The following is a 288,358-nucleotide window of genomic DNA, read 5'->3' on the forward strand; positions in this document are numbered from 1 at the left end:
GTTTTATTTTACAAATGGCACATACCTTCTGAGTAGGTACAAGCAGACACAACACTCATCCTAAGACTCATTCATGAAAAAGTCAGACTGTAAAAGAAATGAAATATTAGCAGTCTAATCCTTTGGTTCATCTTAAAAAAAAAATCAACTGGTATAATTTACGAATTGGTGGTAACTCTTCTTTTTGGTTAAAAACAAATCCACCTGGTAGATTACTGATTAAAATCCAACATTGCTTTCAAAGTACCACCTTTCCAGCCTCCTCTCTGCTCAAAGATGCCATTGTGACAACTGGTTTGACAGGACACAGGCTACAGTAAGGCACAAGTGGATGGTACAAATAAAAACAAATACTTTAGGACTGGTGGTTGTTTTTTTTTTCCTGCACGTACCGTTTCGAAGATAAAATCACAAAAAGAAATACGTATTATTTTGTTATGAAATACCTATACAAAATGTTTAAATGTACACCATCTGAGCTGCCAAAAAGGGTTTAAAAAAGTATCAATTTTTTTCCCCCATACATAAAACTCTCTCTCATCAGTAGGTCCAAGAGAACTTGGGTTCACAATGTCCCAGCACTTTATGGGAGGGAGGAGGATCAAAATTCCCCTTCCTGCTCTCCCTGACCCCAACACAAGACAAAAACAAAGGTCAGATGTTGTCAGTAGTGTATTCTACTTATTACAAACAACTGAAATTTAGGAAAAAAAAAAAAATCAGGCCGGAGACCACGGGTGGGTACAGTGACTGGCTGCCGGATCAGAGTAAGGCACTTCCTGGGGGCACAGCATCCCGACACGTGGGTGGGGACCGGTGCGGGGTCCAGTGGAGGCCAGGGCCTCTGGGGGCTCCACACAGGGACAGGCTGGCTCCGCAGCAGGATGACTCGGGAGGTATGACGTGGACGCGCCATCTACACCGACGTGGTCACGCGGTCAATGGTGTGGTTGACCTCGTTTTTGTTGGAATCCAGTCCTTTAGCAGCGTTCCTGTCGTTCCGTAAATTTTCCACCGTCTTTTTCATGTTCTTGAGCTCCCCTGGGTGGGGCGTGGCTCGTCTCAGGAGCGTTCTCTGAAAAGCAAGGAGCGAGGTGAGTGTTTCGGTTTTACTCCATCACTCCTTCAAATGCGAAGCTTCCCGGGTAGCTTTCCAACACAGGTCTCCCCTTCCTAGAGGTTAAGAGGCAGGGTGGGCTTGAAAAGCTTGCTTTGGAGGTACGTGCATTTATCAACTGCTCCCCCGTGGTTAAGGGAAGGTGAAAGTGTGGAGTATAACTTACCTAGTCAAGATGGAAGGGCTCCTTTCAGAATAAAAAATACTTTGTAAAATACGAGATGAGTGTTACAATAAGAACAAAGTTCCACGTGCAGTACGAGAAAATAAAAGATTTGTGAGATAGAATTGTGGGGGGAGGGGAGGAAGAAGAGAAAGGAGTCAAAAAAATTCTAAAATGAAAATCCCTAGAATGTTCTACTATTATCTGAAGCGGTTCTGGCTTTCTTCAACCCATGAGGCACGGGAGGTGAAGGAAAAGGGAAGTGAGAAAGGACGTCTTTTCTAATTTTGCTGCTGTGTTTTATTTATGACCTACTGAAGAACGTTCACATTTTTCTAATAAAGACCACAGGGTGGGAAGTGAAGTGACAGGGTATGGGCAATGTTTTTAAAATTTTATTATTTAACATGTTATGTGCTCTTCTGCTCCTAAAACAGCATTTACATCTTATAAATGGCCAGTCCGGGAGTTTCAGGAGGAGCTACAATAGGTTAACAAAGGAGCAGTGCTAAGGCAACGAGTAACTGGTGAAATAATCATGCTCTAAGAAGTCATGAGATAAAGTCATTTACATTGGAGTCATTTTGTCATGCCTAATTCCTACTTTGCCCTCTACCACTGTAAGTGAATAAAAGCCCACTTGGGGACAGCTGGAATAACAAAGACTCCAGGCAGTAATTTAAAAACTGCCCTTTGTCTTGGGGGCTGCAAGTACTCCCTCTGAGTTCTGCTTATGAAAATCTCAATTAGTGCAAGGAGTTTAAGAAGCCAAAGCCAAATTGCAGGAAGACTCCAAGAGTTGTCCCTGACTCAACTGGATGGCTGAGACACATATGGAGGATGGAGGCAAGTAGGGCTGAGTGGTCCTTTCAAACCTATTCCTAATTTCTGAATGAAAACCCATAAGGGAATCCTACTAAGATCACAAGCTCTCTGCATGAAGGTGAAGGCTCCCAGTTACGTGACGGTGAGCAAGAAGTCCAGGAGGACAGCAGGCAAGCTAAGCCATGTGGTGAAACATGGATGAATCCCCATGGTACGGCTACAAATGGGGGTGGAGGGCAGGGAGAGACTCAGTTCACTGGGAACAACAGAGAAGAAAAAATTCCCAACCAATTTTAAGAAAGCAGTGGGGGCAGGAGGGGTAACTATCACAAATAAAGAAAAAGAAGCACCCACAAACTATTCAAACAAACAAAGTCTCATTTGCCTTATATACATATGGTGAATCAGAACCTTAGAAACTCCCAGTTTTGCCTTCTAAAAAAAATTCTTAAATGCTGAAGGCAGAACAGAGAAAAGACTATTTGAAAATAAGAGAGGTCTTTATCAGGTGTCACTTTCAATCTCGGAAGGCTTTTAAATTTTGAACGTCTGTGGAAGCCAAGGAGCTCGAATCCCATACCGTTTCATTATCGTCCTCATCCTTTTCATCTTCCAGAAATCGGATTGCGCTGACTCTGTTCACTGCACGCTCATTCCAGGCCTCATCAGACACATCGTTCACCAAGCTCTCCAGGGCACCACAGCGAGGCAGGTTCTCTGTTGGACAAAGACCACATCAGCAGGGTTCCTGTGACTGGCAAGGTTGCCCTTTCTTTTCAAGGATGCGTAATTCTATTTGAGATCATAAGATACCTGCTAAATCAATATTTACTATTTCATTCCAGAATGTCATCATGATTCATAGAGTTCTTTTTCATGATTCTTTTTTACACACTCACTTCAGAAACTTCCTCTTGACCGTGATATGGCCGCACATGTTGGATCTAGTACTTTGCTTGGCAACGCAATCTACTGCATTGTTCTCTTGGGGTCTTAAATGCTCCTCTAACGAGGCTGGGATAGGCAAGGTGGCTCCGTTCGCCCAGACTCTTCTCCCTTTTTTCTATCGAAACCAGCTCCCAGAAAAGGATTTATGACAGTCATGTGATATGAGTGTGAATGGTTTTTTTTTTAAAGTAATCACTTTTTTTTTTTTTTAGAAGATGTTGGGGGTAGGAGTTTATTTATTTATTTATTTATTTTTGCTGTGTTGGGTCTTCGTTTCTGTGCGAGGGCTTTCTCTAGTTGTGGCAAGCGGGGGCCGCTCTTCGTGGTGCGCGGGCCTCTCACTGTCTTGGTCTCTCTTGTTGCGGAGCACAGGCTCCAGACGCGCAGGCTCAGTAGTTGTGGCTCACGGGCCTAGTGGCTCCACGGCATGTGGGATCCTCCCAGACCAGGGCTCAAACCCGTGTCTCCTGCATTAGCAGGCAGATTCTCAACCAGTGGCCACCAGGGAAGCCCTGAATGCTTTTTTAAACCACACATAATTTACAAAACAAAGGTACAGTCACTCAAAACAACTCCCTGCCTTAAAAACAGTTTGCTGGAGATGTTCAATACTAATCCTCCAAACTATCTGTTTGGATTTTAAGGGACTCTTACCTCTTTTAGGAGTATGTATTTGCATTTTCAGCCTTAGCTAGAACTCAAAACCAGAAGGTTGTTTTAAGAATATCACATGTGATACACGGGTATGAGCAGCACGTTTTTTCTGCAGAGATACAGGGGAAGCTTCCCAGAAAAGACCCACAATGACCTCACACCTGGGCTGGGTCTGCAGGCAGATAAGACACAATGCAGTCCCGTGTAGGAGTGAGAGGCCTTAAGGACAGGCATTAGCTGCTGCTAATTCTCGGGGCCAAGTGAACCTGGTCCTTCAATTTACCTTGGCAGGCAGGTTCAGAAGGCAGCTGAGGAAGTAAGACACACGTGAGAATCTTCTCCCCGGTGGTGTGGTCAGTGTCCGTCTGGAATGTGAGCAGGGGCTGGGATTGGTTGTCTGATAACCACAGAGCCTTCAACTTCAAAGCGGTCAGGGATAAAGGCAGGTGCGACAGCCTTGATGAAAACGAAAGGAGACATGGGGAGCTTACAATCTGTGATTAAATCAAGTCTTGTCCAAAACAAAACAGAAAAAAAAAAAAAAAAACCTGCTTCCTGGGATTGGTTTCAATATGTGAAAAGGTATTATGTTTATAATAAGATACTCGATTTACCCTTTGCCAGTGGACGCTTCAGTGGGTGACTGTGCTTCCCTTTTCTGTCATCACCTCTCTCATTAGCACCTCCAGGCCACGGGGCAAAAAAATGAGGAAATTACAGCACATGCTGTTTACTCTTGGGAAGTTTCCATTTAAAGGCCGGGGTGGGGCAGAGGAGTGGGGAAGCCAGTGTCATTGTGGAAGAACCCAGAAGCCGAGTTATTCCTAAATCAATGGGGACAGCCTCACCGGCAGGGCTGGAATAAGACCATGGTGTTACCTGCCCGCAGTAGCACCTGGCAAATCGGGACGTGAGGAAGGTGAGGCCTTGGGTGCTGCAAAGTTTAAATTGCAGTTAAAATAAAGATTAAAAGTGTTTCTTTATGGACTCCACTTGCTCTCTCTGGGGAGATTATTTTAGGTATTCCATTTTAGACTTTTAAGTTTCTGAAAGCTCCCACTTCTCAGACACCTACGTGATAATTAATTTCCACCTCAGATTGCTTCCCTTTCGAAGGAGATAGAGCACTTTAAAAATTGTAATGTGACACCTAAAGATTAGTTTTCTATCTATGTTTGTACAAGTATTTAACCAGTTATATCTATTTAGTGACGACCGTCACCAGAAATCATATGCACTTGGTACTTGGCGAAGATTGCTTGGAACAGAGGATCTCAACTAGGGGCAATTTTGCTCCTGGGGATACCTGGCAGTGTCTATAGCCATTTTTGGGGGTGCTATTGACATCTAGTGGGTCGAGGCCCGGATGTTGCTAAATACCCTACAACGCATAGGACAGCCGCGCAACAACTATCCAGCCCCAAATGGAACACTGCCAAGGGTGAAATGCTGCTCTGGTAAAAACCAAGGCTTTACAAAAGCTTAATTCACTCTGAAAACACCCGAACCTCTGCAGATACCAGGAATTTAAGGTTTAAAGAACTTAAGGTTATATTTGATCAAGTATTTTTACTCTAAGGATGGCTCCGTAGATTAAAGGATAGCTCCATCTTAGAAATGACTTCATACGTTAGCTAAAAATAAGCTAATCACAGTCTGTTACCTACAATAGGAGGCACATTTTCTTAAAAGAAATCTCAGGCCCATTAATTCTATAAGAAATTATGTGACAGCGTGTATTCCTGGGGTTCTTTCTTCTATGAAATGGTACCTCTATCTCCACTTAACATATATGGGAGAGATGCCTAAATGTCTCACCAACAGATTAATGCAGACTTATCAGACATATTTTGAATTGACAGACTTATGGGAAATAAACTAGAAAAAGCAGTTATACTCCAATATTATAAAACTAATCCAAGTAAAACGTAAGCACAGACCAACTAAGTTAATTTAACAGATGAAGTTAGAAATGATCAAAGAATGCAGACAGCGTATTAACAAACTTTCTATAAGAACAATGAATACATTTCACAAAAGCCTTCCCATGCCCTAGTTATGGAGGTGAGAAAATATTTTCTTTTCCTAAAAGTTAGTCCAGTCAAGGCTGACCCATCCCATACACACGCAGTGGGTGTAGTATTGGTTAAATACAGGGAACTGTGCCCACGTGGGAGTGAGGTTCTCAAGTCGATGCCATGAGAATTGCCTATGTGAAAGGACCCTTGAAAAGACTCCGTGTGTTGTACATGCCACTATTTCACCAATGACAGCCAAACTGGGTGGGAAACATGTGTTTTTAAATCCCAGAATCCACCCAGTGCAGTGACATGCACATACCAGGAGGATGCCTGGAGGGGTCTGAGGGCACAGCAACTCACAGTCCCACTTCCCCTGATTCTGAGGTATTGGTTCTTTGAGGGGGCTAGAAAGTGAAATCTCTGTGCTTATATGTAAAAGCGTACAAATGATCTCTCCCTCTGCCCAAAGGCTGTCACACACATACTCAAATGCAAGGAAGTTAAAGACACAAGGCAGGTATCTGCCAGACAATGTGACAGGACTTTTTAAAAAGTATATCCTAATACACTGGGTGGGGGGGTGGTGCTTAAAATACATCAAACCCTTTTTCATTTTATTGAACCAAAGGGTAATTTCTTTTGAAAGTTTGTCCCTATTTCTTTTTTTAAAAGGAACTAAGCTAATACCCTCCAGAATGTTTCAAGTTTCAACGTCTTGGGCAAGAAATCTATAGTCAGCATCTCTAGCTTCGAGAGAGTAAAGAAAAAAATAAATCAAGATTTGAAAGCTGGCATGACACACAGATACTAAAAACACAGTCATCGTGCCTTCTCAGACTAATAACTGGCTTCCCAGATAAATGCTAAAGCAAAGGTATAAACAAAAGGCTAAACAGAGCATCAATAATAAATAACAGCTGCTAAGGATGCAAATCATGTCATAAAAGCTAAAATAAATTACTAGACTCCACAACAACGGGTCTTAAAATCACATGCCACCAAGCCAGGTAAGACAGCTGCATGGTCTAGAACACTGGTTTTCCTGCAAAGAATCAACGTGCCAGCTTGGATTCGGCCGCTGCCAGCCAAGCACACACCACACATGAGCTCGTTCACACGTGTCTTATGGACAGAGGTGTTCCCAGGGTCAAAGAGGAAAAAAGCCCTGCTCCCTGCCCAGTCTGCAAACAGAGACTCTGCGGGCTGGGCCGACTCCGTCGCTGACTCACTGCGGCCTGGGGGAGAAAGACACACACTCCTCTGTTTCTCTTGGGTGAACTATCCCAGATACAAGCCAGAAAACAGATTTTTTAAAAAATCTGCTTTCCAGGGGAGTTAGTAATACATTTTTGGTTTATTCTGGTACTTTCTGTTCACTACAGGATCAACAAAAGAAGCCGCAGCCCCACTAGTACACATCTCTGTGCTACATTTAGGACCACATCGCCTCAGGAAAAAAAGCCCGTGGTTACTATTTACACCAACAGTACAAGGAATAAAGCAAATGAACAACCAAACAGTGAGCTTTTCGTTTCCAGATACATTGGTGACCAGCCCGCTGAAGTGACCTTCCCCACCTCTGGCTATGATAGCCGTTGCTTTATCAAATTTACTTAGCAACTAAACATGGCCTACTAATTAATGTAATACTAACTAAACCTATGGCTGAATACTTCTTACAACTGAATATTTCATCTGTTTGTTACCTCCTAGTAGAATTGTTCGTTTTAAGCAACGTTTTCAAAAATGTTTAAAGAGATACACAGAGAGAACATAATCAGTGAAAAAAATGAAAACAATACCAAAATATCTAAAGTGTAAACAATACCAAAATATCTAAAGTGAAAGCCTCCTGTAACCTCAAGCTTCCAGCCCTCCTCTAGGGGAGCCACTTAATATTTTGGTGCTCTCTATAGGTAAGACTTTTTAAAAACAAAAACAGGAATGAGAGCACCAGGCACTGTCCACACTTGCTCTTTGCCCTGGGCATCGTGGGTCACAACGCAGAGAAATAGATCATTCTCTAGCTGCTCAGTATTCCACAGTCTGGCTATACTGTTGTGTTGTGTTTTGTCTTTTAATATTTTTTCCAGCTTTATTGAGATATAATTGACATATACCACTGTGTAAATCTGAGGTGGACAATGTGATGATTTGATATATAAAGTTGGTGCTCAGTGTCTGAGGATGCAGGACCCGTGGATGTGGAGGGCCAACTATGCTGCGGCATCTTATATAAGGGGCTGGGGCGTCTGCCATGTTGGTACCCTCGGGGGTGCTGGAACCAATCCCCCCAGGGATACAGAGGGGATGACTGTTTCGGGAAATGATTACCTCAGTAGGCTTAGTATCTCCATCTCCTCACATAATCACCATAGTGTGTGTGTATGTGTGTGTGTATGTATGTGTCTGTATGTTGGAAACATTTAAGATCTACTCTCCTAGCACTTTTAGAGGATATAATACAGTGTTGTTAACTACAGTCATCATGCTGTATATTAGATCCCCAGAACTTATTCATCTGCTAACCGGAAATTTGTACCCTTTGACTGGCATCTCCTAATTTCCCCCACCCGCTGGCCCCTGGCAACCACCAGTCCACTCTCTGTTTCTATGAGTGCAGCTTGTTTAGATGTCACATAAAAATGAGATCACACAGTATCTGTCTGTCTAACTTATTTCACTTAGCAAAATGCCCTCGAGCTCCATCCTTGTTGTCATAAATGACAGGATTTCCGACTTTCTCATGGCTGAATAATATTCTATTTCATATATACGTATATATGTGTGTACACACTCACACTCTCTCTCTCACACACACACACACATCTTCTTTATTCATTCACCTGTTGGATGCTTAGGCTATTTCCATATCTTAGCTACTGTGAATAAAGCTGCAATGAACATGAGAGTGCAGATACCTCTTGGATATCCTGTTTTCTTTTCCTTTGGGTATATACCTAGAAGTTGAACTGCTGGATCATATGGTGGTTCTATTTATAATTTCTTGAGGACACTCCATACTGTTTTCCACTGTGGAGGCACCAACTTACATTCCTGCCAACACTGCACAAGGGTTTCCTTTTTGCTGTGTCATCACCAACACGTGTTACCCCTTGTCTTTTTGATAAAAAGCCATCCTAATAGGTATAAGGTGATACCTTTTAGGCTTTTTAATTTATTTTTTGGATCATGAAATTCAAAGTTACAAACTATTTCTCCATTGACAGCCATGGTTTGCAGTATTTGGTACTAGTAATATTGCGAGGAAGATGCTCCAATACCCGATTTTGTGTACTTGGTAGATAGTCATACGGGAAAGAACCTAAGAGTTAAGGACATCTGTATTCTGGGCCCATAGGTGGTTGCTGATATAAGGCACCTCCTCTATTACTGTACCAGAAGGCTTGGTGCTTTAGTCTCCAAGTGGCATTTTAGCGTTATCCTTGCTATAATTTTCCTATCAAATGTGTCAAAAAAAAGTTTCTGGGAACCGACATGCAGCCTCCCTGTGCCGTTTGCTATTTTTTTTTAATTTTAATTTTTATTTATTTATTTATTTATTTTGCGGTACGTGGGCCCCTCACCGCTGTGGTCTCTCCCGCCGCGGAGCACAGGCTCCGGACGTGCAGGCCCAGCGGCCATGGCTCATGGGTCCAGCTGCTCCGCGGCATGTGGGATCCTCCCAGACCGGGGCACGAACCCACGTCCCCCACACCGGCAGGCGGATTCCCAACCACTGCTCCACCAGGGAAGCCCGCGTTTGCTATTTTTATATGCTTGGGGGGAGAGGCAGAAACTTCTGTTGTATTTGGTAGGACTTCCCATGGTGTGACATTTCTGCAAGCTGAAAAGCTAACATGGTAGCCTCTTTTCACCTGGAGGGTATCAGTTTCTCTACTGATACTTTAAATAAGTAGTAATTAAATATTTTAATAAGCTTAAAATCTGGTTATGCATCTATATATACAATGGACTAAATGACACACCTAACTGACTCAGATGACAGCTATGGCACTCGACTTTTTCATTGGTTTTTTTCCACCCTGGCCCATGCATAATAAATATCGAACTTTCCCTCCTCCTGAGAACTTGAGAATGGGGTCTTCACTCGTGTGAAAAACAGTTTTTAGAGGTCAGAGCCATCTTTCTGCTCGAGAATTAGTGATGCAAATCCGTGCTCCCCAAAGTGGCAAGAACTGGGGTGGGTCTGGAATCACTGAGCTTCTACTGCTGTAGGGAGAGGTTAGGAGAGAAGGGCCTTTCTCAAGCTGCATGTCTCCTGTTGGGCTTAATCCAAGCAGAAATTCAACATCCCGCTCAAATTAATTCTGAGTTTCCAGTCACCAGTGAATGGCCTTAAGAATCTATCAAGATGTCCTGAAAGCATCAACTTTAAAACGGTGAGGGTTTCCTGAGGCCATAACTCATCACCAGGTTCCCCGGAGTCCTGCTGTTTGTTTAGCACTGCTGTCCACCATCCATTAGCAAGAGTGAAAAATGGTGGCTCGTACCTGACCTGTGAGCAGCGAATCACGTAGGACACAATCCCCCAGACACTCTTTGGATCGCTGGCCTTTACCATTTTGAAGCATTGATCATCTTCCCCTGGTCCAGCACGTTCTCTCCCATCTAACTATATAACACCCAAAAGCATTTTTAAAATTCCTTTTGGCAACATAGCCCGTGATATCAGGCCCTCTGCAGTGGCCTGCCAGCCATTCTGCAAAATGAACATTTTTAACATTTCCATTCAGTCGACCAATATTCACCAGGCATGTACTGAAGGGACAAATCACAATGACACACAAACCATCACATCTAACTTTAGGTAACTTTAATTTCAGGAGGGTTGCATGCAGGTAAACAAGCAATTATCAGCAGGATAATTCAGAAATGCAGACCCAGAGAGGAGGCTTCCTGGAGAAAAGAGGAACATGAGTGCCAAAGGATAAAAGTGGGGAAACAGAGAAGGTGTCAGAGGTGGAAAGAGCCTGGTAGGCGGGCTCAGGGGAAGGAGAGTGCGGTGACATCCGCAGTGATGAAATTGGTTCCGAATGGCTGAAATGACTCTAGTCCACATTCCAGAGTCTGGCAAGCAGCCCGCACGCCTCTGACCCAGAACTCGAGAGATGGCGCTGCTGTGACCCTGGGGACACTGACTGGTGGCTCGTCAGGATTTTTAGACTATGAAACACCTGGCAATTCTGACATTGCCTGAATACAGTTTTGTTTTTTTTTTTTGCGGTACGGGCCTCTCACTGTTGTGGCCTCTCCCGTTGTGGAGCACAGGCTCCGGATGCGCAGGCTCAGCGGCCATGGCTCACGGGCCCAGCTGCTCCGCAGCATGTGGGATCCTCCTGGACCGGGGCACGAACCCATGTCCCCTGCATCGGCAGGCGGACTCTCAACCACTGCGCCACCAGGGAAGCCCCTGAATACAATTTTGTTCACAATGTCAGGGGGTTCAGAGTCATGGGCAGGACATATCAAGACCCCTGGCTAAAATTAGCTCAGACTCATGGGAGCTCTTTTTTCAGATGAGGAAACCAAGGTCCACCATGACATATGGAAGCCAGTTATAAAAGCAAAGACCTAGGTCTCCCTCCCCCTTCCATCGCGGTACCGCCATCTGGTAGGCATGTGTCCGGCCGTGCCCACCGTAACCTTAAAGGACTACAAGCTCTGGCCGCCCCTGACCTTGTCCACTCCATCGGGCTCCATCACTCCAGCTCCCAGACTGGGAGCTTCCAGGCCTGGCTAATGCGACCAATAAATATATATTTTACAAGGTGGAGCAAAGGCAAGACAGCCAAGGCTGGGGTGGATGACCGTTTGCTTGTCTCGGGCTTACCTGTTCCCTGCCACGTCCAGGACGTGCAGCTCAGCGGCCCGTGACACCTCCGCAGGGATCCGAGTCAGCCTGTTGTCGCGCACGCAGAACACAGTGAGGCTGCTGCACCCGCCGATCTATGATGGGAAAGAAAACATGACTGTTTTCCAGGTTTTTCTGGGAGATGGGGGTGGGACTGGAGGGTCTTGTTCACCAAATGGCATGAAAAGGATGCACAAAATAACATCACACGACTTTAAGTCTCACTGATGAACAGCTATGATTGATTTAAATCATATAAAACACTGAGTCATCCAGTAAGCTTAAAAATCTCTGCAAAACATTAAACACGTATGTTCTAAATTAAGTCAAGAAAATAAACAATACAATTCAAAAACTGCATTCTGAACAGAAAGTCATTTTCTACTGCTACCTAATGCAACTGCATCTTTTAAATATGCTAACCAGACAACACAGGTCCAGACATATAGTATTTGGTAATATGGGAGTTTAAGAATTCTAGGTTGGAAAAGAATATGAAAAGAATATGAAAAGGGATATATATATATATGTGTGTGTGTATATATATATATATATATATATATATATATGAATCACTTTGCTGCACACCAGAAACTAACACAACATTGTAAATCAGCTATACTTTAATAAAAAATTAAATTTAAAAAAAAGAATTCTAGGTATCACAAGTCAGGCCAAAGGTGATACACACACACACACACACACACACCCCTTTGAAGACCTGCCCATTATGTTAACTTCAGTGTTCCAGTTTCTTTAAAAATAAAAGAAAAAGAAGAACATCTGAGAGATGATACATTGATTTCTACCATACATCTTTTAATAGCCTTTGGTCATTCACAACTTAATTTGATAAATTCATTGTCCTTTGACAAATGCAAAATGAACCATCTTTTAGCAAGAAGTGAATTTGGTTGGCTATGACCTACTGCTGAAAGCACACGTCGACATCTGCGTCCACACCAAATTTGATTCCCTTTTTATTTTAAGTAACCGATTCAAAGGTAACTGAGCTTAGTAAGAGTCTAGTCTTCGCAAAAGAATTCAAGGACTCTCTTGAATAAGCTGTCTGTGGTTTCTACAGTCAGGAAAGCTGAACGAAGGGGTTGCAAAACCAGCTGGGTCCCAGACACAACATCCCGCAGGCCTGCGTCCATGCGACACTCTCCACACATGCGCTGTTCTGACTCAGGGAGGCTGGGGAAAAGGGCTGATGAAGGGACCTATTGATTCTAATACATGGAAAAATACCCCAGAGCCTCCGCCAGAGGAGGAGCAAGACAGCCGGCTCTTCATCCATATCTGAATATACCTTCTGCCCTTTTCAATGTACGTCTGTATCTTAAAAAGCAGAATGCACATTTATGAAACTGCTACAAATTACCTTTGTGCACAATCTTTTTATGTCTTCCCTTAGGAGTTAATATAAGGATTTTGAAATAATATATTTAACCACAGCATGTAACCATTATGAATGTAAAAGAAAACTAAACACACAAGAAAACACAGCCTAACATTCCTCTCTGGTCACCTGGAAACACCCAGAGACGTACTGTTCCCCTCGTTTCTCAGTATTCACATTTCCCATCCCATAAAAACTGGTTTGCTCACTGTCCCCTAAAAGACATCTTGTATTTTTCGTCGCACTGTTTCTTATAGATACACCCTTCTTCTTTCTGTCTTTTTTAAATCTTACCATCACCCCAATTAGCTAAACATCCTCTACCCTGAAAAGCCTTCCCAGAACCCCTGGTCCAAGTCAATCCGTTTCCTTCCTAATTATGGTCCATACAAACCCTCTGACAGATCGTTTGATGGGGCTGTTTAATTTGCACGCTTACATGTCATCAGGGTGCTTGGCATCCTCTCTGCCCAAAGGTGAAGCCCAGCTACCTACCAACATTCCTCATGAAGGTATGTCTACACACTTGTATTTGTTTACTTACTACTGAAAGGCTGTTACTTAAAGTTGTCATCTGCTTCTATGTGTAACAATGGAGACCACAAAACTCTTTTCCCTGGTAAGAGTTACTAGGACGGCCTCTCACATTTTGTAACTAACATGTCCTAAAAGAGGCACATCTTCTGTGGGGCCTGGCATTCTTCCCTCCCTTGAGGAAGGGGATCAGTTTAACCCAGGTGCCCAGGGACCTCCCAGAAGGAAAGGAATCAAAACCCTGGACACCCTGGATCGTGTGAGGACCGACACGATTATATTCGCTCTGATGAATTTAGGTGACCCCAACAAAGATCGACCCATGCGGAGGTCCCCGTGGGCCCCGGCCCCGCTCCATGTGGACGGGGATCCGCACCGGGTCTGAGAGCCAGGAGGGGCGCCTTCTGGGTCAGCACGTGGCTGAGGCCGGTCACGCCTCATGCCGGCCTGGCTCTGAGGAGACAGGGCTTATCTGGACTCCTGGGAGGTAAAGTATCGGTTATTTACACACAGAGCCGAGACTGCATCGTGATTTGGGGCTTCGCTTTGTCAGGAAGCCGCCCGCTGCCCCCGCCACCGGTGGGGTCTTTGTTTGGGAGGCCTACTGTTGCATATGCCATGTGAACATTTTCAATTTGTACCGTGTGCCTATACCATCTACTCCTAAAAATTAATTAATGAAAGTGCGTCAGAGAGGTCTCTGAAAGTTGTCCGTGCAATAAAAGTTCCGGACAAGTTCACACCGCTTATGTACTTTGGGGGAAAGAACGGGAACTCCCGGTGGAGGGTGTGCACTGCCTACGTGTTTACAGCCTGTGATGTATTTTTCTCTCTTTCCTTCCCAGCTCTACTCTCACACCCTTTGAGAGGTCAAGGGGAGGAAGGCAGTGTATCCAAGAGCCTCAGGCGCTCTGGGCGGACAAGGCAGGTGAGTGGCCTCTGAGCGCCACTGGCCATGTTTTCAGGGAACGATCAGGACAGAGAGCCCGTCTGGGCTGAATGTGTGAGGGCTGCCTCACGGGGCAAAAAGCAAAGGACACGCTCACACCAAGCCAGCTGGGAGGGCATGGCGCAAAGCTCTGGCTTTTGGAAAAGATGATCGAGCAGTCAAAACCATGATTCAAAAGACAGAGTTCTTCACAGACGTCAGAGGGGGGATGAGGGGTGACGGAGAGGGGGCGCTCTGGGATCTCACAGACCAGGGGTGGAACTTAGGCTCCGTCCTAGGTCCTGTGGATTTGGATATGTTACTTTAGCAAAAGTAACAATAAGCATTAAATTGAACGAAACCACCTATCACAGCCCCTATCCTAGGACCTGGCCTATATTGCTGCTGCCAAATAAACGTAGCTGTTGTTTTTCCAAGAAGTGAAAGTCCCAGGTCCCAGTGACAGGCTATCCACACCTGAGCCCCTGCCGTGTTGCTGGAACTGTGCTGAAGCTGCCCACCTCTGCCCTGGACGCCCCAGAACCTCCTAAAACACTGTCCCCCTGACAGTGCATCACAGTGACATTTTGTGTTCACAGGAGTGAAGAACTGGCCTGAGTTCAGTATAGCATTCTGCATCATTCGCACGTATTTCTGCTTTCTCTTTTGGGTTCAGGAGGCAGAGTTTACAGGCTCCCTACGGGTCAACAGGATAAAATGTCTCCATCACTTAGAAATTCTGGGAAGCAGAGTCACTGTTTAAATAACTTATTACCAGTTACGTAGGAAGCTGATATTTTCAAACCCCCTTTAACCACAAAATAGCATACAAGGATAGCAGCACCAGAGAAAAGAATACGAGGGCTTGGACTTGGATTCTCTGAGAATTACAGAACGTAGCTAAGGATCCTTGATGAGCTGTTCTGTGTTCTCCTAATTCAAGACAGTACTGTCCTTAACTCTTTGGCACTGATCTGATCCATCTCAAGGATATGGGACGTGCAGATCACTGAGCAAACCTTCAGTAAGGTCAACCTTCCCTGAATATTAACTGCCTGCAGGTGACAGCTTAAAGGAGATTATCAGACAGATTGCATGACTCAAAGAGAAAGCCTGTATTGGTCACCTTTGCCTATAGCCTGCCTTGTGAATACCTGCCCCGAGTGGAAAGGAACTTTCATTTTCCTTCGGCATCTTCCTTTCAATATTATTTGTAGCAAAACTGAACCCACATTTCACTGGCAAGAGGGAAAATGTACAATAAGCAAAATCTGATCAAAATCCTATTTGAACAGAAATAACATGAGGTATAATTTTAGAAACCAAAGACTATTTTTCGCCTTTCCCATGATCATCTGTGGCATATTATTCAAATGTTCCCTGCTCCAGAAATATTTTGGAAACCATGTGGTTTTGGGACTCCCTGAATTGTTGGGCCACTGACATCAAAATATCCACTAACAGCGACAGCATTCTTCTAATTATAAGAAAGTAACTTAGTTGACTGGAAAATAAAAACCACATACACACACGCACGAAAGCACAATGAGAAAATAACTCAAACCAAATCCTGCCACGAAGGGATAATCGGTCTTAACATTTTTAGGTTCAAATGCCATGCATTTATGATTATAAATATGCACTCCAACAGAATTAGGACCAGCCCTATGATCTTTAGCACCTTTGTTTGCATACAGAATCAAGAATGTCTTCCCATGTCATTTTGCTTCTAACAGAATTTTTACTGACCACATAGTTATTTCCTTCTACGTAATGTATCACAGATTACTTAGCAGATCACCACTGTAGACACTGCTAATTAGTTCTACCATTTCTTTGCTGTGTGATCCTGGGCAAGTTACTTAACCTCTCTGAGTCTTAGTTCAGAAATCAGTATCTGTTGGATGCTGATGATGATTTACCTATACCTCATTGAATTGTTGTGAAAATCAGACAAGAATTAGCCTGAAGGCACTTGGCACAGGGCCTGGCACATGTCAGCTGCCTCCGGACATGTTTGGCATGGTGCCTGGGACACGTTAGATGCTCCTGCATACACTGGGAGAAATAATCTCGTGCATGATTCTCAGTGTACATTCATAATTGTTCTCCTAGGATAAATTCCTATAAGTGGAATTACAGAATCAAAGGGTATGCAGGGCTTCCCTGGTGGCGCAGTGGTTGAGAGTTCGCCTGCCGATGCAGGGGACGCGGGTTCGTGCCCCGGTCCGGGAAGATCCCACATGCTGTGGAGCGGCTGGGCCCGTGAGCCATGGCCGCTGAGCCTGCGCGTCTGGAGCCTGTGCTCTGCAACGGGAGAGGCCACAATGGTGAGAGGCCCGCGTACAGCAAAAAAAAAAAAAAAGGGTATGCATATTTTTCAAAATTTTAATACTACTACCAAATTCCCTTCCAGAGAAGCCATAATAATTTATATTTCCATGATAACAGGCACTTTCCTGTACTCTCATCAATATTTGGTATATTATTATATTTTTTAAATCTTGAAAATTTGATAGGTGAAAATGCTTCAATTAACATTTTTTGAATAATGATTTCACATTAAAAGCCATTTCTATTTTTTTCTCCTGTGAATCACTTCCTGGTTTTTGTGGGGGGTTCTATGCTTTTCTTTCTGTCCACTTTTCTAGAGTGGGTACATGTCTTTTCTCAATGATGTGAAAAAATTTCTAACAGAGTAAGGAAAGACAGCCTTCACATGTGATGCCATAAACGTCACCCTTCCCCCAGCCTGTCTTTATTTTCTTGAAGGTCAGAAATCTCATTTTCACGTAGACAAGTCCATCAACTGTTTCTTTTATGAGTTATTTCCTCTTTCAAGTTTAGGAATGCCTTCTCTATCCTGAAACCGAACGGTCAGCTTTTTTCTTTTTTTTTTTAATTCTAGCATTTTTAGGTTTTGTCATATCTTTTTTATTTACCAGTAATTCACTTTAGAACATCATGGGAACTTACTCTAGAAGAATTTTAAATTGTACTAATAAGAAGGCAGAAAGCTATCCACAAAATGAATACTCTATCACCATGGACATTTCTGAATAGTACAATAATATCTGTGGGTGATTCGTGTATACAGATTGCCTGATAAAGGAAAGCTTTGATGAATGATCTGCAAATCCTCCCTTGTCTCATCTGACTGGGCAGGTATGATGTAGGTAGAGTCACTTCCATTTTGACTTAATGGAGACAAGAGACTAAGTCCTAAACTTGGATATATACTCTATTTCTTCCAGACAGAAACTCTCTGTGGTCTAGGTTATTTAACGATAAGATGTGGCTGGAAATACTATAAAGTTTGTGTCTATCTTCATACCCATGATCACACATACACCGATGTCTTGTCTATCCACGAATCAGAGTCTCTTCCCTTTAATTCTTCCCTCCACCAAAAACAAGGTTTTTTAGGAACTTCCTTATCACAGAAACATATGTACTTGAGCAACGGGATGAGAAATAAAAGACGCAAGTAAGTGGTTTGAAAAATCAGAAGCATGCCACATGTAGCAAATAAAGCGAATCTAGCCTGTCCCTCAGAGACAGAATCGTGCCAACAAAGTAGAATTTGATGAAGGCAGATGAGCCCCTAAGGTATGCCTTTCAGAATTTCTGAATAACTTAAGATGTAATTCACAGAAAAGCATTCTTTTGAGAGAGAGTAATCAGAACAAATCTGACAAACACATAGCAAAACCAGGTTCCAGGCCATGCAGTCATTTAAAGAAACAAAAATAAAAACTGAGTTTCGAGGAAAATGTCCAATGTTTTACAATGAAGAGCACACAAAGCTGTCAGCCAATCTGAATCTTCATGCATTTGAGAAGCAGAATGGAAGTCAGAGATGCAACTGTGGTCTGAACAATACTTACAAGATTGCAAGTTTACCTGACTTTTCTAAATTTCCAAGCGGCTAACAATTAAGAAAACAAGAGACATTCATTGATTTGCAAACGTTTACTACACATAACACCACACAACACAAACAGAATCTATTATCGTGACCCGCACAGTGCAAACATTTTCCCCTCAACCATTTGGGAAAAAAATGCAAATAAACGCTGCTATAGACGAAGGAACTGTGCTGTAAAACTGACAATATGTGATACTATCAAATGGGGGGAAAAAAAGACAAAAAAGAGGAAGAACTACACAGCACACCAGACCAATGGCCATTAATACAACTATGGATTTGGGGCATATAAATGGAATTGGTCAGCATTTCAGTTTAGATGTGTCATGCGTGAGACTTAATTGTTCAAGAGGAAGTAATCACGTTTGGAAAGAAAAGAATCCAATCAGGAGAGTGCAGGATTTGATGGGATGGTATCAAGCTTGGAGGCAGAGTGTATGCACACACGTGGCCTTCCCCCTGCACACACATTCACACTCACACCAGACCAACAAACAAGACCCCGTTCAAGGTGAGGGGCCCATCGATGATTTGGCAGCTCAGCCCGAGGGTCAGAGGCCAGCACTGCCCATTTCTGCAGGGTCACCAAGCTGGGACCCACAGCAGAATTGGGACACGTCCTAGCCTGGGAGCTCAGAGTATGTGAGTCAGAGTGAAATGGGCTAGAAAAGAGCCAGTCCCTGGGGTCCTAAACAGCTCTGCTTTCTCGGGCAGCTGAAGGAAAAGGCACAAACTTCATTCCTTGATGAAACTCCAAATGCCAGGAAAGCAATCATATCAATAATTTCATTCTCTCAGAGTGAAAACAGGGCTGATGCTAATATGATGGGGACAGTTTACAAGTAGAAACTCCTCGCATTCTTGTCTAAAATGTGTTCCTTTGAAAGAGCAGATCCAAAGAGAGGGATGGGGACATGGCAGGTGGGTGGTGACCTTGCTGGGAATTAACATCATACTCAGAAGCCCTCTCTTTGGCCTTTACTGAAACTATTCCTCAAATGTATTAATTTTCTAAAGTGTCCAAACTAAAGATGATTTGACCTTCCTTTACCCAATCAAGGTCCTGCCTTACGTCAAGGTCACAGCGATGAAAAGGTAGGTTCAATCTGCTTTTATGGGCTTGGCCATCTGGGGACACGTCTGGAACCCATTCTCCCGACTCCCAGCTCTGTGAGCCCCGGTGGGGAAAGCTTCTCACCAGCCTCAGTTTCCTCATCTGTAAAGTGAGGAAATCCTCACGGCCTCAAAAAGCTGCTGTGACGATTCAATGAACATACACAACAGCACCTAGTGTAGTGCAGGGCATTGAGAAAGGAAGTCATGAATCTTTTCTACTTCTCTCTGCATATGTTTATGTGTCCGATCTACACCCATCCACACGTGTTCTCCAACAAGAGTACAATTAAATGCTCAGAACACCAGCTCTGTGTTTCGGTTTATTGCTTTGGGACTGGAACCAAAACATTTTGATGAGCAGACTCTCTTGTGTCCCAGTTTAGCTGAGATGGAGATTTAGGTGTTTCTGCTGGAAACAGAACGTAGTCATATTTATAACAAACATCCTTATGCTTCCACTCAGGAAGGCTGGCTGTTCTCACCCAGGGACAAGCCTGGGCTGCCGAGAGTAGAACGCCCAGATGGGGAAGGGAAAGAAGAGACCAAGCCAAGTCGGACACCCAGAGAAGCGGCCCTGGGAGTATAAGAACCCCTTGAGCTCTGGCTGGTTGGAGGGCAGCTTTGAAACTATTCCAAAACAGATGTTAGAAAGGGTCAAACAGAGAAATAAGGAGGAAACCGCACCTGGCCAGTGGCCATCACATCAGAGGACACAGCACCTTTTCATATGAGGCCTTGGCCAGGGGGAGGGGCTCACCAACAGCTCACTTGATGGGCCGGAGCCGGGGGGAGAGTGGAGAAACGGCATCTTAAACTTTATTTTAGGCTCTATTGCTAATAAAAAATCAAGCTCAGTATGACTCATTTCCAATCAGGTTCTCCTGGTTCCAAATAGAAAGCGAGCCTTCCTTTTAAACAATGGCCCAGACGCCTCCCTGTGTGATCTGTCTCAGGTTTCCTCCCCATTCTCAGTACTGGCACCTCCTTTGCCAGAACTGAAATGCCACTAAGCTGCACAGCTATGCCTGCAAACGATGGTGACTGTCTCTTTTCTCCTGCTTGGAGCACTGACCAAAAAATCCTAAGAGCCCGGCCCGACCTTCCCGGGCGTCCTCCTCTACTTGGAGGTCTCACTCCCTCTCTCCCAGAGGCAAGCCTCTGCCCAGGAAGACACTCCATCAAGATCCGTTTTTATGACTCCAACGGTTATGGGACAGTTTAACTCCTCATTAAACCCAGTCAAACCCAAAGTTATCCCCTTCCTCTGCACAACTCCCAGATCACCCCTTCCTGTCCGTGGTGTCACTGTTCTCCTAGGTCAACCCCAAAATGTCATTCTCTCTGTCCCCCTACAAATTCACCTTTCCCAACTCTGCTCACAGCCATCTGGACCCACATACTCTCCTTAATGGTACTGATGGTCATTCTTTGATACAATTCCTCCACCCATCCCTGAATCCACAGACGAGAGTTTACACCTTTAAAAAGCATCACATAAGTCTTTTAAAGTAGTTGACATCTTTGACCCCTTATGTGTTATTATTTCTTTATAATTATTATTATATTATTTTCTTAAAAGCACGTACCTCTTTTGGTAAAGACACTAATTTATTTCTGTCTGCATTCAAGTTGCTCAACTTCTTAAGTTTTCCAATGCTCTTAGGTAAAGTCTGTTAAAGTAACATTTTTGTTATTAACTTAATGCATACTTTTCACACGGCTCAGAGTAAAACATCTTTTCAAGAACTGAGAGAATCTAATCTCAGCCAGTAAGAGAAGTGACGGTTCTTCCTGAATATCAGGTGTCTGTAACACTCACTTGGGGGATGTGGCATCTAATATTTTGTATTTTTGTAGAAATGAGAGTATGTTTCAATGAAATGACGTCAAAGGCACAGGCCTGGGAACAGAGAAACACCAAGTAAAAGAGGTAATGAAGGCTCTTCAAGTCAACGAAGTGAAATCTGCAACCTCGAGATTCATCCCTTCCCCGCCTGCACCTCTGAGAACCCCAAGAGATGGTGGCTTAGATGCCTGTGGAGGCCAGAGAGCTCAGCAGGCAGTGAGAACCCAAGCGGGGGGGCCATGAGGCTGGGGGAAGTAGGGGGGCCACCCGGGCTGGTGTGGGAGCCCACGGCGGGGGGGTCTTCAACCCTGATGGAATCAGGGATGAATATTATTTTTCTGTTATGACTACCATCTGTAATTCCATTTTTCTTTTTTTTTTTTTTTTGACATGGACCATTTTCAAAGTCTTTATTGAATTTGTTACAATATTGCTTCTGTTCTATGTTTCGGTCTTTTGGCCATGAGGCATGTGGGATCCCAGCTCCCCGACCAGGGATGGAACCCACACCCCCTGCATTGGGAGGCGAAGTCTTAACCACTGGACTGCCAGGGAAGTCCCTACCATCTGTAATTCTAAACCCAGAAACAAGGAAGGAGAGTCTAGTCCCTCCCACCCAACCTGCCCGAGGAGGCCGCTGTCCTGTCTGAGGGGAGGTGCTCCCGGCACACCCCACACTACCAACTCTACATCCTTCACTCCCTCTTGCTGTCTTCTTCTGATCTTTTCACCTAAAGAGCATTACTTACTCTGTTTATAAAGAGAGGAGAAAAGGGAAGAAAAAAGGAAAAAGGAAAGTAGAGTAAAAACTAAAGTGACAAAATATAGAGAAAAGAGAATGGCAGGAAAATAAACTAAAGAAAACAGCGGCTACAAGACAACGACAAGAGGAGAAAGGGGAACAGATGTGAAGGACGATGGACAGAGAGGAAGCAGCAGGAGGCGAGAAGCAGCTGAGGTTTGCCGTCGCCCTGGGAACCCGCCCCAGCAGGTGCTGCCCCGGGAGGATGCGGAGGCCTCTCTCTGGTCCAAGCCCGGGGAACCTGCACTGCCTCACCCAGCTTCTCAGATGGGGCGAGATCAAGGTCAAAGCCGTGCTCTGGCTCCTCCAAAAGAGCATCCCCCCACCCCCAGTGCTCCCAAGGCTTCCCAGGCCAACCACCATTCCCTCCCCCTCTGGCCCGTCCTCGGACTCCCCGATGGAGGCATCAGCACTTCCACCGACTGGGCCGGCCCCCCACCCTGCCCCTGCCTCCCTGGGCCCCCTAGTGTCCAGCTCAGTCCCTGTACCCTAAGCATCACAATGGGGACACACTCTCTGATGGGGGACCTGGACATGTCAAAACGGATCACCTTTATGTCACATACTTGCTTCTCAGGTCCCTTTGTTAGTTACAACGTAAGGCAATTTCCATCTGGTCTACCCAAATTACAAATAAGTAGAATCGAACCTAAGGAGCCTTTGTGATACAGAACCCACATCATAAGTCTCCCGCCGACCCTGGAACCACACTCACCAGGAGCCGGTTTTCCGTAAGAACCAATTCCGTGAGGCTTTCACAGTCCCCAACCGCCTCGGGCAACTGGGCGAGTCTGTTCTGATCCACCTTCAAGATCGACAGTTTCTTTAGTTTTCCTGTAAAAGCGTTATTCAAACTCATTAGCTATCACTGTTTTCCTGGTCACCGCTTGGTATTTCCTATCAGCTGTCCTTGCTCATTTGATTTCCTCACCCAGCTTTTCAGATTATGAAACTGTATCATTCTCATTTCGACCACGAACAGTTGAGAGTTAAAATCATTTGTTCAGAATGTCAGAAACAGTCAGCAATTAGCAGCAAATCCTTTGGAAAGTCACTACCTAAAAATAAGTCAAAGCCCAAAGATTTCAGAAAAAAACAAACAGCTGGCTCTTGATAGATCTTTAAGAACAAGAAATGTCTCATGTACAGAGGAGAGACTTTAATGTTACTCTAACAATCATCCTCACTAAAAACAAAAGACAGTGCAGTGCAGTTTATTCTATCACCTGTGGATGACAATGACTCAGTGAAGACCCCTACAATGAAGTATTTCTGTCAATGCAGAGTCAGATGGTAATCTTTGGGCTTCCCTGGTGGCGCAGTGATTAAGAATCCGCCTGCCAATGCAGGGGACACGGGTGTGAGCCCTGGTCCAGGAAGATCCCACATGCCGCGCAGCAACTAAGCCCGTGAGCCACAACTACTGAGCCTGTGCTCTACAGCCCGCGAGCCACAACTACTGAGCCCGCGCTCTACAGTCCGCGAGCCACAACTACTGAGCCCATGCACCACAACTACTGAAGCCCACACACCTAGAGCCTGTGCTCCACAGCAAGAGAAGTCACCGCAATAAGAAGCCCGTGCACCGCAACAAAGAGAAATCCCCACTCGCCGCAACTAGAGAAAGCCCGCACACAGCAACGCAGCCAACGTAGCCAAAAATAAATAAATTTTTGAAAAAAAGATGGTAATCTTTGAAAAGCCACATTAAGACTGATCTATTTCACTCTGGGCGGGGAAAACGGACTCAGGGGCAATGCCCTCAGGCCACGGGAAAGGAACTGGGGTTTACTGCAGCCTCCTCAGCCCCCGCGGGGTGGAGGAGATCCTGCATCACCAGATTCTCACTTTCAACTACTACTTCGTCAGGGGCTGAGCCTACGGAGCAGAGGTCCTTGTTATCCACAGAGAGTGGCCGGCGTGATGACACTGTCCCCAGGAAAATCGGAGAACAGCCTCTATCATAAAAGAGACATAAAGCTGGAGACATGCAGATGCTGAAGGGATGAACTCGCTTTGCATGCGGTCCCAGGGCAAGGCAGAGGAACTCACCGATTGCTAGGCTCCTTGTTTAGCACAATCAGTACCAACTAACACTGTCCCCAGAGAGTCCCCCCCAGTCCTCAGGCCAGGAGACCCATATCCTCTGTGGGGCATGGAACCGTACAGCTGACAGAGCTCACTCCAAGAATCTCCTCAACAACATCTCTGACAAGTGGTCTGACAGCCTTTCCTCGAATATTTCTAGTGATGGGAGGCTCATTTCTTCACTAAGCAGCCCAAACTGATTCATAACAGATGTATTTTAAGCTCTTTCTTAAATCAAATTGAGATTCGCAACCCTTTCCTTTCACCCACTTGAACTAGAAGATGGAATAAATCTCCTTCTACCTGACAGTCTTTCAAAGGCTTGACATCAACCGTCTCATGACTCCTATTTCTCCCTTTTCCCAATGACAAAACATCCCCAGTCCCTACAACTGCTTTCTGATGCCATATATGATTCTCAGCAAATGTTTCTACCTGGAGTCAAAGTCCCCATCAATTTCCCAACCAGCCTCAACCAAAAGGCAGAGCCTGTATTTCCGCCAGGTCGCTATTATCATCTGGACCAAATACCAGAAAGGAAGGGGTCCTCTGTCACACAGCTTCTCCAACTACTGAAAACCTTCTCCAAACTCCCTTTGATGTTCTGAATACAAGTGAAGGTCAGAGACAGCTATCCTATGACAACCACACAGTTAAATATAGTTTCTTACAATTTCTAGGCAGCTTGGCTACGGTGGAGCTGACAGCGTATGTCTGTTTATATCTTCTCTGTTTGCATTTATTTTCTCACCCTGGGCTGTGTTCCTTTATGGTAAAGGAAACATCTGGATTGTTTTTTAAAGGAAATGGCAAAGAATGGTTCAAGGAAAAGATGATTCTCGATAGACCAGAAAAGGTTCCATACAACAGCCACTCTCCCTGTAACAGCCCTTACTTGGGTCACACCATAAGGTCAAAGGTCGTTTCCCATAAACTATTTACGATGCTCAATTAGAAATGTCTTAGTGGTTGTTCATATGTCCGAAACACATTCTGTGATTTGGGCTCATCCCTACCGAAATCATGGAAACAAGATGCGGAGGAAGTAGACAGGGGCCAACACTTAAAAGTAACAACACGTATAACTGCTACCAGACCAGGGCGACAGAAACGCTTGCATATGGAGAAACTTTAATTGTATTCAATATTCCTTGCTTTCCTTCTTTAAAAACAAATGACTGAAGGAATCACATCCCCAGCACCTGAGAAGAGCCAGCACCTTGGTAGTTAGTTATTTTCAATACTCACCAATGCCATCCGGGAGTGTTTCTAACAAGTTCTGGGAAATGACTAAATCCGTTAACGAAGTCAGGCCACTGATTTCTTCGGGAAGTCTTTCCAACCTGTTTTCAGAGACATCTAAGCAGAGCAGGTTCTTCAGATTTCCTATTTCCTACATCAACAACACAGGAAAAGAAAGTCATGCCTGAACCTGCCACGGTACGGAGGAATTTGTTACAGCGATTTTTCAAAATCGAATCCCAGAGTGGTCCTAAGGATGTTTCCTTAGCGCCGGTGTGAGTGTGAAGGCAGGGGTAAGCTTCCAAACTCCCTTCCAATGAAAACCGAAAGCGGTGTGAATCACACACACGGAGCTGGGAGGGACGCCAAGCCCTCTGACCTTAATAAGATCAGGAGGTTGGCACCAAGAGAAGATGAGTCGTTTTAAGGTCCCACAAATTAGGGGAGGAAAAAAAAAAAGGAGGCTAGAATCCAGCTCTCCAAGTTTGGAATCAATCACTCAGAAGGCAGCGCGCACTTGAGAGCGAGCCTGAGATGTCCTGGAAGGAAACCATCCACTTTCTTTCTCCCATGACAGCGCTTGTTACAACATCGGTGCGTCTGCTCCCCAGCCAAACTGGAGCACACAGACCCGCCGACACTGTTAACACCCGAGACAAGAAAGGCAGACTGCTTTGAAGCAGAAGAGCCAACCCAGGAGTGAGGGAGGTGCCTCTATGAGTCTCACATTCCATTAAAGAGAGATCGTACCCTTCTGCTCTCCAAGGGCACAGTTTCTCTCTGATAACCGCCTCCACTGTTCCATGCCATTGCCAGTCTGTTACGTTCCCACTCGCAGTACCCTCCCACCCGGACTGGTCTGGGCATCCTCTGCCCACGTCTGTTTACAAACCATGCCTCCATCTTTCCCTCCAGTAAACATCGCTCCAGTCATGGAATCAGACCCCTCCTCTAACTCCAGTGGCTCCCTGATGGCTACAGAAGCACAAACTCCTCAATCGGCACTGAATTGGGCCTGATTGATTCTTCCAAGTTTATCTCCCACCTAATATACATCCTGTGAGCCCCACCCCTGCATTTCCTGCCTGTAGGAAATCAGACTACATTTCTACTAATTTCATGCCAGGCCCCTGAGGTTCTTCCACTTTTTCATTCATTCCTTTTAACAATGGCTTTGTCTCCTTTTCTTTCTGTCATCTGTGAAGACAGGAAAATAATTCTGATTATCTGGGACTGTCTGATGTGTTTAGTCCTGGCTTAATAGAAGGTTATACAAGCGGGCAAATGAGATGCTGAAATAACCATTAATAACATGACCAGTGGCGTGTTAATTTCTTTGTGTTTGGGACATGGCATTTTGCACATAATTGTTTATGTACATCTGTCCACACATATACTCTCCCCCTGCATGTCTAATAGCTGATATTTTCAAGTTTATTGAAGTATAGTTGATTTACAATGTTGTGTTAATTTCTGCTGTACAGCAAAGTGACGCAGTTATACATATATATATATACATATATATTCTTTTTCATATTCTTTTCCATTCTGGTTTATCACAGGGTATTGATACCGTTCCCTGTGCTATACAGTAGGACCTTGTTTATCCATCCTATATAGCTGATATTTTATTACTTTCTTAATAACTTCCTGGCGTCTTCCCCCCATCCTTTGACTCTTAAGTAACTAGAATCCTCTCAATCAAGATTTCTCATAATTTCCTAGAGAAATCTAAGTGTTAATCAAACCCTTGCCCACATCAGTTACTGTTCTGTCCTATCCTTTTCCCAAATGCAGCCAAGACCTCAGAAATACACTCAAATTAGTTCCTTAGTTGCATTAGTCGTGGGTGATGTCAATGGTAATTCCAGCACTATAACTACAACAATTAGAATGTTACTTAAGTGCTTTTTTCTAGTGTTAGGCTTCCCTACACCGATACACATTTCCCACCCGAAGTGCACGGTCCCACCATGACAGGTTCACACAGCCCAGCAGACAGCTTCTGAGTTACTGTAAAATACACACACCTAGACCATCATGAAATATATTCTGACTTTAAACCCTGGCTGTAAGAGACAGCAAAGAGTAAAATTCAGTAATAGATGGAGAAAAACAAAGTAAGGGGAAAAATGCCCATGTCTTGTTGTTAGTTCGTTTCTCTTTCAACTGACCAGAAAGCAGGTCCTGCTTGCTGGGACCCACAAGGTGACCATGACGTACTCAGAAGCCCACACGAGACTCCATTTCATTCCGAACATGGTTCCCACACTTGGTAACAGCAGGAAAAACATGAACAGCGTGTGACATTCCAGCTAAACCATAGCAACACTTGGAAAAAATATGAAATAAAAGCTTTTTGCATTGCTTTTACATCAACTATTACAGGGCAAACTGGGGTCAACTTATCCCAAAGCACTTGGCACATCACAAACAGTGGCAGAAACTTCTACCATCACAATCTGGCATCCTGGTAACCTCCAGATTTTCTGGGCTTCAAGCAGGCAAGCCAAGCATAAAGCAAGGATGAAATAAAATGCAGACTTCAGGGCTTCCCTGGTGGCGCAGTGGTTGAGAGTCTGCCTGCCGATGCAAGGGACATGGGTTCGTGCCCCGGTCCGGGAAGATCCCATATGCCGCGGAGTGGCTGGGCCCGTGAGCCATGGACGCTGAGCCTGCGCGTCCGGAGCCTGTGCTCCGCAACGGGAGAGGCCACAGCAGTGAGAGGCCCACATACCACAACAACAACAACAACAACAACAACAACAACAACAAAGGCAGACTTCATGCACTAAAGGATATATTTACTATCTTTAGAAACGGTGGGTTGAGGCTTTCAGTTTTTCTACAGCAATGCAGCACGATGAATGCTCAATATATTTTTTCAAATCTTTTTTTTCAACCAATGTTTTGATTTTCAACATCCCTCCTACAGAAAATCTCATGTAGAGGCAGGAAACACATGAAGGTGGTGGTGGTGGTTTTACATTTTGGGGGAGACAGTGTGAAATTTCCACTCACCTGAGGTAATTCTGACAGTTGATTTCCATCCAACCAGAGATCCTTTAGATGTAAGAGAGCGCCAATCGATTCTGGCTAAAACAAAAAGCAATGTTATGGTAACAAAGCTCCAATTTCCAGCCTTCCATTAAGAAAGAACCCTAATTCAACAGTTAGTAATGGGGTACTGCAGAGGTCGTTTGTTGGTACTTCTCCAATATCAGCCCCCTCTTCCTAAAAGCATCCCCAACGCTCCCCAAGAATGCCAGCTGTTTCCACTGATGCCCATCATCTCTAGCCGTGACCCTCCACCCCTGAATCATAATTCTTAACCTGTGTGAACTGAAGCACATTCTCTAATGCTGCCAAGCTGCATCCGTGGAAACACTGGCTTACAAGCATCCCTACAGATCTCCCCCAAAATACTTTGTGATCGTGACTAAGGACAAGGTGAAACTCAAATCTCTCTTCAGTACAGACTTACCAAATTATATATTTCATTGTTTCCTAGATCAAGTTCTTCTAGTCTCCGTAGCTGGGTTAGAGAGCTATTAAAAAAAAAAAAAAAACACACACACACACAAAGGGAGGGAGCTCTTAGGACTTAGAAATGCTGAGCAATATGGCATTCCTCACTTGGACTAGTTTCCCAAAATAAGATTCATCTGGATTTTATGGTCATAATTATTGCACAGGAAGGACTATTGAGAGAAGGCTGGCATCTCTCAAATTTTCCAAAAGACACAGAATTTCTTTTTGACAAGATACTGTAGTACTTTTTCTTTTTTTAATGCTTCAAGAAGTTCATTCAGTACATAACCCCCTCTCCTTTTCCCCAGAGACTCACTCAGGGAGATACGTAAGAAGATTCTCTCTCAGTTCCAGTGAAGCCAGGTTATAAAGACTAGAAATGAACAGAAGGAAAAAGTATAAGGAAAGTTCCTGAGATTCTTCCTACTCCACTCCCCCAAAGTACACACTCCACAAGGAGCAACTCTTAATAAGACCTTGTACGTCACTTCCCAGGGGAAAACATCTATGACCACCTCCACCCCCACTGAAAACAGCATCATCTCCACTTCCCAAGTTTTAATATTAAAATAAAAAGAGCAGTGTCATCACAGTAAGGCACCCTCATGCATATACTTTGTACAGTTGATATGTGAAAATAACTCTCTAGTCCTTGAAAGACAACCACTCCCAGGACCAAGATAGCAGCCGAATATGTGCTTCTAGGCTTTAGAATGTCGAAAATGTGCTGTTGCCATAAAAACAGGAAAGCCTTTAATCTCACGGAGCTCTTCTTACAAACATCAGTGAGAAACCATGCCCGTTTGAAAGCAGTGGGCATATCGGTCCAGAAAGTCCACGTGCTCTACTTAAGACCACAAGTTTACAGGGCAAGGGAGCACTGAGATGCAGGAGGACTCAAGTAATAACACACTCCACGCGGTGCCCACGATGCGAGACTGTGGTCAATAAGCAGCGGCTGTGGTAATGTTGCTTTTACTCTTAATAAACCCCGAATGGCACTCTTTTCAGCAGATTCTCCCACCTCTTGGCTGTAATCCATGTCTATTAGGAACACGGTGCAAGGAGACAGATGCTCTCCCCAGATGCCGACGATCTGGGTGGCAGTGGCAATTCTGAATCAGCAGACACCACACACGTCCAAGTATGTCAGCACTGGCATGACGTACTGATTCAGTAGATCATCAGTTGGTCCATTTCTCCAGCAGGCACTGTGCTAAGCTCTAACCAATAGCAAACTCCAGCTTTTGCTAATGTCACCAGAGTAACGACCAGATTTGGAGGGCATTTACATGTGAGTGCACAGAACACGGGGAGTCATACATCATCTCAACACTCTCATCTGCCTTAATCCTCTGTACTCCTTCCAACACCAAAGCCAGAATCGCGGTCACTGACAAAGCCAGTTTCATAATATCAGAAAATGTAAATTTTATTTTCAAGAACAATACATATACACACGTAAAGCCCATGGGCTTGAAAGTGTATTTGAACTATACTAGGAAATGCACAGATATGGTACTTCCTCCTCTAATTTTAGAGAACTAAAACTAATTTTAGAAACTGAGTAACGGTTTTCACAATTAAAGCAAGAGCAAACAAATACAACTCTTTATAACATACTTTTTTTAAAAAAAGTCAATATCCCTGCTAATAAGTAATTGTGAATTTAATATCAATTAGTCTCTCCCCAAAATGTACCAGGTGGGAGTCGCAGCTACCCAGTTCTACTGCCTCTGGGCCAAGCCTTTACGTAGAAGAAATAGAACACGGGAGGAAGAGGGTGCAGTATCTGCCCCCAAAAGCAACCTGTAGATGAGGGGGAGACGTGACGTTACGCACAGTAAAAGTAAAAACTTAAAAACAAAGGGCTTTGTGTTCAATTTTAAATGTTCCTGGAACCGCTAGCCAGTTTTATGGGAAAGGTGATCATCATTTGGCTGTTTTCACATTTCTATTTTAAAAACCAGATAGAACTGTCATTTTATCTATTTAATGTTCATTACTTTCATGCCTCTTTTGACCCACTAAAGACAACCACTAATGAAAGGAGGGGAAAAGTCCTTCTTTGCTTCAAAATCTTTACTCCCTGGGCATCATCAAAAGCATCTTGCAAAGAAGCAGTGTCACCCAGGCCCTGCTACTGAGTGTTGCACCAAGGTCTGCAGCCCTGGTCTGAGGCCTCCTGCCTGAAACAGAACAGAGCTGGGAACCACCCGCCACCTGGGACGCCACCTGGGGCAGGAGACACTGGGTGAGGTGCCTTATCTGTGTCATCTCTGGACCAGGAACAACCAGCACATTGTCAATACCACTGGGATGACACCATTAGGAAAGTGAGGTCCATCAGACAGCGGAAAAGCCACAATTCAAATCTGGTGAGAGCCAAAACTCTGCCCTCTCCCTGAGGAACACCATTCTCTGGAACTCTTTCATTATACTTTACATTTTAAAAACACCTGTCAGCAACTTCCCTGGTGGTCCGGTGGCTAAGACTCCACACTCCCAATGCAGGGGGCCCGGGTTCAAGCCCTGGTCAGGAAACTAGATCCCACATGCCACAACTAAGAGTTCGCATGCCGCAACTAAAGATCCCGCACACCACAATGAAGATCCTGCATGCTGATCCCACGTGCCACAACTAGGACCCGGTGCAGCTGAATAAATAAATAAATAAATATTAAAAATAAAATAAAATAAAATAAAAACACCTGTCAATTTGGGGCAAATACAGGAATCTTACCTCCTCAACCACACAAAGGACATTGGGGTTTTTGTAGATTTATGTCACTTTAAAAATATGATAACACATTTTGAAATTATCTCTAAATTTTGTCTTAAGGGGAAAAGGCACAGGCCACAGTTACTGAAAGCAAATAATTCTTGAGCGAAAATGCTGCAAAAACACCAACAGGCTTGTGAATATATAGAACTTATAATAACAACATCACCTATCGTGCTAACACCCAAATATAACACCCTGTTACGTAAGAAGGTTCTGACTATAAAACCTCTTAGTTTCTATCATTTGGGGATAGTAGGGAAATGTGGATGCATGGGTGTTAGTTACAGTGACAACAAAAAAAATCCTATTTTTGTAACCTTTCAAAACTCAAAAATTAGTTTAAAATAAAGTGTATAAAATAATATCCTTTCTGGGGTGATGCTTCCCCGTTATCTTAAACTATTTAAACTGAAGAAACTGGGATATTATAATCAGACTCTAGGGACCCACTGATGAAAGGTCATCTAAAAAGAGTCTGAGAGGAACGAGGGCCATCCCTCACAACTACTTGGATTTGCTTGGCTGAAGTGCTTCATCACAGCACCTCAATTCCCCTAAAATGAATACAATCATATCTATTGCAGTAAATAGGGCATGATATATATTCCCTTCAAGTTAACAGAGCCAGTTTGGTACCTTGCTTCCTTGAGATAGCCCTGTGCCCAAACTCAATCAGGGGCCTCACAAATATGTGTGCCCCGAGTCAGGGTCTCTGAAAAGATTGCTATAAGATGCTATCAACCACAGGAGTCATCCCCTCTGCCCAAAACCTCCTCCAAGGACAGGCCTACAGATGGGGAGCGGCTGGGACTGGCCAACTTTTAAGGATACATCGTCCATAATCGGTGACTCGAGGAACAACAATGAATAAAAAGCAAAGACAGTGGTTTGACTACAGACGCCCACCTCCCACGTAAGCCCAAACCTCGGAGTGTAACCTGGACTGGTTGTTCTCAGTTCGATCATTAACTGATTCTCGAATGAAACTATGGGTTTGGTTCTCATCAGTAACTTGCCCTGGACAGTCCCAGACCAAACACAGAATCCTACCAGCCCCTCCAGAACGTGGTTCTCCAGGCCACTCTAGGAAGAACTGACATAAAACATGGTCTGCTTGAATGCAGGTTTAGACCAGAGACATTAAGACCAAAATGAATGGACGAATGATCTCCTCCCCTGGCTTTTCCAAATACAGCAGCTTCGATCAAGACTTCAGGATGGGAAGACACTGGGGAGGTCGTGAAGGAAGAGCTGGCTGCTGCCAAGAAGGTCCTGCTACAGCTCCTGAGTTTACCGCTACCTAACCTGAGGTCGGGACTGGTCTGAAGGTGGCAGGTGCCATCTGTGTCTTTTCGGCGGTTCCCTTCAGAGACTGGAGCCCTCAGCCTGCCATGAACACGGGTCTACAGCTTCCACTGCTCAGGCCTCCGATAGTGTAAGGAATATAAAGATGGAACACCCATTGTAATCCGTAGCACTTAAAAAATGGATACTGGCCTATTCTACTACGAAGATGTCTTATGGAATTTAAAAAAGTGATTTAAGTGCATGACTAGAAGACTTTCTCATGAAGATCTTCTTCCAGAAGATATTTTTTGAGACAGGCAATATACCTGTAACGTCCATGTGGAAGAGAGGCTCTTGGTGCACCAGCCAGGCATCAGGGCTGAGCCTCTGTGGTGGGAGAGCCAAGTTCAGGACACTGGTCCACAAGAGACCTCCCAGCTCCACGTAATATCAAACAGCGAAAATCTCCCAGAGTTCTCCATCTCAACGCCAAGACCCAGCTCTAATCAATGACCAGCAAGCTACAGTGCTAAACATCCTACGCAAAACAATTAGCAAGACAGGAACACAACCCCACCCAGTAGCAGAGAGGCTACCTAAAATCATAATAAGGCCACGGACACCACAAAACACACCACCAGACATGGACCTGCCCAACAGAAAGACAAGATCCAGCCTCATCCACCAGAACACAGGCACTAGTCCCCTCCACCAGGAAGCCTACACAACCCAATGAACCAACCTTAGCCACTGGGGACAGACACCAAAAACAATGAGAACTACGAACCTGCAGCCAGCGAAAAGGACACCTCAAACACAGTAGGTTAAGCAAAATGAGAAGACAGAGAAACACACAGCAGATGAGGTAGCAAGGTAAAAACCCAACAGACCAAACAAATGAAGAGGAAATAGGCAGTCTACCTGAAAAATAATTCAGAATAATGATAGTAGAGAGGATCCAAAATCCTGGAAATAAAATGGAGAAAATACAAGAAACTTTAACAAGGACCTCGAAGAACTAAAGAGCAAACAAACAGTGATGAACAACACAATAAATGAAAATAAAAATTCTTTGGAAGGGATCAATAGCAGAATAACTGAGGCAGAAGAACGGATAAGTGACCTGGAAGATAAAATAGTGGAAATGACTACTGCAGAGCAGAATAAAGAAAAAAAAATGAAAAGAATTGAGGACAGTCTCAGAGACCTCTGAGACAACATTAAACACACCAATATTCGAATTATAGGGGTCCCAGAAGAAGAAGAGAAAAAGAAAGGAACTGAGAAAATACTTGAAGAGATTATAGTTGAAAACTTCCCTAATATGGGAAAGGAAATAGTTAATCAAGTCCAGGAAGCACAGAGAGTCCCATACAGAATAAATCCAAGGAGAAACATGCCAAGACACATATTAATCAAACTATCAAAAATTAAATACAAAGACCAAATATTAAAAGCAGCAAGGGAAAAACAACAAAAAACATACAAGGGAATCCCCATAAGGTTAACAGCTGATCTTTCAGCAGAAACTCTGCAAGCCAGGAGTGGAAGGGCATATTTAAAGTGATGAAAGGGAAAAACCTACAACCAAGATTACTCTACCCAGCAGGATCTCATTCAGATTTGACGGAGAAATTAAAACCTTTACAGACAAGCAAGAGCTAAGACAATTCAGCAGCACCAAACCAGATTTACAACAAATGCTAAAGGAACTTCTCTAGGCAGGAAACACAAGAGAAGGAAAAGACCTACAGTAACAAGCCCAAAACAATTAAGAAAATGGTAATAGGAGCATACATATCATTAATTACCTTAAATGTAAATGGATTAAATGCTCCAACCAAAAGACATAGACTGGCTGAATGGATTAAAAAAAAGACTGGTATATATGCTGTCTACAAGAGGCCCACTTCAGACCGAGGGACACATACAGACTGAAAGTGAGGGGATGGAAAAAGATATTCCATGCAAATGGAAATCAAAAGAAAGCTGGAGTAGTAATTCTCATATCGGACAAAATAGACTTTAAAATAAAGACTATTACAACAGACAAAGAAAGACACTACATAATGATCAAGGGATCAATCCAAGAAGATATAACAACTGTAAATATTTATGCACCCAACATAGGAGCACCTCAATACATAAGGCAAATACTAACAGCCATAAAACAGGAAATCGACAGTAACACAATCATAGTAGGGGACTTTAACACCCCACTTTCACCAATGGACAGATAATCCAAAATGAAAATAAATGAGGAAACACAAGCTTTAAATGATACATTAAACAAGATGGACTTAATTGACATTTATAGGACATTCCATCCAAAAACAACAGAATACACTTTCTTCTCAAGGGCTCATGGAACATTCTCCAGGATAGATCATTTCTTGGGTCACAAATCAAGCCTTGGTAAATTTAAGAAAATTGAAATCGTATCAAGTATCTTTTCCAACCACAACACTATGAGACTAGATATCAATTACAGGAAAAGATCTGTAAAAAATACAAACATATGGAGGCTAAACAATACACTACTTAATAACCAAGAGATCACTGAAGAAATCAAAGTGGAAATCAAAAAATACTTATAAACAAATGACAATGAAAACACAATGACCCAAAACGTATGGGATGCAGCAAAAGCAGTTCTAAGAGGGAAGTTTATAGCAATACAATCCTACCTTAAGAAACAAGAAACATCTCAAATAAACAACATAACCTTACACCTTAAGCAGTTACAGAAAGTAGAACAAAAAAACCCCAACGTTAGCAGAAGGAAAGAAATCATAAAGATCAGATCACAAATAAATGAAAAAGAAATGAAGGAAACTACAGCAAAGATCAATAAAACTAAAAGCTGGTTCTTTGAGAAGATAAACAAAATTGATAAACCATTAGCCGGACTCATCAAGAAAAAAAGGGAGAAGGCTCAAATCAATAGAATTAGAAATGAAAAAGGAGAAGTAACAACTGACACTGCAGAAATACAAAGGATTATGAGAGATTACTACAAGCAACTCTATGTCAATAAAATGGACAACCTGGAAGAAATGGACAAATTCTTAGAAATGCACAACCTTCCAAGACTGAACCAGAAAGAAATAGAAAATATGAACAGAGAAATCACAAGCACTGAAATTGAAACTGTGATTAAAAATCTTCCAACAAACAGAAGCCCAGGACCAGATGGCTTCACAGGCAAATTCTATCAAACATTTAGAGAAGAGCTAACACACATCCTTCTCAAACTCTTCCAAAATATAGCAGAGGGAGGAACACTCCCAAACTCATTCTATAAGGCCACCATCACCCTGATACCAAAACCAGACAAATTGTCACAAAGAAAGAAAACCACAGGCCAATATCACTGATGAATATATGAATATAGATGCAAAAATCCTCAACAAAATACTGGCAAACAGAATCCAACAGCACATTAAAAGGATCATACACCATGATCAAGTAGGGTTTATCCCAGGAATGCAAGGATTCTTCAATATATGCAAATCCATCAATGTGATACACCATATTAACAAATTGAAGGAGAAAAACCATATGATCGTCTCAATAGATGGAGAGAAAGCTTTCAACAAAATTTAACACCCATTTATGATAAAAACACCCTCCAGAAAGTAGGCATAGAGGGAACTTACCTCAACATAATAAAGGCCATATACGAAAAACCCACAGCCAACATCGTCCTCAATGGTGAAAAGCTGAAACCATTTCCACTAAGATCAGGAACAACATAAGGATGCCCACTTTCACCACTATTATTCAACATAGTTCTGGAAGTTTTAGCCACAGCAATCAGAGAAGAAAAAGAAATAAAAGGAATTCAAATCAGAAAAGAAGTAAAGCTGTCCCTGTTTGCAGATGACATGATACTATACATAGAGAATCCTAAAGTTGATACCAGGAAACTACTAGAGCTAATCAATGAATTTGGTAAAGTAGCAGGATACAAAATTAATGCACAGAAATCTATGGCATTCCTATACACTAATGATGAAAAATCTGAAAGTGAAATTAAGAAAACACTCCCATTTACCATTGCAACAAAAAGAATAAAATATCTAGGAATAAACTTACCTAAGGAGAAAAAGTCCTGTATGTAGAAAATTATAAGACACTGATGAAAGAAATTAAAAATGATACAAACAGATGGAGAGATATACCATGTTCTTGGACTGGAAGAATCAACATTGTGAAAATGACTCTACTACCCAAAGCAATCTACAGATTCAATGCAATCCCTATCAAACTACCACTGGCATTTTTCACAGAACTAGAACAAAAAAACTCACAATTTGTATGGAAACACAAAAGACCCCGAATAGCCAAAGCAATCTGGAGAAGGAAAAACGGAGCTGGAGGAATCAGACTCCCTGACTTCAGACTATACTACAAAGCTGCCGTAATCAAGACAGTATGGTACTGGCACAAAAAAAAAAAAAAAGAAATATAGATCAATGGAACAGGATAGAAAGCCCAGAGATAAACCCACGCACATATGGTCATCTTATCTTTGATAAAGGAGGCAAGAATATACAGTGGAGAAAAGACAGCCTCTTCAATAAGTGGTGCTGTGAAAACTGGACAGCTACCTGTAAAAGAATGAAATTAGAACACTCCCTAACACCATACACAAAAATAAACTCAAAATGGATTAAAGACCTAAATGTAAGGCCAGACACTATCAAACTCTTAGAGGAAAACATAAGCAGAACATTCTATGACATACATCACAGCAAGATCCTTTCTGACCCACCTCCTAGAGAAATCAAAATAAAAACAAAAATAAACAAATGGGACCTAATGAAACTTAAAAGCTTTTGAACAGCAAAGGAAACCATAAACAAGACGAAAAGACAACCCTCAGAATGAGAGAAAATATTTGCAAATGAAGCAACTGACAAAGGATTAATCTCTAAAATTTACAAGCAGCTCACGCAGCTCAATATCAAAAAAACAAACAACCCAATCCAAAAAATGGGCTGAAGAGCTAAATAGACATTTCTTCAAAGAAGATATACAGATTGCCAACAAACACATGAAAGAATGCTCAACATCATTAATCATTAGAGAATTGCACATCAAAACTACAATGAGATATCTCACACCGGTCAGAATGGCAATCGTCAAAAAACCTACAAAGAATAAATGCCGGAGAGGGTGTGGAGAAAAGGGAACCCTCTTGCACTGCTGGTGGGAATGTAAATTGATACAGCCACTATGGAGAACAGTATGGAGGTTCCTTAATAAACTAAAAATAGAACTACCATACGACCCAGCAATCCCACTACTGGGCATATACCCTGAGAAAACCATAATTCAAAAAGAGTCATGTACCACAGTGTTCATTGCAGCTCTATTTACAATAGCTGGGACATGGAAGCAACCTAAGTGTCCATCAACAGATGAATGGATAAAGAAGCTGTGGCACATCTATACAATGGAATATTACTCAGCCATAAAAGGATACGAAATTGAGTTATTTGTAGTGAGGTGGATGGACCTAGAGTCTGTCATACAGAGTGAAGTAAGTCAGAAAGAGAAAAACAAATACCGTATGCTAACACATATATACGGAATCTATGAAAAAAGAAATGGTCATGAAGAACCTAGGGGTGAAACAGGAATAAAGACACAGACCTACTAGAGAATAGACTTGAGTATTTGGGGAGGGGGAAGGGTAAGCTGGGACAAAGTGAGAGAGTGGCATGTACATATATACACTACCAAACGTAAAATAGATAGCTAGTGGGAAGCAGCCGCATAGCACAGGGAGATCAGCTCAGTGCTTTGTGACCACCTGGAGGGGTGGGAGGGAGGGAGACGCAAGAGGGACGAAATATGGGGATATATGTATATGTATAACTGATTCACTTCCTTATAAAGCAGAAAGTAACACACCATTGTAAAGCAATTATACTCCAATAAAGATGTTAAAAAAAAAAAAAAGATTTCAGGATGGAGCCTTCCCCATCAAGGCAACCTGGTCAATTCCACTCCAGCATCTCTGTATACCTTTCAGCAGTACCAAGTAAAGGACACGCTGCTGAGAAGCGATGCATTGGGGGGACCTGAATGCAATTCTGTCTACTTCAGAGGCCAGGCTCTTAACCACAGGCCAAGAGAAACTCCACATGCATTTATCAGCTGCTTCAGTCAACACGTGGTACTATAGAGAAGAAAGAAAGCATCCAGTACTTCTAATACTTTTACAAATGTGACCAAAGATTAGACACTGAGATGCAAATTGAGAATGACTGGTCTTTAATCCTCCGACCTCTAATAATGATATCAGCAGATTACTATACAACAGATACTGGTGCAAGCGCTTTCCAAGAATTAACTTTTATGGATGAGAAAATGGAGGCACAGAGAGGGGACCTGAACAAGGTCTTCCACAACTGGGAAGGGGCAGAGCCTCGATTCACCAGGGAATCTGCATTTTTAATCACCATCTTCTGCCATCTCTCACCCTTCAGTTTGTGAAGTCAACTTTGTGAATAGGTAATCCATGAACCTACATGTACGTAAAACAAAGTATTCAGTAATAAGTCTCCTCCTACTTCTGTCTTTCATCTATCTGGTTTCCTACCACCTAGACCCTCTCACTAGAAATAACCCTTTTTGTTAGATATTTATGTGTTCACCCAGAGTTGCCTTTTATGCAGAGACAAACAGGTATGAATATATGGGCTTATCCTCCTTTTTTTCACACGAAAGGTAGCATCCTATACAGAGCAGATATTTGTCTCCTTTCTTATCTGTACACCCCAGTATTTTTTTAATTGCATAGTATCTATCTATATAGACCTTAATTTTTTTAACCACTCCCCTAGTAACAGATCTTTTACCCTTCAATTTTAATTTCTGGCAAATTAAATTGCTATGTGATACCATCGGGAGGACCTCCTCCTCCTCCTACAAAAACCACTATTTTCTATCCTCCCTTCACTCCCGCCGTTTTTACCACCAAATGGGGCTTAAAAAAAGAAAAGAAAGACAAACACCTAACAAGCTCCTGCAGAAAGAGTGTGCACAGAAGCCTTTCTTTCCAGAACACTGATCTTAATGTTCTACACAGTCCCTGAGAGCAGGAGTTATAACAAGAGTTATACTCTTCTGTAAGCCAGAATGTAGGCCAACTATATTTTTAGGATTCTATTTCAGGGACTGGATGAGGGGTTACTTTAAAAAAATTTACATCTGTTCTCTACTATATTTCAAAAATTCCTTTCTAAACCACTTGGATTTTTTTTTCCATTTTGGTGGCCAACATCATTAAGAAAGTAAAGAATAAAATAAATTAAGGTGCCCCAAGTGAACAAATGGCAGTACAATATTAAACCATTAAAATATAAAATCTGTAAACATTTATGGCAATAACATTTGACTGGAATGGGGGAGAAACACACATTCATAGTGTTTCTGCTTTTTTAATACCAGATTAGTGTTTAAGAAATCTCTAGTTACAAACTTCCTTATGGTGGCTTTGCTCTAGAAATTTTTCTAAAAATTGTTCATTTTGTTTTTGGAACAACAAATATTTTATAGAAATTTCTGGGCCTCAAAAAAAAAAAAGACCATTAAATACAATAACAGTTTTCAAAAAGATTGATTCCTCTCAGGCAGCACATACTAACAGGTCACCATCCCCAAGGGCAGCAGACACAAAATCACAACCACACACTTGCCTTCAATCTGCCAGAGAACCCAGGGCTTATCTGCTTCTTCCACTTCTATTAGCATATGGTGACAATCAAATCTTTATTGATAATAACCATTTAGTGACTGACCACTGGGTTTTGGGCACCATGCCAGTCCATTGCTTATATTTCTTCTTCTTAAAGAATGCTCTTTTTCAAGGAGAAAATTTAATTAAACAGAGTAGAGATGTCTAGACATATTGAGGCTAACTTTTTTTTTTTTTCTGATGGCACCAGTTTGTTTAATGGCAAAGGATATGGAATCTCATGGAGCCAGATACACAAAGTCAAGACACAGCAGCTCCCGATGGAGGCAGAGCCTCCCCAGATTCTCAAAATCCTCCACAAGTTCCCGATGGGGCTTCTATATCCTCCCTACCCCACCCCCACCCCTCCACAACACCTGGACCTTTTGGAGGCTCTGGCTGTGCAGACCTGCTGATCAACAGGTGCCAGTAACAGACAAAACGACTTCAGCACATTGCCTGTAAGGCTACCTTAGGGAGGAGTGCCTGTAAGAATAAACCTAGGTCCATTTCCCAGGTATAGCATCCATTTCCCAGGTATAGCATCATCCCTCAGCAGCACCAGGCTCGTTTGCCTAACGTCCATTCTTTTTATTTTTTTCATTGAGATATATTTCACACACTATAATATCCACCTTTACAATGTGTACTATTCAGTGGTTTTCAGTATATTCATAAGACTGTACAAACATCACCACTACCTAATTCCAGAAAATTTCCATCATCCAAAAAGAAACTTCAGACCCATCAGAAGCCATTCCTTATCCGCACCCTGTTCCCCTCACCTGGCCCACCCCACCCCTGCCCCTGGCAACCACTAATTTAATTTCTGTCTCTACGGATTTACCTATACTGGACATTTCATATAAATGGAATCGTACAATATGTGGCCTTTTCTGTCTGACTTCCTTACTTAACATGTTTTCTAGGTTTATCCACATTGTAGAATGTGTCAGTACCTCACTACTTTTTATGGCTGAATAATATTCCATTACATAGACATAAGCACATTTTGTTTATCAGTTCATCACTGATGAAAATTTGAGTTATTTCTGACTTTTGGCTATTATGAATGATGCTGCTATGAACATCCATGCACACATTTTTATAGACATATGTTTTCTTTCTTTTTAATATAAATGTATTTATTTATTTATTTTTTGCTGCACTGGGTCTTTGTTGCTGCACTCGGGCTTTCTCTAGTTGCGTCGAGTGGGGGTTACTCTTTGTTGCGGTGCACGGGCTTCTCAATGCAGCAGCTTCTCTTGTTGTGGAGCACGGGCTCTAGGCGTGCAGGTTTCAGTAGTTGTGGCACATGGGCTCCAGTAGTTGTGGCACGCAGGCTCAGTAGTTGTGGCGCACGGGCTTAGTTGCTCTGTGGCATGTGGGATCTTCCCGGACCAGGGCTCAAACCCGTGTCCCCTGCGTTGGCAGGCGGATTCTTAACCACTGCACCACCAGGGACGTCCCTAGACATATGTTTTCAATTCTCTTGGGTAAACATAACAAGGAGTGGAACTGCTGGGTCATATAGTAACTATGTTGAACTTTTTGAGAAAGGACCTGCTCCCTCAAATGAGGGGCTGCATCTTTTTTATTGAAGTATAGTTGATTTACAATATTGTGTTAGTTTCAGGTGTACAGTAAAATGATTCAGTTATATATATATATATATATATATACACTTTTTTCAGATTCTTTTCTATTATAGGTTATTACAAGATATTGAATATAGTTCCCTGGGCTATATAGTAGGTCCTTGTTGTTTATCTATTTTATATATAGTAGTGTGTGTCTGTTAATCCCAATCCCCTAACTTATCCCTCGCCACCTTTCCCCTTTGGTAACCATACGTTTGTTTTCTATGCCTGCAAGAGTGTTTCTGTTTTGTAAATAAGTTCATTCATATTACTTTTTAGATTCCATATATAAGTGATATCATATATTTGTCTTTCTCTGTCTAACTTACTTCACTTAGTATGATAATCTCTAGGTCCATCCATGTTGCTATAAATGGCATTATTTCATTCTTTTTTACGGCTGAGTAGTATCCCATTGTATATATATATCCCATCTTCTTTATCCATTTGTCTGTCAATGGACATTTAGGTTACTTCCATGTCTTGGCTATTGTATTAAATAGTGCTGCTATGAACACTGGGGTGCATGTATCTTTTCGAATTAAAGAGTTTTCTCCAGATTCATACCCAGGAGTGGGATTGCTGGATCATACAGTAACCCTTCTTTTTTTTTTTTTTTTTTTTTGCGGTATGCGGGCCTCTCACTGTTGTGGCCTCTCCCGTTGCGGAGCACAGGCTCCAGATGCACAGGCTCAGCAGCCATGGCTCATGGGCCCAGCCACTCCGCGACATGTGGGATCTTCCTGAACCGGGGCACGAACCCGTGTCCCCTACATCAGCAGGCGGACTCTCAACCACTGCACCACCAAGGAAGCCCCCTTTTTTTGTTTTTTAAGGAGCCTCCATACTGTTTTCCATAGTGGCTCCACCAATTTACATTCCCTAGGCTGCATCATTTTAAATTCCCACCAATAATGTATAAGGGTTTCAATTTTTCCACCAACATTCATTCATCTTTTTGATGACAGTCATCTAATGGGTGTGAAGTGGTATATCACTGTGGTTTTGATTTGCATCTATCTGTTGACTAATGATGTTGAGCATCTTTACATGTGCTTATTGGCCATCTGTATATCTTCTTTGGACAAATTATTCAAATTCTTTGCCTCTTTTTAATTGGGTTATTTGTCTTTTTAGTGTTGAGTGGTAAGAGTTCTTTATGTATTCTAGATATATGATTTACAAATATTTTCTCCCACTTGTAAGTTGTCTTTTCACTTTGCTGATAGTATCCTTTGATGCACGAAAGCCTTTGATTTTGATGAAATCCAATTTGCCCATGTTTTCTTTTGTTGCTCAGACTTCTTATGTCATATCTAAGAAACCACTGACTAATCCAACGTCACAAAGATTTACCCCTATGCTTTCCTATCAAAGATTTAACTCTTACATTTAGGTCTCTGATCTATTTAGAGTTAATTTTTGTATGTGGTGTGAGGTAGGGGTGTGACTTCATTCTTTTGCATGTGGATGGATATTTAGTTGTACCAACAGCATATGTTGAAAAGACTATTTGTCCTCATTGAATTGTTTTGGCACTCTTGTCAAAATTGGTTAACCATAAATGCAATGGTTTATTTCTGAATTTCCAATTCTATTCCATTGATCTGTATGTCTAATCTTATGCCAGTATCACATAGTCTTGATTGCTGTAGCTTTGCAGTTAAGTTTTGAAATCTGGAAGCATGACTCCTCCAACTGTGCTCTTCTTCTTTAAGACTGCTTTGGCTATCCTGAGTCTCTCCTATTTCCATATGAATTTTAGGATCAACTCATCAATTCCTACAGAAAAGCCAGCTAAGATTTTGATGGGGATTGAGTTGATCTGTAGATCAATTTGGGTACTGTTATCTTAACAATATTAAGTCTTCTAATCCATAAACACAGGATGTCTTCCCATTTATTTAGGTCACTTTTAACTTCTTTGAACAATGTTTTGTAGTTTGCCATGCACATGTCTTACATTTCTTCTGTTAAATTTATTCCTAAGTATTCTATTCATTTTGGTGCTTTATAAGTGGAATTGTTTTCTTAATGTCATTCTGGATTGTTCAATGCTATTATATAGAAATACAACTGATTTTTGTACATTCATCTTGTATCCTATAACCTTGCTGAATTCATTTATTAGCTCTAATAGTTTCCTGTGGATTCCTTAGGATTCTCTATATACAAGATCATGTCTGTCTTCAGGCTACCTCACTTTTGATAAGCAAAAAAATGCAGTTTGTGATTTACTTGAGTAGAAATTGATACAACTGGTCTCAAGAAAAATATTTTCACTATGAACAAGCTCTTTTGAGAGAAAAATTCATTCACACTTCGTACCAACGTTTGAAAACTCGTTAAAGCAAAATTATCCTTTCAGGCTTGACCGGTAGAATCTTCCAGGTGTGTTTAGCGATAGGATAGTAAAAAGTCATTGTCACTTGGCACTGTTTTCAAGGGCCTATCTGAAAAATCCATTCTATTTGGACAGTTTTCTTAAAGCCCATCCCGGACTTGGAGCTCTACTCTCGAAGGTCCTATGAAGGTCTCCCTCCTCCTCCACCGCTGCCCTTCTGTGCTAAGTGTCACCTTCGATGATAAAGTCCTTTACTTAACTTTACCCCAACTTTTTCTAAGAGGGATTTAAAGAGGTCTTTAAAAAGTGCAAATATGCAAAAAGTTTCATGAATGAGAAAATGAGGGCCGGGGAAGGGAGGAGGAAACTAGTGTGCTCAGTGGGGCACCTGCAGCAAAGGAAATGCAGCTTTTTCCAGGGAGAAACCAAGTTCAAACCCCCTCTCTGCCACCCACTAGCGACACACACACACACACACACACACACACACACACACACACACACGGGCAGATTACTTACCCCCTTTTTACAGACAAAGCTAATGAAACTAGGGATGGTTCATGCTAACCTGTGAGTAGGGTGCTGTAACAGGACAGGTGTGCCCATCAGAGCACCGCCCTGCCCCCACCCACCCACTGTGCATGCCACGCAGCACCTCTGCCCCCAGGTCTCCGGGTCCCTTCATCCCATGGAAACTAACACAGCTGCTCTCGCTGATCGTGGGAACCAGCTCTGAGCTTTCTGGCAACAAAAGCAGAAAGGGAAATGTGATAAATGTCAGAACTGTTATTAAAAGGAAGACGCTTACAGTTCTCCCGGTGAGGCATTTTTCCTCCTAAAAAATAAATATTTTAAAAATCTCTCCCTAGTGGCTCCTTATATGGGGGAAATTAAGCAATATTAATGGATAATAATTATTCTTCAGTAGAAGATTTCAGGGCAATGGAAGCAGGTTCTTTTCATAGTTGTTTCTTTATGTCAACCTTTTATAGAAACTATATAGCATTTAGCCCAAAAAGTGACCGTGGACGAATAGGTTAACGAGGTCCCAGCACAAAGCTTCTGGAACCTAACTGGATCATCTACGATGTCAGCTTGGAAACCAGCAGCATGCAGGAGGTAACACTGTGCACCTCGTCCCACGAAATTGTTCAGCGTGTCAGAGCCACGGCAGGGTCAGTATAGACACAAAGAGGGTCTCAGACCCAGAGCCCCATGGCTACAGGAGACAAGGTGGCTCGGGTGCACACGCTGACACACACACACACACACACACAATCAAACACTGAACTAGCCTTCTGTGTGCAGACAAAGCACTCAAGGGCTGATTGTGTGCGCGATGTCGGGGGAGGGGAGGGGCGGTCAGGGAATCTGAGTCTGGGATCTATTTCACCTCTTCCAATCACTGGAGAAGGTTTCATGAAAGAGGCAGAATTTCAACCATTAGGTGGGAAAAACCTCAGCCAGTTTGGAAAGAGAGGAGGCAGGTAAAGAATTCTAAAGTTCACTTTCATAAAAGGCTTTGAAGCTCTCTTCTTGGTTTGAGCAGAGCTCAGAGGGATCTATAACCCAGTGAAAACTCCCCAATGCATGCTGCTACAATGAACAAGCACCACCAAGCATCTGAAACAGGGGTCTCCAAACTTCGAGTGAAACACATATACAGCAGACTTTTTAAATGAAAATATTATATGTAACACCGATACCAAAAAAAAAAAAAAACTTTAAAGGTAATAGCAGAGCTGTGCTGGTGCAAACAGGGACCAGCAGAGACCATGAACCAGGGCACTGGTCCACACTCCCCACAACTCCCGGCAGAGACTTCCCGGGAACACCTGGGGGCCCAACAAGGCAGAGTTTGAGAACCACTGGTCTCTGGCTTAAGGGACTCCCAAACAGTCTGCTCTAGAGTGGTGGTCCCCACACGTTTAAGAGTAAACCTTCATAATCCTTCTGTTTATTTTAAAAATATATATAGATGCACTATGTGCCATTATATTGTACACATTATAAAATATATAAAAACAAAAAATTTTAAGTAGAAGATAAAAGAAAAAATATTTTTAAATATTTTACTAAAGATACAAAAATCTTTCTGGCTCTCATTAGTGAAAGCAATGAGGCTGAAAATACTGTATTATGTAGTAAATCTTTTGTTTTACATTTGAGAACAAAACTGATTCTAAATGATTTGTTTTGATACTTGTTTAATGGCTGTAACAGGTGAAAAAGACACCTCACAAAGTTACACTGATCCAAGAACTGCGTCATCAGCTGCACTTATTAAATCACCCTATGACCAATTTTTTAAAATTTCTTCTGATTATGGAAAGGTCTTTGCTGAAATTCAGCTGATAAATTCCCATCTTCCCAACATCAAACACTTGCTCACAAAGACTAATCAGAAGGTGTATTTTTCTATTTTTAACAAAGGGGTTTTAAAACACCCATTGAAGGTGAGTTCGTTTCCCGCTCTTTGTTAGGTATCACCTTTCCTTTGAAGGACCAAGTAATGTAGTACTCACGGGCCATCACAGAAAAGAGTCAGCAAATTTGAGACACTTTTATTCTAGTGAAAGGAAAATGTGTGCTTTTGCACGAAGTAACGCGTATAACTCTCTGTGGTTCAAAAGATTTTCCTGATCATTTCTCATCTCACCACAAGTATTATAAAGATTCTACTACTTGAGAGACTTGCTTTATCAAGGTAACTGCACTGACGGTTACCTGGCATGTAGTCACGCCCTGCAGGACATGAACCACCTGGGCGATCCTGGCTGCTGCTCATCACCAACAGCTGATGCTGCAGACTCCCAAGCACCCAAACAGTGCACTCAGCAATTCTGACGGCAGCAAGCTACTGTGCACTGAGGCAAACTCACAGGACCTCTGTACGCCTGTTGAGGACAGTGCATCTTTGCAAAGCGGTGACGAACGCCGAGGACGTGGAAAAGGAAATGCCGTGATATTTTGAGAAGCTGGGCAGGTGCCCATCGGGTATCCCACCTCCCACAGCACAGATATGGGGATGTTTAAGAATGAAATACAAATATTCAGTCTTTCAACGTATACTGTTACTTTTTCGAACAGCTGCTAGGTTGTTAGGACAAAAATGCTTATCGAGTTGTTTGGACCTGACTACTTAAAAAATGGACTGTTAGGTGTCGCTAGGGGAATGAGAAGAAAGTCACTGAGTCCCTCAGGGCCGTGGGAGGCGGCTGTCCTACGGTGATGGGGGTGGAGTGGGGGAAAAGCAGGCCTGGGGCCAGGAGCGCCTGACTCCAGCTCCAACTCTGCCATCAACGCCCGAACGCTCTTCAAACTGCCGTCAGCGAATCACACGGGATGGGACAGGGTGCCCTCAGCTCCGAGGCCCTGCAAGGCTGCCTGTCCGAAAGGCTGGACTCTCTCCTCCAGGCGGGATACGCCCACCCAATCCTGGAGAAACCCACAGCTCTCCCAGTTAAGGCCACGTGCCGTGCCAGGTGCCGAAAGGAGACACCGAGATCCCATCGTCAACTGAGGCTCAAAAGGCCAACACTGGGCTTCCCTGGTGGCGCAGTGGTTGAGAGTCCGCCTGCCGATGCAGGGAACACGGGTTCGTGCCCCAGTCCGGGAAGATCCCACATGCCGAGGAGCGGCTGGGCCCGTGAGCCATGGCCGCTGAGCCTGCGCGTCCAGAGCCTGTGCGTCCAGAGCCTGTGCTCCGCAACGGGAGAGGCCACAACAGTGAGAGGCCCGCCTACCGCAAAAAAAAAAAAAAAAAAAAAAAAAAAAAGGCCAACGCTGAGGTAGCTGCCCCATCTGACCAAACAGGCAGGGTTAATTTATGCCCAAACCTCCACTTCAGAATCCACAGAGACAACAGTGAGTATCCATCATGTAAGTGGCCATTCGATGTCATTTTCCTACTTTTTGTAATACCCGATCTTTGTGCCTTATTTACAATACCATACTGTCTCTGAGAAGTATTCTGGTTACTAAATATTTGGTTAAATGCTCCAGAGCAACCATGTGGGATGTGGGAATCTTCGGGAAACTGAAGAGTCCCTCCCAAGAGGAAAGTCGGTGTCAAATAACGATTTGTTTAAAGTACAGTATGCTTATGCAAACAAGAGATCTCCTGGACAGTCACCAACTCAGCCGTTTCAAGTGCCTTTTCAGCACCGTCCAGGGCACCAGAGGGGTCCAGTCTTCCCCAGGGAGGAGTCTGCTCTCCGTTTCTTTCTACTAAGTGAGAATGGACACATAAACCCTAAGTCCAACAGGAAGAAACCATGGAGTCTCTTGCTACGGTAACAAAACCAGGAATAGGAAACTTCCCATTTCCCATTAACTTTCACCAACTGACCTAATAAAAATCAGTTGATTCACTCCTCTGCCCAATATTCTTACTTTCTAGGTGATTACTCACCACAGGGTTCAAATTCAAAGTGGCATTTTATTTTGGAAACAAGCGGTATATATGAGGCTGTAATAATAACACAAGCTGATTAAATCTAAACCTGAAACAAAACAAAAAACTGCCCTTATTACTGATCAAAAAAGCAGATACACAAGAAACGCTGAACGCTGACAAAAATAAGCATAGATATTAACAGAAAAGTGGCATAAAGCCTATTGTAAATTATCCTGAAAGGATTGTTAAGTAACATTTTCCATAAAAACAATGCAGTGGGGAGTGAGAGGGAACTCTGGTTTAATAAGAACATATTTCCTCTCAAAGCATGAAACCTGTTTAAAAAGACATGAATGAGGGGATGGAAGGGGCAACCATCAGGCCAGTGGGAGGCCGGGGAGAGTGGAGGAGGGTCTCAAGGGAATTAGATTCCAGAGACCCCCGAGGGGCACGAGGAAGGCAGCAGCAGTATTTCAGTGGCTATTATATTAATTAGAAATATATGAAACTTGACACAGCAAGAGTGCAGTGCGTGAAATCCACGGCAAAACACTGTTCACTTCCTCCACGATGGGTACCATGAACTCAGGGACCCTCTTGTCTCTGTCCCATCTCGAGACCTAAGCGGCGCAGTTCTTAATCAGCACGTGTGCTGGCCCAGTGTCTAAGCATCAGCGTGAACCTCAGAGGAACACAGACCTGCAGACAGAAACAGGGCAGCCAGCCGTCCTCCTCCTGCAAGGAAGGGACGCAGGGGGCTTCAGATGTCTGGCAAGAGAACCTCTGCAGAACAAACCCAGATACACTGCAGTTCCCCAAAAGGCGAGCTTCTGTTTTATCTTAGAACTTAGGCAGGACGGGTAAGGCCGAGAGAAATCCTTTATGACAGCAGGACACACTGGTTCACCAGTGTCGGCTGGCCACAGTGGGCTTTTAAGTGGTCAAGCATGAGCCACCAGACTGCTTTAAGCCAGTGTCTGTCCTGAAGGGATGGAGAAGACGAGAAGACCTACTAAGATAATTCCATCAATCAGTTCATCTGTGGGAATGTGCAAAAGAACACTGATTCACCAGCATACAGTTTCTCCACAGGGTTTTATTTCTTGCCATGGCCGTCCTCCCTGACCTCCGAGCCAGCATCGTGGACACGTGCCCGTCCCATCCCACCCCTCTCCCCAGCCCCCCCCAACACACACACCACGCCTGCTCTCCAGACACACCACCCTAACTCCCTGTTCCCAGGTCCATGGCACACAAATATTGTCAGACAGAGCTGTTGTTTAGGGCACATGCCCTATGTTTCCAATGAAATTACTAGGAGTAGTCGTTTCTAAGAGTACTTAATAACCACCTATATGACACATGCTACTTCGCTTCAGTTAACTACTCTGGAATCCATCGGTTTGGAGAAAACTTCAAAACAAATTAGGTTTTTTGGGCTTCCCTGGTGGCGCGGTGGTTGAGAGTCCGCCTGCCGATGCAGGGGACACGCGTTCATGCCCCGGTCCGCGAGGATCCCACGTGCCGCGGAGCGGCTGGGCCCGTGAGCCATGGCTGCTGAGCCTGCGCATCCGGAGCCTGTGCTCCGCAACGGGAGAGGCCACAGCAGTGGGAGGCCCGCGTACCGCAAAAAAAAAAAAAAAAAAAAGAAAAATTAGGTTTTTCACTAGTAACAAGTAGCAGCATCCTTTTTAACCATTAAAATATAGGGGCAACTGGATGCAAAAACGCAGAGGCTTTCTTGAGGGAGATATTGAAGACTGGCTAAGCGGCTTTCTGAGTAGAAAAACAAGACCTGTAAAAGCGAAGGAAGTGGAGTTGATGATATAAACGCCCTTTCACCCTGTATATGCAAACTTCACATAAAAACTTACTTGCCAATATTTTCAGGCAGAGACTGCAGTGAGATGTCATTTACAGAAAGACATGTCAAATTCTGCAATTCGGGAAAGCTTTCTGGCAATCTAAAACAAAAAAAATATTGTTACAGTTGAAAAAGAGAAGAGCATATATGGTGTATACTAACATAAATATAAAGATTTCTTCTGTATGCTGACTGAAAAAACCTCCTAAAATTACTTTATATATGGCACATTTGTCTTGTCTTTCTATTTATAAGGAAAAAAATAAGGACTTGGTCTACCTAGCAGTACAGGGGTATGATAAATACTTGTTGACAGGGTGATCCAGAAATAATTAGAGAGGAAAGATATTCAAGCTGTAAGAATAAAGGAGAAACAATGTTGTGAGCCTACCGAGTGTATGGGTATGAAAGAAAATGATAAATATTTCCTGCAGCTGAAAGTGCCTAAGAGCGAAAATACTTTATTGATTAACAGAAAATAGAAATTTTAGTCTACAATATTATAATAAAACACAAGACAGTGGCTTGATTTTTTTTTCCTGTAGCTTATAATACCCAGAGCAAAGCTACAGATTACTTACAATTGATCAGCTGACAGCTAATTGCTACTTTCTTAATATTTTTCTTTTCACTTGATTTCATATGTCAATCATGTGAGATGATTTATGTTTCACAACGTTCTACACAAAGAGAAATTCTGCATACTTCCCTTAGACTACTGAAGAGCAAGGATTCAAAACAAAAGTATTATTTAAATACCTGCAAAGAAAGTTTACTTTCAATATTTCTATGGTTACTAGTATTTGGAGAGGAAAAAACACAAACTGAAAGCAAAAAAAATCTCATTGCATCTAAAATGCTGAAGGTCCTTATACATAAATCTGCTAAGATGGAGAAAAGAACACATAACTCATTTTTTTGCAGGGGGTGGTGAGGACTTCTTGCCTTAGTGATAGTCTCTAGATTAGAATCTTTCATTTCTTTCCCCTTTCTAGAGCTCTATTTACAATAGCCCGGATGGGAACAACCTAAATGTCCATCATCCGATGAATGGATAAAGAAGATGTGGCACATATATACAATGGAATATTACTCAGCCATAAAAAGAAACGAAATTGAGCTATTTGTAATGAGGTGGATAGACCTAGAGTCTGTCATACAGAGTGAAGTAAGTCAGAAAGAGAAAGACAAATACCGTATGCTAACACATATATATGGAATTTAGGGGGAAAAAATGTCATGAAGAACCTAGGGGTAAAATAGGAATAAAGACACAGACCTACTTGAGAATGGACTTGAGGATATGGGGATGGGGAAGGGTAAGCTGTGACAAAGCGAGAGAGAGGCATGGACATATATACACTACCAAACGTAAGGTAGATAGCTAGTGGGAAGCAGCCGCATAGCACAGGGAGATCAGCTTGGTGCTTTGTGACTGCCTGGAGGGGTGGGATAGGGAGGGTGGGAGGGAGGGAGACGCAAGAGGGAAGGGATATGGGAACAGATGTATATGTACAACTGATTCACTTTGTTATAAAGCAGAAACTAATAAAAAAAAATTCCTATGCTGTTTGACATCTAATACAGGTAATTCCAAACTTCAAAACCAAATCCAGGCCCCAAAAGACGAGAGTATTAACTAGGATTTTCATAATCGATGAAATACATTCTCAGGAATGGTTTCTACGAAGTTGCAACCTCTTTCGTAGTGTAATAGAGCTAAGATTTTTTAAATTTATATTTCAAAAGATGCAACTTAACGGTTCTGAGTTTTTACCAGAAACTATATATAATTTTAAAACTAGCTAAAATGATCGTAAATATAAGGAAATTGTATCTTTAAATGGCTGATTTGCTTTTTTCACTGGCTCTTAACATTAAGAGCCAAACTAGTGATGTGACCCGATGAGGAAGGCCAGACTTAAGGTCGGGAGAGAGGAAAGCTAGTCTGAGCTGCCGCTCAGAGGCTGCATGATCTAGAAAGGTCATTTCACCTCTTGGAGCCTCAGTTTCTTCAGCCATAAAATCACTAGGCCACGCTGAATAATTTTAAAGGTCCCTTCAACTCACAGACATCGTCTTAATTCTTTTTTTTTTTTTTTTTTTTTGGTCTTAATTCTTAAAAGAGCACACCTGCCAAATTAAAACAGCTTTCCTTTAAGAAACCTGCCAAAAACGAGTCCAGGGTGAAAACTGAGTAAGGCCTCATACGATGCAGTGTGTTCTGGTCAAGAGAGTTTTGAAATGATGATAAAGTCACATATCAGTTGACATTAGGGGAAAAACACTAAAGAAGTAGACAAGGGGATTAAGCAACTGAAGAGTTAACAAAAAACCTCCAGAGCAGCATAATATTTCCCAGCTGCCCAACCCTATGAGCTGCCTTGAGCACAAATAGCTCAGTTCAGTTCAACAAACACTGAGGGCTCACTCCATTCCAGAAAGTACAGTAGGGCTGCAGATAGAACCGTAAATGACAGAGGAGTACATCTCGTTGGGGGGCCTTGGTCAAAGTGATCGTTTACGTGTAGGTTTCGAGTGTTATGAGAAAAGTACTCAGAGAGGGTTACAGGGCCCAGAGGAGGGGCCGCGGGGAGTCGTCAGGAAAGGCCCCCTGAAGAAATGTGATGCTCAGGCTGCATCTTAAAGGAGAGCGAAAGGGTTGGCACAGTCAAAACGAGGGGGAGTGAAATCAGAGACCTGGAGCCCTTTATTACAGAGGACACAACATCAGACAAGGCAATTGAGGGCCATGCAGGTGGAAAGGCCGGCCAAGGTCAGGCAGAGGGCGGGGGGGAGGCTGCACAGCACACCAGGAGCTCCCACTTGATCTTATAGGGACGGGGAGCTACAGAAAGGTTTGAGAAAGAGGGACAACCATATGGATGATGGTTAAGAAAGAGAACGAGATGTGACAACGGTGGTGAGTTAGAAAGCTATCAGGCTAGAGCTTACTAGAGTACTATTTTTCATAAAAATAAACATTACTAATAACATAACTAAAATTCAAAAGACAAAAACCAGAATTGTTTTTAAGACATATTTATACTTCTTAAAAATAAGCAGATACGGGAAAAACAAAACGAAATAGGGCATTCCCCACCACTCCATACCCAAGAAGATCCAAGCAATTTTGAGACAGATGAGATGAATCCCAAATTTTAACTCAATCTCAATTTTTCTAGACACTTTAAAAAACACACACAAAAAAAGGGAATGGAAAGGAAAGGAAGAGTCCTTTCTTCGAGGTTGCTTACAGAGTCTTGAGAAATTTTATAAATAGGCCCACCTGGCCCAGAGAGACATCTAGAATGGACTCTTGAGGGCTGTCCCTGCATTGCTGTTTGGGCATCAACTCGGTTACCCTGGCAACACTGGCGCCTGGAATCCACTGGTCAGTGGGCTCACGACTGAGCCAGGAGCCACAGGAGGGGCTCCCAATGTCCCCGTGTTCAAAAAAGGTACCCTTAGTACTATGCACAGGAAAGCAAGCAGAAAGGTTACCTAGTCAGTGGGTTCCCGCTGAAGTCAGCGACCTGTAGTGCTTTACAGAATGAGATGCTCTCTGGAATTTCAGGAATATCTGCAGAAGGAAAGAAAATGTCTATCACTGACCACCACTGTTAACAGTTTTCATCATCCTCAAGATGGACCACAGTCACAAGGGAATATCACAAAGTACTAACTCCGCTCAAACATGGCATGGATTCCTAAAGTACTTTTCTACATTTATTTTACATTTGCTTTCCTAATATAAGATATATTCTAAACAGAAGCACATTCAAGAAAAACATAAAGAACAACCACCCCACCAAGTCCCATCACCTCATCAAAACTCACTGAGGGCATTCGGTTGTAATTTCCTTTAGGCTTTATTTCCCCTATGTTTTCATATGGTTATATCAGTACAAAGTATTCTAAAGTATGCATTTTAAAATTATGGAATTTCTTCTGATTATAAGCATATTTGGAAAATACAGAAAACTCCAGTGAAGAATAAAAAACCACCAACATTCCCATCACCCAGAGACAATATTTTATTCTGATGTATGTTTTTAATTGTCAGACACACATACAGAGTGTGTGTATAAATAGATCACATTTCAAAATACTAGGTTCATGCTTCACTTTATGTTATTTTACAAACTTTTTCCCCTGTCATTATTTTTCCAAATAGTTTCCCATTCTTAGTGGCAGAAAAGCCCACTGCACACATTTTCACACTTCATGTAACCAATCCCCAGTTGTTGGACATTTAGGTTGTTTCCAAGTTCCTAACGTTATAATTATATTTATGTCCATTTCTGGTTATTTCCTTAGGCTAAGCTCCCAGAGTGTAATCACTGTGTCAAAGGCACTAACACCTCTGCAGCACTTGACAAATACTGCTAAATTGCCTTCGAGGGGGCAAGGTACAGCTTTATACTTCCACCACCCGATTCAACATCTTTCCCTTCTTCCTTTCTTTCTCTTACATTTGAAAAACTGCCCATGTTATTGATAAAATAGTCTGGCAGCATTTTCTTTTATATTCCTTTGATTACTAATGAGGCTGAATATTTTTCCCCATGTTTACCTGCCACTAAACATTGCGATTCTTGAAATGACCAAAAATGCTATTTTAAATTCCTCTTTCTCTTGGTTTAAACCCTGAGGTTACAGCTTTCAGGGCTGGAAAAGGTTAGTTCATAGCATTTAATTTCAAGAATACATTTATTTTGGACATACTAATGTTAAGAAGGGCTAAAATAGAAAAGGCTCTCTTGATCCCATGCCGTTTCTTCCACCAGCTCGACAAAGGCAAGCAGAGCCAAAACATACCTAATATTTCTAAATTGGGGGTGAAAAGGAGATGGGAGAAATCAAGTGAGAAATGGATGCCCTGCTCCAACACCACAAAGTAATCAGAAGCTACATAAAAGCTCTAAGTACAAATTTAAAAGCTGCAAATATTTAAATTTGTGGTAACATTAGCCTCACACAATTCTCTGCCTTGCATGGTCGTATAAGGTAGTGAAGAATACATACTATTAATGATCCTAGTTTCATAAATATGACAGCAGTATATATATATATATGTGTGTGTACACACGCACACATATATACACACACATATACAAACATATACACACATATGTACACATACATGTGTGTACATACGTACTTGTGTGCATGCATATGTACACATACATACAGACAGACAGACACGCATGATATATATATATATATGTGTATATATATATGGCTTATCCACATTAAGAATGGACAAACTAGTGAATATAACAAAAAAGAGGCGGCCTCACAGCTACAGAGAACAAGCTAGTGGTCACCAGTTGGGTGGGGGGCAGGATAGAAGGAGGGGAGCAGGAGGTACAAACTATTAGGTATAAAATAAGCTACAAGGATATATTGTACAACCCAGGGAGTATAGCCAATATTTTATAATAACTCTAAGTGGAGCATAAGCTTTAAAAGCTGTGAATAACTATATTGTACACCTATAACTTATACAATATTGTACATCAACTAGACTTCAATTTAAAAAAAAAAGGAAAAGACCAAAAAAGAAAAAAGAAGGAACGAACAAAGGTACATCCATCCATCATTACAGGACCAGCACGGCTATCCAGGGTGTGAGGCCTGCGCAGGTAAAAGGTGCTGGTCAGCCCTGCACTCCTGACTGTCCCTCCTTGGCCACCACTTCAGGTCCTAGTGAGCAGTTTTCATAAGGCTGAAAAAAGAGGTGCAAGGGCTGCACCCGTCACCTCACAAGTGCTAGGGAAGATCAAGCTGACACCCACACACACACTGTACAGCAGCTTTCTGCTTGATCTGAGGAAAAGATCAAGGAAACAGAGAAAGAGGAAAGGCACATCAATTTGGTAGAAGTCTTGAATATTTCTCAGAGCATCAGAAACATCCCTGAAGCTCAGGAAGATGGGCCTACCAGGGAACACATGAACTCTGGTCGGGGCTGGTCTGGAGTCAGGGTATCTGAGGGTAACAACAGCAACTGCCAGAGAACACAGCTGGACCCAGTCCAGACAGAGCTGCCTTGTAGGAAGACATTCCATCCCTAGGCAAACCTGCTTGTACACAAGATCAGCAAACAGAACATAGGTCTCAACTCCAAAGACCATTTCTTTCTACCATACGCATGTTGCTAACTTAACTGAAAAGAATGTATTTGCCTATAAAAATAAGAGCTTTAGACAAGGAAGGCAATAGTGTGGCTAGAAGAGTCCTGCTTACTGGTTTGCTTTAAATTACTAAAAATATCAGAGCAGAAAACTAAGGAAGGGAACGTCTGTTCCTTCTTAAATACTTAGCTAAAATATCACACCCTCAGGGACACCTCCTTTGGGCCTCAAGATTCGGTCGGATCCCCCTGCTCTCAGGTTCCTGAAATCTGTTTCAGTTTTTTTTTTTGGTGTTTTTTTTTTTTTGCGGTACGCGAGCCTCTCACTGTTGTGGCCTCTGCCGTTGCGGAGCACAGGCTCCGGATGCGCAGGCTCAGCGGCCATGGCTCACGGGCCCAGCCGCTCCGCGGCATGTGGGATCTCCCGGACCGAGGCACGAACCCGCGTCCCCTGCATCGGCAGGCGGATTCTCAACCACTGCACCACCAGCGAAGCCCCCCTCTGTTACAGTATTAATTAAATAATTGTTTGGTGATGGTCAATCTCCCTTATTGAACTCTAGGCTCACTGCAAAGAAAGACCATGTGGGCCTTGTCTGTTGCTGTTTCCCCAAAGCTGACATAGTACAGTCGGCCTACAGGTTCCACATCTGGGAATTCAACCAACTGTGGATCAAAATATTAAAAAAATATTCCAGAAAGGTCCAAAAAAAGCAAAACTTCAATTTGCCTCATTGGGCAACTATTTACATAGTATTTAAATTGTATTTACAACTATTTACATTGTAATAGGTATTATAAGTAATCCAGAGATGATTTAAGGTATATGGGACGATATGCAAAGTTATATGCAAATATTATGCCATTTTACATGAGGGATTTGATCATCCTCGGATTTTGGTATTTTGTCCTCCACGGAGGCCGAGGGGTGACTGTACTAAGCTTAAACAAACAGCCCACGGGTACTGAATGAATAAATGAGAAACTCACATTGCTAAATCTCTGCAAAGACAGTTGCTCTCTAATCTGAGTCATGAAATATCCCCTGTAGGGTGAGTATTATCTCTGTTTTACTAGTAAGAAAACTGCTTGGTCCCAGATCTCCTACAAGAGATAGTATAAAGCCTGCAGGTTATTCCCAGCTGAAATCCCCTTTAACTGTCTTCCAAGTGTTTTGCTCTGGACAAATGTGAGGTTTAAGACTAAACATGAAAAACTATAGACAAAAACCACTTCTCAATGAGGCCAAGGCTGACCACCAACCTTTTCCGCATTTATGAGGTCTGCACCCTCGGATAAACTATTTAACCTACCTGTGTCTAATTTCCTTATCTGTAAAATGGGTCATCAACAGATATTTTCAAATAATGCCAGTATAGCATACCTTAAGTGCTGCAGAAGTTCAGAGAAGGGAGAAAATGAAACAAAGGACACAATGCTTTGAACCAAATAAATAAGAGTAGAGGAGCAGCACAGGCAGGAATGTGACACTGGATGCAAAGTGGGGAGAGGGTAGGCCCTGGGCACAGTTTGCCTGAACTTTAGGATATCAGTTTGGGGGTATCTGGAGAGAAGGGCGGAGAGCTCTCTTGACAGAAGACTACCAATGCCAGGCTGAGCTGTTCACAATTAATTTGCCAGACAAGGAGTTCCCTCTTCTCTAAAAGAGGGATCATCACAGCTCCAGCTTAGGGTTGCACAAGAATAAAGGAGAGTCACACAAATAAAAGCACACGGTACACTCTACTGGACCTCTTTTTTATACTGGGTGGGGGATCAGTAGAGAGGACCACTATTTTCCATTCAAAGCCAAATAATTTTTTTATGGAAATATAACTGACTTACAATGTTGTATTAATTACTGCTGTATAGCAAAGTGATTCAGCTATACATATATATATTCTTTTTTTATATTCTTTTCCATTATGGTTTATCACAGGATATTGAATATAGTTCCCTGTGCTGTACAGTAGGACCTGGTTGTTTATCCATCCTATGTATAATAGCTTACATCTGCCAACCCCAGCCTCCCACTCCATCCCTCCCCCAACCCCCTCCCCCTTGGCAACCACCAGTCTGTTCTCTATGTCCGTGATTCTGTTTCTGTTTCATAGGTAGGTTCATTTGTGTCGTATTTTAGATTCCACGTATAAGTGATATCATATGGTATTTGTCTTTCTCTGTCTGACTTACTGCACTCTAGTATGATAATCTCTAGGTCCATCCATGTTGCTGCAAATGAAGGCCGAATAATTTGAAGAAGAGTGGCGTTATTAATAGAGATGAGAGGCCTGAGAGGGCTTTTGCTTCTATCTGAGAAGGAATAAAAGCCTGAATGAACATCTATTTACACACAAATATTAGAAATAACTCATGAGGTTTTTCCTCTCATTAAAGAAGGTACCCCCAAACTTATAACTGCCAACATTCAGCTTAGTTCAAGCTTCTATATAAAGTGAAACAAAAAAAAAATCTTTACTCATATTTTTCATGTATTTGGACTGTCTTTGTCTTATATACGTCCAAGAATAAAAGCATAAAATTTGAAATTTACAAAATGTCTGAAAATTATTATAAAATTAAGTAATCTCTTCCCTACAATTTTCTTAAAATAACCTTCAATTCAGACCCACTCTAAACTACCTTCATTTCTGAATCAGAATTGCTTTGAATTAGTGAGATGTGGTTGTACTTAAAAAATAAAAATACTGAATCTGTTGTTTACCAATATAACCATTACTACCACGTGTGTACAGGCGACTGATAATCAGTCCTAAACTCTGCAGTGCCAAAAATCTTCACCACCACCAAGCAGACAACCATCCTGGCACCATGAGCCCAAGGGCTTCTGAGAGAGAGTACACTTTTCACCGCAGATACTGTCATTTAGAAAGTGATTTAGAAGGACAGTGCTTGCCCTTCCTGGCACTCCTGCTATTTTCTCAGCATCCATTTTTAACACATCAGGCTGGGGTTCCACCTTCCCCAGCCCCCTCACCCACAGAAGTAATACAGAGCCTTAGCCTGCAATCCTCTATAAAGAACCCGATGCCCAGAAGCCTCAAGGTGGACCACGCCCTTTCCTGAAAAGCTATCACCATCTCAGGGCCCGCCTTGGGATAGACACAGGCTGGACTGTGTGACCTTCCTTCTAACTCCTTCTAAGGAGTTTAGAACCTTCCAGGGCATTTCCTGTCACATAGAACGGTGCACAAACGGCCTGTCCAGTCTATGATCGCAGCCCCAGTGCACAGCAGGATAAGTTCTTTCTGAATAACTGAATTACTCACTGGCATTTCTTCTGGTTCTATATAAACAGCATCTCTTCTCCTGGGTTCAAGACCCATCTGAGGTCCGCAGTTACAGTACGAGGCTCTCTCCACCAAGAGACCATGAAATGCGAAGCAGAACGAAAGTTTGCAGGCCCGCAGCAGGCGTGCAACACTATTGAATTACCAACTGCGCTGGGCCTGGGATCCGGAGACAGACTCCAGGCCCTGAGCACGGGGATGCCTACACTGCCGGGCGCCCCTGCTCCTCGCAAAGGGCTGCTGGCCTTCTCTGCCTCGTCCACCACCCCAGGCTACTGAGAGGTACGATGAGATGATGTACAGGGTAACGTGGTAAAGTACACAAATGTAAAGGACTAGGTGGGGGGAGGTGTTCCCCCCCAAGGGGCACAGGCTGGCTTTGTCACTTTTTCTATCAACGTGTGGGGTCTGGGGCACATGGTCCCCCGCTCCTCTCACCCCGACACACTCAGACCAGAGGGGAAACTGTCCTCAAGATCTCTGTCAGCACAGAGGGAACTGAGTCTTTACCTGAGCATTTTGTTATCAGTATCGCATCTCAGAGAAATGTGCAGCTGCACGAACCGTCAGGCGTTGAGGGCAGTACCTCAACGCATCACTGATACTAAACCACATCAGAAACAAACAAAAAATAAGACAGCACAAGCAAACGGCGCTATGGCAACGACAGCCACCCCTGAACTGCCCTGAGAGATCCAGGGGCAGAGGTGACCCAACAGCCACCTGGCCGTCCCAGAGGCACCCGGGTACCAGACTCTAACCTCCCCTGGCCTCTGCGGTGACATTCCACAAGCCACCTCGAGACTTGTCCTGGTAATAAATGTGCACCAGGGCCCACCAGCCAGTGCTGGTCGCCATGGAGACGTGCGCACACACACCTCCCTTCAACCACATATACACCTATACTTTTTAGCACAGTACTTCTACTTTAGAGGAAGATTTGAAATTGCTCCCCACTGCCTGGAGCTCAGAGAAGCCCCCTTTGCAATCGGTCACCTGGCAGTTGTTGTCACCGCCACCTTGGACACAAGTAGCAGGTCTCAGGCACTGAGAGAACAGCAGGGGACAGACTCAAGGTCAGGAAGTGACAGGTACAGGTCTGAAAGAGGAACTCCTCCGAGCCCTGTTACATCACTTGACTCTGTGGCCCCAGATAAGAAGAGATGCCTTTCTGAGGGTCTTCATGCATCATCTAATCCCAAAAACAAACAGTGGGATGGATGGTGGTGGTCCCGCAAGCAGATGCAGAAGCAGGCCTGGAAACATTAACTAAACAGCCCAAGGTCACTGTGCTCACGTGTGCAGGAGCAGAGCTTTGAAATTCGGGTCCATCTGCTTCACGGAGAGGAAGAGGACAGTCAGATTCCATCGGCTCCAAACGTGCTGGAGAAAGAGATGCTGGAGGAAATGCACCTGGGGAGACAGACGAGGCGGGAATACAGGCCCACAGTTCCGAGAGAGGCCTGGGCAGTCATCTCACCCAGAGACGGGGTGGGTGAACTCTGTTGTGAGGGCCCCCAACACGCAGCTGGGGGCAGAGCCAAGAGGTCGAGGGAGCAAAGGGGTCCCCGAGGGGGTGGGTCTACGGTACGGCCAGCAGGTAGGGGACATGGGCTGGGCCCCAGGGTTCTGCTGCCACCGTCCAGAGGCGCCAACAGAGAGAGTGGTTTGAGGGGAATCAAACCGCAAAGGTGGAGAAGCCAGGTCGCCTGCCGGTTCCTGTGGACAGAGAGGAACAGAGGGCATACAGCAGCTGCCCGACTCCAGTCTCAGACACGGGGCTCCTGGCCAGCAACATGGGGAAACGGGGAGACGGTGACACGACTTTCCGACCATGAAGCCAGATGTGAGTATTTACAAGGGTCACTGTCCTCTGGGCTCTGTTTAATCAGAGATTATAGCCTGACTGGGGCCTCGAAATCTCCTGGCTTTTTACTCAATGACAATGAGTTCTTCTTATCAAAATAAAGACTTAGCAATCCTGTGTCACAATCCCTCTAAAATAAATCCTGCTGTTCCATTAAATCTGAAAGTCTGCGAGCCTGGAGACTTTGGAGTGTGCCGTCAGAAAGCCTGGCAATTCAGGGGAAAGAGGAAGGAGGGGTTTATGGCTTGAGGAGAAAACCAAGGTCAAGGGGAAAGTTCACTGTAGCGTGCTTGGGTCTCATCTTTTTGTTTGGGACATCTGCGGGGTGGGCGGAGAGGCAGACAGAAGTAAGATGAAGGAGCGTGGATGCTCATGCCCGTCTTTGCTCAGAAGGCAACACGGAGGGGACGCAGGGCCAAGGGGAGGCTGAGGGTGGAGGCTTCAGAACCCCGTCCCGGTCCACATCCACAGGGAAAGACGGAAGGGGCACCTGGAGGCACGGGTGCAGATGAGGGAGAAGCCCACAGGCTGGGAGATGTCCCTTCCCACAGCAGAGGCAAGTGACAAAACCCCCAACATGAAACATCCTCAGCAATGAACCCCGCATCCATGAGGCGATGCTGCATGCAGTGGGCAGGGAAGACTGGAGGGTCACCCTGGCTTGGAGACGGGGATCCCGTCCCGTATAAACACCATGAATGCAGGCCTGGCCAAAGACAGGATTCAAACACGACAAGGACTAAACAACCAGCCGTGAACAGAATGAGCGCGTGAAAAAAGATGCTGCCGGGCCGTGGTGAAATACTGAATGCTGTGACTTCAGGCTCGCTCTGTACATCATGCTGCTTCATTGAGGACTATTTACTGCTCAGGTAAAACAGGGCCCTGTGTGCCAAGTGGGCTGGCTGACTGCTGGCTGCCTGATACCATCCTGCTTTAAAATATCTGGGATTGGTCTTCCCTGGTGGAGCAGTGGTTGAGAGTCCGCCTGCCGATGCAGGGGACACAGGTTCGTGCCCCAGTCCAGGAAGATCCCACGTGCCGCGGAGCGGCTGGGCCCGTGAGCCATGGCCGCTGAGCCTGCGCGTCCGGAGCCTGTGCTCTGCAACGGGAGAGGCCACAGCAGTGAGAGGCCCGCGTACCGGAAAAAAAAAAAAATCTGGGATTATCAAGAAAGGCTCAGTATGAACGCGTGATCCCAGTCTGCATTTGCTGCCCCAGCTGTTCCTCAGGGTGTGCAGGGAAAAAAATAATAATGTGAAGTGGACATTTTTTGTTTTCAAAGGCACCATCTCATTTATCACATTATTCCAGCACCCAGGGACTCGCCCAGGAGGCAGCCGGCCTTTGTAGACAAAAGGTGTGATTCCTGCGGCAGCCTTTCCAGCGTCTGGAAGGAAAAATGGGAACAGACAGTGCAGGGCAGAAAGGCTGGCACAGCCTCTGCGTGGTGCAAGGGGAAGGTGGGACACGGGCCCTTTGTCAAAGTTTTATTTTGAGTCTTGGTAACTTGTGCTGGGAAAAAAATTTCCCAGCCCAGAGGGTTTTCACCTAATTCCAGCCACAATTACAAAAATAACCTTTACTCCTCAGCTTTTCCTCCCCAGCAGAGTTGGCTCAATAAACTCAAATATGTCCCGAGATACAAGATCTCCTGTTTTGGAAAAAAAAAAAATCACCGGAAAGAAAGAATTACAGAAAAGTAAATGTTAGGTTTCATACAGAATGAGAAGGGGGGTTGGGGGGAATGTGGACAGTTTCGCATTTTTTCTATTTGCCCTCCTCCCAAAATAAAATATATAGGATTTTGAAATAATGTCTACTTAAACCTCAAGATAACAGCAACTAAATTTCAAAACCAAAAAACAGTATTTGTATTCATCAGCTATTTTAACAGTCACTCAAAATTACCACTCATTTTAATTACTCCCATTTAATATGGACAAAATCACAACTCCTGGTATTTATGCACCAAAATTCTCTAGGGAAATGAGGTCTTCCAATGGATCCAGTATGCTATGATCCAGAAATGAAGGCTTCTGCTCTCCCCCAAGCTCCTCCATCTTCTGAGACCACACACCCTTTCCCTCCCCTGAACTGCAGATAAGCACCTGGGGTCAGGGTCCCCCTGCACATGGATTCTGTGGGTCTGGCCCCGTGCTGCTCGTGACACCTTTATAAGTATACTTCACCTTTCCAGTTAGCATCTGTGACCGTCAGCTGAGATAAACATCCTCTCACACCACCACACCACACACAGTGTTTGCCAACTGACAGACCACAGGCTGGGGTGAGTCATTCAGACTCCTAAAGCCATGCTCTGTGGAACACAGAGAACAGAGGACAGGGCGCAGGGCTGGGGGTGACAATGTGCTCTCCACAAGTGCAGGGAGAAGCCTCCTGGCCCAGGTGAACTCGCCAGAACGATGAGCGTCAAGAGTTCCCACCAGCCCCTCCCAGGGCACATCCCTAACCCGGGGCCAAAAAAAACACTGAGAATCCCAGAGGCTGGGGATTACCAAATTTCACAGGACAGAAGAATCCCTCGGAACGCTTACTTGATGAAAGGGCTGGGCCCACTCCGAGCCAACGGATTCACAGGGTCGAGGGTCTGGAGAAGGAATCTGCATTTTAATCCAGCTCTCCTGGAGATGCAGAGTAAAAGGGTCTTCAAGCCCCCGAGAAACACTGAGGCATTTAACCTAATTGGTTCTCAGCCCTGAATGCACATCAGAATCACCTGGTGCCATCATCGCCCGAGATTCCAGTAAGTCAGCCTGGGTGGGATCCAGGAAGAAAGACAAATATCATATGATATCACTTCTATGTAGAATCTAAAAAAAATGATACAGATGAACTTATTTACAAAACAGAAGCAGACTCACAGACATACAAATCAAACTTACGGTTAGCAAAGGGGAAAGGAGGCAGGGGAGAGGGATCAATTAGGAGCCTGGGATTAATAGATACACACTACTATATACAAAATAAATAAACAACGAGGTCCTACTGTATAGCACAGGGAACTGTATTCAATATCTTGTAATAACCTATAATGGAAAAGAATCTGAAAAAGAATATACATATTTTTATATATTTATTTACATATATATTTTTATAACTGAATATATATTTATATAACGGAACCACTTTGCTGTACACCAGAAACTAACACAACATTGTAAATCAACTATATGGTATTAAAAAAAAAAAAAAACCTACCTCAGGTGAATCTAAGATGCAGCCAGGTCAGGGCCCACTGATGATGAGGCCCTGGCTGTGTTGGTGTGGTACCCAACTTACCCAACAATTACTCACAGCTCCTGTCCACCATCCACCTCCAGAGTAAAGCTATTTCTGCTCTTAGACGGAAGCCCAGCCTACAACACATAAGGCTATGTGCACTGAGCGCTTGCTTGATCAGACTGCTTCAAAGGGAGCCAGAACAGTGATGGGAGGTAAAGTAAAGCTGTCTTGTTGTTTGGAAGAAGAGTAGGGGAAAGAGGTGGGGTAAAGATGCAAAGGGGGTCTGTTTGAATCTATTTAACAGCCTCCTTCCCATTTTTAGATAAAATCAATTTTTAAGAACTCCCTCTACTTGTAATACAAGTACACTTTTTCAACACTAACCCTAAAAAGAAAAGAGGTTAAACTAGAAAACTGAGTGCAAAAGTCTTCTAAAAAGGGCTCAAAAACATATTTATGCTATTCCAAAAAATACTGTAGAAAAAGAGCTTAAGGGCTTAAATACATAAGCTGTCAACTCACAGATGAAAAGGTATGATATTAGTAACAATTTCAGGTGTATAGCAAAGTGATTCAGATATATAGATATATACAGACAGATTCTTTTTCAGATTCTTTTCTCTTATAGGTTATTACAGAATATTAAGTAGAGTTCCCTGTACTATACAGTAGGTCCTTGTTTGTTATCTATTTCATATATGGTAGTGTGTACCTGTTAATCCCAAACTCCTAATTTATCCCTCCCCTCATTTCCCCTTGGTAACCATAAGTTTGTTTCCTATGTCCGTGGGTCTATTTCTGTTTTCTATATAAGGTCATTTGTATCTTTTGTTTTTCAGATTCCACATATAAGTGATATCATATATTTGTCTTTCTCTGTCTAACTTACTTCACTTAGTATGATAATCTCTAGGTCCATCCATGTTGCTGCAAATAGCATTATTTCATTCTTTTTATGGCTGAGTAGTATTCCATTGTATATATGTGTATGTGTGTGGGGGGGGTTATATATATACATCTGTGTATCTGTGAGATAGACAGATATATCAATCACATCTTCTTTATCCATTCATCTGTCAATGGACATTTAAGTCGCTTCCATGTCGTGGCTATTGTAAATAGTGCTGCTATGAACATTGGGGTGCATGTATCTTTTCAAATTATGGTTATGGTTAGGTTCCTAAATGAGTGGCTCCTGGCTCCAATTTAATTTACATGACTTTCCCTGGAGATTAAAATGCAAACTCCGGGGATCCTGCTCTGGGAATTCTGAACGTGTAGTCCTTGGGGAAGGTGGGAGATATGCAATTTTAACAAAGATTCTGACGTAGGCGGTCCCAGAGCCCACCTGGAGAAACACTGATCCAAGTGAAGGAAGGAAGACCAAAATCCAAAGTCTAAATTTCCAGGTAGAAAGAATTCTTGCTCCCGTCATACCTGAAATCCCCTTTCTCTGTGGTCTGATGGTCAGCAGGACATTGATTTGTTGGACTTTGTCATCTTTTTCTCCATCCTCCCTTTTAAACCTACAAGCATGGTTTTGCCCACATGGTCTGTAGGCCTCTGGGGATAGACTGTAGCTTGTTGTTTCTGGACAGGATTCTTCCTTCTGCTCTATCTGTGATAACATCCCAGTTCCTGATGTGCAGAGAAAGCACAATAAAAGTTTCTCAAAGTTCCTATGTGCTTCTTTTCAAGAACTTAAAATCTGTTATAAAGATCACACCTTATAATGCCATGGAAGTGCTAAACCTCACATTTCATTGATTCTCTGCCAGCCATCTACCAGTTTCTGAACTGATTAATTCACATAATTCAAGAAATCTGCACCTAAGGCTGGATAGAGGGGCTGCAGACCCTGCACCTTATTACAAAGCACCATTCAGAGAATAAGTGCTCCTACAAATCAAAAAGTGACAAAAACAGGGGCTCTCCTCTTATATCCAGTTTCTCTCTGAAGTTAAAACGGAAGCAATGGCCCCAAGGGCAAAGGCTAAGAGAGTACCCTATTCATTCACGTGTCCATATATCAGACTATTTACGCAGCTAATACTTGGTGAACCCTGGTGACTTATGTCAGGCTATGTGGCAGAAGCTAAGGAGGCAAAGGTGAGTAACAGAGGCACGGCCTTTGCCCACAATGATCTTAAAATGCAGTGGGGAAGAGAGCTGTCATAAAAATAAGCCCAGTGTAGTGTGACACCCAACAAGGGCAACCTCACCAGGGCGGAGAGAGTCTGCGAGTGGGAAGGGCAGGTTGATGACTTAAACTTTGCCTCCATTGACTTTTTATAATGAACCATATGCTGCTTTCCTAATTATAAAAAAAAAAAAAAAATCCCAAGGTGAAATAAACTTGGAAATACAATGGGTAAATGCAATCATTAAAGGATCTTAGAAGGAGAAACACTGTGGTCCTCAACACTTAACATGGAATAACCAGGCTTAAAATGCCAGAGTCCACTCTCGTCCCAACCATCGCTGACAACCAGACTCCAGAAAAAAGAATATTGGTGACTGGTTTCCCCCACCTTTTGCCTTCTGGGTGTGCCTGAGACGGCTCATTCCCATGCCAGACACCCATCAAACCCACACACATTATGATCCAACTTATGAAACTCCCCCATTAATTATATCATGGTCAGCCGTCCAAGACACACATCACATCAGGGTTGCTTCCGTGCCTTAGAACTGGCAGATCCAGCAGGAAACCGTGATGGCTGTTGTTTCCTCCCGGAAATGGGGGCTGCAGGTGTTTTTCAAGCACTTCTCTGATCTCGCAAAGAGAGTCCAGAGAAACGCACAGAACAGCAAGCAATGAATGCCATAAACCTCTCTGGCGTCGCTTCTCCGGTCACAGATGACCTCCCAGATGCCAAATCAACCCACGTTTACTGCCCATCCAGCCCCTTTTTCCAGGCAGCCTTCCCGGATGTGCTTCCCGCATCTGGCTCCCAGGCAAGGTCTTGGGATGCTCCCGTTTCTCCACCTGCTCCTTCCCAGCCTCTGTCTCAGGTTCCTTTTCATCGGTCCTTTCACGACGGTGCTCCCCAAGGTCCTGCCTTCCCACAGCCGTGCCTGGACCGTCTCATCTGTGGCGACAACTCCATCCATTGATCTGCAAGCGTTAGCTCCATCCGTGAGGTCAGTCCTCCGGGGAGTCTGACGCGGTGGCAGTCGGCCACGCTCTCTCTCGGCTTGTCTACGACACCAGCCAGCACTGCTGAGTAGCCCAACCGCCGCTCCTTCTTGGATCTTCCTCTGCTCTGCCTTAAACGGTGACATCCTGCACGCCCCTGCCTTCATTCCCGCAGCCCCAAACATCCCCTGCACAAGGATGCCTCCCAAACCTTCACCTCCCCTGAGCCTCAGACCCTGATACTCAGCTGCCCACTGAACACCTCCACTGGGATCTTCCAAAGGCATCTCCCCCTCATCTTTGCCCTCAGTCCTGTCCTGTCTTGCGTCTCCCGTCTCCCCACGGTGGGAAGTGGGAGTTTATCCCAGTCGCAGACCTCTCACTCGCCCTTCCCTCCACATCCAACACATGCCCTCCCCATCTGTCACCCACACGCCTGGTCCAGTGTCTCCCTTTTTCCTGCCCCCCCCATCCAGTCTCTCCATTACCCACATGGATGCCTAGCCTCCTGCCTCCAGGCTGCCCCCATTCAACCCCATGCTCCCTGCTGGTGCCGGGTGACCTGGGAGTCACTCCCTGGCTGGACACCCTTTCACAGCGCCAACCCTACCCCCACCCCCCGGGTTTCAAGAAAACACTCCCTAGCTGAGCCCACAGGCCCCCATGATCCCGCCGCCATCCACCTCTCTCCGGCCTCATCTCTTGCCACGCGCTACAGTAATATCTTGCATTTTCCAAATTTCAGACCTTCAGACACACACACACATGCTATATCATCTGCCCAGGAACATCCTTCTTGTCCTTCTTGTCATTTCTTTGTCTCTACCTGCAACTTGTTCCTCAGAGCTTGAGTAAATATCATCTTTCCCAGGAAGGCTTCTATTTTTTTTGGTACGTGGGCCTCTCACTGTTGTGGCCTCTCCCGTTGCGGAGCACAGGCTCCGGACACGCAGGCTCAGCGGCCATGGCTCACGGGCCCAGCCGCTCCGCGGCATGTGGGATCTTCCCGGACTGGGGCACGAACTCATGTCCCCTGCATCGGCAGGCGGACTCTCAACCACTGCGCCACCAGGGAAGCCCAGGAAGCCTTCTTAATACTCTTCCCCTCCCCAGGAATGACAGAGACCCCACCCCACCCTGGGCTCCTTCAGGCACACCTCTGACACCATCCTGTCATCACAGATGGACCTGGTCCTTTCATTCCTGTCCCCTAAATCCCTTGAGAGCCATCACCAATCTACCACTAGCCAGCTACCACTGGCTCCTAGCACAGAACTCGAATACCTGGTGCTAGTTTAAAAATTCAGGAAATGAATACAACTCATTCTAAAACTCTCTTCCTGTTCCCTTGTCCCTTATCTCAGTGAAGTGTGCGTTCCAGCCAAGACTTCACCAGTGCTTTGTTGGGCCTTTCCCAAGGAAATACTCTGCCGTTATTTAGAATGCTTATTTGAGTTTCTCTCTTCCCATCTGGATCCCTGAGGAAGGTCAGAACAGTTGCCAGCACAGTCAAGAGGCATTTTAGAAATAAGAATAACTTCAGCTGGCTGCAGGGAAGGTCTCCAGAAGACCAGAGCATCTGCTTAGGAAATGCCAACGAGCTACAGGGAGACCTCCTTGCCATGGTCCAGTGGGTCACATATAAAGGCTGACTGGTCCATGACAAAAGCCCAAGGCAGGGACCTTGATAAGAAGGTCTGACTTATAGCTAAAAAAGATGTGGCACATACATATAATGGAATATTAGGCATTAAAAAGAATGAAAGAATGCCATTAGCAGCAACATGGACGGACCTAGAGGTTATCATACTAAGTGAAGTATGTCAGGTGGAGAAAGACTAATATCATATGATATCACTTACATGTGGAATCTAAAAAAAAAAAAGATACAAATGAACTTACGAAACAGAATCAGACTCACAGACATAGAAAACAAATGTATGGTTACCAAAGGGGAAATGTGGCGGGAGGAGGGATACATTAGGAGCTTAGGATTAACATATGCACACTACTATATATAAAAATAGACAACCAACAAGGACCTAATGTAGAGCACAAGGAATTCTACTCAGTATTCTGTAATAACTTATATGGGTAAAGACTGAAAAAGAATGGATGGATGTATACGTGTAACTGAATCACTTAGCCGTACACCTAAAACTAATACAACATTGTAAACCAACTGTAGTCCAATACAAGATAAAAATTAAATTTAGGGGCTTCCCTGGTGGCGCAGTGGTTGAGAGTCCGCCTGCCGATGCAGGGGACGCAGGTTCGTGCCCCGGTCCGGGAGGATCCCACATGCCACGGAGTGGCTGGGCCCGTGAGCCATGGCCGCTGAGCCTGCGCGTCCAGAGCCTGTGCTCCACAACAGTGAGAGGCCCGCATACCGCGAAAAAAAGAAAAATTAAATTTAAAAAAAGTTATGAAGGCCCGAGTTAGGTGAGGGAGGGAGGAACACCCATGACCCATTCAGTTCCTGGGGTGCCTGCTGCCGCCCCGACTTAGTTGAGGCCTCTGTGGTGTTACTTGGGGCTCCCCCACCCCACTCCCCAGCTCCAGGTCGCCTTTTGCTGGGGACGCGTGTAGAGTCATTGGCACCTGGACCTCCCATGTTTGTCTACCTTGCTCAGGCCCCCTTGTTCCTCTTGGCCCACCACTCATCCACCCCACTGGATGGAGGAAGCCTATGCTTTCACATCCTGCAACGCCATCAAACAAAGGGTGAAGAGCAAAGGTAAACACTCCAGGGCATCAACCCTTAACATGCAATGGCACTTCCACTGAGCACCTTCACAAACAAAACATATGTTAGGTAAACATGGAGCTGATTGCTTCACAGAACCTTAAAAGCAGCGGAGCGTGCTCGGTCTGCTTCTGCCACGTTCTTTCCCGTGTACCTCTCTCTGCAGCCGCATGGCCCTGGGGGTGGCTGTGTCTCCCTGACTGATTTCAGCACGAGAATCCTAAGTCGGGTAGAGACTTCTAAACTGCTTACTCACCTCTTACCTCACTCTGTCTGGCTGCCTTTGACTTATCACATCCTCTGGAAATTTCTCCACCTTGTTGGTTATCTACACCAATCCTACCTTTGAAACCTATAGCTTCCTGTTGGTATTAAAGTTACAGATCAGTTCGTGTTTTCCCCAGAAAGATGAAAAGGCAAGAGTTACTGATGAATCTGCCTTGTTAAAACAGTTAAATATTTAACAATAAAGGTTTGGGAAATGTTCGCAAACCCATATGAAGTGAACAAAAGCAAGACAGAAATATCTATGTGGTGCATAACCCCAATTTTTGTGAAGCAGGTTATGAAAAGGAAAAAGATAAAGAGAATACATAAAAAACATTAATGATGACTATTTCTGGATAGTAAGATATAACATTTTTCTACTGGGGAGACAGATTGTGATTTGGAATCTAACACACCTGGATCCACCGCTCACTCACCCTGCCACCAAAGACAAGGTTTTTAAACCTGACACTCGGTTTTCTCACCTGTTAAAAAGGGGGATGCAAATTTCCTTCTTGGAGGTGGTTTGAGAATTAAAGGTGATAACACATGACGCGCTTGCTTGGCCTCACAGCTCGTACACAGTAAGCCCTCAGTAAGTATTCTGAGGATAAAGATTCACACAGTTCTCTTGGTTTTTCAACAGTGTTTCTTTACATTTCCTTATTATTAATTCTCAAGAAGCAACATGTGCTTTAAAAAAACATAAGCTGGAAAAGCAATGATCCTGATAATTCCTTGCTCTACCCTTCCCCAGTCTTCTCAAGGACAGGTCAAATGGAATTCACTTTAAGTACAGTGAGAAAAAAGGGAAAAAAAGGACACCAGCTAAATTGGGGCTACTCTATATTGCAAAGAAGAATTTCCCAGAGGGAAACCTGCTGGCTAGCCCAGGCAGAGCCTCAGGTGTACTCCAAGGGTGAGATGAATGTCAGTGGGTTAAGCAGGTGAGTCACCCAGTTGCCAGGTCAGTGACAGTGTACTCAGAGAAGATAAGGCTACGAAAATGTGTGCCACGCTAAGTAAATTCATGTGGGACCAGTGATCAATCTGTATGCCAATGGAGCCAGGTGCTGATGTCAACGTGTCAGAGTATCACCTGTCTTCAGCGTCCTTACCAAGAATTAAATGCCCCATCACAGTGCTTGCAGAATATTCACACTCTGAGAAAAGAACATGGGATGATCTTAGCCACTGGAAGTTAGAGACAAAGTCCTCTCCATAGGAGAGGGCCACACCTACTTCCAAGGGACCTGGGACGTTCACGTTGTCTAGTCTCTTTACTTTTCTTTCAAAGGTAAAGCCCCATACAGTCTTCATTTTTGGCTTTCCTTGTTCTACGCTTCTGGCAACACACCGGTCTTTTGCCAAGACAGCACAACGATGACCTTAGAAGGGTCACATCAGAGCATCCCAAGAAAGCCCTACTTTCTTTCATTAGATGATATTTCCTTTTTGGCCATAAAAGATGGACAAATCACCTCATAGGGTGTATCACTTCTACTGGTGGTTGAATTCATTCACTAGGTAGAATGTCATGAGTTTAAATCTCTTAGGCTGACTTTTTCCTATTTTCATCTCCAAATGCAAAGAGTACTTAGTCATAAATATTGCCTATATTCTTTCTCTCAAAATAGACTAGAACTATCAGCCCTACCTTTATCATGCTCAATGTTCCCCAAATAATGAAAAGTGCCACCCCTCTGGGTTTCTTACTTCAGCTCCATCACTAACTAGAAATACAACTTGGAGGCATACCACAACTTCTTCAAGCCCCAGCTTCCTCATCCTCATCAGTCATCCTGAGATGCTTCTACCCAGCTCCCAAGATTGGTGTGTGGATTAGATAAAATACAGGTGTGATGAAACAGCACAATGCCTAGCATAAGGTACACAGTATCTAGACATCACTTCAGGTAGAAACCTCCCTCACCTGTGTCACTCTAGCCTTCAGACATGCTCGTGTCCTCACCTCTGCCCTGAATACTTATTCTCACAGTCCTAGTGCAGATCCTCATGACCCAAAACAAAGGACAATAATAGGGTTAATTCCAGCAGCCAACACTGAGTGTTCATTACATGCAAGGCACGTTTTTAAGCCCTTTACACACACAGCCTCTTTTAAGAGTCACAATACCATTCCCCACATGAAGAAACTGAGGCACAGAGAACTGAAATAACCTATCCAAGATGGTGACCCCTGTCCTGAAAATCTTTCAGGACCCCATGTTCCCCAGAGCAAGTGCCTCAAACATCCCTCATACATAAAACTCTCGTTTTCAAAATATACTTTAAACCAGTTTCTAAAAATTCAAATTAAAACAAAATCATGCATACTTGCACAGGTTTTATGTTAACTGTTAGCAAATGCGTGGCCACCCATCATGTCGATCCGTGTCTGGGTTTACACATTTCTGTGCAGATGTGGAAAGGAGGCTACCCTTCCCTCTTTGGGGGCACACATCTGAATTTCCTACAAATGGGTCACTCACTGGAAGGTTGTGACAGAGCAACAGAATCGTGTGAGTGTCTGTGTCTCTGTGTGTGTGTGTGTTTACTAGGCCTGTGTGTGATCAGTGACATAAAACCATACAATTCCAGGATTCAATTAAATGCCAGTTGGGGCAGCTGCTGCTCACGCCTTACCAACCAAGATTTCTCTTTTTCTTGTGTAAATAGCTAACTGCACTTCCCACCTCCTTTCAGTTAAGTTGGGGACATGAAACTGGCCAACAGAACATGGATGGGGATGATGTAGGCCACTTCTCAACACAGCCCATAAAAATCACCCAGGCACAAACCCTGTTTTCCCCTCCCACAAGGACCCTGGTGGCCGCTAGTTGAAGCAACATGTACATCCAAGGAGGAAGATATATATATCCCTGAATATATAGAACAGAGCCTCTCACAACCCACCTCCCCATTCCACACACCCCCACCAAACACATACACACACACACACACACACACACGGGAAGGGACTGTAAATTGATCAGCAATAAAATTTCTCATTCTGTTGAGCCCTTGAGAATTCTTTAGCCGTGCAGTGCGGCTTGTGGGATCTTAGTTCCCCAACTAGGGATTGAACCCAGGGCCACAGCAGTGAAAGTGCCGAGTCCTAACCACTGGACCACAAGGGAATTCCCTCTTCTCTGATTTTGGATGAATCTTAAAATTTTCAGTGAGTATCCAACAGACAAGCACTGAGATATTTGCATTTTTAATGATATCATTGACTCCATAAATGTATAACAAACATTTGAAAAATTTTTCCAACAAACAACAACTCAGCTGAGGAATCCACTCCTTAACTCCCTCCAAATTTGCAACTCAAGTATGAGAATTGTTAAAGACTGCATGATTTCAACTTCAAACCAAAAATCCCCATTATTCTCTCAAGTCTCTTTCAAATCAGTTATACCGTAACTGACACCTCTCTGTGTGCCCTGAGCACTTTATTTGTATAACTGTATAAGCCATTAATGTTAAATTACTTACATATGTCTGTTGTGCCTGTAGAATTACCTCCTTAAGGGATAGAAGAATTCAGCAAAGAGCCTTACACAAACACAGTAAGTACTCAATAAATGTTGCTTGAATTTAAAAAAATAATAATTATGAGCTATAGTTGATAACCACAACAGTAAAAAAAAAAAAAAAAAATGGCCTGTATCCAAGGCTTTTTCAAACTGAAAAGATGTAAGAATCAAAATTTATTATTAGCTTGGAGCAGGTGTGTTAGACTGAGGATATATTCAATACTTAGAAAGTCAATTTAAAAACCAAATCATTTCTGGGCTTCCCTGGTGGTGCAGTGGTTAAGAATCTGCCTGCCAATGCAGGGGACACGAGCCAGGGTTCGAGCCCTGGTCCAGGAAGATCCCACATGGTGTGGAGCAACTAAGCCAGTGTGCCACAACTACTGAGCGTGCGCTCTACAGCCCGCAAGCCACAACTACTGAGCCCGCGTGCCACAACTACTGAAGCCCCTGTGCCTAGAGCCCATGCTCTGCAACAAGAGAAGCCACCTCAAAGAGAAGTCTGCACACTGCAAGGAAAAGTAGCCCGCGCTCGCCACAATTAAAGAAAGCCCGCACACAGCAAAGAAGACCCAACGCAGCCAGTTAAATAATTAATTAATTTAAAAATAAATAAATAAATAATAAAATAAAATAAAATAAAAACCAAATCATTTCTACATATAATCCTCTAGTTCCAGTTCTCAGTCCTGCTCCTCAGTCCCCCTTTCCTCCTCAGCTTCTTCATCCTTTTCTAAGATGTGTCTTTTCTAGCTTAATAAGCTCAGAGCATTGTTTCTGGTCATGGCAGCAAATTGCTGTCACCATTCTTACGGAGAGATGCCATCCAGCCCTCAGCTGCCTGAAGGCTTAGCATCTCTTGGCTCCAGCCCAAGTCACGTGACAAAACAGGTGACCTCAAAATCAAAAATGAAGCGCCATGGCCACTCACCCTCAACCACTTTTACAGCTGGAAACTGTCAACCTGATACCAAGGAAAATTGTCTAATTAGAAAGTGAGCAGAGACTGTCATTCCACATGTTGGGTTTTTTTTTATTACTGAAGCATAGTTGATTTACAATGTGTTAATTTCTGCTGTACAGTTATGTGATTCTGTTATGCATATCTATACATTCTTTTTCATATTATTTTACATTATGGCTTATCACAGGATACTGACTATAGTTCCCTGTGCCATACAGTAGGAACGTGTTCTTTATCCATCCTATATATAATAGTTTGCAACTGCTCATCCCAAGCTCCCAATCCATCCCTCCTCCACCCCTATCCCCCTTGGTAACCACAACTCTGTTCTCTATGTCTATGAGTCTGTTTCTATTTCATAGATAAGTTCATTTGTGTCATATTTTAGATTCCACATATAAGTGATATCATACGGTATTTGTCTTTGTCTGGCTTACTTCACTTAGTATGGTAATCTCTAGGTCCATCCACGTTGCTGCTAATGGCATTATTTCAATTCTTTTTATGGCTGAGTAATATTCCCTGTGTGTGTGTGTGTGTGTGTGTGTGTGTTTGTATACACACATACCACATCTTTATCCATTCATCCGTCGATGGACACTTATGCTGCTTCTATGTCTTGGCTATTGTGAATAGTGCTGCTATGAACATAGGGGTGCATGTATCTTTTCCAATTAGAGTTTTCTCTGGATATATGCCCAGGGTTTTGTTTTACTTCAGGAGAAACCACTACAATTATGTGCCTTCATCTTAGCCCATTCTGTGTAAATCCAACACTGTTTCGGAAAATCCATCACCCAGCCACAGAGCAGTGCAGGACTGAGTGAATGACTGAATGGGGGAGGGGTGGAGGAGGGATGAGGAGCTACTGAAAATCTCTAAACATTTAGAGAACCCAGGACTGACTGAAGTTCGTACTGACCTAAAAAATATATTCAGAGGTGTTGACCTCAAACTCAGGGCACCATTTCTATTACAAACCTGCTAATTAAAGAGAAAACAAGAAAGAGGAAGTTATATAAACCTACAACTTATTCAGCACAGCCACAATTTTTCTGGTAAGTGGAAGAGAACCATATGAATTAATAAAGAGTAACAATAGTTTACTCTTTTATACTTTTTTGAAATTGCCATCTAAGGCAGATTTTGAGTACTATAAAATTATCAGTGGGGCTTCCCTGGTGGCGCAGTGGTTGAGAGTCCACCTGCCGATGCAGGGGACACGGGTTCGTGCCCCGATCTGGGAAGATCCCGCATGCCGCCGAGCGGCTGGGCCCGTGAGCCATGGCCGCTGAGCCTGCGCGTCCGGAGCCTGCGCGTCCGGAGCCTGTGCTCCGCAACGGGAGAGGCCACAACAGTGAGAGGCCCGCATACCGCAAAAAAAAAAAAAAAATTATCAGTGTCCTGGTTTATTTACCTAAGTTGGCCTTAAGTAATGCATGGCTGTTTTCGAAAACTGATCCACTCGAAAACGTGAAACAACTGGTCTGAGGATACGCAAAATGACAAATTCTGAAAGAGTTCCAAAATCATTTTGAGCAGAGACATTGTTGTCAAAATTTCCCTTCGGATTTAACAATTTGCATCATTAATTTGTGATAGATTTTCAGGTTTATCTGATAAAATATCATGGATGTTTCTTTATGGTACAAAAAAAAGGGAAGGATCTGTTTGCATAGTTTATTCCAACTCTTTCAGTGTTGAAAATGGAAAGGTGATTAGAAAACATCACAGACGCCAAATTTCTTTCCACCTCCACTTTGAAAATAATTATTATTACCTGGAATTAAAATGTGAGTGGAAGGCAATTATATGTTTCCTATTATTAACCCCTCTCCCTAACAAAAGAACAGGTAAAAAGGTAAGACAGAGAAAGGGCCTGTGATAAGAACGTGGCAGTCTTGTAAAGGCAACCAAGCCAGGTATGGGGTAGAAATTGTCAGCTCTCCACCCACAAGGCAGAGTGGCACTGCGGGGCTTCTCTTTGAGGGGTGTCTCCTGTACCATTTTCACAGTGACTGTGACAAAGAAACTCACGACTGATAACACAGATTAGGTCTAGCACTGGAGCGGTGTGCTAGGCAGAGCATTAAGCCTGGGCCCGGATTAGGCAGAGACAGAGAAGGGAACAATGGCCTGACTGTGGAAAGTCTTAAGTCTGCGTGGGCGAGAACTGGCCTCTGCCACACTTCTGTTGTGGGTGTATGTAGTTATTACCCCCAAAAAACACTAACTGTTCACAACCAAGAAGGAGGACTTCTAGGCACACTGGATGCCTTGCTTGCCAGAAAGAGCTTTTTTCAGGGCACACTCAGAAGCATCAAGACTTGCTGTTACACAAGGGCATTTCAGCAGGCTTCAAAATTGATCTTATTTCATTAAACAAACCCGCTGCCACAGAGCACAGACACTGATCCCCATTTTGCAGCTGTACAGAGGGCGACTAACCCAAACATTTAATCCAAGTCTAGCCTCTCGACTCTGTGGGACGATGATCCTGCTGATGGAATTGGATAAGCTGTCCATCTGCTAACTCTGAAGCTCTGTCCCAGTGCCAGTGAGGGTTTTGTACTAAAACTATCTCTTAGTTTCTTGTTCACTCAAGTTTGCAAAGTAATTCTCCAGAATGTGCAGTCTCTGGCCATGTTTGTTCCGCATGCAGTATTATTTGCCCCATAAGAGAAATAAACTCATGACTTCTTTGGCTGTGCTAATACTAACAGCATTTCCTTAACTTCATCCATCCCTGTTCTACCTTCACAATTTTTGTCATCCCGGTAGAGCACCTGTGTTCTTTACTATTTACCTCACTCTTTTAAATCAACTTTGTTGAGTAAGATTTATCTTTAAATCACTAACATGAATAGAAAGCCATTATCATCACCAGATATAAAAGATAAATATAACAATCAATACAATATAGTGCTATTAAGTTTTACAGAAAGCAACCTAAAGGGAGTAAAAAATTTTTTTAAATAAAAAGGAAAGAGGATAACTTCCTCACTCTGATTCAATATTAAAAACTGCTGTTTTGCAGTACCACTTAAAATCTTCTCTAGCAGTGCTGGTGGCGTATGCCTTACACTTTCGGGGAAAAAAACTGAACTAAACAGACAATGAAACAGTACTGTGATGTAAGTCGAATTACAGCATAGACTATAAAATTCAAATTACTAACCCTCTGGGCAGGACTCATGATGCACTAAGAAAGTCTGCCCTAGATTTGTGGACAGCGAGATAGTACTCTGGGGTAGTACTTCTTCTCACATATCCAGAAAGCATTTGTCTCCAAGAGCTAAGAATCAGTGAGCAGAGAAAACAGACAAAAAGTCCGGGCATGAAAGCGGATGCGCTTCACCACAGAAAACTGCATCAGACCTTAACTTGAAGTCTGTAGTACTATCTCCCTCCCTTGAGCAGGGAACATTAGGAAACGTTTAATTTTGCTCCTGGAATCAAAGCCAACTTGAACTTCAGTCAGCTCTAGCCTCTTACCCTTTAGCCAGGAATATCCTGGAGGTTTCCCACCTTCCACATGGGCAGGTGCGGGACGAAGAGAAACAGCGAATCTGGGCTCAAAACCACAGGAAGCTGCTGAGGGGCTGTTAGAAGAGGGCTGGGGGGTGGGGACGGCTAAGATCTCCTCCTCAGCGTGTTTGGCATCCCTGGGGAGCTTCTTAGCAATGCAGCATCTCCAGACCCACCCCAGACCTACTGCATCAGAATCTACATTTTAACAAAATCCAATGGTAATTCATGGCATGGTCAAGTTTGACAAGCACTGACCCAAAAGGGCTTGAGTGGTCTGACACCAACATCTCATTTGCCGCCCTCCTCCATGGGCAAGCGACACTCTTTGGAAAATCAGGAACTGAGGAAGCCAACAAAGGTCCTACCACAACAGTGGCCAGTGCTGGCCATGGCCCTGCTACAACCCAGGGACTGGGTAGGAACAGCCTCTGATCACTGAGAGGGCCTTCTCTGCTGGGGCTGCAGAAGACACACAGGGATCCAGACATGAGCCCCAAACCCCTACAAACACCTGCATCCACGCAAAGTGCAGGTCCTCCCACTGCCTCTCAGGCTGCAGCCTCTGTAACTTTGATTCACCTACTCAGCTGCCTAGGAAACTCACATTAATGGGATTTTATGGGCCAAAAGAATGAGAGAGGAGACACGGGGAGATTTGCCTGACCTGGAAGCAGCTCCAGACCCACGTTCCTGTTGGTTATTGTAAAACCATGACCTTGTTCTGCTCTGTCATCTGTGCAGTTTTTTCACAACCACAAAGAAAGACCCCTCCACCACCACCACCCCATTCCCACCACACACACGAGCCAGAGCAAGCCTTTGCCAATAGGCGAAGGGGGAGGTTAACTCCCCCAGCATTTCTACAAGAGCCTGATTAAAAGGGAGCAGATCTGCAGGATCCGTCACAAAAGTCCGACACCTGCAGAAGGAGAGGTTGAAAATGAGGTGGGGGAGAAAAGGAGGGTAGGCATCCCAGGGAGATAAAACACTGTGTGACCTGACATGACTACAGTGAAAGCTCACCTCCTCTTATCAACATGCTGGAAGGCAGAAATGGACACGTGGAAAGAGGCACGTAGCCCTTCTTTCTTCCTCTGAATATCTGAAAAGACACAGCTGATGTGGAATCTGGTCAAACTGGCCGCTGACGATGCTGAATTCCCACAGAGCATCTTTTCCCATCAGAGTCAATAATAGGACTGCAACCTTCAAGCTTTATGCGTTCTCTGCTCCCAGATAACTAAAGCCAATACTTCTCCTCTTTCTCAAGTATGTCTGGACCCCTGCTTCTCTTCCTTCCTAGTGCCAATTTCCAAATGACTATTTGATTTCTTGGGATTGTGTGATTTCAGCGACCATTTTTCAAAGGCACTGCTTCCTTGCAGAGTTCATAGCCAGCCAGTCTTTACAACGGAGATCATCGCTAAGACAAGAGAAAGCAGTTTCAATCACATACGCCTTAGGTAAGGGAGACGACGCAGGACAGCCTTAGAGGCAAGGCTGGCCTCAGAGGCCCGCCCCCTGCCACACTGCAGTGTGAGGGGACGCTGCCCATCAACAACTTCTGCAACGAGGGCAGGGCCGCGCTCTGTACTGCTTGCCACCCCTGTACCAGGGCAGCCAATACCTAGGGTGCCCAGTGACCAGGAGCTATGGCTTACGGTTGGCTTAAAAAAGATGAGTTGGGTCAACCAGGCCTCATTTAGAAATGGCAGCCAGATGCCACAGCAAGGGCAGAGGCCCAGAAGTGCATGGTGAGAAACCACAACAAACCGGGTCTGCAGAAGCCAGTTCCAAAGAACACAGCACCCATAAACAGAAGAGAGAGGCCAAGAAACCACTAAAATGGTGTCAGATGTGGACTCCGGGGCAATGCTTTTAGCAAGTCAGCTCCACCCCACACCCCGTCCTTACCATCAAATCCCTTTTACTTAAGCAGAGCTGACCCCCCTGCAGCCAAATAAGCCATTGTAAACAAGCCTCCCAAACTAATTCTTTCACTCTTTCTAGCACCTGCAAGGGAAGAAATAATTCTCATGATAAAGGTAGATGCTATATCAAGAGCATATGGGTTGGCCTAAAGACAGTTCCCAATGGATGGGATCTGAGAGGTGGTAGCAATTTAAAAAGTGGAGGGTAGGGGCTTCCCTGGTGGTGCAGTGGTTGGGAGTCTGCCTGCCGATGCAGGAGACACGGGTTCGTGCCCCGGTCCAGGAAAATCCCGCATGCCACAGAGTGGCTGGGCCCATGAGACATGGCTGCTGGGCCTGCGCATCCGGAGCCTGTGCTCCGCAACGGGAGAGGCCACGGCAGTGGGAGGCCCACGTACCACAAAAAAAAAAAAAAAAAAAAAAAAGTGGAGGGTAAAATCATTCTTTCTTCACCATGTTTTCAATCAAATACTGATTATTACTGCTGCCTTATAACAATGATCCACAGGAAAATACTGTTATCCGGGCCTTGGGGTTTCTGCAGAGGACATCAGATTAAAAGAGCCAGACCTGAGGGTCACTGAGAAGGAACCTACAGATTTTTGTAGGAAAGCAAAACAAAACACAAAGCGGGTGTGTAATAGGAGAGACAGAAAAGGATTATCATTTTTATAAACAATAGATTACATATGGGCTTATCCTCAGGACATTAAACCAGAGTTCTTGCAAGGACTGAATTCCATCACTAAAGACAGGACCCCCTGGGAGCTGCCACTTTAACTTGAAGTAATTAATCAAACATGCTCCAACAAGCCATGGGACCAGGCTGCCCAGGGAATGCTCTAAGGGCTATAAAACCCAAGGTAAAACCAGGGTACCCATTTAAAAGTGAAAGGTTAGGGCCTCCCTGGTGGCGCAGTGGTTGAGAGTCCGCCTGCCGATGCAGGGGATACGGGTTCGTGCCCCGGTCTGGGAGGATCCCATATGCCGCGGAGCGGCTGGGCCCGTGAGCCATGGCTGCTGAGCCTACGCATCCGGAGCCTGTGCTCCGCAACGGGAGAGGCCACAACAGTGAGAGGCCCGCATACCACAAAAAAAAAAAAAAAAAAAAAAAAAGTGAAAGGTTAAACAGGATATAAACACCCTGCTAGGGCGTTCACTTAAAAGGAAGCAACATTACAGTGAAATCTGAAAATCAAAATAAAATCACAAATATGCCACACAAATAATTCAAGCGGGCAGACCTACCCGGGGCCTAATCAGAACTGAATGAAACTGACAGAAATATCTGGATGGCAAGCAGGTCTGTTCACTGCAGCAGGGAGACAGATTCTCAGGGGAGCAGCCCAGGCAACCAGGCCATAGCCAGGAGAAACCAACCCTTCCCTAGGGTGCTTTCCCTGCCACAGCAGTCCCCCGAGATCTGGACAAATGACCATACTAGCAGCCCTCAGTGTCACCTCCAATCAAACAAGGGGGCAAGCTGCGGATTTGCCAGTCCGCAGCTCCACCGCTGTGAATCAGACTGAACCAACTTTGAGAAAGTTATCGCCTAAAAACTGTCATGACATTTTGGGTAAATACATACGAGGTGACTAAAGTATTCAATAACAGCATTAATTTCATCCCAAAACATATACGTAGCTTTCCTCCAAGAATTTTTATCCAGCCATATTTACTAAAAATTGTAAGCATCAGCATCAGAAGAGACAAATGAACAATTCAAGTGGAATCATTTTTTCTTACCATTTCGGGACACATCAAGTTCCACCAGCTGCATGAAGTTTGCTATTTCTGGAGGGAGCCGCTGAATTTCGTTATCGCTAAGTCCAAGCTTTCGTAACTTGACTAGCTGGAAAAATTGCTGAAAGACAAAATAGTTTCATGTAGGTCTCACATCTATTTGCAGTGTAAACTTTTTGCCCAATATGAAATTTAAAACAATATGTCTTCTAAAAATTAGTGACAATTGCACCAATGTCAATTTCCTGACTTTGATATCGTACCAAAGTCATGTGGTGACGTCACCAACAGGGTAAACTGGGTACACAGGCCATCTCTGTGTACCATCTACAATTATTTCAAAATTAAAATTTTTTAACAATGAATAAGTAACTCAATGAAAATAGTAATGACTCCTTTATATTATCCAGTAGGTGGCCACATTTTCTACTTATGGAACCTGATATGAAATCTGCAATGTTAAATAAAGATATTTGAAAATTAGAGTAAAACATTTCTTAAACATTTTTAAAAGAAATTACTGTGCATCAGAAAATATATAACATTTGGAGGAGAAATGTGTGGAGGAGAAAAAAATTAGTTTTGGCCAATCTAAAAAAGAGCCTGCACTGGCTCCTTCCATTAACCACGGCACACAGAGGTGCCTTTTGTGCCACACCCTTTAAAAACAGTACTAAAATAGCATTAAAGGAATTTATAGGGAGATGGATATAGATATAAAAAATATGAAATAAAGGCATGAAGACAATTCAAGATGAGAGGGAACGAGAAGCAAACTAGACATGCAACAAAATCCTTGAAGCTAGAAAACAGATAAATTAAATGACAGCTAATGAAAGAATCGATACAAAGCTGAAATTTAAGCCTATGGAGTGAGTAGCCAATAGGAGATTAGGTCCAGGTACCTCTGAAGGAAGGAGAACTGCTTGAAAATGGATATAAAGACAGTTAGGCCCCCATAACCCCTCCTCTCCCCTGCACAACGAGGCAGGGACTGGAAATTTCCCCCAGAAGAGCTGACTGTAAGCACAGCTAAGGGCAGGGGTGAGGCACCCAACTGGAAACAGGGGGAGGGGGTCAGAGCCTGCTCACTGAGATCCATCCCCTTCTCCCTGCAGCCAGGCTCCCAGGGGGGAAAACAGACAGACTTACAGACACAGATTATACAATAGGGAAGCCCCAGGTTACAAGCCCCACCCATGCACTCAGAGCTTCAATTCTTTCCTTTTTTACTTCAAGTGCCTGGATCTCATTAAAACAGAGCCAAGGTTCTCCAGACACTTGAGGAAAGCCCTTTACATGCAAGAGAGTGGGCACCCACACACATCTCAGAAGAAACAAATGTGATGTAGGGAGCAGGAAAAACTTCACCAACCAAAAAAAATATAATTAATACCCACAGAGAAATAAGAGGAAGTGAAGCAGCATGATGCCATAAGAGGCAAGCTTCAAAGAATAAACTCTCAGAAATTAAAAACTAGTACAGCATCAATATAAGAATCCAATAAAAGAGATGAAAAATAAAGTTAACAGAAATCCCTCAGAAAGTAGAAAAGAAAGACAATGAGGTGGAGAAACGGGACAGAAAAAAATAGGAAAATTAGATGATCAGTCCTCAAGGTACTATGTCCAATGAATAGGTATTCCAAAGAGAAAGAAAACACAGGGACTCCAGAGCATGAGTTTCCAGTTTGAAAGGGCCCAACACGTGGACAATAAAATGAATGACACAAAACACATAGGGATACCAAGGAATATTATAAAAGTTCATAACTCCAGAAATAAGACGATTCTAAAAGCTTCCAGAGACCAAGGGGTTGGAGGGGGAAGGGAGGTCATAACAAAGGACTGGGAATCAGAATGGTGCTGGACTCAACAGCAACCTTGAAAGTAAGAAGGCAATGGAGCAATGCCTTCAAAATTCCAAGAAAACATTATTCCCAACCTAAAATCACATACCCAGCCAAACTATCAATCAGGTATGTGACAGAATAAAGACATTCTCAGACACGCATGGTCTCAAAAAATTTATCTTCCTTGGACCTTTCTCAAGAATCCATCGAGGGACTTCCCTGGTGGCACAGTGGTTAAGAATCTTCCTGACAACGCAGGGGACACGGGTTCGAGCCCTGGTCCGGGAAGATCCCACATGCCGCAGGGCAACTAAGCCCGTGCACCACAACTACTGAGCCTGTGCTCTAGAGCCCGTGAGCAACTACTGAGCCCACGCACCACAACTACTGAAGCCTGCGCACCTAGAGCCCATGCTCTGCAGCAAGAGAAGCCACCACAATGAGAAGCCCGCACACCACAACGAAGAGTAGCCCCCACTCGCCGCAACTAGAGAAAGCCCACGCACAGCAATGAAGACCCAATGCAGCCAAAAATAAATTAATTAAATAAACAAATTCATTAAAAAAACAAAAAAACAGAATCCATCGAAATGTGGAAGTATTGGGTTGGCCAAAAAGTTCATTTGGTTAGTGACTATGTTGTTCAATAAAATTATTGGTGAAAATGAAAAATGTGTCTCTTATTTTCACTTAAAACCGAATGAACTTTTTGGTCAACCCAATAAACCTAAAAGGAGGAAGATCTGAGATCCAGAAATCAGAGAATCAACAAACAGAGACAAACGACAAAACAGTGAAGGAATTCCAAGATGGCAACCGAGCAGCAGGTCCCAAGAGCAACCTGTCTATACTGAAGAAAATATGGGGCTCCCATAAAAAAAATTAAAAATAAAAACACATGTGAGGGGTTATCTGACATGTTTGGGAGTATCAGGAAGATTTATTTGGTGACAAATTAGAAACTGAAATAGAGAAAACAAAGCAAGTAAAAAAGGAGGGAGTTATTAATTCCAGAAAAAATACAGAGTAAAAGAAGATATAGTCATAATATAAATATAAAATTTGGTTATGAACAATACTTATACAGTCATAATATTTTAATATTTATATACTGTCAAAAACAAAATTTATATTATGTCAATACTGAGAGGATGGGAAAGAAACTGTAAGTGCTAAAGACTCATCTTCCATAGAAGGAAATCAATAAATAACTAAAAAGTGTGTGTGGCGGGGGAGGGGGAATCAAACAGTAAAATCAAACCATTTAGCAATGTGGAAGCTAATATCAATAGAAATATCCCAGAGCTGGGGGTTCGCAAAAGCCAGAAACTGGAGTGGGAGAGGGGGAGGGCAAGAGGCTTACTGGATTTTTTAAAAATTATTTGCATATATTACCTTGCTAAAAATAGACATTGAAGTTACAAAGGAAAAAGTCTCTACTAAGATAACAGGGTGCTCCAAATGATAGTTGCGAAGGATGCTAACATTTAATAAGCTACATCATTTCTTTTCCTTTGGTAAAAGGGATTGTAACTTATACAGTCAAAAAGAAGGCATCGTCTTTGACAACCAGTTGGGCAATACACAAAACGTAAAAAGTTTTTCAAGTCCACTGACATCATAACAATACTTTTGGGCATCTATTCTCCTAACATAATTGAAAATAAGAAAAACCAGCTATGGTGCACAACATGTCTTTGCATTCTTATCACTACAAATGAAAAGCATGTCAAATAAGGGAAATGATTAGCATGTTATTAATAACTCAATACCAAGCAAACAACAAAAACAATTACTGTAGAGACCAGAGAACTTGAAAAAGATTGGCAATGCAAATATAATTTAGAAAGAAGACAAAATGGCAGGTACTCTATGGAAAAAAGCACGCGTGAATGTTGAGGAGGGAACAGGGGGAAAAAAAGTTATGCTAGGCAACAAGGGAAATGCATGAACAACTTTATTTTTTTAACAAAAAAGAAAGATGTTTTAAAATAAAACGAACTATGAATCTCAGCAAATGAATGCTACCAATTAGCTATATATGACAATGAGCGTGCTCAACAAAAGGACTAATCCTCTGGAGTTCTTTAATCATAGGGCTGAAATTTAATTTCTTAAGGAAAGGTATTGAAATTTCTTTATGTGGGTTATACTAAAGCATTAGCTGACACAAAAGCCATTCAAAAGAGTCACATTTGAATAACTGAGCTTATGCCAGTTGTTCAAAGAGTCTGACAGTTTAATAATGCATCGATGTGTTTACTCAGGCATGAAAAGCTCACTTTGTTTTCCAGGAAAGGCATAACAGCAACAGCACAAAAACCATCACCAAATCCATACATTCAAGGACCGCCCAGAAATAATACAAGTAACCAAGTCAACCAAGGACTTAGATCTACAGTGAATAATAAGCTAGTTTTATGTCTGTGGAAATGACAACCTGCAAATCCCAACGTCCAATAGAAATCCTAATTTAATCTTAATCCTAATTTTAAATCCTAATGTAAAGCAAGCAAATTTAAGTTTTGTTCTGCATATTAAAAGCATCCTCAAAAAGAACCTGTCACAAATACTACTTTATTCAACTGGGGATGCACATACCAGATGGAAAAACAACCCTATCTGACAGCATCCCACAATGAAAACAGTGATTCCTCAATCCTCCCCTCATTATCCTGATGGGATCTTAGTTTGGTGTCCAAATGCTTTAAATTAACTACATTCTATAAGATAGACACAATGCCACTAAGACTGATTAAACCTTCAAGTTTTCAACTTCCGCAGATCATCATGGAAGAAAACTCCACAAGCTTATAAACTCTTCTGCCTTCTCTCTGAGATGAGCCAGGGCACATGAGGAACAATTCCTGTAGCCCTCTTGGCAGGATGCCTCAGCAGGGTGATCATGTGACGGGGTACACAGACACCATTCTTCAACCACACCATGTTGATTACAGCACACTGGCCCACTTAGAGCACATTTTGTACAATGACATGGAAAGAAACCCAAATTGCCTTGGCTTGCTTTGCTACACCACAGTCTTCTTATAGCCACCATCGTTTTTAGTAGATACAGAGTCTTTAATCTGGTTGAACAGAATGTTTCTTTTTCCCATTCTCCATTTCTGGCAAGATTCTTTTTCCTTCTCTTGATAGTATGAGTTCCTCTCCCTTCTTCTTAGGAATACTCAGTCCTAAGAGAGCTGTGTCCATAGCTATCACTATATGGCCAATGATCAATTGTCCCCCACTGCCCAAATGTCCCCATAAGGTGGAGAAAACATGAACCACTGTTACAGATTCACCTGGGGGATGACAATATAAAGAATGTTATTAAACTCCTGAAAAAACTGTTTGAGCTGTCATGACATCACATTTACTCACAGACTTCCTTCTGGGGGTCTTCTAACCCTTCAACTAAATTTGACCCCTTTCCATCCTACATAACTCTCATCACATCCCTACTCCTGTCCCCAAAGACCTGAACTGCCTTTGTGGTCAACCTCCTTGGTAAAGATGTTGTAAAGCAATGGTTCTAATCTCCAGGTGAGAATAACACTTGTTACAGTATTTATCATTTGTATCATCTGGCAATGTTCCTTTCTACGAGACTTACAAAAAGTAACTGTGACTTTATTACCCAGAAATTCTACTCCTAGGTATATACCATATAATTTTTTTTTAACTCTCACATATTCTATTCCAGAATATATACAAGAACGTGGTTGACAGAATTGTTCGTAATTGCCCAAAACTGTAAATAACCCAAATACCCATCAATAGTAGATCTGACAGAGGTATATTCTTGTAATAAAATTTTTCACAGCAATGAAAATGGAAGCTTACACTTAGTCATAGTATGGAGAAATCTAGAAATAATATTCAGCAAATGAAGCCAGACACAAAAGAAGGCATACTGTATTATTCCATTTATATAATGTTGAAAAATCACCAAAACTAAACTGCTTTGTTAGAGATACATACAGAGGCGGTAAAAAAATATTTTTTAAAAAAGGCAAAGATGTGGTTACTATTAAATCAAGTTAATGGGTACCTCTAGGTGTGAGGGAAACATTATGATCAGGAAGGTCATGCAATGGGCATTAGGAGGCCTGCCAATGTTAAACCTTCTAAGCTGAGTGGCAGTTACGAGTATTCATTTTATAATTTGTTATATACTGTAAGCTGTACATTTATGCTTTATGCACTTTTCAGTATACGTGAAATATTTTTATTTCACAATAAGAAAAGTCTTTTTAAAGCTTTAAACTACTTACTAATCAGGAAGAAAAAATACCAGACAATTAGCACCATGACATCAAATTCTTTAACTCATCAGAGTTAATGATAAGGAAACGCAATGGCATTATGTCTGGAAGAGGAGGAGAAATAAAATGACCAATAGTAACCAAAACAACAACGTTAGAATGATCATTCTGTAGCCATTATGATATAGCTGTCAACCTTTACTGAGGGATTCTCTGTGCTCAGCAGTGAGCTAAGGACTTTACCTGGATCACATACTCTAGTCATCTCAGCGTCACCACAGTGCTAACACCTACATGTATCAGTCAGCCACAGCTGCATAACAGACCATCCCGAACTTAGTGACTCAAAAGCAACATGATTTTTTGAAATTTCTCACATTTCTGTGGGCTTGCTGGGCAGTTCCTCTGCTGTTTTCACCTGAGCTCACTCATGGAATTACAAGCAGCCGGAGGGTCAGAAGGGCTGGAAGACCACCCTGGCCTCACGCTTATGGTCTGGCAATTAGTGCCAACACCCAGCTGGAGCGCCTCTGTTCTCCACAGGTCTCTTTCCTCTCCCTTACGATTGAGTGGCTTCTTACATGAAGCTCTCTGAGTAGCATTCAAAAGGGACAAAGAGTCTGGGAGGACTCTTGGGGCCAAGACCTTGAAATTTGCACCATGTCATTTCAGTCCATAGTCGGGGGAGTGGAGAAATAGTCTCCACTGGCAGATGTAAAGAGCAGCAAAAATCACACTGAAAAGAGGCATGGGAGGGGAGAAATCTGGTAGATTAAATGGTCTACCGCAAAATGAGGTAGGGGCCTCAGGGGTGCTACAGAAGAACACATATAAAAACTGCACAGATTATCCCAGAAAATTCTATGGTTGATCACAGAGTAATGATTTTTCCAAAGGAAATTTAAACAGAAAATATAATAATATACTGAATAAACTTTGGTTAAGACATGACTTTTGATACATGAGAAAGTTAGGGATAAAAGGAAAAGCCCAAGAAATATTCACAGAATAGTTAAAAGATCCACTGGCTAAAGCAGAGAATTCAAATAATCATATCGCATGTCCAGAATTTGAATTTGAAAGGGTTTCAGCGAACACTCAAAAATAAGAACTATTGATGAAATAAGCATCAATAAGATACTTTTTCTAGTATGTTTTAGTAAAGAGGGATGAAATGGTAATGTCCCCAGGTGAATCACTTGACTTCCCTGGTCCTCTGTGTCCCTGTGTAAAAAATAAGTATTAAATGATCGAAGGGCTGTTTTTAGTTCTAAAAATACTAGGACTGCATTTCAAAATACCTTCAATGTACCATAAGAAACATGAAAATCCTATTAACACGCAATACAATAAGCATGCAGTTAAAAACGCATAAAATTACAGAAAGTAGATTAGTGGTTGCCTAGGAAACGGGAAATGACTGCTAATGGGTATGGGGTTCCTTCTGGGGCGATGAAAACATTCTAAAATTAATTGTGGTAATGGCCGCACAACCCTCTGAATATACTAAAACCACTGAATCATTCACTTTAAATGGGGGAATTGTATAGCCTGTGAATTACATCTCAATAAAGGTGTCAAATCATGCACAGAATTGGTAGACAATAAAGAAGGAATCCCCTTTGGTAAAGAAAGACTAAGCTAGGAACACAGAGACATTTTATTTTAAATTGAAGTATAGTTGATTTACAACGTTGTGTTAGTTTCAGGTGTACAGCAAAGTGATTCAGTTATATTTACATATATATACACACACATATATATATGTTCTTTCTCAGATTCTTTTCCATTATAGGTTATTACAAGATATTGAATATAGCTCTCTGTGCTATACAGTAGGTCGTTGTTGGTTATCTATTTTATATATAGTACTGTGTATCTATTAATCCCAAACTCCTAATTTATCCCTCCCCTCCACACCACTTTCCCCTTTGGTAACCATAGGTTTATTTTCTATGTCTGTGGGTCTATTTCTGTTTCGTAAATAAGTACAATTGTCTCATTTTTTTAGATTCCACATATAAGTGATATCATATGGTATTTGTCTTTCTCTGTCTGACTGACTTCACTTAGTATGATAATCTCTAGGTCCACCCACATTGCTGCAAATGGCACTATTTCATGCTTTTTTATGGCTGAGTAATATTCCATTGTATATACGTACCACATCTTCTTTATCCATTCATCTGTCAGTGGACATTTATAATAGGTTACTTCCATGTCTTGGCTATTGTGAACAGTGCTGCAATGAACATTGTGCATATATCTTTTCATATTACAATTTTCCTAGACACTTTTATTTAATCAAATCCCTATATGCACCAGTGAGGTAAAGTTTTTTATGTTCAGTTCACAGATGAGGAAACTGAGGTTTCAGCAACATTTCACGGCTCCCTGATACTGCTGCTAGTTAATAACATTCTTTCAGGCATAACAGCATTGGAGGATCACAGCATAATAAATTTTCAAGTAACTGGCAAACAAAAAACATTTGTGAAACTATATTCTAAAGAGCTAAGTGAAAACAAAGCCATGGGAAGGGGAAATTGGGGCTAGGATAGGTGTTACACTAAAATGTTGCCAGCGCTGTAGGAAAGAAAAGAACATGCCAACAAGCCCTCATGGCAGGGGAGCTGTGGCCAGTTCAATCCAGGCAGAGAGAGCAGATGTGAAAGAGAAGAAATCTAGACAGATAAGAAAGTGAGTAACTTCTAGAGGATCTTGGGCCTGGAGAGGTAACTCCAGATAAAGCCTAAGGCCAGGGGAAAGGCTGAAAGAGACAGGAAACCAGGAGACAGAATGTGATACAAGTTTATAATACGACAGAGCAAAAGGGGCACATCAAGAAGACAGGCTTGGTCTACTTTTGGAGGCAAAGGAGGAAACATCACCCAGCAGCAGGGCAGCCCGGGTGGAATTCAAAAAAGACTGACTACACTGTCTATTCAACTGGCAATTCGAATTTTCTGAACGATTTTCAGATAGATATAGAATGGAATTCAAAAGAGAGTCACAAATACTAAAGAATTTGAAACGCTGATTCACAAAATGGGAAGCTTATATCCACACACTACTGCGTGGGCCAGGGTACAGATAATAAACATGAAATGAGATAAAAGGTTCAATCCCTTCAGTAAAACTAACCGCTTCCTCTATAATGCAAAGCAGGGATAAATATATTTCCTTGCCCACTGATTTGCCCATAAGACAAATAAATGAGACAGACCACAGGGAAAAAAGTCTCCTGTTCTAAAATACAATGTTTAATCGGTTCCTGATTGAGCAGCACAGGTACCTTTTCTTTTGGCAACAAAGAGTGAGGATTCTTTTCCTTGCGTGGCCCTAGAAAGTCACAGGCAAATCAAAGTTCAGAGAAGCAAATGAGTTTCCCACTGAGTGTTGACATGTATACTTGAGCATTTATAATAAGGATGTTTACTTTGCTTGGAATATTTCTCTTCCCAATTTTTCTGTCTCTGGTCTCCACTAATCATTTTACCCTCTCTCATTTTCTAATATATGTTCACACTTTCATGGTGTTTTCATTACATTATCAAGCTGGCATCATGAATGAACACTAACAAGGATATGAATGCCTCAAGGGTGCACCCCTGGGAATTAAAACAGCTCAGGTGTGAATCACTTTGAAAAATCATAAAACCAGGAATGCATCATTTATGGTGCTATGATCAGAAGCCTGGATGAGGCTGGGACTGGTATTGCAATGGCTTGGAGAAGAGAAACCTTCATTGAAAGTACGATGGATTAGGACAACGTTCCTTTACTGAGAACCTGAATGAGGGGAAAGCCAGTGTCATTGGAGGGCAGGCTGATGGCACAGAGAGAGAAGGGACAGACTTGGACTGAGCAGGAGTGGTCCAGCATGGGAAGGGTCAAACGTGCCATGGTGAGAACAAGATATCAACCTGAAACACTAACAAAGGGGAAGGATTAAACACAGGCTGGTAAAGTCAAACAATGAACTATTGTTCGGCCATTAAAAATGTTTCTGGAGAATGTTTAATAATACAATAAATCCAAGTGTTCTAGGGCTATGGAGAAACAATGTAAAAGTGTATAAACTATACAATCCCTATTATGTTAAAAAATATAATATAGTTTTAGGGAAAAAACTACTTTAAGGGCTTCCCTGGTGGCTCAGTGGTTGAGAATCCACCTGCCAATGCAGGGGACACGGGTTCGATCCCTGGTCCAGGAAGATCCCACATGCCGCGGAGCAACTAAGCCTGTGCACCACAACTACTAAGCCCACGCTCTAGAGGCCACGAGCCACAACTACTGAGCCCGTGTGCCACAGCTACCGAAGCCTGCGCGCCCCAGAGCCCACACACAGCAACGAAGAGTAGCCCCCGCTCTCTGCAACTAGAGAAAGCCAACATGCAGCAACGAAGACTCAATGCAGCCAAAAATAAATAAAATTTAAAAATTAAAAAACTTTTTTAAAAAACAACTTTAAAAAGGTAAATCTGCTGAGAAAAAAAGAACTTAAATTCAATGATTAAGGATCACTCAACTTTGGGGTATTGATATTTTGTACCACAGAAAACCAAAGACTATTTATCTGAAAAAAGAGTTGTTTTTCCTTCAAACTTGAACCAACTTCAAGCAAAACTTGAAAGGAAGGAGCTAGAACCAGCTTACATACAAAAAAACAGCTCTTCCAGCAAGAAGTCAAACAGATATTCAATTCAGGTAATTAAAGTGTTTTTCTATTATATTTTGACACAGGATTTTGAATAAGGTTGAATTTTTCACACATTGTACTCACGAAGGCATTACATGACTCAAATGGAATAAAACTGTGTTTGGGGGATGTTTTGGCTTAGATTCAATACAATTTATCCAAGCTAACAAGCAGTAGCAAGCACTACACAGAAAATGTGCCTACCACGTGCAGGGTTTTGAAGTGGAGGAAAAGATGATCAAACAGGTGTAGTCCTTAATCTCAAGGGACACCCAGGGGCTGACACAAACAGGTAGATCAAGTAGTTAAAATACAAGGGACAAAGTGCAAATCATCACAAGTGAGGCTCAAAATACTAAGAAAGGATAATAAACGTCTTGTCAGAAACTACATCTATTATGCTCCTTCAGGTTTAAAAGAAAAAAAAAGGTCCATTAGGCTATTTTATGGTCAATCACACCACACCAATAAGATCAGACATCAGACACCTATGAGACATCACTTAAGAATGGATTATTCAGAGAAACTGTTAAGAAGGTCGTTTCTGGGGCTTCCCTGGTGGCGCAGTGGTTGAGAGTCCGCCTGCCGATGCAGGGGACGCGGGTTCGTGCCCCGGTCCGGAAGAATCCCACATGCCGCGGAGCGGCTGGGCCCGTGGGCCGTGGCCGCTGGTCCTACACGTCCAGAGCCTGTGCTCCGCGGCGGGAGGGGCCACAGCAGTGAGAGGCCCGCGTACCGCAAAAAAAAAAAAAGAAGGTCGTTTCTGAATTTTCTCAGGAAATTCACCAACATTTAGATCAATGCTCTGAGTTCTTCCAGGCTCAGCTAAGAAAAAAGATATGGGCAACACGCATATCTTGGATGAAGAGAATACAGCTATCTGCCTATTCGTTAATGTTTTCCATCTTCTATAGTAATAAATCGATAGCACCCCTAGCCAAGGATTGATCTTTCTGGAGAGAGAGCAAGAAATGGAGGAACTCAGTCACTGACACAGCATTTAAAAAAGTAATCTGAGTTACCAGATCACAGTCACTCAAGAAACTGGTAAAGACTCTCTTTTGGTAACCAGAAAGCTCATCAATACCTCTTTGGCTTTACAATTTTAGAGTAACGACAGGCCTAATTTGTGAGTCTTTTTCTATACAATCTGAACAGATCAGATTGTACTGTCTCATTTCCCCCTGAATATTCTGCAACGTCCCCAGTCAAATCACACGACCAACTCCACGATGCCCCAAATCAGTCTGAGTCCTAAGATGGAGGAAGTGTCCATTAGAGAAACTTCACAAAGACTCCAAGCCCTTCCGCAAGGGAACATTTTGTTTGGAGATACCACATTGTGAAAACGGTCATTGTGTGACTTTTTGTTACAACATACGCAGAATATCTTAGAATTGTTCATATGAATGTCAATATAAAACCATGTCAGGGTCTGCCGTGGATCTGAAGCCTGAAGAAGTGGGAAGGTCAACCCAGCACACCCTGGGCTATCGTACACTGCTTGCCCAGTGCCCTTTGTGCCACACTTACCTTTAACTGAGAAAGGGAGCACTGGCTTTACTCTCTGGTTGGCAATGAGAGCCCGTGTTTGATCCAATGCTGACAGAGGATATAAGGTGCTGGGGCAAGATTCAAGGCCCTTAATAGAGAAGGGGTTGGGATGCCCAAAGGAGGAGATGCACTGAAAACAATGCACAGGACGTTTGAGTGTAAGGGAGGAATTTTATTTTTTATCCTTTTTTGTTTTAATCTATTTTTGGCTGCATTGGGTCTTCGTTGCTGCACGTGGTCTTTCTCTAGTTGCGGCGAGCAGGGGCTACTCTTTGTGGCGGTGCACGGGCTTCTCATTGCGGTGGCTTCTCCTGTTCCAGAGCATGGGCTCTAGGCGCACGGGCTTCAGTAGTTGTGGTGTGCGGGTTCAGCAGTTGTGGCTCCCAGGCTCTAGAGCTGTAGCATGCACTACATAGAAAATGTGCCTACCACGGCTCAGCAGTTGCGGCGCATGGGCTTAGTTGCTCTGCGGCATGTGGGATCTTTAAATATTTAAATATTGCAATTTAATTGCAATTTAAATATTGCAATTCGGTCTTTGCATAGATGAAGAAGTCACTGTTAGGCCCCAGCCAGATTTCAGGCATTTAGAAATATAGTGATCACTGTCAAATTTAATAGTGCAGAAGGGCTTACCTTGCCCCCAAACATTTTCTAATATATTCTAAATATGCATGAGCTACAACATGTCCTTTGGCATCCGTAATCACAATTTAAGATTAAAATTGCATAATTCAGGAACTTTAGGATGAGCGTGTCTCTCCACCTAGATAGGTTTGGGTTCCAAAGTGTTTCTAGCTCCTATGCGAGTGGCCTTGCATCTTCAAAAGAGATCATCTCTCGTGTTCAAGCCTCTCACACACACTCAATGCATACTGTTTCCTACCGGCTGCCCCAAACAGCTAAGTGCAAAGCAAGATGGAAAGACCCGAGAGTAGATTCCCTGGCAACTCCCACACAGTTATGCAAAAACACAACGGAGCACCTGCCGATCCCTGCATTTTAGCTCCACGAGCTGAACAAGATATTAAATTCTAATATTAATCCAGATGAAGAAACACAAGGCCTAATTCTGAAAACTGTCTGAACTGCCTACCGCGTAAGGAACAAGAGAAACCCTCAGTGTCTCCCAGAACATGCTGCACCCCCATGGTCTCCATCTGAGTAAATGCTCTGTGTGTGGAGAGGACAGGCAAAGCTCTCCCCCAGCCACTTCTTTAAGCTGCTCTTTTTGACATTCTTTAGATTTTATTGCTACTGTTTGCCAACAACCTTGGTCAGAGGCCACACAGACATTCCTGGTGTTCGTTCAACATTGGAACGTACAGCGGTGCTGGGTGGGGACCCGAGGCTGCCCCATCAGCCACTCCACTTGTTCATCTCAGCAGCTAAGGACTCAGCTCTTCCATCGTCACCAAGCCCTACAGAGAGGTCCCCGCAGTGTTCTCAAGCCACTGACCAGCCGCCTCCTTGGGAGGAGTGCTTACTCAGTTCATTACCTCAAGAGTTCTGAGTCGGAAACCTCTCTTTTCGGCATGTGACCAAAAAGAACATTCGAGAAAAAGGGAACTCCTGGATGAAACCCAAAGCGAAGTAGGAGAGACAGCCACCTTCCTTCAGCTCCTGGACCCCAGGAAACAAGCAAGACCTCCCAGGGGTCCAGACACAATGGCATGGGCCATCCCCCGTAAGTCCTTGGGGCAATTTTCTGAAGTAGCTCCAGGGTCCCAGTAGCTTCCATGCTACCACTTCCCCAGCCCCCCAGCCTCCAACTCCCAGCCCTGAGTCCAGCTTTTTAGCCAGATGCGTCTAATAAAAGGACATCAGGTCATCCCTTCATCCCTGTCATGGAATCCCATCAGCACCTCCCACCCACCCCATCAGCACCAACAGGGGCTGACCCCGACCCAGCACCACTTTCTCTCTGGAAAGCATCTTCCACAGCCTGGCACTGTGGCTGACTAAGCATCAAAGACTTGGGAAGAGCATCAAGTATGCATAGGTCCAAGCAATTTAAAATTAAAATGCTACATGACCAGAGTAGACTTTGAAAGTCTAATTTCAAAAAGTTTCAGCACTTCACTTTTCACCACAGTAGCTCTAAACTAAACAAAAGATGCCTCTAAGGTGCCAGGTACTAGGCTAGGGGCTCTGTAAACATCACCTCACTTAATCTTAAAAACCACCCTGAGCCTGACAGCTACCAGGATTTCACAAATATTGAAAGTGCAGCACAGGGAGGGTACACACCTGGGCCCCATTTACACAGGTGTGTCAGTGCCAGGATTCAAACTCAGGTCCAAAGTCCCTACCTGTCCACTATAAACAGCAAGGCCAAGAAGCATTGTGGAGTCCAAAGTCTGTAGACCTGGCTCCCCAAGTTACTGGCTGGCTGTGTGACCTCATGCAAGCTGCTTAACTGCTCTATGCCTCAGTTTCTCCATCTGTAAAAGGGGGTCACAATAGTACCCATCCCTCACAGAAGTGCAGTGACAATTATATGAGTGAATCGAGGTCAAGTATGTAGAACAGTGCCTGGCATATAAGAAATGGTTAATAAATGTTAGCTATAATTATTACTATTATCTCACCATAAAGCACTCCCTCTTATATATCCAAGCTACTAAAACTTTTCAAGTGTAAGAAATGTAGATCCAGTTATAACATCTTGCTGCCCTGGGATTATACTGTTAGGATGAAGCTAAGTGCTAAACGAGAACCATGCCCATACATTTCAAGACTTCTGTTATTTTCAAAAACAGAGAAAGACCACAAACAAAAAGACATTATTACACATAAATCAACAGACTGCTGAGACCAAATGCTTACAGGACCTGGAGAGGTCCTTACATGTTAGTTAACGTTACCTGTTAGTTAACAAGTCCAGTCACCCCAGTCTACCCAGTACTCGAGCTACTATCCAAACACAGCAAGTAAATTCGAAAGCAGTATTTCCTACTCTTCAATCATCGAAAAGAAAATAAAGCAAGAGTGAACTAAAACATACATGAGAGGGCTGGAAGGATTTCAGGGAAGCTCAGTGACCTGGCAAGGGCAAAGTCAGGCAAGACTTCAGGGTGGGCCGAGCCTGGTCCTGAGAGGCACACAAGTGGGAGGGGAGGCCAGGAGGCCCGCCCGGGAGGAGGGCTGAGCCCACGCAGGTGGAGACTGGTTCTGGGAAGCGGCCCCGCAAGGGCTGCCTGGCTCAGGCCCGCGGGTGCTGCCCTGGGGCCCGGCTCCTCCAGGCCTGGCCCTGTGATGACCGGCAGCAGAGGCCTGCGCACTCCAGATGCCAAAGGGACTCAATTAGGGCTCCGGGCTCTCTTCCAGGGCCCACAGCCTGGGAGTCTAATTATGAGAAAGGAAGGAGAGCGGGTGATGCAACTGCCCACGTCTCTCCCCCTTGGCCTTGAACCAGGAGCCTCCACCACTCAAACAGGTCAGCTTCCAAACATGTACTTGCAGGTCAGGGGTGGAAGCTCAGAGCACATCTCTGCACACACGGGGGCAACACTGCACATGTGGCCGAATCTCCGGGTCACCCCACAGGTCTGCTTGACCCCCAGCAGCCTGGATGTGTCTTCTTGAAGCCTCCAGCAACCGGCCACTGCTTACAGAACGAGGCACAGGCCCCGGAGGGGCACAACTGGGGCTCTCCTACCCTGGGCATCTTCTACTAACAGCATCAACATTTTCTATAGGTTTTGGCAGCTTGTGAAGTGCTGCCTCGTATCTCATGCCACCAACAGAACCGCCCAGGGAGCAATCAGTCATTCGAGCTGAACTTGAGAAGGACAATATGGTACATAAGGCATCCGAGCCACAGCTCACGCCCAGCCTCCCTGGCTGCAAGTCTGGTGTCTGGTCTAACCTCTGCCCTCAACTGCCCAGTGGCCTTTCTGACCTCGGTCCCCACACCCACAGCCCCAGGGAACTATCAGCTCCGCACCAGGCACTGACTGTCTCCAGCACCTCTCCCCGGCTAGCAACAGCTCACTCACCCCAAATGTCACAACCTCTCGGAAGCCTTTTTACCCAATCAATATCCTATAATGAACCTTAATGGAAAAGAATATGAAAAAGAATATGCATTTATGCATATGTATGTATAACTGAACCACTTCGCTGTACACCAGAAACTAACACAACATTGTAAATCAACGATACTTCAATTTAAAAAGAACAAAGTGCATTCCTCTCCCACCACATATACGAGATTTGGAACTGATTGCCATTATGAAGTATCAATATATCTAAGAACCATACAGACCAAAGGTCTAAAGACAATGTCACACCCTTTCCCATGCATGCTTGCCAGGCAAAAACGAGAACTGCACAAGATACTGGAACAAGTTCAGTACAGAGCAACCAGAAGAGCAAGGCTGGTGATGAGCCCTGATCACACCCCATGAAGAACCGAAAGGGAGTTAGATTTGCAGGGATTGTCAAATACCTTATGAGTATCTGAAGACCTATCACATGGTAAAAGAACCAGACTTGCTCAGTATGGCCCAACCAAAGAAAGAAAAAAGTCCCTCTATATATTCAACTAAAATGTGATGGGGTCCTCTGGGGATACAGTGAATTCCCTGCTCAAGCACAGGGCAGATGACTGCTTAGTGTGGTTTCCTGACGGGAACTGATGGATTAGATGGGAAGTGGATCTAGAAAGTGCCTGTCTGACCCCGAGATTCCGCAAGTTCAACTTCCCTCGGCATGCTCTTCCTTTCACTCAAAATCTACTCAGGTTCTTAGATAACAGCTTGTGACATGAGCTTTGGCCTGTAATTAGCTAGCACCAAGTACAGTATCTGCAAGAAGCAGCAAAGCAATCTCTCGTTATCTGGGGTCAGAATTCAGCATCCAAAATTCAAGTCAGAATGTGATGTCACAGACCCTGGTGAATGAGAAGAAAAATAAGGAAGCACTGACCAAGTCAGGTGGCAAAAACATAGCACGACTTTTCACAGGTATCGGAAGGAAGGAGAAAAGAAAGAGTTTGGCAAGACAGAATCACCAACTTGTCTTCTTCACAAGGACGCGGGCGTCAATATATTAAGTTCTTCACGATAGGATCGTGTCCTCCCTCAGGAGTTACAAAGAACTTTTAAAATACGGAATTTTAATTGATTCTTATCAATACTTTCCATGCTAACAGAAGGTTTCTGTTCTGTTTTGAAATCAAAAGATCTGACCTCATAGATGAAAACAGCATTATGAGTGGGAATTGTTACTGAGTCCAAGCTCGCACTGCTTGCCGCACAACAGGCCAATAAATCGAGAGATGAGGTGTTGGGGCAAGGAATGGTGATTTTATTCGGAAAGCCAGCAGACCGAGGAGATGGTGGACTCATGTCCCAAAGAACCATCTTGCCTGAGTCAGAATTCAGGCTTCTTTTATACTAAAAAGGGAGGGGGTCAAGTCAAGCATTTCCTGGTTCTGGTCAGTCTCCAGAGGGGAGGTGTTAATTCCTCCCTTCCTGCAGTCATTCATTCACAGGTGGGCCTGGTCAGGACGTTTCCTGTGAGCTAAACAAAGGTATTTTAGCTGGACACTCATTACCTGGGAGGCAGGGTTCCCAGACATGGGCCATTATGTAGAATTTAAGCTTATAGGCAACATCCCTTTAGTGATTAACTTGTAATGGAATACTACAGTCCTTCCCTAGTACAGAATAGCACGTCCAGGTGAGGCGCTGTGATGCCTCAGACCAGGAGCAGGCGGGCCACAGCCTTAAGGCTGGCGTGATAACCCCAAGGATCACAGGAACGGAGAATTCGGAATCTGACCTTGGGAGATGCATCCTGGCATCCAATCACCATCCTTACACTGGTGATGGCTGAGCTGGAGAAGCCAGAGAGTACCTCACACAACCGCACCTGCTCAAGCCCTTTCTAGCGCCCAGAGGCTCCCACCTAAACTGGGCTCAACCTTCCCCACTGCCAGGAACACACTCACGTCTCCCAAGAATACACACGTGGATTACACGTCTGTAAGGACAAGGACAAGAAGAAGAGACAATGAATTCTTTGTGTAGCCATTCTTCCCACCCATTATAAAGAAGCACATTCCACTAGGACCGAGGATGCAAACAAGAAGCGAAAGGGCATTTAGTTCTAGTCAATGAGATTTTGGTACTTGGCCAGGTGGCCATTTGTCTACTAATCCTGAGTGAACCACAGAAAACTAAACCAACCGCTCCTCCGTCCACGAGCCCGGCAGGACCTGGATGCTGCCCAGCAACCACCACAGTGCTGGCCGGCCGCTCGCCCTCCCCAGTGCCTTTAGGAACACACGCTTTCACTGCTCCAGGTCGCTTACCTGAGAGCACAATGGAGATGCCAACAGTGTTTCTGGCTCTCAAAATGCCAAAGCCAGCTTCCTGATTAGGCCACAGCAAGACACAGAACAAGCCTTGTCCTATTTCTCCCTGACCCCTTCCAGTCCGAGGGTGGACTTCATTCAAGGGTACTGGCTCTAGCTTTTTGCAGGCCTTTATTTTAGTGTTGCCCATTTGTTTGAACACCCAACAAGCAAGTTTAAACCACATTCCCTGCTCTGTCACTGGTGTCTGAGTCTTTGCTGCTGCTGCGTCTTCCCCAACTCCTCTGCAATTTTCCTCCCTCAATTGCTATGTTCTTCTTGTCAAGGAGCTGTACCCCTCACCAGCCATCTGACATTTGAACGGTGGATGCACTGTTCCTAACAGGACCTAGAAATATACAGCTGGATTAAGAACCAAGAGCAAATGGTCTCTCAATCCATGATAAGTGCAGTGATTATATTTTCTTTCACGAGTTTTAGTTCAAAATAATTACTGACAGAAACCTAAATATGTTTGACACACTCCATTCAAAAAGGAAAAGAACAGAATGGTCTCACAACATTGAAAAGAAATTTTTTTTAAGGTTTTAAAAGTCTAGCATTAGAAGGCAAAGCATCAGCCTTAGAGTCTTTCCAAAGTCAGCCTCTCAGTGGGCCAGAACAGTTACTGAAAAAAACGTCCTCTTTACAGCCGTCTTTAATAGCACAGAGGTCTGCACAAAACCTGAGAAAGGCAGCCAGGGCCCGACAACCTGGAAAAGAGCAGAGAGAGAAAATGAAGATGGGAAAAGCAAGTGGTGACTTCTCAGATGGTCTTCGGGACCATCCAGTATTCTCAGAGTAAATAAATGAGGATACGAAATGGACAGGCACAGCCACCAAAAATCGTGCGGCCCTCGGCGTGGAGGGGGCACTCCTGAGCCTTTCAACCTAGGAGGCCCGGTGCCGAGGGCCCAGGATACTCTCAGGGGCTCAAAAAATTTTCATTTAAGATCAAAAGAAAAAAATGAATATAAGATTATATATCACACTCATAAAATATAGCTGGTAATATTTTTATGAAGGAAGGGGCCCATGAAGGAAAAGTGCCTGCAGCGGGCCCCAGAACAGTCATGCCCGGCTCTGTCCGCAGAGGAAAAGCAGATGCCAGTGAGGCTGGTTACCCAGGGCCTGCGGCAGACACATGGGGACCCAGGGGATGGTGACACAGATGACTTTCTGCAGTGAGGGCTCAACTCTGCAGATTACAACAGGCACAGAGGAAAGGAAAAAAATCATTTTGCTTTCAGTTGTTCAAAGAAAGCTTGGTGCTGGTGACAGATGCTCAAGTGCTCCCTGAACAGCAGAGAGAAAACAAGCTCTGGCACCTGAAGAAAGAGCAAAGAAGCCAACAAGCCCTTAAGGAGCTGCTCTGTGTGGCCGCCACCCTGGATAGGGAAGCACAGCTGACGTGCCCGTAACATCAGTGCTGATGTTGAGTGTGTTGCCTCATGCTTCTCTCCCCTGGTCATATCTACTCCACTTTGAAATTTTTTGTTTCATCAAATTGTGATTTGTAAACTCCAACATCTTGCCTTTTTCCTGTAATACTGCATCCTGAATCACCTCCTATGTCTCTAAATAGAGCATCTGGAATTCACCAAGGTATGTGGGAACACCTCTTAGGATGCCCTGGACCAATGGAGGGATGAGCTGAAGAGAAAACGGGGGGGATTGGAAACTGGTGGAACAATCTAGGTCAACTCAGAGATCGCTGGCCGGTGGGCATGTCATCCAACTGCAGGAGTGACCACGGGGCACCAGTCAGACTTCACACTGTGCAGTGCTGTAACGAATGAGTATAAGACACTGATGTTCCTCCACAGGGAGCCTATGACATGCAAAGCTCCATTCTAGATGCTTGCCGTGCGTGGACTCACCGCACCCTTATTTATAACAAGCCTGGGAGAGACAGAGGTTTCCATTTCATACCAAGGGTAGCGTACAGGATGGAAGTTCACAGGCCTGAGTAATCTGCCGAAGGTCAGACAACCAGCAAACAGCTGAAATCTAAGTTCAGCCCCCAGCTCCACCTTCTTTCCATTTGATGATACATTTTTCTTTCATTTTCAGGGTCCCTGAAACTAGCTGGTAAGTTTTTAGAAAATCCAGTGGATAAAAGATCTCTCGAAAGGCAGCTACAGTAGAGCTAACGTGCTAATCTAATGAGATTAAATTTAGCCCCAAGAAATGTGAAGCCTTGCATTCGGATCCATAAAAACTAAAATCCTGTACAGAATTATGGAGACTCAGCCTGAAAGAAGCAACATGAATGAGCAAGACTTGGGGATGGTGTTAACCAAGCATTTTATAACCCAAACTATACATATTAACTGAGCGATAAACACAATACTAGGGACTTCCCTCATGGTCCAGTGAGTAAGACTCTGCGTTCCCAGTGCAGGGGGCTCGGGTTCTACCCCTGGTCAGGGAACGAGATATCGCACGCATACCGCAACTAAAAAGATCCCGCATGCCACAATGAAGATCCCGCGTGCCTCAACTAAGACCCAACACAGCCAGAATAAATAAAATTTAAAAATAAATATTTTTTAAAAAACGTTTAAAAAAATAAACACAATATGAATTCAATAGTTAGGAATGCACTGGTATTCTCTCAGACTACATTTATGAGCATGTTATGCCCAGAACGAAGAAAGCAGCCCTTCTCTGCACTGGCTGGTAAATCTCACTTGGGGCACCGTGTTTTAAAAAGGTCTCTGGTGAAATGTAACATCTCCTCTAGGAGCATAACGAGGCAAAATAAAGGAACTAGAAAGTTTAAACCGAAGACCAGATTCTATAGAAGGGGATAGGGGAGAATCACGGCAGAGGGGATGCTGGTATACATCCCTTCACACACAGGCAGAGCCCCCGCTGCCCGCATCCCTTCCATCTGACATTTACACTACTTTGGTCCAGAGCGGAGGTTCTAGACTCCTTTACAGATGTCTGAGCAGATAAGGTACCTCCTCAACAAAAGACTCAATAATTTAGGGTCCCGCTAATAGCAATACAGACTTTTTCCCAGGACTTAATACACAGTCACTCAGGAAGCATGTAGGCACTTCTGTGAGGGCGGGGGAGGGACACGATGTCTTCAAGCACTTTCCAAGGCTCCCCTGAACGACATCTACACCTCCCACTCTTTCCAGCTCTACCTGCCCCAAGCATAAATCCAGGCAAGGCTAACAAGATAAATGTGAAAGGCCACAAAGGGATGTGTTGAGATGCAAACCCAGCGGAGACTCCCAAACCCCCTTTTTCTCCCCAACAGCTTTCCATCTGTTGCCTTCATCATCGGGTCACTATGCCACTTAACTCACCTTTCTGACAAGACCCTCCAGTGACCATCGGACCCTCAATTATCTCTGGCTCTTCCACAGCCTCAGTAATTCTTTTTTCTGGTCCCACAGAGCTTTCATGCAGGCTCTGAGCATCTCCAGCGCAGGGCAGGACCCGCCACCTGCGGTGCCAGGGCAGTTAGCACTCCATGGGTGTCCCTGGGTTCTGCTCCCTGGGCTCCCTGGTGACTCGGACCCCAAACGATAAAAGCACTCGTGAAATGAGATTAAGTGAGGATTTACGTACCCACGCCATTTCCTAGAAGTGAAAGGAAGGAGATTTGACAAATCACTTCAATGACCAGGACGCCTCCTATTCCAGGAAAGATTCAGGGCATATTTTAAGAAAACGAAGAAATTTAATTTAGAAAGCGTTTTTGGACTTGACTCGCCCCTCCCCCATCTTTCTCCACACTCATAACATCACACGTAAACATACAAACACACAGCCACATGCAGAGTTTCTCATTATTCTGTAAAAAGGAGATATTGTACGATCTTCTCTGCATCTTTCTTTTCTTAGATAAAAATATATCAGGAAAGTTCCCCCATAACAACTACTTAATAAAGCGTTACCTCATCTTTGCAAGGACGGCAACGTAGCCATGCTGTGTGTGCATCACAATTCATTCAATCATTTCCCTGACAAGCATTCACTTTATTTCCTTTTCCTTTTCCCTTTTTTTGGCCACCACAAAAATGCATTAATAAAAATTCTTCAATCTCCATCTTGACACGTTGGTATTTCTATTTTTAAAACAGAATGTCAGAGCTGGAATTGTTGGGCTGGGCTTCCAATTTTCATCGATAGTGCAGGAACAGCTTCCAGAAGGGCCCTATCACTCACATGTCCAGCCCTGCCCTGCATCCCAAAGGCAGGCTGCTTAGAAGATAATTGGCATTGGTGTTTGTATATGCACAGACTACCTCTAGAAAGATACAAGGTAATAAAAGAGTGGCTTTCTCCTCTGAAGGGAAGTGCAGGCCTGGGACTCAGGAAGGGGCACTGCTTTTTGCTTTTCGTTATACACATTTTTGGTGCTGTCTTAATGTTTTACCACGTCCATATACTACATATTCAAAATATAAAATGCTCTCTAAAATATCTCTAGACATTCCAAAAAAAAATAAGTACTGACGGTACAGCACTGGCCGTGTGTAATTCAATGGTGTGAGCTTAAAATGCATGGAATTTCATTTCAACTTTACCATTTTTGAGTGCCTCCATTACTCTAGATTCTAGGGATACAAAAACTAAGGCAGCCCTTCCCTCAAGGAGCTCCGAGTCCAGTAGAGAGAAAGACAATCCACAATGCCAGGTGGTAGCCAAGATGCTGGAGGGTGAAGGATGCCCCCCTGGGCTCCTTGGGGAGCCAGCTGGATGCCCTGCAGTGGAGCTCTAGACAATCACCACCTCTCACTGAAGTCAGGGACTCGAATCTTAGGTGCGATTATGGGGGACTTTCTTCTGCCTCGTTAAACATTTCTGCATTTGTCAAGGTTCCCAAAATGGGCATCAGTATCACTTCTGTAATCAGAGGCGGGGAAAAAAATACTACCCCCCAAAATCAATTGCCAGCATCAAAAATATCAACCCAACTGAATTTTTTTAGCTTAAAAGTTGAAGCACTAATTAAAATTCTGGCTATCTTCTCTGTCTTACCATGAAACTAATGTGATGAAATGTTTGTAAAGAGGAAGACAGCTGGGTTTTTAGGGAGCCCTCACACTGTTTCAGATTGTTTGGCACCTAGGAAAGCATTCACACGATGCGTGAATCAGAAAGAACAGGAAAGAAGAGCCAGTACATACCCATCACCCTTCCCTTTAGTCCCCATGAGCTGACTTTCAAAGAAATACTTAGTTTACAAAGAATACTAGAAAATTACTAAAATCTTGAATAAGGAACTTTAACATACTATTTAAATATTCTATGGAAATAAGCTATATTCAAAAGCATTGACTACAAATTTAGCTCTATTTTGATTTTGGTAACTCAAAATGAACACAGAAAAAGGCTTTTGACTGATTTCTATAGGCGTCAGGCACTTAGAATTTCCAACTCCATGAATTCTCTCTCCCCACGTGTTTCTTTTGCTTAAGATTCAAGAGGCTGTTGGGAGAGAGATGAAGGGGTTCAACTCCTAAAATACATTTGGATATTCCATCAGGTAATGAATGCAGAAGTATTAGTATATAACAATCAGAGAACACAGACCCAACATCTATTTTGTAGTCCAAGCCTAAATTATACCGAATATAATTAGCAAGCCAAGAATGAGGAAATATACCAAATGAGAAACAAAAATGTGCCCTTTGGTACTGTGCTCACCGTAATTTATATCCTCAAAATATCTAATGAACAGCCCAGTGACAAAGGCATTGAAGATTAAAGCCTCTTTTACTTAAAACCTGCTTCTGAGACTGGAATTACATCAGACACACCTTCATGCATTTGCCAAAATTGCTCACGTTATGAAAGTCAAACTTTCAGTTAAGATTTTAAATGATTAGCGAAAAAAGAATGCGGAGTTATTCAAAAGTCACAAAGGGGAGATGGAAACTCAACAGCAACATGCTCGGGTCCTCGGCAAACCTGCTTCTATCCTGGATATGGGAAGGGTTTTGTTTTGACAGAACCCTGGGGCAAAACCAAGGCATTCTTTTTTGGGGCTAGCATTAAAAACCAATAAAAACAAAACATTTTGTAAAAGCTGGCCTGCCTGTCTTCCAGGAAGATCAAGGTCACGTTGACTGAGACGAAGTTTTACGGAGACAGCTGTCTGTGTGTTGAGCCTGCTTCACTAGCCTGTGGACGCAGGGGAGGGAGAAGAGAACCCAGGTCTGTCCCTGAAAACTGGAGCCTGAGTTCCCTGCAGGCCCAGCAGGCAGAAGCCAGCTCTGACAGGCTGCAGAGTCCCCTTGGCAGGCCAGGCCCACAGACAAGTGTCACCATGTTTCAGGGACTTGGGGGGAGAGGACTGGGCCTGAGCCAGGCCTCAGATACAGCTCCTTGGGACCAGCTCAGCTGTGCGTGCATGTGTGTGTGTACGCATGTGTGCACACATGCAAGCACGCGAGAGGAAGGGCCCAGTGGGAGAGTAGAATAGAAAATGAGAGAAGGGCACATCTCAAGTTGTGGCCACTAAGGGCCCCATGGCACACCTGGACCTATAGGCTGAGCCACAAACACCAGGGACAACAGGACAGGGGGCCCATCATCCATGGGCCCCACAGAGGAAGGGACTCTAGGCCAGAGGAGAAAGCAGTGAACCACTCCCTCTGACAAATACACCAGAAGTTCAGAGTATGATGGAGACCCTTGACTTCCAACCCTAGGTGATGAGCACCATAGCATGTGCCAAGCAGAGCAGGTGCCCTGTGTATACGGACTGCACTCCTCACAATGCCCTCCCCGGATGGCATCACCAGCCTCACTTAAAGGACGAGAGACAGTGGCGTGGACATATATACACTACCAAATGTAAAATAGATAGCTAGTGGGAAGCAGCCACATAGCACAGGGAGATCAGCTCGGTGCTCTGTGACCACCTAGAGGGGTGGGATAGGGAGGGTGGGAGGGAGACGCAAGAGGGAGGGGATATGGGGATATATGTATATGTATGACTGATTCACTTTGTTATAAAGCAGAAACTAACACACCATTGTAAAGCAATTATACTCCAATAAAGATGTTAAAAAAAAAGTTAAACAAAACAAAAACAAACAAACAAAAAGGACGAGAGAACAGGCTCAAAGATGGTGAAGTAACTCGGCGAGACCACGGAACCAGTACAGAGGAGGCAGGGCAGGAACCTGACCCATTCGACCCAAAGCCCACCGCACCCGTGGTTCTCAGGATGTGGCTGTGGGACCCCCAGCACCACTTACCTGGGGCGCCCCCTCCCCGGGCACATAATGCATCAGAGTCTCTGGAAATGCAGCTCCAGAATCCATAGGTTTCCAAAGAACTCCACAGGTGCTTCTGATAAAGAACCAAGTCGAACCCCTGTGGTGCCTGTGGGCCAGCAGCCAGGGGAGGCAGCACGGCCACAAGCCTGCTTCGTGCGCGTGCTGGTCACCAACCAACGGCGCCGGCGTGTGGCCACATGCACATCATTCTTTACAGTCCCCACTGAGGGAGCCCAGACCCCAGGGCCTCCCAACGTAGAGCCTAGAGCCCAAAAGGCCCACGAAGACAGTAACATGGGTCTCAGAGTCCACTGCAGTATTTCAAAGGCCAAGAGAAATCATACCTTCGTTACCTAACTCCAGGTCTAAGTAAAATGTCTTTGGAAGAGGGAAAATTTAACGGTTCATCACTTCACAAATACAGTGTGTCTGGACTCAAAGCCTTTACAGCCAGGCTGAAAACGGAACAGAGAAGTGGCACAGACCCCAGGCAGGCGCCGTTGCTCCAACATCTGGGCACTTCCCCGCTGGAGCCACCTTGGGGCCCCTCCCTCCACCCAGCAAGACAGAAGACCTGGGTCAGTGCTTCAGGGAACTACGGTATTTCCCAGACAGATCCATAACCTTATTCTCTAGACTTAGTCCCAGCCTGTCCCAAACATCAAATGTCCCTTCAAAGGAACAAAGACCTGCAAACTCCAGGGATGGTCAAAGGTATGTGTGGGTGGCCTGAGGATAAACAGTGGTTTTGAAATTTGAGTCAAACCGGCAGGTGATTAATCTGAAGGGCAAACCATGCCTCTGGATGCACACGTGCCTACGTTACAGGTCATTCACCAAATTTGAAAACTAAGAAAATAGAACATAAAAGCTTACTGAATCAACACCCCAAAAAACTGATCTACACATTGCTTTAGCCAACTAACTTGAGCCGAACTTGAGTGAGAAAATGAACTGGGGAGAAAGTAAATATGGAACGAAGAGATGGGCAAAAGGGTAAGGAAAGAAAATTTTGGAAGGAAGCAAAAGAGGAAGGACAAGTCAGGAAGCAAACTAGAAAAAAGGAAAAAGAAACAGGATTGCCAAAGAGGGACGCTCTGTCCAGAGGAAAGGAGCGGGACTGCTCACACATTTTTATCAGGATCTGCGGTTCACTTGAGCCAAAGGCTTCAGATTACTATCACCTCCCTATTAGCTCCCACTGGAAAACTAATTAGCTAGTTAGGTCTTTATCTTTAAAACCTCCATCCTCCAAACAGAAGGCGATGCCCAGGAAGGCGCCGGAGCTACCAAGACAGTGGGCTCCAGTTCCCAGCCACCCCCCAACCCCTGCAAAGTCCTAGGGTCTGTAGAGCAGAGGGGACGACAGGAGCCCAGCCAAACCTAACCTGTGCACTTGATACATGGAGTGGTTTTTAAGTTGTATAATAAGATGTCAACAATTAGAAATCAGGAGATTTCACATAGAAAATTTTGTTTTCCAGCAAAAGAAAAACAAAGCACTGAGTTAGGCAGTAGCAGGAGGCCCTCACAAAAAGCCCTAGAAAGCCTGTGCCACCAGCTCCAACCTTGGGTTGGTCAGGTGGGGGCATCCCCTCCAGATGGGGCGTGGGCGCCTCCTGCCCAGGGGCCTGTCTCAGGCTGGACCTCCCCATCCCACGCCCCCCACCTGCCACTGCACAGCTGATCCTGAGACAGGCGAGCCTCGCAGCCCCTGGCTTCCTTGAGGCTAGTGACCGCCACACCCTGGGCGTCACCATCCTCACCTGGTCACACCCTGGAACGCTGACCCCACTCCAAGCTGCTTGCCGTCACTCACCTCGACTCCGATATTCCAGACCTGCCACGACCTCTCCCACGCCCTCCACGTCTGCTTCTCCTGGACCCTCTCCCCTTGCGGGAACCTCCCCCGCTCTCCACCGAAACAGCATCCCAAACCTTACGCATCAGAAACCTCAGGGGCCTCACACCCTCTCATCCTGCCGGCCTCCCCCGCAGGTGGACTGGGCACCTACACCCCACCCTCCTCTATCCCAGGCCAGTAGAGCTAAGCCTTCTGGAGGAAAACAGAACAACCCACGAAGGCCAAAGGCACCCCCGGGAATTCACACCCACCCAGGAATGCCCTGAGCCCGCCCCCCCCGCTCACCTTGCAGGTGCCCCACCCCATCTGAAGCCCCCAGCCCTGATCTTTTATTAACCACACGCACCCTTCCCCTCGGTCCTCAAATTCTGAGGGTGGTACCCAGTTCCTCAAGCTGAAACCTCAGTCGTTATCCTTGAGCCCAGACTCTTCAGGCCAGTCAGTCACCAAACCCTGCCCCTGTCCCACTCCCCTGAAAATCTGCGCACAAGCTATCAACAGGCTGAGCTGTCTCCACACAAGTCTGATCAGAGCCCCGGGGCTTACTCCACTGACGACACGCCTCCATGACAAAATAAGGACCAGCCTCCTGAACCTGGCTTTCACAGCCACTCACAACGGGGCTCCGGCTGTCCCTCTCCTTAAAAATGTGGCTGGCAAAAAAAAAAAAAAAAAAAAAATCAAAAAACAAAGGAAAAAAGGGGGGCTTCCCTGGTGGCGCAGTGGTTGAGAGTCCGCCTGTTGAGGCAGGGGACATGGGTTCGTGCCCGGGTCTGGGAAAATCCCACATGCCGCGGAGCGGCTGGGCCCGTGAACCATGGCCGCTGGGCCTGTGTGTCCGAAGCCTGTGCTCTGCAACGGGAGAGGCCACAACAGTGAGAGGCCCGCGTACCGCAAAAAAAAAAAAAAAAAAATGTGGCTGGGTTGTACATGCCTCCCTCCACCCCTAGAAAGCCTGTGCCACCAGCTCCAAGGGCTCGGCACGACATGCCCGGGTGTCAGATGCCACTGCTCACTTTTGCACACCCAGTACCTAATAAGTTCACTGGCCTTTCAATGCACGTGAGCTGCGTGTTGATCTCAGGACCCCCAGCCTGGCTCTGCCACATGAGAACATGGCATGAAAAAGCAGGGCCTCTGGAGCCCCCGGACCTGGACTTCCCACCAGGTTGTTTCCCACGTGGGTGACCTCAGGCAAGGGCTCAGCTTCTGTGTTCTCATCTGTAAAATGGGGCCTTTAAAAACCCTCCCACATAAGGCTGACCTGAGGACCAGGCAAATCCTGTGTACATGCCTAGCTGTGCGTCTGAAACACGGTAGGCGGTCAGCAAAGAGCTCCACTGGGTGTTTTCAAAACAGTAGCTGAGGTTTCCCTCCGCTCTTCCAAGGCGAGGGCAGGCAGTCCAGCCCGTGGGCAGACCTTCCGCACCGCCTGGCCATCTCACTCCTCATCCACGCCTCTGCAAAGACACAGGCCTGAGCAGGGCCAATGCTGTGTTCTCCCTGGACCCTGCGCCGGCAGGATGCACTGCCTCAGCCCCAGCCTCCCACCCGAGTGCACAGCAAAGCCCCACCACACGCCCTGCTGGCTGCCGGCGGGTCCCTCCAGGGACCCCGGGCGCAGGCTGAACTTGACTGAGGCTGGACTGCGGCACCACCAGCCCCTCGGAGTAACTCACCACACTGTGGCACCAAAGGGAAATGTCCGAAGGTTTATGTATCTCAGCTACCCCATAAAAACTTTTTTTTTCAATGCAACAGACATTTTTTGAACATTTCCTGTGAATAAAGCAGTGAGTTCCCCACTGTCTGAGACAGAGATGCATAAAACAAGTCCCTGATGACAAACTGAGAGAAACAAACAGATGCACAGCTAAGTCTAACCCTGAGGAACAGCAGGAGAGAGGTGAGTCAAGAGGGACTGCGGTGGGTGGCGGAAGGTAGGGGGGTGGTTGCAGGGACATGGGGTCATGGGTATGGCTGCAGAGCTGGGAGGGCTTCTCAGAGGAGGCAGCATCTGCCCTGGAGAAGAGGCTTCTGAGCGGAGCGCACAGCAACCGACAGGCACGGAGGTCTGGAAGACGCGAGACCACTGAGTCACAGAAATTTAACCATTAAAGACCACAGTCAGAAAGTACTAAAAAGTACTTAGCATGTTAGAATTTAACAACTTAGAAAATAAGTATATCTGGTAATTTAATCTTTATAATGTCTTCTTGACTTATTTTTTCTTCTCTCACAAATTTTCTCTCACACATAGTGAGAAGGAAACCTAGGGAAAACATCGACATGTCCAAGCTTTTCTTTTTCTTAAGAATACCTTGGAACAGAAATCAATCCTGCCGGAGACTTTTCCTGAGCAGACAGTCCCTGTGTTTCTGGCAGAAGACACAGGTTTAAACGAGAGAGACGTCACAAAAGGAGGGCATCTGCAAGGGCCAGCAGGCGGGCGCTGTCTCTGCCTCTCCTCCTTTCAGGAGCACTGCAGCCTCACCCATCCCCACCCCGTATTCCTACTCCTCACCTTCCCTGCCTCCCTGCCTCCCACTAGAGGCCAGAAAAAGAGTCCAGGATCCACCCGTGACTCTGCATATGCCCATCCCCGGGTGCCACCATACGAGGAACTGCAAGTCACTCGGGAGTCCCCTCAGTGCCCGGCACTGCCGACCTGCTAAACCAGCCCTAACTTTCCTTCGGGCCTCCTGACACGTGAGGGCCCTAAGTGCCTCTGTCACTTAAGGCATCTTAGGTTGAGATGTTTGTTACTCGCAGACAAGAATATTCCAAAGGCGCTCCTGTTTCTTCAAGGCTGAAACCCTCTATGAGGGGAAATGACCAGTGAGCTGAAACCAAAGAAGTTACCTGACTTACTTTGGACCTAAACCCGAATGTCGAAATCAAACATTTTAGAATACAGAAATTTTTAAAGACTACAGGAACTACACCTCACAAGCAATTACCCCCTTCTCTATTTGCCTGACAAAGACATCTTGAGACAGTTTTTCTTTTCGAACAGTAAGTTCTAAAGAGGGGTGGGCATGCGTGAGGTTGAAGAGTGGGGGTAGGGCTTGCTTTCTCTTGGCCTCTGTGTAACTTCAGTGAATCACCACCATTCTCAGAGAGAACGTGACACTTTCCTCTACCACCTCTTGCCATTTTAGAACCAAGTTATCGCAAATCAAGGTAGGTGAATTACTGTCACATGCTACTAGGTAAGGTGCATCTCCTATAAGACGCATAGCTTCTATTAACCTAATCTTATTAGCGTCCATGTGTAGCAGTATTGGAATGTGTATACTTCCAGAAAGTACATTCGAACCTCTTTATGAGTCTGACCTTTACAGTCAAGACTCGTAACTGCCTCATGAGCTAATCACTTGATATCATGCTTTGACAACAGAGATCAATAGTATAATAGCTGAATCATTGGCAGCAGAATTATAATGGAGACACTCCTAGGATAAAACCAGCACTCATTTTCTCTCCTGAAGGTAAAAAAAAATCCAGCCCCCAACAATGGGTGCCACTAATCTTCTTTGAAAGATTATGCGCGAATAAGCACATTAATATTTGGTGACCTAATTTTTAAAATATTTCAGCTCAGTGCTCTTTTTCTTAACAATGCAAAAATAACCCAGGCGGCACAGGTGTCTCTGTCCCCTTTCTCAGAATGGACGCAACTCCTGGCCCATCAGGTGGCTTTCGGTGCCAAAGACGTGATCTCTGTGCATGTGACCTTGAGGAAAGACGGTCCAGTGGTTAGGAACACTGGCTCTTGAACCAGACAGCCCCAGTGTGATCCCCAGCCCTGCTCGTACTAGCTGTGTGACTTTAGCAAGTTAAGTCATCTCTCCGCGTCCTAGTGTCCTCAAGAGGATAATAAAGCTATTTATGTTTATTGTGAGGATTGAATGAGTTCATCATGGGAAGTGTTTAGGCAAAGCACAGCTCGGGGCACATTGCTCAAAAAATGTCTGCTGTCTTTATTATAATTATCGATACCCAGGCTTCCACCCCTAAGTTCTGGGTCTCATAAACACTTCACCACACCCCAACTCAAGGACTTACCAGGTCCTATGCCACTATACTCCCTTTCCTGGTCCTCCCAAACCCCATAAAGGCTCTGCCAGCGCCCCGGTTGATAAACCCAAAAACGTACATCCAATACATCAGCAGGTTCTGTTGACTTTACCCCCAAGATAAATCTCCTCACTCACTGCTACCACCCCGGTCCAAGTCCCCATCAGTTCTCCAGGTCTCTCTGCTCTGTGAACCCTTCCTCCCTCGAGACTAAACTCTCACCTGCCAGCAGAGTGAACTTTCTAAAACACAAATCAAATATCTATAGGCTTACGATCTGCCACACTTTCAATTGGTGAAAAAAAATCCAAACTCCTCACCGGGGTCTCTGAGCTCTGACATACATTAACCCCACCAACATGTTCACCTTGATTTTCTACCCGCCACCCTGTCATACCAGCCGCACTGACCTTCGTTCTGCCCACAAACACCCCAAACTCATCCCGAGCCTTTGCAAGGAGCTCTGCACTGTTCACACAGCTGCCTCACCGCATCAGGGCAAGGGTCACCTCCTGGGAGAGGTATTCTCGGAGTAAACAGAAGCCTCTCCATGGCTCTCAACCACATTTCCCCATTTGGTTTGCTTTATAGCTCTGATCACTATCTGAAATTCTTATTTGCTTATCCATTTACCAGCGGTCTCCCTTACCTGGAATGGAAGCTCCGTTAGGACAAGGCAACATACCCACCTTGCCAGACAGAAGGATGCCTGTAGCACAGCCGGCACTCAATAAAGATGCAGGGTGCATAGGGGAAGGGGGAGGGAGGGTCTGCCAGGACCCAGCAGAGATCGACCCCCCAAACCCCGACTCCTGAATCACACTGCCTGGGAAGCCTGACACCAACATCTAGCCAGGAAAGCAAATTTCAGCAGAAGAGTAGAAGGCTGTAGCTTTTGATCCTAATATACTCCTCAAAAAGCCACCTCAGTCTGATTTTAACCCATAGATATTCCTTAATCATCAGTCCCCAAATTAGGTTTCCCAAAATACAGTCTCTCGGGTGCTCAAATCAACCCAGAGTGAACTTTCAAACAACCGCCTCTGAACTCTGCTTGAGTTCATTTAAAAAGGAGACAAAAAGCCCCAGCCAAGTTGCCTATTTTACCTCACTTCTAAAAGCTGGGAGAATGCAACTGACACAGGGGAAAAAAAATCAGTGTTCAAAGGTTGTTGGGGTGTGTGTGTGTCTGTGTGTGTGTGTGTGTGTGTCTGTGTGTGTGTGTTTTAACCAAAGAAAATCTGCTGATCTTTTTCCCTTAATTGGTTCTGGGAATCAACAACTGACCACAGGAGGGTAAGCGTTTGGAACAGCTTCCCCTTATTATCGAATCCTTGATTATAATGATTAAGCCAGGACTTGTGGTTCTACTAAACCTCACCGAGCAACCTCACGGGTCACGTGCACAAGTGGGGACCACTCCCTTCAGGTTAGCGCTGTGGCATCGAGTCATAAAATGTCATAAAATTAGCATCCAGGGAGGTCAGAACTCAGAGAGACCTTGAACACCACTATCACCACCTCTTCAAGACAAATAAGGAAACTGAGGCTCGAGAGATTATGTGAATTGCCCAAGGTCAGTGCTAGTGTCAGTTAGAGCACGGACACAAGCCCAGGGCTATCCAACTGCAAGACCAGTGCCAGCACCACCATGACGCCATCCATACAAGCAAGGATGGCAGAGAGCCCGGCTCTTCGTGGAGTAATCGGTGAGCTCAACTTACAGTCTGCCCCCAACCCATTTCTAAATCCACTTGCCAGAAGGGCTGAAAACGTCCCCAAGAATGCTGCTCGAATATGTCTTCAATGTCTGCTCTGTGACGCAGCAGGAAAGCAAAGAAGAAAAGGTGTGTTGTGGCTTCGATGGGGGACAGAGATCATTTCAAAGAGGTAACAGTAAGGACACAGGTGTCCCCAGAAACCAGAGAAGAGGGAAGGGAAGTGTTCTCAGAGGAACCTGATCGCCTGAGCTGTGTCCCACGGGATGACCAGCAGGGAGGCAGACAAAGAAGCCAACAAAGAGGAACTCCCAGGAGACAGAGCACAAAAATGAAGACTCTGAGGCATGAAAAGACTGGTAACCAAGGGCAGCTAAGTGCTGCTGAAACGCAAGGTTCAAGCAGGGAAGAGATGGGAGATAAGGTAGAAGAGCTAGGCTGTACCCCGCAGGTGAGGAGCCACTGCAGCAGGAAGTCACCCATCATATCTGTGTTTTAGAAAGATGTCTCCCGCCAAGAATTGAGACAGGATTTGAAGAAGACAGGACGAAGGGGTTTGAAGCCTCTCTCACAAAACAGCCAAGAATGATGACAACAGCCAGCAGATTTGATTGGGTGCCGTCTATGTAACAGACACTGTTCCCAGCACACACAGTAACCCATTTACTCTTCACACACATGAGGTGGGGTCTATTAGTACCTTTTTACAGATGAGCAAACTGAGGCCCAGTGAGGCTGAGTTACTTGTCCCAGGTGTCACAGCTAAGGGGTCGATCTCCTAACCACGCAAGAGATCCAGGCCAGAAGCAACACATCAGTAGAAGGGACGGAGGGAGGAGCTGACCGGCCCCCCCACAGCCTGCACGCTGCCCTGCCCTCCTGCTCCAGAAACCAAATCAACCCACATTAGGAATTCCATGACGCCAACCTCTCTGCCCGACTAAACAGCATAAGCCACCTGAATGCAAGCATTAGATGTCAGTCTTCCAAAGACCCGGAACGAATATCGGATTGACGGAAGCCCACTCAAGGGTCTTCCCAGGTCTCTGGGAAACAGCCCCAGTCGAGGAGAGAGGGGGGCAGAGATGACAGAACCCGTCTCCCCACCTATTTCTCCAGCCCCCCAAAAGAGCACAGGACCTGGAGCCAGGAGTGGGAGAGGACCGCCCACATGTTCATTTTGCTCTGATCCATCACTTTACCTCACTCGTCTTGCACTTCTTTAGCTGTAAGGTGGGTAGATGTCTCCTATCACTAGGCCTCCACCCAACTCGGATTTAAAAAATAATCATCTTTGACAAGCTAGCAACATCTACTGAAATTTGTAAAGTATGTACCCTTTCATCCCGTGATTATGCTCCTTGAACCCATGCAAAGAAACGTTTGCATGTGTGTACAAAGTAATATGAACAAGAACATTCAATCTAGTGTAGTTCATCGCTGCAAAAATTTGGAACAATTTAGATGTCCAGCAAAAGGAGAATGGTGAAATAAATAAATCATGGCATAGCCTATATAAGGGAACCTACAGCACCAGCACTGATGTTAACAAACATCTATACATACTGACACAGAAGACATCCAGGATACGGAGTTAAGTACAAAACAGCAAGTCGTGAAGCAATTTATATAGTAACTTATATAGAAGTAATTTATATAGGAGTCCTCTTTTCCTTTTAACAATGATAAATATATGGTGGTACGTGAAGAGGAAAAGTCTATAAGGATACGTTCTAAAATTGTTCATGTCTGGTATCACTTGGAAGGAATCAAGGAAAATGTCACCTTTTTTTTTTTTTTAATAGTGATCTTGGGGTCTTCTTATTTATTTATTTTTTTTTTTTTTTTTTTTTTTGGCTGTGTTGGGTCTTCGTTTCTGTGCGAGGGCTTTCTCTAGTTGTGGCAAGTGGGGGCCACTCTTCATCACGGCACGCGGGCCTCTCACTATCGCGGCCTCTCTTGTTGCAGAGCACAGGCTCCAGACGCGCAGGCTCAGTAGTTGTGGCTCACAGGCCCAGTTGCTCCGCGGCATGTGGGATCTTCCCAGACCAGGGCTCGAACCCGTGTCCCTTGCATTAGCAGGCAGATTCTCAACCACTGTGCCACCAGGGAAGCCCAAATGTCACACTTTTTATTCTTTGAATTCTTCTGTGCATCCAACACATAATAACAAGACAAAACAAGGCCACATCATAGTCAAATTCAGGCAGGTTGCACTAACAGCATGAGCCTCAGAGGCCTCAGAATCTTCCTCATCAGGTCAGGCAGTCAGAGCCCAGGTCACAGCAACTTCCACATCAGGTCAGACATTCAGAGCCCAGGTCACAGCATCTTCCACATCAGGTCAGGCAGTCAGAGCCCAGGTCACAGCATCTTCCACATCAGGTCAGGCAGTCAGAGCCCAGGTCACAGCATCTTCCACATCAGGTCAGGCAGTCAGAGCCCAGGTCACCTCCTCAGAGGTTTGGCAGCTCCCTTCCGGGCTTCACAGCTGCTCATCTGACTCAAGCTCCCCACGTCCACCACAAGTCAGCTGATAGTCCCTCGATTATCTTTCCCCCAGAAGTGGGTGTGGATTGTGGAAAGAAAGGTGACCAGAGCGGTCAGGATGGGAGGCCACGCTATCCAGGAATCAGTCTGGAACACACTGCAATTAGGTGTAACACCTTCCACCCACCACATGATAAATCCATGCCTTGTGGTTCTCGGAAACAGAAATGCCAAATGTCTCCCAACTGAGTCAAATTCTCTGGAATCTAGAAGTTACAGCCTGGATAAGGAAATTCTTCCAAACAGTGATAAGTAAAAAAAAAAAAAAAAAAAAAAAAAAAAATTAGTATTCCATCTTACTTCTAGAAATTCAAAGTATTTTACACTACAGGCACATACACATACATACACACACACACACACACACTCGATTAGATCTTCTAAAATACCACATGCAATAGTAAATTACCATCCCTGTCCACTAAATAATACCCAAGAGAAAGTAAATGGACATCCAGCAGTTTCTCCTGTGCATTTACTAAGATCTGGCCCATGATCTCATCGCCCCTCATAACTATCCCATGAAGTGGAGGACAAACATCTAGCCCCGTGTTCTGGGGAAAATCCTAAAATAGGCAAACTTCCTTTAGACTTCTGTGAGCAAAGAGAGAAGCCTGCAGCCTCACTGGATCCACACCCAGAAGAGCCCAACACTTCCGTTCATGGCTCGGCGAGACCATGGTTGGGATTTTTGTCATCACTGCTGAGAAATGTTTACACTGCTATTTCTGACCCTCTTGTGTAAATATCAGCTATGCTTTACCCCCCAAATTTCAAGCCTGGGTAAAGGGTCCTTTTTAAGGAAATCCCAAGTACCCAAGTATCAGAGTTACAGAAGCTGCAATTTTTGGTGGAGAGGATAACGCTCCAGAAGCTGTGAGGAGGGGCCGAAGTGGCCTCTTCTCTCTGGAAGCCCCTGGGAAGAGGGGAGGGGGGCTGGGGAAATGGGTTCATTTTGCTGTTACCAGCATGACACAACTTTCTCAACTCTAGGAAAGGTTTATTAAGTGAATAGTTTTACTTTTTCTCAAAGAATTGAGCAATGTTTTTTTGCAACATTTCAGCAACGAGTTAACTTCAAGTGACTCTGGAAATCAAAAGGCTCCAAGCATCAGTGTTTTAAAGCATCAGCAGAGAACAGAGGAAACTGAGGTCCGTGGTCCGGTACACACATAGCACATACTCATGTTACTTGGGAAAAAAGAACCCACAGGATCTCCAGGGTTACTATGGCTGCAATTTTATCAACTTGATGACCCAATTCAACTGAAACCAAAAAAAAAAGAAACAAACTCTTCCCACCCCCAGCACCTCTGGCTGTCCATCTCTCCCCTAAGCCAATGCCTACACACAGCTTAGCGAGCAATTTACAAGTTCAATGCTGACACGCCCCACAATCGAGGAGAATGTGTCCACAACAAGGAGGTAAATGCTTTGTGCTTAGTGTCCCCCGAGCCCTGATGAAGGGCCTCAGGCGGTCAGCACAGCACGGCAGGGGGAAGAGGAGAAACGGTGCTGGACCAGAGGGCAGGAAACCCCCTGCCTGAACGTCCTTGATCCATCCCACCTTGCCCACCCCACCGGTGCCAGATGGTTTCCTCCCACCCAGACCACCACGGCGGCTCTTGACAGCATCCTCTGCTCCTCCCAGGACCACCTTCCCAGAAGAGAGGTCCACCTGTGCGGCGCCTCTCCTGACACACCGTCCAGACCCCTCCTGGCCCCTCTCCAGTCCCGCGACCACTTGGGCAGCCTCGCTCGAGCCACCTGGGAAGGATGGGCTTTGGCGACCACGACAGGTTTTTTCTTCCTTCTAACGTGAATGTCACCCCCTCTGACGTCTTCCCTCAGCTCCCCAAAGACGGAGATGCATCAGAGCTGTCACAGGGCCAGGCCCTGTCCCCAGGGGCAAGTGACACGGAGCTGGAGGCACGCCCTGGCTCCACAGCTGACCTTGGCCAAGTTCCTTACACGAGCCTCCGAAACAACTCCCTAAGTAAGTCTCGGTGCCCACACTGGCAAAACTGGAAATATAAGGGCTAAAGTGAGCAGTGGTTCCATTTAAGGGAAATAATTTCTAGAGAGAACTTAATGCAATGTTTGGAGCTCAGTAAAATCTCAGAAAGTGGCATCTAGTAGAATATTATTAATAAGTAGCAGATACTCAAAGTTAATCAAAGACACTCCAACGTCCACCAACCTGGGGCAAATGACATCTTCCCCAGGCCTCAGTTTCCTCACCTGTAAAGCGGGGGTGGGGGGGGAGAGGGAACAGGAGATGAGGGAGGGGCACTGGACTAACACGGAACAGAACAGGAAAATAACCAAGAGCTAAACTGTGTAACAGCAGCAGGCTCTCTGAGAAAGCAGAACTTCAGATAGTTTCCCTAACTTGAGAAATGTGCAGGTCACGGCTCTCAGGGGCAAGTGCTCTCTTGGACGCCCTTCCTCCTGGGCTTTGCCTTAAATTATTTTCATTATAATGCCACTTAAGTGTGTCCAAATCTAAAGCTTCATATGCTTTAGCCCTTATAAAACTGTAAGGTGAGACAATGTAAAAATTGGATAAAAACCAATAAAAGAGAGCTCAGCTTTCATTGAACATGACGTATGACAATGATGCAATTTTGTTCCATGTGCTCAACTGCTCACACAGTGTGTTAAGTACAAGAATACCTGGAGCAAGTTCCTGGCAACTCTGTGGGGCTCTACCACCGTGGGGCTGGCATCCCCTCAGCCAGCCAGCCACCGCTCTTCTCTAACGGACCATCGTGAACCCTTTGTTCATGTACTTCCAGGCCTCATCTGACCCCAAAACACAATTTCTGCGATAAGTCCACATCTGTCCTTTCCCCTTCGCTACAGACAATCAAAGGGGTTCGCAATCTAACGCTGGGAGGAAATCTTTATGACATGCCTCATTTGGAAGGTCATCTGGATGTTACAGAATCTATGATTTTTTTAATTATTATTTAAAAGAATATTAAAAATTTACTTTTGGTTTTAAAAAATCACTTGCAAATTCCCAGGAAGATGTCTTTAAACTCTAGTTTAATACACATTGTTTCCTCAAAAATCAAGAAAATATTATATTTTGGTGAAAGAATTGAGTAACTGTATAAATATTATAAATTTGTTATATGGAGGAAAAAAACATGGTTTCCTAATAAAAGCGTCTTGCCATAGTATCCAGAAAGATCTTAGACATCACAGACCTAACTGTAAGTGTCCTGCGTGCATACTCTCTTCAATCCCAAGAACCATCCTATAAAGTAGGTGCTACTGTGACACGTGAGGAAACCGAGGCTTGAAGAAAGAATGAAAGTGATGGAGCAGCACCTGAATTGATTCCAGCAGCCTTGCCCCCTGCTCCTTCCAGACCAGCCCTGAGAGCCTCTGTAGAGGACGGCCAGCCACGCACAGCAGGGATCCAGGGGAAACCAGCTGGGGGAGAGAGAGACGCAGAGGGAAGGTGGCATTCTCAAGGAAGAAATGACAGGACCTAGTGACAGGATGGATGCAGACAGGAAGGTAAGTCCCTGAACCTGTGAGCCAGGAAGAATGGCTGGCCCGGCCTCCAGAAATGGAACTGCTGGGGAGAGAAGCCAGTGCAGGGGGCCAGACCTAAACTAAAACACGGCGGGTTTAAGACAAAAGGGACTTATTCCAAGTGGGGATGGATATCCTCTCAACAGATTACAGGCGAAGAGGCTGAAGTCTCGTTACACAGGAATTATGTTTACAAGGCACGAAGATTATTTCGAAAAGACAAGGCGGTCAAAAGTGTCCAGCACAGGGGAATTCCCTGGTGGTCCAGAGGTTAGGATTTGGCGCTTTCACGGCCGGGGGCCCAGGTTCAAACCCTGGCTGCGGAACTGAGATCCCACAAGCCTCACACACGGCCAAAATAAAAAAGTGTCCAGCATAGAAGAGACGGAGAACAAAGACAGGCAGGAGAGGACCACTGAATTCTGAACATGTGTGTCTTTACTAATTCCAATAGACCAGTGCACAGTACAAGTCAGGCGTGGGACAGGCAATCACAATGGCAAAGAAACAGGGCTGTCTCCCCGTGACAGCAGGTGAGGACTCATCCAGGCAACAGGCATGCCCACTGTGTCCCAGATACTGTCCTAGGTTCAGCCACAAACAAAAACCCCCCTGCTGGCATGGAGCTTAAGTTCTGGCTGAGGAGACAAAGAACGAGCAAGCAAGGACACAGTCTGGAATCAGGGGGTGATGAATGTTCTAAGGGCTAGGGAAAAAAATAAAGCAGGATACGAGAAACAAGAAAGGGCAGGGGCAGGTATCTGAGATAATGTCATCTGGCGATCACGGAAGGCCTGACTGAACTCTAAGAGGAGGTGACAGGATGAAACTCAACTTTTTAACCTAGAGAGGCTTGAGAGCATTCACTCCAAGTGTCTGCTGCCTAGTAGACCAGGCCCCGCAATGGTCTAGAGAGACCACAGTAAACACATGTTTGAAGATATCTGAGCATCGTGCACAGATTGAGGGGAAAACTGATGTCATCAGGAACACAGAGAGGAAGGCAGGAGAGGAAGACAAAACAACCGCACCACGTGGATGACCTTCACTTCTGAAGACCTGGATATGCTCTGACTCCATTAGAGAAGGACAGATGCTGGAGCAGTGATGAGCTTCAGGGGACAAGAAAGCAGCAGAGGAGAAAGATCTGCATCAGACTCAGCAGCCTTCAGTCAACAGATAAACAGGGGTTTACCCAGCAGGACCCACTGGACGCGGAGCTCGTGCTCCCAAGGGGGCACCTCGAGGTGTCTCTGTTAACACACATCCCAAAGGGATGGGGCTGGGGAAGGGGACCAGTTGGAGGATGGGAAGGGGTAGTGAGGCCAAAGGTGAGGGCTCTAAGTCCCCTGCAGCCATGAGAGGCTCACAGGGTGGGGACCCTGCTGAGGACAGTGATGCGAGTTCAGCAAAAGGTCAGCAGATTAGGTCAGTACCCACGGCGGCATCTGATAACTGCAGTGCCCGCTCCAACCACAACCACCACACCTGTACTAAAGTCACTGTCTCCCCACAAAGCTGCTGATTAAACCTTGTTTAATCTCTGTATCCCCCACAACTAGCAAATCCTGGAGGGTCAATAAAGGCTCTACTGAGGCCAAGCTTTCATGACAGGAGTAAACCAGGAGGGGCTAAATAACTGAGGTTCTGATGGAGGTGAGAAGCCCAATAGTCCAGATTCCTGCTCAGTTGGCAGATGCATGAAAGGGGAGAGCTTGTGGCGGGGTGGGGGGGGTGGGGGTGACTGGCCATAGCGACTGTATCACACCAGCTGCACAGCCCTGAAAGTCACTTCAATCCTGAGTCTCAATTTGGAAAACAAGAGGATTGGAGCAAATCAGAGGCTGCAGACTTTCAGGGAGAGGAGATGCTTTTCTCAGTGCTGAAGGCTGGGGAGCATGTGTACTTTTGCTATTGGGGTTGGGGGATGCAGGCCTCCCCTTTGGCTGCAAATGAATCGCGGAGACGAGAACATAATGCACGTATGGCCACCACCACGAGGACCTTGGAGGTTTGTCCGCAGAAGAGGCCCACTGGTGACGTGGCAGGTAAGAAGGCAGGGGCTGGGGGAGGGGGCCAGGACTGCAGTGAGCAGCGGTAATGAGTTATGCAGACCTCAGACGGGAGACAACGGATGCCCAAGCAAAGACTGTGAATGAAACATCCGTGTTTTGAAGGCGGTTGCTGGAGTCTGGCTTGTACACACCCAGGCACACAAAAAGTCAGGGAGAAACAGATTTTACATAACTTGAAAACTATGAAACTACTTTAAGAGCTGTAAGAGCAATTACCCATATGCCAGACCACTTCTAGCCTTTGAAAAGCTTGTTTATTACCATATTTACTGAGGGCTATCAGACTGTATTTTGAGCTTCTGAGAAGTTTCCATTTAGAATCAGTAGAAATACCTGACACATCCAAACCCCATAATTTCCCATACCAAGCTGAATCTCCCAACATTACAGACAAACCCACAAACTTTGCAGAAGGGAGTGAAAAGCCAATCCAGTCACAGGAAATCTTCCAGCTCTACAAAAGAAAACAAACAAACAAAAACACCACAAAGAGCACTGAAACATTTCTAGTCTAACAGCTTTTCACTCAAGCTTTAATAACTTTATTCTGAAGCCCTTGAAAAGTATTAAATTACATACAGTATTCTATATTCCTGGCAGTAGCAATGCCTAAAACTTATTATAACTTAAGGCAGTAAGTGAACTCATGATTTTTAAGTCAAATTTAAGGAAGCTAAAGGCCAGACAAAACCATGTGTTTGAAAATGCCCACAAAATAATAAATGCCGGAGGGAACTGGATGGCTTTTCTGCTTCTAAGCTAAATAAAGCCCGGGGGGCTTTGCAAAGATCCTAGTGAGGATAATCACCGCCCCCCCGCCATTGCACACAGCAAACCATCCAATCAATTCTACGCAGACCAAGGAAAGTTAATCCAAGAAGAATAACAACACTTGAAATGTTGAGAAAAACATAGTTCTGCTGTTTAAAACACTCTTATCGGGCTGGAGGACAAATCGGGTCATTCTAACATGCCGGAACATTTGACTGGTGAGTGTTTCTGTGACCATGTCTTGGCTTTGTGTTAACAAAGGGTCCTGCAAGACAGCTGAGTTCCAACGCTCGGGCCTTCAGGAAGGTCCTCTCTCGCCTGCCAGCAGTCTCCCTACTTCCTGCACACCTTCGGATTAACTGCCCCGACTTCCTGCACAGCCCTGGATTTGGGCTACCTTCCTCCTTCAGGCTTACTCAAGCTAAGTTCCCCGGGCAAGCTCGAAGGGTAAAAGTTCGCAGTCCCCGACCCTCCATTAAAGCACAATCAGCATGTGTCGCTTGACAAGCCTGGCCGCGGCAGGGTGATTAATTTACATAAACAACTCTGAAGAGGTAACTCATCACTGCAAGGACAGAAGTCAGCAGGCTGAACCTGGCCGCTCTGGGAGCGGCGGCTGCAAGGCTGGCCCACCCGGCAGAGCCTCTGCTGACGTTCACCGCGGCTCCTTCCACGCAACAGGTCCACGCAGGCAGGGCACCAGGGCACTTGCCCACAGCTCCGCAGGCGCAGCCCCCCTCCTGCCCCGCCCCCCACGGCCGGTCCCGGAGCCCGGGCAGCTACGGCTCTTCCCGGCACGGCCCACCCGCGATAAGGCCCGGAGCACATTTTTCGGAAGATGCCGAGATAGCGCGGCTCTCTCGCGCGCTGCCCACCTCCTCCCGGCCCAGTCCAGGCCGAAGGGAAAAGGCGCCCCGGCCAGCGATCGGGGAATGCGAGACAAGGAGACCGCCCCGGGAGCCGGATGCCGCGCTCGGTCCTTCCAGCCGGGAACGGCCCCGGCCACCTGGCTCCTCACCTGCCCGGTCACAAGTGCCGGGCGCTAGTACCTAGATATGTCTATAAACTACTTATCGGCACAGAACGTTTTCCCAACTGCACAAGCTACAGCGACTACTCAGAAAAGAGCAAGTCGCTTTGTATAGAAAGAAAAGGAACTTTTCGGGAGGGGGAGGGGGAGGGGGAGGAGTGTGGGAGGAAGAAGCAGGTGAATGAACGTAGACGTGGTTTCCGCGGGACCTGCCTGCCGGGTCCCGAGGTGGAAGAGGGGGCGAGAGGGGAGGGGAGGGGAGAGGAGGGGACGGGGTGGGGGAAAGAGGAGGGTGCGAGGCTGGCGGGGCCCGGCCGCGCTCCCCCAGGGCTGCGCGCAGGTGAGGCTGGACACTCACCTCCGGCAGCTCGCGGAGCTGGTTGGCGTCCAGCAGCAGCTCCTCCAGGCTGCGGGCGTAGCGGTAGATCTCCTCGGGGACGTAGACCAGAGAACAGTGGCGCTTGTCGATGGTCTCCACATGACGGTTGCACCGCCACAGGGGGATGCAGTGGAACATCGCCGCCCGCCGCCGGGTCCCGAGCCGCGGAGACCTAGGCTCCCCGCCCGCTCCGCCCGCCCGGCGGCTGAGCTCCGCCCGCCGCCCACTCCGCGCTCGTTGGCCCCCGTGCTCGCTCGCACCTCGAGCCGGGCTCCACGCTCCCAAAAGCGCCCAGGAACCTCGGGCGAGAGGCGCCCCCCCGGCCCCGCGCCCCCGCCTGCCCGCCCGCCGCTGCGCCCCTCCCACCCTCCGGCCGCGCCGCCGCCGCCACCGCCGCGCTGAGCTTCCTACTCGCCGCCGCCGCGCGACTGAGCATGCGCGCCAGTGGACTCGCGCCCAGGGCGGCTCCTGCCCGAGGGATGCTCCGCTCCGGGTTTTCGCGGCGACCTGGATCCGGAGGGTCGGAGAAGCAGCGGTCAGACGCTCGCGGTCCCCCTACTCAGGCTGGGACCCAGGGAATGTCGCGGCATCGGAGGGAGCCCCTCTGAAGGAGCCCGGGGCAAAGAGGAGGCAGGGGCGAGGCAGCCCGGGGGGAGCAGAATAACTTTGTTTTTTACTTTTACTTAACTCGCTCTCCTCGCTCCCCTTCCCCAAAACCACTTTCCCTTCCGGGGTCAGGCGGGACCGCCCCGAAGCGTACCTTGCGCGCCGTGGGCGGCCGGAGCCCCAAGGTTCCGTGTGGTTTTGAGGTGTCTCCGCCGCCCTGGCTGCGGCTTTCTTGGCCACTTGCGTGCGCGCTGCTCCAACACCCCCCGAAGTGAGCGGGCCGCCCCCGGCCCCGCACGGCACCCCGGCCCCTGCCTTGCCCCTGGTCCTCGGGCACCGCCTGCAGGCTGTGTAGCATTCTCAGTAATCATCGTCTCTGTACCCAGTAATAGGAGATCCCTCTCCGCAAACCACCAACATAGGCGTCAGAGAGTCTGCGAGATTCTTACAGATGTGGATGCACCCCATCAGAAGCCCACATACAAAAACGAGCTGGCAAAGATTAGTTTCTGAGCCCATTCCAGCCTGGCCAGATGTTGGTCCCTGGCGACTAGCCTGGACAGGTGAGGAGGGAGGAGCGGGAGAGGTGGGGCAGGTCGCGTGGGGGCTTCCGGCTGAGCATCCTCCATCCGGCTTCTGCGTTTCTGCACCAACGCCCAGTCTCTTGCGAACAGTAGATTGCAGCCCAGGGAGTAGCTGGGGAGGACCCAGGAGGCTCACTACTGGGTGATAATGACCATTCCCTTGTCCCTGATTCGTATCAAGGGACTAGGACCAGAACCCTGAACTGACCCTCTTCCTATCTCCAAATAACCAAACTGGCTCCTTCGCAAAGGGTTGCTGACCATGTGAAAACCAATCACATTTATGGATTGTTTTCTGGGGGTCTACTCTGACTCCCCACCTGGCCACCCCCCTAGTCCTCACACCTTCTGCTTCAAGTGAACTGGGCCTGTGACCTCTGAGTAGACACCACCCAGGCTCTTCCACCCCCACTACTGCCCCCAAACTGCTAAAATCTGGAGCCACGGAATCTGCATTTCTGCAGAGGACTGAAAGCTGAGTGTGCTACATGGCCAAAGCAAATCTGGGTCCGAAACTAGTTTTTGCAAGGCATATGTGGTCTCAGTTCCAACCGTGCACCAGACAGTTTTCCTGGGGTGAGTGGGGAGGGGAACATTTTGTCATTTCAACTCTACTAGGACAGCTTTTCACTTCCCAGTCAGTGAGGATGGGTCCAAGTACCATTGCCTTGTCTGTTTCTACCCTGGCATTATCACCTGAACTCTAATTCAAATCAATCCCTAAACTCCACTGCCCTACCCACTCCACCTCGTCTTTTGTTTGTGCTGGCTTGATTCCTGCATTCTCAAGGGAGGTTACCCGGACTTTGAACCTTAGTCACTCTTCCTTCATTCTTGCATTCCAGAAACCCAATTTGTGCCACCTTTAGTGGGAGACTGTGGTTCCTGCCTGAGAGCCTGGGTCTGGAATGGTAAGCAAGTCACTGGCCTTGTAAGTTTTCCAACTGCTTAAAAATAATAATAAAAATAAAGAAGGCCTGGCCCCCCATCTTAATCTTCTATTGACTTCCAGAGATTATCACACTAGATTATTATAATAAACACCAAATGTGTCTTTAAAATGTGGCTGATCTTTTTAAAAATTCAAACCTCAGGAAGCATTCCCTGTGTGCCTCTCCATGGCACTTATACTTCCCTGTGTTAGATTATTTTTGTAGCACCTTAATCCCCAAAAGACTGTGACCTTTTGGACATCAGGTACTGTCTCACTTGCTCTGTAGACCCCTGCAACTACCATAGTTCCATATGTACACTGAATGACCGGCTTGTCTTGGCTCTTTGGAAAGTCAGTGGCAGAATTCTTGACTTTCCTCATTTCCAAAGATCTGCCAAGAATCTGAAACATTAGTCTGGTAAGACAGAAAAAATGAAAACACTTTGCCAAGTGGAGAATTAGGGAAGCAATTCTTTATCCTCCTGAAGAGTTTGAGGGTTTCCCTATTGATATAATTTCTAGTTTCTTTCCCCATATGTATATGATTTGGACTCAAACAAAATTTAAACGACCATAGAAATCTAATTTTTTTGGAATAATGCAATTCATTTTCAGTATGAACCATTTTTCACATCCACTGGGGCTAGAGAGGTCTGACTTTCAACTCTGGCTCTGCCACCTAATAGCTTTGTTGAACAGGTTGCTTCACTTTTATAAGCCTCAGTTTTATCAGCACAAATGAGGACAATGGTCCATGGGTTGTTATCAGGATTAAATAAGATGGTGTTAGTAAAACGCTTAGCACAGTGTCAGGCACACATCTGTTCAATCAATAAATATTCACTATGTACTGGCTTGTCTGTGTAATCAACGTCTATCTTTGTTTTGGGGGTCACTCACTTTGGAGAAACCAGCTGCCGTGTTGAGCAACCCAATAGAGAGACCCACACAACAGTCTTTCCCATAGCTATGTGAGCGAGTAATATTGGAAGCCAACCCTCCAGTCTGTCATGCCTTCAAATGACTGTAGAACCAGCCAATCCCCTAAGTGCAACCTTGTGATAGACCAGGAACCAGGACCACTCAACTAAACTGCTCCTGGATTCTGAACTCTCAGAAACTGTGTGAAACAAATGTTTGTTATTTTAAGCTGCTAAGATTTGGTGTAATTTGTTACACAGCAACAGATAACTAGTAAATGTACTTACCATGCTTCACACATGGTGCTGCAGATAGGTCTTGCCCTCATGAAGCTTGTATTCTAAGGTTAAGAATGATAAATTCTCCATTAATGGGGGGCTTCCCTGGTGGTACAGTGGTTGAGAGTCCACCTGCCGATGTGGGGGACACGAATTCGTGCCCCGGTTCGGGAAGATCCCACTATGCCACAGAGTGGCTGGGCCCGTGAGCCATGGCCACTGAGCTTGCACACCCGGAGCCTGTGCTCCGCAACGGGAGAGGCCCCAACAGTGAGAGGCCCGCGTACCGCAAAAAAAAAAAAAAAAAAAAAAATTCTCCATTAATGGTGTTGTTGTTGTTATTATTAATTTTTTGACTATGATGGTTGTCATTAATTTCTTTTAAAGTGAAAGTCCAAAGTGATAGCTGGTAAGATGGGGTAAAATGGGGATTCAGAGGTTTGAACATGTGAATTTTAAAGGGAGACACCACCCCCATCCACTAGAATGACTAAAAAGAAAAGGATTGACAGTCTCAAATGTTACTGATATGGAGCAACTGGAACTCCGGCTTTGCTGCTGGGGGTGTAAAATGATAAAACCACTTTTGGAAAACAATTTTTAAGGTTTTTTATAAGCATATGCCTACCTTAATGATCCAGCCATTCTACCTACCCCTGGGTATTTCCATACAAAAGCTTGTTTACAAATGTTGATAGCAATTTTGTTAAAGATAGCCAAAAACTGGAAACCATCCAAATAGTCGTCAACAGATAAATGAATACTACACTGAAACAATGGAATAAGAACGATAAAAAGAAGTTTGTTCCTTTTCTACTACTTTTCTAATGTTAATAATACTTGTAACAATGTGGATGAATTTCAAAAACAGCATGCTTAGCAAAAAAAGCCAGACACAAAAGAGTATATACTGTATGATTCCTTTCATATACATGTAAATTCTAGAAAATGCAAACTAGTACAAGTGGTACAACCTAGATCACTGGGTACCTGCAGCCAGGGATTGAGGAAGAGATGTGGATAGAAAGATTGATCGCAAAAGGCATGAGGGAACTTTTTGGGATGATGGAAATATTCTACATCTTGATTGTGGTTGTTACGTGGGTGTGTACATTTATTAAACTCATCAAACTGTGTACTTAAAATGGGAACCTTTTATTGTCTAAAATGTATACATCAATAAAATTAATTTTAAAAGTTAACACATAGTATACAGGTAAATGTACCCAACAGGCAGTCGTAAATTACATCCAGGGCCAAGTCATGCTGTGTTATTTATTTATTGAGTGGCCGCTATGTGCCAGTCACTGATAAATTTACTGAGTTCTGGAGGCTGGGAAGTCCAAGATCAAGGCACCAGTAGATATGATGTCAGGTGAGGACCTGCATCCTGGTTCACAAATGATCGTCTTTTCACTGTGTCCTCACACAGAACAAGGGAACAGGGGAGCTCTCTGGGGTCTCTACTATAAGGGCACTAATCCTGTACATAAGGGTGCCACCCTCATGATCTAATCACCATCCAAAGTCTCTGCCTCCAGATACCATCACATTGGGGATTACATTTCAAAATATAAACTTAGAGGGAAACATATTTAGTCTATAGCATTTTATCTCCTCTGCTGGATGACAGCTGAAATTTTGTATTATTTTATGCTTAACTGAGATGCTTGAAAACTGAACTACACATGCATAATTAAAGGTCAGCCAGAGATATGGGCAGAGTTTATGCAGAATTTGGAGCATCCACTGTCACTCAATCCTTTCTGAGGTTTCCCCCTCTCACTTCCCAACTGCTGTGGTCACCCCAGCCCTGTCAGACTGCTCTAAACATTAGCTGTTTTCATTTATACAAGAAATATTACCTGTTCTGTGCAGTAGAGAATAGTGGCTACGCTTGTTAAAACCATGAAAACAGAACCTCACCTAGTGTTATATCCTCTTTCCAGTGTAGACTCCCCTTCAGTTTCCACTTGCTTTTGGTCACTCTCCAGGATCTTCAGATAGTTTTTTCTTAATATTTTGTCCAACATTATAATTGTTATCTGTGGGAAGGTTGGTCTGATAACCTTCCCACTCAGTCATTACTAAAGATAAAACAGTATTCCCTGCTTTTTATTAATCAGAATCATTTATTTATTCAGCTTTACAGGTTGTAATAGTATGTAAACAGTCTAAAATTTCACATTATGAAGACTTAAACTGCTCCTCCATTCAGAGAAGTTACAGATGAGCAGTTTGAGTTTATCTGCTCTTCTGTTTTTCTCAATCTGATGAATGTGCTCATGATGAGACAAATATTGAACAACACTTTGCCTTGATGGAGGTGAGCAAACACTGTCTGTCATGTAGGCTGGTGGAAAAAACTCATAATTTTACATTGAATTTTTGCATCTGCTGCTAACCAGGGATGAGATCTTGGTTGATTCATATTAACTCCAGTATTCATTTTCTTTATTTCTGCAAAAGAGATGAAAAATGCCACCCTCAAAAAGCTGTCAAGAAAACTGTGGATTAATGTAGTCAAAAGAGCTTTCTGTACCCCAGAAAACTACACATTAGGCATTAGTCACTGTCAGTACTCTTTTCTCAGTTACCAGCCAAAAGAAAGCCTTGGGTAAACAATATGTAAATTATTGGATTGGGAGAAGTTAGAATGTAAAGTTTTCAACATGAAAGAGACTATACCAAAGGAGCCCAGTACAAACTATAGTACCCGCCACTGAATCCATCTTTTTCTCTGCCTCTGTTTCACACCTTCCTTCTCCAGTAAACAGAAACACGTGGGGTGAAGCCTAAAGGAGGCTCATGAGCACACTTCCTCGGGTTGGGGCGATGATTTCCATTTGTATAATGCTTTTTAGTTTAAAGAGCCATAACATACACCATCTCACTTGATCAAAATGTATTTTTTAGTCATTTGGATAAACACAGAGGCTTCATTTTTTGCTTCATTTGTTTTTCACCTTGATCCACAAAGGATTTAAGAAGAGCATAAAGATTATCCTTTTCTCATATCACTCTTATTTTATAGTTATGGTGCCTACAATATAAACTAAAGTATTATGGACACTAAGTCTTCACTGAAGGCCAAGACCTACTGCATAAGAAATAAGAGAAAAAGATATCAATGAGCAGAACTGTGTTTCTTCTAACAACCAGGGTCATTCAGACAATTCAAACACCACTGCTAATAAAAGTGTGTTGATCAGTTCACTAGAATAAACCTAGAAAAAGTCATGTTTCTCCAGTGAATTTTGCACCATCCATAACACTGATATAAACTTGATTGGAGAAATAACACCTTTTAAGCCCTGTCAGAATAAAATGTTGTGAGGTTACTGAAAAGGATTATTTTTAATTTTAGTTTTATTAAGGTATAATGGACATACAAAATTATAAGATATTTAAAGTGTATATCATGGTGATTTGTATACATTGTGAAAGGATTCCTTCATGTAGTTAATTAACACATCCATTACCTTACACACTTAGCTCTTTCTTTCTTTTCTTTTTTTTTTTTTTTTTTTTTGGTAAGAGCATTTATGTTCTAATTTCTTAGCAAATTTTAATTATGCAATACAGTGTTATCAACTATAGACACCATGTTTTACATTAGCTCATAAGACATTATTCATCGTATAACTGAAAGTTTGTGCCCTTTTACCAAATTCACTCTTTTCCCTCTGCCCACTGGCAACCACCTTTCTACTCTCTGTTTCTATGAGTTTGACTCTTTTTTTCAGATTCCACATGTAAGTGATACTATGTAGCATTTATCTTTCTCTGTTTGATTTTTGTGTATGGTATAAGAAAGGGGTCCAGTTTCATTCTTTTCCATGTGGCTCTCCAGTTTTCCCAGCACCATTTACTGAAGAGTCTATTGTTTCCCCATTTTATATTCTAGTCTCCATTGTAGTAAATCAATTGACCAAATATCCATGGATTTATTTCTGGGCTCTGTATTATGTTCCTTTGATCTATGTGTCTGTTTTTATACCAATACCATACTGTTTTGATAACTATAGCTTTGTAATATAGTTTGAAATTAGGACACTTGATGCCTTCAGCCTCATTCTTCTTTCTCAAGATTGCTTTGACTTTTCAGGGGTTTTTGCAGTTGCATACACATTTTAAGATTGTTTGCTCTATTTCTGTGAAAAATTCCATTGGAATTTTGATATTGATTGCATTGACTCTGTAGATTGCTTTGGGTAGTATAGACATTTTAACAATATAATTTTTCAAATCCATGAACATGAAATATCATTCCATTTATTTGTGTCTCATTCAGTTTCTTTAATCAATGTTTTTTCAGTGTACAGATTTTTCACTACTTTGTTCCTAGGTATTTCATTCTTTCTGATGCAATTGTAAGTGGGATTGCTTTCTTAATTTCTCTTTCTGATAGTTCATTATCAATGAATAGAGACACAACTGATTTTAGTGTATTGATTTTGTATCCTGAAAATGTACCAAATTTGTTGTTAGTTCTAACAGTTTTTGGTGGAGTTTTTAGAGTTTTCTATCTATATAATATCATGTTATCTGCAAATAGAGATAGTTTTACATCTTTCTTTCTGATTTGGATGCCGTTTATTTTTTTTCTTTCCTACTTGCTCTGGCTAGATCTTCTAATACTCTATTGAATAAAAGTGACAACAGTGGGCATCTGCTCTTGTTCTGGATCTTAGGGAAAATCAGTTTTTCACCATTGAATACTGTGTTAGCTGTGGGTTTATAATATATCGACTTTGTTATGTTGAGCTATGTGCCCTATATACCCAGTTCTTTGAGAGCTTTTATTATAAATGAATGTTGAATTTTGTCACATTCTTTTCCTGCATCTATTGAGATAATCATATGATTTTTATACCTTAGTTTGTTAATGTGAATGTCTATTTCCTTCCCCAGGTTAGGGAAGTTTTCAGCTGTTGTTTCTTCAAATAAGTTTTCTGACCATTTCTCTCTCTCTCTCTCTTCTCTGCCTGGACCCCTATAATATGAATATTTGTCCACTTGATGTTTTCCCATAAGTCCCTCAAGCTGTCTTCATTCTTTTTTTCTTTTTGCTCTTCTGATTAGATGAGTTTCTCTGCCCTTCCTTTGAATTCTCTAATTTTTTTCTTCTTCTTCATTTAGTCTGCTATTGAACTCCTCTATTGAATGTTTCAGTTCGATTATTGTTTTCTTCAGCTCTATTTTTTTCTTTTTGGTACTTTGCTATATTCTCTCTTTGTTGAAATTTTCACTTTGTTCATGCATTGCTTTCTTGACTTCAGTAAGCATATTTCTGACCACTATTTTGAATTCTTTATCAGGTAAATCACTTACATTTCATTAAGGTCTGTTTCTGGAGTTTTATCATATCTTTGTTTGGAACATACTCTTCTTTTTTCTTCATTTTCTTTGACTCTCTGTGCCGAATTCTGCACATTGGGTAAAACAGCCATCTCTCCCAGTCTGGACAGAGTGGTCTTGTGTGAGAGATTAACCTTATTGCTCAGCCTGGCCTGAGCTATTTGTTGTCTCTGAAACCTTTGTGATTGTCCAAGCCGCCTTCTTTGTTCTTAGTGGCTCCCAGTAATTGAGGGTGTGCCAAGGCCCATTTCAATATGGGTATTTTCTCATTTGCCCAATGTACAGACATCACTCAACTAGTTTCTAGATTTCTTTTAGAGGAAATTGCTCTGTGTGTAACCATAGATTTAGTGTATCCAGAAAAGGAGGTGAGTTTAGGAGACTCCTATGTTGCTGTCTTAGACTGGGACTCTAATGAAGCTTTCTCAAAGAAAAGAAAGATAGCTGTGAACTTCCAGGCTGACATTTACCCAAAAAAAAAAAATTTTAACTGTTTAAGAATACCAGGTAGCGGGGCTTCCCTGGTGGCACAGTGGTTGAGAGTCCGCCTGCTGAGGCAGGGGGCACGGGTTCGTGCCCCGGTCCGGGAGGATCCCACATGCCGCAGAGCGGCTGGACCTGTGAGCCATGGCCGCTGAGCCTGCACATCTGGAGCCTGTGCCCACAGCAGTGAGAGGCCCGCGTACTGCAAAAAAAAAAAAAAAAAAGAATACAAGGTAGCTTATTTTTCATCTTCCAATTATATTACTAATCAAACAATAAAGAAATATGTCTTATTTATTTATTTACTTATTTATTTTAAAGTACAGTATTTATATTTTATCCAATGATATTTCTTTACTTCAGAAACCATCTGGAGGCCTCCTCAATTCTAATTTATTCTTAGTATTTTCCATTAGTGGATCAACTAACAAATCTTTTTTTTTCCATTTCCCCCCACAAAACACCAGGAAGAAATCTTTCTAAAGAGCAATATCTTGGGCTTCCCTGGTGGCGCAGTGGTTGAGAGTCCGCCTGCCGATGCAGGGGACACGGGTTCGTGCCCCGGTCCGGGAAGATCCCACATGCCGCAGAGCGGCTGGGCCCGTGAGCCATGGCCGCTGAGCCTGCGTGTCCGGAGCCTGTGCTCCGCAACGGGAGAGGCCACAACAGTGAGAGGCCCGTGTGCCACAAAAAAAAAAAAAAAAAAAAAAAAAAAGAGCATTATCTTGCTGTAAAAAATTTTATTTTCTTAATATGTTGAGTAATTTGTAAACAAATGCATTTCTTTTTATTAATTCTACTAGCACCTTAAAAGAGGTAAAAAATTAAAATGTTAGTGTGAAAATATCAGTAAGTAATATTATTATAAATCTATCATTTGGATAAGCTGAATCAATTTGTAGGAAGGCAACACTACAAGTATATCTGCTATAAGAAAATCAAGCATGAAGATACCTAATCTTATAACAAATTTCAATGGGGAGATGCTTTCTCTCAATTTTGTTGCTTTGCCAAAAAAATTTACTGCAGGATTTAAATGGATCATTATTTTAATGCATTGAAATTGAATTTTACTTACCAAAAAAATTGTTTCATACAATTTTGTAGGTAGACATCTAATGCACACAGCTAAGTATAACTGTATTAGTCTTGAATATGATTATTATTCAAGACCTGTACTTAACAGTGAAGACATTACTCTGTGAAAGTCCAGAGCCAATCAGAACATGAACGTTCACCAGACAGTTTGAATCTCTCTTAGACCTGCTGTGTAAGAAGAATTGAGGAAAATTCACATTAAAAGCACAACTTGCTAAAATCTACATACATGTATAAGGAAAGTTCACTTGATAGGCTTGTTTCATATTTTTTTTAATTTATTTTGCTGAAGTATAGTTGACTTACAATGTTGTGTTAATTTCTGCTGTACAGCAAAGTGATTCAGTTATACATATATAGACATTCTTTTTCATATTCTTTTCCATTATGGTTTACCACAAGATATTGAATATAGTTCCCTGTGCTATACAGTAGGCTTGTTTCATATTTTTAAATCTCTTAAGTGATATAGAAAAGAACAAACTTCACATTTATAAGAAAAATTTAAACTAATTCTCTTCTAGACCATAAAGTAAAATTATTAATAAAAGCCACTGAATTAGGAATTCAGTGAGTCTCAGTCCTGGCTTTTCAACAAAATAACACTGGACATCAGAAGATTCATCTCTCCTGTGCCTGTTTCTCATCTCTAACCAGAGCAGATGGGATGACAAAGTATTATATATAAGGTCTCTGACAGCTCCTTTTAAAAGGACTATAATTCCTCTTCTGCACAATGTTCTGCTCTATACCTTTTAGCAAGAGTAAATGGCACAAAATCCATCATAAGGAAATGATCCTTCACGTTTTCATTTTTGTAAACATTTCTCTTTCAGGGTTCGCAGCCAGTGCATCTCCATTTTTCCATTATCAGTTTTCCTCTTCCCAATGTAACTGTCATCATCAAATCTCTTTGCCTCAGAATATTCACCTGTTCATAGTCCCGTACATTCTTTTCTTTGTCTGTTCATCTGGCTCCTCATTTCTCTCTACTTTACTGAGAAAGAATACTTCAAAGACAGAAATTGTTAAGTTTAATAGAGTGATTGGCTGTCACAGACAGCCCAATAATTAAATACTGTCCCTAATAATATAGACTCTCAGTAATTATTAGAAATAGAAGAACACAAAGTGTCAAATTGTTGGATTGACCTTCTTAATCTCCAAGCAAGTCGTATTTACATAAAAGATAGGTTTTTCTACTTGTACAATAAAATATAATAAAATGTTAATATTTATAATACCAATTTTTTTAGTATTTATGATATGTTTGTCTAGTTACATCATACATAGTTTAGTATTTACATAATCTGTCTTTGAAACCTGAAAGGATGCAACTGTCAAATTTGATCTACATGGTTCCCTCTTGGGAGGCTAATGCAGCTAGGCAGTGCCATGGCTAAGGGGCAGCCAGCAGGAGAAAGAGGGAAGAAGAGCCGAGAGATCATCCAAAGGCAGAACACTTCACCCTGGGGAGGTGGCTGGAGCACACTGTGGCTTAGCTGGGAATAATAAACAAGTTGCCTTCCCAGTGTGGGCTGGGAGTGGTATTTACATGTCACCATGACTACCTTCCTGATCTTTAGGGCTCCCTGAGGAAGGAAGCTGCAGTGTGTGTGTGTGTGTGTGTGTGTGTGTGTGTAGACCAAAGAGGAGGACGTGGAAAATGTACCAGGGAGACAGCCAAAGGGGAAATGGTTCTTAAGAAACAAACCAGATCAGAGGAAATGTATAATTAGGCTTAGAGTGGGAATTGAAAGTAGAGATGGTGTTATAAGTTGTAACACGTTGTATTGTAACACTATGCAAAAGAAGTCATGATTGTTATTATTTCGTGGGGTATGTTGAAGCTCTTCTGATACAGCCGGTTGCACTGCTTAGCAGTGTTTTTGTTCCCAAAGGGTGTGAGTCTCTTACAGAAAGACAGGACTAACTTTCCTATGAAAGTGATGACATACAACTGGACACATCACAATCCCCAGGCTAGCTCTGTAAGACTAAACCACATTGTAGGCAGACTCTCATATGGCCCCAATGATCTCCACATCTCTGTATACAAGAGGTTCTTATATTATTCCCTCCTCTTGAGTGTTGGCTGCATTTATTGACTTGCTTCTAAGGAATAAAAAGGCAGCAAAAGTCATGGGATGTCACCTCTGAGATTCAATTATAAAAAGACCATGGCTTCCATCTTAGGTGTCTTGCCCCTTCTGTCTTAGGTGGCTTGCTCTGGGGGAAGCCAGTGCCATGGCACGAGACAGCCCTGCAGAGACACCCACTTGAAGAAGCTTGGAAGCAGATCTCTTGAAACACGTCAGCAGCCACGTGAGTGAGCTCAGAAGGAGATTCTCCCCAAGTTGAGCCTTGAGTTGACTGCAGGTCAGCTGACATCTTGACTGCAATCTCAACGGGAGGCTGAGCCAGAATCAACCCAGGAAGCTGTGCCCAGATCCCTGACCCACAGAAACCTGGAGATAATAGATGTTTATTGCTTTAGGCTGCTAAGTTTGGAGTAGTTTGTTGCACAGCCATAGAGGACTAATTCAAACCATGACAGGTAACACATAACATAGCTGAAATGCTATATAAGGTGCAGCGGAAGAGTTAGAATCAAGGCAGGCAGGGGTTGGGACAGGAGAGATGTGGACGGTGACACAGCTCACGGAGCAGCTGTGTTGTCCTGTGTGCCAGGCACCTTACAGACACACCTGAGGTTATTCTCATTACTCTGGAACACTGGAAACGTTCTCCCCACATCACACATGCATAACCTAAGGTTCAGAAGGGTTAACTAATTTGCCCGACTCTAGGGAATTCCCTGGCGGTCTCGTGATTAAGACTCCGCGCTTTCACTGCTGAGGACACGGGTCAGTCCCTAGTCAGGGAACTAAGATTCCACAAGCCCCACGGCGCAGTCAATAATAATAATAACAATAACAATAATAATAATTTGCCCAACTCTGTAGCGCTAGTAAGTAGCAGACACTGGTTTTGAACTCTGGTTTGTGAGCAGATATGATACATATACATGAAGGTCCTGCTTCTATTACGCTAATTGCAATGAATGACACTGGTAATGAGTGGAAAATCACACCCGATTGCACCTTTCAGACACATGCCTCACATTTCACGGGATAAGAGCTGAAGTCGGGTGTGAGCAGATCTCTGCAGGAACATGAATGGTGGCGGTGTTGGGGAGGGGATGGAGGAAAGCCCCATGTGGGTTACATCAGACACAACAGCACAGCCTCTGTTACCCGCTGGGACGGCTCTGGTTCTGGTATCAGAGTGACATGGGTTCAGACCAATTATTGGTTCTATGACCAGGACAGGTTACTTCTTGCTGCCATAGTTTCCTTATCGGTACTGACTCAACGAGGCCATGCATAGAAACTGCTTGGCAGAGAGTCAAGCATATGGCAGACACTTAATAGATGTTCACAACTAATAATACTATTATTATGGTTTTCTCTTCAAATTTGCCTTTCTGTTAATAAATATGTAATTACTAGTACTGCCTTTTATGCTCATTAGTCAGAGTGATTGTTTTTTTAAGGGAAGGAAAACTATTTCCCTACAATAATTGGGTGAGAGAGTTGAGGCAGAAAAAAAAACTACACTAGAATATGAGAAAAGGGAAAGGGAAATAAAAACAAAAGGTGTGTGTTTGTGAGATAATGATTGTGAGAACAGTGCTGGGAGCAGAGGCAGGGAGGCATGTGGACTCTGTCTGCAAGGAGCAAAGGCTGCATTTTGTCCATCTTCCTATTGTCCTAACACCATCAGGCCCACGGTCCTTCCATGAATGCACAATGAGCTCTTTCATTCAGCAAACGCTACGCAAACTTATGGCACACCATCACGCTTCCACGAGGGTAGCATCGCAGAGCTTCCGTTCTAATAAGGCAAGAGAGGCAATCAACACATAATACACAGAGTAAATCTACATACACAAAGCATGAGTACATTTGGAAAGTCATAACCGCGAGAGAGATTTTAAAGCAGGAAAAGGGGCTGGAAAGACCAAAGAAGGGGTCATGCTGCCTAAACCAGGGTGATCAGGGCGTTGGTGGCTTCCAAGGCTGCCTTCTGAGTGTGGTGGGAGGGGGGAGCCTCTTTGGAGGGGTGCAGCCTGGGCGCGTCCACAGGGGAATGCTTGGGCGCGCAGTGCTGGCAAGGAGGCTGGCCAAAGCCAGAAGTGGCACCCCACCAGCTAGGTAGAGAGGGAACCCACCAGTGATTCGGTCCCTAGCAAAAGTTCCACCAGATCCTTGACCCCTTGGCATTCACCTTAAAAGTAGTCAGCGAATCTTTTTCACACATGGACAGGCACTTTTCAACCCGCTGCCTCTGCACTGGGACTTGGGGCCAGTGAGTGTGGCTGTGAAACCTTCAAGAGTGGAGTCTCGGGCTTCCCTGGTGGCGCAGTGGTTGAGAGTCCGCCGGCCAACGCGGGGGACGCGGGTTCGTGCCCCGGTCTGGGAGGATCCCACGTGCTGCGGAGCAGCTGGGCCCGTGAGCCATGGCCGCTGAGCCTTCGCGTCCGGAGCCTGTGCTCTGCAGTGGGAGAGGCCACAACAGTGAGAGGACCGCGTACCGCAAAAAAAAAATAATAAAATTTAAAAAAGGGTGGAGTCTCCACAGACACAGAGAACACACTTGTGGTTGCCAAGGGGGAGGGACCTGGGGAGGGATGGAGTGGGAGTTTGAGATGAGCAGATGCAAGCTATTATCTATAGGATGGATAAAAAACAAGGTCCTACTGTAGAGCACAGGGAACTATATTCAATATCTTGAGATAAACCATAATGGAAAAGAGTATAAAAAAGAATGTATATATATGTATAACTGAGTCACTTTGCTATATAGCAGAGATTAACACAACATTATAAAACAACTATACTTCAATTAAAAAAAGATTAAAAAAAAGAGTGGAGTCTCAGTTTCCCACAGCTCCCCAGCCCTCCCATATGTAAGCACCCCTAGTTTTCAAAGCCACGCGTTATGCAGGCTCGTCTTCCATGTGTAGGTCTCCAGGGCCAGGGGGCCCAATGTGGGGCTTGAACACCTTTCTCCTAAGGGAGGACCTCGCCTTTGTGATTTCCCCTCCTGCTGTGGGTCCCCTCACCGGGGGTGTGGGTCCAACTAGACTACGTCTCTGCCCCTCCTACCCATCTCCATGTGATTTTTGTCTTTATATCCTTAGCTGCGGAAGAGCTGTCCTCCTGGTCTTCAGAGAGAGCTGCTCTCTATGGAGTCGTAGTTTCAGTGTGTCCATGGGAGGAGGTGAGCTAAGGGTCTTCCTACTCTGCCATCTTGATCCTGCCTGGTACCTTTTTCTGTTTATTCTAACTCACTCTTTTAGATGTATTGTGTGTGTGTGTTTTAGAAATACATTAGCACAATGGTAAATGAATACAGTGTATAAAAAAGTAAAAATATATTGGGGGAGTTAAATGAAAAAAGAAAAAGACATGTTTGGTTCTTTAAAAAAAAACAAAAACAAGTAATTTGTAGGGTGATACTTAGGCACCATATTATTCTCCAATGACCTTTCACCTAGTAGCGTTAGCATTCATCGATGATCTTTGGCTACATCAATTATTTAAGTGGGAGCTGCAAAAATGATGCATTTTCTAGTTCTACCCTTTCTCCTAAATCTGTTTGCTGGCTTTGTTCTGGGAAGAAAGAGCTTCTTCTTGTTAACTGGGGATGAACTAGGACCACTGAGTTTCAAAATTTCAGACTTTAAGGACCATTGTTATTTTCACCAAAGCTGCTTCTTTATGATTTTGTAGATTGTGCTTTGCACAACTCGAGTGGTGGGGGGCTGACATAGTAGTCATTGTAGACTGTGTAATTATTATGACAATTTTCTGGAAGACAGCAGAAAAGCTTCTTGAGGAAGGGTCCTCTTTTCTAATTTAGCCCGAGCTGCACTTGGGCTGGCAGCTGGGACATATGTACCCCCATCCCTGGCCACTCACCTTCAGACCTTGGAAATCAGCCTCTGGAAACCATTCTGGGGTGTTCCCCAGCTGTGTGCTTCTCCCCAGAACTCTGTCCCACCAGACACGTTTCTCCCATTCCCGATTTCTTTCCTATCATCCTTTATCATCTACTGGAAGAGCACTGAGGCAACTCTGAATTGGGGGTGTTTTCAGTGTAGAGGAAGAAAGGGAAGGTACCTGCCATTCACTGATGTTTTGTGAACGATTCCGGATGTTTTGTGCACTCACCAGTTTTCAGAATCTTCTCTCTTCTGTCCTGTGCAGGAGTAAACAGTACCCACCATTCGTTTCTTTACCTCCTTCTATTTCTAGCAGACCAGAATTCTACAAAGGGGTACATTTTCCAATGTATTTATAGGCAACCAAGAGAAATGGCAAGACATTTTACTCAGAAACATTTGCACACCTAGTCAGTGATGCTTAGTGAAAATCGTCTACATCTAGTGGGATGGAGCAAAGTGTCTTCTTATGGACTCATTAAACATCTACAGGGGGCTTCCCTGGTGGTGCAGTGGTTAAGAATCCGCCTGCCAATGCCAGGGACATGGGTTCAAGCCCTGGTCCAGGAGCAACTAAGCCTGTGCACCACAACTACTGAGCCTGTGCTCTAGAGCCCACAAGCCACAACTACTGAACTCACATGCCACAACTACTGAAGCCTGTGCACCTAGAGCCTGTGCTCCGCAACAAGAAAAGCCACTGCAATGAGAAACCTGTGCACCTCAACAAAGTGTAGCCCCCGCTCGCTGCAACTAGAGAAAGCCCGCGCACGGCAACGAAGACCAATCGCAGCCAAAAATAAATTAATTAAATAAATAATTAAAAACAAACAAACATCTGCGGGGTCGCTCTATTCCCAGCTCAGCTAGAGCAGCTGTTTGCTTAAAAGCTGTCACGTCCACCTCCCCTTTGTGCTCTGTGTTTCAGCAATTCCCCGAATGATGGAAATTTTCAGCTCTTTCTCTCGCCCTCTTGCCCAAGGAACCTGTTGGCAATTACAGCCTTTCCTTGACAAGGTCCTTTTGACACAGCCTGCTGATGGCAGTTGCCTCCAGGAGGGTTCAGCTGTTTTAGGAACAGGGTGACAGTCAATTGCTTCGATTTCCACTTGTTGTTAAAACTTTTCCAGGACTTTTCAAGGTGGTCTTGTACCATCATGACAATTTTCTTTTCTCACCATGGGTGCTGTCATGTATAATTAAGCTCTGTGCTCCAGAATGAAGTCAGAAGTGGTGATTACATTACCATCAGCTGAATGCCACCAACTCTATCCCTATGAAATTTAGAGAAGCTTCATGCAGTGACTTTTATTTTTTGCCCTCTTTTAACAAGAACTCAGTTCATACACCTATGAAACATTTCACTTTAGAAATTAGAAGACAGGTTTGAGCCACCCTGTCTGTATCTGGAAATCAGAGTTTTTTCACCTTGGCACTATTAACATTTTAGGTTGGATAACTCTTTGTCATATAGGGTGTCCTGTGCATTATAGAATGTTTACCAACATCCCTGCCTCCACCTGCTAGATGCCAGTAGCACACCTCTCCCAAGCTGTTACATCCAAAAATGTCTCCAGTTATTACCAAATGTCCCCTGGGGGGCAAAGTTGTCTCCAGTTGAGAATCATTGTCCTAAATGATAAAGTATTGATATAACTGTGTTCAGTTTGGTAACATACATTTCTTTTTATGACATTTTTATATTCTTTTCCATTATGGCTTATTACAGGATATTGAATATAGTTTCCAGTGCTATATAGTAAGACCTTGTTGTTTATCCATTCTATATATAATAGTTTGCATCTGCTAATCCCAAACTCCCACCCTATCCCTCCCCTTCCCCTTTGTCAACCACAACTCTGTTCTCTATGTCTGTGAGTCTGTTTCTGTTTCATGGATATGTTCATTTGTGTCGTATTTTAGGTTTAAGTGGTACCATATGGTATTTGTCTTTCTCTGGCAGTCTTACCTCACTTAATACGATAATCTCTAGGTCCATCCATGTTACTGAAAATGGCATTATTTCACTCACTTTTATGGCTGAGTAATATTCTGTTGTATATATGTACCACATCTTCTTTATCCATTCATCTGTCGATGGACATTTAGGTTGTTTCCCTGTCTTGGCTATTGTAAATAGTGCTGCTATGAACATAGGGGTGCATATATCTTTTCAAATTATAGTTTTGTCTGGATATATGTCCAGGAGTGGGATTGTTGGATCATATGGCAACTCTATTTTTAGTTTTTTTAGGAACCTCCATACTGTTCTCCATAGTGGCTGCACCAACTTACATTCCCACCAACAGTGTAGGAGGGTTCCCTTTTCTCCGCACCCTCTGGTAACATACATTTCATTGTTTTATTCTTACCTTTAAAAGCCTCACAAAATCTCTGCCTTGCCTAAAGGTATAATGGAAATAAAGTTCTTAATCTTACTTATTTTTCTACAGAGTTATCCAAAGTGATTCCTAATGAGTGTAACCAATTAAAGGGCTAATAGGGAGGGGAATACTTCTTTTCTGTATAATAGACTAAGCAATGCCAGTTTATTCACTGTGGGTAACTTTAAAAATACCAGAAGAAATGGGTAAAAAATAAGAACTTGTGCCATTTTGTCACATGATTAACCTGTTGATTTGTTTTTAAGAGTAAGATATTTTGGAAACCTAAGTTTAATAGCAATTCTACCACCATTAAGACTAGGTTCCCTCTAAGATGATTATTCCAGGACCTAAGATGATACAATGATATAGGCTGATGGGATCTTCCAGGCAACCTCAACACAACTCTTCACTGGCAGCCAGGACACTGAAACCCCTTGCAGTACAGTAGTGTATGTGTGTCTGTGTGTGCCTGTGTGTCTCTGTGTGTGCCTGTGTGTCTCTGTGTGTATGTATGTGTGTGTATGTGTGTATATATGTCTGTGTCTGTGTATGTGTGTACGTATATGTGTGTATGTGCATGTGTGTCTATGTATATGTGTATGTGTGTGTGCCTGTGTCTGTATGTGTATGTGTGTGCATGTATGTATATGTGTATGTGTGTGTGCCTGTGTGTCTGTATGTGTGTGCCTGTGTATGTGTGTTCGTGTGTATGTGTGTACATGTGTGTGTGTGTGCATGTATTGTGCTTGTGTGTGTGTGTGTGTGTGTGTGTGTGTTCCGTGCTGTCATGGTTCTCCAGCATTCTCTTCCCTCCCTGGCTCTGCTCATCTGACTGTTGCCGATCTCGGGAGGCTGAGCTGCTTTTCCTTTGCTTCCCTGAAATGCTTCCCTAGAACAGTGATTCCAGCCCAGGGTGATTTCTTCCATCCTTAAATCCTCAGTGTGTATCCTCTACAACAGCATCTCCCCATTCTCTTGGAATGTTTCATTGGTTTTATACAAAAATGTGTTCCATGTTCAAATAAATGGGGAACTTGGCATCAACAAAAGGTCTGCAGATTACATTGCAGCAGACACCCCCCAGCCTTCATAGGCTAATATGCACAGAGAATCTCCAAGGAAGGGGCCCCCTGTGAGTGTTTCCCCAGCTTAATGCACTCTGGGACACTTCACAGAGCATCTAATGGGACTAGAGTTTCTCAGAAGACTTTTCTGCACCACTCCTGTGACACTTAGCATATGCTATGCTATGTTTTTATCTCTGCATTTCATTTCACCTTCCCTACATCATAAGGGAAACTCCAGGGCAAGAATAAAATTCTAGCCATATACACAGGAGATGCTCTGTAACTGATATAAAAATATTGATGTTGATATAAAAATGCAAATCCACTTAACAGCTGACCTTTGATTTAGAGCCCCACAGATGGCTGTGCAGGTTGAGAACATGACACTTTTGGGGGCGACATTCACCTCCAGCGTGAGGAGGGCTTCTGCAGGCACTACACGACCTGGGCAAACACACCCAGGGGCCCCCACCTTCCAGCCCTTCTGCCCTGGAGTGCTGTGTTTTCTTCACATCCACCAGAGCCTGGAATGCAGCAAATCTTCACATGCTGATACATATTTCATTCACACAAAATCATCAGTCAGAACCATATCCTTTACTGAAGATTTTATGCGACAATCAGCAGAGGGGATTTGCATTGCCCACGGTCAGGGGACATTAAAAATTACCCATTAGACCTTTCTATTCTCCTGAAGACACTCTTCAGCTCTGCCACTAGGGTGGGCCTTGTTTTCTCTGTCCTTCCTTCTAGAAGCACGCTGACTTCCCCCCTTGTTTTAATTTGCTTTCTCTGAACCACTGTGGCAAGGCACAGAAAAAGGAAGCAAACAGCCTGAAGCCACCACAGAAAGTCTTTATGACATCAAGGAGGGGAGCTGGTGTTTGAAGGTTTGGGGCGGGGATGAAGTGGGAATGCCAGCAAAACAAACCAACATGGAAAACAATTGCTATGGCTTAGTTAGAAATATCTATACATGTCAATGGGCTCAAATTACACAATGGTATAATGTCTGCGATGTGCATGTGGCTCCTGCGCTGAATTCGGAAACGCGGTGTGGTCCACGCCATTGCCTGTCTGAGACCTTCAGCAGCTCATAAGATGCTACTGGCAGCTCTGTGTGCTCTGAGCAACCCCAGCAGGAAAACTGGGGTTGGACGGGTAGAACCTTTCTTTTTTTTTTCTTTTTTTCTATACGCGGTCCTCTCACTGCTGTGGCCTCTCCCGTTGTGGAGCACAGGCTCCGGATGCGCAGGCTCAGCGGCCATGGCTCATGGGCCCAGCCGCTCCGCGGCATGTGGGATCCTCCCGGACCGGGGTACGAACCCATGTCCCCTGCATCGGCAGGCGGACTCTCAACCACTGCGCCACCAGGGAAGCCCTGGTAGAACCTTTCAAAGGGCAGCATGGAGGGTGGTCCTTCCCACTAAAACATGAGCAGGGAACTTTAGGGTCAGTCTTCAGGCAAGTGTAGTTTTACGTGACATCTACTGGAGGGTGAGAGATGGGTGTCCACAGAAGGCAGGATCAGCTGATTTCCAAGCCCCCTGAGTCCAGAAAACAATGCTCTCATGCAGCTGCTGTTAAAGGCTAGTGACCAGTGGGGAGGGCAAGGCCCCAGGCCCAGGAAAGCCCTTTCTTTTGTAGAAACAGAGTCAGAAGCCTAACAAAAGTGGAACCACCCTTCAGCTCTGAAGTGCTGAGAGGCCTGCGAGTCTTTGGACCATTTTATGAAGCAGTTTTCAGTCAAATCCTGGAGCTTTCCACAGAAGGGGAGAACTATAAGTCGATTTATACCCTATTATATTATGTTAGGCACTTGTTTCTCTGACAAAGTTACTGACTGCAAAATAGAAAAGGCTGGTAAAACATGCCATCTTGTGCCAGTGAAGTCCTGAGCCAGTAATTAGCACAAATCTCCAGAATAATCTTCTTGGGCCTTTTAGTTACCCACAGGCCGATTCTAGCTGCTGTGGACATGCTCAGATAAGCTTCTCTTGCATTTTAACTGTGTTCACATGACAAGGGACTGTGCATGGCAGGCAGTGGAACTTTTGCAAGCTTGTCTAAAGACAGAAGCCACCGCAGAGTGACAAAACTCTCCTGCTCTCTTCCAAAATAAGCCCTCAGAGCTGCAGCGTGGTGTCGGACCCCCTGACACACAAGAACATCAAAACTCTCCTCAGGCCAGGAGAACAGGGCTCGTCAAGTTTGGATGCCATTTGCGGGACCATCTGGAATCCTGCAGTTCCTTCCAAAGATGCTGGCTGTGTCCTTAGGATGTGTCATTTAGTGCCTTGGGTTCTAGTTCCTGCCTTTCAAATCTGTATTTTCCTCTCCAGTTCTGTGGGTTTCTGAAGGGCTTAAGCTTGGCCAGCATTGCATATAAGACAGCAAAGGGATAATGTGGTTCTTTCCAAACAGGAGAAAATAATTTTTTTCCGATTATGCAAGTTATGCTAGTTCTTTTTTTCCGATTATGCAAGTTATGCTAAATGTTCTTTCATGAACATTTAGAAGGTATGAAAGATGAAAGAATATTTAGAAAGATGAAAGAATATTTTAAAAGGTGCCTATACTTCCACCACCTTGAGATGAATCAATTCGATCTTTTCTCTTGAGGAAATTTGTAATTAGTTGTAATTAAGAAACAAGCAGTTGGAAGAGGAACAGAAGCTACAGATACGTGGAGAGACACAGAAACAGAGAAAGAACCAGGATGTCGGTCGAGCACCAAAACCGGGAATTGAGTAGCTCTCGTACTAAGGAAATTTAGATCCTCTCTAGGTGTGGTCTGTACCCCAGCAGTGGCATCACCGGGAGTTTGTTGGAAATGCAGAATCTCAGGCCAAATCCCAGACTTGCTAAATCAGAATCTGCATTCTGACCCCCGCCCCCGACACCCCGGTGATTCCCACACTAGACTTTGGGAAGTTCTGCCCGAGGTGACCCAGAGGCCGCAGCTGTGGTGGGCCCTGATAGCCTTCATCCTGAGGTTGAGGCCTGATGGTACCCACCTTCCATGTCCCGTGAATCCTGGTCCCAGGTCATGAGGTTATAAATGGAAAAACTGGGATCCAAACAGGAGTCTGCCTCTCTAGTCCAGCTAGTTCACTGTTATGTTCTATTTCTAGTCCTTTTATCCAGAAACACTATATGGTTGCCAGGAAGACAAATCACGTGATTAGAGGGTTGGACCTTTCAGTCTCATCCCTGACCTCCAGGGAGAGGAGAGGGGCTAGAGGTTGAATCAATCAGCAGTTGATTCGATCCATCGTGCCTGTGTAACACAGCCTCCATAAAAACCCAAAAGGACTGGTGAATACATGGAGATGGGGGGCGGGGGTCCTTCTCAGAGAGCATGGAAGCCCCGCACCCTTTCCCACATACCCTACCCTATGTATTGCTGTCATCTGGCTGTTCCCAAGTAACATTCTTTTATGATAAACTGGTGGTCTAGTAAGTAAAATGTTTCTCTGAGTTCTGTGAGCAAATTAATAGAACCCATGGCTGGGATCATTGGAACCTTTGACCTCTAGTGGGCCAGGCAGAAGCCTGGGCATTTGGCATCAGAAGTGAGGGGGGAGGGCCCCTAACCTGTGGGTGTCTAGAGAACTGCTTGTCGCTGTGGAGAAAAACACCTCAGCCACATGTTGGAAATTGGGTCCAGAACCCACTTTTAGGATCTTACATATTTTTACAGGAAACTTCCATTACTTGTTTATGAAGCAGTTGTTAGTACTGCTTTGAACTGTTCTTTGTTCTTTGCACCACTTGGGATTATACTTAGCAATATAGATTTTATGTCACCCTGTACAACTAATTTCTTCTGGCTTTGCTTCCGTATCAAGATTGGCCTTTATCATAATAGGAAAATGTAAAAGTTAAGTCCTAGAAAACATTTCAGAGAAACTCACAAAAAATGAGTATAAAGTGTTTGAGTTGAAAGCTCAGAAGTTCTCTTTTGGTAGGAGGAGGCTCGGGGCTCAGGCAGATAGAGGTTTCTATCTTGACTTTGCTAATCACTTTCAGAAGTTACGAGATGCAGAGACAATGATGGTGGCTGTTAGATCAGTGGTTCCTAAGCTTTGCTGTGCTCTAGAATTTCCTGGGGAGCTTGTCAATTCCTATGGCCCCCTGACCAATTAAATCATTGTGTCTGGGGGTGAGGTCCGGGCAGGAGGAGCTTTTTAAAGATTCCCAGGTGATTGCAGTGTGAGCAAAGCGGGGGACCCGATGTACTAAACGGTGCATTCCTTACAATAGCAAATGATCGGCTCCTGGTTACCTGTTTGATAAATCCAGATTTGCCATCATTGAGTTTGCTTGCTTCAAGTAAGGCACATGTGTAAAGTATCTGATATGACTAATAATTACTCTTTCTATGCAGAAAAAAATGGCCCCACCCCACAACTATGAGATCAGAATCTGCATTTGAATAGGATCCCTAGCTGATTCCCTTGCACATGAAGGTTTGATCAGACTGTGACTCCTGGAAGGCCTGGATGAGACAAGAACTATCCTTGTTTCCCTCATGGCCTCCTGGTCCTTGCAGACAAGAGCATTTAAGAACTGATGGCTGATCGACAGATGAATGGTTAAAGAACATGTGATACACACACACACACACACACACACACACACACACACAATGGAATATTACTCAGCTGTAAAAAAGAATGAAATAATGCCACTTACAACAACATGGATGGACCTAGAGATTATCATACTAAGTGAAGTAAGACAGAGAAAGACAAATACCAAATGATATCATTTATATATGGAATCTAAAATATGACACAAATGAACTTATCTATGAAACAGAAACAGACTCACAGACATAGAGAACAGACTTGTGGTTGCCAAGGGGGAGGTGAGTGGGTGGGGGGATGGATTGGGAATTTGGGATTAGCAGATGCAAACTATTACAGAAGGATAGATAAACAACAAGGTCCTACTGTATAGCACAGGGAACTATATTCAACATCCTGTAATAAACCATAATGAAAAAGAATATGAAAAAGAATGTATATATATATATATATGTATAACTGAGTCACTTTGCTGTACAGCAGAAATTAACACAACATTGTAAATCAACTACACTTAAATAAATTTTTTTTAATTCTGCATACAAGTTTGTAGACCCCTGGAAGCCCACACGTGAGCTCCCTGTGTCCCTGGCAGATAAAACTTGAGTCTAAAGTGATCACTGAGATCTTGAGGTGTGTATGCAACTCCCCCGCATCTTCAGAATCAACAGAGGGTAGAGCTGGATTCTAAAAAGGTACTGATGACAGGTTAATTTAAAGGCTAAACCAAAAATAGTTTGACAAGGACAAGGCAAAGATGTTTATTTAGGCCTTTACACACGAGTCTCAGGAAAGTGTTTTGACTAGCACTTTGGTTTTCCTACTTCTTTCTTCATGCTGTGAATGTCTTCAGCTTTTTTTTAAAGCTTTAAATAGATCTATGATCAGAATGACCATGAACTGTAACAGAACAAGAGAATCGTGCCTATTAACACAAATAGCCAGACCCTATCTAAAATAGATTGGGCAGTCTTTATAGGAAAAAAAAAAAAAAGGCTTGCTTGCATGGGCTCCACACCCAGGCAATTAGTTCTGTTATTGAGACATAAAGCACCAGGGGAGAAGCAGGCTGTCAAATGTACCATGAATATGTATGTCTGAGAGTAGGATTGGAAAAGATGCATACGTTAGGTTTGACTCACAAAGCCAAATTAATGGTGATTGGCAGTAAAAAAACACTTTCTATGGTTTCCCTGCCTTTAGCAATTTGAGTCATAATCTATTTAATGCTTGGGGAATAATAATTTTCCTTATTTATCTTCTGGTTTATTCCATGTAAGACATAAAATGGATTATATGGATATATGTGCCATGGAAGAAAACACAACTTTGAATAAAAGAGTGAAAAATATAAGCCAAATGAAAAATAAGTGGGAAAATTATGAGACAGCCATCAAAAGCTGCATTCTCTAGGTCCTGTGTATGTGAGACATGAGAGCCGCTGATGGCTAAGACAGAGGGTTACTCATTGGGCTCTGAGTTTTATTGTATGAAAACAAGGAGTATTTTCACAATCTGCTAAAATAAAAAGATCTATTTCTGTAACTGAGACTAGAGGAAAAAATGCCTCCTGCATTGTCAAAAAGAGGACCTAGTAAAAAATTGAAAAAATTCTTTCAACTTCTGTACAGCCAAGAGTTTTGTAAGATTACAGCATCAATCAAGTCGTTGAAGCATACGTTTCAAGGAGAGGCACACAAAACACGTTTTGTTTAAAATACGTGTGTATTTTATCCACTGCAAATGGCTACCAGAGCTGCCAAGACACACTGTCCATCCTGACCTTGACCCCTCTGGGGGGAGATTCTGGTACAGCTCAGTGACAGGGGGTCTGTATGCCTCTCATGTAACCAGCCCACGGCCGAAGCACTGGTCATAAAAACTGCACACAATCTTGTATCAATATTATTTCTAACATATTTCTTGGCAAGTCAATAAAAATATAGTAAAGATTAGTTATGCAATAACTGTCAGCTCCCTGCCTGCCCCTTGGGTAGAACCTCAGAAACTCACACTGACAACTTTTCAAGGCAGAAAATATCTTAAAAACTAATAGGATTATAATTTATGGGAGAGTAAAGAGTGTTACCTTTTTTAATTAATTTATTTTTTATTGAAGTATAGTTGATTTACAATGTTATGTTAATTTCAGGTGTACGGCAAAGCAATTAAGTCATATATATATACATACACACACATATACACACATGTATATATATCATCTTTTTCAGATTCTTTTCCCATATAGGTTATTACAGAATACTGAGTATAGTTCGCTGTGCTATACAGTAGGTCTGAGCCCACCACCTTTGAACCTTCGAACCACTCTCTGCTGGTGGGAAATCTCCCCCAGGTGCCTCATTGTGTTGGAGGTGGGGACTTGGTTTTGATTTTTAAATTAAGTGTTTCCCAGATTTCACTAGCATGTCACTTTTATTATCTCTGCAAACTTCTCATACTATTTGTACTGTTATTAATATCTTTTTTGCAGCTGACTTTTAAACTTTATTCATCCTATGTGAAAACAGTTGTGACATTACACTTGTGCAAGAATTTTTTTTCTAACAGACATGAAAGACATGGGGTTTTTTTTTTTTTTTTTTTTTTTTTGCGGTACGCGGGCCTCTCACTGTCGCGGCCTCTCCCGTTGCAGAGCACAGGGTCCGGACGCGCAGGCTCAGTGGCCATGGCTCACGGGCCCAGCCGCTCCGCGGCATGTGGGATCCTCCCGGACCGGGGCACGAACCGGTGTCCCCTGCATCGGCAGGCAGACTCTCAACCACTCTCAACCTGGCTTCCCACCAGGGAAGCCCAAGACATGGTATTTTTAAAAATTTCCCCCAGAACCACCTAAAATTGTCTCACATCCAACACTGTGGAAATCATAGCTTAAAGCCTATGAAAGTGCTTTAGAGGCAGCATGGCACAGGGGTTTGAAACTACAGGTTCTAGAAACAGACAGCCAGGGTTCAAATCCCAGCTGTGTTTCTTGTTAGCTTCACAACACTGAGCAAGTTACTTAATCTTTCTGTGCCTCAGTGTCCTCACCTGCAAAATGGGAGTGATAGCATCATGAATTTAATATATATAAAGTAACTTTTTTTTTTTTTTTGGTTGTGCCACATGGCTTGCAGGATCTTAGTTCCCCAACCAGGGTTCGAACCCTGGCCCCGGCACTGAAAGCGCTGAGTCCTAACCACTGGACCACCAGGGAATTCCCAGTATATATAAAGCACTTCTAACAGGGTTTGGTGCATAGTAAGTGCTGTGTGCTGTGTACCATTATTATTAGGACACAGTAAGCAACATAGCCTTTGCTCTAGAAAAGTCCGGACTGCCAACTCTGTAAAGCTGGGGAAAGTGAGCTTTTTGGGTAACCCTGGAACTAACTCTTTCCTGGTTCTCACCCAATTCATTCCTCAGATGACCTGTGCTGGTAGTTACCTTTCATATCAGATTTGTTGGGCCAATTCACATCTTCACCTCTGGACCTGTCCCACCTAAATTTTCTGAGTTAATACAATATTCATAGTGACATTTACAGTTTTAATTTGGAGGAGCGGTTTGTTATTTAGTGCTAAGCGGCAGATGTAAAGGAAATGGGGGAGGGGAGAGGCAAGACGCAGTGCAGAAGGATGGAGGTGGAGGAGGAGGCCAGGCCTGAGGTCTTCAGAAAGGCCAGTTAGTGAGCTTCAAAAAGTTGTCACAGGGGTCAAATAAAATGGGACAGTGGGTACTTCCCTGGCGGTCCAGTGGTTAGGACTCTGTGCTTCCACTGCAGGGGGCGTGGGTTTGCTCCCTGGTCGGGGAACTAAGATCCCGCCTGCCTCGAGGCTCAGCCAAAAAAAAAAGTGAAAGTGGCTGCCTCTGAGTGGTAGGATAATAAATACATTTTATTTCCTTCTTTCTCCTTTTCAGTATTTACCGAGTCTTGTACAGTGAACAAGTATTGCTTTTATAATGAGAAAAAAATTAGAAGTGTTCTCTAAATTAATAAAATGTGTCCTTGGCAAACTCCAAACAGCAAGCTGCTCAGGGAGAAAGGAATTCAAATTAATAGCAACTGAATACAGAGAAGAAGAGAAAAACTCTGACAGGGTAAAATTTTACACTTACTCCCTTGCTTATTCACTCATGTAAAAGACCACCAAGAATCTCAAATGCATAACTCAGGAAAGGTATTAACCTCAAAACAACTTTCTCACAGTTCTCTGGAAGTGCTCAGAGTTAACTCTGGCTGGAAAGTAGGGACTCACCACATGGATAGAGTTAAAAGAGGAGGCTGGGGGCAAAACCCACAAACCTTCCAAGGCCTACCTTCTACTGACACACAGAACAGTCCCTCCAGGGGTGGAGTAGGGGTGTGGACCGGGCTTCCCATACTTATAAAGTTGTAATGTCCTAAAAAATTTTTTGAACTCTCAAAACCTATATGTCCATAGAAACTATGTTATAACTGTTGAATAGAATTCCAGTCTCCTTTGAGTTTTCAAAGATATGTTGCATTTTTTCCCATTTAAATCTGGCATAGACTTACTGTTTCTTTTTTTCCTGATCTCTCAGCTTCAAAGGGAGAAGTATTGAAATCTTTCTATCAGCCTCTGAGGTGCATTAAAACCTCCCACTATGATTTAGAGTTTGCCCATCTCTCCCTGTGGCATCAATTTGTTTTCTTTATATTTCATGTCTCTGTTGCTAGGTACATATAAGTACGTGTTTGTTAGAGTTTCTTGGATTATTCCTATTACGACATATAATGTCTCCCTTTATTCCTTCTCTTGGTGCTGTCATTTTCCTTGGGAGGTGAAAGCCCAGGGCAGTGCAGGTGAGGAAAAAAGGAAGTGAGGTAAGGAAAAATGCAAGGCTGGGTGAGCAATGAGTTACCGTGCTGGTCACCACTTCCCAACCAGCTCAGAAAGCACAGCTCTGTGCTGAGCGTGGTTCTGTTCTCCAGTATCAGGGACTTTCTCCACAGGGTTCAAGAAAAGAAAGGACAAGATTTATCCGCCTGGCTCCCTCTTCTCTCCACCTACCATTGGTTGAGTTTCATCCCACTGGGACCTAATTCCCCCACATTTCAGTCTTGTGTCATCTGGCCATTCAGCCAGCTCCAATGTCCTGAATGTGACCTTTAATCCAAATTCGGAGTGGAGGGAGTGGAGTGGGGTAGGGGAGGGGAGGCAGCTGAGAGAATCTGAGGAGAGACAAGATTTGCATCGAGGACATCCCTGATAGCATACATTCTCAGTGACCCTGAGGTCAATTCAATAAAAATCGACACCCCAAAGAAAGATTGACCAACTCAAAATCAATTCAGTAAATATGAGTTGAGCACTTACCACATGCAGGTTACCATGCTGGGTACTCTGAGTGGAAAACAAGATGCTAGACATAGTCCTGGGCCTCGTGGGACACAGGCAGTGTCTGGAGGACAGATTTTGGATTTAGAGAGACCTGGATCTGAATTTCTTCTCTGCTCCTTGGTGCTTTGTGAATCTGAACAAAAGGTTTATCTTTCTAAGCCTTGGTTTCCTGGAGATGGTGGTAGTTCTTGCCCTAAGGATTGTTATAAGAATGAGATGAAATAATTTTAAAAGTAGCCAGTATGGGCTTCCCTGGTGGCGCAGTGGCTGAGAGTCCGCCTGCCGATGCAGGGGACACGGGTTCATGCCCCGGTCAGGGAAGATCCCACATGCCGCAGAGCGGCTGGGCCCGTGAGCCATGGCTGCTGGGCCTGCGTGTCTGGAGCCCGTGCTCTGCAACGGGAGAGGCCACAGCAGTGAGAGGCCCGCGTACCGCAAAAAAAAAAAAAAAAAAAAAAAAAAGTAGCCAGTATGTCTGATTAACGTTAAGCGTTATTTCCCTTAGTGGGCCTAAATCAAGGGGTCAATTCAGATAACTACAAAAACAGCTGTTATAGGTAGAGGATGAACAAGGAACCCTGAAGGATAGAGGAGGGAAAGGAAGGACCCAGGAACGTCTGTAAGGCTTCCAGGTCTGTGGTAAGAGAAAGAGAATTCTTTCCCCTTTCCTGGGGCACAGTAGGCCATTAGCAAATTTTCTGTAATGGCACAGTTGGCACCCTTCTGACCTCTGTACCCCTCTCCTGCCTCAGGTCACCTCTGTCCTTCACTTCCTCCAGGGCGTTAAGCCTGCCCCAACTCAACCCCCTTACCGGAGGAGGCACTATTATTTGTTACACAGTGAACTGATCATACTAATTCCGATGAAGTTTGAGTGACTGCTGGCCCTTCACCCTACTGATTTGTGCCTCTTCCTAACTGTCTTATTTCACAAAGACAAGTCTCCAATTTGCATCCCCTCCATGAGAACATACAGGCTCAGGCAAACTCCCTCAAGCCTCCCTGGCTTCTCAGGGTCTTCTTGTCTCCACTTGGACCCACAGGCTCTGGAAGATGCAGGCTTCCTCGGGGAGCTCTGGCCAGTGGAGAATCCAACTTCTCTGACAAGTATTAGATGTTTCCACCTCAGAGGAGCCTACTGCCTCCTCTACATTTTTCAATCACAAAATTTCCATTCTAGCCCCCTCCTCCTTTCTCAGCACTTTTCTCTTTTTCCTTTGTGTATATTTTCGATATTAAATCCGTCATCCACCTATCAATTTTTTGTTTAATGAGAGTCTTTTTTTTAACAACTGTTTATCAACTTTATTTTCTTCTTTTTTTTGTTCAATAGTTTTTTTAATTGAAGTACAGTTGATTTACAATGTTGTGTTAATTTCTGCTGTACAGCAAAGTGATTCAGTTACACTTATATACATTCTTTTTCATATTCTTTTCCATTATGGTTTATCACAGTTGAATTGAATATAGTTCCCTGTGCTATACAGTAAGACCTTGTTGTTATTCCATCCTATATGTAATAGTTTGCATCTGTTCACCCCAAACTCCCAATCCTTCCCTCCCCTGCCCTCCCCCTTGGCAACCACAAGTATGTTCTCTGTGTTTGTGAGTCTGTTTCTGTTTCGTAGATAAGTTCATTTGTGTCATATTTTAGATTCCACATATAATTGATATCATATGGTATTTGTCTTTCTCTTTCTGACTGACTTCACTTGGTATGATCATCTCCAGGTCCATCCATGTTGCTGCAAATCTCCCATCCCACCTTTTTGTTTGTTTGTTTGTTTTTGTTTTTGTTTTTGTTTTTTTTTGCAGTATGCGGGCCTCTCACTGTTGTGGCCTCTCCCATTGCAGAGCACAGGCTCCGGACGCGCAGGCTCAGCGGCCATGGCTCACGGGCCCAGCCACCCCGTGGCATGTGGGATCCTCCCGGACTGGGGCACGAACCCGTGTCCCCTGCATCAGCAGGTGGACTCTCAACCACTACGCCACCAGGGAAGCCCTCCCATCCCACCTTTTGATGGTGGTGGCAGGTCAGGAATGAGAAGAGGCCGTGTGCTACAGGGGAGAGCCCTGCACTGACATCAGGGCAGAAGATTTGCTGAGTCACTTATTAGCTGTGTGACATGACCAGGTTACTTCATCTTGTGGGGCCTCCTTTTCTCACATCTAAAATGTCAGTGACAAGCCACACCTCATGAAGTCAACAGTAAGTGAGATCATCTGACTCATAAAACACTTGAAAACCTGCATGCCAGATCCTATGCTAAGTACTAGGGATATACTTTGAACAAGACAAAGTTCCAGCTCTCCAATAGGGCAGAATCTAGCAGGAAAGTCAAATTGTGAATGGGTGTATCCTGGGTTCTAGAAGTGGATTCCACAGAGGCTCACAAGAGATGATATCAGACACACACAGGGAGCCAACCCTGGGTGAGGCTTCTATGCTCTCAATAAGTCTCAATAAAGCTGCTACTGCCCATATGGAACACATATCTAACGTGATCTTTAGGTCGACTAAACCTAAACATTTTCAGATGGGGAAATTCTCATGTAACCTCTTCCCACCCCAGACCCCCAGAACCTCTGCTCTATACAATATTCGGGCAAAGTCAGTCATCACCTTATCTTCAACTTCCACTTGCTAATGACTCTGAAATCTGCATCTTCAGTCCAGATCACTCTGCTGAGCTCCAAAACCACCATCTGCTGATGGGTACCTATCTTCTGGTTGATCCACAGGTTCCTCATTTGCAATAAAAGCAACACTGAACTCAGGGCCCTTCTCCCTCTGCTGCGGACCTCTTCCTCCCATATTCCCCCACTGTGTTGCAGGACACACAATCTGCCTGAGCTAATGACCTTGGAGTCATCCTAGATTTCCACCATCCTTTGCACCATTATTAGTCATCCACCAAATCCTGTGAGTGCCATCTCTGAAATATATAATATAGATCCCAAGTCTCTATTCCCACTGCTCTGAACCTAGTTAAAATCTGTAGGGCTTCCCTGGTGGCGCAGTGGTTGAGAGTCCGCCTGCCGATGCAGGGGACGCGGGTTCCTGCCCCGGTCCGGGAAGATCCCACATGCTGCAGAGCGGCTGGGCCCGTGAGCTATGGCTGCTGAGCCTGTGCATCCGGAGCCTGTGCTCCGCACTGGGAGAGGCCACAGCAGTGAGAGGCCTGCGTACCGCAAAAAAAAAAAAAAAAAAAAAAAAAAAAATCTGTAATAATCTGCAATCATTTTTTTCTGGACTGTCCCCATGACCTTCTTGTCTACTTCTAAATGCTGTTCTCTCTAAACTATAATGTTTCTTTCCCACAGGTGATGTGATGACGTCAGTCCCAACTAAAATCCTTCCAACGGTTTAACCCATTGGAAGCTCGCAACACCCAGAATTGTGTCTTCCCCCTCTCCTTGCTTGATCAATTTGGGGGCAGAGTGAGGGACGGCCATGCACAAGGAATAGAAGACACGTAAGGAAAGAATTGTAGAGGAGATCATCCTGCATTGAAGTAATTTATAGTCTGACTTGGAAGGCACTGGAAGAGTCAAATAGCATAAAGGTTATTCCGTGATCACTTACTGAATACCTGTGACGTGTCTGGCACCAAGCCAGTTGCTTAGTGTAAAAGATTAAAATAAGTTGGGGATTAAAATAAGTTGCACTTAAGTTGGGGAACAACTGATGTGTCATGATATAGGTATGAAGTACTGCCCCAGCCTGGAGCCTGAGTTGTGACTTGAAGGTTGAGTAGGAACTGGCAAGGTGATGATGGGCTGCATGGGGCAGATAAGGAAGCCAGAAGTTACAGCAAGAAGAAGCATGATGTTTGGGAAATCGCATGCAGTTTGTTGCTGCAGGATTACAGGGACCATGACCAGGGGAGCACGAGAGTGAAGGGTTAGTCTGAGGCACTCATTCATTTATTCACTTACTCATTCACATGTTCATCAGCAAATATTTATCTAATATCCTTTCCCGTGTCTCCTATTAGTTCCATCAGCCCCAGAGAGCTATGGCTGTATCATGGCTTAGTTAAGACCTTGAAAGTCACCAGTGAGTAGATAAAGATTCTAAGGGAAGTCACCATTGGTCTATTGCTTCCCCCTCCGCAACCTCCACTCTCAGTCCCCATAAAATGCCCTTGAACCCTTCAATAATTTTTTTTTGGCTGCGCCATGCGGCACATGGGATCTTAGTTCTCCGACCAGGGCTCGAACCCGTGCCCCCTGCAGTGGAAGCACCGAGTCCTAACCACTGGACCTCCAGGGAATTCCCTCAATATTTCAATCTTGTGTTCCAGCCACAGATTTGAGATGTCATCCTTTAAATGAATTAGAATGAAAGAAAATAAACACATTTAAACAGAAAGAAAGGGTTTCAACAGTTGCACAGAAACCTCTTTGCTGCTATAAACATTTAGGACAGGAAGACACACAGCTGAAGTCAACTCCCAGCCACGTTTGGTGTATAGTTTTCGTGTTGTAAATGATCAGCGTTCAGTCTTTACTCCTGTACTGGCAGTCTTTTCCTTTGTGTGTGTGAGTTTCTTCCTATTAAGTAAGCCTCTCTTTTGGAAGCATTCTTATGGCAACAACTATAATTACAAACCCAAGACTGAGCTGCAAAATGCGGTGATGTGACAGCTTTTGTGAAGAGTGGAGAAAGAATGAAAGCTTATAATTTTCTCTGAGGTGTCTTGAAAGCTGACAGTATTTCTGCCCTGATGATGTAAACGTGCAGTGACCTGGAGATTCAGGTGAGAATAAGCCAGACAGACATGCTAAGTCCCTGCTCCATGGGCCGTAAGTCAACAAGCAAGAGCTGGATTCTTGATGGCGTCTTTCAAAGGAATCATCTAGAACAATATTTCTCAATATTTTGGAATAGGAAGGCTGCTTTTTCATGTCAAAACTTTTCATTCCTCCTATGAGTTGAGTTGTTCTTTTTGAATACATCTTTTGAGGAAACATATAAATGATCACTAGCAGCTGCACCTTTGCTGTGACTTTGAAATAAATTTGTTTGCCTCATGAATCACAATAGCATTTATGCTATTGGAAAATTTCATTAAAAAATATGATTTCTTCAGTCGACCAACAAAGCTTGGCCCCTGATGAATTGGATGCAATTTTCAGCAGCCCAGAAACCTATGATTTCCTCCTCCCCTCACTGTCCCTACTTCAAGGTCACAGACTTGGAAAGGCGTGTTCCTTGTATCCATTCATTTAATTGTTTCTTTTCATAAAAAAAAAAGTATCAGGAGCCTATTATATTTTGAGCATCATGATTGGGGTCATACATACAAAGTCAATACCTGGCACCTGCCCTCAAGGAACTTAAGTCCAGTTGGGGAGACGGATATGAGAACAGTAAGACAGGATGGTGAGCACAAAGGAGGCATGGTCAGTTCTATCAGGGGAGAGGAGTTAGAAAAGCTTTCCTGTAGGAGGAGTATCAGCCAGCTATGGCCACGGTAATTCTGGGCAGCTCATGGCTCAAAGATGTGGTGACTGAAAACAATAATCCTTAGGCTCATGGTCTACAAGACAATGGCCAAACCATTGGGCCGAGCTTCACTCCAGGCTTTGGGTTCCAGCTCTAGGCTGCTGACTGTGTTGGGGTCCACTCCTCCACTCCACATGGCTCTCCTCCTCCTTAGGTCAGAGTCTGTTCTCAGAGTGCATCTCTAAAGAGCAGGAGAGTTCAACTGTTCCAAAAGTGTTCAAGTCTCAACTCTCACTGCGGTCACTAAAATTCCACTGGCTGAAGCAAGTAACATGGCCACACCCAAAGTCAAGGGACCGGGCAGCATACTCCATTTTTCCATGACGTCGGTATGGATGCCCTACAGGGAAGTGAAGAAGTGGGGCCCGAAATTCAATTTACCAAAGGAGAGGACCTTGGCTCTACATCCAGAGGGATGATTACAGCTGACATAAGGATCAAGGGAAATCAAGGAACATTCGTGCACAGTATTTGGCCTCCAAGAAATGTTCTGACGGATAGGGGTCAGGAATGCTCTGGGGGATCCATGCTCAGCGCCTGTCATGGAATATTCCAGAGCCACTAGTACATAGTGATGAGCACAGCCTTGTGGCTGCCAGAGCTGCCCTGAGCTAGAGGAAATTTAATGAAAGTTCTCCTCCTGCTGAAACTAGGCCCAGATCGACCTGGGGCCCTTTGAACCCCATGTCTTTGGTTTGATGGACAGTGACATTTAAAAGAAGAAAAGTAGGACACACATTCTGTGCTACCTTCCACACTAATCCATTCTTCAAGCTGCTGTCTTCAAAGGATTGTATTCATTTCATATTTTCACTGTCGGGGAGGGGGACAATTTCTCCCCACCCTTCTTGAATTCTCTTGGCTGGTCTAATTGGTAAAAAGACACAGGACAGATTAACAGGAGAAAAAAAATTTTAATTCATACCTATGAAGGTCTCATAGAAACAGACCTAATTAGTAACCAAGGCAGGCAGCTTTTATACTCTTTAGACAAACAAACAATAAGTTGAAGAGGAATGGAGAGGACAAAGAAATTTAGACTTGGGCGCTTAATTAGTGAAGAGTCAAAATGGAATTGGGCTTGGATGGTGAATCAGTAAAGAAGTAACAAGGTTTGTTTCTAGAGCCTTTTCGGCCCTGAATTCCCAATCTCTGGTGATAAGGATGCCAGAAGCAGGGAGGGCACCTTTCACATGGGAAATTTATTTCCTGTTTTCAGGGAGACAAGAAGGAGGGTCAGAGCGTCCTTCTTACATTGGCTGTTTCTTAAGTAACTTTCATTCAAAATAATCAATATACCACTTTGACGTATTTGGGGGCAGCCTGCCCTGGACCCCAATACCACTGTAACCCAATTACCACAAACTTAATGGCTTAAAACAACACACATTTATGATCTTACAGCTCTGGAGGTGAGAAGTCTGAAATGGTCTAATGGACTAACGTTGAGCTGCTGTCAGGGCCGCGTTCCTTCTGGAGCCTCCAGGAGAGAATATGTTCTCACCTTTGCTGGCTTCTGGAGGCCACCAGCGTTCCTGTGGTTTGTGGCTCCTCCATCTTCAAAGCTAGCAGTGAAGCGTCTTCAAAACTTTCTCTGACTCTTTTCCCTTGTGATGATATTGAACTGATCAGAGAATCCAGGATGAGATCCTTATTTTAAGAACAGCTGGTTAGCATTTTTTATTCCACCTTGCTAGGTAACATGAGGACATGGACATCTTTAACAGGCCATTATTCTGCCTGGCGAATGGGTGAGGGAATGGGGTGGGGGTGGGGCATGAACATTGCCTCCTACTGGTATTATGCTTTATGACATATCAAGACTTTCATTTTTTATGCTCTCACTTTTCAATCAATAGTAAGCAGAGAGCCGTTTTATAAGTGAATAAATTGAAACACAGATAGTTAAATGGCAACACAGTATAGCATAATAGTTACTTGCTGCTGTTTCAACTACCTCAGAGTACTGCCAGTGTATCTAGTTGGCCCTTATCTGACTCAATTGCTATCTTTTGTTACTTGTCTGTCTCATCACCTCTAGGCAGGCATGGAGTCTCTTTATGCTCTGTGCCTTAGTTTAAGGAGGGTGAAAGAAAACAACATTTATTAGACACTCATTGTAAACATCATTTCTCAGGGAAGCTATATGTGATTTGTACTTAAAGATGAGTAACCACGGGTCCAACAGAACAAGGCTGGAAATCACACCAAGATCTGCCTGACTTCAAAGCCAGTGATTTTTCTTCTTCCTATGGTTACAGGAAGAGCTGGGACTGGGACATAGATTTTGTGTTCAAAAGGGGGCAGCTTTTTCTATTATCCCTACTAAGTTTATGGAGTATTCCAGTTTTAAGACAGAACTTTGAAACGAAAAGTACATGATGAATATATTTGTCCAAACCCATAGTATGTACAACACCAAGAGTAAACTATGAACTTTGGGTGATATTTATAAATACTTAGAATATTGAATATTTGTATAATATTCTAAATTCTTTGTTGTCATTTCAATAATCTTCACAGCATCTTCACCAGGAGTAGATTCCATGTCAAAAAACCACTTTATTTGCTGATTCATAAGAAACAGCTCTTCATCTGTTCAAGTTTTATCCTGAGATTGCAGTAATTCAGTCACATCTTCAAGTTCCACTTTGAATTCTAGTTCTCCTACTTTCCCCACCACATTTGCAGTTCCTTCCTCCACTGAAGTCTTGAATTCCTCAAAGTCATCCATGAGGAATCAACTTCTTCCAAACTCCTGGTAACACTGATATTTTGACCTCCTCCCATGAATCAGAAGTGTTCTTCATGGCGTCCAGAATGCTGAATCCTTTCCAGAGGTTTTCAATTGATTTTGCCCAGATCGATCAGAGGAATCACTATCTATGGCAGCTATAGCCTTATGAAGTGTGTTTCTTTTTTTTTTTCTTTTGCGGTACATGGGCCTCTCACTGTTGTGGCCTCTCCCATTGCAGAGCACAGGCTCCGGACGCGCAGGCTCAGCAGCCATGGCTCACGGGCCCAGCTGCTCCGCGGCATGTGGGATCCTCCTGGACTGGGGCACGAACCCGTGTCCCCTGCATCGGCAGGCGGACTCTCAACCACTGCACCACCAGGGAAGCCCTGAAGTGTGTTTCTTAAATCATAAGACTGGAAAGTTGAAATTACTCCTTGATCCATGGGCTGCAGAATGAATGTTGTGTTAGCAGGCATGAAACTAACATGAATCTCCTTGGCTTTTTTTCGGAGCAGTAGTTCTCAATAGTGGGCTTAAAATATTCAGTAAACCATGTTGTAAAGAGATGTACTATCATCTGGGCTTTGTTGTTCCATTTATAGAGCACAGGCAGATTAGATTTAGCATAATTCTTAAGGGCCCTAGGATTTTTGGAATGGTAAGTGAGCATTGGCTTCAACTACAAGTCATTAGCTGCATTAGCCCCTAGCACGAGAGTCTGCCTGTCCTTTGAAGGCAAACATTGACTTCTCCTCTCTAGCTATGAAATGAAAGTCCTAGATGGCATTTTCTTCCAGTATAAGGCTGTTTTGTCCATATTGAAAATCTGCTTAGTGTAGCCACCTTCATGAATTATCTTAACTAGATCTTCTGGACAACTTGCTGCAGCTTCTACATCAGCACTTGCTGCTTCACTTGCACTTTTATGTTATGGAGAGGGCTTCTTTCCTTAAAGTTCATGAACCAACCTCTGCTAGCTTCAAACTTTTCTTCTGCAGTTTCCTCACCTCCCTCAGCCTTCACAGAATTGAAGAGAGTTAGGGCCTTGCTCTGATTGGGCTTAAAAGAATGTTGTGCCTGGTTTGACCTTCTACCCAGAGATTAAAACTTTCTCCATATTGACAATAAGGCTGTTTCACTTTCTTATCATTCTTATCATTTCTTATTATTCACTGGACTAGCACTTTTGATTTCCTTCAAGAACTTTTCCTTTGCATTCGTGACTTGGCTAACAGTTTGGCACAAGATGCCTAGCTTTCTGCCTATCTTGGTTTCCAACATGCCTTCCTCACTAAGCTTAATCATTTCTAACTTTTGATTTAAAGTGAGAGACATGCAACTCTTCCTTTCACTCAAACACTTGGAGGCCATTGTAGAGTTATTAATTGGCCTAATTTTAATATTGTTGTGTCTCAGGGAATAGGGAGGCCCAGGGAGAGGAGAGACATAGGGGAATGGCCTGTTGGTGGAGCAGTCAGAACACACACATTTATCAATTAAGTTTGCCATTTTGTATGGGCCTGGTTCATGGAGCCCCCCAAAAATTACAGTAGTACCATCACAGATCACTGGTCACAGATCACCATAACACATATAATAATAACAAAAAAGTTTGAAACATTTGAGAATTACTGAAATGTGACAGAGACACAAAGTTAGCAAATACTGTTGCAAAAACGACTCCAATAGACTTGCTTGACACAGGGTTGCCACAAACCTTCAATCTGTAAAAAATGCAATATCTGCAAAGCACAATAAAGTGCATTAAAATGAGGCCTGCCTATAAATGACATCATACAAGAAAGATTCTACTGACATTTTCTTTTTTCACTCAGTGTTTTGGTTTCAAGATTTGTCCATGTTAGGGACTTCCCTGGTGGTTCAGTGGTTAAGACTTTGCACTCCCAATGCAGGGGGCCTGGATTCAATCCCTGGTTGAGGAAGTAACATCCCCCATACCACAACTAAGCCCGCGCACCACAAGCACTGAGCCCACGTGCTCTAGAGCCCACACACCGCAACTAGAGAAGCCCGCGAACTGCAATGAAGAGTAGCACCCGCTCGCAGCAACTAGAGAAAGCCCGCGCGCAACAACGAAGACCTAACGCAGCCAAAAATAAATAAATAAAATAAATTAATTTTTAAAAATTAGTCAGGCTTGTATTTTGTAGGTCTGTTGTTAAATTTGATTTGTTTTATGCATTGCTTTTTCTTTTATTTTATAAATATATTCATCCTCAGTAGGTTGGAAATTCAAAAGGAAAGCACTGGGTTTTCATGATACTGTTTGAGAATCTCTGCACAGTTTCTACCCAGAAGAGGCATTTCTGGGCAATGAGTAGGTGCATCTTTAACTCTAGGGTGTTTATACTCCAGGATGGTCAAACCATTTTCCAATCTCACATGCAGTGTATGAGTTTCTTTTTCCCACAGTTGCATTATCAGACTTTAAAATCTTTGCCAATATGATTGATACCTGCAAAATAATATTGCATCTTAATTAACACTTCTCTGATTAATGAGCTTGAAATCTGTATGTTTGTTAGGTTCCCATTTGTGTGACCTGAACAAGGTAGATTTTTTCAGTTTGCCATTGGAGGGGGTAATATTTCCTTAACAATCAAGCTCTAGGAGGTAAAGTATTATAACAGGTAGAACTGGTATGGATGAGGAAAAGCCTAAGAATAGCTGGTTCTGACTTGATGAAAAACAGGAAATGCTACTTGTAGCAAATGACTGCTCAGGCAGGGACTTTCCTGTATATGCATCTTCCCCAGTATTTTGGGTTTGGGACAATCATTCAGTTGTCACCACTAATACACTTCAAAGGAGCAGTTTTCACTAAGAATTCTGTACCTAACATCCAGTTCTGATCATCCTGTGTTTTTCTGGCGCTAATGAGGCAGGAGATAGATGGGCCCTGGGCAGAGCAGCTGTAGTTCATCCCCTGTGGACAGATACTCCAAAATAGCTGGAGGTAAGAAAAGCTGAGCCCTGCTCAAATAAGAGACAAAAGACATATTCCTCATTCTCGAAGTCAAGGAGACCTTCCTGATTACACACGTGCAGAGAGACTCCTTGAAGGTCAAAAAGGGAGCAGGCACCACCCCATAGTAAGTGATGTCAACCAACCCATAGGCCTCTTCGCTAGAATCCATCTTGGCTAAGAGACGCACGTGAACACATGGGAGGACCCTTAGATAAACCAAATACAGACTCAGAACCAGGCAAATGATGGGCCAAAGGAAACCCAGAAGAAATGCCCCATATAAGTGATTCAAACTACCACGAGGGTGCTGCTCTGTCTCTGAGCCCACCCGTGTATCTATCCACACGTACTCTTTTTCCTCCTAATAAACACTTCACTTGTTTCACTACTTTCCATTTCTTTGTGGAAATTCATTTTCTGCAAAGCCGTATGGAACCAGGGCCTTGTCACTGGCCACTGCCACAGCCTGACTTCAGTCTCTGGCGAGAACGAAATCCTGCTTCAAGCCGCTGCAGGCTGAGGCCACCTGAGATCACTAATAAGACAGAGGACACAGATGGGACTCAGAAGGTCTGAGATGGAGACACAGTGGAGAATGAGGGAACCACCTGGCCAAGAAATAGGATGTTACCAGTCCTTCTCCCCACTAACCGGTACTTTATACTAGTTAGTCAACGTATCATCTGATATATCAGAAACCCACAGGATTTTTTAAGAACTGTGTTAGCTCAATCAGAGACATGCCAAAATGAAGAGAGCCTCCGGGTCCTCAAACTTCTATGGGGAGAAAGCAGCGTAAGTGTTTCTCAGCTGCAAACACAGATCATTTTAATGAAAAAGGCAGTATGTCTCAGAGGCTTCCCAGAGGCTGGCCTGGAGAACTGTGGAGAACTATTCCAAGAAGCCGAGCTAGCAGCACGTGCCCAGTGGATTCTGGGATTGCTGTGGATCACTGACTGCTCTGTACCTTCTAGTCACTCCCCCCTTTTGAATGCAAGTGTCTACCTCTAGGTTACAGATGTATGTTGAGTGTGTGTATGTGGTGGTGGGGGGAGGAAGGAGATAGAATAACTTCTCTTTCTGATTCACATTCTACACAATCTGTATCTGCAACCCAGGAACCACACCCAAGGAGTTGTGCCTGAGGAAAAATTTCTGAAAAGCCCCATCTGAATTTGAACATGATTTAGATGACAAGACACCATCATGGGGTGAGGCTTTGGGAGTCCAGAGAGAGGTAGGTGTAAGTACATTTTGCTTGTGAGGGATGTGACTCCTTGAAGACCAGAAAGTACACTGTGATAGCTGGGAGTTTCACCTCGTGGGATTCAGTCCCCTAGGTGGCCGGTCCCCTCCCACATTAAACCTGGTGATTTGTTTTCACTATTAGAGTAGGGCAGAGGTAACATCACGGCAGTTCTGCGCACAAGCCTCAACAAGGCCAGGCAGCTTCCACTCTGTACTTTGGGGATCCCTGAGCTGCTGTATAAGAATATCAGATGCTCCGCTGGAGAGATCATATGGAAAGGCCATGTGCGGAGGCAAAAGCCCTGGATTACATGAAAAGGAAGAGTGAAGCCTGGACTCCCAGCTGTCCCTCAAGGCGTCAGACAGTGAATGAAGCCGTTTTGGACGTCATAGTCCCAGCTGCCATCCAATTGCAACTGCAGGAGGGACCCCCAGTGAGACCAGCAGAGCTGTCCAGCTGAGTCCATCAATCTATGGAGTCATCAGCAATGATAGAATTGTTGCTGATTTCAGCCACTACTTCTGGAGTGGTAACAAAACAACATCTTTATAATGTGAATCTACTTCATGAACATGCTCTATCTCTCCTTTATTAGATGTTTTTCAGTTTCCCCCCACGACGTTTTGTAGTTTTCTGTGTCATGATCTTGAACATTTTTTCAGTTTGGTTCTTAGACATACACTTTTTGTGTTCTGTTGATAAATAGTATTATGTATAACATTTTATTTTCTAATTTCTTATTGTCAGCTTATAGAAATTTAATTATATGTAGAAATGAACTACATGATTTTGTTTATTGACCATCTATCCATCTATCCAGTGAGCTTGTTCAATTCTCCTATTAATTCTAATAGTTTATCTGCAGACATCTTTGATTTTCTACCTATGAAATTATATTATATATGAATAATGACAGATTTATTTCTCTTTCTAATCCTAAAGATTTATTTCACTTTCTAATCTAATTAGAATTTCCAATTCTAAATCCTAATCTAATCCTTTTTTCCTGTTGCACTGGCTAGAACCTCTAATATAATGTTGAACTGAAGAAACCATTCTTGTCTTGTTCCTGATTTTACGGGAAAAGTTTTCAATATTTACCTATTAAATATGATATTACTTGTGGGGTTTTTTTTTAGATATTTTGGGGAAGGCAAGAGTTTTTATTATAAATGAATGTTGAGTTTTATCAAAAGCTTTATAAAAAACTTTTTCTGCATCTACTGAGATAGTCATATAATTTTTTTTCTTTTATCTGTTACTGTGGTGAATTTAAACATTGATTTTTAAATTCAAAACCAATCTCACATATCTGAAATAAACCCAGCTTATCTTTTAAATTCTATCACTGGACTTGATTTGTTATTATTTTTTAGCATTTTTGCATGTATGTTATAAGAGAGAGTGACCTGTAACTTCTCTCCTTGTATGTCATTGTCTGGTTTAGGTATCAAGCTTATGTGGGTATCATAAAAAGTACTTCTTTTGCTATTTTCTGGAAAAGTTTATGTAAGATTGATTTTATTATTTCTTTAAATATTTGGTAGAACTCACTAGTAAATCATCTAAGTTGGGAAAGATTTTCATTATAGGTTCAGTTCCTTTAACAGATGTAGATTTATTATTTTTCTTTTTTTTTAATTGAAGTATAGTTGATTTACAGTGTTGTGTTAGTTTCGGGTGTACAGCTAAGTGATTCAGTTATACTTATACAGATGTAGATTTAAATCCTATTTCTTACTGTGCCCGTTTAGGTACACTGGGTTTTCTAGGAATTTGTCCATATCTAAATTTTCAAAATTATTGGCATAAAATTATTCACATAGACATCTTATGATCTTTTCAACGACTTCATTCCTGAAATTGTTTATTTGCACGTTCTCTCCCTCTCTCTCTCTCTCTCTCTCTCTCTCTCTTCTTGATTAGACTGGCCAGGTGTTTGTCAACTTAATAGTCTTTTTTTTTTTAATGATAGAACTTTTAGATCAGACAAACTTCATTGTGTGTTTGTTTTGTTTTCTACTTTGTTCTTTATTATTTACCTTCTCTACTTTCTTTGAGTTTTCTGTTGTTTCTAACTTCTTGAAATGGAGACTTAGATCATTCATTTTCAGTTTTTCTACTTTTCTAGTAGATGCAATTAAACCTATAAATTTCCCTTGAAGCATAGCTTTGGATGCAGCCTACATGTTTTTTGTTTGTTTGTTTTTAATTTGTTTAATTAACTTATTTATTATCTTCGGCTGCGTTGGGTCTTTGTTGCTGCACATGGGGTTTCTCTAGTTGTGGCGAGTGGGGGCTACTCTTCATTGCGGTGCACAGGCTTCTCATTGTGGTGGCCTCTCTTGCCATGGAGCACGGGCTCTAGGTGCGTGGGCTTCATTAGTTGCAGCACGCGGGCTCAGTAGTTGTGGCTCATGGGCTCCAGAGCACGGGCTCCAGAGCACAGGCTCACTAGCTGTGGCGCACAGGCCCAGTTGCTCTGTGGCATGTGGGATCTTTCCAGACCAGGGCTCGAATCCATGTCCCCTGCATTGGCAGGCAGATTCCTAACCACTGCACTACCAGGGAAGCCCCAGCCTACAAGTTTTGATGTCTCATATTTTCAGTACATTCAATTAAAAATATATTCAAATACCTACTGTGATTTTTTATTTGATCCACTGGGTTATTTAGTAGTGTAGCATTAATTGTTAAAATTATGGGATTTTCATATTGGTGTATTTTCATATTGGTATATTTATTAGCAGCTTAATTACATTGTGGCCTGAGAAAATTCTCTGCACTATTTTTTTCTGATGTTTGTTAAGACTTCCCTGATGGCCAAGTATATGGTAAAATTTTTTATAATGTTCTATATGTACTTGGAAAAAAATGTGTAGTCTACAGTTGTTGGGTGCATTTTCCAATATGTATATGTCAATTATGTCAAACTTGTTAATCATGTTGCTTAAATCCTCACATTTTTACTCTTTTTTTGTCTGCTGATTCTATTTATATCCTTTAGTGAAGGACAGTCTCTAGAGTACTCTACAGTACAGTACTGTACAGACTTATCTAGTATCCATAAGTGAAGATCCTAGATAAGTCTTATTTTTCCTCCCAAAGCTTAACTATTCAAGACGTGGTTAGAAATCAGGTGCGTGTGATTCCATACAATTTATTGTCCCGACTGGCACGTTTTATAGGCATCATGGGATGGAGTACCTCTCCATCAACTGAAGACACTTAACTAGAGCAAGTAAAGCAAAACCAGAAACGCAGCATAGCTTCATCAGAAAGCTTTTCAGTTCCTGGTTTGTGTTCTAACTTGTCCTGAAGTTCATAATGAAGAGAGTCTGACAGGATGGTCAGGATGGGGACACTGAGACAACACTGTCACTGAGAAAAGTCACGTGACAAGTGCTAATAGTACAAATCCTAATATTCCATTTGCGGTGCTGACACTAAGATTAAATTAAGACTGCACCTGCGGAAAACACGGCTGTGCTGGGATGGTCCTCCTACGGGATGTTTGTGTGTCTAAGCTGAATGTTTTCAACATCTCTTTCCAGTTGCTCAACAAAGGATTAATGAACATAACTCCATTTAATGTGATTAATGTCTCAGAAATATATCTTATTCTAGAATTCATAAAAGGCCCTGACTTCCTATCGAAAGGCCTTCAGAAAACAAGGTAAAGAACATAAAATCATATCTAAGTATAAAAATTGACATTTTAATTTAGATATTAGATTCAATAACGAATCTTGGTCAATGAATGTTTATTTTAAAAGAAAATTCATGCACCGCAGCCTTCCTACTAATGGTAGGCGACTACATAGCTATTTAAAATATTGAATTAATGCAAATTAAGTTGTAAATGTGGATGCCCTTCACTTAGTACAAATATTTTACCCTTCCTCTATTCTCAGAAATATTTTGTGTTAGGCCATCATGGACAAATCTGTTCCCTTTATGGACTCACTTTTCAAATCATTGTAAAAGAAGGGAACTAAACTACTTAGCTTATATGATTATTATGAAAATAAGGTGAAATCAAGTAAACAATATTTTAAAAGTATAAAGAATCTGCAGTTATTAATCAGTAATATTATAAGAAAAAGAAGACTCAATAAAATTCCAAAGAGTTCTTTTTCTTTTGAGACTATCATATAAATACATATACACCTGGATGTGTATATACATTCTTGTTAACTTGAAGCCGCCATATAGATCTATACGTAAAAAAAGTGGATGGGAATTTTACAATTAAAGCTAGAGATTTTTCTATTAATGTATCAAGACCATAACAGCAAATTTTATATTTATTATACCAGAACATAATTAGTGGTTATTCAAGTGAACTCACATGGAATCATGTAAAAATAACAGGTGCAAGAACTCACAGAGTCATTAATTGCAGAGGCTCTGAGGATTTGGAACAAGAGGCACAAAATAACTGAGAAGCAGGCATTCCAGGTATCCGTGTGGCTCATGTGGGTGCTTTGAATTATTTGATGTGGGAGATGACAGCTTGTCTAAAGACAGGGCCAAGCAGGACAGCTGGCTTGAGGATTAGCCGCATGTGAGAGGCTGGGGATTGGAGAAGAGCAGAGGTAGGATCAGAGCACTGGGTAGGGCCAACTCTGGCACAGCTGGACTCTGGGTTCTGAAACCATGTGTCTGCTCTTGTTTCTCACTTGGGTTCCCGCCGCCAGTTGAACTGCAGACTGTCTTCCTGCCCTGGCTCTTCTTGTAACTGATTTCTTCCCATGGTTTAGGGTCAGCTCATTGTTGCTTCTTCATAGAAGCTGATGCCTCCCCAGCTTGCTGTCTATTTCTCTGCAGACTTTATCACCATCTGCAACTATGTTACTTAATCACTTGTTTACTGTTCACTGTGTGCTACTGTCTATCAGAAGATAAGCTTTATAAGAGGAGTAACTGTATCCCCAGCAGCTTCTGGGTCATTTTAGTAAACATGAATCAAATAGCTGATGGATGGATGGATAGATGGATGGATGGATGGACAAAGAAAAACATTCATCTCCAAGGTCCCCTTCAGCTGTACGATTTTCCTACTACGTGTGTGTGTGTGTGTGTGTGTGTGTGTGTGTGTGTATCACTGAATCACTTTGCTGTACACCTGAAACTAACACAACATTGTAAATCAACTATACTTCAATAAAATACAGAAATCCTGATCCAGATAAATAAAAGTAAATCATAAACACACTGTAGTGAGCAGCAGAATAGCAAAGACAAAGATCTTACCAGGCAAAAGTCAGAGGGAAAAGTCAGATTACGCAAAATGTACAATGAAAAGATTGATATAAGAATTCTCAACAGCAACACTGTATATCAGAAGACAGTATACTCCTATCTTCAAAGGGCTGAGATAATAGAGTCACCAACCTAAAACTCTGTGTCGGACTGAACTATCATTAAAATAATAATAATAGAGAGTGTACCCCTAACAGACCTTCTTATTCCAGGAAGAAAAAAATTGAACTCAGAAGGAAGGACTGAAATACAAAAATGTATAGTAAGCAAAGAAATCACTAACTATTTAGATAATTCTTTTAGATAGGCCTTGATGGTATAAAGCAGCATAATAACTATATTGACTCATGGTTATAAAAAAAGGATGGAGTTATGACAAGACAGAGGAGACTGTTGGGTGAGAATGTTCCAAAGTCTATTAGGAGGTAGAGGCATTTGTTAACCTCGGACTTTAAAAGTCACATATGTGTGATCAAACTATAACCATCACCATCAAGAGAAATGAAATATATAGTTGTCAAATCAACAGGTGCTCTCAAAAAGCTTGTGGATGAGTGCAGCTAACAAGGTATTTCACGGCACTAGAGCTGATATTCTACCTTTTTTGTGAAAGCCCCCCCACCTCCAACAGACCCAGGAGTTCTTTCCTCTCTGTTCTTTGGTGTCATGTCCTTTTCCTTTAGCACAAATTGTCATGGCCTGTGCCATGGGGCCATGTCCTGTGCCTTCCTCACTATTGCATCCCAGGGCCTAGTACCCACAGGCGCTCATGTTCGTAGAATGAATGGATGCAACTTGCTCAAGGCCACACAGTGCCAAGTAGCAGACGAAGATGAGGACCCAGATCTTTGCAGGCTTGTTTCGAACAAATTGTCGCGTCTGAAAAACGCTGTGTCCCATGAAAACAGTAGCTGTTGGATTAAAGCAAGAAGAAATCCCTCTGAGATCAAAAATCAACTTTGATCAGAGAAATTCACGTGGGTAACTATTGTCAGTCTTCTGTTGGTAATGCTGCAGGTGATGCTGGCAGTAGAGCAGAGTCCCAGAATAGGCTGTCAGAGCAACCGAGTCGTCCATGAAGAACGTGACCATATTCATCCCAGGACAGCCTCCACAGGGACACGGTCCCAGGGGACGGATAGGGTCCCTGCCCACCAGCTTGTCACCGCTAGGGATGAAGACCCCTTGTTAAATGCAGTGCGCCTCCCGGCCTGCCGGTGATCAGCTGAAGAGGGGGCAGGTGGGAGCGCTGCAAACTTGCTCCTGGAAGGTTCTGCACTGAATGAGCCAGGAAGGAAAGGAATTGAGGGAAGGGGAGAAGAGGGGGTGAGAAACTAGAAGGTGATGGAAGACGCCAAGTACTTGTTCCACAATTGTGCCTGGGGCCACCTCTGTGCAGATCTTCAGCCTCAACACCCACATTTTAAACTGGGAAATGCCACACAGAAGATTAAAGGCTGGGCACGAAGTGGGGGATCTTTCGAGATTCTCTGAGGGACAGCAGACAACTGAGTTAGAAGGAATCACTCAGACTCACGGCTCTGCTGTCCACGTGGTATTTTCTCCTGCCCTTTCCTATCAGTCAAGCACCAAGGGAAGCAGATAGAGAAGGAAACTGACCCCAAAGTCAGCTCCCTTCAAGAGGAGGAGGGCAGACAGGGGAAGGAGGGAGTGGGGCAGCTCCGGACAGCGGGGGAGGGAGGGGCTGAGGATGAGAGCTTTTGTTTGGGTTCACGGCTAAACTGAGTTACCATCGAGGTGGGAGTCATGCTACATCCAGGTACCTAGGCCTTGGGTACAAGATTCAAGTTCTTAAACAGAGCCCACGCCTCCACTTAAACAATAGTTTCTCTCCTTAACCTGCCTCCCACATAGAGGACCATCAGCAAGGAAACACACTCTGCTAGAAAGACTAAAGGAGGTTAGGGTGTGTGTGTGTGTGTGTGCACGCATGTGTGTGTGTGTGTGTGTGTGTGTGTGTGTTAGGAAGAACGTTCTGGGGACTTGGGGCAGCAGGAATATGGAGCATTTCTGTCACACTGGAGTGACTAAAGTTAATGTTCTACTCCATCCTTCAACTCTGAGGTACAAGGTGTAGTCCTGCTTTTGCATTAATGAATCCTTGACATTTTTCACAGGATTGTGGAGCTTTACCAGAAAGGGACTTCATAACTGTCATAACATTTTAATCTCCCTGGGTCTGGGACCCAGTGGAGCCCTACTGGTTCCCAAGGAGACTTTTTCTACAATTAGCATTTCAGTCAAAGCCTTAATTCTGCAAAAAGAAAGCAGAATGTGAACAAAGACTTCCCAAGACACCAATTCTGACTCTAGTTCCCTGGGGTGCTGAAGTCGGTTGTAACCTAGCCCTGAAATCAGAGCTTTGTCTCTTAAGCCTTGCTGTCTCTACTTGTTCAAAATGCATGGACTGGGGCTTCCCTGGTGGCGCAGTGGTTGAGAGTCCGCCTGCTGATGCAGGGGACACGGGTTCGTGCCAGGGTCCGGGAAGATCGCACATGCTGCGGAGTGGCTGGGCCTGTGAGCCATGGCCGCTGAGCCTGCGCATCCAGAACCTGTGCTCTGCACTGGGAGAGGCCACAACAGTGAGAGGCCCGTGTACCGCAAAAAAAAAAAAAAATGCATGGACTAATACTTTCATCTGTGAACACTTGCATTTTTCCAGGTGCCTTACTGTACACATTTTCTGGGGGGGGAGTCTGTTTTCTCCCACATAGGTTTGAAGTGAGAAGAATCCAGTTCATCATTACACATTTCCTTAGACTGGATCAGGGTGTGGAGCCACCAGTATTTGCCTGTGAGCTACTGCTATAAAGAAGCCCCTTGCAAACGTTACCTGTCAGACTGCTGTCGCGTCTTTATTGATAGCAGACACTTGGCGTTAGCGAATCAACCACTGGGTTAATGAGAATTCAGACTCGCAGCCTCCCCTCAGCTCATAGAATAAACACTGTTTTCCTTTGGCCTAATTACTAGATGTTCTTAAACATCATCATTTTGTAAAAGAAACCGGGACTACAAATTACTTCGTGAACCGCACTGTGGGAACTCAAAAATGTGCCTGCAGTTTGGAGAGAGTGTTTGTAACAGTCCGTAGGACACAGCGCTGGTCACGGGCAGCAGGCACTCTCTGCAGATACCGTGTTATTTCCTGCACTGTCCCTCACTATCCACACAGCCCCTACCTAAAAAAGGTCAGATGGGAATCAGAATGTCTTTTTCCTTTATCAACAGATTTTGTGTGGTCGGGTCCATAAAGCTGCTGGCCTCGGGGATAATCTAGATTTCTTCCCCAAAGCCCCACAACCAATTTCTCTTGTCATGATTAAATGAAAAAATTCAACAAACAAAAACACCACCACCACCATGAACAACAACAAAACTCAGAGACTTACTTTTGTAACTTTCTTAGATAAACAACAAGGTCCCTACTGTATAGCACAGGAAACTATATTCAATATCTTGTAATAAACTGTAATGGAATTGGAAAAAAAGAATATAGATATATACATATGTGTGTATAACCGAATTGCTTTGCTGTACCCCTGAAACTAACACAGTATTGCAAATGAACTATACTTCAATTTAAAAAAAAGAAAAATAACTTTCTTTAACTCAGTGAAGCCTGATGAAATACCTCAGGGTTCATAGTGGGTCAGTTATGTTGAATTACTATTACAGAATTTTATTTGAATATTTAGCCTAAAGGAGCCTTGCCTAGTCAGATCTGCACAGGTGCCCCTATACCAACGGGAAAATATCTGGAATTGGGAAGAAAGAAGCGGCCTATGGTTGCTGCTGGGACCTCCAACATGTAGAGTGGTGAGGACTGTTCTTAAACACAAAATCTCCTGCTGAGTATGTCTACAGACCCTGACCATAGGATCCCTCACCTCTTCTGGAAAACAGCAAAAGAACGCTGAGAGAGCAGCCAGGTATGTCATACACAGGTTGTTACACAGGCTGGCATTCCAATACAACCGTGGAGAGCTTAGTATTATTATTCTACTACTACTATTATTATTATTATCACTACCACTACAGAGTAATAATTCTTGAAGGTATTCTTTGGAGGGGTCCTGCGGCGCGGCCACCACTAGAGGGCGCCGCAGACCCTTCCGTGTTAAGCGCTGTCCCCAGAGCAGAAGTGGGAACCAAGGGCTAAGGGCGGGGCGGACCTGAACTTCCACTCAGGACTCTCTCCATCCCTTAACTCGCATCCCACTGTGGGAGTCTCCTCCCACAAGGCAAGGGGCGGCGGGGTGGCCAGGCAAGCACTACTTGAATTGCTTTGAAATTCAATATTTCTTTGGAAGAAAAGATTCTTGCCTTTGATAAATTTTATTCATTAAAATATTTCAGCCCTTTGCGTGAGCCGAGGCTGTGCTGACCTCGGACCCCAGCGCCTCTTGGACACTTCCCGCCGCAGGTGTATTATGGCAAGACCGACAAGTGAGTTCATCAGCAGACTGCACCGTCCTAAAGGCAACATGAGGGAGCTCGGCGGAAGGGGGTGTAAGTCAGATGGGGGGTGAGCCAGCAGGCAGTGTGTCCCCAAGGCCTCAGTGTGCTGAGGCTCAGAGACCAGATCAGAAATCACCGGGTGAAGGAGAAAAACCAGGCAGGAACAGAGATGGCTTTTTGACAAAGTGCTTTCAGTATAACAGAATACATGACAGAAAACCAAAATCCAAATGCAAAATAAGAGAAAAAGCCAACAGCTAGTAGCCCGCAAAAAACCCACCAAAAAAAAAAAAAAAAAAAAAAAAAAAAACCCTGTTCTTTTAACCAGAAACTTTTCTAGTTTTCAGGTTTGGGGTTAAAAACAATCTAGGAAGAAAACAACAGCATAGCCACACTGGCCTGAGATAAGGCATTGGAATATCATCTTTAGAGTGTGTGCCGTCCCCAGGGGGTGACAGGGCTGCTGGCTGGTAGTGGGGACGTTTCCTCAGAGGAATCATGTGAGAATATGTCCCCACTTCTCCAAAATGTCCACCTAATCCCCCCGAAGTGCAGGGGTGCTAAGTGCTCAGGTTCTCAATCCTGGCCACTGACACCTTCAGATCACTCGGGGAACTTCTGTAAAACACAAATGTCCTACCTGCTGCCCCTCCCCCGGTCCAATTTAATTTCTGAAGATTCTCTAGATTATTCTAACGTGAAGTCAGGGTGGAGACCTCTTGAGTTATATGCAGATGACATTTCGTAGGGAAAACACAAAATTCCAATTCAGGATACCCACTACCTCCTTTTCTTCTCTAGAGCACCAGGAATGGATTAAAACCTCTATCTAACTTTTACTTGAACCTTCAACACCTGAAATGGTATGTAGGTAAAATCTGTTTTCACAAAGAAAGTAGTATTAAAATTAAAATGAATACATAAAGGGTAGGAAGGGTGCCAAAATATTTATTTTTATTGTTCTTATGAGTCACCTTTTAATTTCTAGAGTCCCCCTCAGATGGGCATCTGACAACTCCTCCCTTTGGTCCTTCTTTTGCGCTTTCTTCAGGATGCTCTGAGGACCTCCCTGCCCTTTCCTGGGGGTCCCAGCCTCATCTCTGAACAGTAGACTGAGATGCCCCCATCTCTGAAGCTCCCTCTTGGCTGTATCTGGGACTTTGGGTGGCAGCTTCTACTGAGCTTGTATGTGTGCTGACCGTGAGCAACCTAGAATTTTTCATCTCAGAGCATCTTCAAGACTGACAAGCCTTCCTTTTGCCACCATTCATCTCCTCTCATTATTATGCTAACACATTCCTTAATTTTTTCCTGTTACGTTGTCATTGAAATAATTTTTCCCTGTGATGATTCATTTTACTTAGCAGCTTGACTGGGCTGTGAGATGCCCAGATAATCGGGTTAAACGTTATTTCCAGGTGTCTGTGAGGGTGTTTCCGGGAGAGAGAAGCATGTGAGTTGGTGGGCTGAGTAAAGCAGACTGTCCTCCCCAATGTGGATGGGGCCCACTGGGGCCCGTTGAAAACCTAAACAGAGTAGAAGGCAGAGGAAGGTTGAATTCTACCTCTGTGCCTGACTGCTTGAGCTGAGATCCGGGTCTTCTCCTACCCTTGGATTGGTACTTACACCATCGGCCCTCCTGGTTCTCAGACTTTCAGATGCTGACTGGAATTACGCCACCAGCTTTCCTGGGGTTCCAGAAGGCAGATCCGGGGACTTCTCAGCTTCCATAACTGCATGAGCCAACTCCGTATAATAAATCTCTCTCTATCTCTAATATATATAGTATAATTAATCTATATTTATATTTATACATAAAATATCTTATTTCTTCTCTGGCTGACTAATGCACTCCCCATCAGGAGAGAGTGTGAGAAAGATACAGGCAGTGGTGAAGAGGGGGGCCCTGGCCCTGCCACAGCTCCCTGACAGCTTACAATCAGCCACCACTGTGCTGAACTGGGGCTCCATCAAGGGGCTGGATCCCATCATGGTTACTGCAAAGTGACATGTTCTTTGCAGCTGGATGCCCTACATTTTATAAGCACTTTAACTCAAACTAGGGTCCAAGACGGCTGCTGCCCATTAAAGTTCATCTTCGTCTGGCAAGAAACAAGAATTCGAGCAAGAACTCTCAGGACTGGAAGGGAAAGGTTGAGAAACAAAGAGGGCTGAAGGACTCATCCCTGGCAGCCCGGTGCAGCTGGAAGGCAGAGCTCCGCTGCGCCTACACTTTTGTGCCACTAGAGGGCGGGGTTATATCGGCTGCAGCAGCTGTGTTGGCCCAGGGTTTGCACCAACACTTGATAAATGTATATAATCCTAAGAGTAAACGCCTCACATTCTGTGATATCTTACATTAAAAGCAACATGGCTCATGGAGGAAAAAAAGAGAGAGGCAGGCAACTCAATCAATGCGACTCTGGGAACAAGCAAAATACTGATTCTCATAAAAATATAAACGGTTGGAGCCACATATTACATGCCAAACAAATAAGAAATACAATGGTCAATAGAGAGCTTTAGTAGAAAAGGTGAAAGTAGCCTGACTGAGGAGGATGAGGAAGGGTTGTAGAACAAGGACCCCGAATATTCGCAGGCTGCTGGTGCAGATGCAGCCACAGCCAAGGCTGTGTGTGAAATACGGTGGGGCCGGAAGGAATGCTCTGGTCCTTGGTGCTTTGTTTTGCACGAAGATGGAGGAGACTCGTGCAGTTAGCACTTCTAAGACAGAACAAATGACCAAACTGGGTAAGAATTTGGGGTGAATGCATTTCCCCTCATTATGGAATTTCTCCACCACAGCGTCAGGGGAAGCTGACAAAGCATTCGCATCCTGGGGGCGGAAATCTTGTCTAAGCCAAAGAGACTTCCACATTTCCAATTTACTGACATTTCTCAATTTACAGCCATGGTCAGCAATGACTCGTGTGTAGGAAGCAGGCACAACAGATCAGCTTTGCCTGGGCTCCCAAGACAGCCCTTTCTTCCCATGCGAGTTTCTGCTTTGTTTTTATTTTTAAGATTTTTGCCTTTAGCGATTGTCTTAATAGCTTGGAAGTTAAGCAACACCTGGAAAGGTATGTTTGCTGGAATTTATCCCCCTTGTGAATGGTTTCAGTAGGGTGGCATTTCCAAACACCTGGCCCTCTCATCCTCACTCTTCCAGCTTGTCCAGCCCTCTCTTCACCCCCCTGTGCCCTGGGAGATGCTGGGTTAGTTCACTGAGAACTTCAGTCACAACAGTGGCCTTAAAATAACCACAGAGCCAAAGCCAAGATGATACAGAGTACTGAAAAACAAGGAGATAAAAAAGGGCAAGAAATCCCTAGCATAAAGGGCCAACACTCCTTCCCCGAAAAAGGTAAGAATGAAATGACCCTTGAAGGGTTTCAAAGATAATCTCATATATTACATATATTTTACAGTGTCACATTACCCACAAAATCATGGAGTATCACACTAGACACCTTATCCTGGATTTCTCACTGTATCAAGCAGAAGCTATTATCAGAATCAAATGAGACATCACTTACATAGATCAGTTGATGTAATAGCAGAAAGTGCTAGAAGGCTTCAGCAGAGCCCCAAAACTCTGACACCACTGCTGGAATCAAGATGAAGCCCATCCCACATGTAAACTGGTGCAGCCACTATGGAGATTCCTTAAAAAACTAAAAATAGAGTTACTATATGATCCAGCAATCCCACTCCTGGGCATATATCTGGAGAAAACTCAAATTCAAAAAGATACATGTGAGGCAACCTTCAAGATGGCAGAGGAGTAAGATGTGAAGATCACCTTCCTCCCCACAAATACATCAAAACTACCTCTACATGTGGAACAACTCCTACAGAACACCTACTGAATGCTGGCAGAAGAACTCAGACTTCCCAAAAGGCAAGAAAATCCCCACAAACCTGGGTAGGGCAAAAGAAAAAAGAAATAACAGAGACAAAAGAATAGGGACGGGACCTGCACCAGTGGGAGGGAGCCGTGGAGGAGGAAAGGTTTCCACAAACTAGGAAGCCCCTTTGCGGGCGGAGACTGTGGGTGGCAGAGGGGGGAAGCTTCAGAGTCACGGAGGAGAGCACAGCAACAGGGGTGTGGAGGGCAAAGCGGAGAGATTCCCACACAGAGGATTGGTGCCGACTAGCACTCGCCAGCCCCAGAGGCTTGTCTGCTCACCCGCTGGGGCAGGTGGGGCCTGGGAGCTGAAGCTTGAGCTTCAGAGGTCAGATCCCAGGGAGAGGACTGGGGTTGGTTGCGTGAACACAGCCTGAAGGGGCTAGTGCGCCACAGCTAGCCGGGAGGGAGTCCGGGAAAAAGTCTGGACCTGCTGGAGAAGGAAGAAACCATTGTTTTGGAGAGTGCAAAGAGGGGAAATTCCTGCTCTATGTGCCCACAGATGGCAGAGCACTGCCTAAAGTGAGCTCCAGAGATTGGTGCAAGCCGTGGCTATCATCTCAGATCCCAGAGGCAGGCATGGATGGCTACCGCTGTCGTGGCTGCCACCAAGGATCTTGTGTGCAAGTGCAGGTCACTACCCACACCCTCCTGGGAGCCTGTGCAGCCCGCCACTGCCAGGGTCCTGTTATCCAGGGACAACTTCCCCAGGAGAACACACGGCGCGCCTCAGGCTGTTTCAACTTCACGCCAGCCTCTGCCGCTGCAGACACTACCGGCATCCTAATTATGACTACTGTACCTCTCCCTCTTCCCGGCCTGAGTGAGCAAGAGGGCCCTAATCAGCCACTGCTTTAATACCCTCCTGTCCCGGTGGGGAACAGATGTCTGAGAGCAGCCTACATGAAGAGGCAGGGCCAAAATCAAAGCTGAACCCCAAGAGTTGTGCGAACAAAGAAGAGAAAAGGAAATCTCTCCTAGCAGCCTCAGAAGCAGTGGATTAAATCCCTGCAACCAGCACAGTAAACCCTGCATCTGTGGAATACGTGAATAGACAATGAGTGTTCCCACAATTGAGGTGGTGGACTTTGGGGACAACTGTGGACTTGGGGTTTGCTTTCTGTGATTTGATTTTGGTTTTATGTTTATCTTATTTTAGTTTTTAGTGTTTGTTTTCATTTGTGGGTTTGTTTATTTGTTTGGTTGCTCCCCTCCTTTTTTTTTTTTCTCTTTTTGTGAGTGTGTGTGTGTGTGCTTCTTTTTGTGTAATTTAGTCTGTTTAGTTTTGCTTTTACCATTTCTCTTGGGGCTCTGTCTGTTCATTGTTTTTTTTTCTTCCTTTTCTTCTGTGCCATGTGGCTGGCAGAGCCTTGGGGCTCCAGCAGAGTATCGGGCCTGAGCCTCCGAGGTGGGAGAGCCAAGTCCAGGACTTTGGACCACCAGAGACCTCCCAGCCCCATGTAACATTAATCAGCAAGAGCTGTCCCAGAGATCTCCATCTCAACACGAATACGCAGCTCCACCCAACGGCCAGCAAGTTCCAGTGCTGGAGGCCCCATGTCAAACAACTAGCAAGACAGGAACACAACCCCACCCATTAGCAGACAGGCTGCCAAAGCACACCACTGGACGTGGCCCTACCCACCAGAGGGAGAAGATCCAGCCTCACCCACCAGAACACAGGCACCAGTGCTGCCCACCAGGAAGCCTACACAAGCCACTGAACCAACCTCACCCACTGGGGGCAGACACCACAAGTAAGAAGAACTATGACCTGCAGCCTACAAAAAGGAGACCCCAAACACAGTAAGTTAAACAAAATGGGAAGACAGAGAAATATGTACCAGATGAAGGAGCAAGGTAAAAACCCACTAGACCAAACAAATAAAGAGTAAATAGGCAGTCTACCTGAAAAATAATTCAAAGTAATGATAGTAAGGATGATCCAAAATCTCGGAAATAGAATGGAGAAAATACAAGAAATGTTTAACAAAGACCTAGGTGAATTAAAGAGCAAACAAACAATAATGAACAACACAATAAATGAAATTAAAAATACTCAAGATGGAAGCAATAGCAGAATAAGTGAGGCAGAAGAATGGATAAGTGACCTGGAAGATAGAATAGTGGAAATAGCTGCTGCAGAGCAGAATAAAGAAAAAAGAATGCAAAGAATTGAGGACAGTCTCAAAGACCTCTGGGACATTAAATGCACCAACATTCTAGGTGGCCTAGAAGCAGAAGAGTAAAAGAAAGGGTCTGAGAAAATATTTGAAGAGATTATAGTTGAAAACTTCCCTAACATGAAAAAGGAAATAGTCACCCAAGTCCAGGGAGCACAGAGAGTCCCATAAAGGATAAATCCAAGGAGAAACATGCCAAGACACATATTAATCAAACTATTAAAAATTAAATACAGGGCTTCCCTGGTGGCGCAGTGGTTGAGAATCCGCCTGCCAATGCAGGGGACACGGGTTCGGGCCCCGGTCTGGGAAGATCCCACATGCCGCGGAGCGGCTGGGCCCATGAGCCATGGCTGCTGAGCCTGCGCGTCTGGAGCCTGTGCTCCACAACAGGAGAGGCCACAACAGTGAGAGGCCCGCGTACCGCAAAAAAAAAAAAAAATTAAATACAAAGAAAAATATTAAAAGCAGCAAGGGAAAACAACAAATAACATACAAGGGAATCACCATAAGGTTAACAGCTGATCTTTCAGCAGAAACTCTACAAGCCAGAAGGCAGTGGCAGGACATATTTAAAGTGATGAAAGGGAAAAACCTACAACCAAGATTACTCTACCCAGCAAGGATCTCATTCAGATTCAATGGAGAAATTAAAATCTTTACAGACAAGCAAAATTAAGAGAATTCAGCACCACCAAACCAGCTTTACAACAAATGCAAAAGGAATTTCTCTAGGCAGGAAACACAAGAGAAGGAAAAGACCTACAAAAACGAATGCAAAACAATTAAGAAAATGGTAATGGGAACATATGTATCGATAATTACCTCACATGTAAATGGATTAAATGCTCCAACCAAAAGACACAGACTGGATGAATGGATACAAAACCAAGATCCATATATATGCTGTCTACAAGAGACCCATTTCAGACATAGGGACACATACAGACTGAAAATGAGGGGATGGAAAAAGATATTCCATGCAAATGGAAATCAAAAGAAAGCTGGAGTAGCAATACTCATATCAGACAAAATAGACTTTAAAATAAAGTCTGACTATTACAAGAGACAAAGAAGGACACTACATAATGATCAAGGGATCAATTAAAGAAGAATATATAACAATTGTAAATATTTATGCACCCCACATAGGAGCACCTCAATACATAAGGAAAATGCTAAAAGCCATAAAAGGGGAAATCGACAGTAACACAATAATAGTAGGGAACTTTAACACCCCACTTACACCAATGGACAGATCATCCAAAATGAAAATAAAAAAGGAAAAACAAGATTTAAATGACACATTAGACCAGATGGACTTAATTGATATTTATAGGACATTCCATCCAAAAAATAACAGAATACACTTTCTTCTCAAGTGCACATGGAACATTCTCCAGGATAGATCATATCTTGGGTCACACATCAAGCCTTGGTAAATTTAAGAAAATTGAAATCATATCAAGTATCTTTTCTGACCACAACACTATGAGACTAGATATCAATTACAGGGGAAAAAAATGTAAAAAATACAAACACATGGAGGCTAAACAGTACACTACTCAATAACCAAGAGATCCCTGAAGAAATCAAAGAGGAAATCAAAAAATACCTAGAAACAAATGACAATGAAAACATGATGACCCAAAACCTATGGGATGCAGCAAAAGCAGTTCTAAGAGGGAAGTTTATAGCAATACAATCCTACCTCAAAAAACAAGAAAAATCGCAAATAAGAAACTTAACATTACACCTAAAGCAATTAGAGAAAGAAGAACAAAAAAGCCCTAAAGTTGGAACTTCCCTGGTGGCACAGTGCTTAAGAATCTACCTGCCAATGCAGGGGGCACGGGTTCGAGCCCTGGAACAGGAAGATCCCACATGCCGTGGAGCAACTAAGCCCATGCACCACAACTACTGAAGGCCGCGTGCCTAGAGCCCATGCTCCACAACAAGAGAAGCCACCGCAATGAGAAGCCCACGCACCACAATGAAGAGTAGCCCTCACTCGCTGCAACTAGAAAAAGCCTGCATGCAGCAACAAAGACCTAACATGGCCATAAATAAATAAATTATTTATTTATTTATTTATTAAAAAAAAAAAAACAACCAAAGTTAACAGAAGGAAAGAAATCTTCCCTGGTGGTACAGTTGTTAAGTATCCGCCTGCCAACGCAGGGGACATGGGCTCGAGCCCTGGTCTGGGAAGATCCCAGGTGCCGCAGAGCAACTAATCCCGTGCACCACAACTACTGAGCCTGCACTCTACAGCCCACGAGCCACAACTACTGAAGCCTACAAGCCTAGAGCTTGTGTTCCACAACAACAGAAGCCACCACAATGAGAAGCCCACGCACCGCATTGTAGAGTAGCCCCCACTTGCCACAACTAGATAATGCCTGCACGCAGCAAAAAAGACCAAACACAGCCAAAAATAAAAATAAATTATTTTAAAAAAAACTAAAGAGAAATATTTTTTAAAAAACGCAGATGTAGAGAATGGATTTGAGGACACAGCAAGGGTGGGAAGCGTAAGCTGGGACGAAGTGAGAGAGTGGCATGGACATATATATACTCCCAAATGTAAAATAAATAGCTAGTGGGAAGCAGCTGCATAGCACAGGGAGATCAGCTCGGTGCTTTGTGAACACCTAGTGGGATAGGGAGGGTGGGAGGGAGGCTCAATAACGTGGGGATATGGGGATATATATATGCATATGGCTGATTCACTTTGTTATAGAGCAGAAACTAACAGAATTATTGTAAAGCAATTATACTCCAATAAAGATGTAAAGAAAAATTATAAAAATAAAAATGAAATTAAATCTCAAAGAAAAAAAGATACATGCATCCCAGTGTTCATAACAGCACTGTTTACAATAGCCAAGACATGGAAGCAACCTGAGTGTCCATCAACAGATGAATGGATAAAGAAGATGAGGTACATATATACAATGGAATACTACTCAGCCACAGAAAAGAATGAAATTTTGTCATTTGCAGCAACGTGGATGGACCTAGAGATGATCATACTAAGTGAAGTAAGCCAGGTATCACTTATATGGGGAATCTAAACTATTATACAAGTGAACTTATTTACAAAAACAAAAACACTCACAGACATAGAAAACAAACTTGTGGTTACCAAAGGGGAAAGGAGATGGGAGGGATAAATTAGGAGTTTGGGATTAGCAGATATACACTGTTGTAAATAAAATAGATAAACAACAAGGACCTACTGTATAGCACAGGGAACTATATTCAATATCTTGTAATAACATATAATGCAAAAGAAAAAAAAGAGGAAGCCCACCCCACAAAATCCACATCAACACGTCACCCTCATTTCTCCATCCTCAAGGAGATAATCACCTTTGCTGCCTCCAATGACTGGCTGGCCAACACATATCTGACATTTTCTGATAAAATAAATGCTTGTGGATGAATTGCTATGGCTTTAACAACAGTTTGCTTCCTAAAAACTGTTAACTCTTTCCCTGTTCCACCTTTCAGTTTTACAGGGTAGAGGGAAAACCACACAACGGCAGTCACATTTTATCGTGATCAGTATAATACTGACCCTATTCCAAGAAGATGCAATTCTGATTTCAAAAGATATTGCAGTTCAAACAATTAGATCTCCTTGGACTCTCAGGATAATAAATGAAAGCCTATGCAGGAGAAATTTATTCTGAGATAAAATCCCCCTCCAAAAGATCTCTTTATCTTAAGATTAGTAAAATGTAAAAGCAACCACTGTTTCCAATGAAGATTTCACCTAAAATAAGCAAATGAGAATTATGTGTCACTTATGTGACATGTTAAGACTACAAACAACATAATAAAATTGTTTAAAAAACAATGAATCACAAAGTAACGTCCTTCACATGAGCTGGACAGTGTCTGGGGAACACAGGGATAGTCTGTGAATCCCTCACCATCAGCACCACCAGCATCTGAGTGGAGGGAGTCCCTCTGACAGTGCCTGGTCCAGAGGTGATGAGACACCAGACAGGTGAGCCATATCTGGCCACTGGCTTCGGGAAGCCAGATGGTCCAGGCCAAGCCCTGGGTTCTGCATTCTGACTTGGGCAGGACAGGAGTTGTCCTCAGTCACAGAGAGGCCTCGGCTGTACACAGGCTCCTGGGGAGGCCAGGTACATCCCTTCAGAGAACTCATTCTCCCTGGGATATACCTGGCCTTTCAGGGAAATCTAGGAACCTCTGAAACTCAACCAAGACAGAGCCTGTACCCAAACCCAAATCCAAACTACTATCTTTCTACACACATGTGCACACACACACACACACACACACACACACACGTTCATTGTGGAAATATCAGAAGACAAATATGACCCAGGTATCAGCTGCGGTCCCCCACTTGAGAGGACATGGGGAAATTGTCCAGAACCTCCAATTCCAGAGCCTGCAGAAGTCCTGATTCCAGTGCTAGTTATTTCTGTCTGCTTCCCCCGCTCCATCCCTCCCTGCCTGCTCTGTGTCCCAGGGGGCTGAACTTTGCAGGTGGCACCTGCACGGTCCCTGGCCTCCTGGCTTCTCGGTAGGGTTTGGCCAATTGAAACACATATAGGAAATCAGTGAGTAGAAAAAGCAAAAGGAAGAGACACGGATTCCCTCTGCTTCTGTCCTCTGTTGCCTACATTCTGTAGTCTTAGCTCCAGGTGAACAGTCTGTCTTCCAAGGTTCCAAGCTCTCTGTGGACTCGGATAATGCAGTTGCCTCCCTCTGCCCCCTAAGGACTGCACGTGTACCAAACCAAACTTGGGTCTGCTCACCTGACGTGCAACAAAGCCCAATCTACAGACACTGGGTTATGGTGAAGGAAAGTACAGAGTTTAATGCAAGGTGCCAAGCAAGGAGAAAGGCAGCTGGTGCTCAAAAGAGCCAAATTCCCCAGTGGTTTTCAGGGAAAGGTTTTTAAAGACAGTGTGAGGGTGAGGGTCGTGGGGTGTGTGATCAGCTCTTGCAGAATTCTCTGATTGGTTGCTGGTGAGGTAACAGGTTCTGTTTTGGGAATCTCAGTCATCAACCTACTGGTTCTAACTGGTCTGGGGTCTACATGCTGGTGGCCAGCAGTCAACTTCCTCCACCTGGTGGGGGTTTTAATATCTGCAAAACAAGTTAAAGATATGACTCAGGATATCATTTGTAACCCTTGAGGAGGAACTAAAGGTCCTTGACTTTGTTTTATGGCTAAACTATTATTATGTTGTCTTGCTTGACTCTTTTCCTTTGTTTCTGCATTTTCTCACGTCTCTGATTAAATTGGCTCTTTGGAACTTAGGGAAGGCCTAGGTGGCTAAAGGTTTTTTACAAACAAGGGGTGGGGATGTGGAGGTCTGTCCAGGGAAGGCCCCACAGGGTCCTGCTCAGTTTCAGGAGTGTGAAGGCTCCTTTTGGTTGCTAGTCCCATGTGTCCCCTGTGCTTGCTGGCTCCTCTAACACTGTCCCCCTCTTTTTTTCATTAAACTCTTCTCAGTTAAACCCCCTGAAGGTGTGGTCTTTCTCTCTTGGTGTCCTGACAGATGTACACTCCTTCCCAGTGATTCCTTTGGACTCCAGAAAGTCTTATGGTCACATGTGCACTGCTGTCCAGGCATCTCTGCTTCTTCACTTTATGGATCTAAACAAGAAGCAGCTATTTTAATCGCTCCTTAACACAGTAAGATTTTTGAAGTCAGTCATTCATGAGTATGGGGGGAAAGTTGGGGGTAACAGAAATGATCATAACTCACACCATACAGTCAACAACTTAAAAATCCATGTTAGACACATGTGGCCAAGTGTTTCAGACCATAGCCTCTGGAGTCAACTCTAGGAACCAAACCCTCGCTCTACCACCTCCTAGCTGCTGTGTGATCTTGGATAAGTTACCTAATTTCTCTGGGCTCCAATTTCTTTCTTTCCTCCCTCTCTCTTTCCTTCCTTCCTTCCTTCCTTCCTCTCTCCCTTTCTCCCTGCACTCTCTCTTGTAAATTAGGGTGGTCATAGCCCCTACCTCCTAGGGTTGTTGTGAGGATGGAACAAGTTAGTATCTGCAAAGTTCTTAGACACCTGGCTATGATAAGGATCCTGTGTCGGAATTAGCTATCATTTATTATATATTATTATTATTACTGGACATTCTCCAAAATCCTTCTCAGCTGAGTTTCTTGGCCTCTCTCAGCCCCTTTGGCAACTAGGCACCCTCTTTTTGTCAGGCTTCCCCATTCCTTTCTCCTTCCTCTCCCTTGCTTTCTCCGGGACTGCCCCTAGGGTGCTGGGTGGGAAAGGACAAATATTTTTTGCCCCCTTGTCTGTACAAACCATTTGAGTCACTCAAAATTAACATGTCAGCTCCATACCGGCTGTCCAACCTTATGCAGTTCATGAAGGAAATACGGTGCTGGGCAGTAGGGGTGACCTGCCTGCCAAGCCTCTGGAACTGGGGCCCAGCCCCAGGGCTCCCAGAAAACCCCACAGGCACAAAGTCTCCGAGATCCTCAGGACATCTGGTCAACCTCACGTGTGGGAAGTGGGGGTGGAGGATCAGAGGGTGCCCCAAAAGGGAGAAAGAGGGACCAGGGCCCTCAGGGAACCTGGGACTCTATACAAGCTCTGGTCTGGGCTCAGGATCCCCCATCCGGAATGTTCTGCTGACCCCATCAGTCCCAGGCACTAGAGGATGATGGACGATTTTGAGGACCCTATGAGAGGCTGGACTGTCTTCTCCTCACCTACCTCCTTCTGCATTTCTCCTTCATATAAAGCAGAGTAAAGAAAGTTCCACATTCTCCCTCCCAGGCTTGCATGGCCCCACCAATCAAGGTCCTCTATAGACACAGAGGCCTTCCTTTGGCAGAACCTACCCTCCTTATAAGGCGCTTACAGTGATAGAATTCTGATAATGACAAAGGAGGAAAAATAAGAAGATAAATATTACCCTTAACTCTACTACCAGGAGATATTGCCTGGCCACATTTAGGCATGTGGAAAAGTATGGCAGCTCTAAACAAAGAGGTGGATCTAAATGTGTGGATACAGAAACAAGTTTGTAGTATACAATACAGGATGCCACATTAGATTTGAATGTCATATAAACAATGAATCTTTTTTAGCATAAGTATATCTCATGCAATATTTGACACATATTTACACTAAAAAATTTTTTTTTTTTTTTTTTTTTTTGGCTGTGTTGGGTCTTTGTTGCTGCATGCAGGCTTTCTCTAGTTGCGGTGAGCGGGGGTTGCTCTTCGTTGCAGTGCACGAGCTTCTCATTGCAGTGGCTTCTCTTGTTTCAGAGCACGGGCTCTAGGCTCGCAGGCTTCAGTAGTTGTGGCACATGGGCTCAGTAGTTGTGGCTCGCAGGCTCTAGATCTCAGCCTCAGTAGTTGTGGCGCACAGGGTTAGTTGCTCCGCGGCATGTGGGATCTTCCCTGACCAGGGTTCGAACCCATGTCTCCTGCATTGGCAGGTAGATTCTTAACCACTGCGTCACCAGGGAAGTTCTACACTAAAAATTTTTGTTGTTTATCTTAAATTCAGATTTAACCAGGCATCCTGTATTTTTATTTACTAAATCTGACAACACAAAGTACATTGTTAAGTGAAAAAAGCAAGTTGCCAAACCTTATGTTTATACTGATCCCATAAATGTAAACAAAAATTATTCTATACATAAACATGCTTATATAGACACACACACTCATAGAAAAAAAAACTCTAGAAAAATATACAGAGGACTAGTACCTCTTGGGTATAGGATACGGGAGGGAGCTTTAACTTTTTACCCTACACATCTGTATGCTATTTACATTTTAAACATGTGACAAAGTCATTTAAAAGATGTAATGAATGTATTATGGGTGAAAAGACTTTTAAAATAGGTGAAAAGACAAAAAGCATAACTGTATAAATAGTATAATTACTTCTATAATTATTTAAAATGCTGTGTCAGAACTTGCACTAAGAACTTAACAATCGTTCTGGACACAGTACTCGGGGTTCCCATGTAAGACATCAGTCCACGCAAATGGATTTGGTGCTGCTGCTTGATTTGCTGACTCCTCATTTAGATCACCCCCAATTTACTGAGAGGGAAAGGAGAATTGGAAGCCCACGGGGATGAGGGGAATGCCTGGGCCAGACTTCAGGCTGTGAGCTCATGGATGGAGTCCCGGGTGGCTGTATGCACCAGGCCGGAACTTGGTTTATTTCAAGGTGATACCAGGTGTCCCGGGAGTGGAGAAAGTAAATGTTCTCTGAAGTGGACACCTACAGGCTTCTGACACAATTGTTAAGGCCTGAGTTTTACTCTGAAAACTTGAACTTGTGTCCTGAAGATACAGAGGACTTTGCTGTATGTAGGAAGCATCATGTAACACTTTAAATATTGGATTGCATCCAATATTGACAATTTTATACGTTTAGTCTCTTAGAGGCAGCACAGAGCCATGAACTTGGCCAAATGAAACTTTTTGTAAAAATCACGCCCCCAAACTTCTACAAACTCTACATGCTTCTCTTCCTACTTGAGGACATTCTTTCAATTTTGGATCCTCCGCCCTCCTGTACCTCAAAATAGTCTATTAGGCAGACCATTTGTTCCCTTTGATTCTATTTTGAGAGTGGCTTTCCTTTAGACAGAGCCATTGGAGCAGCTGCGAGAGTTGATGTCCGTCCATCTGTGACCAAAAAAAAAAAAAACCTTACACAAGTGCAGTAGCACCAAGGCTGTCCCCAAGCTGCTCTGAATACTGCTCTGAGTAAGGGAGCCCCGCCGGCCCAGAGGTGGAGGGTCCCATCTCCCGATCCACGTGGAGCTGGATTGAGGGATATCCGCAATAAACACGTGGGATGAGTACTCATTTGTAGCAGTTTTAGGATCCATCGTCAGATAGTATTAATGACTTAGTACAAGTGAGGAATGTATTTATGCCACGTGCTAGGTTGTAATCAGGAAAGATTCAATTATAGTTTCTGCTCTCAAGGAGTTAATAGGCTGAGACAAAGAATAGTAAGTGATGAACCTTATACATAACACCTAATACTTTTGCATGCTGCTCTGTGCTTTCACTCTGCCAAGCCTTTTAACCAATTTGAGCTCATCTTCCCAACCACCCTAAGAAGCGGGCTGCTGGGAAAACAGACAAGAGAAGCAAGAATCAAGCAGTGATCAATAGATTAAGTGACATTAAAAACGTGAAATTTCATTTCTTCATTTCCAAGTAATGGAAATGAACTTTGTAAACGAATCTGAAATAGTACCAGTTAAATAGAAGCTCAGGGGAAAGGAGTCCCCGGGCTCCACCTGCTGGGTGTTGGGTCACCCAACCTGCTCCCCGCTCCTGCCAGCAGCCCAGCCCACCCCCAGGATCCAAGGCCAGTCTGCACACTTCCCTCCAATGGCCACAACCAGCAGTGTCAGTTTGAGCTTCTGAGATGAGGGACAGAAGTTAAGGGCGGGTCTGGAGTCCAAAAGGCAAGGAGCCACTGAAGCTTGCTTCCTAAGAGGGAAACTCAAAGTTCATGGCAAGTTATTTTTACCCCTGCTTGCCTTAAAGGAACCTTATTTCTTCCCAGAGAGTAACTCAGGCATGGAGAATCTGGCCCATTAATGTGATCTCAAATTATATTAAAATACTTTCAACTCATGAATGGCTTTGGGGCAGAAAGTTGTCAAATCATGAACAAATCCATGTGCCTCCTTGCTGTGGATGGTATAGTTTTGATCTTGCTTCCCGCAGAAATTTGAACAATATACACTGAGACCCTGCCTCCAGGACTTGGGATCCTCCAAAGCATGGGGCAGTGCCAGGACACCCAGTGCAAGTTCATGCATCTTGGATAAATTTATCACTGAGTCATAAAGATAATTCATCCTGTGTCCTAATGTGAGAGGGGACTCAAAGACTGCAGCGTAGAGGATGTGTCTTCTTTTTCCGGGTTGGCAGGCAGAGAGTGAGAACTTTGCCTTGCCCTGTCCCTTCTTACCTTCCCCTCCCAGGGGCCCACCATCTGTTCTGGAATATCACCATCCATGCAGGGTTACCCCGAGCGAGCCTTTTTAGACAGGGTTTTGTCATGAACTGTAAGTAGCAGTGATGCAAAAAAGAGATCAGAGATGAATTTACTCTTCATTTCTCCCCCCAGCCCAAGCAGTGCTTTACAGAAACACAGTGCTTACTCAGATAGCTGAACATCCCCCAAAGCGCTGGTTACAAGCAAATCCATAACACTAGTTTGTATCACCCTTTCAACCGGCGCGTGGACATCACCCACCCACGAACACAACACGCCTCATTCGTGAATTGTTTGTTGAGCTGCCTCCGTGGGCAGGTAATTGTGAGGGCACCAGATGAGTCAAATACGGACATTTTCCCACGGAACTTCCAAAACAGCATGGGAAATAAAAGGTGCAATTATAATCCAGGCAGGAAGTGATGAAGTGCCAAAAGAAAGATACACACACAGGGATGGGGGTTCTTGCAAGAGACCAGTTCCTGTGTTTGGGAGGAGAGGGGGCTGCCTTTGAAGGCATTTGAGCCAGGCCGCGAGCAAGGGCAGGGTTTAGTCCTGCACAGTCAGGACCCGGCAGGGATTGGCAGAGGCATAAAGGCAGGGAATTGTGTGCACGTCCCGCGGAGATGGTGAGCGAGGGATCTGGATTCATCAGCATGAGGCGGAGTAAGAAGAGATCAGACTTAGATTCCTGCCACGTCAGGAACTATGTAAAATTACAGGCGACAATTGTAGACTCACTCCACGGGCAAGGCTTTTTGTGCCCAGCAGCAACCTTAGCGCTGCGTTTGCAGAAGTCTGAACCAACATGTGCCTTCCTGGGAGGGGGCTGTGCGAACCGACCTCTGGGTGCTTCCCACGTGGAGCGGGGCTGCCTATTGCCTCCGGAGCATAGAGCAGGGCTGGAGAGGGAAGGGCGCCACCTGGCGAAGCACTGGATAAGCTCCAATCGCAATCGGTGCTGTAGCCCCGTTTGACAGGTGAGCAAACTGAGGCATAGAGGAACTCCTTTGCCTAAGGCCGTGTAGACGGCCAGAGATCAGACTCAGAACTGGAACCCGGATCCATCTGACTCCAAAGCTGCTATTCTCAAATAGTAGCAGCCTTGACATCCTGCAGAAATGCAGCTGAGCTCTCCTGCCCCCTCTGCATTCAGCAACCTACCTTAGGTCCCAGTGGCAGAGAATCCAGCGTAGTGGAGAATGTTACTGTAAAATGACAGGCTGGAGCCCAGGTTTCGTAAGGAAAAAGAGAGAGAGAGAGAGAGAGCCCAGAAAGGTGCTGAGCATCTATTAAAAATAACCAGGGCTCCAGGGACTGGAAGATGAAAAAAAAATAACAGTACATATAATAATAGCATTATGGTAAGTGTTAGTCAGTATCGAAACACTTTATGTTTAAATAGATTATCACAATTTTCACAGCAGCTCATTGAAGGGGATGTAGTTAATATCATCCATGGCCCAGAGAGATTGATTAACATGCCTAAGGTCACACAGCTAAGAGAGTGGCAAAGGCAGGATACAAATCCAGACATTTCTGACTTCAGGGTCTGTGCACTGAACCTCCACAAAGTGTCCCTTTGAAAGATGTCAAGTAACCATAAGGAAAAGACATAGACCCTCTAATAGAAAAGAAGACTCCAGGATTTTGGAGGTTTGTGCTTACCCCAAAGTCATGTAGCCCGTGGCTACCTAGAGATGATTTCATTCTCTATGTCCAGTCAGTTTGCTTCCTTTAAATGTGCCTCCACCAACTTACCCCCAGCCTCCCCTCCAGGACAGTATTGTAGGTTCTGGTCACTTCTCCTCCCCCCAGATCTCCCACATCTGTCTGCCCCCTTCCTCTCACACCTGGAAACTAGCAGTTCTGCTTCTGTCACTTTTTGGCTGGCAACAAAGAGATTGGGTTTCTTGAAGCAGGAATTTTAAGGCTACACTCAGATGTGTCTCCCTTTTCTTCAATAACAGCATTTTTCTCCCAGTGGATTCAAAACTACCTTTAACTTGGAAAATTTCATCTCTCTATCGTGGATCAGGATGGTTGACATTGTTTGGGGATTATGGTGAGCCAGTCGTGGCTCTTAGTTCTTTACCTGTATTAGCTCACTTAATCCCCATGCATTACCTGATGGGATGATACTACTGTTAGTTCCAGTTATAGATAAGGAAAGTGCTTCAGAGAAGTTAACATATCTCTTGTTTCCTGGTTAGGTAACTGTTGGAAGCAGCAGAATCCGTGTTCTTGGATCCTAGAGTTGAGTTCCGGTTCATTTATGGTTTACTAGTGCCCTGGTGAGACCCACGATGCTGAATATTAAGGTGGTTCTAGGAAATCTAGGGTGATCGTTGGTAGCCCTAGTTCTTGAGGACATTCCAAAATGCGTGGAACCGCATTTAAATCACTGTAAAATCACATTTGTAGGCATAAAATCCACCTGCCAGGGCCACCATATTTTATAGTGGAGGCAGGAAAACCGACCCATATCACTTGCAGGTGTAAGCAGGCCAGCGTCCAAGCTGCCATGTTGCAAAATCACATTACTTACAACAGTTGCCATGGACAGGCAGGGATTTGTGACTCCCAAACAACACCTTAAATAGCAAGATCCACCAAGACACATGGTTTGAATTCTTTTTTTAAAAGAAAAAAAAAATCTCTACATTCTTAACAAGTGGCCTTATCATATTTGGAATCAACTAAGATATTGACTAAACTAATAATGTTTTATTTTTACTTTGTTTTGGACATAGGTAGAAAAAAATATCCATTCAGATAAATAAGTTGATTTGCATATTCAAAAAGAACAATTAAGAGGAATTCCTTCAGGAATACCAAAAAAAGTAACAGTCTCCCATGTGTGAAATCCTCTTTTATGCAAAGTCTAAATAATACTCTTGGGCTTCCCTGGTGGCGCAGTGGTTGAGAGTCCGCCTGCCGATGCAGGGGACACGGGTTCGTGCCCCGGTCTGGGAAGATCCCACATGCCACGGAGCGGCTGGGCCCGTGAGCCATGGCCGCTGAGCCTGCGCATCCGGAGCCTGTGCTCTGCAACGGGAGAGGCCACAGCAGTAAGAGGCCCACGTACGGCAAAAAAAAAAAAAAAAAAAAAACTCTCCTAGTGCCCTCATCTGATTATTTCTTTACGGTAAGTTCCTAGAAGTAGAACTCTTGTGTCAAATGATATTAAGGGGCTTATCATACACTTGACCAAGCTATCCTCCAGAAAGGTGCCCCCAGCTTCCTACAAGAGCCCTGATTTCCCACACTCTCACCCTGGCTGATATTATCCAGAGGTTTTTGAATTTTACCATCAGAAAGTATGTTCAGATTCTGCTGAATCTATTTTTCCTTATTTCTTGGGTTTGTGTTGCACAAAACCCAACCCCACCTATCCTCTGGTCTTGTTTCACCCTCTAGGTCCTCACGCCCTGACCTCCAGCTTCAGAGGCCACCCTACAATCTCTGCACACGCTCTTCCCTCTTCCTGAAACCTCTCTCCCTGAGCTCTGCCTGGGGGACTCCTACTCGGCCTTCAGCTCTCTGCTTAACCATCTCTTTCTCAGGAATGCCATCTCTGTTTCCCTAACTAGATCAGACCCCCATGAAGCTCCCTTCAAAGCACCCCTCTCTGTTGAAATGTAATCTACTATGTGATTCACTTATTAAGGGTCTATCTCCACGACTAAATCGTAACTCCACGAACGCAGGTATTTTTTAATGTTACCCATTGGATTCTTAGCCTAAGAGTGCCTAGGACATCCTAGACACCCAACAAGAATATTTGAACAAATAAATGAATGAATATTAAGAAATAAATAGAACTTGCCTTCAAGTTGCTATTGACTCAAAAAGAGAAGTAAATGCAAAAAAAATTATAATACGATGTAATAAATATGCTACTATAGAAATATACAAAGGTCAGTTCAGAAGAGAGAAGGGGCAAGTGTCTAACTTTGGAGCAAACTGAGAAGGCATTATTGGTAAGGTCACCTGAGCTGAGACACAGAGGGTGAGCTCCTAAGAGAGAATGAGGGTGGGGTGAACATCAGGGACCGAGGAGGAGGCCATGCCGAGACCCAGCCAGGGAGCCCTGGGAACTCACAGGCACTGAGGGAAGTTTTCGGAGTGAAATGGAAGGGAACACTGGAAAATGACAGGGCGGGAGAGGTGACTGGAGTTTTATTATGCAGTTTGCACAGGCAGAGAAGACACCACTAGAATCTGCATTTTTAAAACTTGTTTTTGCAAACTGGAGAAAGCATTGGGGTGGAACGGCTTCAGGCAGGGCTCAGGGAGACAGGGAAGAGGCTGTTGAAACGGTCCAGGAGATAGATTAGGGCCGAAGCCAAGGAAGTAGCCGCGGGTTGGAGATGAAGAGGTTGAGACGCGGTGAGGTGGGGTGGTGGTGAGGGGGGGTTGGGGGGGCCTGCAGAATTTGCAGGGCTCTGTGTCAAACCGAAAGGCAGGGCCCCTTGTTCAAGGGACAGTGCCAAGAAGTGCCGTGAAAGGTACAAGTGTTTTCCTTTCTTCCATAGTCCCCCACCTCCACCCCAAACCTCTCTCAACTTAGGGTATTTTTTATTTGCTATTTAATGCTTTTCCCAGTAAAGAAAAATTAAATTCTACATTACTACGCTGAATTTTACCCCTCATCTTTATATTGTGCGAGGCCAGTGTTAAATACAAATATCAGAGTTTTTAACTGCGGAATTACACACTTTGAATTTCGTGGCTCATTTCGGAGGGTTCCTCCAGGAAGGCTGGAAGGAGGAAAGAGACCCCCGAGGCACGAATTGCCCTCGGGCGCTGCGGGGCTGAGACACGGGGTGCTTTTGCTCCTGTCTGAGAGCCCCCGGGTTCCCAAGGTGCTGCTCCCGTCCAGGTGGGATCTGGGGGAATCAAACCAGGCGTTTCCCTTCCCACCGCCTGCAGCCCCAAGCCCTGCGGGACAGGATCTCCCAAGGATCTTAAACCCGTGCCCGGAGGCTCTCCTCCGCTTGGGGAGGGGAGCGGGGGCGGGGGCGGGGAGATTGCTGCACAGAGAGCGTCCCCCTTTAGCCCCCCGCCCGCCGCACACGGTCCCCAGCCCGGGATGGGGACGGCAGCCGCCTCGCCAACCTCCACCCGCACCCCCGCCCCAGACGGCACAGGGCCCACGTGTCTGATCCCGACGCTCCCGGACAGCGTGGGAAATGCTGGGGGCCCCGGGGAGCAGGGGGAGAGCTCCCGGCGGGGAGGCGGGACCGCGGTGAACCCAGGCTCCGAGGCCCCTGGAGCCTGCTCCATCCTCCCCTTAGACTTCATCACAAAACACAGATTCAGACAAACTGGTTAAGACTTGCGAGACAACAGCTGCAGAGCGCTAAGCCCCAAGTACACGCTCCTCTGACAGCCTGGCTCTGTCGGGTTGCAAAGCCGTGAAGCTGGCCCCAGGCAGAGACAAGAAATATTTAAGAGGTAAGAATAAGATGATGGGTTTCATTGTGCGTATGTGGGTGTTTTCTGGGAGGCATAAAGGAGAGGGGACCTTTCACAACCAGTAGTTTTATGTCTTAGGTGACAGATATGGGGGTGCCATTAGCCCAGAGAGGGAATGTAGAAAAGAGCAGGTGTGTTTCCACCTGTGACTCCTTCACCGTGTAGCGTTCTCCACTTAACCTGTTCTCCCAGTAGATTTGCCTTGTCAGGGGACAGTTGCCTTTAAAAGAAAAAATGTTTCCCATACAATATGCAAGACTTGAGCATGTGAAAAATTCCATGGAAATCTCTTGGCCCAGAGAGTAAAAGAAAAATTAAACTATTCTTTAACTTTCCACTAAAATTTAAAATTTGGAGAATTTTCTAATGCTTTTATAAAGAAAGGAAAAAAATCTTGACTCTATAATTTCCCTCTTCCCTCAAAATATTCAATGAGTGTGTGTTCCTATTTGGTGCCTGGGTCATACTCTTAAGTAATGAATTGGCTGAAAGTAACATTCCCGTTAAAATATTTAGCATAACTGTTTACAATAGCCAAGACATGGAAGCAACCTAAATGTTCATCAACAGATGAATGGATAAAGGATATATATATAGTGGAATATTACTCAGCCATAAAAGGAATGAAATAATATCATTTGCAGCAACATGAATGGACCTAGAGATGATCATACTAAGTGAAGTCAGTCAAAGTCACATATCATATGATATCACTTATATGTGGAATCTACAAAATGATACAAATGAACTTATTTAGAAAACAGAAACAGACTCACAGACATAGAAAACAAACTTATGGTTACCAATGGTGAGAAGAGGGGGATAAATTAGGAGTTTGGGATTAGAAGATACAAACTACTATATAGAAAATAGGTAAACAACAAGGTCCTTCTGTAGAGCACAGGGAACTGTATTCACCATCTTGTCATAACCTATAAGGGAAAAGAATCTGAAGAAGAATCACTTTGCTGTACACCAGAAACTAACACAACATTGTAAATCAACTATATTTCAATAAAATAAGTAAATAAATAAACTATTTAGCATAGAAGTGCTGAGTTAAAATTTAAGGTAGAAGTTTTTTGAAGCTTTCTGTGTTTTCAAAATAGGTCTCCAAAAGATGAAAGTGAAGGTGTCATTCATTCATTCAGCAAATATTTATACTGAGAACCTATAGTGTGCTAGGCTGGAGGTTCAGAGGAGAACAAATAACACATAGGCTGTTGTAGAACAAGATCATCCTAGTGGTAGAAGACCTCCAAAAAAAGGTGAATACAAAAGCACGGTCATTTCTAGGTGTATTTTCCTTGCCCTTGCCCTGGAATCAGCCGAATTCTTCAATACCCCGGTTCCTTTTAGTAGAAAATTGTATTTAGAATTCAGAGTCCCATTGCGAAGGTAATGGAGCATCCCTACTCCCAGGGTCTCAGCAAACAGAACTCTAGCCGGTTATCTCCACACACGCACGCACACACACCCACGAATGCACAGCATCAGTGCCAATTCTAATCATACACCACAGGGTTCCTTCTGCTTTCCCCCCTTTTCATATTTATAGCTCCCTTTGCTGACAGTGAGAGACCTGGCACCCACCATTCTTGATACGTTTACTTATCGAATCGATCCCCTCCTTCTAACCACGTTCTTACTGCCGCTGCCACCCCTTTCCCCGATGTTTGCTCCCTCCCTCCCACCCTGTTTCCACTCCCATGTCAGTCCCACGGGAGGGTGGGGGCTCCCCTCCCTCCACCTGTGCTCTGACAATCTGCCCTGTGTGGACACCTCCCTCACTCTGCTTGGATGCGATACTCTGAGCCACGCTCTTCTACCTCGTATGCCCTCTTCCCTCCACTTGAGCCCTGATCCCCAGACCTTACTGCCCCTGCATAGACAGACCTCCTGACCCCCACAGGCTGCCCCTCCACGTGGACACCTCCTCATCGGGTTCCGGAGCCTGTGCTCTCATCTGTGTGGTCAAACAAGCCACAGAAGTCAGGAAGAAAGACCACCAAGCTAGTGTGTGCCTTATTTAAGGGGCTGGGGCAGGAGAGGATGGGTTCGTGGCAGCAGTCCTCCTGCCCTAAAGCTATCGTTACTCTCACTTTCCTCCTGCCCAGTTTATTGAAGACATTCATCTTCTGTGAATTGAACTGGAATGTAATGTGCAGCAGGCATCATCGTCAGCCAGGGCAATGCGTTAGATGGAGTTCTATTGTCCTCAGAACATTTTTCCACCAAGATAAGCCAAGTCTTATGATCTTGTATTGCTATTTTTCAGAAAGTTTCTCTGGGGTCAGGTTAACCCGCAAAGAAATCAGGTACTACTTCAGTGGGTCCCTTGAAAGGGTTTTTTGTTGGTCGGTTTTTATTTATTTTTATCCAAGTCCCACCCCCCCACACACACAGCTTATTAGGTATGATGAATAAGTTAAAGAATAAGTCACTAAAGTAGACTGATGGATGCAACCCTCAGTAGTCTTCCTACCTTTCAAAGATCCTTTCATTTAAAGAGTTCTCCTTTTAATTACTTGCTACCCTCTGATTCCTCTCACTATATCCATCCTTGATATTAATGCCCTAACTTTTCCCATCAGCCTTGCTTTCCAACCCAATCCTGGATTTCCTTCCTAGCAAATTCTGGGATCCCATCCAGGGACCAGAGTACTTGACCATCTTTAAGTCCTAGACACAATCCGTCACAGCCTGGAGTCCATGTAAAGAAGAAGAAGGGCGTGTGTGTGCACAGGTATGCACACAGGTATGCGCACAGGTGTGCATGCAGAGTGCACAGCACAAGCCAACAAGTCAGCTCCCTCTTCTCGCCACGTCCTGAGTCACTTTTCCGCCTGCACAGTCAAACCCTGAGCATGGTTTTCAGAGAAAGAGAAGATGACACAGATTTAGAAGCAACCCTATGGCTTTTTCTGCCATTTCTCCCATCAGAGATCTTCTGATCGGCACTGACCACAATTCAAGTTCACTATATATTTGGAACCACCCAAGACCCAACCAGATTCTAGGGTTTGTGTCAGGGGATTCAAACTGACTGCCCCTGGGCTGAAGCCAGCCCCATAAAAAGTTTACATTTGCCCAGAAGAGCATTTAAGAAGTGCCTGTGAATGCCTGCAGGTGGGGTCTGCCCTCCCTACCTGGCTCGGTGCTCATCACGCTGTCTTACAAGGCAGCCTCCACACCCTTTCCACATCCTTTGCCTGCCATAGAGGCCCTGGCATAAACCCTGTACTCATGACTTCCACTGCCCATAATAATGACTGCTCTTCCCCACACACGTATTTTCCTTTACTTGTTATTCCGGGATCTTTTTCCCTATCCCCATTAAGAGGTCTTATAATATTTTTTTCCCAGGCTCTCCTTCCACCTTTCATCACATATTCCTTTTTACTGTTCACTCAGCCACAAAATTCAGTTGTTTTGGAGCCTGACTCCGTCCACAGGTTTTGTAGGGAGGGAGCCAGATAGTCATGACACCTGGCTTTATTCTGGTCTCTGCCCCTGGTGAGCTGTGTGCTGTTGGGCAAATTGCCTTGGAAACTGCAACCTCCAGCCCCCCATCCCAACGTGAGGGATGGGGAGTGCGTGGTCTCAGTTTCCTGTCAACTGTCCCACGTTACACTTCTGTGATTGGGGGGGGCAGCGCAGAGAGGTCACAATCCAAACAGAAAAAAATGGCAAGGAAAAGTAGCATCTGTTTCATTGACTCAACCATTATTAGTTGAGAATGAGTAGGCACTGGGCACATGGCAGTGAATAAGAAACAAAGTCACTGCCTCAATTAGAGGGAGATGGTAAGCAAATGAAGAATGTTGGGTTGTAACAAAGCTATAAAGGGAATAAAGCGAGGTCGCTCAGTAGAGTGACTGAGCAGTGACTTAGGCAGAGAGGGAGGGCATCTCTAAGGAGATGATGTTCAAGCTGTGAGCTGAGTGAGGAACCACGCGAGGAACAGTCAAGGCAGAGGGAATGGCAGTGCGAAGGCTACGAGGCATGTTAGAGAATCTAAAGCAGACAGTGTGTCTGACATGTGCTGTGCTGGGGGTAGAAGGTACAAGCAGAGGGGAGGGAGAGAGGCAGAGGTCAGATTGTGAAGGGCCCTGTGGGCTCTGATGAACTGGAGAGTGGTAAACAGAGAAGTGGCCTGGGCTGCTGGTATGGCTATAAGTGGGGTGGAGAGGAAGCCAGGGAGGACTCCTGGTGATGGAGAAAGCAGGCGAATCTGGTTGTATTTTGGAGGTGGACCTGGCAGGACTTGCTGAGAGATTGTGAAGATGGAGGTGGGGAGTAGGAACCCAGGACCACTCTTGGTGGTGTGGTGACACTCTGGTGTCAGCAGTCCCTCCAGTCACATGCATGAAATCCAACAGCCCTTCCAATGCTCTCCTTACGTCTCCCTGTTCACCTGTAAACATCAGTTCAGACAGCTCTGTGCTTCCATTCAGCATATATTTATTGATTGCCTATGACATGGGAGATCAGCTCGGTGCTTTGTGACCCCCTGGAGGGGTGGGATAAGGAGGGTGGGAGGGAGGGAGTCGCAAGAAGGAAGAGATATGGGAACATATGTATACGTATAACTGATTCACTTTGTTATAAAGCAGAAACTAACACACCACTGTAAAGCAATTATACTCCAATAAAAAAAAATTAACTGGCTAGCAAATATATTAGACTCTTTAAAAGAAAAATATATGATTTTGTTTGGAAAAATAAATTATTTTTAAAAATGACATGTTTCTTTTAAAGTAATTGTGGCTATTTGGTTAATTTCAGTGCTGTTGTTTTAAACCGCTCCAGTCAGAGCCGACTTAATCAGCAATCTAAGCTGTGGATGAGATGAGTTCCTTTTTCAGCATTGGCAGGCTGTTTGCAGCAAGTGAAGATGCCTCAGCTTCATGCCAGCTGTGGGCAAATAGTTTGGGTTCTCAATCCATAATGTTCTAGAAATTCAGAGGAGATAGCCAGGTTGAGGCTCAGGGATGATCTGTGCTTGTCAAACTCTGTCCTGCTGCGTGTCTCAGCTCTCTCTCCATCACAGATATAATTTGCTGGAGAGGAAAGTCCTCGTGTGGGGTCTGTCATGGTGTCTGTTAGTGGGGGCCCTGTTCAGTCTGATCTGCTTCTTTGAACCGAGCGCCCCCCTTGCTGCCCTTTTGGGTACAGACCTGGGTCTGCTCCATGCAGGGTTTTTAGATACTCAAAGCTGCTGCTGAGATCACCACTTAGTAAAGCTCCAATCCATGGAATTATGCTAAAGTGGGCCCCTTCGTAACTGAGGCAAAAGAAAAGTGAAGCCTGTTAACTGGCTTGAAGGAAAAAAATATGCAATCTTCATCAACTCCACAAAACCTCAAAAAATGTGGTTGTTTTATTCCACCCAGGAAACTGGACTTAGTCAAGTGTAGGACTAGTTCTGCTCCCTTGGGATTATCATTTTAAGATTCTTCAGCTGGACAGGTGCAAAGTCATTCATCCAGCTTGGCTCGCTTCCAAATGGCAAAAGCCTCGTCTAGACTTTGAACGTCTTCAGCGGCCATTTGCTGACATTTCTGCTCATTTCCACACAAGCAAGGATGGAACCCCAAGCCCACGTCCCAAGTTCTCTCCTCACGTCGGTCACGTGAGTGATTGCAGCTATACTGGAAAGTCATCAACTTGTCATGGCTTGAGTGGCTCACAGAAGCTCCTGACACCCCAGATGTCACCCTCCAATACTCCCAAGACAATAGCTAGACTAGCAGAGTAATAGGGCATCAGGTAAACGCTTTCTTTCCTGTTGCAGGGAAGTTTGCTAAAGCCCAGAGAAGGGAGGGAAAGGCACCATCACATCCAGTAGCAGGAGCCAGCCACCTCCCCATGGGGTTGATGGAGAACCAGCAACTCTGCCCCCCAATCCACCCATGGAAGAGCCACATGAGAAATGGTTTTTGAAAGTGTTCTTTGGAAATCTCTATCATGTCACGGTCTAGTCAGCCTTTTAAATGGAATCATAAAGCCCTAGCCACCTCCATGTCACCTGTGCCCTGAGAGTAACTCTGCAGAGGCCTGCAAAGGGACAGCTGAGCGTGCGGTGAGGTTAGCAGCTATGTGTGGAGTGAGGGCTAGAGGGCCTGGTTACACTGAACCGTAGCCAGGCGGGGCAGACGCCAGCAGGCCAGGCTGGCAGGAGAAGAAGGACTGACCTGAACTCAGTAATCTCAGTGCATAGGTTACATTAGCATTTCTGCCCCTTAGTGAGAAGCACATGGCTCCTTGTAAGACAAATATATCTCCAGCAAAACAATTTTGGCAAATAGAAGGCATTTATTCATTTAAAAAGTACACCCAGTCAATTATGCTGTGTGATTACAATTATGTAGAAGAAGCTGTGCAAGTATATCTTGTCATACCTTTTTAAAATTTGTAAAGTGTTTTTATTGAAATATAGTTGATTTACAATGTTTCAGGGGTACAGCAAAGTGATTCAGTTATATATATATATACATCTCTATTCTTTTTCAGATTCTTTTCCATTACTGGTTATAACAAGATATTGAATACAGTTCCTCTTGTCATAACTTTGTATGTTGACAGAGGGTAACTAGACTCGTAGTGGTGATCATATGTAAAATATTGAATCTCTATGTTGTACACCTGAAACTAATATAATACTGTAAGTCTACAATACTTCAATTTAAAAAAAGATTTTAGAACAAAAAATTTCACAATTTGTATGGAAACACAAAAGACCCCAAATAGCCAAAGCAAGCTTGAGAAAGAAAAACAGAGCTGGAGGAATCAGGCTCCCTGACTTCAAACTATACTCCAAAGCTACTGGCACAAAAACAGAAATATAGATCAATGGAACAGGATACAAAGCCCAGAGGTAAACCCATGCACATATGGTCACCTTATTTTTGATAAAGGAGGCAAGACTATACAATGGAGAAAAGACAGCCTCTTCAATAAGTGGTGCTGGGAAAACTGGACAGCTACATGTAAAAGAATGAAATTAGAACACTCCCTAACACCATACACAAAAATAAACTCAAAATGGATTAAAGACCTAAATGTAAGGCCAGACAGTATAAAACCCTTAGAGGAAAACATAGGCAGAACACTCTATGACATAAATCACAGCAAGATCCTCTTTGACCCACCTCCCAGAGAAAGGGAAATAAAAACAAAACTAAACAAATGGGACCTAATGAAACTTAAAAGCTTTCACACAGAAGGAAACCATAAACCAGACGAAAGACATCACCCAGAATGAGAGAAAATATTTGCAAATGAAGCAACTCACAAAGGATTAATCTCCAAAATTACAAGCAGCTCATGCAGCTCAATATCACAAAAAGAAACAACCCAATCCAAAAAATGGGCAGAAGAGCTAAACAGGCATTTCTCCAAAGAAGATATACAGATTGCCAATAAACACATGAAAGGATGCTTAACATCACTAATCATTAGAGAAATGCAAATCAAAACTATGGGGTATTACCTCACACCAGTCAAAATGGCCATCATCAAAAAATCTACAAACAATAAATGCTGGAGAGGGTGTGGAGAAAAGGGAACCCTCCTGCACTGTTGGTGGGAATGTAAATTGATACAGCCACTATGGAGAACAGTATGGAGGTTCCTTAAGAAAAACTGAAAATAAAACTACCATATGATGTAGCAATCCCACTACTGGGCATATACCCTGAGCAAACCATAATTCAAAAAGAGACACGTACCACAATGTTCATTGCAGCACTCTTTACAATAGCCAGGACATGTCTAATAACCTAAATGTCCATCCACAGATGAATGGATAAAGAAGATGTAACACATATATACAATGGAATATTACTTAGCCATAAAAAGGAACAAAATTGAGTTATTTGTAGTTAGGCGGATGGACCTAGAATCTGTCATACCGAGTGAAGTAAGTCAGAAAGAGAAAAACAAATACCATATGCTAACACATATATATGGAATCTAAAAAAAAAAAAAAGGTTCTGTAGAACCTAGGGGCAGCACAGGAATAAAGATGCAGACGTAGAGAATGGACTTGAGGACACAGGGCTGGGGGTGGGGGGAAGGGTAAGCTGGGACAAAGTGAGAGAGTGGCATGGACATATATACACTACCAAACGTAAAATAGATAGCTAGTGGAAAGCAGCGTATAGCACAGGGAGATCAGCTCCATGCTTTGTGTCCACCTAGAGGGGTGGGATTGGGAGGGTGAGAGGGAGACACAAGAGGGAGGAGATATGGGGATATATGTATATGTATAGCTGATTCACTTTGTTGTAAAGCAGAAACTAACACACCCTTGTAAAGCAATTATACTCCAATAAAGATGTAAAAAAAAAAAAAAAGACCTTGTAAGGCAAACTTTCAACCAATAAAATTTTTAAAAGATTTTAACAAAGGAATGAAAATTGATACAAGTAAAATAATATAATAGTAATAGTTGTCCTTGTTTGTTGGGGTAATTATTTTCTACATTTCTAATTTTCTTAATTTCATACTTGTTAGTTTTATAGCTTTAAAGAGAAACTAAATAAATTAGTTTTGTAAAAAGAAGGCTTAATAACTCCAAGGACAATCAATTAAATTATTAGGGCTTATGAGCCTAGTAAGATTTATATTTAGGAGATAAATATATTTAAATCAGTAGCTGTCATAAACTGTTAATAATCAATTAGAATGATGACATATCTCTCTATCTGTATCAGGAAGAAACTTAACAATAAATGTGCAAGATCTATGTTTGTGAAGAAAGTATTAAAATATATATGAATAACATACATGAATAAATGGAGAGACAGGCCTTGTTTCTGCATGGAGCACTAAATACTATAAAAATATCAATTCCACTCACATTAATGGATTAAAATGCAATTTCAGTAAAAATTCCAATAAGACTGCTTTAGAACCTGCCATGGGAATTCTAAATCCATCTGGAAAAAAATAGAGAAGAAATTTGTTTAAAAAAAAGAAGAAGAAAAATGACAAATAAACTTTCTAGAAGTTCTATGAAACTGCAGAGATTATGGCAACTTGGACAGTCACACAAATGAAGAAAGAGATGAAAAGAGGAACTAGATTATATCTATGGGGTTGATTATATGATAAAGGAGGTATTTCAAATTCAGGAGGCCTGTTCGATGCTGAGGATGGAATTTGAAAATAAAAGAAACAAAGTATTGTGGGTAATCCAAACAAACTTTTTGGTAAACCCAATAAGAGCTCAGCTTTAAGTCATAAGTAAAATATGTATTTTGTACATGGACTAATGACCAGATGGATTAATAAATGACAAATCTATGCAAGTAGTAGATGGAAAAACCAGGGATATATTTTATAATCTTGTGATGAGGAAGTCTTTCTTAAACAAGAAGTAAAACTCAGAAGTCGTGAAAGACAATTGATGGACCTCACTATATAGAAAGGGAACACGTCTGTGAACCATTGTCAAACAGACTGAAAAATGAACTATAGTCTAGAAGGAAAATACTTGTAACATATAGTAGACAAAAGATTACTGTAAAAAGGTAAGCAACCAAACAGCTAAAGGGATAAAGGCCATAGACAGGCAATCCCAAGAAGAGATCTTTAAGTCTAACAGACTTTCATCTTCATACCTTCATCATGATGTGCAAATTAAGACATCCAGGGGAGCCACTTTTCACATATCAGATCAGTTAATCTTGAAAATATTGATAATACCCATTAATTGCAAGGTGGTAGGGAGAAGGGACACTTTTATATGAGATGATGCATATGTAATTTGGTGAGCCTTTTAGAGATGTAATTTGGAGGGCAATTTGAGAAGAGCTATTTAAATAACCCAGCAATTCCATGTCTACAAGTCTGTCCTACAGAATATCATGTACACGTGCCCATGGATGTGTGCACACAGTATTATCTGTAAAACAGAAAAATTAGAGTCAACTGAATGTCCCCCTATGAGGGGTTGGTGAGATGAATTGTGGCTCAACTGCGCTGTAGAATACAACACCATGTCGATAAGGACAAAGTAGATCTACAGGTACTGATGATGGAAAAGGCTCATGACATGCTGAGTTAGAAAATTGTGGCATACGTGTGTGCAGGGATAGCTTGATTTTTTTAAAAAAAATATTCTTTATACTATGTGAAGAACGGAGGATTCTTTTATTTTATAAACTTTCATAGTTTCAAGTTAGATTACTCTTATCTTTTTAGAACACTTGCTTAACTGAAGTATTCAAAACTAAGCATCTCTAGAGCAGTCCACTTCTCAATGTTCTTGCCCTCCCTAGGGGCCCAGGCTACTCATCACTTCTACTCTGTTCACAAAAGAGCCCTGGAAAGTTTTTAGAACATAGTGACTGCCTGGGCTCCATCTTGAGCAAGTAAGTCAGAATCTCAGGGGTAGAACTGAGGCATCTCAAAGCATGGTCTGCAGACCAGAAGCATCACCAGCCTCTGAGAGCTTGTTAGTCATGCAGAATCTCAGGCCCCACTGCAGGCCTTTGCCAGCAAAATACGCATTTCAAGAGAACTACACTCAATATCCTATGATAAACCACAATGGAAAAGAATATTAAAAAAAGAATATATATATAATTGAATCACTTTGCTGACAACAGAAATTAACACAACATTGTAAATCAACTACACTTCAATTAAAAATATATACATTAAAAAAAAAAAACTCATTTCACGTCGTACACCCTGGGTGATCCCTGGGCACATTAGAGTTTGAGAGGCACTGACTATTCCACTTATTGGCCTAGAGTAAATGACTTAATCTCTGCAAACTCCACCTTCTTCTATTGTAAAATGGGGGAAAATCATATCTGTGAAACCTGAAGAGCTGTCACATGCCCGGGGTCCTGCCAGGCACATGGTAGAGACTCAGGAAACGTGGGTTTCTTAAGCTGGCTACTTCCAACTTTGTACCTGAAAGTGGGGCCTTGCTCAAGTGACCTCCACCTGCCAACTCAGCAGAGCATCCACGCTTTCCGGTCCCTGAGATGTGCAGGCCACGCTCGGGATGCACAGAGGCTCTCGGCAGTGGCTGTCCTCCAGCACACCCTGGCTTCTGCTCCCACAGGTTCAACCGTGTGTTTACCAAGAGGCAGCTGGGTGTGTCCCCAAGCCTGTTCATGCCAGAACTACCTGTAATGGAATTTAATAATTTAATTAAATAATTTAATTAAATATTATGTGAACCAATTGAAATATTAGTACAAAAAGAAGGTTGTTGTTTCTATGAAATGCTAAATTGAATGCTTTCTAAAAAACAGTTAAATGCAAGCTTCTAAAAATGGGTGTGGATGAGACAACTGTATAAGACAAGAGAAAAGACATCATATACATTTATAACTATATTTAGGTCTCCTTGCAAGTTTCTCAAAATTTTCAATCCAGTATAAGGAAACCAAAATTGGAACTCACTGTCAATGTTTTGTGGGTGAGTTAAAGAAAGATCTATTCACCTGTGCTCACACGAAAGGCCTTGGCTGTACATTGAAAAATTGGGGGTGAGTGTACATTTTTAAGTTTCAAGTGTAAACAAGATGCTTCAAGAATTGATAGGTATCTCTTGAAGGGTTTCGCATGTGGTCTGGTTAGGAAGGCTTGGTGCTCAGTAGGGTACAAAGAGAAACTTTGGGGTCTGCTCCCCAGCCTCTGCTGCTTTGCACTGGCTGCATGGGCTGGTTCTTTCCCTGTCCTTGTGTGAAGTCTCAAACAGTCACCCTTGGGTGGGTGGTAATGTCCTGAGGTCACCTTTGGTCTTTAGGAAAGTCTTGTTTTAGTCATTAATAATGTTCAGTTTAGTATAATAATCAAATTCCAAAATTTTCCCTTCCCTGAGCTGAGGCCTGATTTAGGCCAAGAAGCCTGGAGTGGGAGTCCTGGGGGTCAGGGGCACAGGGGCCATCAGGGCAGGCGGGCATCTTTCCTCTTCCACTCCCTTCCCTCACTAGCTGCCTTTCCCACCCCTCCATGTTGGGCCCAGAGCAAGAGGGTTAGGACGAAGGGCACAGTCTTCTATGGAAGATACCTCTGGTCTGGAGTTGCTGCTCATTGGACCTGGCATTCAGGACTGACTCTGTTACAAGGTGCTTCCCTCATAAGAATCCCCACTGGGAACTCCATTATGACAGCGTAACTTCTCGGCCTGCCCACTTTCACCAGCGCTCAACCCACAGGCTTCTATTTTGAAGAACCCTCTAGAAAGCCTTATCTTTGGGCAGTCCTTCTTAGAAAAGAAGGCTCCAGGCCAGGTCCCTCCCAAGAGCTCACACAATCAATCAGAAAAGCATTTACCTCCTTGTCCCATGGTTGGAAAAAGTACAGCTTGCTCCCAGTGCTATTACTTAACTGCAGCTCCAGCCACAATAGCCTCATGGAGAGTCAGACACCCAGGGAGTTCAAGCACAGTTTTACAGGTTATAAATATTGTCATCTCTGTGAATGGGACCCGTAGACTTGTACAGTGGGCAACCTAAACAGCCATCCTCAGAGTTCAGACACTAGTCCACTGAATTCCAGAGGACACAGATCAAGCACCTGAAGTGACTCCCTCAAAGCCTTTCTCACTTGGATTGAGAAGGGAGGACACACACTTCTCCCCCTCCCCCCAAAAAGGGAAAATGCCATAGCTCTCCCAAGAACTTCCTTCAGAGGAATCCTCTCTCTTTGCTCTCTTTTCTCTTCTTCTCAACCTCCTAGCTCCATCTTAAATTACTTCCAAGGGTCACAGAAAGAGTTTTTGTTTTTGTTTTTTTGACAATGTAGCTAATGAGAAAAATGAGAAGCTAATCTTTGGGGTCTTGTTTAATCTTGTTTCAGTCTTGTTTTATTCTAGAGCTAGTGGGTTATTAGTACAAGCAAATCCCTAGAATGACAAACTTTCTTGAGCATTGATCAGGTATCAGGCACCATGCTGGGTACAGAGATTCAAAAAAAAAAGGACACTACAAGGACCTTGTCCTCCAGGGTCACATAGGCTAGGGAGGGGAAAACCACGTTAGTATAATGTGGCAGGTGTCACGAGACACAGCTATACCCGTGGCATTGCAGGAACATGGAAGAAGGCACATAGCACAGTCTGGGAGATGGGTGGGAAAGAGGCAGGCAGGCACGTCAGGGAAGGGGTCGATGAAAAGAAGGTCACTGATGGAGAAGATACACTATCAAAACTTGTTGGTAGGGCTTCCCTGGTGGCGCAGTGGATGAGAGTCCGCCTGCCGATGCAGGGGACACGGGTTCATGCCCCGGTCTGGGAAGATCCCACATGCCGCGGAGCGTCTGGGCCCGTGAGCCATGGCCGCTGAGCCTGCGCGTCCGGAGCCTGTGCTCCGCAACGGGAGAGGCCACAACAGTGAGAGGCCCACATACCGCAAAAAAAAAAAAAAAAAAAAAAACTTGTTGGTAAAGAAACTTATATTATTTTAACGCTGTGTGGCCACAGGACTCAGTATCTCACTTTTATTAAGCCAAACGCTGCCAGGAAAGCAAGTTCTCTGATTAACAGGCGTCTACATTTTAGAAGGTTGACTCTTCAATGGTGCCACCGCAAATGAGAGCTGGTCCTCGAGGCTTTCACGTGTATACTGTTTTTATTATCTGACACCAAAAGGCAGCCCTCAGTGACTATACGCTTACAGTCGGAGAACCCGTGCTCTGTGTTTTGCAAACTGCCTCATACTTTCAGAAGTGCTTGCAATGTACATGTTTTCTCCTTTCCAAGTGTGCCTTATCCAAAACAGTGCTGCCACCTTTAAAATGTCACAACAGAGCATATGGCTTGCAAGTGTCCACTTATGTCAAGAAGCTCTTAACTATATTGAGCACAGCCGCAGCACAGCTGGCATTTCTAGAAGTTATTGGGACGAGCAGTGGGAATTCACTGGGTTAGCTGCAGTCTCCACGAAAGTTTCTACTTCATTGATGGACTTCATGTTTATTTTCCAGAAGTCAGAGTTTGATGGGAACTCTGAACACATCTGTGCTGCTGGCCTGAACTTATCTTAGCAAGGGCTTCCTGCTTCAAACCTACACGTGTCTGAATAATAAAAGATCTCCCTTTGGTTCCCCTTGAAAAGGCAATGCTTCGAGTCTATTATCTGGAAATTCTTGGCATGTGGCCTCTGCTCATTCTGTGCGTCCCATTTGTTCGCAGAGTCACTAACAGCTCCTCTCGCAGGCAGGTTCCACCTCCCACAATAAAGATGGAGACAATGTGGCGGGGGGATGAACTGGGAGATTGGGATTGACATATATACACTACTATGTATAAAATAGATAACTAATGAGAACCTGCTATATAAATAAATAAATAATTTTTAAAAAAGTGATGGAGACAGCATTGCTGTTCTCTGTGACCCGTCCACGAACAAGCACGTCCTTCTCAGTGAGGACAAGTGGATTAACTCTGGTGCGGCCCAGACATCAGCTGAGGTCTCCAAGCCTTTTTGATATTTATTTATTTATTTATTTATTTTGGCTGCGTTGGGTCTTCGTTGCTGCACAAGGACTTTCTCTAGTTGCGGCGAGCGGGGGCTACTCTTCATTGCGGTGTGCGGGCTTCTCGTTGAGGTGGCTTCTCTTGTTGCAGAGCACGGGCTCTAGGCACACGGGCTTCAGCAGTTGCAGCACGTGGGCTCAGTAGTTGCGGCACTCGGACACTAGAGCACGCGGACTTAAGTAGTTGCAGCGTGTGGGCTCAGTAGTTGTAGCTCGCAGGCTCTAGAGCGCAGGCTCAGTAGTTGTGGTGCACGGGCTTAGCTGCTCCGCGGCATGTGGGATCTTCCCGGACCAGGGATCAAACCCGTGTCCCCCGCACCAGCAGGCAAACTCCCAACCACTGTGCCACCAGGGAAGTCCCCTGATACTTAAATAAAATTGGTTTGACCTCTCAAAGTCACTGCCATTGAGAAGTTCCATGCCCTCACCTGCATTTCAGGGACTGGCCCAGGGCCTTAGGCTTGTGTCTGTCACCTCTGACCCCAAGTGACCCTTCTGTTGGACATTCCATCACAGCCTATCTCCATAGCTCTCCTGTCTTCTCTGCCCCCCTGGGTGACCCTTCATTGATTTCTGCTCAAAACACCCACCCAATGTTTATGGAGAGCAGGCTTTACCGAAACTTCTGTGCCATGGAGAGTCCTCACCCCACAGAATGCAAACCACTGAAAACAGATCATGAGGCACTTTTGCTGTTCCAGGTACTTCAGCCACCGGCCGTCAGAAAGTCCTCCAGGGCTCCTTTTCCCCCTCAGACTCCAGTTCATGTTGTGCAGCTCAGCTCTCGTCTCCCTGACTCCCCATCTTCCAGACGGCCTGCTCCCAGCTTCTCGCTTCTCCTCATTTCATGAGCTCCTGAGCTAGTAAACCACATAACTAAAGAGGAAGGGAGTCTATTGAAGGGGGCGTGGGGAGGGGCGGGGTAAATTAGGAGTTTGGAATTAACAGAGACACACTCCTATATATAAAATAGATAATCAACAAGGACCTACTGTATAGCACAGGGAACTATACTCAGTATCATGTAATAATCTATAATGGAAAAGAATCTGAAAAAGAATATATATATGTATGTGTGTATGTGTATGTGTACATATATATATATATATATATATATATATATATATATATATATAACTGAATCACTCTGGTGTACACCTGAAACTAACACAACATTGTAAATCAACTATACTCCAATTAAAAAAACAAAAGAAAGAAAATTTTTAAAAAGAAAACATTATAAAAAAAAAAAATAGATCCCGTGCGGCTCAGGGAATCACTGTCGGAAGACCAGAGAAACAGGCCAGGGAAAGGAAAGGAGCAAATGGGGGCTTTGCAGCCAGAGCCATAGCCAAGAAGAGATTCAGTCACCACAGCTGCCCCCACAGAACCGTGGAAGCCACAGCTGGATGTCCCAAAGCCTCCAGCTCTTGATCCCGAGGCCGTTCCTTCAAACCAATGCCACTCCCATTGCCAGAAGGGTTCCCAATTTCCAGCTGGGGGCACAGGCATCTGATCAGACAAGTCTTTATCTTGTGCCCATCTGTGCCATTGTTGCAAAGAAGGCTGGCAAATCAGGCATCTTGCTTTTTGCCTTCTAAGGTGGGAGACAGACTCTGCTTCGTACCTAACCTCATACAGTGGAAAAGCACACAACCATTGGAAAGGGGTTCAGAGGTCCCGCAGCCAGAAGTAAAATGTTCTGCTTCACCTTTCCACTGTCTGTTGGTCTCCTGGCCTTTCTGGCTCCTTGATGACTTTGCACAACCGAAGACTTGCTATAGCCTTTGCTCAACAAAGGCTATCTTCTCCAGTCTCGCCTTCTAAGAGCACAAAAACTGGCAGCTTTGTTCTCTTAACCTTTCCTGTCTCCAGCCTGAAATGAAACTGCATATTTCAGGGAACCCAAATGTCAGAAACACAAAGGCACAAGCTCAAACCCCTTTTCCAGGCTACTGTTCAAGATGACGAGTCAGGATTTATTTTCCAGTTTCCATTTAAAGAGCAACTTTAAGACAACTTCTGTCCCTAAAGTTCGGTTTTTATTTTGAACAGTTTCCAGTGTATCCGGAGATCATAACAGAAGTAGTGATGAGAATAACAGACACTCTGCAGACTCTCACTGGCTGAAGCTTCTTTTCAAATTTTCTTTACACCTGCACTGTCCGCACACCTGCACAGTCCATACACCTGCAGTGTCTATTACTAGCTACTATGCACTTGAGGTGGGGCAAATCCAAATTTCAGCCCTTGAAATGTGCTGAAAGTGTAAAAGACAGACCAGATTTTGAAACCTTAGCACTTACTTAGAATGTAAGTTTAACTTTATATTAATTACCAATATTATGCATATACTGAGTTCAATAAAATGTATTGTTAAAATTAATTTCACCTGTTCCTTTTTACTTTTTTTAGTGCAACTCCCAGAAAATTTAAAGTTACATATATGACTCACACACTGTTTATATTTTGCTGCTCTATACACTGAAATGCATCTCTAATTTTCAGTCAATTAGTATACAGCCCATCCCTAGACAATCCACAAAATGAGAAGATGCCTTTGAGACTAAACAGACACTATTCTGCCTAAAAATACACTTATAAAATTCCCCAGCATGAACCAAAAAAAAGCTATTCACTTAGCGATTTTCTGAATTAAGTAATCAATTGATTAACCAACTAATTTATGTGCCTAACACTGTGTTAGGACTGGGACTACAGCTGTGAACAAATCAGACACAGCCACTGCCTCCATCAAAGTCAAGGGTGAGCAGCACAGACTCTGGAGCCTGACAACGGGTGGGTCTACATCATGGCTCCACCCCTTACCAGCCACGTGCTCTGGGAGGGAAATTGAAGGCACTGTGGGAGCACAGAAGCTGAGCTGAAGGTTCAAGCGAGGATTTCTCGAGGAAGTGATATTTAAGCCACGATGCAAAGGATGAGTTAGGACTCATTAGGCAAAAATGAGGGAAGACACCACTCAGCCAGTTGGAACAGCAAGTATGAAAAGCCAAGGCAGAGGGTGAGTGTGGAATATCTGAGGCCCTTGGAGAGGGCGAGGGCTGGTTTTGCATGAAGAGATCACGGAGATAGACAGGGACCATGTGTCTGAAAGGCGCTGCAAGCCAGAGAAGGGTTTGGCATGTTATCCTGAGGAAACGGAAAGCTGTTGAATTTCCTGCAGGGGAGTTACATGATCAGATTTGGAAAGACCATTTTGACTATGCCGTGTAGAGGATGGATGGGGAGGAAGCAAGAGTGGACACAGGAAGCCCTTTTAGGGGATTTCATGATGGCCCAGGTGAGAGGTGATGATGGCTTGGACCAGAATGACAGCAATGGGAGAGAAATGACAGGTATGTAATACGAGGACATGGTGATCAATCAGATATGGAGATGAGGGTGCAGGGTGGTGAGGAAGAGGTAAAGAATGACCCCAGATTTACCATTTAAGGAACTGGATGATGGGTTGGCTTATTCACTACCAAAGAGAATACTATAAGAGGAACATATTTGGAGGGAAAGGATGCCTTCAGTCTTAGAAATAATGAGTTTAAGGAGCCTGTGAAATGCATGAGCTCATCTTCCAGACGCGGTTTTGAGGATGGAAGGGAGTCTAGGACAGCTCTGAATCTTCAAGAGTTGGGCAGAAGAACTTCTGTAAGGAAAGGAGAATGAGAAGAAATAGCCAGAGCAATTGGAGAGAAAGCAAAACCAACGGGAAAAGGGCATTTTTAGTAGGAGTGATTGGTCAACAGTGTGGAATAATTCTGAAAGGTCAAGCACCGACAAATGTCCAAAAAACCAGAGACTCGGGATTATTTATGACCTTGACAAAGCACTTTGGTAGAAGCACAAACAGGGAAGCCTGGTTGGATTTAGTTGAGGGGAAAATGGGAAGCAACAAGATAGAGGCAGCAGGTGAAGATATACAACATATCTGAGAAGTTTGCTATGAAGATGTGGAGAGAAATATGACATTAACAGCTGTGGAAGATAGACTAACTTGATAGTTTTGTTTGTTGTTGTTGTTTTTTAAATAGAAGAGTTTGTGTACCATTCAATGGTGGTAGAAATTAGCTGGCAGATATGGAGGACTGGGTACAGAGGGGGCAGAGCTGAAAAAACAAGGTTCTCGAACAGGTGGTTGTGTCTGTGATCCAAAGCTGGGTTTAGAAGGAAGGCTGGTCCATTTTTAATGAGGCAAAGAAGGAAAGGTTGGGGACTTCTTCCAGTAGATCTGAAGATGTGGTATTGGAGCAATGAGGGAGCTCTTATGGAATGGCTTCTATTGCCCTTTAACAAACCCTTCCCTTTCCGATATTGAGTAATCAAGCATTCCAAATCCTTGCTGCTCAAAGTGTGGTCCTTGGACCAGCAACATCAGCATTACCTGTGAGCTAGTTAGAAAGGCAGAATCTTGGGCCCCACTTTAGATGTACTTGGTCAGAATTGCTATCTAACAAGGTTCCCAGGTAATTCCTGTATCCATTAAAGTTTGAGAAGCAGCATTCTAAATGACTTCCTACTGAGAGTAGGAATTGAGAACTGGCTAAGTGATCAGAGCTATAATATACAGCTGTTACATATACTTTGGTGACCATGGGTTATTGTCCAGTGATTCTTTCAGCTATAAAAGCTTTTCTAAAAGACACGTTTCAGCTAGAGAATCCCTGTGAATTGTTGTAGGAGACAACTAGGATGAGTAAAAAGCAAAATATCACAATACTTTTCATCTTTGTAATTTATTGTGTAGTCAGTATTATATTTTTATGCAACAAATGTTTATTGAGTACCTATTATGTGCTAGGCATTGTCTTGGCTCTGGGGTTACAGCAATTGACAAGAAGAATTCCCTGCCCTCGGGACTTCATATCCATCCTTATTCAGCTCAGTTTTGTGGTCTGTCATTACAATACTTCTTGGCATATGCTCTCAATTCTCTTGTTCTCTAACTTCATCTTACTCATTCAAACTTTATTTATTCATTCATTTATTCACCTAGTCAGTTAATAAACAATGACTCATCATCCACTATGTGTCAGGCACTGTTTTAGGCACTTGGGGCTTATCAGTGAACAAAACAGATAAAGATCCCTGCCCTCATGGAGCTTACATTTGAGTTGGTCTGTGGCAGAGGGTCAGGGAAGGTTGGTGAAGGAGAGGTGGGCATTAGCAATGGAAACAAATAAATTACCCACATTGCAAAATCCCTTCTCCAGTTAAATCCAGCTCTCTGGTTTCTCTGCAGTTGAACGTGGCTTGAGAAAAACACACAAGCAGGCTGACAGGTCTCAGACCAACAGTCACGGCCATTGACCTCAACTGGGCCTTCTATCCTGCTGGGCAATCCTAGCCCATGTTCTCCATCACCAATACCACCTACTCTACCCTAGTCTTTGCTGATAACTCACCTAATATTTTCTATCTCTTTCTAAACCTCTATATTCTACAAAGGTTATACTCCCCAAAAGCCAGAGCATTCTTTCCAAAATACCAATCTCATCATGGCCATCTTTTTATTAAAATAAACTTCAACACGTAGGTCCCCATTGCTTTAAGAATAAAGATCACATTTCTTCAGACACAGACATAGAGATCAGACTTGTGGTTGCCAAGGGGGAAGGGGGGAGGGAGAAGGATAGACTGGGAATTTGGGGTTGCAAACTATTACACATAGAATGGATAAACAACAAGGTCCTTCTGTATAGCACAGGGAACTATATCCAATCTCCTGGGATAAACCTTAATGGAAAAGAATATTAAAGAGAATGTCTATATGTGTGTAAAACTGAGTCACTTTGCTGTACAGCAGAGATTGGCACAGCATTGTAAATCAACTCTACTTCAATAAAAAAATGATCGAATATCTTAATATACACTACAGCCTCCTGTCCAGGCTCCTTTTCTACCCATGTTCTATGCCCCCTATTTCCAGCATACCAACCGCAGCAACAGTTGAATCCTGGCATGTGCAGCTACTCTGTGAATGTTTTTCAATTGAAGTGTCTCTTAGATTTTCCATTTCTGCCATTTATTCTTCCACTTGGGTTCATACCTCTATCTCAAATAATATTCTATTGAAAGAATTATCTCAGGGTTGTTCCCGTGAACAACCTGAACTGAAATTAACAGTCTTGAACACTTGAAGACAATAGTGTTGGCCCCCACACCTACCTCTTGACGGCCCTTTCCATCATCATATCATCATTACCATAAATACTGATATAAGGCTGACTTTTTTTTTTTTTAGATGTTGGGGTTATGAATTTATTTATTTATTTATTTGTTTTTGCTATGTTGGGTCTTCGTTTCTGTGCGAGGGCTTTCTCCAGTTGTGGCAAGCGGGGGCCAATCTTCATCGCAGTGCATGGGCCTCTCACTATCGCGGCCTCTCTTGTTACGGAGCACAGGCTCCAGACATGCAGGCTCAGTAGTTGTGGCTCATGGGCCTAGTTGCTCCGCGGCATATGGGATCCTCCCAGACCAGGGCTCGAACCCACGCCCCCTGCATTAGCAGACAGATTCTCAATGACTGCGCCACCAGGGAAGCCCCAAGGCTGACTTTTTATCACAGTAAAGAGTAGAGTTGAGTGCTCTGGTCCTTGTTGGACTCAAGGAGGTAGAAATAAGAAAGATCATTTTGGAGTGAGTTGTCCTCCATTAGCTTTATGTCAACCATAGAATAAAGAGCTTTCTTTGATTTACTTCTAACACATTCTGGGCTGGAGATCTATGGGTGGAAGTAAATTTTTAAAAATCAAAAGAGTTTTTCCTACAAAAAAGCTGGCTGGTTGCTGTACACCTGAAACTAACACAACATTGTTAATCAACTAGTCTCCAATATAAAATTTAAAAAAAATTTTTTTAAGCTGGCTGGAATTCAAATAGAAGTGGTAACTAAGATGCTATCCAATGAGTTGAGAGGGATCAGGAGAGCTAGAGGCAAATACATATAGAATCAGAGAGTTTTAGAGTTGGAAAGACACCAGAGATGATCCAATGTGAGCAAGAATCTCCTCCGTGTCACCTCAGTGCTATAGCTTTTTTTACATCCACCCTTCTAATCATAGGGAACTGGTTCCTTTTCATCACTAGAACCCATTTGTTATCCGAGTTCTCCTTCCTTATTTTTAATTTTTTTCCCTGGAGTTTCTACCCATGGGCCTAATTTTTGACACCTTAAGCTACAAAAATTTTAATTGAATCCCCTTGCTACCCAACAGCCCCCCAAACACTTGCACCCAGGAGACTCACTTCTCCTAAGTCCTCTCTTAGTTCTCCTTTTCTGCAGATGGTCCCAATATGCCCAGCTTCCTTCCAGCCACTTCCTTCAGGATACAGAACAACTTCTTAGTATGCCACAGCGGCCAAGCAATGCTGAATGCATGATCTGACTAATGAAGAATAATTAGAACATTTCTTTTCCATGATCTGTTTTTCTTTTATTGCAGCCTAATATCAGGGTAACTTTTTTAGCAGCCATTTCACACTCTTGGTGCCTATTTAAAGCTTGTGGTCAGTTATAACCCTCTACATTTTTTTTTCCACAGGAAGTGTTGCCAAAGTATTTCCCCAAGCTGCATGTGTGCTGGAGTGTGTGTTCATCTCAGGCCTGTGGATCACCAGATAATAGGGACTGGTCATGAACCTTACTCTGTTAAACTGTATGATGACTCCAGTGATGCTGGTGCCATATGTGAGCTACCCCAAGTTCCTTTTCTAAAGAACAGTCTATTTAAAAACCCAATCTTCTCAAAGGACCTGAGGTGACCAGGCTATTAACCTTTCTAGTAGCTCATTTTTATCCACAACCTTCCCTTTCTCTTACCAAGTACACACACTCTAATCTGCTTCCAACAATTAAACACCCACCTAGTTAATTTTCTTTCCTCACCCCCAGGTTGATTGAGCTCTTGACTCTCTTGTTTTTAAATACTGAGCAGGTTAAGAAACCCAAGCCCTCTCCACCAACCAGGGCTCCGCCCTCTGCCCCGGGGTGGCCTGAAATTGAAGCCAAAGCAGGGGGAGGAGGGCTCAGAGCGCAGGCTCAGCGGCGCTGCAGCCAGAGGGACGGCAAGAGGTCACTCTAAAAACTGCTGCTGCTGGGACACGTCAGGTGGCTGCTGGTGGTTCCCCAACGGGTTTTCCTTCTCCCTGTCTCTCTCTCCACAGATTGCTTCTCAAAAGGAATCTGCTGCTGAAACTTCACCATCACAAGTCGGGGACGCTCCTCACACAGGACGGTAAGGACCTGGCGCCTCAATCTCCAATTCTGGTCTTCTAATCCTGGGGTGTGAATGGTGGGGGGCTGGGGGGGGGCGTCTGCGTTCGCGGTGGTAGAGTGATTTCATTGACAGTGGTCTACAGCTGGGTCAGATCCTCCTGTTGGAGCCAGAAGACATCTTCTTGAAATCCAAGGGATGCGATAGATGAGAAGAATGTCATAGCAATAGAAATGCATGCTAAGGATGCCTTATGGAAGTAAAGTGACTTGTAATTTCTAACAATAATTTTAAGTCTCTAAAGCCTAATGTAGGTTTTTCTTCCTCTATTTTATAGAGAGGGGAGGGGAAAATAAAATTCTTGGGTTTTGTTCATAAAGTTTAGAGCTTCACCTCCATTTTTTATCAGGAACTGTCAGGAACATTTAGTATCTGATAAGTTTAGATAAAATGTAATCAGTTTTGTTGAAATGGGTAGCAAACAAATCAGACAACTCTTTGAATCCCCAGAAATAGAACCTATTGACAAAATCCCTCCTGCAAAAAAAGAACAGCTTTTAATTTAACTGTGAAACAAGTGTTTGTTCCAAATGTGTACCTATGGCAATGCTGACATATGTTTTATGCTAGAAATCATTTTGGAAATGAAACAGTAAAGTAGAAAAGCCCCCTAAAGTTGGACTTCACTGAAAATGGCAAGAGGCAGAGGCTGGGTGTTTCTATTCCGGGGTCAGGCCGCCAGCCGACACACGGGGGGGGGGCTGGAATGTGGCGGGGACCGGGAGCGGACGCAGCTGACGCCCCCTTGGCAAGAAGACCTTCTGGGACCCCAGCTCATTCTGGCATGAGAGTGACAGTGACACTTTGGCACACATGGCTTCCCAGCTTGCCCTGGGTACAGTCTCTCCCAGGAGGCCAGGGTGGAGGGCAGCAGGAAAGAGAATGCTCTTACTTATACAGTGACAGTTCTTTTCTGTAATTGGTTCTGGGAGTTTTCATCTGAAATCTGTTTCAGGCCAGGAGGGACAGGTGTGATCCTGTCACATGGACTTGCCCCCTTGTAGAAGAGGGTAGAATTTACGTTACCATGTCTTGGCAGCCTCATTTCAGTCCAACAGTTCTGGATCTATTTGGGGTTATGGACCTTTTTGTGAACATCTGAAAGCTCTGGGCCCACTTTATAGAAAAATACACATAAACACACATGCACAGCATGTTTTCATAATATTCCAGAAATGTTCATGGAATTCCTGGGCTCACCTGAAACCCAACCCAGAAAAGGGTTGCCTGATAACATACAGGACACCCAAGTACACTGAACTTCAGAAAAACCACAAACCAGTTTTTATTATAAGTATGTCCCATATATCACCTGGGATATATTTAAATACTAAAATAGATTGGTGGTTTTTCTAAAATTCAAATTTATCTGGAGACCCTATATTTTTATTTACTAAATTTGTCAACTCAGACCCAAATGCATGACTTGCAGATGGAGAATCCCCTGTCTCTGTTGGTTTATCCATATCTGATCATGAGTTGATGCTAGGGTTCTAAAAGGCCATATGGGGGGGGGCGGCGAGGGGAAGGGAGGAGAAGTGATACAGACTGGACTTTGACAATTCTGACAGCAAAAGCCAGCTGTTTATTTTTAACTCTCTGTAAAATTGTACAACTGAAAGGTGCACATCTCATCTGACAGATGATTAAACTGAAATCCTAAAAAGTTGAATGTTTTGCCATAGGTCTTTCAAATGGTTAGAGGAAAATTAACATCAAAACCCAATTCTCGGTTCTGTGACAACCAAAGGGACATTAGCCTTACAAACTAGATTTCTAACCCCACTTCCTGCAACCTTAACATACACACACAAAAGACAAGTAAAAGAAAGAGCTATTTTACTAAAATTTTCTACAAAACCAAAACCAAAAATCTTAGCACAGGGTCCTTACATCCTGTATCCAGGTTTGGAAAATAGAAGTTAGCTTTATGTATAGAGTGTGTATATGTTATAGATAGTAGGCCTCTAGCTAAGTTGAGCCATCAGAAATTGATAATATTTGTCTTTAAACAAAAATTGATAATTCTGTATTCAACCTAACACTGAAAAGGAGGTGTCTGATTCTCTGATCAACAAATTCATACAAGATCTCCTTGAATCTACTTCTGTTTTTGGCTTACCCAAATTACTAGAGTTTCATAGACTTACAACCCCTAATAGGATAAAGAAACCTACAGGCTCTGATTGTCCCCAAACAAATCTGTCTTACAATTAAAAGGGCAGCTCTTTTATTTCAGTGTTTGGAGCTATAAAGAACCATTTCATGTTCTCCATATCCAAACTTTGATTTTATAAATTTGAGTTCCACCTCACTCAGTCTCAATCTTCCCATGTTGGAAGGAGTTAACTTTTTAATCTGCGACAGATTTCAACCTGCCCTGGATATAAGGGCTATATAGGGGGTCAGGGTTCAATCTGGGTTTGAATCTTTGCCCTACTACACGTTATAGACTCATCGTGTGACCTTGGATATGTTTTTAAAACTCTCTCTGAACCTTAATTTCTTCATTTGTAAAATGAACATAATATTACCTGCCTTTTAGAATTTTCATGATGCTTAAATTTTAAAAAATAAAATCATGTCAAGTATTTACCTAGGCTCAGCACACAGTTCTTCCTCAATTTATACATGCTAGCTCTACAATTATTATTTTAGGTAGAAATGAAAGTAATAGTTTACACTGAATACATAGTCTAGATTCATGTTTGGTGATTTATATTTAGGAATTAATTATTCACATGCTTAAATTGGCAAATACAAAAGATCACGGCAAAGTTGACGGCTCACTTAACTGCCCAGCTGTTATCACGTGTTGAATACACGATACTATCATCATAGAAATGACCCAAGAGGGCTTCCCTGGTGGCGCAGTGGTTGAGAGTCCGCCTGCCGATGCAGGGGACATGGGTTCGTGCCCCGGTCCGGGAGGATCCCACATGCTGCGGAGCGCCTGGGCCCGTGAGCCATGGCCGCTGAGCCTGCGCGTCCGGAGCCTGTGCTCTGCGGCGGGAGAGGCCACAACAGTGAGAGGCCCACGTACAGCCAAAAAAAAAAAAAAAAAGAAATGACACGAGAGCCAAGACTGGCAGTGGGCAGTGGGAGGAAGGCGTGGAATTGTGCCTCTGTTGCCCTTCTGCCCACTTTCTAATAAGCAGCTCTTCCAGGGGACCTGGGAGGCTGCTCTGGGTGCTAGTGGATGGAACGGGGAGGGAAAGAGGCGTGGGGTCCACGACCAGAGAAGAATTCTCTGATCTCCCTCCACAGAATGAAGGGATAGCTCGATAGCCTGGGGAGCCTTCCACAACCTTCTGCACTCTGTACAGTCTCCTTTTTTGCCCAGAAGGGGAAGGGACGGGGGGCACTGCAGTGCCTCCACATAGCCGCTCATCCGACCTGCTCTGTCCAGCGTGTCCTGCTACGGCAGGGCCACTAACGGTCCCGGAGCACCTGTAAAGCTCTTTTTTGATCCCAAGGGGGCAACTCACTAGAGCCCCCTGCCTGGGGAGGGAGAATCATGCCCTTTGTGCTTCAAGAAAAACGTAGAAACAGTCTTGAAACTGTCCCAGTTGCAGGCAGCTCAGATAGGCTGGTCCCCTCACCATGCAAACCCCATGCAGACTGACCATGACCCCAGTCAAAGCCCTCCCTGGGGTTTGGAAGTCACAGCGACTGCCCGGCTACCAAGCCCGGGGAAGGCGGCGGGGGGGGGCGGTGGCGGTCCCTGAGCCTCTGGCCACAAGGCCCTCACTCATTAAAAAAGAAAAGAAAAAGACAAAAAGATTTGAAAACAACAACAAGAGTAAGTGAAAGCCCCATCCAGCTTATTGAATCAATAAGAATGGAATGCTTTCGAAACGGATTACTCAACACCTAGGTTACACTCTGGATTGTATAAGAACATGTACAGGCAACTCGTTGTAACCACCGCCTCTTCCTCGTAGCCACGTTTTGGTATCACTGTGACCACCATTTGTGATCATTTACAGTATGACCCAGGGGTGCATAGTGAACATTTGTATAACTGTAAAAATTATATATGTTATAATTGAAAAGACAATGAGACTTCTGTGCAAATTGCTTTGACTACTTGTTCACATATGACCTTGGGGCTGAGCAGTACGTTTCTGTGAATATTCCATTTTTTTCTAATCATCCTCTACAAGCCCACACCATCAGCCTGGCAGTCCAGCACCGTGCCCAGATGAGTAAATGGAAGTGAGTTAAACTGTTCCCCTTTCCTTCCATTCGTGACTCCTTAGGCTGCCCTCTTATAACTTCTTTCCTTTAAGGCTGCCTTTGCTTTTCATTCAAGTGTGATTGTAGAAAAATGCTGGTTGGTTGGTCAACTGGCATGGGGTGTGTGTGTGACATGTCAGAAAGGCTTCAGTGTGAGGGTCCTAGAGAGTCATCAAAGGCTTCCCAGTCTGCCCTGTGAGAACATAGCCTCTGGGTTTTGATCACCCATGAAGAGGGAGCTGGTCTTCCCTGCAGTAGGGCCCAGAGCACACCCTGTAGCTGTCCTACCATACTTGCCTTAAATTGAGAAAAGCCATGGCCGGAGCCCCACCTCCCTGGGAGATGAAAGAGCAGGGCCAGAGGAAGAGCATTTCTTGGGATGTAGGGGGCAGTGAACACCTCTGCAGCCTAGAGGACAACATCAGGGCCTGGCCCAGCTTCCAAGGAGTGAGCCTGGTCCCCAGACTCCTCTGAGGGGTCTGCAGCATGTTATTGGAGGAATATGGCCCAGACTGAGAACACCTGGGCAGGTGAATGGAGAGCCTCACCTTCGAGGTGCAGACCCAGGAACAGGATGTAATGGCAGCTCTAGTAGAGAAAGACTGAATTTATGAGCATATCTAGGGAAATATGGCCACCAGGAAGTGGTCTTCAGGCTCTGATTTCAAAACTCTCTTAAATGGTCTCCTGCATCTCAGAGCTAAAGAAGCCAGTTACCTTTACACAGTGATTTCGAGGATTCTAAAAACCCTCTCTTATTAAGAAAATATATATATATTTAAAATATTAATTAATAATATTAAGATTAAATTAATTTAATTTGATTAATGTTAAAATATTATTTAAATAATAATATAATATTAGTTTAAAGAATATGCGTATATGTTCCACAGTGGTAGCTCTGTTAGAAATTTGTATGTGAGTCATTGGAGTACACTGATTAAAAAAAACCCAAAAAACTCCAAAAAACATGCATATCTGGGAAAAAGAGTAGATTTGCCCACTGATGGATTAGCTTGGATCATCTGTCAGACTAGCTAATGTGTCACCCAGTAGGGCCCTGGAGAAATGGGACAAGGGCAAGAGAATTCAGATAAAGGGTCCTGAGGGTTTCCATGGGAACACCAGGGGCAGCAAGAAGGCCAGACCATGGAGGAAAGAGAAGGCAGCAACAGAAAGTAACAGAAGGAAGCCGTGGAGGAAATTTGACTGATTTCACTAGGGCCACAGTGCGCCCTCTCCTTCCTGGAGGTTCCTTAATCCTTCTCAATTGCATAGCAACTCAACAAGTTCAAACCCTTCCTGGCATCCAACATCCTTTCTGTATCCTCATGTTACCTGCCTACCTGTCTCCCTCACTCCAGCAGTCTTCTTCGTCTGCACATCCCGTGCTGAGTCACCCCTCCCTGCTTCCACAACAGGCATTTCCTCTGCTTTAAAGGCCTTCCCCCTCCTATACCTACTCCTCTTAAAGACCTTTCATTCCAGGAACTGGCAAGATTCCTGTTACTTACAAATCTTCCCATCCTAACTGTGCTCCAACAAAACAGTTCCTTTCATTTGAAATCTGAAGTCCAGGCTCATAGATTCAATCTGTTCCATATAATCTGTTATTTTCCTGACATAACCTATGTCCCAAGTTTCCTAAATTTCCAGGGTTAACTTTCTCATTCATAGCAAAGTAAATAATCTGTTCTTCAGCCTATGTCATTGCATGAGTTCCATTTCTCTCCCTGGCATTTTCAAAAATCCCTTAGAAATGTTTAACTGTTCCAGAAATCTACTCTTGATCCCCATGACTGCATCTCCATCCTGTGGCCACTTTCTCTGATTGGCTTCACCCCAAAGCTTAAACAGGTTACTTCCTTCATTCCCTAAAACACACTAAGAAGGTTATTGATTTTAATGAAAACAATTCAAATTTTTTGAACATTCACATTTTGCAAAACACCCTATTAAATGCTGTACAGACATTTCTCACTAAGCTTTCATGGACCACCTGACAGGCAGGCACCATTATTATATTTACTTTAGAGGTAAGTCAGTGGAGTGGAGACTCTAAGAGGTTAGTAATCTATGGAAACTCACAGCTCAGATAAGTGGTGGATCTGGTATTTACATTGTATTTTCATTTTCATTCTCATTCAGTTTGAAATACTGTCTAATTTCTTCTTTGATTCATGGATTATTTACAAGCGTATTGTTTAATTTCCAGGATTTCCTCCAAAACAATGAGTGGTTATAAGCCTGTCGTCCAAATGAGTAAAAAATTGCCCATAGGGCTTCCTCCAGGAAAATAGACAGGGCTACTTCCAAAAACACATTTGTGCTCCTACTGGTAGAATCTACTGGGTTTTTGTTTTGTTTTCTTTTTTTAAGTTACTCTGCTGTGATTCTCTACTTTCTTGTTGTCATTTTGTACTTGTCATTGTTTATCTATTTAACACAAATTACATATTGTATTGCTCCACCATTCCCAGTACAGTGCCGCCCACACAGCAATAGGTGTCTGATAGCTACTTGCTGAGCAAAATTTAAAAAATTTTCCCCAGAAAAATCCAACAAGGGGACACTCACCACCTAAGTCAAATGCATTTGAAGACTAAAATGATGGTGGGTTGAAAATCTGTTTCACAAGGTAAGGATGCATGTGGCTTTGCCTGCAAGAAAGAATGAGGAAGGACAAATGTGCTAGTCTTGTAAACAAAAATAAATGTGAATATGACAGAGCTTAACGAGGAAGAAAAAAAGCCCTGGCAAGGCAAAGGACCTTCTCTGTTTCCTACTTACTTGCTACTCTCCTTCCACATGGAAAAGAACAGGAACAAACACAATAGAAAGGTTATGGAATTGTTTTTAACATCTATTACAGTAATTAAACTGAAGACTTTCAAGGGGGATCAAAGCTAAGTTTTACCCCTCAGGATGAACTCAACAGTGAGACAAAACAGACACACACACACACACACACACACCACCCCTCAAAAACTATGAAACACCTAAACATCTAAATGTGCATCAACAAGAGAATAACTGAACAAGTTTTATATATCCTTACTATGGGAATCTATGCAGCTGTTAGGGACAATGATATAAATTTATGTATGTGCTGATATGGAAAGATGTACATGAGTACATCGAAGTGAAAAAAGCAAACTGCTGAATAATATAGCATAAACTTGTTTTGATACAAGTTCTCTTATAGTGGTATGCTGGAGCTCATGAGAACCAATTTACATTTTCAGGAATTTAGCAAACTGGTTGTTGGTAGCTTAAAACCAACCATAACGAGTGTATTTGTACTAAAGAAATTAGCACCTTACAGATAAGGGGTTCCCCCCACCCCAGAGTTGATTTACCGGCACACCACTGCTCAAACTATGCAAATATAAGTTTGCATAAGCATATACAATTATCTGGAATGATATAAAGCAAACTGTGAGTTGTTGAACTATACATACTGATTTTGTTATTTTTAAAATTAAAAAAAAAAGGATGAACCTAGAGATTATCATACTAAGTGAAGTAAGCCAGACAGAGAAAGACAAGTATCATATGATATCACTTCTATGTGGAAACTAAAAAACAAAAACAAAAAAAGGTACAAATGAACTTATTTACAAAACAGAAATAGATCTACAGACATAGGAAACAAACTTATGGTTACCAAAGGGTGAAAAGGGAGGGAGGGATAAATTAGGAGGTTGGGATTAAAATATACACACTACTATATATAAAATAGATAACCAACAAGGACCTATTGTGTAGCACAGGGAACTATACTCAGTGTTTTGTAATAACCTATAAGGGAAAAGAATCAGAAAAAAGAATATATATATTCTGAATCACTGTGCTGTACACCTGAAACTAAGATGACATTTAAAATCAACTATACTTTAATAAAAAATAAAAATGAAAAAAGTAACACCAGTAATTTCACAAGAAAGTGAACGGCTATAGATAAAATCCATTTAAAAGTCTAAGCGTAGCATCTTCTGATGACTATGCCCAATATTTTGAGAAGGGCTAAAATAATTTAATCTGTGATACTTTAAGGGCTATGTATTTATTTGGTAAACTTAATATATTTCAAGGCTACATTTAATATTAGAGCTGTTCAGAGCTACGTAATAGAGCTAAATCTACACTTCCTATAGATTTAAAAACTGGTTCAAATATTTATGACATTGATAATAGGAAATGGTTACTGTCCTTAATATGTCAGCATCTATATAAATATATTTCTAAGAGGCACATTAGTAGATTTAGAACTTTAGTGTCAAAGCATAAAAATAGTTTTTATTCTTAATGGGCTGCTAAATTATTATTCAAAAGACTGTATCAGTTATACTCCCATCAACAATGTATGGAGAGTACCACACCAACATCTGATATTCTGAATATTTTAAAATATTTTAACCACTTGATAAGCAAAATTTGATGACAAAAAATAAAAAGGCTCTCTGGATTTCAGTTGACAGTTCTCTGATTATTGTTAGTTTAGCTTTTAAAAAATATTAACTGTTTGTATTTTATTTTCTGTGAACAACCTAGTTACCTAGACATAGTCTTTGTCCACTTTCTACTTGGATTACCTTTGACTTATTAACTTTAGGAGTCCTTTAAATATCGTGTTAGGGAATTCCCTGGCGGTCCAGTGGTTAGGACTTGGCGCTTTCACTGCTGGGTCCCAGGTTCGATCCCTGGTCGGGGAACTAGGATCCGGCAAGTCTCCCAGCAAGGCCAAAAAATAAATAAAAATAAACACTGTGTTAACTTCACTTTAACCTTTTATCTGTCAAAAATGTTACAAATATTTGTCTTCACAGTCTGTTGCTTGTCTTTTAAATAGTTGGTGCTGTTTTATAGGTATAAGATTTCATTTTTTTAATATGCAGATATTTCCATCTTCCCCTTTATGCTTCTGGATTTTATGTTATGCTTAAGAGGGTCTTTCCTACTCTAAGATTTTTTTAAAAACTACTTTGTTCTAGTTCTTGTGTAAGTTTGTGTGTGTTTGTGAGTCATTTAGAAATTCAACTGGAAATTATTTTAGTGACTATGTAGAGTAGAAAGTACTTGACTATCATTACAATTCTTTATCCATTGATTGTTAGCCTCATTTATTCTAATATATATTCTACATTTAACATGGATTCCTAAATTTTAGTGTTATAATATTTTATTGAGAGAGAAAAACTTCAGGGTAGTTGTCATTCACTTTTTCCTGAACGTAAACTAAGCCCTTAAAATGATGTTTAACTCCTATTCCATAATAACTGTACAGGTAGATCAGAGAATATTGGGTCATTTCTGCTACATAAAATTACTTGGCCATATAGCTATTGAGAGGTCTCATTTGATAATATAAATTTTTCTAGAATTGTCTACAATGATAGATGCTGAAGTAAACTGTGAATAAGATGTGCATCTAGTTTAATGTAAGTCTTTAAATCTAGTTTTGAGACAATCAATCTGTTATGCCATTAAAAAACTACTATCTTATTAAAAAAAGGAAAGTTTCTCAACATAGCATTTCAAAGTTTAATGCACAATTAAAATAAAACCGTGTCTTTTTTTTTTTTTTTTTTTTAGCAAGTTCTTGCCTGTGACAGTGTGTTTGCCACCATGGCCCCCAAAAAGAAGACTGTCAGAAAGAACAAAGGCAACATCAATGAGATGACCATCATTGTAGAAGACAGCCCCCTCAACAAACTCAACGCTTTGAATGGGCTCCTGGAGGGAGGCAATGGCCTTAGCTGCATCTCTTCTGAACTAACAGATGCTTCTTACGGCCCCAACCTCTTGGAAGGTTTAAGTAAAATGAGGCAGGAGAGCTTCCTTTGCGACTTAGTCATCGGCACCAAAACAAAATCCTTTGACGTTCACAAGTCAGTGATGGCTTCTTGCAGTGAGTACTTTTACAACATCCTAAAAAAAGACCCCTCTACCCAAAGGGTGGATCTCAATGATATCGCACCGCTGGGCCTGGCCACGGTCATTGCATATGCCTACACTGGAAAGCTCACTCTCTCCTTGTATACCATAGGAAGCATTATTTCTGCTGCTGTTTATCTTCAGATCCATACCCTTGTCAAGATGTGCAGTGACTTTCTGATACAAGAAATGAGTGTTGAGAATTGCATGTACATTGTTAACATTGCCGAAACATACTCCCTGAGAAATGCAAAGGCAGCAGCCCAAAAATTTATCCGGGATAACTTCCTTGAATTTGCAGAATCAGATCAGTTTATGAAACTTACATTTGAGCAAATTAATGAACTTCTTATAGATGATGACTTACAGTTGCCTTCTGAAATAGTAGCATTCCAGATTGCAATGAAATGGTTAGAATTTGACCAAAAGAGAGTGAAATATGCTGCCGATCTTTTGAGCAATATTCGCTTTGGTACCATCTCTGCGCAAGACCTGGTCAGTTATGTTCAGTCAGTACCGAGAATGATGCAAGATGCCGATTGTCACAAGCTTCTTGTAGATGCTATGAACTACCACTTACTTCCCTATCATCAGAACACATTGCAGTCTAGACGCACGAGAATCCGAGGGGGCTGTCGTGTGCTTGTCACCGTGGGGGGCCGTCCAGGCCTTACTGAGAAGTCCCTTAGCAGAGACATCTTGTATAGAGACCCTGAAAATGGATGGAGCAAGCTTACAGAGATGCCAGCCAAGAGTTTTAATCAGTGTGTGGCTGTGATGGATGGATTTCTTTATGTGGCCGGTGGTGAAGACCAGAATGATGCAAGAAATCAAGCCAAGCATGCAGTCAGCAATTTCTGCAGGTACTGGCTCTTTTATTAGGAATAGAAATCGTTCAATATTATGAGGAAATTGCCCTGACATAGAATGAAATTAATCATGCCTATTAGCTTAATTCATTGGCTCAGTAAATCAATAATAATAATAATGCCACATTACATATAGGTAACACTTCACATTATATAAAGTGCACTCACATATATTATGCATTATAATTTTCCAAATAAGCCAATGAAGCGAGGCTGGAAGATATGATGATTCTGATTTTACATGTGAGAAATTTGACACCCAGAGAAGTGACACCACTAGTAAGTAGAATTCACATTTTCTCATTTCTGGTCAGGGTGCTCTTCACAATACCCTGCCTTCTTGAAAGAAACTGGGTGCAAATTTAGTTTTTAACATTAAGTGGTAAGAAAGATTAAAATGATACAAAAGTTCTTTTTAAGTGGACTGTTACTGATGACTTCAGATTTATAACTGGCAACTAGAATGAGATCATTAAAAATGTGGCAGCTAATTAATTTTAAATATTTCTTTAAAGATTGAATACCATCAATACTTTTGATACATGTAAACAAGAGTAAAATCATGATAAATCCTGCAGAAAGTGGAATTCAAATGCATGTTATTTTTGTATATTTATAATAAAAAATTAAACCTCCATATACATGAAATGTTCAGAAAGTCATGCTTCTATCATGGTAGTGGTTCAAAGGCAAACATAACTAATGAGCAAGATCTGAAAATTCATCTAGTAAATCATAAAAAATATTCTTTATTGTTTCATTATATGTACATGTGTGTCATTTAAACGAATCCAAACAATTAATTTTTAGCCCTTAATTTATAGCTATGGTTAAGTTTTGATTTGGAGGTGAAATGAGACAAACATGAATGAACATCAAACAGAGTCAGTTCTGTGTTTACAATACTTGGAACTATGGAAAGTGTTAGTTTACTATGGGTGCTTATTTTCCTCCTGCTGATAACTACTTGTACTCGTCACTGTTTTTGAGGTATTGACTTCAGTGCTTATGGTATAATAACTGTAATGCTGAACACTGAAAAAAATATACCCCTACACTAAAAAGTCAGACCTACTAATAAGTGCTAGAAAATAGAGAAGCATCAAAAGTTAAGGCTTTGTTGATGCACTGGGACATGAGTTCTATTGTTCTCATTATAAACAGACGACAGAAGACTTAGTGACTTAGCTTTACAGCGGCAATGGCCAGGAGAGGTGTGTGAACAAGAAGGGGTTTGTGAGAATGTAGGAACTCAGTCAACTTTCTTGATTAAGTCATGAGAATGAGCTAGGGGGGGCTGGTGTCTGAAGATATGTGGAATTGACTTTAATGTGGCCATATTCCCTTCTCCGATTCCACAAATACCCAGCTTCCACCCTTCCTCCACGTGCGCATCCCCTAAATCCTACGGGATGATGGATTTGAATAAGAAGGAAAGGGGACTGGAGGTCGGTCTCAGCGGGGTGGTCTCCCAGTAGCTGCTTTTATAAACGGGAGGAGGGGGAGTCACCTATGCCTGCCCTGCCTTTCCCAAGGGTCACACTTTTTTACTGGTTGAGAGAGGATTAGCAGCCTCCAGGCGAGGAGCTGCGATGGGTCCCCAGCCTCCTCGCAAGGATAGTGTCGAGCCTCCCACGTCCTGGTTGGCGGCGTCACCTGGGTTCCCCTGCTGCCGCCCACAAGGCTGTCACGCTTGCTCTACCACTTCCAGATACGATCCCCGCTTCAACACCTGGATCCACCTGGCCAGCATGAACCAGAAGCGGACGCACTTCAGCCTGAGCGTGTTCAACGGGCTCCTGTACGCCGTGGGCGGCCGCAACGCCGAGGGGAGCCTGGCCTCGCTCGAGTGCTACGTGCCGTCCGCCAACCAGTGGCAGCCCAAGGCGCCCCTGGAGGTGGCGCGCTGCTGCCACGCCAGCGCGGTGGCCGACGGCCGCGTGCTGGTGACCGGCGGCTACATCGGCGGCGCCTACTCACGCTCCGTGTGCGCCTACGACCCGGCCCGCGATGCGTGGCAGGAGCTGCCGGCGCTCAGCACGCCGCGGGGCTGGCATTGCACGGTGGCGCTGGGCGAGCGCGTGTACGTGATGGGCGGCAGCCAGCTGGGGCCGCGCGGCGAGCGCGTGGACGTGCTAACCGTGGAGAGCTTCAGCCCGGCCGCCGGCCAGTGGAGCTACGCGGCGCCGCTGCCCGTGGGCGTGAGCACGGCGGGCGCCTCGACGCTGCACGGCCGCGCCTACCTGCTGGGCGGCTGGAACGAGGGCGAGAGGAAGTACAAGAAGTGCATCCAGTGCTTCAGCCCCGAGCTCAACGAGTGGACGGAGGACGACGAACTGCCCGAGGCCACCGTGGGCGTGTCGTGCTGCACCCTGGCCATGCCCAATCACGTGACCCGAGAGTCCCGCGCCAGCTCGGTGTCCTCCGTGCCCGTCAGCATCTGAACCCGGGGAGCCGCGGGCTCGCGGGGAGAGAAGATAGGCGTCGCGGTTCAGCAGTGAGCTAGCAGAAAGGAAACTATCTAACATTTACTACAGGGGAGTCTTTTCAGATCCATCGAGGCATCTGCCTTGGTGGTTTTCACTTGCTGGTGTGGCATCATCTACCTCTCTGTCGATTTTTTTTTTTTTTAAAGCAAAATACAGAGCCGGAGCCAACAAAGGAAAGAAGCCATTTATTTCAGCGGCCACTGGGTGGCAGACAGAACTCGCGGTGGGCACTTCCATCGCGGCATCCTTTCTAAACAGAGCGGTTACACCCACATTTGAGATTGTGCTTCTGCACTTTAATACACACGAAGCCTGTGTGAGTAAGAGATTTCTCGTACAAAAGTTTATTTTCCTTTCTCTTTTTTTTTCTTTAGGAAGTTTAAAATATTCCTTTATAGGCTTCATTTTTAAATGGAAATCAGTCTACATCCATAAGGACTTAAGATTTAATTCTGTGTTTCTATGCAGTTGCTTTTCCTATACATGCCTGAGTAAAGGATTTCGAAAGACATCCCAGGAGAAAATCATAAAGCTTAAGACAAATACTGACGGGAAAGTAACAGGGATTCCACCCAGGGGCTGACAGGTCGATGCCTTTGGTTTAGCGGTGATTCCCTCCTCCCTGCCTCAGGCCCCCAAAAGTATTTCCTATCCTAAAATCCTACTCTCAGAGAAGGAACTGACATCAGTCATCTAACTTATATGCAAATTTAAACCATTTTGTTGTTTCTCCTAGAAGTATTCACGTTTTACTTTGGTCCCCCATTAAAAGAATTGCAAGTAGTACTCTCACCCTAAACACTACATCAAGATGGTTAAAGGCAACCTTGACCTTCATGTAAGCCCCCAGAAGAGCACCAAATAAAACTCTGTCTGTAAGGATCCTTAACATATAGCATATGCAGCCTGCAGGTTATGCAACCAATAACAATAATTTGATTTCTTCCAGTCTTTTAGATGAGTGAGAATGAAGGAAACATTTGGAATTCCTGGATTTGGCAATAGCGGGATGAATGGGTCCCCCTGTTGGTAAATTCTATTGTTTACCAATTGATTTCAATCCTGATTTCTTAATTAAAAATCTAACACGTTCATTTTCTATAGAAATGTTAAGATAATATATGCCCATTTACTGTATATTTTTAAAATTTCATCTGCTCCAAATTAGCTTTGCAAGTTAAACTATATCGACTCCATATCATTTTTCTTATATGTTCGCCAAGTTTGGAAGCAAGGGAATGATGGCAGTAAATGATACATATTTTCCTTTCTTCTAATTTATCCTTTTCTTCTTTGATAGTTCACTTGTTTTGGAGAGGAAGGGCCTATCAATTATGGGTTATGTGCAAATGGATTTTGAAAAATAAGACAAACTATTTAAATGGTGAAACATGACATCTATGACAGTATAACCGGGGTTTCGTGAACCCTGTCCTCTCCCACTGTGTGTAGTTAGGTTACGGCTAGAGTTACAATATTTATATTAAAAATATTTTATTCGAACTGTGAAAAGTGGTTCATATAGTAGTACACTTTGTGGAACAATTTTATATCATTGCCCCTTATGGAAAGTTCAGTCTCTGGGTATTTAATGGTAACACTCGGGTAAAGGCTAGAACATTGCGAGTTGAGAACAAGACGTTATTAATGTAAAAACACTGGGCTGTTTCCTAATCCTTGATTCTTTATTGGCCCAGGCTGAAAAATAAACCTGTGTGAGAAACCAGTGTATGGAGCTGGTTATATCACTGAGCTCTTAAGTCACAATGTACAACCTATAGATAGACTTTTGTCCTTGCAGCACCATGGGTAAAATTAGCTTTTCATTTGTAATAAGTTGTTTAGGACACAACTTCCAAAGCCTATATGAGGGTGACTATAACATCTTTTAGTTTGGTATAAACATATATTTTCAAACAATTGAAAAGCCTATAGCATACCATTAATTTTGAGAGACAAAAGGTGATGTATTATGGATTACAGGTCATAAGTGGGCAAATAGACATAATCTCTTGATGCTCACCAAGAGATGTATCTCCCATTGAGATCCTAGAAGTATAAGTGGGGGGCTTAAGGCTGGAATGAAATAAGAATCAATCAACTGTAATATTTTATCATGGATGAATGAGGAAAGATGCTGAAACTAGAGGATTTTTCATCTATCAGAGCTTGGTAAAATACAGTGCACAAAAACTCGGCAGTGGCTTTCTAGAGGTGACCCTGGAGGTGTGCTAGAATGGATAAAGCATTTGAAATGACCATTTAACGTAGTTTCTACATTGGTTATCTGAAGACTCAGAGGATACAAATATTGGGGCTACCCAGGTTCCTGGGTGCATTGCTGCTGTATCTCCTGCTTCAACCATTAGGTCAATAAACAAAGACCAATAGGAATTTGGAATTCCAGAATTTCTGACATAACAAATTGGAAGGGAGCATGGAACCTAAGTGTGGGTGAAGATTTTACCTCCTGGAACATCCTGCATGGACCACTGAAAGACATGAAAATATGCAGCCTCAAAATAATGCCTGTCATCTTCCACGTGTCAGCGAAAAACACTCTTTAACCCAACTACTGAAGCAGGTACCTCTAGAAAACTTGACGACTTCCCCATGTTTTCCAACTGGAAAATTACTTCATTTTCATTACATTTAAGCTTACATTCAGTCACACACCCAAGTCTTAGGAGCCAAGCTGATACCTCCTTTTATTTTTCCGAAAGCAGAGGACTTGTTATTTTTGTAAAGCAGAGTCCTGTGATGAAATAAAAGCATTGGTTCAATGTATCAGAGAAATAGCAGGTTACCCAGCAGCTGAAATAATAAAACTCAAGCTCTCTTTTTCAGAATGGGCCAGAGACCTGACATAAAACTTTCCAGGGAGCCAGCCTGTAGTCTGTCCGTTTTTAGTTAGCTTCTTGGTGCCAAGTTGTTAACCCTCCTGCACTAGTTGCTTTCAGTGGCATTGGATGAGTTTTATTTTTACTTCCTACGTTGTAAGAATGGTTATGAATAGGAGGTCAGGGATGGTACAGATGAATATAATTCTAAACAAGGATTAGATGGTAGTGGACTGTTACGAGTGAGGATGTATAATTGAGGTAAGAAGAATGAGAGGATGTACTGACTGCGTCTGTGACTTAAGGCAGAGCAGCAATTATAGTAAGTGTATTTTACAAACATGCATGTAGATAGAGGTTTGCTTGGAAATACATAAGTGTTAAGAGGTCCACATTTTGCTGGTTATCCTGGCCAGATAGCTTCCGAATTCAACCAAGTTACTAGATAAAAGAAACTAAAATCACTTCATTTAATTAATGTTTTCCCTGAGTTACAAAGAAGTGAATTTATGTCATCGACTCCGAATGACTCTTCTCTGAATGAGCTAGATTCCCACCCCAGCCACTGATGGATATATTCTCTAGCACAAGGCAGCATTCAAAGGAATTATTTTTCAGTATTTCTTTTCATATTTTAAAAACTATAGACTAGTTTCCTAAACACTCCTCCATGGTAATTATGAGAATTAAAGATTCTAAAATATTAACAATTTACTCTCCAGCACATTCAGAGGGTCAAGACCATTTAAATGTCCCTCTCAGGGAACTTGAAATAAAATACTTGTCTTGAATACTCCTAAAAATCTTTGTATTATTTAGCAAATTTTGGCCCAAACTTTCTTTGTTTGCTTAAGACATTCTTGTACTCTACAAGGAACAACAAACTAAAAGGTATGTCGTGTTTGTATCGCCTCTCTATCAATAAAGCTGCATTCAATAAGCGCTTTGTCAGTGATCAGATATGGGTAGTTTTGAAGTGTCTTTCTGTGATGGTTGGGGTGTTGGTTTCTTTCTCTTTTTTTCTCTGTTTAGTTTTCCTGATGACTCAGCTAAACAAAACACAACAAAAAAAAAAGGAAATGACAAATAACTGAAAAGCTGTTCCAATAACTTGAAGACTAGTGAAAAATAAAAAGGGATAAAGCATCACTAGTGACTTGCTCTGTAACTCAGACAGAAGCCTAGGTCAGTCTCTCAGTCCTGACCATGTAGAAGTCATGGATTAAGTGTGGTTTCTCATCTCAGTTCCACCCTGACCACAGCCAGCCTGGCACAGACTCAGGTTCATCATCGTTTGCAAGGAAACTACTTTTTAGGAAATGAAATTGTGTTGTTATGCAGACCAGCCCTCATGGCCTTTCTCTTCCACCTCACCGTCCAGATGAGCAAATGACATGGAACCAACATGAGATGCTCAACCTTTGATCTGAGTTAGCAGTAAAGTATTAAAACTCAGTTGAAACCATCTTGGTTGTTTCTAGAAAATTCTAAATGGCAGAAATACTTTTTCTTTCGGCTCTCCAAGCTGTGTGACCATGTAAAGGGAGTGGATTGGCCTCCAAACCGAAACAGAAGCCACGTTCCCAATTTTGAGCATCCCAGCCAGGGGCCACAGAGTTTCTTTGTGTTTTCTTTGAACTCTCACAGAATTCCAATCTTCCCTACAGGTTAGCACCACCCCCTGCCCCCCACATTCACATACCATCTATCCAACTCATAACACACATGAAGTTATTTCATCCCACTGAAATAATTCCTTTGTGTGTCAAAGGAACAACCATTTTGCACATGCTGTATTTGGCAAGCTTAGTAGAAAGACTAGAGGTGAAAAGACATTTGAACACTCCTCTCGGTTTTTCTCCATCAAGGTGGTATGGAAGTGCGGTGAAGGTCCATTTCAGAAAAGGGAACAGGCCTTGAGGGAGAGAGATCCAACCCATGACTCTGGAAACACCCTGCTCAGCCCCTTTGCTTTCCTTTCTAGCACATTCGCAGGCTGGTCTATGAACCTGGGTATCAGACGCATTACTCCTTATGCCAGCACCAACCTTCCACCCAGTTTCAGACCAAACCTGCTCTTTAGGGAGTGACGCGGAAGAGAAGGCACTTTTCCTGAACCTTTGGACAGGCACATTAGCCTCAGGTTAGCCTAAAGATCCTATGCGTCTTCTTTCCTTATCCCTTTCAGAGAAACGCCTTATAAAGTCAGGCTGACTCATATTGACCTCCCATTCGGACTTTGCCTTGATGTTCAATCATGGCTATAGAAGTGATTGCAATCTTCAAAAAGAAGACCCTTGTAAATTACCATTATTTAGCCCAGAAGGGGTGATATACCAAAATGGAAGAAGCAAGACCTTGATTATAGTAACAAACATTTCTCCCACTGCACCCCCATCCCAAGCATTTCAACATGTACCCAAAGGAGGGAAGTACCCAGTGACACGATTGGAGGACTTGGATGCCCTTTATCTGGCTGTCTTTGCTTTGTGCTCATGTTTAGGTTATCACCACAGGCTCCACATTCAGAAATTCTCTTTCCATGTTGGGGATACATTTCCCCCTCAATGAGAGGGGGAAACTGAGCAGGTGGGCCAGGTACGGAGGTGATTTATGTCAATTGCATCTATATCACTTTGGCCGGAAGTAGGCATACGGCCCTACCCAGATGCAAGGGAGCTGGGGAAGAATGTCTTCATGTGACACCGGGAGGAAAAAGAAAAATTTTCATCGAGGATTGTCTCTGCACAATGAAAGACTACATTCTGGAAGCCATAGCTCTCATCTCCCTCCCTGACTGTCCACGGAGCAAGAAGCTTGTCCGGCGAACTACCTTTCTCCACCACACCCCTAGGGATCTGCTCACACTACGCAGGGCTCTCCCCCACCGCCAGCCCCTTGCCTGGATCATAAGTCTTGCACTCAGCTCCCCTGTTATATCTTGCCTTTTCCCTTCTGAAGGACAAGCCCAGACAATTCTTGCAGCCTTTTCTCAATTCAGGGCCCTTACAGGTCTACAGCATACATTAAATGGGTTCTGTAAGCCTTGGGTATCTGCATAAATCCAGGTCTAATGAACTCAAGGAAACCCGTCTAATATCACAAGCCCCCCCACACACCTCTGCCCCCCTGGGTCTCCCTGTCCCTCTACTTCTAGAAAGGCTCTACACTCTTCTTGATTTTACCTTTTCTAAGACAATACGGACTGTAAAGTCCATATCTGTGACTAAATTCCTCTTATTCTAGCCATACAAGAAAGTTCCCAATGCATGATGGTTTTGGGAAAAGAGAGCACATTATGGAGAGTCTAAGAGGGAATACATGCATCGATTCTTTTTTTTTCCTTTTTGTGTTAGTTTCAGGTGTAGCAAAGTAATTCAGTTATACATATATATATGCATATATAAAATATATATATTCTTTTTCAGATTCTTTTCCAACATAGGTTATTATAAGATATTGAATATAGTTCCCTGTGCTATACAGTAGGTCTTTGTTGTTTATCTATTTTATATATAGTAGTGCATATCTGCTAATCCTAAACTCCTAATTTATCTCTCTCCTCTCCATGCATCGATTCTTAATCACCACAGCAAGAGAGGATTCCTCAGGGACAGAGGGAGAAGGAAATTGAAATGATTATAGTCTGTCCCCCAGTCTTCTTCCCTAACCTTTATGAAACTTTTCCATTTATTGCAGGCTTGAAGTTGAGAAATGTTTTATTCTATCACAATTCTGCATATGGGTAACAAAGAAAATTCTGCATGCAAAAAGAATCCTTGTTTAGCAAATGTTCACTGGCATAACTGTGCACCAGGCACATTGCTGTAATACATTGTGAACATGATGCTGTGTTCCCCCCAGGGATAGTGAGGAACCAGAACCCCCATGGGGTGACTGATGCCTGAAACACACATTTAGATCAAGCAGAGCCAACCATACAAAGCACAATTAAATTTTTTTTGAATTTTATTTTATTTATTTTTTTTATACAGCAGGTTCTTATTAGTTATCCATTTTTTACATATTAGTGTATATATGTCAATCCCAATCTCCCAGTTCATCACACCACCATCCCCCCGCCACTTTCCCCACTTGGTGTCCATACGTTTGTTCTCTACATCTGTGTCTCTATTTCTGCCCTGCAATCTGGCTCATCTGTACCATTTTTCTAGGTTCCACATATAAGCATTAATATACGACATTTGTTTTTCTCTTTCTGATTTACTTCACTCTGTATGACAGTCTCTAGATCCATCCACGTCTCTACAAATGACCCAATTTTGTTCCTTTTTATGGTTGAGTAATATTCCATTGCATATATGTACCACATCTTCTTTATCCATTCGTCTGTCGATGGGCGTTTAGGTTGCTTCCATGACCTGGTTATTGTAAATAGTGCTGCAATGAACATTGGGGTGCATGCGTCTTTTTAAATTATGGTTTCCTCTGGGTATATGCCCAGTAGTGGGATTTCTGGGTCATATGGTAATTCTTTTTTTAGTTTTTTAAGGAACCTCCATACTGTTCTCCACGGTGAGTATATCAGTTTACATTCCCACCAACAGTGCAAGTGGGTCCCCTTTTCTCCACACCCTCTCCAGCATTTGTTGTTTGTAGATTTTCTGATGATGCCCATTCTAACTGGTGTGAGGTGATACCTCATTGTAGTTTTGATTTGCATTTCTCTAATGATTAGTGATGTCGAGCAGCTTTTCATGTGCTTCTTGGCCATCTGTATGTCTTCTTTAGAGAAATGGCTATTTAGGTCTTCTGCCCATTTTTGGATTGCGTTGTTCGTTTTTTGATATTGAACTGCATGAGCTACCTGTATATTTTGGAGATTAATCTTTTGTCAGTTGCTTCATTTGCAAATATTTTCTCCCATTCTGAGGGTTGTCTTTTCGTCTTGTTTATAGTTTGCTTTGTTGTGCAAAAGCTTTTAAGTTTCATTAGGTCCCATTTGCTTATTTCTGTTTTTATTTCCCTTACTCTAGGAGGTGGGTCAAAAAGGATCTTGCTGTGATTTATGTCATAGAGTGTCCTGCCTACGTTTTCCTCTAAGAGTTTTATAGTGTCCAGTCTTACATTTAGGTCTCTAATCCATTTCGAGTTTATTTTCGTGTATGGTGTTAGCGAATGTTCAATTTCATTCTTTTACATGTAGCTGCCCAGTTTTCCCAGCACCACTTATTGAAGTGACTCTCTTTTCTCCATTGTGTATCCTTGTCTCCTTTGTATCATAGATTAGTTGACCATAGGTGCGTGGATTTATCTCTGGGCTTTCTATCCTGTTCCATTGATCTATATTTCTGTTTTTGAAGCACAATGAAATTAATAAGCATGTGCTTCTTGCCAAGTTTTTTGTTCCTTGGTCCTATGGGGAAGAGAAAAGTAAACCCAACTTAGAGCCTGCCCTCAAGGTGCTCAGATGTGGTAAAATCTTTCTAATTGACTACATTTGGCCCCTGATCATGCTCTTTCTCTGCCCTGCTCTGTGCTCCGGGAGGCTGACCCCCAGGGATTGCATCATCCAGACTCAGACTCTTCAGCCAAGAGGTTGTATTTATCCAATAGGAGACCTCAGAGAGGTCAGAGGCCATAAAAGAGTGGCTGGGGTATTTCTCTCCTGTCCTTTCCTGGCCATGGCTATAATTCTGAGCCTGCAGCTCCTGCCAGGTGGCCTCTCCCCACACCGCCTGGATTCCAGCTCTCCCTGGACTCATACCACCACACTGAAGCTACCACTTCTAGATATTTTTTCACTGGTTTGTTGATGCTCTGCCACTCTTTTTAGAATATGTTCCTTCAGAGCGAGGAACTTGTCTGTCGTATTCACTGCCGTGAATGTCCAGTGTCTAGAACAATGCCTGGTGTACAGCAGGGGATAAGTACTTTGTGTTGAGTAAATAAATGAGTGAATGAATGAAATAGCAAAACCATCATGACTTACCACTTGCTAGATTCCTATTCCAATATCATTTATTTAATCACTAGTTATTGCACATCTACTATATTCAAAGCACTTTCCCTTGCCCCAAGAAGAGGGGAGCACAATAAAGTACACAACCGGGGCTTCCCTGGTGGAGCAGTGGTTGAGAGTCCGCCTGCCGATGCAGGGGACATGGGTTCGTGCCCTGGTCCGAGAAGATCCCACATGCCGCGGAGCGGCTGGGCCCGTGAGCCATGGCCGCTGAGCCTGCGCGTCCGGAGCCTGTGATCCGCAACAGGAGAGGCCACAACAGTGAAAGGCCCGCTTACCGCAAAAAAAAAAAAAAAAGTACACAACCATGACAACGAGGACTCCTCCAAACTAGCTGGAAGCCAATAATTCCTTTGCTGAGAAACATCACAGGCTAAAGGAATTATCCAACCAAGGCTTACTCTATATTTACCTTTTTTTTTTTTTTTTGGCTGTGTTGAGTCTTTGTTGCTGTGAGCAGGCTTTCTCTATTTGTGGTGAGCGGGGGCTACTCTTCGTTGCAGTGTGTGGGCTTCTCATTGTGGTGGCTTCTCTTGTTGAGGAGTGTGGGCTCTAGGCTCGCGGGCTTCAGCAGTTGTGGCACACAGGCTTAGTTGCTCTGCGGCATGTGGGATCTTCCTGGACCAGGGCTTGAACCCATGTTCCCTGCATTGGCAGGAGGATTCTTAACCACTGTGCCACCAGGAAAGTCCCTACCTATTTATTTTTAAATTTCTCAGAAGATTGATAATATTTCTATAGTTATTTCTCCATTAATTTTTTTTAATTGCATACTTTCTCTCTATAATTGCCAAATCTTTAAAAGCAGGTTAGGACTAGTTTCAGCAGTTAGCTGGTAAGTGTTTATTTAGTGCTTACTATATGTAATATAATATAGTATAATAATATATAATTATATATAATTATAGACTATTTATGCTTATATACTTATATATATTCTATCAAATAATATGTACATATATGAATATAAATATATATTCTATTGAATTTTATAGATAGATCTATATCTATTTATCACTAAATAAATACCAGCTGAATGCTGAAACTATTCCTATATATAGTTATTTATATAAACATAGTTATATTGTTATAGACTGAATGTGTCCCCTCAAAATTCATATGTTGAAGCCCTAATGTGATGGTATTTGAAACTGGGGGCTTTTGGGAGATCATTAGGTCATAAGGGTGGAGCCCTATGATGGGATTACTGTCCTTGTAAGAAGAGGAAGAGTTAGCCCTCCCTCTCCACCATGGAGGACACAAATGAGAAGATGCCATCAGTAGACCAGGAAGAGGACCTTCACCCAGAATCCAACCACACTGGCACCCTGATATCGGACTTCCCAGCCTCCAGAACTGTGAGAAATAAAAATATTTGTTTATGTTTAAGCCACCTGGTCTACGGTATTTTATTACAGCATCCCCAGCCGGAGAGAACTAAGAGATAGAGATGGAGATTATAGAGACAGAGATAGGTCTCATCATGTTGTTACATGACTGCGTTCTGAGACTGAGCTGTTCTGATTCCATCCCCTTGACTTACATGACACCTGAATGAGTTACTAGGTAATGTTCATTTCTTTAAATACGTCTTGAGGGCAGCCATGTTCCTGGCCACATGGGGAAACGTGAGAACGTTGGAGCCCACCCCCTGACACCCAGATGACTTTTTCTGGTTCAAGAATGAGCCATAAATAGAGACTCCTGGGAGCAGGGCACCTGCAGCCTGAACCCTGGAGCCCTTCAGAGGCCCCAGACAGGCCTCCACTGATGGTTCTCTTGTTTCCCTCATGGATAAAGATACTGAGGACAAGTCAGGACTCATGGCACAGTCCTGGGTGATGGACAATAAAGCTCTGGGCTTGAGATACTAGGATATCTTCCAGAGATACTAGGAATGTGGAATGTATAAAAAAAAAAAAAGAAAAGAAGTCGGCAAATTCAGCTGGAAGAAAGACCTGCCCACTCTTCAGAGGCTCTCCATGGAGGCACACTTCTGAAGGTGATGCAGTGGACTGCAGACCAACCTAGGCAAGTGTGGGAACGATGTGTTAAAGGTGGCAGGGCCACTGGAGGAGAGCCTCACCATCCAGGAATGCTTGGATGGAATGGTGACAAACTGGCTCCACCGAAAATCCATGAAATATTAAACACTTCAATTTCTCCTGAATCCTTCCAGTTGAAATCCAGCTCTATAAGTTAATGCCTTTGGTGAAGCCCTTCAGTCCCCTGTCCTTGCCTGCACTGACCAAACACAGACAAGATAGGGAGCCCTCAGGGGTGAGAGGTCCCTGTGATGTCCAGAGGTAGACCAGGGTTCTGAGCTGCAGGAGAAAACTTTAAATCAGGAGAAGAGTGAGCTTCACCCAGGGATAGAGCACACGAGTCCCCTGCTGCAGAAAATGCCACCATAGGCCCTGCCACACTCCTGTGCAGAGAATGGGTTATGACCCAGCCCTGCTTTGATGCCTCCCAGGTTTGCCATTGGAATTTAGCAGTAGGGATTTTGCTGTAGGTTTGCCAGGCAGGGTCTACGAAGGCCAGTGCTTCTCTGGCTGCAGTCAGCCATTTGCCTTTTCCCCCAATGCATCACAAAAATCATTCCACTTTCTCTTCGTGCATTTTCTCTTGCTCACGCAGAGCAGAGTTAGAGAGCCCTGTTTTACAGAACTTGGCCTCCCCATCTCCCAGCCCCACTGATGGTCTGCCCTGGATATCAGGAACTTGTTTGGGTCAGAACTCTGCAGGATTCCATGCCATCAATTGTGGCTCACAGGTCACTGGCAACCAGAGACAGAGCTGCCGTGTTCTCTGGAGCCAGAGAGGGCCTGCTGACTGCCACAAAAATGTCTTTCCAGCAGCCCTGGAACAGCTGTGTGGTGCTCTGCCTGTGTTGGCAGAATGCTGGGGACGATGCCCAATTCTCTGAGTTTCCCAGTAATTCTGGTATCTTCTCTTTATACTAAAAAGCCCACGTACTTTAAGGAGGGAAAAAGAGTGAGCCAAAAGGTTTTGTGCCCGGGATTAAGACTATGGTAAAGTCAGAGAGAAGATCAGACTGCTTACAAGACCAAGAAGGCCTGAGTCACCTCTAGTGGAGGTTGGTCCTCTGAAGTTACAAGCACTCGACAAAAATCTGAACATGTCCATCTCTTCCCTTGAGGATAAGTAGACCTTCCTGACAAATGATAGAAAAGCGAGACTCCTAACCTTTCATTTCATGGAGTGATGTTGCTCACCTTCACGGACAGAAGCACAGTCACTTGAAGAGGCATCAAAATCCTCCAATGCCTAATAACACACACCAAAAATACCTTAAAGGCATCTCAGAAGAATGTAGAACAACTTTGGAGATAAATGATGGGTGGTTTGGATGAAAACACTCATCTTCAGGAAAGCCTAAAACTGCTTATCTGAGGGACTTCCCCGGTGGCACAATGGTTAAGAATCCACCTGCCAATGCAGGGGACACGGGTTCGATCCGTGGTCCGGGAAGATCCCACATGCTGCGGAGCAACTAAGCCCATGTGCCACAACTACTGAGCCTGTGCTCTAGAGCCCACAAGCCACAGCTACTGAAACCCGCATGCCTACAGCCCATGCTCCACAACAAGAGAAGTCCCTGCTCGCCGCAACTAGAGAAAAGCCCGTGCGCAACAACTGTACCCAACACAGACAAAAAATTAAAAAAAAATTTTTTTTAAACCAAAGAACTGCTTATCCAAGAAGTTATGAGATGGAAGAAAGTGTGGGAATTAAAGAACAGAAAAAAAAAAAAAAAAACCTTGAAAACTCAAACCATGAGAATGAAACAGGTTGTGAATGACAAAGCAACCAGTTAAAATCTCTAATTGAAACTATACTGAAGGTGATACATTTGTCTGCTCTGTTTAGAGAAGATTATGGATGATGGCAACTTCGAATGAGATGAAAATAGTGAACCGCATGTAGCTGCCTAAACTGTCAGTCAGAAGTCACTTTGAAGAAACGCATTGATGCTGCTAACTTAAATGTTTCCTTAAAAGGGTTTAAAAGAGAAGACCAGGAATTATTTTAAATTATTTGAATAAAATCAAATGGATGAAGAGCTTACAGTTCAAATGAAAAGTTTCCAAACTGAGCAAATATCTTAACATTTAAAAATTCACAACCTAAAGGTGCAAGTCAAGAACTTCAACTGAAACTTCAAATACCGCCTGAACTGTGTCAAGACCATGCAGTGAAACTTTGCAGAAAACCAATCAAGGAAGTAATTTATCTCTTAGGGAAAAAACTTCCTAAAACATAGGAAAGCATCAGAAGCATGAATTGGAGACACAACTCCAACTGGAAGATGGCTGAAGATCTGAAGAAAGAATTACAATGAACAACTTCCTTCTTGGAGAGCTAGATGGACTATCTCCCACGGGAAAAAAGCTCAAGAGAGATGGTTGGCAACTTCGTCAACTGAGAAAAAGCTCAATGGACTAAGAAAAGGAAATGTCCGTACCAGACAAAAATCGGCTGAAGTTGATTAGATTTCCAATTTTCTCAGGCGACCCTACAGTGGGCTGATTAATGGCCACACCCTACTTTCTGGATCCTGTGTATATGTCATGTCACGTGACAAAAGGGACTTCAGAGAGGTCATTAAGGTTATGGAGCTTGAGGTGAGGACTATTCTGGACTCACCAGATGAACCCAACCTAGTCACTTCAGACCTTAAAGCCAGAGAAATTTCTCCAGCTGGAGCCAGAGAGACTCAGCCAGAAGAGGAAGTCAGGGAACTTCCAAGTGGGAGAAGGATTCACTGCACTGTTGAGGTGTAGGCGTCCAAGTGCAAAGATTGAAAAAAGGCCTCTAAAAGTTACAGCCAGCCCCCGGCTGACAGCTGGCAACAAAACAAGGACCTCAGTCCTACAGCTGCAAGGAACTGAGTTTTGCCAACAACCTGAACGAGCCTGGAATGAGTCTCTCTATAAGAGCCCAGCCCGTCAGCACTCTGATGCAGAGAAACCAGAGAGCAAAGCCACACCTCTAACTTACACAACTAGAATAAATGTGTGTTGTTTTGAGGGCTAAGTTGAGACCTAATGCCCTTCTATTCAACAAGCAGCCCTGGGCATATGTCCAAGAGGATCAGTGCATCCCCTGAGCCATCAGGTCCCTGGGGGAGGAGGAAGGTTAAGGAGTCTGGAATGCAGGTCACATGCAGGTTTGATTCAGCTTTCTAGGCATCTGACCCCTGCATACTCATGGTTACGGGAAATTTTCCTGCATTCTCTCTCTTTAAAAGTCATTTTGAGTCATCTGTTTTTAGTTTAACTACTATTTTCTAATTGAGGCTACATCTGCTGATAAAATTACAATTCCTAAGGTAGTGTTTTTCAAATATAGGTGGTTGTTATGTAATTCTTATGCATACATCATTTCCATTTCACTCGACCCTGTAGAGAATAAGTCATATAAATATTGTATTTTGTTTAAAATAAAAGGTCTAATGAATTTATTAATTTAATTTATTTATTTATTTATTTTTGGCTGCGCTGGGTCTTTGTTGCTGCACGCGCACGGGCTTTCTCTAGATGCAGCGAGGGGGGACTACTCTTTGTTGTGGTGCGCAGGCTTCTCATCGCGGTGGCTTCTCTTGTTGCAGAGAAATAATTAATTAATTAATTAATTAATTAAAATAAAGTAAAAGGTCTATTATCACTTAAGCCATCATTGAACTTCGACATGACCAGATGGAAACATTCAAAAGAATAAAGATCATTTCTATATCCTATGAGCTGTTATTAGAAATCTGTAGAAGTAGGCTGATACTTACCTCAAATTTTTTGATTGTTTTTAAAAACAACACACACACAGACCCGAATGACAGCACCACCCTCAGCTAACCTTAGTCCTATAATATTTTTATAATCACTAATTCATAGATGAGAGGATTTGACATTTGCATTTGTTTCTTATTTTTCCATTTTTTAACCTTTATTTTGTTTAGGATATTCTTTACTGTTTAAATGTCTCTAAATGTTATGCAGTCAACAAGTTTTCCTTTTGTGAAAAACATAAAGTTACTTCTTGAGCTGTTGTTACATCTAGCAACCTGCTCGGTGCTGGAGATCCAAGATGACTAGACCTTGGCTGGTTGTCCCTGGGGGCTGGGGAGTGGTGAGGGAGAGGCTGGGAGACAGACGTGTAAACAAGTGATTGTTGAATGATGCAATATGTGTAACCCCAGGGTGTGTGCAAAGCCTCATGGCATCACCACAGGAGATGCAAATTCTACCTGCAGGGGTCAAAGCAAAGGAGGCAAACTTCCAGATGAATTTTTTAAAAGATTTAGGAATTCAGTGTTTCTGTAGATCATGCACTACGTTCAAAGAGCATTATAAAGTCTATACTCTTGCCTCTCTTGAATTTTGCCAAGAAATTTAGCGAGGGTTTTCCCCTCATGGCCTCTTATATCATCTTTGGAAAGGAATCCAAACTGAGAGTTGGAAAACTGGCATTTTATACCTAAATCAAGCATCTACTAAACAAATGGTTTGGGCCTCAGTTTCTGTAAAAATGGCAATTAATCATAACCATCCTGCTTACCTCATAAGATGATTGTAAAGATGAAATTAGATCACATATGTGAAAACACCAGGGCACTGTACAGATTACTCCGCGTTGAAACATTTCTATACTGAGTTGCCTGTGGCTGATGTGAATGACTGCCATGTATTAAAAGAACAGATTCATCAGAATAATAAAGGTATTTGATTCCTTAGAGTTCCACAGCACCGTTCTTCTGAAGCTTTGCACATCTGATCTCTCTTTGGCCTCCAGGCCAAATGTCTTTCTAGGATAAGCTGGGGCATGTGTTACTGCCCCAGACTCGCAGAAGAATGAGGAAGATGAAGTCACAGGGCAGAATCTGGACTTGAACTCCAGCTCTTGCCTTCAGACCATCCCTATACACATATGGTGCCCAGAGCGCCAAGGAGGAATGGCTGTGATGCTTCCTAACAGATTATTTTAATAGCCATTCAGAAGAGATAAGGATATATTTATTCCAATTACAACTGCTCAACAGTAAAGTTCATTCTCTTCAATATTCAACTGGAAATAATAAATCATGACTCTAAAATATAAAGGAGAAAGCACTGCCTGCCTGACTGCCCGGGCTCCCACCTTCGTCCCAGTTGTCTGCACAGCTGTGGGGACCTCCCTGCTCTGTTCTGCTCCAGCCATGCCGGGCACAGAATACCCTTCCGCGTCTCCACCTGTGGAAATTCCTGTCTTCCTTAAACTCAGCTCAAATGCCGCTCCTCCCCAATCCCAGATGCCAGAAATAGGTTCCTCAGCTTAGGCAAGTGGGTAAGAACCCAAGCCCCCAGGAAGCCTGCCTGAGTCTGAATCTCCATCCTGCTACTTTTGAGCCACCTTTCTGCCTCTGTTCCCTTATCTGTAAGGGGGAAGCTATGGTGGCCACGCTAATAATGGCACGGTCATTTCAGGGTTATTAAAGGGATTACTAAGATAACACATGTGGGACACACTTGATGGCGCATGCAATACCCAATAAATACTAGCAGTCAAATTCTCTTCTTTTCCTTTGCAGGTTTTCCATCCTGCACCAGGTAGCCAGTTCCCTGAGGATGGGAATTCGTTCCCTGGCACCCCTTGCCTGGTACATAAGTGTAGGTTCCAGCTCTGTCATTTATGATATCTGCGAACTTGGCCTATCATTTTATTTCCTAAATTCTCAGTCCTTATCTGAGGACTGAGATAATGGGGTTAACGTGGAAATCAAAGCCAATAATGTGTATTAAACCACATGGCACAGTGCCGGTAGATAAGTAATTAAGCAAATACATTTTAGCCACTGTTTGGTGATTAAGAGTTTATATGAAAACTGTATTAAAGGGTTAAGGCTCTGATGTCACAGTGTTCCTCAGACAGTATTCTGACCTGTACAGTTAAAATTACAGATCAAAATTTGAGGATTGAAAAAAGAGAGAGAGAGACAGTAGTGGTAGGAGGCTCAGGGCTGAGAGGATCGCAGGAGGCAGCCTGATGAGATATATTCTCCAAGAGAGACAACAAGCCCTCAACTCTACTCCTGGAAGGAGGCCATGGCCTCCTCCTGATGAAGGGGGAGGGAATGGGGAAGGGAGAGCCAGTGGGGGAGGACGTAAGGGACAAGTAAGATGAAGAAGAGGGAGGCAGAGGGACAGAGGATGAGGGAGACTCAGAGGAGGAAGAGGAGAAAGAAGGAGACAGACAGAGGGGACAAGGGGACCAGAGCGGCTCTGTGACTGAGCAAGCACTCACCTAAGGGTCGTCAGATGGAGTACTACAGCCCAGGAAGGGGGCTGGGAAAATCTAAGGGGGTAGTTGTTTGTCCCAACACTTGCAGGTTGCATATGGCAAGTGGACTACACAGGCAGGTCCCACAACTCAAAGAAGAGTCCCACATTCTGATTTTTAAATTTTTATTTTATCAATATTTATTATGGGAAGATGGCGGAAGAGTAAGACGCGGAGATCACCTTCCTCCCCACAGATACATCAGAAATTCATCTACACGTGGAACAACTCCTACAGAACACCTACTGAACGCTGACAGAAGACCTCAGACCCCCCAAAAGGCAAGAAACTCCCCACATACCTGGGTAGGTCAAAAGAAAAAAAGAATAAACAGAGACAATAGGATATGGACGGGACCTGCACCAGTGGGAGGGAGCCGTGAAGGAGGGAAGGTTTCTACACACTACAAGCCCCTTCGCGGGCGGAGACTGCAGGTGGCGGAGGGGGAAAGCTTCGGAGTAGTGGAGGAGAGCACAGCAACAGGGGTGCGGAGGGCAAAGCGGAGAGATTTTGGCACAGAGGATCGGTGCCCTCAGGCACACACCAGCCCGAGAGGCTTGTCTGCTCGCCGCCGGGGCGGGCGGGGCTGGGAGCTGAGGCTCGAGTATCGGCTTTCAGTCAGAGCGCAGGGAGAGGACTGGGGCTGGCGGCAGGAAGAGAGCCTGAAGGGGTTAGTGCTAGCCCGGAGGGAGTCCGGGGAAAGGGTCTGGAGCTACCGGAGAGGCAAGAGACTTTTTTCCCTTTTGTTGCCTGGTGCGCGAGGAGAGGGCATTCCCCTCCCTCCCCTCTGCCTGAGTGAGCCAGAGCCCCCGAATCAGCGGCTCCTTTAAACCCGTCCTGTCTGAGCGAAGAACGGACGCCCTCCGGCGACCTACGCGCAGAGGCGGGGCCAGGTCCAAGGCTGAGACCCGGGAGTTGTGAGAGCAGAGACAGGGAAATCTCTCTGTGCAGCCTCGGAGGCAGTGGATTAAAGCTCCACGGTCCATTTGATGTGCCCTGCGTCTGTGGAGTGTATGAATGGACAGCGAATCATCCCAAATTGAGGAAGTGGACTTTGAGGACAAGATTTAAGACTTTCCCCCCTTTTTACAACGAATTATCCCAAATTAAGGAGGTGGACTTAGCAAGATTTCAGACTTCTCGCCCTTTTCCTCTTTTTACAACGAATTATCCCAAATTGAGGAGGTGGACTTGGAGAGCAAGATTTTTGATTTTTCCCCCTGCTCTCTTTTTGTGAATGTGTATGTGTAATCTTCTGTGTAAGATTCTCTCTGTATAGCTTTGCTTCCACCATATGTCCCAGGGTTCTATCGGTCCGTGTTTTTTTTTTCAATAATTACTTTTTAATTTTAATAACGCTACTATATTTCATACTTTATTCTATTTTACTTTACCTGCTCTTTCTTTTTTTCCTACCTTCCCTTCCTCCCTCCCTCCCTCTGCTCCTCCTTTCCTTCTTTCTTTTTCTTTCCTTCCTCCCTCCCTCCCTCCTGTCTTTCTTTCTTTCTTTCCTTCCTCCCTCCCTCCCTTCTTCCATTCACTCTTCCTTTTGCTTTCATTCCTCCCTCCCTCCCTCCTTTCTTTCCTTCTTTCTTTCCATCCTTCCTCCCTCCCTCCCTCCTTTCTTTCTTTCTTCCTTCCTTCCTTCCTTTCTTCCCTTCTTCCTTTCTTTCCCTCTTTCTTTCTTTCTTCTACTAATTCTTTCTTTCTACTTTTTCTCACTGTTATTCTGAGCCGGGTGGATGAAAGGCTCTTGGTGCTGCAGCCAGGAGTCAGTGCTGTGCCTCTGAAGTGGGAGAGCCAACCTCAGGACACGGGTCCACAAGAGACCTCCCAGCTCCACATAATATCAAGCAGCGAAAATCTCCCAGGGATCTCCATCTCAACACCAGCACCCAGCTTCAGTCAACGACCAGCAAGCTACAGTGCTGGTCACCCTATGCCAAGCAACTAGCAAGGCAGGAACACAACCCCACCCATTAGCAGAGAGGCTACCTAAAAACATAATAAGGCCACAGGCACCCCAAAACACACCACCAGACGTGGACCTGTCCACCAGAAAGACAAGATCGAGCCTCAACCACCAGAACACAGGCATTAGTCCCCCCCACCAGGAAGCCTACACAACCTACTGAAACAACCTTAGCCACGGGGGACAGATACCAAAAACAACGGGAACTACGAATCTGCAGCCTGCAAAAAGGAGACCCCAAACACAGTAACATAAGCAAAATGAGAAAGCAGAAAAACACACAGCAGGTGAAGGAGCAAAATAAAAACCTGCCAGACCTAACAAATGAAGAGGTAATAGGCAGTCTACCTGAAAAAGAATTCAGAATAATGATAGTAAAGATGATCCAAAATCTTGGAAATAGGATAGACAAAATGCAAGAAACAGTTAACAAGGACCTAGAAGAACTAAAGATGAATCAAGCATCGATTAAAAACACAATAAATGAAATGAAAAATACTCTAGATGGGATCAATAGCAGAATAACTGAGGCAGAAGAACGGATAAGTGAGGTGGAAGATAAAATAGTGGAAATAACTGATGCAGAGCAAAATAAAGAAAAAAGAATGAAAAGAATAGAGGACAGTCTCAGAGACCTCTGGGACAACATTAAACGCACCAACATTCGAATTATAGGGGTTCCAGAAGAAGAAGAGAAAAAGAAAGGGACTGAGAAAATATTTGAAGAGATTATAGTTGAAAACTTCCCTAATATGGGAAAGGAAATAGTTAATCAAGTCCAGGAGGCACAGAGAGTCCCATACAGAATAAATCCAAGGAGAAATACTCCAAGACACATATTAATCAAACTGTCAAAAATTAAACACAAAGAAATCATATTAAAAGCAGCAAGGCAAAAACAACAAATAACACACAAGGGAATCCCCATCAGGTTAACAGCTGATCTCTCAGCAGAAACTCTACAAGCCAGAAGGGAGTGGCAGGACATAATTAAAGTGATGAAGGAGAGAAACCTGCAACCAAGATTACTCTACCCAGCAAGGATCTCATTCAGATTTGATGGAGAAATTAAAACGTTTACAGACAAGCAAAAGCTGAGAGAGTTCAGCACCACCAAACCAGCTTTACAACAAATGCTAAAGGAACTTCTCTAGGCAAGACACACAACAGAAGGAATATACCTACAATAACGAACCCAAAGCAATTAAGGAAATGGGAATAGAAACATACATATCAATAATTACCTTAAATGTAAATGGACTAAATGCTCCCACCAAAAGACACAGAGTGGCTGAATGGATACAAAAACAAGACCCATATATATGCTGTCTACAAGAGACCCACTTCAGACCTAGAGACACATACAGATTGAAAGTAAGGGGATGGAAAAAGATATTCCATGCAAATGGAAATCAAAAGAAAGCTGGAGTAGCAATTCTTATATCAGACAAAATAGACTTTAAAATAAAGACTATTAGAAGAGACAAAGAAGGACACTACATAACGATAAAGGGATCGATCCAAGAAGAAGATATAACAATTGTAAATATTTATGCACCCAACATAGGAGCACCTCAATACATAAGGCAAATACTAACAGCCATAAAAGGGGAAATCGACAGTAACACAATCATAGTAGGGGACTTTAACACCCCACTTTCACCAATGGACAGATCATCCAAAATGAAAATAAATAAGGAAACACAAGCTTTAAATGATACATTAAACAAGATGGACTTAGTTGATATTTATAGGACATTCCATCCAAAAACAACCGAATACACATTTTTCTCAAGTGCTCATGGAACATTCTCCAGGATAGATCATATCTTGGGTCACAAATCAAGCCTTGGTAAATTTAAGAAAATTGAAATGGTATCAAGTATCTTTTCCGACCACAATGCTATGAGACTAGACATCAATTACAGGAAAAGATCTGTAAAAAATACAAACACATGGAGGCTAAACAATACACTACTCAATAACGAAGTGATCACTGAAGAAATCAAAGAGGAAATTAAAAAATACCTAGAAACAAATGACAATGGAGACACGACGACCCAAAACCTATGGGACGCTGCAAAAGCAGTTCTAAGGGGGAAGTTTATAGCAATACAATCCCACCTTAAGAAACAGGAAACATTTCGAGTAAACAACCTGACCCTGCACCTAAAGCAATTAGAGAAAGAAGAACAAAAAAACCCCAAAGTTAACAGAAGGAAAGAAATCATAAAGATCAGATCAGAAATAAATGAAAAAGAAATGAAGGAAACAATAGCAAAGATCAACCAAACTAAAAGCTGGTTCTTTGAGAAGATAAACAAAATTGACAAACCATTAGCCAGACTCATCAAGAAAAGAAGGGAGAAGACTCAAATCAATAGAATTAGAAATGAAAAAGGAGAAGTAACAACTGACACTGCAGAAATACAAAAGATCATGAGAGATTACTATAAGCAACTCTATGCCAATAAAATGGACAACCTGGAAGAAATGGACAAATTCTTAGAAATGCACAACCTACCAAGACTGACTCAGGAAGAAATAGAAAATATGAATAGACCAATCACAAGCACTGAAATTGAAACTGTGATTAAAAATCTTCCATCAAACAAAAGCCCAGGACCAGATGGCTTCACAGGCGAATTCTATAAAACATTTAGAGAAGAGCTAACACCCATCCTTCTCAAACTCTTCCAAACAATATCAGAGGAAGGAACACTCCCAAACTCATTCTACGAGGCCACCATCACCTTGATACCAAAACCAGGCAAGGATGTCACAAAGAAAGAAAACTACAGGCCAATATCACTGATGAACATAGATGCAAAAATCCTCAACAAAATACTAGCAAACAGAATCCAACAGCACATTAAAAGGATCATACACCATGATCAAGTGGGGTTTATTCCAGGAATGCAAGGATTCTTCAATATACGCAAATCAATCAATGTGATACACCATATTAACAAGTTGAAGGAGAAAAACCATATGATCATCTCAATAGATGCAGAGAAAGCTTACGACAAAATTCAACACCCATTTATGATAAAAACCCTGCAGAAAGTAGGCATAGAGGGAACTTTCCTCAACATAATAAAGGCCATATATGACAAACCCACAGCCAACATTGTCCTCAATGGTGAAAAACTGAAACCATTTCCACTAAGATCAGGAACAAGACAAGGCTGCCCACTCTCACCACTCTTATTCAACCTAGTTTTGGAAGTTTTAGCCACAGCAATCAGAGAAGAAAAGGAAATAAAAGGAATCCAAATTGGAAAAGAAGAAGTAAAGCTGTCACTGTTTGCAGATGACATGATACTATACATAGAGAATCCTAAAGATGCTACCGAAAAACTACTAGAGCTAATCAATGAATTTGGTAAAGTAGCAGGATACAAAATTAATGCACAGAAATCTCTGGCATTCCTGTACACTAATGATGAAAAATCTGAAAATGAAATCAAGAAAACACTCCCATTTACCATTGCAACAAAAAGAATAAAATATCTAGGAATAAACCTACCTAAGGAGACAAAAGACCTGTATGCAGAAAATTATAAGACACTGATGAAAGAAATTAAAGAGGATACAAATAGATGGAGAGATATACCATGCTCCTGGATTGGAAGAATCAATATTGTGAAAATGACTCTACTACCCAAAGCAATCTACAGATTCAATGCAATCCCTATCAAACTACCACTGGCATTTTTCACAGAACTAGAACAAAAAATTTCAAAATTTGTTTGGATAAACAAAAGACCCCGAATAGCCAAAGCAATCTTGAGAACGAAAAACGGAGCTGGAGGAATCAGGCTCCCTGACTTCAGACTATACTACAAAGCTACAGTAATTAAGACAGTGTGGTACTGGCATAAAAACAGAAAGATAGATCAGTGGATCAGGATAGAAAGCCCAGAGATAAACCCACGCACATATGGCCAACTTATCTTTGATAAAGGAGGCAGGAATGTACAGTGGAGAAAGGACAGCCTCTTCAATAAGTGGTGCTGGGAAAACTGGACAGGGACATGTAAAAGTATGAGATTAGATCATTCCCTAACACCATACACAAAAATAAGCTCAAAATGGATTAAAGACCTAAATGTAAGGCCAGAAACTATCAAACTCTTAGAGGAAAACATAGGTAGAACACTCTATGACATAAATCACAGCAAGATCCTTTTGGACCCACCTCCTAGAGAAATGGAACTAAAAACAAAGATAAACAAATGGGACCTAATGAAACTTCAAAGCTTTTGCACAGCAAAGGAAACCATAAACAAGACCAAAAGACAACCCTCAGAATGGGAGAAAATATTTGTAAATGAAGCAACTGACAAAGGATTAATCTCCAAAATTTATAAACAGCTCATGCAGCTCAATAGCAAAAAAACAAACAACCCAATCCAAAAATAGGCAGAAGACTTAAATAGGCATTTCTCCAAAGAAGATATACAGACTGCCAACAAACACATGAAAGAATGCTCAACATCATTAATCATTAGAGAAATGCAAATCAAAACTACAATGAGATATCATCTCACACCAGTCAGAATGGCCATCATCAAGAAATCTAGAAACAATAAATGCTGGAGAGGGTGTGGAGAAAAGGGAACACTCTTGCACTGCTGGTGGGAATGTGAATTGGTACAGCCACTATGGAGAACAGTATGGAGGTTCCTTAAAAAACTAAAAATAGAACTACCATATGACCCAGCAATACCACTACTAGGCATATACCCTGAGAAAACCATAATTCAAAAAGAGACATGTACCAAAATGTTCATTGCAGCTCTATTCACAATAGCCCAGAGCTGGAAACAACCTAAGTGTCCATCATCGGATGAATGGATAAAGAAGATGTGGCACATATATACAATGGAATATTACTCAGCCATAAAAAGGAACGAAACTGAGCTATTTGTAATGAGGTGGATAGACCTAGAGTCTGTCATACAGAGTGAAGTAAGTCAGAAAGAGAAAGACAAATACCGTATGCTAACACATATATATGGAATTTAAAAAAAAAAATGTCATGAAGAACCTAGGGGTAAAACAGGAATAAAGACACAGACCTACTTGAGAACAGACTTGAGGATATGGGGAGGGTGAAGGGTAAGCTGTGACAAAGCGAAAGAGAGGCATGGACATATATACACTACCAAACGTAAGGTAGATAGATAGTGGGGGGCGGCCGCAGAGCACAGGGAGATCAGCTCGGTGCTTTGTGACCGCCTGGAGGGGTGGGATGGGGGGGGTGGGAGGGAGGGAGACGCAGTGGGGAAGGGATGTGGGAACAGATGTGTATGTATGACTGATTCACTTTGTTATAAAGCAGAAACTAATAAAAAATAAATAAATAAATAAATAATAATAAATAAATATTTATTATGTTTTAAAAGTCATTTAAGGGACTTCCCTGGTGGTCCAGTGGTTAAGAATCCATCTTGCAATGCAGGGGATGCCGGTTCGATCCCTGGTTGGGAAACTAAGGTCCCACATGCAGTGGGGCAACTAAGCCCGCACGCCACAACTAGAGAGAAGCCCCATCACGCACCGCAACGAAGCAAAGAGCCCACGCGCTGCAATGAAAGATCCTGCGTGACACAGCTAAGACCCGACGCAGCCAATAAATAAATAAATGTTTCAAGTCATTTAATAATGATGGTATATATATCCTACTCTTTAAATTAATTAATATTGAAGTATAGTTGATTTACAATGTTGTGTTAATTACTGCTGTACAGCAAAGTGATTCAGTTATACATATATATATTCTTTTTTTACATATTCTTTTCCATCATGGTTTATCATAGGATATTGAATACAGTTCTCTGTGCTTTACAGAGAACTTGCTGTTTATCCACCACATCCTGCTAGAGGAATGTTTGGCATGGAGGAATCACTCGGTAAGTGTTAGCTATTAGGATTCTTCCTGGGAAGTTTCCTTCCTTTGACTCTAGCGGGCCCCCCCGGGAAGCGGGGAGCACTGCAGAACGACTCAGCAGTGCTTGTTGCGATCCTGCTATGCCAGGTGCACGGTGCTCTTTCTATCCATGTCATCAAACACAGATCAAATTAGAGGGGAAAGCTCTAAAGGAAAACAAAGACACCAGAGAATTCCCCTCTGACAGGCACAGAACAAGACAAAAGGAGTTATGTGAACACGAGCCATATATTCAGAAGAGTTTAGACAATACACTTCTTTGTTATATTGCATGAGTTCATGGCACCCAAAGATGCTGCAAATACAGGAGGACAATAGCTGACATATCAGGTTTTGCAGTCATACTACCAGTGGCTGACTGTTTGCCAAACTGCCTTCGGCTTCGGCCCTGAATTCACATAACAAAAAGAGGAGAGTATTAAAATGCTCATTTCCATTTGGCTTTAAAAGTCCCAGCTTAGCTGAAAGATAAATCAAAAATAAAACCAGAATGTAGCCCGTTGCATTTGATGATAGGATTAGTAGTTTATTCCTTTCCTGAGGTATCTCAATAGGAAGAGAGAGGGTGTTTCGCAAACATAAGCAGAGGGTAAGCCTGCACAGAATTTATCTGAGTTATTAGTTTACATCAGCCCATGGGTGTTGGACTTGTTTCCTAGGGCTTAACAAATGACCACAAATTGGGTGGCTTATAACAATAGAAATTTATTCTTTCACAGTTCTGGAAGCAGGAAGGCCAAAATCAAGGTGCCAGCAGGTTGGTTCCTTCTGGAGGGCTGCAAGGGAGCACCTGATCCGTGCTTCTCTCCCAGCTTCTGGAAGTTACCAGCCATCCTTGGCATTTCTTGGCTTGTAGCTACATGACTCCAAACTCTGCTTCTGTTGTCACATGGCCGTCTTCTCCCTATGTGTCCCTGTGCTTCACATGGCATTCTCCTCTGTGTGTCTCTGTGTCCAAACTTCCCTTAGGGTGTTGGATTGGAGCCACCTTAGTGACCTCAACTTACCTTGATTACATCTCCAAAGACCTTTTTCCCAAATAAGGTCACATTCCCAAGTACCAGGGGTTAGGATTTCAACATCTCTTTTGGGAGGATGCAATGCAGACAATAACAGGTGATGAATTTGCTAATTGCTAAAGAGAATTTAGAGTCAATCAAGTTCTGCCCACTGGCCTGAGTATCTTCATTCCTTATATGAGGAGGGCAAACAGACTTGATTTGGGTAGGGATAACTCTCTTCCAGTTTTCACTTGAGTTCTGTTTTGATATTTTTTTCACTTTTAGAAGAAATGGTATTTGCCTTGTCTCTAAATCTATTATTAACTCTGTATGTAGATAAGTCATCCCAGAAGGTAAAATTACAAAGACTGTTGAGTTAGTCATTGCTGGCCATGACATGGGAGAAAGAAAATAGAGGCCACCTCAGAGAAGTTCCTCCACTGTTGCCAGAGGCTGGCTGTGTGCAAAGAACTTCACCAGCTGGGAGGGAAAGTAGCAAACGGGGCCCCTCTCTTTAAAGAAAGCCTGGAATAACATATTCCAGCCCTTTCTGTATCTTAAAAGCAGGCATGAAGTTTGGTTTAAGGTTATTAGCTTCCAAAGTTACAAATGTAAGATCGAAGGGAAACGACAGTGACATAGTTCCATGCAGGCAAAATGGTTCCTCCTTTCCCCATCCTTTAGGAAAAAACAGTAACAAAAAATTGCTTGTGGAGAATATGAAAGTTATTTACCTGTTTGTTTTGTCTGTTTATTTATATCATGGGTCAGCACTGGGGGCCCACGTGCCAATCTGATGGCTGCCTGTTTTGTGAATAAAGTTTTATTGAAACACAGCCACCCCTATTTGTTTTATTATCCATCGCTGCTTCACCCTACATGGCAGAACTGGGTGTTGCCAGCAAAGCCTGAAACATTTACCATCTGGCCCTTAACAGAAGAAGCTTGCCAATCCTTTAGATTTAGGGAATTAGGAAATAAAGGATATCACGAGGCACCAAACACCCTACACATGGATTACCAGTAGTAACTTGCAACCTCTTGGCACTGCCGTTTCTTTAACAAGCCTATGAGCTTAGTGGTAAACACTTGGCATTTGTGCGTATTGGTACAAGCCAGGCAGGGTTTAAACAACCAAAAACCCCTAGCAATCATAAGAATAGGGATGTCAAAAGCGGATACTATTAGGAATCAGAATCCCCGAACTGATAGAAAAGAAGACTGAATCACAGTCTAGGATAGCCTTCTAGGGCTTGAAGCAGGGTGTGGATGAAGAATGCCCCCTGCCATGTCAGTAAACCAAGGATGTTGCAGCCATCAAGCCCTCAGCCACTGCAGCCACACCCAACGGTGCACCCTGAGGGGCTTCAGGATGGAAAAAAGGAGGATACTGGCCCCAGATAGCTAAGGTGCATATCAAAGGAATGATTTCAGCGAGCTCAGACTCTTGTACCCTCTCATACATGGAAAAGTGCTAAAATCCTTAACTTGAGATGTCTGGTTTTCTTTAATTAACAGTAACATTTTGATGTCCCAACTCCCTGATTTTTTTGCAAAAACTCTATGTCCCGCCTCCTCCCTTACTCTTTGAAGCAGTTCCTCACAGCTATCTGAGAGGCTGCCTCCCGGGCTCAAGTCCACAGCAAGTCCACCAAGTAAAACATAATTCTCAACTTTTAGGTTGTGCACTTTTTTCAGTTGACAAGGGGATCAAATCCTCTTCTTATGCTTGTTGATAACCACTTTCTGGTGCTTGGATGAAATCTGGCACTTCTCCCTGCTACTGTCATTCTTGTACTTTGTCCCCTCCTTTGTCACCAAACCACGGGAGGGTATCCCCAAACAGTGCTGGAGACCCCTGAGCCGTTCACGAGGTCCCCCCCAGAGCACCTCAGACCCAGTGCTCTATAAAAAGCACCTGCCATTTTGTCCCAGGGGCTGAGACTCCTCTCCCAGCTCCCACACCCCTCTCCCCGGCCTATGGCTTTGATCCGGTGTGCCCGTATTCTCAACCCAAACTGTCTTTCCGGCCGGGCCCTATGGATGAATGCTTCGGCTGAACTGTCTGCCTGGCTTCGCATCAGATCATCTTTGAATCCAGGCTCTGCGGCGAAAATGCCAGACCTGATCTAGCCCAGTCCGCTCTGACCTCATTATTTTTCCCCTAAGGGCACAATGTCCAATCTCTACCACTAAGCCACCGGGACTTCGATGTACTATATTGGCGGTTGCCTTTTTGCTGAATCTGTCTTTCCATGACAGTTTCTGGGTTAACCAATTTAGAATATACCAGAACCTGAAGGGGCTGCTACTCTTTTATGTCCTAGGAGAATATATATACATATATATATATATATAGCATTTAGAAGCTTGCCTGACTATAATAAGCACCTATTACATGGTAGTTTTTATGTTATTATGTTATCTGAGCCAGCGACTGTAGTTTCTTAAGTGCTACTCGGTATTCAGAGAGCTTCTTAGAACCAAGCGTTTACTTCTAAGAACAGGATTTGTCTTCAGGTTATTGAAACTGTAGTCTTATCTAGGATCTCTTTTGAATATTTCTCAATTCCTATTTCCAGGTGGAGAAGGAAAGCTTGGGAAATGTGCCTTTAAGTAGAATGAGAAGGCTAGAATACCTGTATTTATTTTTCTTATTTTATTTTTAAGCCACTGAAGCTCAGTTGGGCCAATAGATAAGCAATCCTTGAACTGTCACAAGCTTTGTCTAAAACAGAAGCATGTTTTTCATCTTCTCGACAGAATGTCTTTTATACTTTTCCATATAGCAAGGATTGTTTTTCCCCAAATACTAGCACAGAAAGAACTACTCAGTGTCAGAGATAGCATATTTACCCAACATAACTGCAGCCCTCCAGGGTCATCTATTTTCATGTGCTGCTAGATGATCCATGGTTATGATGTGCTGAGTATTTACTGCTCATTTCTTGAGCTTCAGGTCTCTCCCGTGCTGGTGTCTTGTCCTTTGAACTCTTTGTCCAGCCAGCCCTGGGAGACAGGGCTGCAGGAAGGGGTGTAATAGAAATCAGGAAGCAAAGGTGCTGGTTCCCCAGCAGCGGTCAATCTGGGAACGGACCTGTTTCAAAGATTATTTGGGACAAACACATGCTGTACTGTTCCCAACACTACCTGTCCAGTGTCTGCTCCAGAAGTTGCCACGTGGGGTGGATAATAATTAATGGGCCTGTAGGGACCAGACCAGTAACTTGGTAACCACAGGGAAATTTTAGACAGCGGGCCTGGCTCCAGATATGAGATAATCCGTGATCTTTAGAATCAGGCCTCATTTAGAAGAGCTGGAGCTGGAGTTGAGCCCATACTAGCCTGCAGGTAAGAGGGCCTCCCAGAGGAGTCTTGTCTAATACAAAGCCTGGAAGATTCCTTCTATCTTGGACTTGCTTTATTGTTGCCCTCATCACACAATATCATAAATATTTCTCCATATTCTCCACTAAATTCTGAGCTCCTTAAGTGGCATGATCATATAATTTTCATGTTTAGATCCCCAATGTCCGTCAATCAGCCAATTCACTAACCAATCAATTCATTTCAGGTGAAAAAGAACACTGTACCACACACCCCTCAATTAGACCAAGCAGTTGAGATACTAATGGGGCTTTAAGGACTCCTCCAGGGTGGTTTAAATGTGGCATCTTTCTTTCTCCTACCTCATTCTCTGGGTCATTCACAAATGGACTGGGAATGTTGGTCCCCCTTGTGTCTTAAAACTAAAAGGCTCTATCTGGTTGTGGGGCAATGGAAGAACATTTGGGACTAACGAAATTTTTCCCACCTACCTGCCAGGTGGCATGAACATCATCCAAGCCTAGATGCAGGGATTCACCCAAACGCTTGTTGTCATCTATTGCATCATCCTCTTCTAGGAAAGAAGAAAACAGCTTCCATATCTCTGTGCCCCTGAATGTTCTTGGTCTAATCTGACCAAAGGCAGCTCTTGGCCTTTCACTGCCAAAAGCACTGACCATCCTAGTACCTACAGTGTCACCCTGAGCAAGCACTCTGGAGGTGTGCATGACTCATGGAGTCCCACCTTCTGGAAGTTACAGCAGGAGTGTGGATAGTATAGCAGGGCCAGAGTCACACCAGGAGAGGTGACCAACCTGTCATTACCAGAGAACAGAGCAAGTTTTTTTCATTCTCAACCCCCCTGAATAATACTCTATTTATGTTTTATTCCTTTTAAATGCTTCCAAATTTGCCCCTCATTTCCTTACTTTTAGTGTCTCATTCTAGATCTATTTAGATCCAGTGCCCTTCCTGTACCTATTTATTTATTTATTTATTTATTTTTTTATTACCTCCCTTCAGAGAATATTTTTTTATTTATTTATTTTTTTTATTAGTTTCTGCTTTATAACAAAGTGAATCAGTCATACATACACATCTGTTCCCACATCCCTTCCCTATTGCGTCTCCCTCCCTCCCACCCTCCCTATCCCACCCCTCCAGGCGGTCACTCAGCTCGGTGCTTTGTGACCGCCTGTACCTATTTAAAACCCACTAGTTTACCATCTGAGTCAGATGTTCTGGACTCTGACCTCTGGTCCAATATTCGAGACAAGATGAAGAGGTGACTTTAAAACTTTCAAAGGATAAGAATCAAATCAGCACATCCAACCCTTACAACCTGCCATGTATCACAGAAGTTACTATATGGATGTTAAAAGGGTGAGCAGAAGTACTGTAGGCTCCACATCCCCCCCCGTTACACTGAGACATTGTAAGAAGGCATCAGGAAATAGATGAGGGAATTATAGGAGAAGGAACTATGAGCTATGCTGGCTGGGAGCCACATGCCTTGTGGGGGAACAGATTCTTTGACCACCTCCAACAACAACTCCCAACCTCTTTGGAATTCTGACATCCCATCACTACCTGTTTGATTATCTAGTCTTGATCTGACAGCTTCCATCTTGCAGGAAACAAGTTACACAGCGTAGATTCATTACATTTTTTCAAATGAATGTGAATGAACAAGACTTTTACTGCAAGCATTTTACTGCATCCCTTGAAACAACTTGCAACACCTTGGCTAAACAAACACCTTTTTTCAAAAATAAACTCCAGTGGTTGTGTAGCTATTATAGCACTGTAGCCACTAGGGGAGCATTACTGCAAGAGTCCTAGGACCTAGCAGAGAGCAGTTGTAACCTCAATCAGGAGACAGCACAAGAGAGGGAGAGTTCCCTAGGAGGTCCAGGCACACTTCCTGCAAATGAAGTTCAGAACATTTCCTCAAACCCTTCCAGTAAATCCTCCCTTTACTTGAGCTAGATTCAGTCCTTGAAACAAATGATCCTTGACTAGAGCATGCTGAACTGGAACTCAGAAAAAGGATAAATGGAGAAAAACCAGTAAAAAGCTTTGCAGGCCCATCACCTGCCTTCTCTCGTTTGACCATCCGAGCACAATACCCTGTGGGAGTGGAGGGTGAGAGAGAGCTTGCCTCTGTGTCTGGTATCACTGTCCCACCTAACAGAGCCATATTCCCATCTGAAATGTTTAACTCGGATAAAAGAGGGCATCTTCTTGGCCTCTTTAACTGATATCTTTGGGTAGGGCAAAGGTAAAAGAGACATTGAACAACATGAAGAGGAAAAATAAAACAAAACATGAAAACCTGTGGCAAATAATTCCCACCCAAGCATGCACACTCCTTTACAGAGCACATAAAATACCCTGGATTTGGAAAAAGACTCTGTTCCCTCAGAGTCATACTTACATTTTCAACAAAATTATCTTTGCTCTACAGACCTGTCTGGCTGCCTGAGTCTACTATAAAACAAGCTCCAACTTGGCCTGGCTGTAAGGGGGAAATGTGAAGCTGGGAAAATTATTTCCCCAGCTTCTTTTAGCGCCCCCCACCCCACTTTATTGTGGTAATTCCTTGACTTTCACCCCCAGGTTCCCATAACTGCTTTATTTCCCTTGTGCTTAAGGCCAGGTCAGCCCACAGTGGTTGGTGGCCCAGTCCCTCAAGTCTCCGCTTTCTGCCAAGTCACCGTGAGTCTTACTAGTTCATACAGGAAGTAGTGGTGTAGATAAAAGGGTTTGGCTTAGACAGGCTGACAGCCCACAGCTAAGGAGCCCAGTGCCTTCTCTGGGCCTCAATTTCCTAATGTATAAAATAGATATTTCTGCTCTCCTGGGTTGCTGACAGGCTTGCAGAGCTCCAGGCTGGGAGCAGGTACACGCCAGGCTCTACATACTACACTGGCCTCTCCCTGAAACGTACTCACCTTCTTAGAGTTTCTATTAGTGGGTCCAAGAGTGCATGAAATTTAAGAACAAGTTGATAAGGCAGCAAGAAGTGGGCAGAGGATGGAGGACGTTTGCTCAGGGGCACTTCTGTGCCCTCACATCCCACTGCAGGGGTAGAATGTGCTTTCATACACTTACCACGGACTCAGATGAAAACTTCAGAGAAGGTTGAGGAAGCCATGGAGCAGAAAGGCTGAAGGAAGGTGAGCAGTAGAAGTCAGTATAATTCTGCATCAGGATCAAAACTGAAATTCTGCAGATAAAATTTTATTGTGAAAGAAAGGTGTGAATTAATGGGAATTACAATTGAATGAAGTTAGAATTAACTACTATCTTAGCTGATTTTTTATATACTGAGCTGAAAGGAAGTTTATAGTCATTCTTCTTATTATTAATAATATTAATATAATATTATTATTATTATCATGTTTAGCCAATTCAGAGTCTTTTGGGGGAACCAAAATGTCTCTTAATGACTTAAAGAAATTAAATTACTTATTTAGAGCCTATAATAAATCTCTTTGACTCTTTGTTAACAAAAACTTTAAATCCATCATTCAGAGATGGATTCCAAGAAATAGCAAACTTATTAAGATTTAATCATACAGACTAAACAGCCAAGTCCAAGTAGTGAATTTGACTGAATTTAGCTGATGATGTGGATGAGAATTTGGTTCTCTGAAATATCTTAGAAAATAAATTCTGGGACTTGCCTGGTGGTCCAGTGGTTAAGACTCCACGCTCCCACTGCAGGGAGAATGGGTTGGATCCCTGGTCGGAGAACTAAGATCCCACATGCTGCACGGTGCAGCCTAAATAAATAAATAATAAATAAATAAATAACACTGTAAAAAATGAAAAAAAGAGGGCTTCCCTGGTGGCGCAGTGGTTGAGTCCGCCTGCCGATGCAGGGGACACGGGTTCGTGCCCCGGTCTGGGAAGAGCCCACATGCCGCGGAGCGGCTGGGCCCGTGAGCCATGGCCGTTGAGCCAGCGCGTCCGGAGCCTGTGCTCCACAGCGGGAGGGGCCACAACAGTGAGAGGCCCGCGTACCGCAAAAAAAATAAATAAATAAATGAAAAAAAGAAAATAAATTCTTTGATTGTTAATGTGAGGATAACAATCCGTGTGCGCAACTTTATGTTCAATCTTTATCTAGTCGGTTATAGTTTTAAAATTTAACTAGTAGGCTAATTAGTTACTCCCACACCATTTTCTATAAAGAATAATAAGCCACTAAGAAGGTTTTATAAAATAGAGCTTGATAACATAAGTTACCTCTATGTGGAAAACAAACATAAGTACATGAAGTAGAACTAGGAATAAATCCAACAAAAAATTGTCTACAATATGAAGCTATTTAGTTACTTTGGTACCACCTTCTCTTAACCAGGTGTGGAAAAAAACAGTTTGACTTTTTATAAATATAAAATATTTAACATTTTACTTTTTCAAGTTTAAACTTTACCTATTTGAAGCACATTCCAAAAAGATTCCTTTGCACTTCAAAATCTTCTAGTGAGTCTTCTTAAAATTAAAGTCATATCTCATTATGATATTTATATTTAATATTATATCAAATTGAATTACTATTTTTCTACCTGATAGCTTGAAAACAAGGACTGTCATATTACTAGAAAATCCTACAAAAAAGCAAATCTCAGCCTGTGTGAATTCCTGGGAAGTGATAGGATTTTTTAGGGACTTATATATATATCCACATCTATAATTTTTTTAAAATAGAAAATTTCTGTAGGAATTGCTTGCAAGTTTCTGTTTACAGGCTTCAAAGACTTCAGATATACCCTACCCCTCCACTTAACACACTATTCTTTTATTTAAAAGATTTTCTCAATAAAGTGTTAGTTTTATCAGGTTTTGGTCCCTACAAAAGCAGTCACCTTGCAAATTTCAGAAACAGATAGCCCTTAAGATTCAGCACTCACAATCTTAGATTTTCTGAGTCCGACTTTAAGTATTCTGTCCCATATCCTGTCCCACTGAATCATCAAAATACCCCAGAAATGCCAGCATTTCAGCAAAAAAAGAAAAAAGTATATAAGCATTATAATAAAAATATTCACAATTCAAAAATAACTTCAAGCCACAGATGATGAATAATCACAAGCTAAAGAAATACTTTAATTAGTGGTAGAGCTAGTAAGAAACTTTTAAAAGCTAACATTGTGCTAATTGATAAAATGACTTTTTTTCCTAATCTAAGTAAGATTTCTGGTATATCAGTTAAAAGTATTAACATCAACAACATTTGCCTTGGTAGGTCCAACGTAAGACACAACATGTTAATTTCAACAATAATGTTTTGAGTGCTTCTTGGCTTACGCCATACAAGGCAGTATCAAGCACTAAGTACAGTTATAAACAACCCCCAGGCATCTTTCTTTGGCACTCAATTAGGGAAAATTTCTAACATATACAAAAGTATACAGAATAGTATAAGGAGCCCTCACATACCCATCACCCAGTTTTAATAATTATCAGCTCACTGTCAGTCTTGTACCATATCCCCAACCACAACTCCACCCCATATTATTTGAAATCAAATGCCAGATATCATAACATTTTATCTGTACACATTTATTATTTACTCTTGATTTTAAATACAAGCATAAGAGCATTATGCCACCTAAAAAAAAAAAACCCAGGGCTTCCCTGGTGGCGCAGTGGTTGAGAGTCCGCCTGCCGATGCAGGGGACACGGGTTCGTGCCCCGGTCTGGGAAGATCCCACATGCTGCGGAGCGGCTAGGCCCGTGAGCCATGGCTGCTGGGCCTGCGCGTCCAGAGCCTGTGCTCCGCAACGGGAGAGGCCACAGCAGTGAGAAGCCCACGTAATGCAAAAAAAAAAAAAAAAAAAAAAAAAAAAAAAAAAAAAAACCCAATAATTCCTAAACAGTATCAAATATTCAGTCAGTGTTCAAATTTCCCTGCCTCTTAAGTCTCTTTTAATCTCAAGCTCTTCCTCCGTCATAGTTTGAGTTCCTCCAGAAAGAGACCATAAAACAAGGGTTCAAGTACACGTAGTTTACTTAAGAAGTTCAGGGGACACAGTGAAGTAAGGAAGAGAAGGAACAAAGGGTATTAAACATAAACCAACAATGCCATTTAACCATTTACCAGTGCATGATTGAAGCTTAATCCTTTCAGGGAAAAGGTATTAACACACACACACACACACACGCGCGCGCGCGCGCGTAAGACCCTCGGAATTACCTCCCTGAGAGTTGAAAAAGCAGGGTATTTATTCACCCACTTTATTTAGTCATTGATTAAAGGCTGCTTCTGGGGGCACTGATTTCCTGGCACTTCTGACCTTCCAAAAGTGGGCAGAGCAGGCTTCCATGGGTCAGGGGGAAAAGCTCTTTGGCACAGAGGAGCTAGTGACAACTGAAAGTCAGGTTGAGCACAGTGAAAGGTACAAAAGACAGGTGTAAGCACTGACAGCGTCTGCTACACACTCTTTCCCTTCCTTGCCATTTATATGGTGGAGACACTGGGTTGCTTTGTTCTGGAGAATTTCCCCCATTCTGGATTTTCTTGACTGCATCCACATGGTGTCTTTTAATCTGTTTGCTGGACCCTGCATTTCCTGTGTTCTCACTCTCCAGTGGGTAGTTGGTTACAGACTTGATCACTTAACAGATTGGATATAGCAGATATATAATGCCCAGGACTTTTCATTAGCAGATATATAATGCCCAGTTGTCTTTCTTAGATATTTTTTCCAAGTTCATTATTTCATTAGAACTTGCAAATATTCTAACTCTCATTCCTTTTTTCACTTACTAGCAGGAATACTTCTATGATACAGAAACTTCCTCTTGTCAACTATTTGGTTACTCCGTGATACATTTAGTACAAGAAAAGTAGGATAAGCAGTTGATCTTTTCCTTTTCTTTACCAATTCTCAGAGTCCTCTGTAGGTGACCAGGAGTTCTTTATTTTTTATGAACTCATGGATTTAAACATATCTGCTGTGTTTCAATCCATAGCTCAAATGTTTCTTTTCAAAAGAAGTATATCTGTTAATGTGCCTTAATGTCATCTTTAGAGGATTTTTAAAACTTTTTTTTTTGAGAATTATGTTTTATTTGGTGGACAAAACTGAGGACTTAGCCTGGAACATAGCCTCTCAGCTAGTTCTGGGTGACTGTTCTGCAGAGGTAGGGGAGGAGCCAGGCTATATAGGAGTTTTTGTAACAAAGACCAGGTAGTGGGACATCAAAACATTACTGTTAATTAAAGAAAGCCAAATATCTCGTTAAGGAATTTAGTACTTTTCATTTTTATTTTTTTGAATTTTATTTTATTATTTTTCTATACAGCAGGTTCTTATTAGTTATCTATTTTATACATATTATATATATATGTCAATCCCAATCTCCTAACTCATCCCACCACCACCAATCCCCCACCTGCTTTCCCCCCTTGGGGTCCATACATTTGTTCTCTACAACTGTGTCTCTATTTCTGCCTTGCAAACTGGTTCATCTGTACCATTTTTCTAGGTTCATATATATGCATTAATATACAATATATGTTTTTCTCTTTCTGGCTTACTTCACTCTGTATGATAGTCTCTAGATCCACCCACGTCTCTACAAATGACCCAGTTTTGTTCCTTCTTATGGCTGAGTAATATTCCATTGTATATATGTACCACATCTTCTTTATCCATTCGTCTATCAATGGGCATTTAGCTCCATGACCTGGCTATTGTAAACAGTGCTGCAATGAACATTGGGGTGCATGTGTGTTTTTGAATTATAGCTTTCCCTGGGTATATTATGCCCAGGAGTGGGATTGCTGGGTCATATGGTAATTCTATTTTTAGTTTTTTAAGGAACCTCAGTACTGTTCTCCATAGTGGCTGTATCAATTTACATTCCCATCAACAGTGCAAGAGGGTTCCTTTGTCTCCATACCCTCTCCAGCATTTGTTGTTTGCAGATTTTTTGATGATGGCCATTCTAACTGGTGTGAGGTGATACCTCATTGAAATCTGGATTTGCATTTCTCTAATAATTAGTGATGTTGCGAAGCTTTTCATGTGCTTCTTGGCCATCTGTATGTCTTCTTTGGAGAAATGTCTATTTAGGTCTTCTGCCCATTTTTGGATCGGGTTGTTTGGTTTTTTAATATTGAGCTGCATGAGCTGTTTATATATTTGGGAGATTAATCCTTTGTCCGTTGATTAATTTGCAAATATTTTCTCTCATTCTGAGGGTTGTCTTTTTGTCTTGTTTATAGTTTCCTTTGCTGTGCAAAAGCTTTTAAGTTTCATTAGGTCCCATTTGTTTATTTTTGTTTTTATTGCCATTACTCTGGGAGGTGGGTCCAAAAAGATCTTGCTGTGATTTATGTCAAAGAGTGTTCTTCCTACGTTTTCCTCTAAGAGTTTTATAGTGTCTGGTCTTACATTTAGGTCTCTAATCCATTTTGAGTTTATTTTTGTGTGTGGTGTTACAGAGTGTTCTAATTTCATTCTTTTACATGTAGCTGTCCAGTTTTCCCAGTACCATTTATTGAAAAGACTGTCTTTTCTCCATTGTATATCCTTGCCTCCTTTGTCATAGATTAGTTGACCATAGGTGTGTGGGTTTATCTCTGGGCTTTCCATTGATCTGTATTTCTGTTTTTGTGCCAGTACCATATTGTCTTGATTACTGTAGCTTTGTAGCATAGGCTGAAGTCAGGGAGTCTGATTCCTCCAGCTCTGTTTTTTTCCCTCAAGATTGCTTTGGCTATTCGGGGTCTTTTTTGTCTCCATACAGAGTTTAAGATTTTTTGTTCTAGCTCTGTAAAAACTGCCATTGGTAATTTGATAGGGTTTGCATTGAGTCTGTAGATTGCTTTGGGTAGTATAGTCATTTTCACAATATTGATTCTTCCAGTCCAAGAACATGGTATATCTCTCCATCTGTTTGTGTCATCCTTGATTTCTTTCATCAGTGTCTTATAGTTTTCTGATTACAGGTACCTCCTTAGGTAGGTTTATTCCTAGGTATTTTATTCTTTTTGTTGCAATGGTGAATGGGATTGTTTCCTTAATTTCTCTTTCTGACTTTTCATTGTTAGTGTATAGGAATGCAAGAGATTTCTGTGCATTAATTTTGTATCCTGCTACTTTACCAAATTCAATGATTAGCTCTAGTAGTTATCTGGTGGCATCTTTAGGATTTTCTATGTATAGTATCATGTCTTTGGCAAACAGTGACAGTTTTACTTTCTTTTCCAGTTTGTATTCCTTTTATTCCTTTTCTTCTCTGATTGCCATGGCTAGGACTTCCAAAACTATGTGGAATAAGAGTGGTGAGATTGGACATCCTTCTCTTGTTCCTGATCTTAGAGGAAATGTTTTCAGTTTTTCACCATTGAGAATGATGTTTGCTGTAGGTTTGTCATATATGACCTTTATTATGTTGAGGTAGGTTCCCTCTATGCCCACTTTCTGGAGAGTTTTTATCATAAATGGGTGTTGAATTTTGTCAAAAGCTTTTTCTGCATCTATTGAGATGATCATATGGTTTTTATCCTTCAATTTGTTACTATGGTTTATCACATTGATTGATTTGTATACATTGAAGAATCCTTGCATCCCTGGAATAAATCCCACTTGATCATGGTGTATGATCCTTTTAATGTGTTGTTGGATTCTGTTTGTTAGTGTTTTGTTGAGGATTTCTGCATCTATATTCATCAGTGATATCAGTCTCTAATTTTCTTTTTTTGTAGTATCTTTGTCTGGTTTTGGTATCAGGGTGATGGTGGCCTCATAGAATGAGTTTGAGAGTATTCCTTCCTCTGCAATTTTTTGGAAGAGTTTGAGAAGGACGGGTGTTACCTCTTCTCTAAATGTTTGATAGAATTCACCTGTGAAGCCATGTGGTCCTGGACTTTTGTTTGTTGGAAGATTTTAAATCACAGTTTCAATTTCAGTGCTTGTGATTGGTCTGTTCACATTTTCTATTTCTTCCTGGTTCAGTCTTGGAAGGTTGTACTTTTCTAAGAATTTGTCCATTTCTTCCAGGTTGTCCATTTTATTGGCGAATAGTTCCTTGTAGTAGTCTCTCATGATCCTTTGTATTTCTGCAGTGTCCGTTGTTACTTCTCCTTTTTCATTTCTAATTTTGATTTGAGTCTTCTTCCTTTTTTTCTTGATGAGTCTGGCTAAAGGTTTATCAATTATGTTTATCTTCTCAAAGAACCAGCTTTCAGATGTACTGATCTTTGCTATTATTTCCTTCATTTCTATTTCATTTATTTCTGATCTAATCTTTATTATTTCTTTCCTTCTGCTAACTTTGGGGGATTTTTTTTTTTGTTCTTCTTTTAAAACTTTTAAAGAGATTTCTCCAGCAAAATTTCCCAATTTGCAGCTCAGAAAATATTATCATCATTCCCAAAGACCATAAAGTAAAATTCATCCATCTTTCAAATCAGAAAACTGGGTCTCCAAATCATAGAACTGATTTTTTTTCACTTTTTTGTTTGAAATAATTTCAAATTTATGGAAAAGTTGCAAAAATTGGACAAAAGGCCTATATAATCCAGATTCATCAAATGTTAATATTTTGCCACATTCACTTTCCTAGTCTCTCTCTCCTCATCTCACTCTTTTTTCTCTTTCCCTATGTGTCCACATACTTACACACACACACACACACACACACACACACATTACATTTATCAAAATTAGAAATCTGACATTGATACAATACTAATTATCTATCATTCCGCTTGTATTCATATTCTTCCAATTTTCCTAGTAATGTCCTTTATAGCAATTCAGGAGCCAACATGGATCGTGAATTGCATGTAGGTGTCACACCTCTTTGGTCCCTTTAATCTGGACTGGTCCTGTAGCCTTTCTTGATCTTGACGTCGACAGTCTTGAAGAGCGCAGAGCACTTGTAGAACAGGAACTAGTGTTCACTCTTCTCAGCCCCTTCTGGAGTTGGTGTTGCCTTGGCAGTAAAACTTGCTGTGTGCTATCCTGACCTTCCAGAATCTATTTCTTAAGGGTGAATAAACCTAACAACTCATTTTCATGAATCCATATGTGCAGCATCTGAATCCACATACACACATAAAGATTCAAGGCAAACTTATACAACAGTTGTGGCAGTGGTAGCTAGTACTTATAGCGCTTACCCCATCACATATATTGTCATTTAATCCTCGTAACAACCCTAGGAGATCAATACAATTATCATCACCCCTATTTTATGGCACAGGAAACTGAGGTACAGAGAAGTTAAGTAGCTTGGCCTAAACCACACAGCTAGAATACAGCAAAACTTGAACTTCAACCTCATAAATCTGGCACTAGAGGCTTCTATGGGTTCTGTCTCTCCCAGATAAACCTCATCACCTCTTTCACAAGCATTCAGCCTGGTGAGTGAGTACTTGGCCCTGATGATAGGTTGGCATATGATCTGGGTAACAAAACCCTCAGGAACTATGTCTTGGTCTACTTCATAAGCCCCATACTCTACACCTAAGCCAAGTAGGAAAAGAAGACCAGAGAAGCAATAAGTTAGCGACAGACATAAATTCTTTGCAAGCAAGAAGTGGCAGTGTCTGGACAAATTGTCACAGAGTCATATTAAGTTAAATATTTACTCCTGCTGACAGGAGTAAATATTACATTTTTAATTATTATCCACTTTAACCAACATTTAACTTGTGTCCACTGTGTATGGGAGACCATACTATGCATTTTGAAAAAAACGCAAATAGAAAAAATGGTCTAAGGGAGCAATATGCATTCATGAAAAAACAAAAGCCTACGAATATTTATCCAAAAGTATACACGTGTTGATAAGTTAGTATTATACAAAGAAAACAGTGTTCACAGAGACACTGAGGGAGCCATCAGAGAAGGGAAATTTTATGGAGGAGATTAATTTCTCCTTGAAGGTGTAGGTTTTAAAATAGGTTTAGAAGACATAGAGAACAAATGTATGGATACCAAGGGGGAAAGGGGGGTGGGGTGGGATGAATTGGGAGATTGGGATTGACACATATACACTACTGATACTATGTATAAAATAGACAACTAATGAGAACCTATTGTATAGCACAGGGAACTCTACTCAATGTTCTGTGGTGACCGAAATGGGAAAGAAATCCAAAAAAGAGGAGGTATATGTATACGTATAGCTGATTCATTTTGCTGTACAGTAGAAACTAACACAACATTGTAAAGCAACTATGCTCCAATAAAAATTAATAAAAAAATAATAAAAGTTATCGAGACAGAGTAATTATCAGAGACAGTAAAACTGTTGTATTAAAAGATGAAAAGGGGCTTCCCTGGTGGCGCAGTGGTTGAGAGTCCACCTGCCGATGCAGGGGACACGGGTGAATTCAGAGATGAATTCACTATGACTCCTTCGATCAAGGAGCTCCCAATCCAATGGAACAGGCAGATAAGGACGGTCCAGTGCAACAGCAGCCACCAAGGACAGAGTGACAAACACAAGTGTGTCACTGAGGCGTGGGGTTCCACTCAGTGGACTCCCATGAGCCCCTCTTTTATCCTGAGAGGATGCCCATCACTCAGGATGTTCTTTGGTGTTCCTAGCGTTGCCTCCTGCAGGATGACTACTAACCCTGCCCCAAGAAAGATGGTCTCTATTGATCCTTCCAGCCCCATTGTCACCTCACTTCTACAGCAAGTAACCAACCTTGTGGAGTGGACCTTGATGTTATCACAAAGAGGGACTTCACCTCACCTATACTGGAGCTCTCTTACTGGTGTTCCAAAAGGTTGTCTGGCTCCTAAAGATTATTTTTTGTAATTTTCTCTCTAACGCAACTTGGAATACCTCTATTGTGCTCAACCTTGAGTAAGCTTCTTAACCACCTTCTAGTGAGGTTAAGAACAGACAGATACACACAGACACACACACAACACACACACACACACACACACTCTCTCTCTCTCTCTCCTTTGCTCAGTAATCTAAAACTCTGGGGTTTTTTTTATTTTATTGAAGTATAGTTGATTTACAATGTTGTGTTAATTTCTGCTGTATAGCAAAGTGACTCGTTATACATACATATTCTTTTTCATATTCTTTTCCATTATGGTTTATCCCAGGATATTGAATAGAGTTCCCTGTGCTACACAGTAGGACCTTGTTGTGTATCCATCCTATATATACTAGTTTGCATCTGCTCATCCCAAACTCCCAGTCCTTCCCTCCCCCTCGTCCCCTCGCCCTTGACAACCACAAGTCTGTTCTCTATGTCTGTGTTTCGATGCCTGAACATCAATCCCAACTCTTACACATCATATCTGCTTAAGGTTCCCAGGCACATCTAGTCCAGAGGCTTCTAGGTAGCAAGGCCAATCGGTTTTCCCCAGGGGCACAGTCTTGGGGGGAGAAGAGGTTTGTGGGGAGGTGCTTTGCTGTTTTATTATGTAAGAGGGAGAAGCACCTGGAAAAGTGAGTTTTAGTGAATGAAAGTGATCATGTGACAATGCCTTCAGGCTCTCTTCAGCAAACGAAAGGAAGTGAAAGTCAAGCTCTCAATATCCTTTTCACAGAGAATCACCTGATCACAGTGACTCAGCACCATCAGACATTTTTGTCACTCGTGCCTGATAGGACCCAAACATTCCTCCAAACGTGTTGCCTTGTCACACCTCACCACTGTTACTAGGAAAACATATTCAATGAAGGAAAATGTATTTGTTACACTAAAAGCGAAGATAGAGAGTGCAGGGCAGAAGCAGGTAGTGATCTGGTCCAGATCAAAGCTGCCTTTCAAAAGGCATTTATCATTGGTTCACACTCTCCCATTTAAGCTCTTGCTGACTCACTGTAAACTACTCAAATCTGCACCGAGCTAATGTTTAGAAATTCATTCTGTATGGAAGCAAAGTCCAATATCAAATTCTTAAAAGCGTGTGACGGCCTTCCCTGGTGGCGCAGGGGTTGAGAGTCCGCCTGCCGATGCAGGGGACATGGGTTCGTGCCCCAGTCCGGGAAGATCCCACATGCCGCGGAGCGGCTGGGCCCGTGAGCCATGGCCGCTGAGCCTGCGCGTCCGGAGCCTGTGCTCCGCAACGGGAGAGACCGCAACAGTGAGAGGCCCGCGTACCGCAAAAAAAAAAAAAAAAAAAAGCGTGTGACTTGGTCTATTCACACCTGAACATACACTTAGTCGTGAGTCACTCGCCAACTCAACATGATTGTAGGAAAATGGAATAACCGGCCACTCAAGTGAGGTCAATGAGGGTTATTTTTAATAAGAAATAAGACTACAAATGGACACAACCTCCCTCTGCGTTGATGTTTCCATGCATATATATACATTCTCACATGAAACTCTTTACAAAACTAAAAGCCAAGTGAGTGGAAATACCTGTAACTCAAACTAAGACTAGAGTGAACAAGGACTCTACAGATTACAATTTGGTTGTATATTTCCATTTCCTTTCCCATTATTCCAATTATACATTTTTGAAATGTAGTGAGGTATAATATGCATACTGTAAAGTGCACAGATATTAAATGTGGGGTGGATGAATTTTTCCACCTGCGCTTACTTATATAACCACCATCCAATTCAAGATAGAGGACATCTCTGCTCATTGCCCCTTCCCAGTAAATATCTCCCCAGAATGAAACTATTCTGACCTCTATCATCACAATTTCTGTTCTTGAAATTTATGTAATTTAAATCTTTAAGATACATACTTTTAATTTTATTTAATTTTATAAAATGTGATACATTCAAAAGGTACAAAAGTGATGTTTCTCTCCCAGCTCTGACCTGCAGGAACTCAGTTCCTCTACCCAAAGGCACCCAATGAAATCAGCTTCTTGAGCATGTCTACAGAAATATTTACTCATGCATGCAAATGCATGTGTGTATACATAGTTTTCCTCCCTTCATACAAGTTCTATAGAATACCATATACACAATGTTCTATACCTTGCATTTTACACACACACACACACACACACACACACACACACACACACACAACATTGGGGATATTGTTCCCTATTCAAGACTTTCCCTATTTTTACTGTGCCACAGAGTATTCCATTATTGAATCAGTCCCCTATTGATAAACATTTAGGTTATTTCCCACTTTTTGCTATGATAAACATACACTGAAGTAAATCTATGAAGTAGATTTACTTACACGGAAGTAAAAGTACAGTTCTGGGTCAAAGGACATATACATTTGCAATTTTTATAGATTTGCAAAATTCATCCCATGACATAGAAGTTGCTCCCATTTAACTTCCAATTTAAACTCCAAGGTCTTATTTGCTCACACCTTTGCCAACACAGGGTGCTATTAAACTTTTGGATCTAAGCCAATCTGATAAGGAAAAATAGTTTCTCTAGGTAGATCTAATTCACATTTCTCTCATTGTGAGGCTAAGCATATTTTCATGGATCTAAGAGCCACTTGTATTTCCTTTTCTGTGCACTCTCTTTTTATTCATTTTCTTATTTAATTGTTGGTGTATTTCTTTGAAGATGTGTCTTACACATTAGGGAATTCAGTCTTTAATTGGGAAACGTCTTGCAAATATTTTTCCCTAGCTTATTATCATTTGTTTTTCTTTATGGTAGCATTTGCTGTACAGATTTCTTACGTAGTTGAATTTTATTGTATGGCTTCTGACCTTTCCACTCAAAGAATATAAAAGAAGATTCTCCCATGGAATCATTTGGTGTTTTCATAGATTGTTTTTTCTTTATGTTTAAATGTCTGATTCATCTGGAATTTATTTGGGTATACGATGTAAGGTATGGATATAACTTTATCTTTTTCCAGATGACCATTCAGGTTTACAGACACTATTTATTAAATAACTGCCTTTTCCCTCTTGATTTGAAGTATTGTTGTTATCACATCCTAAATTCTACATGTCCTAGAGTTTCTGTCTCCCATCATTGATCTACAGTTCCTACCTCTCAGCAGTTTTTAGTACCAAACTCTTTTAATTATTACATTTTAAAATGTTATAATATCTGATAGAGCTAACCACCTCCACTCTGCCCTCCCCCTTCATTGTTTTATTGTTTTGTCTTTTTCAGAATTATCTTGGTTATTCTTTTTTTTCTTTTTGTTAAATTTATTTTTGGCTGTGTTGGGTCTTTGTTGCTGCACGCGGGCTTTCTCTAGTTGCAGAGAGCGGGGGCTACTCTTCATTGCAGTGAGCGGGCTTCTCATTGCAGTGGCTTCTCTTGTTGTGGAGCACGGGCTCTAGGCACGCAGGTTTCAGTAGTTGTGTCACGCAGGCTCAGTAGTTGTGGCTTGCAGGCTCTAGAGTGCAGGCTCAGCAGTTGTGGTGCACCAGCTTAGTTGCTCCGCGGCATGCGGGATCCTCCCAGACAAGGGCTCGAACCCATGTCCCCTGCATTGGCAGGCAGATTCTTAACCACTGAGCCACCAGGGGAGTCCCTCTCCTGGTTATTCTTACTAACTGATTTTCCCACATAAACTTTGGAATCAGCTTGTCTAGCTCCAAATATCTTGTTGGTACTTTTATTTGGATCTCATTAAATTTGTAGATTAATGTAGTATTCATGTTACCTATTATTATCTAACAGACTACCACCAAAACTTAGTGGCTTAAAAACTTCTTATTATTTCTTATAGCATATTGATAAACTAAGCCTCTCAGGAATATTTTCACTTGGGGTGTCTCAGGGGCCTGTAGTCAGATGAAGATGTCTTCCCTCATATGTCTGGTGCCTGAGTTGGGACAGCTAGAACAGCTGGGGGCTGGCCAAGCGTCTCTCTTTCTCCAAGAGCCTTTCCACGTGGCTGGTTGGGCTTCCTCACAGCATGGTAGGATCACAGGAGTCAGACTTCCTACATGGCTACTAAGGCTTCTCCCAGCCCAAGAATTCCAAGAGACAGGCAAAAGCTTCCGGGCTTCTCATGACCAGGGTTCAGAAGTCACACAGTGTCACTTCTCCCATGTCCTATATATCAAAATAAGCTACAGGGATCGAAATGGAGGGGACTACACAAAAGTGTGACTAAGGGCTGTTTTTGAAGTCTAGCTTCCATATTTATGGAGAATGGCAACATGAATGGGGTCTGTGGAGAAGAGTTTATTTATTTGGCTCATGCTCTTAAATAATTTTAGGCAAAGAGAATTTTTCATTCATTTAGAAGTGCTAAGAAAGAACTTCTGTGATATAAAATAGAAAATTAGAGAAGGGAAAGGGTTAACCCTACATATAAATGATACGCTTTAATAATACTTTATGGTTCACACAATGCTTTCCTCCCCAATCTCAGCTGATTTTCATTTCTACACAAGACAGTTTTATTGTTCTAGTTTCCCAGATGATGAAATTGAGGCTCAGATGGATTCTAAGTTGCTCAAGGCCACACAGTTCCTCTGACTCTAAGGCCCACCTTGCCCAAGGCAGAAAAACTCAAGTGTCCACAGGAGCCAGGATGATAAGCAAAATGAGTTAACTGCGACTGCCCTGGCAGTCCAGTGGTTAAGAATCTGCACTTCCACTGCAGGGGGCTCGGGTTCCACCCCTGGTCAGGGAACTGAGATCCCACATATCCCACAGGCCGTACTGTGTGGCAAAAAAAAAAAAAAGAGTCAACTGGTCCAGTTGTATTCTTTTGAAAGAGACACATTTTGTCTGAAAATTAAGTGCATAAGACATTCTTTATTTCCACTAATCATTATTCTCGCATTTCTTGTTAAAATTGCCATTGTCTTCAGCTACCTTTGGTTTCCAACTACTGATAGAGACAGAGTTGCAAGAAACAGTTTACTCTCTTCTGAAGTTGACCATGAGAAGAACACACCCACACACATGGTCAATGACAAATGAAGGCTTTGGCAGTTGGAGTCAAAAAGAGAGTAGAGAGACATTTGCAAACTGGAAAGGGAGCTTTCCAGCAAATCCAGCAAATGGTTGTCATGCAGCACTATGGGCCCAGTGTGCAGGGTTTTGATTTTCAGAGCTGTTAGAAGTCCATATTTCAAGTGAAGTAGTCTGAGGCTGAAACAGTGACAACAAATTCAATTTTTTTTAAAGACTGAATTGCCCGCCAGCCCCTGAGTATGGGATGGAAGCAGCGGCCTGCTCCAGCCCACGAGCAGAAAGAGTCTTATAATTAGAGTTCCCAGCCTGAATTACTGCACAGGTGCTGACCCAAGTTCTCTGAATCTCTCTCTCCACAATATGAAAGCCTCAAACCAAGAGACAAAGGGGAAAACTTACATTGAAACAATGAACACCATGGAAACTGTCTTAGTCTATTCAGACTGCTAGAACAGAATACCATAGACTGGGTGGCTTATAAACAACAGAAATTTATTTCTCACAGTTCTGGGAAGTCCAAGATCAAGGCACCAACAGATTCAGTGTCTGGTGAGAACCCACTTCCTGGTTCATAGACAGCTGTCTTCTCACTATAACCTCACACGATGGGGTCTTTTTTATAAGGGCACTAATTCCACTCATGAGGACTCCACCCTCATGACCTAATCACCTTCCAAAGGCTCCACCTCCAAATACTATCACATTGGGAATTAGTATTTCAACATTTGAATTTTAGGGGGACAAAAACATTCAGTCTGTAGCAGAATTACAGCTAAGGCAACAAGAGACCAATCTGTGAAGATTCTTCTACAGCCCTAAGATCAAATAGGACCCAAATAGAGGTCACGATTACCTCTGAAGGTAGGCTCATAGGAAATGAACAGACAAGGAGAGAGTCAGCAGCCACACAGATATGAGGAATCACACTCAGTAAACTTCACACAATAGGACAACTGAAAGGCACCTTAAAATAAACGTTTCAAATGTCAAAGAGATGGTAGCAGGAAGAGAATCTCTAAGACAAGAACAGAACATTTTGAGAAAAGAACCTGCAAATCTGAAAGGGAGTCGAATGGAATGGATTGAATTATAATGTACTGATTTGACCTGAATCGAATACTAAACTGACCAATTATTAACTAAGCTTTGTGGTAAATATTGCCTAAGAAGAGGGGGAAAAAATGAAGGGAAACAAATATGAATTTGCCTATCAAAATTTTTTTTAATATTCTAAAGTTATTTAGAAAAATTATTTTTAAAAAATCATTCTAAACTTTTTGTCTCAACTTCTACAGTTATTCATTTGATAGTGATTTATATTAGAAGAGGGGCATCATTTTACCTGAGTAAACACAAGCTTAAGATAAGGAATGGCACAAAAGCTACTGATGAGAAAAGCACTGTGTAGTACTACTTCATAGATTAAAGGAACCTTGAAAACCAACACAAATTAAAGGTGTTTCTACTTGGTAAGGTAAGTAATAATGGATATGGACATATTACAGAGCTATAATTATCATGCCTCAAGTACACATAGAGTCAATTTTATATAAAATAAATAATATTATTATTTATAATAATATATGATTTTATATACTATTAATAATATAATAATTATAATAACAAATAATTTGATATAAAAATAGGAGGAGAAAAAGATAACGATATAATGTAGCATTTAGAAATGTGTTTAGCTACAAGTAACAGAAACTCAAAAACAGCAGCTTAAATACTAAGTTTGCCGCATGCAACAAGAAGTCTGGGGCAGGCCAAGGCTGCTACGCAGGCTCAATAGGCTTTTTCTGTTTTTTACTTGTCTTCATGCTGTCACCCCTTTGTTGCACTATGGCTGCTGTACCTCCAGGTATTACACCTGTATTCTAGACAAGGAGAAGACGGAAAGGGGAGGTAAGAAGGGGCTGGATCTGTGTCAGGAAAACAAAAGCTTCCGCAGAAACCCTCCGCTTATACCTCATGGAACACTGCAGGGTCCCATGGCTCCTGTAACTGCAAGATAGATAGTCTAGTAAAGCAAGTAATTTTAGTTTGGCATACTGGATAAAATTAAGGCTCTTTTAGAAAGAGAGAGGGGATGAGAATTGACATCAGCAGATAGAGGGTCATCCCTGGTCTCATGATATTATGACTATGTAGATTATTAAACACTGAGAAAGTTATAGACTATTCTAAGAAATCTTAGTTTTGATAAACACCTATTCACATCAATTTTTGCTAAGTCCTTCCTACTTGCAGGCAAAAGGTGAACTAAAGTACTCCTAAAATTTCCTCTCATTTTGTTATTATAAACAGATCCATCTTTCTTTATCCACAATTGCAAAATGTAAAAACAAGACAAACAAATAAAAACTATGAAAACAGGAAAAAAAATGTAGCCAATTCTGTGGCACAAAGTTTATCTGACCTGAGGTGAAGATATTTAGAGCCTTTATTTATATGAATCAGTGTGACTGTTATTTCATATATTGCAGAAATATTGCAGAAATTTCATTAAGGGGTGCTGCCCCAGACCCTGCTTGGAATATTACATAATAAGCAGTATCATCTAAATTTGAAAAGTTCTGAGTTCCTAACACCTCTATTCAGTGGTTTGAATTGGGGATTGTGGAACCATACTTAGAAAGATGACCTCAATATAAATACACAGCTTGTCAGGGGAATGGCATAAATAACTTTAAATTAAGGCAGGCAGAAATGAAAAAAAAATCCTGAAATTTTGAGAAACTGGAATAAGGTCAAATTAATATGTTGCTTAAATGTGAGTAATCTGAATCATTTATATAGTCACTTAGGATGAAGGCATCAAGAATTACATATTTCTAAACTCTAAATATTACATACATTTGAATGCTAAACAAGTCCTAGGACTAGTCTCAGGAATATCACTGACAAGTATGACTCATTGTTAATATTTGCCTCCCTACGTGACCACAGGATTCACAAGGGTAAAAGGTAAAGCAACTGCACAAGAAGTCTTTGCTCTTGTTTGTTACGCTGAGATTATCCTCCACCTGAAAATACTTAAGCAGATGCTTCTTAGCAATGCAATACAATTGACATCTAACCATTCCCAATGAATACTTTAAGTGCTTATCAAACTTCTGCTAAAACACATTTATTCACATGATAAATGACAGCCAAACTAGTCAGTGTATTACCTTGTTCAATATCCATATTATATTGTACAAGCACTATATTATACAAGTATTATATAAATACTATTGTAAGGTAAAAAATATAATGAATTAACCTTGCTTGAGCTCTTTGCAGGGCTGCTGAGGCAGAGCTGGGTACCAGGTAAGTGACTAGACCAGACGACCACCACAACCATGCTTCTCCAATGTTAATGAGCACACAGATGGGGAGGGGGGGCGGGGGGGCAGTGTTACAACATGCATTCTGATTTAGTAGGCCTGGGGTTGGGCCTGAGATTCTGCATTTCTCCCAGACCTCCAGTTGACACAGATACTGAATGGTGCACCACATTTTCAATAACAAGGCCCTAAATCTTCCAACCCTGGATTATCATAATCCTCTAAACAAGGATTCATATACTCTATCTGTGAACTGGACTATGGAAGCATAGCGTGATAATAATAATAGTTGACTACTGTTAGTTGCTTTGGAGGAAAACATGCATCTCAGAATCTACAAAGTCTTAGGGGAACTCCATGTGATTTAGAAATCAAGCCAGCTTGCCAAGAGGATAATG

General features: G+C 43.3%; 2 protein-coding genes and 1 long non-coding RNA gene across 3 annotated transcripts; 2 read left to right on the forward strand and 1 right to left on the reverse strand.

The window, feature by feature from the left end:
- Window positions 1-657: 657 nt before the first annotated feature.
- On the reverse strand, window positions 658-127,770 carry LRRC1 (leucine rich repeat containing 1). The gene is made up of 14 exons (XM_079713489.1): window positions 127,508-127,770; window positions 83,516-83,633; window positions 54,594-54,672; window positions 51,100-51,189; window positions 29,337-29,393; window positions 28,974-29,037; window positions 28,511-28,585; window positions 25,496-25,640; window positions 22,875-22,993; window positions 21,098-21,181; window positions 11,583-11,698; window positions 3,991-4,163; window positions 2,686-2,822; window positions 658-1,075 (listed from the first exon to the last, which is right to left on the reverse strand). The coding sequence occupies exons 1-14, from the start codon at window positions 127,664-127,666 to the stop codon at window positions 917-919; spliced, it is 1,575 nt and encodes a 524-aa protein (XP_079569615.1). The 5' UTR covers window positions 127,667-127,770; the 3' UTR covers window positions 658-916.
- An 861-nt stretch (window positions 127,771-128,631) lies between these two features.
- Window positions 128,632-137,283, forward strand: LOC307059478. Its single transcript, XR_013811129.1, has 3 exons — window positions 128,632-128,697; window positions 129,564-129,629; window positions 137,163-137,283. It is a non-coding gene; the product is annotated as an uncharacterized lncRNA (long non-coding RNA).
- Window positions 137,284-233,685: 96,402 nt separating this feature from the next.
- KLHL31 (kelch like family member 31) lies at window positions 233,686-237,328 on the forward strand (the record flags this gene model as incomplete). The annotated part of the gene is made up of 2 exons (XM_079712559.1): window positions 233,686-234,878; window positions 236,596-237,328. The coding sequence occupies exons 1-2, from the start codon at window positions 233,707-233,709 to the stop codon at window positions 237,326-237,328; spliced, it is 1,905 nt and encodes a 634-aa protein (XP_079568685.1). The 5' UTR covers window positions 233,686-233,706.
- Window positions 237,329-288,358: the final 51,030 nt, after the last annotated feature.

This window comes from Hyperoodon ampullatus (genome assembly GCF_949752795.1).
Source record: "Hyperoodon ampullatus genome assembly, chromosome: 10".
Taxonomy (NCBI): domain Eukaryota; kingdom Metazoa; phylum Chordata; class Mammalia; order Artiodactyla; family Ziphiidae; genus Hyperoodon; species Hyperoodon ampullatus.

Bases quoted from the DNA above. Each gene is read 5' to 3' on its own strand.
- LRRC1 (XM_079713489.1), bottom strand. From the start codon at position 127,666: ATGTTCCACTGCATCCCCCTGTGGCGGTGCAACCGTCATGTGGAGACC. The intron at 28,586-28,973 runs GTAAGTCTGTAC...TTTTTGTTTTAG, and splicing joins ACAATGAAATATATAATTTG to CCAGAATCGATTGGCGCTCT. The intron at 4,164-11,582 runs GTAAGCCCGAGA...GTTTTCATCAAG, and splicing joins CTGGACGTGGCAGGGAACAG to GCTGTCGCACCTGCCTTTAT.